This window comes from Aedes albopictus, chromosome 2 (genome assembly GCF_035046485.1).
Source record: "Aedes albopictus strain Foshan chromosome 2, AalbF5, whole genome shotgun sequence".
Taxonomy (NCBI): Eukaryota; Metazoa; Arthropoda; class Insecta; order Diptera; family Culicidae; genus Aedes; species Aedes albopictus.
Window position 1 is genome coordinate 384117957 of NC_085137.1, and position 288358 is coordinate 384406314.

At 40.2% G+C, this 288358-nt stretch overlaps 2 protein-coding genes across 3 annotated transcripts; one reads left to right on the forward strand and one right to left on the reverse strand.

Annotated features, from left to right (window-relative positions):
• The first annotated feature begins 8315 nt into the window (after positions 1 to 8315).
• LOC109414215 (mucin-2-like) lies at positions 8316 to 20661 on the forward strand. The gene is made up of 2 exons (XM_019688012.3): positions 8316 to 8417; positions 19676 to 20661. Exons 1-2 carry the CDS (start codon positions 8415 to 8417, stop codon positions 20525 to 20527), a joined length of 855 nt encoding a protein of 284 aa, XP_019543557.2. The 5' UTR covers positions 8316 to 8414; the 3' UTR covers positions 20528 to 20661.
• Positions 20662 to 38962: 18301 nt separating this feature from the next.
• LOC109414208 (myb-like protein AA) lies at positions 38963 to 233084 on the reverse strand. 2 transcript variants are annotated; one of them, XM_029878918.2, is made up of 5 exons: positions 232917 to 233084; positions 231930 to 232109; positions 51586 to 51913; positions 48528 to 51495; positions 38963 to 40496 (listed from the first exon to the last, which is right to left on the reverse strand). In XM_029878918.2, the coding sequence occupies exons 2-5, from the start codon at positions 231945 to 231947 to the stop codon at positions 40145 to 40147; spliced, it is 3666 nt and encodes a 1221-aa protein (XP_029734778.2). In that variant the 5' UTR covers positions 231948 to 232109; positions 232917 to 233084; the 3' UTR covers positions 38963 to 40144. The 2 variants fall into 2 exon arrangements, with proteins under 2 accessions (XP_029734778.2, XP_029734775.2); XM_029878915.2 differs by having other exon boundaries at positions 232540 to 233078.
• Positions 233085 to 288358: the final 55274 nt, after the last annotated feature.

Consider the following 288358-nt stretch of genomic DNA (forward strand, 5'->3'; position numbering starts at 1 on the left):
CTTTGTGTGAAGTCTGAACATTCTCCGGGAATCGTCCATGAAATTCAACATGAGACAGCTTATTCCATGAAAATCTCGAATATCCAGATATTTATCGGCATTATAGTCCATTAGGGTTTAAAAAAAATCAAGTAATTTTTATGTTTGTAAGATGTATTTTTCAAACTTTACTGATAAATGTTAATTCTTACGCTATACTGATGAATTCATTTAAATTTTTATGCAATTCAGTATCATAATTTCAATTTTATATAACTCATTTTGGTATCATAATGTTCAACTTTTCCGCACTGGTTCATTACGCAACTGAAATGAGTTGTATAATGAAAAATAGTTGCATAATGTTCATAATGCAACTCATTTGAGTTGCATTATGAATATTATGCAACCCAAATGGGTTGTATAATGAAAAAAGCATTGCATTAAATTTTGTATGTTACTCGTTGCAAAACTCGATTTTTTCAGCACTTTTCGTATTTATCCAACTCGGCAAGCCTCGTTGGATAAATGTACGACTCGTGCTGAAAAAATCAACTTTTTGCAACTCGTTACATAAATAACTATTACAGCACTTATACATAAGCAAGGATACAGTGTTGAAACTCAATTTAACTTTTCTTGGTTTCTGTTTTGAAACACAATCATGCTACGCATGGCACAACAGAACATTCAAAGGTTACATTGCACGATGAGCAGCTTAAACCAAAAGTGCAGATAAAAAAGATAGAAAAAAAACAGAAATAAAAGACACACAAAACAACAATAACAAATAGAACAAAAAGTAATAATTGAATGAAGCAGAATGAACAGAAGACAACCCAACAGCAGATTAATCATGAAAAAAAAACACAAATGAAATGAATATAACATAAAGGTTTGTAAAAATGAAAAGGAACGACAAAAAAAGGAACTTGGGTCGCCCCTTCAGAAACGAGATATTTTTTAAAGCCCAGATCTTATTCAAAATATAGCAAAAAGCGTAACAAAAATGACTTTTGGTCTGTCTGAAAAGCATTCTTCTGTGTTCTTCTTCTTATTTGTGGCTCAACGCTCCCATTGGAACTAGGCCTGTCTCACTTCAACTTAGTGTTCTTTTTGCACTTCCACAGTTATTAATTGAAGGGCTTTCTTTGCCTGCCATTGCATGTTCTTGTAAATTGTGAAGCAAGTACAATGATACACTATGCCCAGGGTGTCGAAAAAAGTTCGTGACTGGAACGGGAATCGAACCCGCCGTCTCCGGATTGGCGATTCATGGCCTTAACTACTAGGCTAACTGGAGACCTAGTGTCTCTGACTGATTTTCGGTCACTGAATCAGAATCCGAGCTCAGATTTGTTATTGTTTTAAACTATCTAAATTTCATTTGGTAAAACCAAATATTCCAAATTTGTGACGTGCTGGAGCAAATCAGCGGTTTGGCAAATTTTGGTTGTATAGAAGGAAATTTGACGTTTTCTACACAATGGCAGAAAAACGTCAAATTAACTGCTATACAACCAAAACTTGCACTGTCGTAACTCTTATATGACATGCGTGTTGCTTGGAAACATTATCTAAAATACAAATTAAAACTTTAAGTAGTTTCACTACAAATTCGGTCGACCAAATTATAAGATGTGAGCAGTAATATATGCCACACAATAAGAAGAGCAGTCAGGACGAACAAAACAGACAAGATGAGAAGAACACACAGATCAAGTCAGTAGAAAGACATAACTAAGCAAATAAAAAACACAATCAGGCAGATAAGACAGAAAGATTTAATAGATTAGAAATAATGGACTAATAAACAAACATAAATAACATACATAACAGATCGACATAGAAGACATATAGTACAGGGATACAGGAACAACAATCAAAACACGCAAATGGAGGCATGCACGCATATGGCCTCCACATTATCATCTTATGCAACATCTTATACGATTACTGGTTGTCTGGGTCGCTTGTCGGTAGGAAAGTAAACAGTAACGAAACTTAATCGCATAGAACAGACAAAACAGGCAGAATAAAATGAACAGAGTGAAAAGTTAGAAAAGATAGACAGACAAAGCAGGAATTGAAAGAAGTTTAGAGATAGAGCAGATAAAACAGATTGAACGGACAAACTAGACAGAATCATCAATACAGACAAAGCTGGCCCGACTATATAACCTTTTCATGACGATGGTTACTGAACAGAACGCACGCTGATTTGGATCGTAGTCGGCCTATCAAAATCAGCGATTTGCGTACCATCGATAGTGACAATGCGCAACTCTGATCAGAATTATGTTCTTGCTTTGTTCTATCGTTTTAAGTTGTAAAAAATGTTCGGATATGTTATTTACTAAAATATTGTTATATAAGAAAAGATATCGGGGTTTTTGCGCTTTCTTGTTCTCGGCATAATGTGGCTGGCTCAAGGAAGCTTTTCCCTATAGATAGTAGAGTAAACATAGATCCGTGATGATGAATCCGTTGTATCCAAACCAGTGAAGAGAATTGTCAGACAAAAGAGGCACAAAACAAGCAACAAAGAAGGTGCGACGATTAGTCTTTATCCCTACTGGTGACAGATAATGACATGATCTCGAAATTTTTTGTTGCAGACAAAACGGAAGCTGAATTTGTTGCGTACTTTTCAACTCGTGAATAATCAATTATTACTAACCCAAAATCGTAACTGTTTGATGATAGAGCTTCACCAGAGTTGCACTGTTCACCGACTCGAAGTTACCGTTCGAAAATCGCAATGCAAGGCTTAAAAATCTCTAAACTCGTGGTGTACGATGTTAATCCCATTATTTTCAAGTTGGGACAAACTTATGTCGCATGGGTTGTTTTGTCGCAACAAATACAGGTTGCGACATTGTCATTATTGTTGCGCGATGGTTGAATTTTGATTCACTGATCCAAACAAACTGTCAAAATCTGTATCCAAACGAGCATGACGTCATGATTCCAACAACACCAATGGAGCGCATGACGTCATATTCAACCGTCGCACTCTTGAAAAATACTATTCACACGCTTGAAACAGTTCACTCAGCGATGTCCGCAGATCTATGTTTACTCTACTATCTATACTTTTCCCCATCCTATTCATTAACACCACAAAGGTCAGATGAAATAAACAAATAAATACAAATTCAAAATCTCAGTCGAATCGCCAATAAATTTCACAGGAAATCGTGTGTATTTCTAATGCAAAAAACCCCTAATTAATCCACCTAGTGGTGATGGTGCCTTTCTCGTGCTTTAAAATATCCTTTCAACAAAACTCGAGCGACATGTTGATGACATTGTCATAATTACAAAATGAAAACTGCTTGCTAAATCTACTCAATATGGATAAATTTTATATTAGCATAACATCCAATATTCAGAAAATATAAGACAATGATCCAAAACTCAAACCAAACAAGTGTCATGAAGCCGCAAAATTTTGAAACGTCATTTTAGATTTTCCGGTCATCATTTTATGACTCCGGATATCTACTCAAACTAAACTAATCGCCATCTTGAACATTGAGACACCATCTTGGATGTTCTGGTACTCATTTTTGGACTCTGCACCTTAAATTACATAAAATAGTCGCCGTATTGAATTTTGGCATGTCGTTTATGATTTTCTGGTTACCAGTTTTTGACGAAGACCGGCATTCTTCCCCATTCAAACTATAGTCATATTGCAGACCTTGTGAAACAGCGCACAGCTTGGGTTTTCTGATTACAAATTTTGAATTCTGGACATATTTTCATACAAAATACAGTATCGGACAAAAAAAATGCATCAAAGCCGTTTTTCCATACAAACTTTGCCATATCTCTGTTATTTTTCAAGCGACTGTTTTCATTTTTTCTGTGACGAACTACAAAGCATTTCAATTTTCAAAATATTTTGAAAAAGTTTTGTAATATCTATTGATACAAAAGTTACAGATAGGTTGAATTTTGACAATAAAAATGCACGAGATGAACCAGCCGAGGGCTGAAAATCTCGATAATAAAGAAAAATAATAATAAAAATGCACCAAGACATGAAGTTCAATAACAAAAAATGGTTACGTCATATCATTATGTTGTCTTCGGCAAATATGTTTCTTGTATGATGATGAATAGATTAGCTGAAGAGACCAACATTATTTGACTTCAGCATTTTTAGAAATAAGATTATTTGTCTTGGTGCATTTTTATTGTTCGATACTGTATGCCCATAATGCAAACATTAAAAATCCTATAAAATAGGCACTAACTTGAATACTGGGCCATTATCTTGGACTCTGGACCGCTATCTTGGATACTCTGGTGGACTCTGAACATATTTCCCATACCAAATACACTTATTTTCAGTGTTGAAAAATTCATTTCGTTATATCTAAATTCAACCACCTACAGCTCATTTCAGAAGCTGAACATGAAAATATGGTACATGAAAAACTTGTGCGGCTAGACCAGTTCTGCAAGAAAGTCACGGAAAAACCGCTATTTTTCGAATATTTGATGTAAATGTCACGGACTACCTTTGAAAAATGCCAAATGATATTCACCGTGAATATCATTGGGATTTTTCGAAGGTAGTCCGTGACATTCACCCTAAATATTGGAAAAGTAGTGGCTTTTCCGTGACTTTCTTGCAGAACTGGTCTAGCCGCACAAGTTTTTCATATACCATATTCTCAGGTTCAGCTTCTAAAATGAGCTGTAGGTGATTGAATTTAGATATGACGAAATGAATTTTTCAGCACTGCTTATTTTACATAGTTTTAGAGCTCAAAATTCCTTAAAACAGCCACCATCTTCTGTTGACGCGATCAAATTCTTATTTTTCCATTCAACGTTGACCCATCCTGCTATAAATTTACACCTTAGGAATCTGAAATGGTACGATTTGATAAGATCGCTTTAGTTTTGTCTATATTTTGTTCTCATATATGAGGACTTAGACCTATTCGTCACTGTTGTTCATGCCTAATGTTTATCAGGCCATTAAACAAAGCCACGATTTAATTTTTTACATGAACGTTGGTTCTGCTACACAACAGCTAGTCTCTAATGTGATCTATGGCTATTTTCTTGCTAACCGTTCATTAGATTATCAAAGAATCTGCGATCTGATGTGTCGTATGTATGGGTTTGGTTCATTTTTATATTTGGTAATTTCCGGTGGGATAGCTGGATCTGATTCCATTAGTCATGGACCATGACACTACCGGTTGTCCCAATTATGGTCTGAGAATATTTTATTGCTATTTATTCACCTTTACTTAATCACCGCGATTTGATATATCGCATGAATGGGTTTGCTTCTCTTTTACTTCTAACCACTTTCGAAGCCACAGCTGAACCCGCAACACTACCGGTAATCTAATGTGGTCTGACCCTATTTTTCCATCAGGTTGTCGATAAGTCGTGATCAGTAGTGTTAGAGATCACAGTCATTTGAACCTTTTCGTCGATATTCGGCCTCCTTTGTCTCCGACATTCGCAACACAAGCAATCAAACTACTGTTCGAAACAAAAATGTCAAACGAATGCAAGAGACGAACCAGCCAAGGGCTGAAAGTCTCTCTAATAAAGACAAATCAATCAATCAATCAAACGAATGCACTTCACCATGATAGCGGCTTCGGGAGACGGTTCGGCTTTTGTTATTCCTGTCTTGTTCCATAATAAGAGCTATGTTGCCCATCTGTGTGTCGTATTCAATGCAACATGCAATAATATACTAATATTAACATTCATAATCGGAATTGGCTGAAAATCTATGCGTAAAGCTAGAATTAGACACATGTCATCGTGTCAGATGACATTGATTTGACCCTTTCTTATGTTTATTGATCTTCGTTCTACTGATCGTGTTGTGTGTAGGTAAGAGGTAACGATAGCGCACGAATGTAACAAAGCCGACTGACACCCGACTGCGGCAACGAAATGAAGGTAGTAAAAAGTGTCGAATGTTTACAAGACTGGTCGTGATTTGATGTACCGCATCCATGGGTTTGGTTAAATTTTACATTTTACTACCCGGATCTGATTCCGGGTAACTACCGGCTGAACCAAATATGGTCTAACATTATTGTCTTGTTAACTGCTCATCGGTTAACCAAAAACGCTGCAAATTGAAGGTGTCACATGCAGGGTTTGACAATTTCGACGGAACTCTCGGAACCAATTCCGGAACACTACCAGTTGTCTTTAGTGTGACGTAAGGCTATTTTCTAGATAACTGTTCATCAGGTTATCGCAAAAGCCACGATTTGATGTGTCACATGCCTGGATTTGGTTTACTTTTACATTTGGCCTCTTCCAGCCACCCAAAACCGATTCCGAAATACTTGCTGGCCGTTCATTAGGTAATCTAAAAAGCCGCTATTTGATGTGACGCATGTACGGGTTTGTTTCTCTTTCAGATTTAACCACTTCGGCGGGAACCCCGGAACGGGTTCCGGAACACTACTGGTTCAGATATGGTCTGAGATTGTTTTCCTGCTCATTATCCATCAGGTCATCGAAAATGCCGTGGTTTGATGTGTCGCATGTATGGGTTTGGTTCAATTGTATATTTGGCCACTTCCAGCGGGACGCCTAGAACCGGTTCCGGAACACTACCGGTTCAGATATGGTCTGAGATGATTTTCCTGCTCATTATCCATCAGGTCATCGAAAATGCCGTGGTTTGATGTGCCGCATGCATGGGTTTGGTTCAATTGTATATTTGGCCACTTCCAGCGGGATGCCTAGAACCGGTTTCGGAACACTACCGGTTCAGATATGGTCTGAGACTATTTTCCTGCTTACCGCTCATCAGGTTATCGAAAATGCCGTGGTTTGATGTGCCTCATGCATGGGTTTGGTTCAATTGTATATTTGGCCACTTCCAGCGGGATGCCTAGAACCGGTTTCGGAACACTACCGGTTCAGATATGGTCTGAGACTATTTTCCTACTAACCGTTCATCAGGTTAATGAAAAAGCCGCTATTTGATATGTCGCATGCATGGGTTTGTAGCATTTTAATATTTGACCACTTCCGGCGGAACACTCGGAGCCGGTTCCGGGACACTACCGGTTCAGATATGGTCTGAGACTATTTTCTTGCTTACCGTTGATCAGATTTTCGAAAAAGCCGCGGTTTGATGTGTCGCATGCATGGGTTTGTAGCATTCTCATATCTGGCCCCTTCCTGGGGTACCGGTCCGGAACACCTAAATGGCCATAACTCCGGAACGGCTGGACCGATTCGAACCATTTTCAATAGGAAACAATGGGACCAGATTCCGCGTCGAATGAACCATCGGTCATTAAAATCGGTTGAGGTTTACTGCCAAAAAGTGATGTGAGTTTTTTTGTACACACACACATACACACACACATACATACACACACACACACATACATACACACACACAGACATCACCTCAATTCGTCGAGCTGAGTTGATTGGTATATGTGACTTGATTCTCCGGGCCTTCTATCAAAAAAGTCGTTTTTGGAGTGAACATATAGCCTTTCCAGTACACTTAGTGTACGAGAAAGGCAAAACACATTTAAAGATGATCTTCCCTGGTTTAACAAATATCCTTACTGGAAGTACAACTCTTCCCATCGATTGTAATAAAACCTTCTTTATTTTTTTTCTTTTAAAACGCTTCTTTTAATATTTTGGAGTTCCTGGTAATCAGTTTGTTTTAGAGCCTTGAGGCTTTGAGAGGTTAAGAGCATATTTGCGGCCTTTTTTTACAAATTAATCAAAATTAAATTAGTATTCCGTGCCAAATGATAACATGAATTTCAATTTCACCACGTGAGATTTACTTTCAATCCCCTGCTACATTCCCGGATGTACTCTGACCTCAGTATTTGTTCGCAAATTCTGATAAAGAGTTCAATTTATTCACCCACAGGCCGCGGGTCGTTTGCAGACCCACCGAAATCAGTGAGAAAGAACCGCGGAACAATGGGACCATAAAGCAGTCAGATCGACTGCCATCAGTTGGTGGCGGCGGCATCCATCCATGTCACGCGCTTCGAGAACTCTAAACTTCCCTTTCACTTGGTAGCCGGCGGTCACTTTTGGTCTCTCTGACTGGGAGACCTCCGGCTTCGAGTTGAGATCTCTTCTTCTGTTTATGTGTACCTACAATGGCGATGAAGAAGAGAGCCCAAAAGCAAAGGTTCAAATCTGCTGCTTTGATCTAATTAAACTCCGATTAAAACCGTGCCGCAGCCGATTGGACCAGATTAGTTGCCGGGCAGCGGTCGAACAGAACAGTACGGGTATCTGCGGCAGTAAAAAACTTCAAGTTTGTTGTACACGCAGTTGGACAAAAGTTGGCCGGATATAAAGTGGGGGTTTCCCGGCGATCCGTAAGATCGGAGTTAGTGAATCGAAGAATCCAAGTGCAAATTGAATAACAAGCCACAATGGTAATTAAGGAGGGAAAAGTGAATTATTACTATACAAGTGCAGTCAGCATAATTAAAATAAGAGAAATCGCAGAAAACAGTTGATTAATTCTCAAAAAATAGAGAATAATTATGAAGCGATAAAACCATATACCTTCATGGAGTGATGTCACTGAGTTTAAGTTTATAGCCAAGTAAATGAAAATGAAGACGAAGAATAATAAACTACAAAGATAAATGAACGAAAATCCAAGTGCGTGCGAGACCACTGCAGTACTATTCCTCTTATAGAAGAAAGGCACTAATTAATGGGTACTTCTGATAGTGATCGCACATGAACAATGGACAAATTAACAACTGCTATTCGGTGATCGTGATCTGCAAATCTGAGTCCAAGGACTCAGAAGACGTTTGCAGCTAAGGCTGTGCTATTTAATGATGAACCTATTTGGTTAGACAGGATTCCTATGCAGTGCATTAAATGAGATGATTTGAGTACCTATGAGTACCTAGACTCAACCAAAAAAGTTGAAAATCTAGTCCGCGGCTCCCTGGGGAGCCATGAAGCCAATCCAGGTGGGCCGCAGTGTTACAGCAATGTTGATTTTTTATTCTATTTTGAGAATTTTATACCATATAAAAATTGTTTTTTTTTTTAATTTTGTAACTTTGTTTCGCGTAACGCATGGATTTCCAGAGTGGGCGAAAATTGGGTCGAAAGGGGGTGAACTTACTGTAAAAGTGACTATTTTTTCAGTAGTTTTAAGAAACATGTCAAGATTTTCATTCATAAGATTACATTCATTACATAGAAATATTGGTCTAAGTATTTTTTTTCTTCAGGATTAAAATATATGCTTGTCCAAAACATATCAGAAATCTACATAATTATACAGAATTTCATAGTTTGTACATTTAAGAAATCATTTTTATAAATGTTTCTGGAGACTAAAAATATTTCGGAACTCGGAAATCTAAAAATCTATTGAGAAGTTTTTAATCGTTTTGATTTCAGAATATTTTAGTGAATATTTGAGATTCATTTTCACTAAAATTGTAAAAGAATAAAACTTTTTTTTCTGACTTGATTAGAAAATGTTGTTTTATATTCATAGGAGGATTTTTCACAACAAATGTGGTATTGATTTAAATACTCCGTTTCTGATAAAATCCACCATTCTGAAAAAGAAAACATCATTAATCTGTTGTAGTTCATGAAACTGTCTTTGTTAATATTTCAGAATAAGTTTCCAGAAGAATCACGAATGGTTTGGAGGAGTGGTTTTGAAAATACAGGAACTTAGCGAGATATTCGTTAAACCCCCTTTCCATATTTTTATGGCTCACTACTTCCAAACTTCCAACTGCCACCCCCAAGAGCCAGAATTTGAGGAAAAAAAATTGCAATACAAAACGCTTTCAGAAACAAAAATTTTCGGCTGCGCCGCGATTTTTGAACTACAATTCAAATTGAATGTACATCACGGAATCATTGTTTACGAAATGTGAATGTTAAATAAAAAAAAAGTATCATTGATCGTCGAACTTCCCTCACACAGTAAATTTCTGGCTACTCCACTGAACCCAAATAACTTGGTTTTGTTTATTTAATTCTTATTAAAAAAATCTTTGGACCCCAGAAGTTTGAAAACTGTTCAAGTGGGTCGCCACCTCAAAAAGGTTGGGAACCCCTGGTTTAGCTAAATTAAAAAAAAAAAAACTATTAATTTACTTAGTGGTTATAGTGCCTTTCTCGTTGAATAAGTACTCACGATCTTTCCGTCGACGGTTAAACTGTTCCTGAATCCAAAGAATTCTATATTTCGAAAAACAAGAATTTTATCAAAACCACACAGAAAGAAATCATGAAAATTAAACAGCACGTAAGTTAAACATCGACTGAAAATTATAGCAGAAGCTACAAAATTACAGCCATTTACCGAGAGATGATACTGTCCGCTCCTGTCCGCTCAGTAATCAGCCAATCATGCGTACTGTTTACATTTTTTGAGACTTATCCGCTTGAAATTTACATGCAGTAACGTAAACGAGGACAGCTACACCCTAACACGAAAGTACACAGCGAATGAGTAACTTGCGAAAAGACAAAGGATTTTTCACTCATATTTGCGTACGACTGGATCAGCACAAAAAATATGCTGATCCGGTGTTACACAAATTTGCGTGAATTTCACACAAGTTTGCATGAAATCTTTTGTTTTTTCGATCGCTGCGTGAAAGTTACTCCTTGCTCTGTGTACATCGATCTTTTCGTGTACGCTCAGTCGTCTGCCTCGCTGCGGAGACTGCTCTCTCGCTCTCTATGGCCGAAGCGGTACAACAGTTTGTTCCTTTATGGTGGAATATATTTATCTTTGATTGCTCTCTCTTCAGCTTGGTGAGACAGCCTAGAGGGGTTAGGCGTGAACTCCCACTCGGAAGATCCGAGTTCGATTCTCGTATAAAGATTTTTTAGTCGATGCTCACACGGTCAGAAAATTCACTCATTTTCGAGCTAAAGTGGGACAACTCAAAATTGAGTAAATTTTTTTTCCAGCGATAGCGCTGGCCCAAGTGCGAAAATTTCATCAGTTTAAGCCGTATAATATTCTTGATGATGCGGAGAATATTATACGGCTTAAACCAGTTGCATTTTTGCACTTGGGCCAGCGCTATCGCTGGAAATGCAATTTACTCATTTTTTGAGCTGTTCCAGTTTAGCTCAGTTTTGTGTGAATCTTACTCATTTTAGAGTAACATTTTCTTAGCGTGCAATTAACACTTTTCTCTCAGCAATCAGCAGTGTTATTTTAGGATCACACATAAATTTCTATCGAACACGATGGATGTCAATTTGTTACATTCAGTTCGTTATAAATTTACAGATTTTGTTCGTACTGTGTAGGTATCAATCTTGTATTCCGATAGATATGACAAAAAAATGTAAACATGTGAAATTTCCCATACCAAATCCCATACAAATTTCAACCACATTACTGAGCGCGAGGGGGCAACCGGTCGCGTCAAAATTTTACCCAGTAATTTTAGATACAAAATGGGATTGAAAATATCCGGGGTTGCGAATAAATTTGTATTCTCCCATACAACGTTGACTAATCCCAGCAATTGTATATTTACACCTCAGGAATCTGAATGTGATTTGATCGTTTTACCACAGACAAACAGACATATCCCTTGGAACAAATTGTGATTATATTCATCGGCATAACATAATCGCTAAATACTTATCAGGCTGCATTTCGCAATCTGCTGGCTAGATGGCGATAGACAGTAAACGTCAAACAGGAGCAAAAATGATGCATGCGCCATAAGGGCCAATTTGCGAATTGATAATTCTTTGAATCATCCGTTGAAAATGTATGTGGCTTTAGTTTTGTCAAGATATCGATCTCTTGAACATATTTATCGCTTGCATTGATTTTGTTCACTTTTTGTAGTTCCGAAGAAGCACTCAACGCTGGTTCTGAATCACTACCGGTAGTCTCTAATGCGGTCTGAGCCAATTTTCTCGCTAGCTGTTCCTCAAGGTATTAAAAAAGCCACGATTTCATGCGTCGAATGCATGGCCTTGGTCCACTTTTGTATTTGGCCATTTGCGGTGGGACACTCGGAACTGAATCCGGAACACTACTGGTTGTCCCAAACATTAACTGAAACATTGCAAACTGTGCATCAGGCTACCTAAAAAAACTTTCACATTTAATCGCTGTTGGTGGGACACCCGGAACCGGTTGTCACATATATAGTCTGCGACCATGTTCTTACAAATCGCTTACAAAAAGCTGCTGTTGGATGTACCTTTTGCATGGGTTTGGTTCAATTTTACACTTTGCCACTTCCAGCGGAACACCTTAAACCTATTCCGGAACATTACTGATTCAGATATGGTCTGAGACTATTTTCCCGCTTACCGTTCATCAGGTTATTGAAAATGCTGCGGTTTGATGTGTCGCATGCATGGGTTTGTAGCGTGTTCATATCTGATCCCTTCCTGAGATACCGGCCTGGAACACCTAAATGGTCGTAAATTCGAAACGTTTGAACCGAGTCGAACAATTTTCATACAAACCAATTTGACCAGATTCCACGTCAAATGGATCATCGTTCATAAAAATCGTTTGCGGTTTAGTTCAAGAAAGTTATGCGAGTTTTTTGTACATACATTTACAAACATACACAAACAGAAATCAACTCAATTCGTCAAGCTGAGTTGATTGGCATATGTGACTCGACCCTCCGAGTCACCTATCAAAAAGTCATTTCTGGAGTGAACATATAGCTTTTCCAGTACACTAGAGTACGAGTAAGGCAAAAACATGACGTGGAAAACACGCACCTATTGGTAAAAACATACAGCTGTAAAATAATACTATTCAATACAGTGAGGTCCCGATTTAGTAAGCCCCTGGTAGCGTTTAACCCTCTAATACCCAATCCCGCCTTTATACGGGGTATAGTTTGAGCATTTTTGTAATTTTTGTTTCTCGGAAAATCAAAATTTTTATATTTTTGGATAATATTTAGGATTGTTTTGTATATCTCAAAATAAATTTTGGTGTATTTTGAAGCATACTTACATTTTTTTAAAATCATTGAAAAATTTATGTTTTAGTCACCTTTCAGAAGTCATTGTTTATTTTGCTTTGAATCGCTACAATTAACATATTTTAAATTTTTCCCAAATCATTCTATCCTAGTTTAATAGTTTAAGGGAATCGAATACACTCTAAAATTATTTTCCTCAAAATTACACGGAAAATAAAATTTTCCATGAAAAAAATTTAAAATAATAATATTTTAACAATAATCATAAAATCTCAAAATATTTTCATCTCAAAAAATCCGTACCCCAAATAGGCTTCCAGGAAAAATATAAAAGTATGGAAATGTCCAAAAATAAAAATTAGAAAAATCAAAAACTGAAATTCACGAAATCTAGAATTAAAAATAATCATCTTCCAAAACATGTTTAAATCGACTTTAGATGACGAAAAATGATATTTAGATCAAAATCAAAAATTTGGGTATTAGAGGGTTAAGGCTGACAAAATCGGGACATTGAATTTAAAACACTCATTAAATGACATTCTTTTTTGAATCTTAATCTTTTATTTCTTCTTCTTGTCATGATAATCCTACTGGAACACTGACTTCTCGCAGTAATTGTGGTCTACAGAATACAGTAGACGGGAGCAAAAACAAAACCAGTTAGCGTAGCTGGCTGACCGAAAACATCACCTGCCGTGTGTCCATGACACCCACTTAATACTGGAAGCGGCTACGCCAGGAACGAGGGATAGCACGCTTGTCACAAAAGTAAGCGCATTTCCTAAAGAAAACCCTGGATGAATTCTTGGAAAAATCCCTGGAGGTATCTTTGTGGAAGATTAAATAGAGAAACCTTTAAAAAAATTTCAAGAGTAATCAATGGACAAATCCATAGTAAAATTGTAGGTGAAATTTCTGGAGGAATCGCTGGAAAGATTCCTGGAGAACTTACCCGAGGAATTGCAGGACGAAACTCTGCAGGATTTTCTGAAGTAATCCTGAGGATAATATGAATATCTGTAGCAACCTCTAGGAAAGTTCCTCCATAGTAATTTCCGGAGGAATCTCTAGGGGCATTCTTAGAGGAATTCCTGTAATAGTCTGGAAATACATAAATCTGAAAGTATCATTGGAAGACTTCTTATTGAAACCTCAGAATCCTTGTTAGGAATCAAGATTAAATTTCTGAAGCACTTCACGGAAGAATTTCTTTAAAAAGTTCCTGGGGAATTTCTGGAGTAATTCCCGGAGGAATCCCAGCAGAAATGGCTTGATTAATGGACTACCAGCTTGGCGTACGCCCACAGTTGATCAGCAGGAGTAAATTCATTTTATTTTGTATGGCGAAAAGCATCTAAACTCGAATTTCTCGAAATGGAAAGCTTTTCCCGAAAAAATATTTGGTAGGCACCAAACCGGTCATCATTGTGCACAACCGCTACCAAATATTTTTTCGAATAATGGGTTCCACTTCGAGAAATACGCCATTAGATGCTATTCGCCATACAATATTTTTGCGATTTACTTTTAGCGATTTTTCGCGCATAGAAGCTAGCGCCACATTGGTCAATGCGGAGAGTAGGAAAACAGCCAAAGCATTTAATTCATTCTAACATGAATTCCAGAAGAATTCTCAGCAAAAAAAATCCGAAAGAATCTCTGCAGAAATTCGGGTAGAAATGACAAAAGGAATTTCTTAAGCAACAGCAACAACAAAGAGGTATTCCTGCAGGAACACCACTAGAAAATCCTGGAGGAATCCCAAAGAGACCCCCAGGAAATCCATAGAATAAGCCTTATAGGAGAATCTGGAAAAATGTCTTGGAGAATGCCGTGTTAAATTGTTTGAGTATTTTTTTGCAGAAATAACTGAAGGTATCCACAGATGTTTTTTTTAAAGAAATTCCTGGTGTGATCCTCTAAGAAAACCCTGGAAGATCCTTCGGTAGAATTTCTGAAGGAATCCAAGTTGGAACTTCTGAAAAAATCATAAGAGGAAATTGGAAAGAATGCCTAGATAAATTCTTGGATGTATACATGTAGTAATTCTATGAAATTATTGCAGAAATCCAAAAGAAATTTCTGGATACTCAGGATCTATAGAGGCATTCCAATAGCATTTCTTGGGGAAAATCCTGCAAAAATTCCAACTTGCGATGGAATAGGGTATTTTTTAGCCTAGTGGTAAAGGATATGGATCGCCAACCGGAGACGGTGGGTCCGATTCCCGTTCCGGTCAGGAAAATTTTCTCGACTTTCTGGACATAGTGTATCATTGTACTTGCCTGACAATATACAAATTCATGCAATGGCAGGCAAAGAAACCCTTCATTAATAACTGTGGAAGTGCTCAAAGTGGAAAGGCAGGCCAAGTCCCAGTGGGGACGTAGAGCCACAGAGAAGAAGAAGAAGAATAGGTGTGTTTCAATCGGGATGCTAACATAAGGCTGAATTTCAAAAGGCTGAATGCACAAAAGGCTGAAAGTAACATAAGGCTGAATTTCAAAAGGCTGAATTTGCGAAAACGTAGAAAAGGAGTTATAGTACTTCTTCTTCTTCTTCTTTTTTATGGCGTAACGTTCCATCTGAGACAAATCCTGTTTCTCAGCTTCTATACGCAGTTCTACAGTTATTAATTGAGAGTTTCTCTGCCAATGACCGCTTTGCATTTGTATATCGTTTGACAGGCTAGAAGATACTTTATGCCCGAGGTAGTTATGGAATTTTCCACTACAAAAAGTTCCTGGTCCGAGCGAGAATCGAATCTGTCACTCTCAGCATGACTACATACATACATACATACATACATTTATTTGTTCAACATCATAAGACATAAGATAAGACATAATCAACAATAGTACGCCACAATACTCGGTTTGTGGCTGCCGCTCTCCATCCTCGGTCGCGCCCAATGCTCGCCAAGTCACGCTCCACCTGATCCGCCCATCGTGCTCTCTGCGCTCCACGCCTTCTTGTGCCAACCGGATCCGTTGCAAACACCAGCTTTGCAGGGTTGTTGTCCGGCATTCTTGCAACATGCCCTGCCCAACGTATCCTTCCGGCTTTGGCCACCTTCTGGATGCTGGGTTCGCCGTAAAGTGCAGCGAGCTCGTGGTTCATCCTTCTCCGCCACACACCGTTCTCCTGCACACCGCCGAAGATCGTTCTTAGCACGCGTCGCTCGAAAACTCCGAGTGCTTGTAGGTCCTCCTCGAGCATGGTCCATGTCTCGTGCCCGTAGAGGATCACCGGTCTTATTAGCGTTTTGTACATGGTGCATTTGGTGCGTGGGTGAATCTTTTTCGACCGCAGTTTCTTCTGGAGCCCGTAATAGGCCCGACTTCCGCTGATGATGCGCCTCCGAATTTCACGGCTCACGTTGTTGTCAGCCGTCAGTAAGGATCCGAGGTAGACGAATTCCTCCACCACATCGAAAGTATCCCCGTCTATCGTAACATTACTACCCAGACGGATCCGGTCGTGTTCGGTTCCGCCTACCAGCATGTACTTTGTTTTTGAGGCATTCACCACCAGTCCGACCTTTGCTGCTTCGCGTTTCAGGCGGGTGTACAGTTCTGCCACCGTTCCAAATGTTCTAGCGATAATGTCCATGTCGTCCGCAAAGCACACAAATTGACCGGATTTTGTGAAAATCGTTCCCCGGCTGTTGAGCCCGGCTCGTCGCATCACACCTTCCAGCGCGATGTTGAAGAGTAGACATGAGAGTCCGTCACCTTGTCGCAGTCCCCGGCGAGATACGAATGAACTGGATAGTTCACCCGAAACTCTTACGCAGTTTTGCACACCGTCCATCGTTGCTTTAATCAGTCTAGTCAGCTTCCCAGGAAAGCCGTTTTCGGCCATGATTCTCCATAGCTCTGCGCGGTCGATACTATCGTATGCCGCTTTGAAGCTCAGCATGACTACCCGTTCGCTAACCACATCGGCTACATATATGATCCCTAGTCATAGGCTGTGCTTAGTGAAGAGGCTAATGATGCATACCAACGAACATAAAAAATGACTGATGATATTTCAATCAGAGATTGAACATGAGCTATTCTTTCGAGTCATGCTGTTGAGATTGGTTTCCATGACAGCTGCTAACAATGTCATCAGAGATTTTCCCTCAAGGTTGCGACCATTCATTTGCAAAGATTTACATTCATTTGCTATTATCTCAGTTCAGGAGCATGCTATCGAAAAACAATGTATTGATGAATTGTACCTTGTAACTTTATCTGAAAGTTTGCCGAATAACATTGGGGTCGCAAACGTATACCAAAGACGTGAGCGAGCTGTGAAGGCAACTCTCCACGCGGTGAATGTAAATTACATTCACGCTGTGGAAAGTTGCCTTCACAGCTCGCTCACGACTTTGCATTGCGTGTGCGACCCCAATGTTATTCGACAAACTTTCAGATAAAACTACAAGGTTAAATTCATTCATTCATTGTTTTTCGATAGCATGCTTCTGAACTGAGATATAAGCAAATGAATGTAAATCTTTGCAAATGAATGGTCGCAACCTTGTTTTCCCTTCTTCTAAACATATGCTATTCTTTGGAGAAATACTATCATTGTTATGTAGGCGATCAATAATGCATAGCATGGGATTGTTAGCGCGATCAAATAGTCCTAACGCTTCTCGATGTAAAACATAGTAACGGAAGCATGTTCGCCTAATGACAAAAAAGATTTAGTTTGGCCAACCATTAACCAATGAGCGGTAGTGTGCGTCAAATGTCAAGCTCAAGCAAACCAATACAAGTGCCAGGGCTGGTTGGTCGGCCAACTAGCAAATTTTCAAAAAGACCGTTATATCAGTAAACGATAGGAATAATAAGAGCGTTATGTCTGTTTGTCTGTGATGTTAGTGTTGGGCTGATATTCAGCACGACTGCTTATGGGCTCGTCGTTTGAAAACTAGTCGAATTATTATTTCAGCCTTATGTTTTTTCAGTCTTTTGATACTTTCAGCCTTTCGTTATTCAGCCTTTCGTTATTCAGCCTTTTGTAATTCAGCCTTTTGTTATTTCAGCCTTTTGTGTTTCAGCCTTTTGTACGAAATCCGTTTTAACCATATTATTTTAGCTGAAATTGCCAAACACCACTTCAAACTGAAAACTACTTAAAGATGGCTCACTCTACCACTCTACCAGATCCATACAGGGGATAGACAAAATGATCGGGACAGGCAAAATTTTCCCCCCTCAAAAAATATTCAAATAGCTGTAACTTTTCGAAAAGTGCATCAAATATTCTCAATTTTTTACTGTAAGTGGATCAACTAGTGGTATATCAGTGGATAAAATCTGGAAAATATCGGGCTATTTTGCACGAAGTTATAAAGATTCTAGGAAAATGTATATTTATCTGATAGCCAATTTTGAGCTGTTATATCTCCGGATTCAATGAACCGAATGCAATGAAATTTTGACCATTTACGACTTATATAACGAGCTCTAAAAAACGTTTGACTCAACTTGAAATTTTTAACAAGAGAAAAAGTTATAGCGATTTCATTTATTTCATGATTTTTTAGTAAATTGGAATTTTTTTAATATGCATCCCATTATTTTTTCAATGCAATGCCGGCTATGTTGTTACTTTCTTTCAAACATATTTATATTCAAGGCAATTAAAGGGAATATAAATGAATTATAATTAGCATCTTGAATTTTGAAACGATGTTGAAATTTAAGAAAATTTAGTGTTTTATTAGAAAAATAATCTAATCGTTATAATTTTCTTCCGTGTTAAGAATTTTAAATTAAGTCAAAAGTTTTTCAAAGCTCATTATAAAAGTCATAAATGGTCAAAATTTCATTGCATTCGGTTCATTGAACCCGGAGATATAACAGCTCAAAGATGGCTATCGGATAAATATACCTTTTTCTAGAATCTTTATAACTTCGTGCAGAATAGCCCGATTTTTTCCAAATTCTGTCCACTGATACACAACTAGTTGATCCACTTACAGTAAAAATTTGAGAATATTTGATGCACTTTTATAAAAGTTACAGCTATTTGAATATTTTTTAGAAGGGAAAATTTTGCCTATTCCGATCATTTTGTCTATCCCCTGTATATATTTTATATTTAGGTGCGTGAGACCTGTTGTTAAACGATATACTCTCGTTTGCAATTGCTATAAACCCTTTTATGAGAAACTGTGTGTCAATTGGTTAGTGTACATCTTTTCAATACATTTTTCATGCATTACATCAAAAATTTACAATACGACTAAGCACTAGTATGTTAGTGCTGTATAATGCCAGCTAACTTAGCTTTATGTTCTGTGTTGCAAGTTACCCCACAGATGGGGAAACTTGCAACAAGCATGTATTTCGCACCTCGTGATTAGGTGGCAACGTATTTTGGTAAATCAAGTGCTGCATAGTATTCTACTCGGGGTAATTAGCGTACACGATGCTTTACAGGATGTTTCAAATGTTTAGATTTTCAATGACATTGCTTCAAAGTCGAAAAGTGCTGCAAGTTACCCCATTTGACGGTACCTTATTCAAGCACCTTTACTAAGACTTGGCTGCGCATCTAAACGAAAATCATTTTGTTCCACAATAGGTCTAAGTATTCTATATAACATTGTTTTCTTCCTTATGCAGACGAAAAGATAATCACAATCTGAAGTACGCTACAGTAGATAATACATATTTTAGTCTAACTCTAACCTTCTCTATTCACAGATCGTTGCAATTATCTTGAGCCAGCTGGTGCTGGTGATCCCTGTGGTCTTCACAAACCCCGAAATAGCAACACCAACAAATGGCTTCAATGGATATAATTATCCAAAGCCATCGATTCCCTTCAACCCTGGTTATGCTTATCCTACACCAAGCTGTCCCTTAACACTACCGAGTACGAGCTACGTCACTGTACCGGTCACAGAAACTAGTATTCTTCTAACAACACTACCACCGCTGACTGTCACTCTTCCCCGGCTAACGGAATATTTCACCGAAACTCAACATCGAATCAGCACCACCACCTTCATCAATTATCTAACAGCAACGACAACAGAGTTTCAAATTCAACCAACAACCGTCACCGCATACATCACTTCAACCTATTGTGCGCCGAAAACCTATCTCCCACCCGCACCCCCTCAGAACACCTATCTCCCAGCAGTGACCACACCTCCCCCGCCTCCACCTCCCCCACAGAACACATACCTTCCAGCAAATCCACCCCAAAGATATTTCAACGTGGAAAATACGACTCCCAACACCTTTCTGCACAGCTTTGGCTTCGCTCAAGCGGGCCCTATCAAGCGGATGGCCAACGACATTGATGGCAGTTCACTGGAATTCGACGACGAATACACTCGTCAGAGGCAAACCCTAGAGCCATCTCAAGCAAACTTCGCAGAACCGCCAACGCAGCAGCAGCAGCTCCCCGCCATTAATATCATCTACTTTAATGGTGGAGAAACCAATCCCAACCAAAGTAATGACACTGTCGCTGCCGGTCCACCGACTGACCTCATGAATTGGCTGCTTTGCCGGTTCAATCTAGCCAATAGGACTTGCCTCAACTGAGGTGAATGAAAGTGGGTGAGGAAGATCCACCACGGGCAGAAGGGGAGATGGTAACTGTTAATATGGAGTTCGACAAAACACGAGTGAATAAAGATGAAATGAGAATGTGTGGAATCGTTGTTGGAAAACATGTGATAGTGTCTAAAATAATGAAAGTTGTGTATAATAATGTTTCAATTAATTTGCGTAGTATCACATCTCCAAGTTTTACGTACGACATGCATCATTGAAGATAAAAAGTTTTTTTTTTTGAATTAAGGGCTGTTCGCAGTTTAGAAGGAATTTCACGGTCTATCTTGATGGGAAAGTCCTTGCCTGAATCGCCCAAAAAACCGTTTTTCTTCGATTGCAGTACGGAGTTGCGGAGAAATGACAATTTAAATGGCGGTCACTGTAGAAAGTTTCTGCCAGGAATCTATTAAGAAATTTCTTGAGCGTTTCCTTTTGAACACGAAACTGCGCTCAACTAATTCGAAGTGATACGGGTCAAGTTCCAGTGTGAACGTAGAGCCACAAAGAAGAACAACCTCCTGGTACCCCCTACTATCCCCTGAAATGCCTCTGAAACCCTCTGAAACTCCCCCATAACTTTTTTGCCTGCCATTGCATGAATTTGTATATTGTGGGCAAGTACAATGATGCACTATGTCCAGAAAATCGGAAAATTTTTCACGACTGGATCGGGAATCGAACCCGCCGTCTCCGGATTGGCGATCCATAGCCTAAACCACTAGGCTAACGGGAGACCCCCCCCCCTCCTTCCTCATACCCCATGAATCGCACCTGAGTTTCCCTGTAACTCTCTTTAGATCCCCTGAACCGCCCCTGAGACTCCCTAAAACGCTCCTGAGATATCCTGGTACCTCGCTGAAACTCCTTGGTACCCCCTCAAACGCACCTGCAACCTCCCTTTGCTGGAAAAACTTGTAATTAGAAGGCACGGAATGTTGCTAATTGACAAATTGAGAAATGAAATTTGTGGAAAAAAAACCGCGTTCTGGTGGGATTCGAACCCGCGACTCAGTATTCGCTAGACCGGCGCTTTAACCTACTAAGCCACCGAACAGGTAATGATTCTGCGAAATAGAAAGCCAAACTCACTCCGAAGCCACACCGTGAACACTCTTTTTTCACAAACCCATCTCTCTTTCGACCAATTAGACACCAGCAAAACAAGTGCGAAAGCAAGTCTCGGTTTCATAAAAACAATTCGCTCTCACTTGTAGCTAGTGGTCACAAACGCGAGTGTGTTGTGGATTGGCCACGGTGTGGCGTCGGAGTTGAGAGGATAGGTGAGCCAATATTCTCTTTTGGTAGAATATACATAAATAAAGAGAGATCTTTCAGTCGGTACTTGAAAGCCTTACTACAAAGACGTATTACTTAATCATCTATCCGAAACGCCAAGTATATCATTCGTGGTCGCAGCATATCCCGTTCGTAGCAGTTCCGGGGTCGTAGCCTATCTCGGTCGTAACAGGAGTCAGGTTGGCTTTCTATTCCGGTCTAGCGAATACGGAGTCGTGGGTTCAAATCCCACCAGAATGCGTTTTTTTTTTTTCACAAATTTCATCTCAATGTGTCAACTATCAAAATTTCGTGCCTTCCAAATACAACCTTCATCATGGAAGCTTTTGAAGAAGCTTGCCCTCTGCGGTCTGTGAAGACCACAAGCGGAACCCCTTGGTGGAAGTCTGATCTGGCGAAACTCAGGAAACAATGTAGAAAGAGTTGGAACAGACGACGTTCGGCTGGTTCGGAGGCTTTCAGGTTTGCTCGCAAGGACTACAGGAAAGCTCTTCGGTCTGCTGAACGGTCCGACTGGAAAAACCTTTGTACAAATATTTGCAGTATGAGTGAAGTCAGTCGGTTAAACAAAATCCTTGCGAAATCTAAGGATTCCCGAGTGAACGATCTTCGTTTGCCAAAGGGATCGTCCATAAATTACGTCATGCTTTGAGAGAGAAGGGGGGTTCAGCAAAGTGTGACGAGCCATACAAAAATTTCAGAGCTCCCATACAAAAAGTGTGACATAGGGGGGAGGGGGGGGCGGATGTGTTTGAAAATGGTCGATTTTTGCGTGACGTAATTTATGGACGTTCCCAAATGGCGAGCATACTTCGTCTGATGAGGAAGTTCTGGAAAGCTTATTCAGCACACACTTTCCTGGATGTGTGGATATTACAACCACAGAGAACAGACGTTTAAGCTCGAACAAAAATGCGTCGAAATCGTGTGTAAAGGATTTAACTGTACCTCAACGCCACCAACAGAGACTGCCCCACATATAAAGTCGATTTGACCCCACGATGGCAGTGTTCGTCGTTAAAATACACTAGCCCACAAAGCGACACGAGCGCCAAACGGTCAAAAACGGAGAGCACTGGAAACAAATATGACAACACAACAATGTAAATGATGAGACGCTAGCGCCGCGCAACGGGAACATAACCACATACTCTGATATGACCGTTACAAGATTTTACACAAGGCAGAAAACGAAGATAAACGTCTGTTCTCTGTGTTACAACTTCGGATGAACCTGGCACAGACAAACAGACGTAACTCTTAGAGGAAATTCATCAAAAACTTTTGCCCGGTGTCATTTTCATGAGCACACTGCCACCTGTTGGTAGAACTGCGCGCGACACTGTCGGCCATGATGGATTTAGATTTGACTTTCTGCTGACACGCACACTATTACACAAATTGCCTGTAATTTTCGTTTGCATCATTCAGCAACGTGTACACTGGCAAACGTCAAAGCGATCGAACAGTAGCGCGTCTGGTGGAACGATCGCGTAAATCAAATGAAATTTGGATTGATCGTTAAATGCATGTGCCAAGCCGTTTTGAAGAGTGTTACGTCTGTTTGTCTGTGAACCTGGTGTTTTTTCTTGTTGTTACGATTCTCTGGCTTCGACTCGGAGTATTGTAACTATAGAATCGATTGTGTGGGCACTTAATAGCTTTGCTCTTTTCAAATCTTCTGGGGCAGATGGGATTTATCCTCTTTTGCTTCAGAAGGGATTTAATTATTTCAAACATGTTTTGAAAAAAAAATACTTGTTTGCAGTCTTGCTATAGGGTATATTCCCAAATCTTGGCGGGATATTAGAGTAAGGTGGGGCAAAAGTTCGACCTTAGTTGATAATTCAACCTATTTCAAAAAATCGAAGCAGATAAAAATAAATAAATACCGTGTGGTGATTCTACCATCCATGAGCTAAAATTTTGCTGAACAAAGTTACGCCAAATGTCTTTTCAATTTTGAGTTACAACACTTTTTGTATGTGTGTGTTTTATTCGAACTCTTGCCCCACCACTGGGCCAAAAGTTCGAATCTAGTGTTTGTGGAATTTCGCAAACCGTAGCACACTATTTTGACACTTTGGTAATAGGAATACCTGAAACCACTTAATATTTGATGTTGGAACTGGAATACACTTGAAAATTCGATTTGGATTTTACCCAAATCAGGGTTAAATTTACTGCACCAAAAATTAGTAGTTTTCCGCCAAATTCAGATAAAACAACTTTTTTTTTTCAACTTTAATCGAATTTTCTCTCTAATTCCATCACTCTTAGAGATAATATGTACATTTTGCAGAATTTTAGGTTTATACCTAAAGTTGTCACATGACTCGAACTTTTGCCCCACAATTCGAACTTTTGCCCCACTATGTGTAAAAAACAATTTCCAAATCTTTTTTGCAAAAAGTTATACATGCTAGAGCATCTTGAAAATATACCTAGTTATGCCCCAAAATAAAATATCGAATTCGATTTCATTAAAATTTCATTCCATGCGTTGGAAGGGCCTTCGCATGTTATAATTTTTTGATCAAAAATTAACATTTTGTCATAAGTTCTCGAAATATTGATCAATTTTCATAATTTTTGAAGTGTAAGACTCTTTTTCAAAAAGGGTTCGAACAACCTTGACACCCGAAAGAAATAATTTGAATTGAGCTCATAAACTTCAAAAGAAACTCTTGCCCCACTCGAACTTTTGCCCCACTTTACTCTACTGTGAAGTTCATTCCAAAACTGGGCCGTGCGTCGTATGAAGAAGCAAAGAGTTTCAGACCTATCAGATTGACCTCTTTTTCTGAAATGCTTAGAACGCATTGTGGACCAACCAATCTGGTAAGTCCACTGTGACTCTTTTACACAAGGTTGTTTACGATATCGAGAAGGCATTCGTTCAAAAGCAATCCTGCTTGGGTGTTTTCTTAAATATCGAGGATGCCTTTGACAACATGCCTTTCGATGCCATATTGGAAGCCGCACGGGGTCATGGTATATCTCCAATGATTTCCAATTGGATTCACCAAATGCTCAAAAACCCACATCTCTTCTCGACATTGCGTTAAGCGGCGATTAGGAAATTGAGTGTTTGTGGATGTCCTCAAGGGGGAGTCTTATCACCACTTTTGTGGAAACTCCTAGCAGATATGCTATTGAGGCAACTCAATAATGGCGGTTTTCCTACTTATGGTTTTGCCGACGACTATCTAACATTGTTAGTCGGTATGTGCATCAGCACCCTTTTCGACCTGATGCAAAACGCTCTTTAGGTAGTTGAGGGTTGGTGTCGCCAATATGGCCTTTCGGTTAATCCGAGTAAAACATCTATTGTTCTTTTTACGGAAAGGTGAAACCGTGATGGCATCCGTCCTTTGCGTCTCTTTGATTATGAAATCTATGTGACTGAACAGATAAAATACGTTGGAGTTATTCTTGATTCCAAGCTTTCCTGGACACCTCACATTGAGTTCAGAATCAAGGAAGCTTGTATGGCCTTCGGGCAATGCCGGCGTACTTTTGGTACAACTTGGGGTCTAAAACCCACACTGAAAAAATATTTTGTTGCATTGTACGAAATCGATCGTCCAGTTTACGAATGCCATTCGTTGTTTTCTGCAACGAAAAGATTCGTAGTGTGCCTGAATTCGTTTCGTAAAAAAGATCACTCCGACACAATAACACAGATTTTTTCTGTCTCTTTTTTTGTCGGACCGACATAAATCATGTTGAAAAAAAAAAATATGACACGCGTACATCAGCTTGGTTTTAACAGGCTCCGAACACGTATCTTCTGATTGATACCTACCAGTACCTTTCTACTCTGATTGAATTTATAAATAACTTTAACTTCCAACTGAGAGCATGCTTCCTTTCCTCTTCTCGCACACGCACCGTCATATGCACATGAAAACAGGTTGCTTTGTTGTCTCTGCGCTCCACTCAAACATCAGTGATGACTGCAAAGCTTTATTGCATTCTACGAAGCGAAAATTTCTTTTTACGCATGGTTAGTAAAAAACGTTTGACATTTGTTTGTTTTGTTTTATTCTACAAAGCGGGAGCTAAAATCTACGAATGAGCAAGCTTGGCGTCTGTCGGATTCGTGATTTCGTACATGATACAACTCCATTTGTACTGTTTCATCGTGGTGGTACGAATGGACCGTACATTTTACGCAAATTGCTTTCAATTTACGAAAATTGGTTTTACGAAGCATATTAGTTGAGCTGTTACGAAAGTATTTTATCAGTGCAAGTATATCAAATGGATTTACACAACTGTGGTTTGGCCAATATTGGCTTATGGATGTCTTGTGTGGTGGCAAAAGGGCGAAGTGAGAACGGTCCAAACAAAATTAGGCCATCTCCAAAGGATGTGCTTAATGGCGATGTCTGGAGCGTTCTCTTCAACTCCCACGGCAGCGCTCGAAGTTCTCTTTGACGTTGCCCCACTACACATTCATCTCAAACAAAAAGCACTTTCTTGCACTTACCGTCTATGGGTACCCGGTTTACTAGAGGAAACTCCTGTGAACCGCAGTTCAACACACACCTCGTTGTTTCCACTTTTGGTGAATTGGGACAAAATTGTTCTTGCTCCAAGTGATCTTACAATTGCTTGTTATTTTCCATATAGGACATTTTCCACGAAATTCCCTTCCCGGGAAGAGTGGACATCTGGTTATCTGGAAAGAAGTATTTCAGACGACATCGTATGATACACTGATGACTCCCTTCTCGAAGGTCGAGCAGGTGCTGGTGTTTATTCTCGTGAGCTAAGGCTTCATCAGTCTTACTCACTTGATAGACACTGCACTGTTTTTCAGGCCGAAATCTTTGCTCTTATGTGCGGAGTGCAATCAGCACTTCAGCAGCACGTTATGGGCAAAGTAATATACTTCTGTTCAGATAGCCAGGCTGCTATTAAAGCACTTGCTTCGGCCAACTCTAGGTCGAAGGTAGTTATCGCTTGTCGTACTCAAATCGAGAAGCTGAATTTAACAAACGCTTTTCACTTTGAATGGGTAACTGGCCATTCTTCCATCGCTGGGAATGTATTGGCTGATGAGTTAGCTCGCACTGGAGCATCACATGACCTCATTGGCCCTGAGCCAGCTATTCCGGTATCCAAGTGTTGGGTAAAGCTTCAGATTGACACCTGGGCTGCCACTCAGCACAAACAATACTGGAATAGTTTGGAGTCATGTCGTCAAACCAAATTGTATTGTAATGAGCCATCTCCAAGGGTGGCGAAGTATCTTACAAATCTGTCAAAGAAGAATTGCAGCATTCTGGTCAAAGCATTGACTGGCCACTAAGGTGGCCCACACTTATATGAAAAACCAAAAATTCGAAAAATGCCAAGTCTTACCTCCTAAATCAGTTGTTTTGGACTCCCAGAAGCTACGTTCAAAATTTGAGCAAAATCGGTTGAGCCTAAGGGGGCGCTCAAAACGCTTGAAATTTGTATGGGAAAACTTAGCCAAATGTATGCAGAAATTTTAAGTTTTCGAATTTTGCCGCTAGGTGGCGCTGTAAGCGTTCAATAATCAAACCCTTTGGTATTATTGTAGGGGACTATATGCCAAACAACTTTGTCGAAGACCGCAAAGTGATCCAACGTCTGTGAAAAAGGTTATACCCTAGGAAAAGTGAGGATAAACTTTATTGTTATTTTTCCAATACATGTAAAGGAATAATATCAATAATGAAATCTCAATACTTTGCCTCACTTTGCCTAGGATATGACTTTTTTCACAGCCGTCGGATCACTCTGCGGTCTTCGACAAAGTTCTCTGGCATATAGTCACCTACAGTAATACCAAAGGGTTTGATTATTGAACGCTTACAGCGCCACCTAGCGGCAAAATTCGAAAACTTAAAATTTCTGCATACATTTGGCTAAGTTTTCCCATACAAACTTCAAGCGTTTTGAGCGCCCCCTTAGGCTCAACCGATTTTTCTCAAATTTTGAACGTAGCTTCTGGGAGTCCAAAACAACTGATTTAGGAGGTAAGACTTGGTATTTTTCGAAATTTTTGTTTTTCATATAAGTGTGGGCCACCCTACTGGCCACTGCCGATTCAGCTATCACATGGCGAATATTCAGCAAGCTGATTCATTTGTCTGTGAATCCGATTATGGAACTTCGTATCATTTGATATGTAACTGTCCAGTTTTTGCGCAACTGCGTTTCCGAGTATTCGGTAAACACTTATTAAGTGAAGCTGACTTCAGAAACCTGAATCTTCAGGATATTCTGTTGTTCTTAACCCGCTGTGGTAAAGAGCTATAGGCTCTCTTTCGCTTTATGCCCTTTTCAGGGCGCTGTTTGAACCCATTGTGGTACGCTTGTGCGTTAGTACCCTCTTCCAGGGTATTTTTTTTTTCCTATTTCCCTACCTGTCCCTATCCCCATCCAAATCCTTTTTCCTTCCTCTTCCCTCAGGTAGATGATGAAATAGGCTGTTATTTTGGCGATGGCACAAATGTTCCAAATGGAGGATAACGTGCCTCTGGAGCCGGCCTTCTGATACCAGGTCTACCTGGCCTCTCGAGAATAAAATCTTAAGGTGCGAGTACACTATTTACCTAAACAACTAATGTTTGACCACTTTTGACATCTAAGTTTGTTATGCTCTGTTTTTTTCCTATTCGTTTTTCGAGTGTGACAAATATTTGTGTTTGTCCGGTACACCTTGGTTAAAATTTACGAATCTACATAATTATTGTTAGACTTGTCCTATTTCACTGTTCGCGCCTAGTACTTCCCAAAGAATTCATCGCAGTTACCAATGGAACAATGACAACCCGGATCAACAACGGTGTTAGCAGCCGCTACGCGACAGATGGGCTCCTTGGCATATAAAAGGGGACAACCAAGCCAGAGATCGTCATTACCATTTTGGACACCAACCCATCAAGACCGAAGCCACCAAACTGTAATATTGAATTGTTAGAATAAACGTTAAATATTAGCAGGAAGAAGTGTTATTTGCTCCTGCCTTTCCCTTTCTGGAATTGATCCCAGTACCCGTTCCTCCAGTCCATCGTTCTGCCTGTTATTCGTTGGGCTCACGGCCGAGCCCAAACATTGGTCCTTCGAGCCGGATGTGGACTTGAGTGCTGCTGCTAAGGAAGAAAGCGTTTTGCGTGGCTTCGACAGCGCAAAGAACCGTAGTTCAATTCTATTACCGTCAAGTTGGTATTCCTTGTCGCCTTCATCGGACAGATATCTCGTTCCAGCGTGTGAAGAATGTCGTTAAGCCGTACCCCACCTCGGAGAATGGAAAATTCGGAAAATGTGAAGCTATTGGCTATGAAGCGAGGCCAAATAAAGGCAAAGGTGACGCGAATCTCCAATACCCTGATCTGATCACCGCTTAAGACGAGAACAGAAAACTTCCACTCCTGCGAGTTTACGCAAAAAACTTGCAGGTGATTTACGGAGAATACAACGACGTCCACAATGTCATCGTAACCTCTGTGGATGAAGAAAATGTGCAAATCCAAGAAGAAAAATACATCGAATTTGAAGATCTCTACAACGAAACTTTGATGTAGGTAGAAACAATGATAGAAGATTTGGAGAAAGAGAATCGAGCCGTATTATCCAATCCTGTACCATCAACATCATCTGTAGCAAATCAACCATCAAGTCAACCAGTTGTTGTCAACACCCATTCCTACCGTTCACCCCTACCGACTGTTGATGGACGTTATGAAGCATGGCCACGCTTCAAGGCAATGTTCCAGGACATGATGCAGCGGTCCAACGATTCTGACGCGATAAAGCTGTATCACTAGAGAACTCGTTGACGGGGGATGCTGAATGTGTCATCGACATCGAAACGCTACAAAGCAACGACTACGCAAGAGCATGGGAGATCCTGGAAGAACGGTTTGGCAACCAGCGGTTGATTATCGAGTCTCACATCCTTGCCCTCTTGAATATGCAGAAGATTTCCAAAAAATCGTCGAAGGATTTGCGCAGTTTGGTGGATGAATGTTCCCGTCACGTCGACAATTTAATCAAGCTGGATCAACGGCTCTCCGGAATGTCCCAGATGTTCGTTGTGACCCTATTGACGCGTGTATTGGACGACCAGACCCGTGAACTTTGGGAAGCTTCCATCAACCAGTCCGAGCTTCCAGAGTATGAACAAATGATTCACTTCCTGAAGCAACGGTGCGTGATTTTGGAACGGTGCGAAAATTCAACTCCTGCAACCCGCAAGTTTCCAGATTCGAAGATTCCTTCATCCAAGCCTGACTTCTACAAGTCATCGTATGCCGCAACAGTATCATCAGAATATACGTGCGATGTTTGTTCCGGTCAACACCAGAACTTCAGATGTCCGGTCTTCCAGAAACTGACTGTTGAGCAGCGGTATAACAAGCTGAAAACGTCCAATTTGTGTTTTAATTGCCTACGGAAGGGTCACCATAGTGCAGCATGTCGTCGCGATAAGTCCTGCAGAAAATGTTCCAAACGACATCACACCCTCATCCATTTTGAGTGGCGGAAGAAATCTGACGATAGATCAAGTAAATTTTCCAAAGTAACTGAAATGTATCAAGCGCCAGCAAATACGAAGCCGCCAGTGAATTTGTCTTTTTCCCGCACACCTCGGTTGCCGAACAAGCAAGTTTTCCTAATGACAGCAATGGTCACTCTTCACTCCAAAGACGGTCAAGCTCACCAGGTTCGAGCGTTATTGGATTCCGGATCGCAGGTCAATCTTTTGTCGAAGTCTGTGGTGAAGAAACTTAACCTGCAAAAATGTTCCGCCAATGCTCCTGTAGTCGGCGCGGGAAGTGTTAGATCCCAGATACGTCATGAAGTGGCAGTGACAATAGCATCCAACTATTGCGATTTCACTGCTACCATTGATTGTCTCGTCACACCTAAGATAGCTGGTACTATTCCGTCCTTGAATGTCAACGTGGATTCCTGGGGTATTCCCACCGGCCTCGAATTAGCCGATGAAACATTCAACCGTTCAAGAGAATTGGAAATGTTGATTGGAGTCGAACATTTTTTCAACATTTTAAAGCAAGGTCAAATCAAGCTGGCTGACCACTTGCCTACCTTTTACGAAACGCAGTTTGGATGGGCCGTTGCTGGACCCTATGAAACAATCGCAGAAGGCTCTTCAACTTATTCCGATCAAGCAGTATCAAAGGCCAATTCACCTACAACCCGGATGTCCAAACGGTCCCGGAGCATCAACGGTTTCCTTCCGATTTTGGCCGCCCTTGAATCATGGTCGAGGAACTCTTTACCAAAGTTGAAATTGGATTCCAATGGGGGCAGAAGGGGCAGAATGTTCGCGCCTAGCGCTTCCCAAAGAATTCATCGCAGTTACCAATGGAACAACGACAACCCGGATCAACAACGGCGTTAGCAACCGCTACGCGACAGATGGGCTCCTTGGCATCCCAGGTAACCACTAAGCATTTGAATAAGCCGTGTATCAGCCCGTATTACGCATTTAAACTGCTTGCTGCCCTACATAAGCAGTTCGAATGCATAACTGCCTTGAGTTAGCATAAGCTGTGCTGCTGAAATGCTTTTGGCTGTTGATTAGCATTTCCACTGCTTGAAGTGTTTTCACTTGGGAGCAATCAGAATGCTTTTCAACTGCTCCTTAAATGCTAGGAGCAACAAGGTTGGTAGATATGTTACGCATTTGACAACACATATTGTCTCTCTCTTACAGAGCCTATGCTTCTGTTTACAAATTTGTGCATCTTATTTGTTTCTTCATTTTCCCCTACTCATCCAAAAGCACCAAAGAAAACATCACTGCAGCTAGATTGGATTGAGAATTTGTCCATCAAAAAATCACCAATTATTCATCATTTCGTCGGAAAATGTGTGCCGAATAGGTGGATGCTTTGGTGGATCATAGGATTGTTTGAAAGAGGGAAGAAAGAATCATATTCCACAGATATTTAAAAGAAGGGATCGTAATGCTCTACTACAATGAAACAATGAAAACAAGTTTTGGATGTTGAAGCTGAAGCTGTTATCGAATCATTCTTTATATTGGCGATTAAATCAACGCACGCCACCGGAACAGCTTCAGCATCGTGGATCAGGAGCAACAGAATCAGAAGCAGATATGATTCATCAATCTCCGGATCGTGAGTTCATACCTACATCACTACAAAAATCAGCAAAAAAGTACCACCTAGCACCGGCTGGAATATGAAAGGATGATGAAGCGAGGAAGCTGGCTGAGAGAACGAGAAGCAGACGTCAATCTATTTTTGTTTTTTTTTTTGCTCGACGAAGCGTTACGCTTCTTTGACATTTCGTCACGACGTTCTTGAAGGGATAGCACTAAGACAGCCCGTTATTTTGCCAAAACCTGCTGTGGAGCAGCACTATAGGCGCATATACGGCTAATTAGCATTAAACGCCTTGTCGTAAAGGCTACTATAATGCTGAAGGAATGCTATTTTAAATGCTTACTGGTTACTTGGGATATAAAAGGGGACAACCAAGCCAGAGATCGTCATTACCATTTTGGACACCAATCCATCAAGACCGAAGCCAGCAAACTGTAATATTGAATTGTTAGAATAAACGTTAAATATTAGCAGGAAGAAGTGTTATTTGCTCCTGCCTTTCCCTTTCTGGAATTGATCCCAGTACCCGTTCCTCCAGTCCATCGTTCCGCCTGTTATTCGTTGGGCTCACGGCCGAGCCCAAACATTCACTGTACTCGAATGATTGAAGAATTTATCAATCGTTGAGTTTCAGAATATCTCTAGCATATATAAAGTATGTTGCCAACTTTGGAGATAGTTGCTGCTAAATTTACACTCCAGCTTTATAAAATTAAAAAAAAATCAATGAAAATGTTGTCTCAGCGAGTTTAATGGAGAACTTTACATACACAGGTCAAAGCCCTTCAACGATACATATTTCCAGTTTACACACTTCGGTCGCGGCCTCGCCGATGTTCGTTGTTGTTGTCGAATTTTATCAGTTTCAAGACCAAACGTGGGCTGGGGGTGCGCATCAAATTTGGATTTTGCGATGATGCTGCTGCTGTGGCTAAGACGCCCGCGTAATCTACGTATAAAACCCACCGTTTAGGCCACAACCAGTTTCAGTTTGATACAGTTCTTAGTTCTAAATGGTGACACCGAAGAAGCGTTTCAAAATCTGTTCAGTTTTTCGTTATTCATGTTCAAAGAATGAAGCCAATAATTTTAGTGGTACTAGTGGCAAGTCATGCACTTGGATCGTCAATGCAGCAGTTAATTGATGGTTACGATTATCCACCGCCGTCGTGCCCATTAACATACCCTTCTACGGTAACGTCAACTGTCCCGTTGACAATTAAAGAAAGTGTAACAAAAACGGAGACAATTGTGACAATCCTGAAACCAAGAACCACTACATCAACCCTCATAGTGCCAACAACCACCACCGAAATAAGGACATCTACCTGTTTTATTACCGAGAAATCAACCGCAACCAGATTTTTCACCACTACAATCCCGGTAACAACGGTTCTTACAACCACTTTGTGCACATTGGACAACGGCTACCTTCCCGCGAAAAATGATCCAACATGTGTTCCACCACCACCTAGCACCTACTTACCGGAAGACATACTTCCTCCATTCGGTCCATCAATCCTGATCAACACTGATTGTCCCGACGCAAGTACCGTAACCATCACCAAGACGGCACCACCGGCATCAACTCTCACGAAAACCATCAGGATCCAACCCACCCGTGGATCTAACCCAGCCACCACCAGCACCAAGCTCGTCATGCGGGATGTGGTGACAGTGACCAAATCGCTCACCCGTACCAAATCGGTGATACTGTACGACCAGTTGGTTACCAAACTTGTTTCCGTTACGCCCACGCTGACCAGCTACGTCTATTTGGAGCCGGTCACGAAGACGATGCCCGCCCGGAGGAGCCCCCCGATTAGCAGCACCGATGGATGAGCGACCGACCGACGCTATGTGGTGATTAGTTAGGAACAGTTCGAAATGACATGAACAAATTTGGTGCGAGTGCGCCTAAACGTAGGCTATTGAAGAAATGATTTTTGATTTCAAATACAGAGGGATAATGATGTTACAAGCACAGTGGAACAGGCGGATGACGGTAAGTGAATAAAATTGAGTGATCGTTAATTTGACCATTTTGTTTATTTATAATTATTCAACTAATAACAGCAAATTTACTTATTTTACGACTTCCGTGACTCAACACACTCAATTTTTCAACTCTGTCAAAAGTGAACATGCCATAAAATAGAAAACGCTGTAGACTTTGGGATGATCAGTTAATCCTGTACCCCATCCTAAACAGGAAACCCATCGACTACTTTTATGTCTTTATCGTGGCTACTTGATTCCATTCCAGTATTTATAATGCTTGAATATAACTAGAGCAGAGCCACAGACAAACAGACGTAACACTTGCGAAATTTCCATCGACCACGCTCAACGCTTACGGCACGGCACTTTGGTCGCGCTTTAGTGGCAGGACGGTCCGAAAATTTTCAAAAATCGAGATCTCAGTGGTTTTTTGAGCTTTTAAGTTATTTTTTTTATTAATTAAGGGGAATAGTTGTACTTTAAAATGCACCAATGGACAGCCCCACGCACCCACCCCCCCCCTTTTTTTTGCGAACCGAAATAGATGGCTTTTAATTGTTATTTATTGGAATGCTCCATGAAACTGTTTACAGTCATGACTTGAGTCATACGAAAATGTGTTTCATAGATCCTAAATGTCAAGTTTACGGCAAGAGCGTGTCTTATCAACCTAGATCATCTTAAGGCCTCCAATATACTATGGAATTACAGTCATAATACTCTGTAAGCTCCTCAATGTTATGTCTGCAATTATTTCATGGAGCAAGAGTGTGAGAATACTCCCGCCAGACATAAGCTGGCAACTTTCTCCTTGCTGTTTGGATGTTCTATGATATCCAAACTATCCTGGAGTTACGACTTCATGTACAACAAGATCTACCACAGTCACCAGTCAATCTACGTTTGCGGGTAGTATCCGTTGATATCCATGGTGCTCCGAAATCCAGCGAGAAGTCCTTTTTGAGTTCGTACGACATTGTAAGATTTAGAAAATGTCCTGGAGTTCAGGAGTTTCAAGTTCAACAAAATCAACCTCAATTGTCAATCAATCTACGTTTGCAGTTACTGTCCGCTGATATCCATGGTGATCCGTAATCCAGCGAGAAGTCCTTTTTGAGGTCGTACGACATTGTAAGGTTTAGAAAATGTCCTGGAGTTCACCATTGACAAGGTCTGCAGAATCTACATCAACCACTACTCATTGTGTTTATTGTAAATTATCCTGCAGTTCAGATTGTGGTTATTTTCCACTGATATTCAGGGTACTGCATATTCCGACGAGAAGTCACGGCGGCGCAGGTTTATGTTGTGCAATAGTCCCTGTGTCTTACTTCTGGCAAGCAAGTATTTATTTGTTAGATGTAAGTCACAGTGACATCTGCACAACAAAAACCTGCACAATCAATCTTCGCTGACGGTTTATGGTCGTTGTAATCTATCGTACTATCTATCACAATGGAACGAAAAAAACTGTTTGAAGTTGTACGACATTGTAAAGTTAGCAAGATATCGTACAGCTCAGGATTTCAAGGTCTACATAATCTACATCAATCGCCATTCAATCTACGTATTTGTAAGCTGATATTCACGGTGCTACTCAATCTTCCTCGAAAGACAAGTCTTTCGCAAGGCTGTTCGACATAGTAGGGACCACAAAATGTCTTTGAGTCTACGGCTTCTATGTTCTATAGAATCTACCGCAGTTGCCATGCAATATATGCTCGCGGTTTTTGGGCATTATTATTTATGGTACTTTGCAAAACAACGAGAAAATCCTTTTGAGGTTATACGACATTGTAAGGTTTGCAAAATATCCTGGAGTTCTGGATATTTGGCCGAATGACTAATTGGTTGAACAAATATTACGCCAAAGGAAAATCCATTATTGTTCTTGTGATCCTAAAGAAGAAGTAGATGTCTAACAGAGTTATTGTGGACCAGAAATATGCCTGCATGTTGCTGGTAGGGAATGGCATAGAAAATTCAGGTAACTGTTGTATTTTTGCATAACATTATTTAGCGGTAACACGAAACAATTGATACAAAAACAGTTTTATATTTTTTCATGATTTTTAGATAAACACAATCGCTGAATTGAAAGTAGTTCGTTAGGATGTTTTTTTTTTTCAAAAGATGTACAAATTTCAAAAATAAACAAAAAGTCTATTTAGCAGTAATATGCGGTCTTGCATAATATAATCTGCAACGTGTGTTTGATTAGCATTGACAAATATAATACTAGTCATATAAATACGATCAGATGTATACATAGCGTTCCTCACAAATACACAATAAGATATCGATGCTTAAAACAAAATGTTGGATTGACACTTGACATTGTGGATACTATTGTGCACTAGTATTAGAGCTATACGAAAAATGACATGTCGCAACACAAAGTCGCAATAGTGTTTGTGAAATCGTTCGGCGGATGTGCTTGGAATCTGACAGGAAGATATTGATCATAAGTTTGAATTGTAATTGACAGCCATTTCGCGTAAATCTCGTATTCATATTTCGTGCAAATCATACAAAATGAGTGGCACTGAGGACGAATTCGAACTTAGCGATGAAGATGACGGTGATGTGTCAGATTGTACGATGTCCGATCTCAGCAGCAGCTCAGGGGAAACAGATGATGACTATGAAAGGTAAGATTGCGACAATATAATGGAAAAGAAATTACAGTTTACATCTCCTGAAGTTCTGAAACTGCCTCTCATGTGTATTGCGGGAAACACGGCATGAAGTGGACCTGTAAACCCAAACCGAATCGTACAACCAGCGAAAAATTCGACGAAACAAGTGTTGGACTTGCTTCTCATATGGTGAATTTGAAAACACCAAGAGAAATGTTTGAGCAGTTCATCACAGTAGATATGATCAAAGAACTCGATCAGTGCGCCAATATTTATGGGAAAAACTATTTTGAAAAGAAAAACGGGAAGGAAGTATGGAGGCCAATTACAGTGAACGAGTTGTGGAGCTTCATTGCAATACTCATTGCCACCGGTCGTAACAAGCAAAATCATATGAGCATCGAACAGTTATGGAGTAGCCACAAACCGTGGAGAATCGATTTTTATTCGTACTGCATGGGACAACGGCGCTTCAAATTAATTTATGTTTGTTTTCGGTTTGATGACAAAACAACCCGCGCTGAAAGAATCCAGGCTTCCGGAGACAAACTTGAACCAATCAAAATAGTTACTGATCTATTTGTTTCAAATTGTCAACGAAATTATGTACATCCCACCTAAGGTTCTAACTGTGGATGAAAGGCTGTGTTTATTCAGAAGTACATAATATATATATCTATATAAAAAGCTCTTTCAAGTTATGATTTTTTTTTTGGCATATAGGAAGATGTTCGTTCAAGGTGTACATCCCTAGCAAACCTGGAAAATATGGGATTAAAATTTTGGTTTGTGCTGCGGTTGACGGATATATTTGTAATCTGCAAATTAACTCCGGCAAAAAGAACAACTGTGTGGAAAAAGGCCAGGCAGCGCGAGTTGTCAAGGACTTGGTTGCTCCGTTTCAGAAAGTTTGAAGAGAGATTACTGCGGATAATCTGTTTTCTTCGATACCATTGGTTGTAGACCTCTGGGAAGAGCAGACTATCTACACCGGAACGATGAGGGCAAACAAACCCTCAATACCACCAGAGTTTCTACATGCGAAAGGCCGGGATCGCATGACAGCTTTGGTTGGGTACAGCGACTACATGATGCTCACTTAGTTCTTCGAAAGAAAGGGGAAGAAATGCGTCAACGTGGTGACGTCCAAATCATTCGATGTTGCTAAGGATTCTCCAGGAAAGCCACCCGTCGTCCAGTATTACAACAAAACAAAAGGAGTTGATGTCGGTGATCAGAGAACACGAAATACTACTACGATCATTTTAAATTTTCATAGTTGTGGCTTTCACAACCAGAGGCGCGCGCATCGTTTTTCCACAGACACAGACGTAACACCTTGAACGATTTTCATGGAAATTCATCGCCCAGTTCACACTACCATCACCTGGTGGAAAAGTTGCGCGAATCACTGTGTTGTGCAATATCGTCAACAGAAGGCGCTAGTGTGAAACGTCAAACGCATAGAAAAACGATGCGCGCGCCACTGGTTGTGAATGCCACAACTATGATAATTTAAAATGATCGTTAAAAGCGTGGTCGATGGAAATTTCGCAACTGTTACGTCTGTTTGTATGTGGGTTTTCTATGCGTTTGACGTTTCACACTAGCGCCTTCTGTTGACGATATTGCACAACACAGTGATTCATGCAACTTTTCCAGCAAGTGATGGTAGTGTGAACTGGGCGATGGATTTCCATGAAAATCGTTCAAGGTGTTACGTCTGTTTGTCTATGGCTTTACTCCTCAATAAGGCAGCATCACACTGACAATCTCATAATTATGAGATACTTACTGTCACTGAAGCTTGCTACACGGAGATATTCAAGTACCTAAATTTGATTATTTTTAAACTCACTTTTGAGTTCTTTTTTCCCTCCTCTCTCATTCACTCTCTTTATTGTTATCAGAGTGCGAAGAGCAAATCATCCCAACTTTGGCAGTTCGGCGTGGGAAGCCAAAATTGAGTAGACAGCATTAAACCTAAATTTGAGTATTTTGAACTAGCAATTGGATGGACAAAAAAACTTAGCCGGAAGGTACTTTGTCGCAGGGGATTAAGTTTAAAAACAAAACACTTCTACATCGCTTCCACGAACTCAAATTTGGATTCCCGCACGCAACCTCGAAGTTGGGTAAAATAAACTCAAATTTGGGTACTTTTTTTCTCCGTTTAAGAGAAACACAGGCAAGGGGAATGACAGTGCACACCTCACAGTTTCCAGTTTTAAGAGATTATAACAGTAAGCAACTATCAGAAGCACAACAATGCCGGCCAATAGCCTTTAGTTCTAGGCAAGGTTCTAGGAATATCTACACTCTGATATGGTGGTTGCTGTGATATCATATAAATCATACAGAAATGTTTGCATCAATATTCATTTATTTATTTAGATAAGATTTAGCAGTTACAGAGCATCTTGGAAAAAGGCTTAGAGCTGAAATGTCATTTTGATTTCTTAAAGGATATGATTTGAAGTTGGATTAAGAAAAAGTGTACCCGAAAAAAGAGCGACACAAATTGACACGGATAATTTTGAAAGTGTTTCATAACATAAAGTAAGTGTTCCTGTAGGAGTTTGTGGTAGAGATTTTTACAACATATCATAATTTAATTAAATAGGTACTCTCGTTCGCAACAATTTTGATTTCATTCCAAGAATTATCTACCCTACAACTGAGCTTCCCCTTTTTTGTTGGCTCGCCATTCTACACTAATCCTACTGACTTTGTTGTCATTTTGCGGCTGCTTGCTAACTAACAGCTTGAGTTTGAAACTCTGCTTCCTATTGCTTCTATGGTGGTTAAGCCTTAACAGAACGTTCGAACTACATCGCTAACAATTACATTTTAGTGGGTCCGAAACCCGCGGGTTTTCCTCGGAAATTATTGGTTTAACATTCTATGTCTGGCAACTTTCGAACAGATTGGCTCCCCTCCCGAGGAAGACTTTTGCTTTTCCTATTGATAGGTTCTATGTACATAAGATGTTTTGTAACCAGAAACAGAAAATCTTTAGTCTGCTTAACTTTCGTTTGTTTGGGTGAAGGTGCTTCGCTGGGCGAAGGTGTCCTTCACGGTTACTTTTGCTGCACGCTGATTCCGCTTAGAGTCTGAGTTATTCTTACTCGTGTATCGTTAAATCATTGTTTCTTGGCTCACTTAAATGAGTAAGAAACCGAAAGATTTGTCGATGTCAGAATAAGTTAAACTCAAGCTTTGAGTGGCATTGTTTTAGCGTGCAGCGATGTCGAAATCGTTGTTTGTAATACTTTAAAGATAGAAATTTACTATAAGAAAAAACCTAAAAAGCATTCACACGCACTTGCATTCATCGGGCAGCGGGGAAATCCAACTTTTGTGTTCTCTACTCGCTACTCTAGCTAGCTCTAAACAAGAAGAAATTTGAACTATGTATAAGGGTTTGATTGGCTTCCGCACACGCTCTTCTACGCCGCAATCAATCATCTCTCTTTCTCTCTTACATCAACGTCATTAACGGCTCAGAGGATTGGCACTTGGAGGTTCGCCTAGTTCTTGATACTGCTGTACCCCGAATTGATCTGCACCCTCCGGTACTTGCTGTTGATCGGATACACGTAGATCGGTTTCTGCTCGGAAGCATCCGCCTGTTCGTCCGACTCCTGTTCCTGTTCGAACTCTTCCTCGTACGAGGACTCCTCGCCCTGTTGATCTTCCTTAGCTGCGGCACCCATCTGTTCCACAATTCCGCTGTCGACGACGGGCAGTTCCTCCAGGTTCTGCGTTTGGGCGTTCTCTTCGGCCACCTTGACGAATGCTTGGGACAGTTCACCGTTCAGGTGGGTCACTCCCTTGGTGGCAATGTCGTACATGAAGATCTCCTGGTCGTCGTTCTCGTTGCTGGGGATGTATGGGAAAACAGAGGAATTAGAAAATATAATAGGCGATGTTTATTAAAAACAGACTCATTTCTGGTCATCTTAATGCTTAAAAGTATAAGAAGAAATAAAGTATAAGATAAATAGACAAAAGCAAAATAAAAACTAAAGGCATAAAACATAGGTACAAAACAGAAAAATAACAAATAAATAAATAAAAAGACAAAAGATTGCAAAGAATCAACTGAATAATTAGAAAGAAAAAGGCATAATCTGAAAAGTGGTTTGATCAAGATTGCGATGTTGGTAGTGATCAGTAATTTCTCTTGCATGAATGGACCAAATGCAGACCCCCGAGCAGAGACACTTGCACGAAACAGAATTCAGTTGGAAAAGTATCTCCTTCCTAAAGAAAGTACTGACGAACAACTTCAACATCAAGTACTTGATTGACAGGTATTGAACTATCTATGAAAATCCGAAAAAAATGCTTGGATTTCACTGGAAAAATCCTAAGTAATATCCTCACAAAATTAAAAAAAAAACTAAAATTCTACCATGAATTTCTGGAAGCTCTCCAAACCCCTTACATTCGAATGAAATATTTGGGGCTTCGAGTTGTGGAATTTGACCGAAGAATCCCTTGAATTCCGAAATTATTCTGAATGAACCTCTTCAAATATTAAAATTTGGAATCTTCGGCAAAAAATTGAAAACATTTTTTAAATTACAAAAACTTCACCATAAATTCTAATATTTTACTAGAACATACTGAAGTTCTTTTAAAAATTGGAAATATTCATCAAATATCCAACGACTACGCCAACAATATTCATATTTTGTCAGATAAACCTTATAACAAATTCTGAATTCCTTCAAAAATTCCAAATTGGAGACGTTAGTTCTGAAATTTAATTTATGAAATATTTCACAAAAAGTCACAAAACCTCGTTATCTTTTCAAATAACACTACAAAGACAGTAAATATAAAAAAAAGTAAAAAAGGCTCAAACGGCAATTGTCCATAGCAGAGCTAAATCTTGAAAATGGGTCAGAAATCCTACGAACTTTGAATGAGTTTCAAAGTGACTCAATCACTACAGTATCTTGCCAAATCATCCTGAAACGAAAGATTTAAAATATAGAGTATCATACTAAGTGGACGAGAGGGTATGGCCAAGTGTTTGTCATATACATACAAGTTTTTTTTCGAGTTCTAATCCAAAAGTTTTGAATTCTTCAGAACAATTCAAAGTTTTTCCTCAAATTCTGGAATCTCTCTAGATAAAATCCTCTAAAAAATATTCGAAAACTGGAAATTTTGTTTGAAAATTTCAAATTCCGAAGAAAAATTATTTATTTCAACAAACATTATTAAAATGTTATCGATATATTTATAAAAGCATACTTCGGGCAAAACCATTCACTTCGTCCGGCTAAATTAGACCATTATCCACTGTCCCCTGTTTGTGCGGGTACGGGGTATTCCCTCTCCAAATAAGTGAAGCCTATTTCATGGGTAACCCCTTCCATAGTTTTTACGCTTCGAAAATCCAATAATGACACCGAAAATGCTGTAATTTAATGAACAATTAGAAACATCCACCGCAAAGTCTAAATTTTGCTGCAGAAAATAGAAAACTTCAACAGGGGAATCGAAGTAGGCTTCGCCGCGAACGGACGCGTTTTGCTCTACTTGTCAAGTTTTTTCTCGCTCTCCCGTTTTGTGTGGTTTAGATATTTAAAAAAAAATAACTAGTGCTATGCCTTCCGGAAATAGAACGTGTGTGATTCACGTAGTTTATTGCCTGTAACGGTGCAATTGTAAAGTTGTGAATTTATATAGCGGATGTTTGATTTGACTGCAAGTTTGACTGGCGAGAGGTGGTATCGTGAATTGCCCACTGACAAAGTGGCTTAGCACTACTCGTGAAAAATACCAGCACTGGGCAGGAGTGAATAAGTGGTATACCATTGCTATAGCAATTGGAATTTAGAAGAAGGTGGTGCCTAAGAAGATTTCACGCTAAAGAGATTCGCATTAAAGATTTGGTGGTAATTTTATGAGCGTAGGAAAAGCGTCGTTAAAAAACTGCAGTTGCGATAAAGGAAGAATTGCATCGCGAAATTAGCAGACGGGCATTGGTGTGTACACTTTATATTAGTTACAGTTACAAGTTGTGAATACCGTGAGAGATGAAACGATAGAGTCAAGACTCTAATTAAAATCAATATGGTGAGATCTTTCAGATTTGTTTTTTTCTGTTTGTACTCGTATCAGAACCATCAACATATTACGAGTAAATGTTTATTTAGGGAGGGCTGGATACCATAACTTTTTTTCTCGTTCCAGAGAGCGGGCAAAGGCGCTTAAGCCTAGGCTTAAGAGCCAGGGCATACGGGGGAAATACCGTTGCTCCATCCCTGGAATCCAGAGGACATGGAGTGACATTAACATTCTTAGCAAAGTCACTCCCACCGAAGCGGCATATTATACTCACTCTTAACAAAACGGTTGGTACGAGATGTCCCCGTTTACTGATTCCAAAACTAATAAAAACGCTGCACAGTAGGCCTGGCCGCTTTAATGATTGTAATGCATCTCTGATGTACTGCAACCATTAATAATGACAATAAAAATGATAGGAGTAGTCGATCTTATCATTTTCCAGGATTCTTTCAATGAATTGCTGTGTATGTGTAGACTAGACTAGACTAGACTAAAATAGAAAACTTCAACAGAAGCTATAAATTTCAGCCGAGAAATTCTAAAACTTAATCACTTAAAATTTCAAAATTATGACGAAAACTTTAAGAATCCGCAAAGAATTTTAAAATTCTGCCGAAAATTCGACAATTTGTAGAATCTGCTAAACATTTAGAACTATGTATTGAAATTCCATCATAAAATTAAAAATTATTTATGTTCCAATAGTATTTTTTGAAATTTTTCAAACAATGCGGCAAAAAAAATGTTGTCATTTACGTTTCCGAAAAAATAAGGAATCATTAGACAGTAGAAATTTTGAGAAAATATCGCAGAAATTTCATTTTTTCTTTGCAAAAAATCTGACACTGTGGAATTATTCTTCATTACAATTTACCTACTTATTAAATTTTCGAATAGAAAACTGAAATAATCCAATGAAGAGAAATGTGAAGTTGGAGTCTTAAAGAGTAGAAGTTTCGAATAGAAGAATGAAAAAATAAATACTATAGAACTGATAGAATTACAGAAAACCAAGAGATTAGTAAACAAAACAAAAATATCAAAAGAGCTGAAGATTATCAAACAAGAATAACAGAACACTAAGGAACCTGGTCTAGAAAAATATACAACCAGAAAAATCGAAATCAAGAAGAATATAAAACTGAAAACTAATGGATAGATGACTAAATATTCGTGCAGAATTATCAACAAACACATCTCAAGCTATTTTGAAGGTTATTCTCAAATTGTACGTCTCAAGGAGCAGTACAACTAGCAGTGTTTTAAAACTGATTGGTTCCTAATTTTGTGTGAGGGGTCACGCGATTTTCTCAAACTGTAATTATTTTCCAAAAGACGGATTTATATGCTTCAAGAAAAACTACGAATAATATGATGGTGTATCACAATTCTAAGGTTCCCAGTCTGTAGTAAAGGATCCCAACAAATAAGAGTGTTGGAGGAAGTGCAAGTATTTTTCAAACTGAGCATCTCGAAGAGCACCACAACAAATATAATGTTTTTTTTTTTTGGGTTTTATGAAATTTCCGTAGCCAGTGACTCTAGTTTGGGAACCATTGAGCTTTGCAACACCTTTGTATAGCAAGTACATTCTGCTCATTTAGGTGGCTCATCAGAAAACACTCATCCTACTTTCGGTTCTTGGGAAATAAGCTTGGGCTGTGACCCTTGATTGGGAGCCACCGAGAATCGCAAAACCACTTTATTGCAAAAAGTGTTTCCAGACAAATCCAATTTCAGTTTGGCTTAACACATTCAGTTAATGAGAAATCCACGTAGTTCGTGACCATAGATTGGAAACCACTATTTATTACAAAACCTCTACATTGCACTTCCTCCCAGCACTTAAGCATCGTTTCTCGTGTCCCCAGATCAAAAACCACTGGATTTTGTAACACACTTACATTGTAATAACCCAAGTAAAATTTTGATGACCTATTAGTGGACTATTAGAGGTTTTGAAAACCTAATACCTTTTATTTGGTTTTATAATGGTTTTAAGGATCTCTTAAAGTCTATTTGAATAAAAAGAGAAATGATTCCAGAGGCGGAGAATCTGAAAAATATTTTCACGCTGTCACACCTAAAAAGTTCTTGATGAATTCCTCAACTTACACACTTATATGTTTAATCCTCCTAATCATAAGGAAAAAATAAGAACGAAGCCTTATTATATTGCACATAATACAAGGCTGATTCTGCTTGGAAGACTACGGAAGTTCAGAAAAGGCAAACAGGACCCGAGGATTCAAAGACTCAAAAATCAGAAGACGGGAAGCCTATAGCACCAAACGAATTAAAGGTTGTAAAAAGTAAGAGGATTGATAGCCTAGCAAAAACTTGCATGCTAGAAGACTAATAGGCTAGAAGATCATAATACTGGAGAAATAGAGTATAAGGAACCAAGAAGGCAGTAAAGGGCCTGCCCATAAACTTGAGTTTGCCTCTTAGAGGGGAGGGAGAATCTGGCCAAAGTCTACGGTCCATGCAAATTTTTAAAGTTTATGAAGAGTGCCAAATCTAGACGTCTGGAGTATAAATAGGCTTGAAGACTAGAAGATTGGAATATACATCAGTGAAGACAATACGAAAACTGTAACAATTAAAGAAAAGTAAACTAGGAAAGGCCTAGAAAACCAGAATACTAGAAAAAGAAGAATCAAACTAAAGAAGACTGGAATGTAATAATATTAGGAAGACATGAAAATAAGGAGAATAAAAGACCGAAGAAATGGATGAATAGAGCTGTTCAGTAGAGAATCACAGGACCAGAAAAGTAAAATGCTGAAGGATTAGGATACGTGTATGTGTTTATATATAGAGTATTAGCAGACTGAAAAAATAATACTATGCTAGACTTAAAGACTTTCAAAACAAGAAGACCAGAAGATAAGAGATCTGGAAGTACAGATAGAAAAAATAGAAGAATGGAAGGCCAAAAATAAAATCAGGAGAATATAGACTGAAAAACGAAAATAAAAAATAATAGACTAGAGAGATTAGACTAGAGAGGAAAAATAGAGAATGTGGGAAATAAGGAGATAAGCGAACGAGAATACCAGAAGACTAGAAATCAAGGAGCACATAAATCTATGGAACTAGAATAGTAAAGGGAGAGCCCTTAAGGTAAGAAAAAATAGAGAAAACAGAGGACTAGTATTTACCAGTAAAAATACAAAATATATTAAAGATTCGAACAAAAAAGAAAGACTCAAAATGAAAAATTCGAAGAAAACAAATAGAAAACACAAGAACAGTAAATAAGCATGTAAATATTCAAGAAATTTCCACAATTATAAGACGAAAAGCTCAAAAAGGAAGAGGCATGAAATGGAAGTTCAAAAGAACAGAAGATAAACAATTGAAATAAAAAAATATATAAAACTGGAAGCGGTGAAAACTAAAAGATTAGCGGTGTATAAGACTGGCCAGCAAGGATATGAGAAGACTATGGCACTGGGAATAACTGAACTGACTGATAGTTAAAGGAGTAGAAAGAAGTGCTAGAGGAATAAAAAGTAAGATAAATATAAATCCAAATACTAGAGGATTAGAAGACTAAAATACTAATGGAATAGAAGAAAAAGGCTGGGAATGAAACACAAAATTTAGAAGGCTGGAAGACTAAAATTCTGAAGTGATAAGCGAGAAGACCACATGATTTGAATATTAGAAATCTGGAAAACCTAAAGATTACCAGAACGGAAAATGAGAAAATAAAAAGTAAAAGACCAAACAACTGGATGAAAGAAAGGGCTAGGAGACTAGAAGACTATAGAATAAAAAAAAAGAAAAGAAGTATAAAACTTCAGAAGGCTAGAATATAATAATACATAGGAAACATTAACAAGAAGAGCTAAACACCTAAACACTATTAAAACTATTAGAATACTAGTGCAATAGAAAATTGAAAAAAATAATAGATTATCTCCAAATCTTGAGGATTACCTGACTAAAAAAATAATACTAGAAGGCTAATAAACAAGTAGAACTTAACACTAGAAGACTTAAAAACAACAAGATCCGATGGCAAAGAATCTAGAAGTAAAGAGGACATGAAGTTTATGTGAATGATAGAGTTAATAGATAGAATACTAGAAGGCTGAAATAGAAAGAAAAATAGAGGCTGCATAACTAATAAAACATAAGACTAGAGAAGAGGAAAACAGAAGAAAAAAAAAAAAAATGCCAGAAAACTAGAAAGCGAAGAAACTGAAACAATAGACAAATAATCAACTGGGTGACTTGAAAAACAAAAGACTAGAAAAATATAAAGCGAAAAGATTGGCGGATTAAAGACTAGAATTCTAATTGGCTAGAAGAATGAAAAAATTTAATTACTCGAATTACATTATTTAAGAAACATAAGAAAAACTTGAAGAATTCATTAATATAAACCTAGAAGTTGAAAATCATGAACATTGTCAAAATGTAAGAAATAAGAACTACAAGAACAAAACACAATGGAACCAAAAAACTGGGATAGTTAAAAAATCTAGAAGATTAGATGAGAAGATGTCTTCAGGAAGTAAATTAAAAGACAAATTGCCAAGTATAGAAAAGACCAGAAGACCATGACATAATTAGATTAAAAAGAGAAGACATGAAAACCAGAATAAAAGTCTTTAATAGGATCAGAAGAATAGAGATTGATAATTAAAATAATAGAGGAGTATAGAAGATGAAAAACAGAACTTGATCAGGTTATTAGATAAGGAAACCAGAATAATTGAAGAGTAGAGAGCAAGAAAACCAGAAAAGTAAGAAACTTGAAGAATGGAGAATAAGATTAACTAGGCGGCAAATAAAACAAAACACAAGAAGAATATAATTCGATAGATGAAGACTGAAAGAATAGAGCTCTTAAAAGATAATGGGCTGATGGATGTTTAAAAGACCAAAAATATAGCTTACTGCAAATCTAAATTATTTAAAATCAACAAAAAAAGTAAGTGAGAAGACGAATGAACTAGGGAAATGAAATATAAGGTACGAAAACTAGAAAAATTGAATTATAAAAAACTTTAAATACGAGGAAATGAAGACTAGAGCACTCCAAATAAGATATTTGGAAGACTACATAACTGAAAAAATGTATGAATTAGGACTAAAAAACTAATAAATATGATAATAGCAGTACAGAAAATTGTAAGAATGCAAGATAAGAACAAGAACATATGAGAAGATGGTATGATTAGCTCAATTTGATTGTTAATGATAAATGGATTAGCAGAACAAATGTAACTTTGAATAATAGATGACTAGGGAGTCTTCTAGAGACATACAGAATTAAAGAACTTAAGTGAACTGCAAAACTGAAAGCACGAGCAAAACATCTTTGTTTTCTCCGGTAAGATCAGAAGACTCGTTAGCAAGACGAGTAAAATAAAATTGTATACTGGTGAACTAGAAGATTTTGAATAACATAAAACAAGAGACGATTAAAACAGTATACCGGTAGTAGTCCAGAATACTAGAAGATCCACAGAAGTACACCACTATCTAAATAGTAGAATAACTAGCCATACATCTACTATCTAAATCGAAGATTAGGCGAATGAATAATAAAGAAGACTAAAAAGTTAATGGAATATAAGACAAAAAGGCTACTCTAGAAGGTAGAATAGTAGACTTTAAATTAAGAGTTATTGAAGAGATAGGACAGAACAGACAATGAAAAGTAGATAGTTCTACTATAATAAAAGAAAAGTAAAATTCTAGACGAACAGATGTTACATCCACATTGGGACAGAGCTTGTAACTCAGATTATCATTCTCTGACAATTCTCGCAGTTATTAATTGTAAACTCCACCGAAACTCACCGTGTAACGAGAAGCACAACGCTCTGCAGATCGATGTCGGTTTTGCCCTCGCGTTCTAGCCACCGTTTGAAGTTCTCCGTCGATGGCTTCTTGATCAGCTGCTTCAGCGCTTCCCCGGCAATGAACTTGACCTTCTGCGAATCCAGCAGCGTATCCCGCTCAAAACGAGATGACTGTTCCCCGTCGTCATCCTCGTTCGAAATCACCGATCCCTCCGCTTCGGCATTGATCACAAAGTTCTTGTTCGGCATGATGTTGTCCACCGGGGCGAGAACGACCACGCTGGAAATACGACGCCCACGTAGCTCGACCGCATCCGGAATCGGGAACTGCGCTCCGTTGATCTTGAGGGGCAGGTACCGGTTGTAGGTCTGGTCGTTCTGCTCGGTGTTCGCTCCTTCCGCAGCGACGTCAACCGATGGCAAGATGGTGGAATCGTTCTTGATGTACCGATCGGTGACGTTCTTCTGGCTGGACGAGTCGAATCGCACCACCTTCAGGTCAACGTTCTGCTTCTCTGGCATGGTGATTTGAGGCTGTTCTTCGTACGATGGCAGGTCGTACTTGGAGCGCTTGTCTTTGACGTCGTAGTTTTTGGAGATGAACTTCTCGGCTACCTTATCGCCGTTCGGCTTGACGACGGAGACGACGTTGCTGGAACCGGCAATCTGCGAGGCACCTCCGGAACTGAAGAAGTTAGCCAGATGCTCTGGGGGCAGGTTTTCCAGAGCGGTTTCTCCCAGCTTGTCGTAGTCGAGGACGCTGATGTCGGCGTTGTCGAGGATTCCGGAGGACAGAAGATGCTGACGGATGTCATCGGGGACCTCGTCGGGGAGGTCGAGGATGGCTTTCTGCTTCTTTTCCGTGTTGACAGGGGCTACCGGGGCCGAGGTGGTGGATGGACGCTGAGTTGTGGTGGTTCTGGGAGTTGTTGGGAGGAGAGGAGTGGTCCTGGAGAATGTTGAGGACGTGCGAGTTCCAAACGTGGGCTGGGATTGCTGTTGCTGGTGCTGCGAGTGGTACTGTTGTTGAGGCTTGGGGGAGGACGCGAAGGTGGCACCGCCGTTCCAGACGAAGTTGGTTTGGTGGGCCGGTTGAGGACGCTGCGGTTGAGGAGTAGATTGAGGTTGAGAGTGTTGCTGCTGCTGCTGTTGGTGCTGCTGGTGCTGGAAGTTGTTTCGCGGAGCAACATTAATGAGCTGCGCGACCTGGTTGGCTACCCGCAGGCTTTGGTTGATCGGTTCGGAGTTCGGGATGATCTGAGGCGTGGGGAGGGGTTTGCTAATGTATTGCTGGGGAGTTGGAAGAGGAGGAGCTGCACTAGATTGGCCGTAGTTCTTCGGGATGGTGTTTTCGTATTGTGGGGCTACCGAGTGGCTGATTAGTTCTTGGGATGGTTGGATGTTGAAGGTGGGGGTGGAAAGGAAGCTTTGCTTCTGACCGTCGGACTTAATGTGCTCGGTGATGTGGGATTCGTACTTGGGAACGCTTTGAACGAGTTCACCACCAGCCGGGAGAATGTTACGGAGGTTGTTGTGATGATCAGCGGCATTTGTAGGATAGTTCGGGGTGCGGGTGGTGCTTAGGTTGGGAGCTGCCTGCTGAACAAGTCCTCCTTGAACAGGACGAGGGTTTTCAATGAAGTTACCGCGGTTAGAAGAGAAGTTGTTGTCTTGGAAACGGGTTTGCTGGGGTTGGGGTTGCTGTGGAGGCGGAGGAGGGAGATTGTGAAGAGAAGGCTTTGGTGGTTGGAGAGTTTGTTGGTTCTTGTGGAAATTGTTGAAGGGTTGGTTGAATTGATTTTGCTGAGGAGCTTGGGAATATTGTTGTCTTAGAGGAGGTTGGTTGTTGATGTTATGCAGAGGAATTGGGATGGGTTTAGGTTGAGCATGTTGTTGTTGGTACTCTTGAGGCTGCTGTTGACGAAGCTGTTGAGATTGTGGGAAGAATTGGGGTTGAGATTGTGCTTGGGGTTGAGGCTGGGGTTGTGGAGCTACAGGGGCATTGAAGTGTACTTGTTGGCGAGGTTGCTGTACGTATTGCTGAGGTTGTGCAACAGGTCCTCTGAATTGTTGTTGTGGCTGGGGTTGAACGTAGTTCCTGTTCTGATCGAATTGTTGAAATCGGTGAGATTGAGGGGGGAACTGTTGGAATTGGTATTGGGGCTGAGCACGGTATTGGGGAACGGGAGTAGATGGTCCGAAGTTCTGGACAAAGTTTTGATGAGGTTGAGGAGGTTGCTGATGGTACTGAGGTTGAGAAGCAAACGGAGCTGCTGTTGGGAAGGATCTCTGTTGAAGGAACTGCTGATGCTGTTGGTAGAATTGATCAGCCTTATGTTGACTAGAATGATGCTGATGGTAGGCTTGTGGTTGTTGCTGCTGGGGCTGCTGATGAGCTACCTGATGCTGTGGTTGCGTCTGTGCCTGAAGTTGAGGCAAAACGTGTCCTTGCGGCAAAGCTACGACTGGCTGAGCAACACTTTCACTTTCCGATTCTGAGATCTGATGTCCAGACTGATGTTTGTCTTCAACACCGAATGAAATGCGGATACCGCTGTTGCTGTGGTATTTTTCCGAATCAGGGTTAATGATAGCTCGGAGGGTGGTCGTTTTCTGTGGAGGACTCGGCGTAACCACGATAGGCTCTTCGTGATATGAGCTCTCATCAACTTCTTCTTCGCTCTCGTCAGGCAGTGGTTTCAAAGCAGGAACTGGTGAATCCAGCACGATTCCATGCTTGTCGTCTTTGTGGTACTTTACGTAGAACACTTGCACTTCTTCCTTCTTCTTCTTCTGAGAAGGAACAACTGACTGATGTTCGTATGGAGTCGATTCATTGCTTTCCTTGATGATGATTTCAATGATCGGTTCTGGGGCTTCCAAGTAGACTGGATGATGGTGATGTGGCCCCGATGGGGGCAGTGGCTGGTAGTTGTTGACGGAGTTGGAGACATCACTCTGGAAACCTGTGGGATGAATAAGAGAAGGATAAAATGGATCGTGTTCAGAGTGTTTCAATGACGGTTCCATCTGGACCGCGTAAAGAAAGGGTTTACCATGGTACTGGTGGGACTGTGGAGGTCCGACTAGCGACTGTGGGTGGTGAACATAGTTGGTATAGTATTGTGGCCGGGAGTCTTGGTAGGCGTTCGAAATACGACGATCCGCTCGATACGGAACCGTCTTGTAGTAGTTGTAACCATAATTTCCCAATTCCAAGTTTCGCTTTCCGCGGGCATCGACATTGGTGGTCTCTTTCGTCTTTTCTTCGGTAGCTTTTTCCTTAACTTCCTCCTTTTCGGAAGCGCTACTGTCTGCGTCTGTCGCCTTTGATGTGGCATTTTGCGCCTCAACGCGTTGATACAATGCCAACACGGCAATCAACTGAAACACAAAAGAGAATAAAATCAGATTAGAGGTAAAATGGTTAACCGGAATTCAAAGCACGGTGCAGATAAGCACACTTGATCCGCTATAATGACAATTATCATCATCCATCGCTTCATCCCGTTCCTAGACATAAAACTATGACGTGCTCAAACTTCCAACGCCGAACCTGCAGCCATCGTCGTCAAAACGAAGGTAAAATACATATTTCTTTTAATTGGAGGAAATTAAGGTTCATCTACCGTAGGACGCCTCAGACGCCGCCGGTCGGGTGGATGCATGGTGATTAAGCGGACCACCCCGCAGGCAGGCTGCCGATCCTCTCCTACTATTTTCAACGACCGTGTTCGTCACAGCCAACCAGCCAATTAATGGAACGAGGAAGAGGGACACTGTTCGCTGCCGGTTGTCAGTCAGCGAGCAGATTATGGGCCCATACGAAAGCGAAAGGGTGCTGCGCATGGACCTCTTAGTATCGTCGTAGAGTGCAGTTTTGGGGTTGAATCCCTCAAAATGATCCGAATCTTTTGCGAGGAGGTGGGTGTGAAGAATGAATGGACCGGCACGGTAAGGCACGAACGGATGCCCAAATCGTACGTACATACGGACGACGGACGTGAGTTATGATCGTGATGATGATGAAGATGATGATCATGAAGACGAAGGGGTCCATAACGAACGCATGTTGCCATGATTCCGCCGCTTGTTCGCGGCATGCTTCGAGATCATAATATGATGATGGACCAGTTTCCTTCGGTTTATGGCCATAATTGGCCGAAAACGTACACCGAGTCGGTCGTATCGTGGGGTGCGTTTCGATACGTGTCAGATTGAGAGATGGCTAAGTGATTCAATTATGGGTACGTGCTTGGGAAACGAATTTTTGACGGGGTTTCGGGGTACCTTGATATTATTGAGATGCTGAGTGACCTCGAGTGGTGTTTGGTACGAGAGAAATTTGATACAGCTACATATTTAAAGAATAATAAGACATGATACACAAATTATATCACGCAAAAATCAACCTTTTTCATGATTTAGTAACATTTCTCCTTGCTTGAAGAAGTTCCAGGTTAATGAGCCGACAACGGTCTTCATAGCTGGGCAAGGTTAAAGGATCTCTCCAGTAAAGAAATCGGTGGGCGAATCGAACGAATTAGCGCTGTATTCCTTCGATTCGTTGGATACCAGACATGTAGTACGGTGCCCAAACTACAGAAGTGTATTCTAAAATAGGACGAACCAAAGAGCAATACAATGCTTTCAAGCAATAAACATCCTTGAATTTTTTTGCGAAGCGAAAAATGAACCCTAATTGAGAGGAAGCCTTGGACACAATATACGACACGTGATGTTTGAAGGACAGTTTGCTGTCTAGCATAACTCCCAAATCTTTAACTGTAGTCTCACGCTTCAAGTTAGTATTATCTAAGTGGTAGTTGTGTTGATACGGCAAATGCTTTCGACCAAAAGATATAAACGAATATTTCGAAGCATTCAATAGCATCCGATTACGATGGCACTAATCAGCAAAAGTCTGAAGATCCTGCTGCAGGAAAGATGCATCATTTGGAGTTTTAATAACCTGGTAAAGCTTCAGATCATGTTAAACATTTCAGGATAAAATTGACATCGTTCATATACATCAAAAACAAAAAGGAATGGATGGAAGGTATCGTGTGTCCCATCTACAAAAAAGGCGACAAGTTGAATTGCGGGAACTATCGCGCGATCACACTACTGAGCGCTGCCTACAAGGTACTCTCCCAAGTTTTATGCCGCCGTCTATCACCGATTGCAAGAGAGTTCGTGGGGCAATATCAGGCTGGATTCATGGGTGAACGCGCTACAACGGATCAGATGTTCGCCATTCGCCAGGAGTTGCAGAAATGCCGCGAATACAACGTGCCCACACATCACTTGTTCATCGATTTCAAATCAGCGTATGATACAATCGATCGAGAACAGTTATGGCAGATTATGCACGAATACGGATTCCCGGATAAACTGATACGATTGATCAAGGCGACGATGGATCGAGTGATGTGCGTAGTTCGAGTATCAGGGACACTCTCGAGTCCCTTCGAATCTCGCAGAGGGTTACGGCAAGGTGATGGTCTTTCGTGCTTGCTGTTCAACATTGCGTTAGAGAGTGTAATAAGGAGAGCGGGGATTAACACGAGTGGTACGATTTTCACGAAGTCCGTTCAGCTGCTTGGTTTCGCTGATGATATTGGTATTACACCAAAACCTCTATTTAGATAACGAGTCGGGACTGCCTAAATAGAATTTTTACCTAAATGGATTCAATTTATTACCTAAATGGAGTACAAGGTTTCAAAGAAGTTTAAGAAGGGAGAGTTACTAAGAGATTTGAAGAAGGTCATGTGGAGTTTCAGATGGCTTTCAAGGAGTTTCAGGAGGGGAGGGGCTTCAGAGGCGTTTTCGAGGGTTTTGGAGGGTCTTAGATCAAAATTGTCATTCAAATGACTAGCTGGGCAGGAAACACAAAAAACCCCGCAAAATTCCACCAGACTGAAAAATTATTGAATGTCGGGTCAATTTTTATCGTATGTTGGGCCATTGTTGGGCCAACATCGAACAACTGTTGGGTCTATGTTGGGTTTGGAGACCAAAATAAAAACAGGTGAATGATAGTTTGATGTTGGATTTGACGTCATCAATGCAGGAGCTGATATCAATTGAATGATGGAAGGATGGTTGCTTAACTCAATTTCAGCTGGAAATGACGCTGGATACTGACACTTTTCAACACTGCATGAAAGGGGGGGGGCGGGGGGTGTTTATGGGGTATATCTCAACAGTGCATCCCCCTCCTCTCCCCTCATATCCTCTTAACACCACTCACTACTTATTTCCTGTAAGCGAACCTTATACCTAATCTTAAGTACTCCAACTGATTTGAACACAACCAAATTCCATTTAGGTGACGTTACCTAAATGGAGGGACCTAAATAGATTTTACCTAAATGGATCCTACTTAAATGGAGGTTCGAGTGTATTTCTCGTAAATTTGAGACGATGGCGGAAACGTACATTCGACTAAAGATTAGTCATTAATGTGTAAAAGACAAAGTACATGATGGCAAAGGCCTCCAGCGAGGAATCACCGCGCCCGCCACCCCGAATTTATAACGACGGTGATGAAATCGAGGAGGTTGAAAAATTCGTGTACTTGGGTTCACTGGTGACCGCCGACAACGATACCAGCAGGGAAATTCAGAGGCGCATTGTGTCAGGAAATCGTGCTTACTTTGGACTCCGCAAAACTCTACGATCGAATAAAGTTCGCCGTAACACGAAGTTAACTATCTACAAAACGCTGATTAGACCGGTCGTCCTCTATGGGCACGAAACATGGACCCTACGTGCAGAGAACCAACGCGCCCTTGGAGTTTTCGTACCATCTACGGCAGAGTGTAGATGGAAGACGGGACTTGAAGAAGGCGAATGAACCACGAGCTGCATCAGCTGCTGAGAGAACCAACCATCGTCCATACTGCGAAAATCGGGAGGCTACGGTGGGCCGGTCACGTCATCAGGATGTCGGATAGCAACCCGACTAAAATGGTTCTCGAGAGTCATCCGACCGGCACAAGAAGACGTGGAGCGCAGTGAGCTAGGTGGGTCGACCAAGTGGAGGACGATCTGCGGACCCTACGCAGAGTGCGGAACTGGAGACAAACAGCCATGGACCGAGTGGAATGGAGACGGCTACTATGTACAGCAGAGGCCACCCGGCCTTAGCCTGATCGGTAAGGTAAGTAATATTTTTCGTTTTTGCAGAAACCATTTTTGAACAAAATTTCACAAAAAAAGGTTTCTGAAAAAATGGAAAAAAAAAATCCACCACAAAAATATTCAGAAAATACCTTGATCCATACTCTACATGTGTACGAAAACCGATTTTGAAAATATTGCTTCGTTATTTAACAAAAAATCAAAGACCAAAGAATGAGGAAATGTGTCCAGTTTCGCCTTAAAAACTGAGCTGGTGCAAATGAGTTGAAGGTTTGTACGGAATGTTCAGTCCAAATATATGGGAAATTGGATGACATCTAGTCTCTCATTCAGCATGCTGGTATAGCGAGTTCGATTTGGCTCAGAATTGAAAGAATAGTAGTAAGGGGCTGTCCAAAAACCACGAGGTCATGAGGGGGCCGGGGGGGGGGGGGGGGTGCGGCCAATGACCATTTTGTATGGACAAATAAAAAAATTTGTATGGACTAATGACCGCGCGGGTGGGGGGGGGGGGGGGGGGAGGTTGTTGAAAAGTCCCAAAAAAATGACCACGTGGTTTATGGACAGCCCCTAATTACCCTAATGAACCACTTTGTAGAAGACCTTATCATGTACTTAATTTAGTTAAGGTTTCAGCCAACGAAAGCAGGTAGAGGACATCTTCCCCCGTTTACTCTCGGTTGTTACATGCAGCACGTGTTTGCCGTTCGAAACTTGCACACTACATCATAGGCGGCTATGTTGTCCTTCATTTCTATTGCTCACGCACGTGGATGGGTATCGAGACTATGAAGAATTAAATACATAGTTGCCTATGATGATTATCCTTTTAATTCTGGCGTAGGTACCTACAAGATACTGTCGCTTATCCCGTTCAACAGACTGACAGTTATTGAGGAGTCCTTCGTCGGTGAATACCAGGCTGGTTTTTGAGGGCCGATCAACGATTGGTCAGATGCTTACTTTGTGGTTGACTCAAACTCAGAAGTTTAACTTGTACTGCAATATTCAGTGAAAAGAAATAAACTTTGCTAGCCAGAATATTGAACTACTAGTAAATTATTTGTAACATAAATAGTAAAAGTGATATATCAACCCTATACACAACAAATGTAGGTATGTGTACGACTTCTCTGAACTTCTTCCCGCCGCATCTTCTTCCCATTCATGAATCTGTGTTATGGCTGAGTTATTGAGTGCAATCATCGCACTCTTTGGTTGTTTTCGTTTTGCATTTCTTTCGGATGGATTATCCTCGTTTTGGCACAACCACACCAGCCAGCGCAGCACGGCAGCGAGTCAGTCAATCAGTGAGGCAGTCAGTCAGTGAGTTTGTAAAATTGCCGGTTGGTACATAAGGTGCATGCTACTGACTTTGGAAATGCGGCACGCGGTGCTACCGAAAAAAAAGCAAAATACACAAGTGCCCCACTCTGATGCGCATAGAAGATGAGAGATGCTGTAATGCTGCTGCTGGTTGCGGTGTAGGTACATAGCGCGATGCGAATCATGTTTGTTTTGCTTCGCATATTGAATACGTGTAAACTTGAATCATACAAACAGGAGGCTGAAGTGGTGGATAAATGATGCGGCAGCTGAGTTTGTTTGGTGCTTTTTCTTCAGTAACAAGTGGCCGGAAACTTACGATTCTTTATTTTGTGATGAAACCAACACTTAACGCGCTTTGGCAACGTAACAACGGAAACAAATTTCGTTTGAACTTGAAGAAAAGAAAATTAAAGCTTCATTACTAGTATTGTCTCATTAACGCTATTGTTTCTGCAGTATTTATACAAATTGAGAAGTAGAAACACGTCCATATACGATTCACTTTAACATCCCAGACATCTAGACATGTTTCATAAAAGGAAGACAAAATCAGTGGGTAAAACAGTGGAACGGTTTCAGATTTTCAACTCTCAAACTTGTTTTCGGCAACATTGAAACCGAGAAAACCAACACAAAATAACATATCGACGTTCAAACAAACACTTTAACGATAAGACATCCAAATTTTCGAAATCTTGAGAAAGGTCCAATAAGGACCGAAACGTCGGGTTAAGAAAACATGTAGTTGAAATGCCGAAATAAAAATCCCCTGGACGACGCCGACGACATCCAGGTGGAATTAGGTCTTTGTCAAGCAGTGGATCCCTGCATCCTGTTTCTGCATGAACTAACAGGAGGAGATTCGGAATATTGTTATAGACAAAGCGCACAAACACCTCGGTTTCCTGTAACTTTGTAAAGGAATTCGCTTAGAAGCTGCAAGCTGCATGACAAGTACTTGCATCGTGTCAACTGTGTTCTGAGGAGCCTAGTGGCAGCCGAAAGCAAGGTGATAGCGAACACGTTTGCTGTGCTCCTGTTGACCTAGAGCTTCGGGGTGGGCAAAATTGACCCTAAGGAGTCAGTGAGACTGGCGTTCACCAAGCGAATGCGCTACCCAAAGACGTCCTTCCAGAAAGTCACTCTGCCACGTGCAGCTGGAGGAACAGGCGTCACCGATATCTAAGCACTGTACGGCTGCCAGATCCAGTCGCTGCGGGCATTTAACGTAGAAAGTGTGCTTCAGAGGGTTTCAAAAGGGTTATGGAGTTTTAGGGGGTTCTAGAGGGGTTTCAAAGAGCTTTTGGGGTGTGTCAGGGGTTTCAGGTGTTTTCAAGAATTTTCAAGGGGATTCAAGGACTGTCCAGGAGCAATTCGAGAGGTTTCAAGGGGTTCCAAGGAAAAAGAGGTGGCTCAGGAATGTTTCATGGGACAGGGAGCTTTAGTGGCATTTCAGAGGATCTCATGGGAGTTTCAGGGAATCTCAGAATGGATATCAGAGGGTTTCAGGGGGATTCAATGCAGATACGCATTTGAACGTGTCCTGTACTTGTTCTATTCGAAAGCAATGTTCAAGTTCACCACCTAGTAGTTGTTTGAACACACTGCACTGTGTAGCTAATAGTAATAGATATGCAACCTGTACGTAGTGTCATTCGGTCATTATCGCTGAGACGCGCTTGTCGGTCGTGGTTACTTGGAGCTAAGACATAGAAACCTATTCAGAGACATGGAGAGTTTGACATGGTTTTCGCGTGAGATGTAAAAATCCTGCTTGGCTTTCAAAACGATTGGATATATTAAGGCCTGATCTTTTATTAGAGGCTTCCATCCACTTTCCGTCTACCTATAAACATATAGGGCTTATTAAACCTGGTTGAACTTTAATCAGTTTCTGGGAATTGTATTCATCAGAACAAAATGATGGTCCGGAAGTGCTTTCGCTCATACCCCTCGAATTAGAAGAAGGGATCGCGAGTGACTGCCATGCGGCGAAGAGAAGCGCGTCGTCGTCAAACATCTTCCATTTAGGTGACGAATTATTTGACAATAAGGGATCATTCACTGAACATGATCGTTAAAAATGTATCTCTACCTCAGATGTATTTCAGAGGTTCACAAGAGGATTCAGGGGGTTTCGGAGGAATTTCGGGGGCGTTTCAGGAGATCTCAAAAAAAAATTAGGGTGGTATCAGGTGGATTTCAAGAGATTTTAGGAGTGTTTCAGGAGATCTTAGTAAGATTCAGGAAAATTTCAGGGTTCTCAATGGTGTTTTAAGGATGGAAAAGAATTGGGCTTTTCAGGGGGTTTTTGGGTATTTCAATGGGTCTCAAAGGGTATTCTGATAGTTTTAGGGGTGTTTCAGGTAACATACCCGAGCAGGAACGGATAACTGACACATAAGGCCGGAACAAATCTCATTTTCTTCTTTTGTCACAATACTCGTTGGCTCGCTAAGGGGGAGGACAATTAATAATAAATGTATTTGATGAAGAAATACCCAAACAATTTGGCAAAATCTATAAACTCATCGGATTTGTTAAGAAATTTTCTGTGCAACTCTAATTTCACCTTAAAGTTTTAAAATTTCTTGAATAATTTATTGGCGTCCCCCCTCAAAATGATGAATTTCGACCAAAATTTTCCGAGGGGGCGGTGACATAAGAGAAAATCGAAATTTGTGTCAGCCTAACTGCAGAATATCTAAATCAGAAATTATACCACGACAAGATACCCGAGTAGGAGAAAATAGCTGAAGAATAACTAACTCAGGTATGAAAAACTGAATACCTACAACCTGAATAAGGTATTAAGTAGCTCTGCATAAGAGGTAAAATACCTAAAATAATAACTGGTGTGTATTCTGTGCATAACGCGTGAATAATGATATCAGGTATGGCAACACCTAAATAATAATCGGCGATATTTCCATACAAATAGCGATTTTTCCATATTTCAATAATACCTTAAGCAGTCCTCAACACCAAACCATTAACTCGCTGAGGCATTGTATCAATACCTACAAAATACCAAAATAAGTTATTTTCAATACCTGGACAACCGACCAATACCTTGTCTTGGTATGATACCTGACTTTGGTATGCTCTAGTTATGTGGCAGTTATTTATTCTTGCTCGGGTATTGATCGGTTAGTCTGGTATTGAAAATAACTTAGTTTGGTATTGTGTAGGTATTGAGTCATCGACAAAAAATACCTCACGAGTTATAGGCTTGATATTGAGGACTGCATAACGTATTCTTGAATTGTGAAAAAAAACACAATTTGTATGGAAAAATCGCCGATTATTATTTAGGATTCGCAATACCTGACGTCATTATGTTCATGGTATACATAGAATACACGCCAGTTATTATTTTAGGTATTTTACATCTCTTATGCAAGGCTTCTTAACCCTTTCCTTCCCACGACTTTGAACGACTATATCTATGCCAAAAAAAAAGTTTCCGAAAAAAGTGGTAGAACAAAAGTTATTGCAAATTGACTAAATTTTTCGAAATCAATGAAAACAATTTTGGTTGTAAATCAATAGGTTTTTGATTGTTTATCAATAGTTCAACTATTGAAAAAAGTAGTTAGTAGTTGGGTTAACCTTTTAAGGTTATAACCATATTCTAAAAATTATTGCATCATATTCATTTAATTCCATTTGTCCGGTGTTCGTCGAAAATCGATGGTGCTGTAGAGCAACCTTGGGAAGTAGAGGGTTAATACCTCATTTAGGTTTAAGGTATTGGGTTTTGAATATATGAGTTTGTTATTCTACAGCTATCTTCTCCTGCTCGGGTATACGGTCCTGAAGCATCCTGAACCCCTCTAAATCGCTGCTTAAACCTCATAAACCTTAATCCCTATAAAACAATTCTCAAACACACCTAAACTTACTACAACGTCCCTGGAATGCCCCTGAGGCGCACTGAACTAGCTGAAACCAGTTTAAGCCCTCTGTCCTCTCATTAATTTACATGGAGACTCCCAAAACACCCCTCAAACCACCTGCCATTCCTTCGTTTGGGGCTCCCCTATGAAATCCCTTAGGTCCCATCTCAAACTCAAGTCCATGACCTAAAAAGAGGTTCCAGTGTAATGCAATGTTTCCCAAAGAATCATCTTAAGAAAATATGTTTCTTAAGGAAACTTGTCCAAGCAATTTTAAATCTTCTGAAAATCCAGAAAAGTTTTAAACAAAAATATTTATGTGACTTTATCTTTACATATGAGGCGCTCGAGGACTACTGGAGTACGGATTATTACATTATTAGAGTGAGGATCCGATTTTGTCTGCCTCTGATAGATTTTGGACTGATCAAATCGGTTACCTGAAAGAATTGGGACATTTTTTGAATATCAACTCTTTTCTAATTAAGTAGGGAAGATAAGAAATTGCGATCAAAATGTCAAAGATGGCGGCCCACAATCCAAAGTGGCCGCCCAAAATGGCTATTTAAATTAGTCTTGGCTCTTAAACCATGTAATACTGGTGGATCGAAGTGAGAAGAATTGGGTGTTAAGCAGGAATGGGAACACTCACTTGCAATGAGTTACACACACTTGCTATTTTCTCAGCTCAGAAGCGTGCAATCATAAAACGATGTATGGACGACTTTTATCTTGTAGTTTTTTTTTTAAGTTTGTCGAATAGTGTGGGAGTCGCACACACATACCGAAGTCGTGAGGGACCTCCAAAGGCAACTCTCCACGAGATGAATGTACACTCACCTCGTGGAGAGTCGCTTCTACAGCTCTGTCCCGACTTTGTTATGCGTGTGCGACCCCTACTCTATTCGGAAAACTTTAAGACAAAACCACAATGCAAAAGTCGTTTATACATCGTTTTATTATTGCACGCTTCTGAACTGAGAAAATTGCAAGTGAGTGTAACTCTTTGCAAGTGAGTGTTCCCATCCTTGGTGTTAAGGGCAGTGAAAATATGGGAATCCCCAGAGAAACGACTAAGAATTTACAAGAGGAATCACTTCGTGAAATTTCGGGTGAAATTTCTGGAAAACTCCCTGGTCGAATTTCTGGAGATATTACCACGGAAGCTAAAGGACGAAACCCTACTGGAATTCCTGCACGAAATCATAAAGCATTTCTGTAAAATCCTCTAGAAGAGTTCCCGGATAAATCTATTGAGAAATTACTGTTAGCATTCCAGAAAAAAAATCCGGAAGAATCCACGGAAAAAAATCTGATTAAAATATATGGGGACCAATACAAATCACTTGAGTGATTCTAGACTTAATTCCAAGAGAATTTCAAATAGAATCTCTGTAGGAATTCCGGAAGAAATCAAAAGAAAAAAATCTGAAGGAATACCAAGAGGAAATCTAGGAGAAATTCTTTGAGGCACCCCCGAGACATCAATAGAAGCCCTTCATTGGAAACTATAGAAACATTCTGGTGATTCTCTTGAGAAACTCCACTTTGTTTGTGTAATTACTTGAAATTGAAAAAATAACTAAAGACATCCACATTGATGTATTTGGAACTTCACAACAGGAATTCCTGAATGAATAACTGGTTGAACTTCTGGAGGAATTGCCACAGTTATTCCTGAAGGAATCCTAAGAGAATATTCTTGAACAATATCTAGATAAAATGGTGGATAAAGAAAGTCTAGGAAGGAGAAATTATTGGAAAAATTCCTACAAAAATTCCTGGTTACTGCTCTAGAAAAGATGCTGTACAAATTCCGGGGAAAAGTCCTGCAGAAATACCAGCGGTAGGTTCCGAAAGAAATCCCAAGAAAAGCTCATGGAAGTTGGCGCAAAAAGTAAATACTGAGCAACCAGTTCGTGTTCTCTTTGGACCACCCGTCGGCGTTTCGAGTTTTTGTTCGGAGGGAGAAGTAAATTTTGCGGGACTCACGCACGCTGGCTTGCAATAGTTCTTTCGATTTTTTTCTGTGCAATCTTTGTTCGATGACTAGATACTTAGCCAATGGTTTGAACAAGTGAATATTCGATATGGTTTAGAGGGCATTCGTAGCCTATTGGATGCTGTAGCCAAAAACAAACAAAGACAACCAGATGAATGTGATTATCAAGTGAATTCGTTCCTTGTAGTTCTATTTATATTTGAAATTCACATATATTTGTGGATACCGCCATAGGCCAAAAATCAAATAATTGTTTTTCTAATTTATGAGTTTGTATAATTTTTATAAATCAGTTATGTTTCCAAGAATGCAGAAAAGCCTTTTTTATGTAAGTTTCTGTTGAAAATTTTGCTTGAGAGCGTGGGTACTGTTATGCAATTTGACATTATCAAAATTTGGTGAAAAATCACTTGACTTTTGAGTTGTGCATCGCGTCTTCGTATAACAAAACCAAGTGGAATTTTTAATGGTTTTCAACGCAAAGTATTAGAATAGATGTTTATCTTCCAATTCTAAGCACCAAGAAGTGAAACTGTACGTTTTTTGATCAATGAGCATGTGAGTAATAGGCACATAATTTTATCCATAGAATATATACGTAATAAAAATTCATGTAACATGTTCTGAACCACATTTAATCAATCGTCAGCCATCAAATGATCAGATTTGAGTAGGAGAATCAATCTGTGACGATTGTAGCTGCAAATATCTGCATACAAATTTGCAGGATGTATTGGAAGTTCCCCGTTATTTTTATTAAAAAAAATGTATTAAAAACTACAAAATTATATATAAACTAGTATACCGGTAACTATCTAAAATGCGTACCAAATGACTGAAATTTTTGATATGAGATGTTTCAATACTTTTTACAATGATTGAGAGATATTTTGTTTGATAACAAACTTTGTGAGTGTTTTTTTAAATATGAAGAAAAAAAATACAATTCTGGAGGTATGACTTGAGATATGAGAAGTTGCAAAACAATCATTCTCATATGGCCTTATCAAAACTTTTTTTTTGTAATTGCCAAATTTGATAAATAATTTTGCATTTTCTGCCAACATCGATGAAATTTCCTCAAAATCCATCCAGTACCTACAACTATATTGTTGGAAGAAAAAGGAGTGAATACGTTCTTTGAGTAATATTTACTGTACATTCTTCATATTCCCTTCCCAAACCTGAATATTTGATAAATTTATTAACGTTAAATATAAGTATACAAATTGATTTCTTTGATACTACTGGAGGCGTCGAATATATTGCAATGAGAAGGGGTATTTGTATATATTTCTTTTATTGGTTTAGAGCTATATATGATTAAAAATTCAGGAACTGCATTACTGGATAGCATTTCCAATGCAATTGTTAGAAACAAAAATGACTGGAAATGCTTGAATATTATTCATTGTGCAAAACGTAGGCCCATGAATCATATAGTTGTGTAAAGCAATATTTTTGCGGTTTGAAAATTCCTTTTACGTACGTATTGTGGAATACATATTCCTAAATATTTGTTTGAAATAATTTAAGAGGTACATAATTGATTCTGTAATTGGACTATTATACTATTGCTTCAGAATTATTAGTATTGGGTATAAGGTACTGTAGTTATTAACGTGGTTCAAAAATCGTTTTTGCTCCACACCGCTTATTCGATTCCTAACCAGATTATATGCCTTCTCCCAAAATTTGAGCTGATTTGGTTGAAAATTGAGACTGCACAAGCCCATCAAAGTTTGTATGGGAATCACTATGAGAAAATGATGTTTTTCATTCAATCGACCGTAGCATTTCTCCAAGTGCCCTAGTGGGTTAGTCGACCCTTGGTAGTCCTAGGCTACTCTATCAGCTACAACTTTGCCTAAGACCGCATTCAAATCGGACGCCTCATCAATTAGTTATTTCTAGAACATGAAAAAAATATAGAAAATCTTGGTAAAAAGCTATGATTATTTTAAAGCAGTGATCCCCAAAGTGGGCGAAATCGCCCCCTGGTGGGCGAAAATCAGGTCCAAGGGGGCGAAAAGTACTAAAATGAAAATTGGGGGGCGAAAATACTAAAAAGGGGGCGATTGTTCAATGTCTCAAATCCATCTATATTATGTACAAATAAGTTAAAATCCTTTAAAAAAGCGGATCAAAGTTATTCCAATGTAAGTGGCATAGCATAGCATAGCATGAATACTTGCACAAATCTTGGATGGAGTTGCAAAGTTGAATATATCCATTGACATTGCTGATGTCGCTACTATCTACAATGTCATAGATTCACTCAGCTCCACACACCTGGCCAAGTCCTTGCAAGCATTTATAAATCCCTTCATCAACTTAGAAAAAGCCCAGAACTGAAGCATCTTCCAATAGATGAAAGGATGTTGAAAATAGCGAATTTTCAACTTATATGCAGTTATATAGCAAATATGTACTGAAGTAAAAGTATTTATAAATAAATAATATTGGAAAGATCTCACCAATTGTTGTGTGGTGTTTGTGGTTCAATGCCAATCATCTAATTGTCTTGATTAATGTTATACTCTGCAAAGAACAACACAATACTGAACACTAAACACCCGCGCATCTATTGTTTTGATTTTCATGCGAGACAATAGCGAACGCGATCAATTATGCTGCCATACTCACTCCTTACAGGAGCGATGCATGCACAGCAAAGAACAACACAATACTAAAGTTATTCCAATGTAAGTGTGTACACACAATTTTTGAATATGTTGCTGGAAATGTTGTGAAGCTTCCTACAATTTATCACAAGACTGCTACAAGAGTTTCTAGACAAATTCACACTATTTGGCTGCCATTCGGGAATACTTTTTCAAAATGCATGTAGGAAAGTTAGATTTTTCCATCTTATCAGAAAACTTTGTTTGAAATTCATAAGTGAAATCCATTATTTTTGTCTTATCTTTATTATCGAGACTTTCAGCCCGAGGGTGATTCGTTTCCGATTGCATTAATAAATATGAAGAATTTCAAGCAAATTTCATAAACACGTTGATTGTGATATTGATGAGGAAGTTTCTGAAGGATTTTTTGGTGGGATTAACGATTCCCTAAGAAAATTATGACGACTTTTGTAGTGTAATTGGTCACACAATTTCTGGCATTCCAGGAAAATTACAAATTTTGATTATTTATTTCCAGAAACTTGTCAAGTTTTTGAAGTATTTCAGAAACGCCTTCAAGAAGCGTTTTGATTCTTCAATTCAATCTTTGCAAAACTTACCACCCCTTAGTTTCGTTTTACCTAACTGAAACCGTAGGATACTATTTTGGGCACTTTTCTGCTATAATTTCAGTCATTGGCTGAGTTATTGCAAGTCCCCTAAATTGGACCCCACCAACTGTTTTTCAATTATCAACCATCGTGAAAAGCTATCAGATCTGACTTTTTTTGAAAACCCTGCAATACATATCTAGGCTGTGTCAAATTTTCTTGAACATTATGTTTGTGTTATCCAAAATTTTTAAATTAACTTTTATTTGGTCACTAGTCTTGTTTGATTACAAATGATTAATTATTGGCTTTCGAACGCAGTAAAATACCTTTATAAATAGGACACTGGTAAATGCACTGCTGAAGATAGCAAATGTCCATAAATTTCGATTATTCAGTGTTTGATGAACAAGTTTACTGACTAAGCACCACACGATTGAAAAAAAAATCCTTTTGAAAAGCAAACAAACAAAAAAAAAGAAATATAATTGTAAATACGTTACATGCCATGATGTGTAAAATTTTGCAGCTTCAGTATTTTACTTAAAAAAATAAAACCTTGCCTAGGGGGGCGAAAAAATATTTCTTCAGCTCCAAGGGGGCGATACCTCCAACAAGTTTGGGAAACACTGTTTTAAAGAGTTATAAAAGAAACCTATTTAAAAATCACTCAGAAATTGATTTTTATTATAACTTTTAATCCATAATTTTTACATTATTTGCATGTTTTGCAAAGTTGTTGAGCATATAAAAATACACTATTTTGCTGAACATTGCGAAATTCTATCTCGTTAAATGAAGAAGTTATTAAATAATTTCAATATTTGATAATTGTTTGTTTATTTACCATATCACATAAAGAATACACTTGTATACAAAAGTTTAAGCCATTTTCATATAGTAGAAATAAAGTTGTTTCATTATTTGAAACGGTTCTCTGCGCCATTTTGCGCCGAGAAAAGTTAGACGAGTTCAAAGTTACCCTAAAAAATTAGTAATTTGTAAATAACTTTGTTATTTCAAAAGCTAGCGTTTTTCGATGTTCAGCAAAAACATGTATTTTTACAATCCAAACAAATGATTTCTAGGGGTCATGCACATACAACGCAATATATCTCGTAAAGTATGAGATTCAGCACTATTGCGTCTTTGACAAAGTTGTTCAAAATTGCATTTTGCACAACTTTGCCGAAGACATCAAACGTCTATCTGCATTTTTTGAAAACATATTTTTTTCATCTCACTTATAGGTGGATTGATCATTCAACTCTTTATGTCAAAAGATGCGCCTTGTCTAATGTAGAAACTTCTCCGAAGAAACTATATCGCAAAAAATCATCGGTTGAAACGTTATTAAAAAAGCGCACGAAATCGGCAAAGTAAAACACTGTGCACTGTGCCCTGATACAACAAACCGTTTGGTAGATCACTCCGTTCCTGTATTATCATCATCATCATCATGAACAGATTCTAAGAAAAGCTTTTGGAGGTACCACAAGAGTAATGCTTTAAAAAACTGTTAGAGAAATATCTGAGGATGCACACGAATTTCGGAACAGTTTCCATTATAAATTCTTAGATTTTTTATGAAATCTATTGTTTGGAAATTTGGTGAGAAAAAAACCTTGCGATAAATCACTGGAGGAAATTTTGAAGAAATTCTTGTAAGAGTACCAGCAGTAAACTTCGAAGTACATAATCCCAGCAGTAAATCCAGCATGAATAAGGGTTAAGCGGTTGGGCGCTAAAGGAGTAGAGTTGTGTTAATTTGCAAAAATATACCGCATTTAGTTCACCACTGGACTCCACACTGAGTCTTCATAAGTGCGAAAACGTAAATAAAACTGCGCGATTGCATCAAATCAAATTGATGTCTTCGGCGCACTAATTCTTCGATGTATGCTGGATAAGTGCTCTGAAGACACCGAATCTATTTGATGCCATCGCGCACTTTTATTTGCGTTTTCGCACTCTTGAAATTTAGTGCGATAGTCCAGTGGTGAACTAAATGCGCGATATTTGACCGATTCCAAATTTTATGCGAGATCTGTTCGTTGCGTAACATATGTATGGAGCCAATAGGCATCAACTGAATCGTATTGATCATGAAATGGCAATGCTGAGTGAAATACACTTCTATTTTACTTGTTCATAAAAAAGCTGACAAAAGGAGGAATAGACTAAATCATCGGTAAACAAATTCGGGTCACCACTGTATTTCAAACCATGTAATCGCGCAGGCCTGGTCTGGCTGAACGGGCTTCAATCCCGGTTAAGCTGCTAGTACACAGGGTCAAATATTTGTCCAAAAAGAAACCAATGCTCAAACATCTTGTTTGACTCGATCGAATTTTCATTAGTGTCAAACTGATGTTGTTTCTTGAGTTCTTTCCGTGTCAAATATTTGACCCTGTGTACTACTGGCCTTAGTCTAGGAGCTCCTAATAAAAAAAAACACTTGACTTACAGTATCTCCGTGTCTTCCACACGATATTCGAATACTAATTGTGGACGTGCTCATGGTTAGAACATTAAGCTGAGAAGTGCACCTCGCTGGGGCGTTATGTCAAGAAGAAGAAGAATAAGTCGCCAATAGTTGCTTGACAACAATGGAGTTGTGGTAAATATTGAGCAATCACTTCCCGCGAGTGGTCTATTGTTTGCTTCCCGCGTGAAGCGAACAATGGCAAGATTGTGTGCTTGTTCGGACACGTCGATTGTGGTAAATATTGAGCGATCACTTGACGCGAGTGGTCTATTGTTTGCTTCTCGCGTGAAGCGAACAATGGCAAGATTGTGTGCTTGTTCGGACACGTCGATTGTGGTAAACACTGAGCGATCACTCCCCGCGAGTGTTCGATTGTCTGCTTCCCGCGCGAAGCGAACAATGACGAGATTGTGTGCTTGTTCGGACATGTCGGTTGTGGTAAATATTGAGCGATCACTTGACGTTAGTGATCTTTTGTTTGCCTCCCGCGTGAAGCGAACATTGGCCAGATAGTGTGCTTGTTCGGACACGTCGATTGTGGTAAACACTGAGCGATCACTCCCCGCGAGTGTTCGATTGTCTGCTTCCCGCATGAAGCGAACAATGGCGAGGCTGACGCGAGTAATCTTTTGTTTGCTACCCGCGTGAAGCGAACAATGGCGAGATCGGGTGCTTATTCGGACACGTCGGTTGTGGTAAACATTGAGCGATCACTCAACGCGAGTGTTCGATTGTCTGCTTTCCGCGTAAAGCGAACAATGTCACGGCGGGCAGCATGGCGAACAAACATCAAAAGGTCATATTACTTATCAAAGTGAATCCTGACCCAACGATACCTTCCCTAATAACAAACACTCCTTCCTGCAGCCTTTGGTGGAGTCGCAGCGGTAAACGCGGTCCTTCACTTAACAAAGGTTGGTACTAATATTCCTTCCCTCTCCCAACCTGACTGCAAGGACGTGGCCGGCGCCGTTATTGTACTGTAAAAGAGAATTTATGAAGCGTGCACAGTGAGAATGTTGACCACTCCCAGTCAATTATTCAGTTGATTCATTGCGCAACTGTCATTGGTTCGGGTCAATCACGGAGTAGCAACCATAGATATGTGCAGTCAGTCTAAGCTAAGCTAAGCTAATAGTTGCTTGACAACAATGACAACGAATGTTCTATGTACGTCCAACAAGGTTTGCGACCTCAGTGAACTGCGTTGGGCGTGTTACATCCAATCAACTTGTGCGGTGCAAAGCTAGACTTTTCTGATTTATTTATTGTGCCAACAATTTCACTGCCGGCTGTGTTATTATCCACTGATTACGAGACCCACGGCATGTTATTTCAGATCTTGAAATCCATAAATGGAACCGAAAAGCTTTGATACAGTCACGATGACCCGCCTCGATATGGAAACAGCCGATTATTTGTTGAGGTCATACACATGTAATGTCCACAAGCGATGTCCTAGACCGCGACTGATTTGTGTACATACCAACCTATATGATGCCTTCAAACTGATCATTTACAGAACTATAGCCAGCTCCGTTCATCAAAATCTTACAGTTTCGCCAATCGACCGCCCTGAAGCGCATCGCATTTTGCCACGCCACAATTAAAGTAACACTTGCAAAACCGCCATCAGCATCAGCCACCCTGTTCCACCGTACACCACCAGTGGTGCCGCGGATCAACCACCATCCCCCATTCAAAGAGAAGGTAGATATGTAGGTATTTGCATTGTTTTGTTTGCATTTCTCTGCGCATAATTGTTCGTTTCGTTCGAAGTAACCAACTAACCTGCAAGCAGCACAGAGCCATCACCGCGCCGCAATTAGACGCCGCACATTACATCATCCGCGTGGAAGGTGTCTAGCTGCCATGTCATGCCAGACACTTTGGTGAATCCGAAGATCTATGTACATTCATGTGAGGATGATGCACTTTTCTTCGCAGAATAGGTACTGATCTAAGGAATTATCTCTTTCGGACGACTCCTAAGCGTGCTATAAGCACTTCCATAGTTATTGACTGAGAATTAATTGACCGATCAATATTTTTTGCATTTGTACGAAGATACTCTATTCCCAAGAAAGCCAAGGATATTTCTAAAACGAAAAGTTTTAGGACAAACCGGAATCCGAACCCACATATGCTAAGCATTGTCTTTAAGAAAAGTCGCACATTCGATTTTGCTGCTATATTAAAAAAAATATGTTGGTAATGCGGTTGACAAAAAATTATCCTGAACATTTTGAACAGATGATAATCTTCTAACTTCTGTGAAACACTTTAAATATACTTATGGCCGATAACGGGTTTAACGTCCACAAAACATATAATGTGTTAACTCTCGGAATGTATTCTATCATCATCATCATTATCTTAACACGAAGCCACCATCTGCCTCCCTCCAAGATATAAAATAGTCCGAGACCGCAAACAAACAAGCGGCTGTTAGCATCATAAAAGAAGAAACATAAATTCATATCATGTTTTGCATCGATCCCGAAGCACGCACACTGCACACAAAGCCCTTTGCAGGAGAAACACTATAATGTCTTAATTACCCCTCTATTCTGCTTCATCGCTTCTTCGAAACTGCTTATTAGCTGCACTGCCCTATAGGGTTGCATCCAGTCCCAAAGGTGTTGGGACGACAATTTCGTTCTTTTTCATTGGCATGAACAAAAGAAAAGAAAAAAAATCTATTGCCTGATTGGTCATCAATCGAAAGGTGCCGCCTCGCGCCACTAGCACCAATAACACAGCGCAACATTTTTTTGTCTCAAGAGCAAACTAATGTGTCTCCGAAGGATTTTGGGCCGCTGAATCCGAATCCGGGCTCAGATTTGCTCTAACACGTCACAATTTTGAGCTATACCTCAATTTATAGGGCAAAATATGCGATTTTGGTCTTTTTTGACTGCAAGCCATTAAGCAAGGAAATATTGTTTTTAAGCAATCAAAAGGTTAATTGGTCAATTAACATCTAAACTAATGACTCATGCAAAGTATTTCGTTTTACCTAATCAAATTTGATAGATTTAAGCATTTTATGTTAGTAAGAAAACTTGCATGCAACTTTTGGAGGGTGACTTGTATGGGAAATATCGTACCTAACATAAATCGCTTAAAACTCTCAAATTCGATGTGGTAAAACGAAATATTTTGCATGAGTCGTTAATTTAGATGTTAATTGACCAATTAACCTTTTGATTGCCTAAAAAAAAATATTTCCTTGCTTAATGGCTTGCAGTCAAAAAAGCCCAAAATCGCATATTTTGCCCTATAAATTGAGGTATAGCTCAAAATTGTGACGTGTTAGAGCAAATCTGAGCCCGGATTCGGATTCAGCGGCCCAAAATCCTTCGGAGACACATAAGTTTGTTCTTGAGACAGACAAAAAGTTAATTTTTGTTACGCTGTGTAACCAAAGACAATAGCCGGCGGGCGAAGGAAAAACGTCCCATCCAGAAGGGCACTGTCGATGATGGATGGACGGTATGGCGGGGCGGCATACCAGCTCTCGCTCTCCATCAATTGAGCTGTTAATAAAAACGTAACATGCATCGAACATCCTCTCGAGAGGCGAGTGACAGCCCCCCGAAAACAGAATCCGGGTGGGGGCAATGCACTCGAGAGGCAGAGCTCTGATCGTGGAGTTGATTAATGCCACTAATGGTGGCGGAAAGACCTTTCCTAATCTGCTTTACTGTTATGGGTGAAGGTCTTGGGTTCAATGCTTCTTTTTATTCTACATTGTTACTGTATATTTTATGTATTTGTGCCGCTTGAACCCATTCAGTTAAGAGAGTTACACATATGGCGTCCATTATTTCTCAGGAGTTTTGAACTTCTCCCCGCCATATCATATATACATTTATTTGCACAAAATCACAATTAGGATAACACATAATCAACATTAGTGCCTGCCGATCAAGGAACCGAGGCTAACGAATTCCATCACCACCTAGAAGGTGTCCCCGTCTATCGTAACACTACGGCCAACGCTTGTCCAGTCTCGCTCAGTTCCACCTATCAGCATGTTCTGAATTTTTGACACATTTACCACCAGCCCTATCTTTGCTGCTTCGCGTTTCAGGCCAGTGTACAGCTCTTCTACATTTCCCAAATGTTCTGGTGATAATGTCCAAGTGGTCCGCAAAACATCCAAATTAACAGGATTTTATGAAAACCATACCCCGGCTGGTGAGTCCGACTCGTCGCATTACACTTTCCAGAACGATGGCATGAAAGTCCGTCAACTTGTCGAGATCCAAAAGAAGAGAATAGTTCGCCCAAAACCCTTACACAGTTGTACATACCGTCCAACGTAGCTTCGATAAAACTGGCCAGCTTCCCAGGAAAACCGTTTTCGTCCATGATTTTCCACACCTCTGAGCGGTCGATACTGTCGAAATTGATGAACAGGTGAATTTCCGGTCTTTCAAGAGGATTTGCCTTATTATCGACTGACCATCGATACAGCCGGCTAGACAAGTTCCTACGAACTCATTCATTCTAGGCGACTGACTACAGAAGAAGATCTGAGATAGCCCTTTGTAGGCGACATGGTGTCTTTCTGAAGTTCTCACTACTCTCCCTTTCTGTTTCGGTTTCCCAAATCCTGACTATCAACCGGTACAGCCAGGTAGCCATCTTTTTTGGGCTCATCTTAGTGGGTTCAGTTGCAATACCATCCTTACCTATCAGCTACTTAGTTGGTTTTGAGCTGATGAATGGTATTCTTAACAACCCTCAGCGAGAGAACTGAATCATTTCCATCGTTCTACACTGGCGTAGTCGTTTCCTACGTTGCCGTGATCTCCCGTGCCTACGTTCTCCACGCCATTCAGGTGCTCGTCGAAGTGCTGTTTCCACTTTTCAATCACCTCACGTCCTCCCGTTAAGAGGATCCCGTCCCGTTCTAATCTCTGCATAGTTCGGCTTGCGGTGCGAAGCCGTTGCGGGATGCGTTGCGCTTATGCAAAACTTTGTGTTCTTGTGAGCGGCACAGCATATCCATTTCTTCGTACTCCGCTTATTCCAGAAGGCTCTTTTTTCTCTCGAAAGAGTGGATCTGCTGTTTCCGCTTCTGTCTGTAACGTTCCACGTTCTGTCAGGTTCCTTGCTGCAGCATTACCACTCGCGCTGCGTTCTTCTCCAGCAGTCCTGTTCTCCAGCAGTTATCTAGTGGGGCCACTTCGAGCTCAGCTCACCCTGGTATGGTTGCGTGTCGTGAGATTCTGCACGTATGATGAGGCGATATCCGGTTGCTTCAGTCGCTCCTTGTTGTATCGTGGAGGTCATAGGTACCGTACATTGTTGATGACGGAAAGTTTTGAGCTCAGTTTGACCATCACCAGATACACCGCAAAAAATTTTTTGTGATACATATCACATCATTGCACATCATCATGTGCAGTGACATCAGTCGCGTCGTAAAAGTGATGTACAAATTAAATCCTTCCCGAGCAGAGAAGAATATCATATTCATAACAACAGAATTACATAACCTGTTTTTATATCATAATTTCTTATTATTAACTTATCGACGTATTGCTTTTTTATCACATGTTTTGTTGGGCAATCTTATTTTGTTATGATCAAGTTATTGAGATTCATCCACTAAATAACATTTCATTAATATACTTTGTTGCAGACCATCTTTTGTTATTATTATACTATTGAAAATGTACAAATATGTGATGAACTATAACACAACAATAACAAGTTCTCAAATTCACTGCAAAATTCGTTGTTATTTAGTTGTTAGGCCGTTACAAATATTTATTTCACTTTTTGTCCCACCACTCTTTGACGGGTCGAGGGGGGGGGATAAAAATAATAAAGCATTTAATCTGAAAAATATTAAAAACTCATCGGATTTGTTAAAGAATTTTCACCAAAGCCCGATATTTTGATAAATATTTTTTTCTCTGCCCCCTCAAAATGCTAATTCCAACCAAAAAATTTTGAAGGGGGGGGAGACAAAAAGTCAAAATAAAATTTGTATCAGCCTTATTGAACCTAACAAAACTTGTTATTAAATTGGTCTTCCAGGAATATTTTTTTGTTATGGTTTTTGTTATTTTGCCGCTTACACTAGTTTACAAAATAAAACGAAAGACGTGAACTTCTGTCAACGACCAAAATTCTTGAAGCACAATTTAGCACTGATTTCGAAACCGTGCTTCAAAAAATTTTAAGTAGAGCAGTTTTTGAGTTTTAGCTCAATATCGAGTTTTACAACTTTTAAAAATATGGAATTTACTAAAATTCAAATATCTTGCGTTTTGTTGAACCAATTTCAAATCTTTTTCCATAAATTAAAAGCTGAATACAATACCATTCGATCATCTGAATGCAGGTTTTGCGTCAGATTGATGAAATTCAAGATATTGGTGAGTTTTAGGGACAATGTCCTTAAATTTTAGCCAAATTTCCAAAAATATATGAAGACATGTATTTTTTTTCAAAAAGACAAAAACAATCTAAAAATTCTTTCTCAACGTTTATTTGACATATCATATGTAGGCAAATTACAGTAAAAAATTCAGCTCAATCGGAGCACTGATTACGGAGATTGCGATGTGTGAAGTGAGCGACGTTGCTTAAAAATAGAACAAAAATCGATTTCAAATCATCAACCTTGTATGGAAAGTCGAAAAAAAATCCGCTCTACTGTATTTTTTTTTCCTTCGCGTTTTCGAACTCAGGGCATGATTCTACACCAAAAATGATCATCAGCTTACCGAGTTCAAAAATGCTGTAAACTAGTGTTATGAAAGACAAGTTTATACACTCAAACCTCCATTTAGGTAGGATCCATTTAGGTAAAATCTATTTAGGTCCCTCCATTTAGGTAACGTTACCTAAATGGAATTTGATTGTGTTCAGATCAGTTGGAGTACTTAAGATTAAGTATAAGGTTCGTTTACGGGAAAGAAGTAGTGGGTGGTGTTAAGGGGAAATAGGGGGGGGGAGTTATGTTGAGATATACCCCCTAGCCACCCCCTCCCTCCCCCCCCTTCCGTGCAGTGTAGAAAAGTGTCAGTATCCAGCTTCATTTACAGCTGAAATTGAGATAAGCAACCATCCTTCCATCATTCAATTGATATCAGCTCCAGCATTGATGACGTCAAACCCGACATCAACCTATCATTCACCTGTTTTTATTTTGGCCACCAAACCCAACATAGACTCAACAGATGTTCGATGTTGGTCCAACAATGGCCCAACATACGATAAAAATTGACCCGACTTTGACCCGACATTCAAAAATTTTTCAGTCTGGCGGAATTTTGCAGGATTTTTCGTGTTTCGTGAACAGCTAGTCATTTGAATGACAATTCTGATCGAAGACCCTCCAAAACCCCCGAAAACGCCCCTGAAGCTCCTCCCCTCCTGAAACCCATCCCCTCCTGAAACTTCTTGAAAGCCATCTGAAACTCCCTCCACATGACCTCCTTTAAATCTCCTAATAACTCACCTTCTTAAACTTCTTTGCTACCTTGTACTCCATTTAGGTAATGAACTGAATCCATTTAGGTAATGAATCCATTTAGGTAAAAATTCTATTTAGGCAGTCCCGACTCGTTACCTAAATGGAGGTTTTGGTGTAACATAATAAGATATGCTAATAACATAATAATTACGGATTCAATTATATGTACAGTTATTATGCCAAAATAACATAATTTGTTATGTTGCTGATATTTTCTTCTGCTAGGGATTCCACGCCGCCAATTAGCCGCCGTAGCTTATAAGTGGGTCAGCAATCGCTAGAACCGTATCGATAGATGTATCCTATTCAAATAAATATTAGCATGGATTCGTACACTGATCTGTTGATTGTTAGGCATATCCCTTACCTCTCGGCTATTTCACCGAATCAGAAGGTAGGTGATAAATATGACACTGTTTCACTGTTTCTGCTGGAACGGGATTGTTGACACTTTCCGGAGCCAATCAGGGTGTAACATGGTGAGTGTGATATTTGCGTTTGAAAACGGATACATCGCCAGAAATTACGAGCCGAGAACATCAGTGTGCAGTTTGATGAAAAAGTTTCGTTGAAAACTATCCTCAAGGGTAATTTATGAAATTGCAAAAAACGTTGTACGCAACTCGGTGCAGAACTCGATTTTTCCAGCACTCGTCGTAATTATCCAACTCGGCAAGCCTCGTTGGATAAATGTACGACTCGTGCTGTAAAAATCGTCATTCTGCACCTTGTTGCGTAAACTACTATTGCTGTGTAGTAGACAGGATCGAAGTTAGCGCCTATCGGTCCTGTGTTGGAAAAGTGCCGTCTAAAGGATAAGGGAGGCTGTGTTGAAAAAAGGTTGCGTATGATCATGCTTTTAGAGGCGACGAAATCGGAGAATCGTAGGCCGTTTTCGTCAGCTGGTGTGCGCAATCGTTGCTCTCAATTCCTCCTCCTGGCATACCTGAGCGTTCAGGTCTGCATTGATGATCTTCACAGCTGTCACCACTGTCTTGGCCAGCGTTCGCATTCGCGTTCGAGCTGCATGTAGAATGCGTCCTTGTCCTTAACAGTGCTTCCAGAGTGGGGACTGTGCACGTTGATTGTGATGAAGTTGTATAATCGATCCTTGATCTTTAACTTAGCTTATTCTTAACGTCGATCGGCCACCATCCGATCAAGCGGCTCTGCGTATCGCCCATTATGATGAAAGCTGTTCTCAGCTCGCGTATGTTACCGCAGCTGTGGTTGTATGATTATCTCTAACCATTCGCACCATAGATCCTGTCCAACAGATCTCCTGCAGCGCTACGATGCCGAACCTGCGATCATTCAGTAGATCAGCGAGTATGCGGGTGCTCCCAATGAAGTTAAAAGATCGGCACACCGAAAATCTGTTCGCAAGTCCTTTTGTTCACTGGGGAAGTTACCGTTGGTCTTGGTTATGGCCTTGGTTCATATTATTTAGAGCGTTGCTGATTTTCGTTTGCAATGTTTTTTTACGGCTGGTTCACAGAGCCGGGTACCAACCCCCTACTTTTCAGAGGACCATAGTGCATATTTAAGCTTAGAGTCCTGGACCTCAGAAGTTGATCAGCCGACACAGACGCTGTTGTGAGCCGATCCTCCGGAAGAACAGACACTCAGGTTTGCTGAGGCAAATACATACCTCTACTCTGTCAGTCTACGATCAAAGTTTCCGTCGAGGTTGGTTTGCCATTCTTCCCCAGAGTTTCTCAACTTTTATTTCAACTAGTTCTATGGGGAGGCAGATATAGCAGTTGTTAAGAAGAGGCTAGTGATCTCAGTGGGATCTGAATTACGCATTACCCAGCTTTTACCCAGTCGGTTGAAGAGAATCTTCTCGACCACATACCCCACCGTGTACATCCAGAAAATTGGTCTAAGTCAACCGGTCTCCGATGGATTGCTCGCCGTTGGAAATAGACCCAGACTCTCCCTCTTCCATGCATCCTAGAAGACTTCCTAGCCCAGACATCTGTGCATCGCAGAGTTGAACAGATCGGGAACCTCTGCAATGGCTACTATTATAGCCACGTTCAGAATACCAACCGGATATGGCGGCTCCCCACTTTAATCCTTTGGAAACGGCATTTTCGTCTTTCTGGATGCAACCTCGGCCCATATAGCCGAGGCGGTAAACGCACGGGTATTCAGCATGACCATGCTGAGGGTGACGGGTTCGATTCCCGGTCGGTCCAGGATCTTTTCGTAAAGGAAATTTCCTTGACTTCCTTGGGCATAGAGTATCTTCGTGCCTGCCACACGATATACACATGCAAAATGGTCATTGGCAGAGGAAGCTCTCAGTTAATAACTGTGGAAGTGCTCATAGAACACTAAGCTGAGAAGCAGGCTTTGTCCCAGTGAGGACGTTACGCCAAGAAGAGGAGAGGAGAGGATGCAACCTCGCTGGACTAGAACACGATTGTAAAGGTCAGTTTTCTTGGCTGGGATTATGTGACCCATCCGTCTTCAAAGGGTCAAAGGATTTGGCAATCCACGCAAGTTTCTCATCATCCGGTAATATTTTTAAGCCAGGAGCTAGTCTGCCCATATTCGCATAGACGATGTAACCACCAACGTCTGCTCTGAGGGGAAAACACGATTTTATAGATTTTTTCCGGATTTACATATGCACCGACTATTTGAATGAAATGATCTGTCAGTTTCGTGGATTACAGCTACAAAAAGTGAGCCGCAATGATTTTAAGATGTTTCATGTAATTTTTCCATATTTAAAACGTGTACGTCAGTTTATGCGACCATTCAGTCGTTTTGATGAATGATTACACGGATAAGATGATGTAACAAACAGATTGCTATGACCGTTATGTTAGCTATTACGGTACCCGTTTTCTGAACACGTGTTAGATTTTTTCCCTGGTATGTCCGTCTTCTTCTTCTTCTTCTATATGGCTCTACGTCCCCACTGAGACTTGGCCTGCCTCGCTTCAACTTAGTGTTCTTTGAGCACATCCACAGTTATTAATTGAAGGGCTTCCTTTGCCTGTCATTGCATGCATTTGTATATTGTGAGGCAAGTGCAATGATACATCGTGCCCAGGAAGTCGAAAAAAATTTCCCAACCGGAACGGGAATCGAACCCGGGTCTCCGGCTGAATGTCCGTATTCGTGCGTTAAATACATTCTTTGTTGATAAGCAGCAGTCCCGACTCGAAAGAAAATGTACTAACCGTGGTTTCAGAAAAAAAGCTAACACGTCGCATTCTGAAAATGTGAACTATCTGATAGTGCGGTCGAGCGTACCATAAAGCTTGGGCATCGTAGTAAAATTCAGAGCTGGTCGGCTTTAAATCAGACCGGACCAACTGTTTTTCAATGATTATGGGAAAATGTCCTGCAAGAAATTGGGATATCAAAGCATGTGCATTATTTCTTGAAATACTATGATTCCTTGGCTTATCTTTACCTCTCCAAAAAATCGCCTAGTCCAATTTGACTTTACGCGGACCAGTTTTCTTATTTCGTTTAATGTGTGCAAAATACCGGAATTAACATTAATCCCCAGGCTCTTCGATGGATCCTAACGACTTCTTCCAATGCACCTTGCAATTAAGGCAGTCTATGTTGAAAAGGTTATTTTATGCCTTATCCAAAATATGGTGCTGTACGTCGCTATTTATTAAGAAATACCTTAGTAATATTTACAATTTTTGAGATTTACGTGATAAACTGAAACATTAAGTGTCACCCGCGGGCCTCATTTACGACAAATTACGAAATGTTACGAAACTAATTTCATTTTAATAACCTTGTACTATTCCTCTACACTAAGTTTTTACAATTAAGTTAGTAAACATCAAAAGCTCATACACCCAACGCCTAATCAGATAGATATGGATTTAATTTATCTAAGTTTTGGAGAATGTTTACGACTGGGAAGAAATGTTGAACTGTTGTGGCTTTCTCAGTCTAACAGGATTAAAACGGCTATGCCAAACTCCTGACCGTTTCACTTTTGTTAGACTGAAAAGCCACAACAGTTCAGTAGTATTGTTTCAATGATGGTTTTGAAACAAAACGTAAAACTTATAATAGTTTTGCTGTGGAATGATTTTACTCGTGGCTAACCATGAGTTTACTATTTCATTAATCAATCAGGTGCCACAAAACTCACGTTTCGGGTTTCAATGAGTTTGCTTCAAGCACTTAGTAAGTAGCTGAAAGGGGGTTTGAGGAGTTTACGTCGTAATTCAGTGGAAGCGATAGAGATCTACCACAACCATCCATACAAAAAATATAACTATTCATACATGAGGTGTTTGGATTCTATACTTAGGAGATTTGACAATCACCCATTTCAGAGTAATTTAAAGTAAGCACGTTAACTGCGAATAATACTCGCCGCTTTAACTTTAACTTTAACTAATTCAATCATGTTCATCACTAAACTACTGCTTGAAAATCTATTTAGATATTTAAGGAGAACAAAAAATGTGTCCCCGAAACAGGCTTACAAAATCGGTTGTATGATGTATAATGAAGCGGATAAAAACGGCAGGCTGCGGTGGGCTGGGCACGTAGCTCGTATGCCAGAGAAATGACAAACTTATACCATATTAGTAGAGAACCAGGAAGGAGCCATTGGCTTCATGGTAGGGTGCGCACGTTGGCCTTTTAGGTCTGCCTCAACTGCATTTTGCGGCCCTAAGGGGCTCCAAAATCTCAGGGCGACTGGAAGCGATTGATCCAGGACTAAGACCAGTGGGAACGATTACTTCAATCGGCGTAGACTCACCATTACGAGTTGTAGGCTATCAAGTATCAATTTGTTAAATTATTCGCATTTTGTTGTCAAAGCATCATAAATGTTTCAGTATCTACATTGCATCCATAATAAGAATTAAACATAATTGATAATAGTCACTATGAAAGTTGTTGATATTGAAAATGTTTTTCAGGCATCTGAAATCAAATAATTAGATATCTCAAATATAAATTATGTTTATATCAATAAATTATCTCAATAAATTGTGTTCAATCACGTTTTATGGGGAGATTTCAGTTTCTTGTACACAGACGTCAGTATTGCGACCACATGGTGGTTACGTCAAAACGTTCTTTTCAATATACTCACATGTTTTAGAACAAACGCATTTTTCAATAATTGGAGCAAATGCTATACATGGTGTAGGATATGTTAAGCTGAAAAAGTGGATTTTCACCTATGTGGCGTTTACGTCACCTATGCGAATATGGGCACTAAGTGCCAAGCACTGTGCATTACTCTTGGCTTTGTAAAAAGTAAAGTTGGTACTGCGATTTGTCTTTCGCGCAGCTACGAAAGCTCCACTCATTCTTACACTCCCGATCAAAAGTTTGGGGTCACCCCTCAAAAACATATCATTTTTTTAGGCCAAATTACTTTTCCATGCTTTACGATAGTGACCCCAAACTTTTGGCAGATACATCATTTTGAGGGGTGACCCCAAACTTTTGGTCGATGACATCAAGAGTTAATATACTTAATAACTTTTTTTCTAGATTTTTTAGCTTAGTTCGGTAAAAAGCTGTTGAAAGCTCATAAAAAATAGGTTATATTGCCGCTCTCATCTTAATATTTGGTCGACTTTGGGTTAAGTTTACATACAAATATTTTTGAAAAAGTTTCATCACAATCATGATCAAAGTTAGTTTGACTTACTATCTTTCGAATAAAACCTAAGATTTTGAAATCGGACGCAAATTGGCGGAGATGTGGGGCTAAAAAATTACATATTTTTGAGGGGGTGACCCCAAATTTTTGATCGGGAGTGTATTTGTCTCACGACATAAACGAGGACAAGCACTTGAGATTGTGTGAAGCACAGACTTTTTCACATCGCACTGTGCATGCTAACAATTTCTGGCAGAACATTTCAACTGGGACACTTCGTGGGCGGAATAGGCGTGGACGTAACGACACGTCCCATAGGCCTTATCAGGTGATTGACATCCAAGAGCCGAAAGTTGTGAAAGACGGGCCCGATTGAAGTGGTGCTTTGAATCCAGTTTGACTTTCTATTCCGTCCCGTGGCTAAATTAGCTAAAGCGCCGTACTAGCGCGATACGGAGTCGTGGGTTCGAATCCCACCAAAATAAGTGGTATGTTTTAAAAAATATTTATCTCTCAATTTGACAATTGAGTGCGTTCAATGCTTCAAGTTTATGCATCCTTCCGGATACAGCAGCAGAAAAAAAGTGTAGCTCGATAAGGACTACGTTGAAGACTGCGTGGTACTTCACAATTTCACGAAGGAGTTTACAATAGCCATGCAAAACTCTTTCCACTGTTGTTGCAACTTCGATGGTAGTGGTTGATCCAATTAATAGCGTTCTATGTTCGAGGTCTTCTACACCCATAAGCGTTGCATAAACAGTTTAGCATTCGTGACGGTAGATCCCCAGCAGATCCAATATTTGGGTTATTGTGAGTGACTAAAAGATTGAAAGGGGGAGAGGGTGATGCGGGGTTTCAGAGGGCTTTCAAAGGAGTTTCAGGAAGAGGGAAGAGGTGGTTTCAAAGACGTTTTGAAGCAACCTAGAGCTACAGTGGTTCCGAAAACTACGAAAATCTCCCTAATAAAGCTAATAATAATTCTGTGAGCTAATTCAGGAGATAAGACTTGACATTTTTCGAATTTTATGTTTTTTTTATATATAAGTGTGGGCCGCTCTACTGTAAAAGCATGAATTTCATTCATGTTGTGCATGTACATTCAATAAGTAATACTCAAGAAAGTTTTTAGGAAACCTCAAATAGTGCCAACCCCCTCATTTCCCACTTCTTAACCGTCCTCAACTCCTCTTAACTCAACTCGCAACTGTTTTTTTTTTTTCGTAAACCCACCTTATCTCTTATTGAAAGTCCAACTGTTGATGAAAGATGTCGGATGCCTCGGACCTCAGGATCCATATTCGCTGATAGCGGTATCTAGCGGAAAAACCTAGGATCAACTAGCTTGCAATCGAATAGACCTTGATGTCCTGATCAGAATTGTCAAAAACAAAATTCTGAGCACTGAATCTCGGAATACAGAAACTTTGAAATTTCTAGAACTTACTAGCATTGCCTAGCGGATAAACCTAGAGTAAACTTTTGCATTATCGGATAGCCATTGATGTCAAGATCAACTTGGCTTAATACGGAAATCTTCTATGTAGCCTGATTCTCGATCAACGGATAAATCAGCCATCAACTAGAATACGCATAGCAGATAATCATACCATTCCATGCACAAGACAGTAAAAAATCGATAAAACCAAAACATCCGCGCAGAGTTCGCATCCCTACTTGTCCACCTTATACTCTCCCCCTATCGAAAGTCATCGATCATCAAATCTTTTTAGTCATGCCCGATTATCGGCAATCTCAGCTGCAGGCAGCAACAGCAAGCACATGGGGCTTGGTCCGACGACGACGACTCACCTCGCCTCAGAAAAAGACAAGCATGCTAACTCGTCATTCTACAAGAAACTTTCTCTTTCGTTACAAGCAGTTTTCCTTGTTGAGTCTCTGCCGCTGCCGCTGCACCGCGCCGTCTTCCGTTCACGACTCAATGAACGCCGGCTGGGGCTGGACCTCGAGCAAGCGAGTGCGCGGCGAGTAGTTCGGGTCCAAAATGTCGTGATTAATGATCGTCAGAAGTCAACACCGCGCACATAAAACACAACACGGTGCGCGCCGGCGGTGATGATCGGTATAAAATGCACCGCTTTGAAGAAAAGTGCATCGTTTCTTTCGGAGCTGTAAACTGCTCATGGTAGACTTCCATGGGCAGAGAGTATCTTCGCGATAGGCCAAGAAGAAAATGATAGTGAGGGTTTCTGGGTTCGATTCCTGGTCGGAATTTCCTTCGAATATTTCCTTGATTTCATTGGACACACAATATACTAATGGGAAAATGAACAAGTGGCAATGGAAACTCTTAGTTGATACCTTCGCACTCGCTCTCTTAGAGACGCATTTCACCCCGCTCACCCTGCTCCCCATCATCTTGATGAAGGGTGACATAGTACTTTCCCACCACCGCACCCGGTGCCAAGCACCAATCAGACCAATGCCGATTGAGCCCATAAATTGGGATTGCTGTGTCGTACAAGGCAGCCGAACAGGATTACTTCTGTTCTGTTGGTGGGAGCCAACCAATGCAATGCTGTATAACCCGGTCCATTCACTCCGCGATCGTCGGGTGATGATTTATGGTGTCAATAAGATGGACTGGCTGGACTACGACGGACGGCCGGCCGGCAGTCAACAACCGTAACAACGGTGAACGGTGGGCGTCGGTCGGAATGTGCGCGGAACTTTCACCGTTCTTCTAATCGAAACTGGTTCTAATGGGATTAAGGAGCAATCTAATCATAACGAGAAATGCCCACGGGATTTGCATATGAATCAAGGGTTCGTTAGATGCTATTAGGCCTGATTAGGCGATTGGTTCACGGGATACCACCCTCGAAGACATAATTGTGGCTTAAGGTCGACTTTGATTAGTTTTGAAAATGGTGGGGTGTAGGAGCGTCTGTTCACAAGGAGGCGCGGTTCTAAGATCTGACCGACATCCAGTGGCTGCATATGACATGCTGTATCGCAGTGGTGCTCAGGCTGCAGGATACCGCGGGCAAAATTTGCAATTCGAGATCGACCTGCGGGCCGCATAAAACATCGATGCACAAAAACAACAAAAAGAACAATTCTAAAGCATATTTATTAAAATCTGAACTGTTCAGAACTTGTGTAAGGGTCAAACTTTTTAATCTATTGCCCTTCGTGGAGTTCAATTTAGAATCATAAGTTTGGTTGAGAAAAACGTTTGAGCTTCAAATTGAAATTAAAACAAACAATTTAGAAGTTGCCACTAAAATTGCCTTGAAGCCACTTCAAGAACTTGTCAAGCAGCTTTTACAAGAATTTCGTTTGAATCGCTCCAAAAAGGTTTGCTGGATTTTCTCCTGAAATTTCTTGTGGAGTTGCTCCAGAAAACCTTCTGGAAACCATCGAGAAATTTCTTCAAGTTTCTTTTAGTTTTTCTAGAATTCTCTTGGAACACCTTCAAGAACTCCTTTTTGCCTTTGGAACTGCCCTGAAGTTACTTCAGCAATTCCTCATTAATCGTTTCCAAGAATTTCTCCTGGAATAGCTTCCGGACTTTTCCGAAAATTTTCCAGGAGTTTCTTGAAGATTTTAGGAAATTGTTTCCATAAGTCTCTTCTAAAGTTGATGAAATACTTCATCATTAAATATCTTCAAAAATTAGATTTTTAACAATTGTTTCCGGAAGTTTCTTCGATATTATCATCTAAAGTTGCTGCATAAGTTGCTTCAAATTTATTGCTTAATTTTCCTCAGGCGTTCTAGGCATCTTTTGTGTCTTGATGCAGTTGGTCCTGGAATCTTGTTTGTAGTTGCTCCTGAAAATTCTCTTTTTGTTGCTCGAGGAATTTGTTCTAAAGTTGTTTAAGACATTTCTGTTAGAGTGGCACCAGAGTGGCACTCCTATAATTTCCATGCAGTATCGCCACAACTTTCTCATTGAGTTACTTCAGGTTTACTTTCCCCAGAAAGATTTGAGTTTCACCATATATTTCGCTTAGAGTTGCTTAAAATTTTTCTCCAATAATGTTTCCTTGAGTTTCTCCAAAAGGGCACAGGAGACGCTTTATGAATCTCGCCTGAGATTTTTTTTTTCAAGCTCGTTCAGGAGTTTCGATTGGACAATTTAAATTGGATTCGTAAGTTTTGTTTCGAAAAATGTGTGAGTCTTATAATAGAAATTTAAACAAACAGTGCAAATTAAACAATATTGGCAACCAAGTTGAGATTTGTTGAGAATTTTGTCAAAAACTTCGTGCTTTGTGTTTTTATGTTCTTCGGAAAGACGAAATTTGAAATATTTGCTCAGCATTGCATTGACTGCGCTTAAAAACTGCAACTAATTTTTAAATGATTCAATATTACATTTTTAACAAACCTTCATTTGATTCGGATAACTTATAAATAACTATAAGCTGGCTTCGTGACTTAGCTGAAATGCCGAAATTTTTCGGAGTTGCGATTTCGAATCTTACCAGAACGGATTGTTCTTTTTGTTTATTTATCTTTTAATTTGTGTTCAACACTGTGAAAATTGATCAGCCATTTTTTGTTTATTTGTTTTCTTAATTAATTTAACGAGTTATTTCAAATAATCGTTCAAAAATTTCGATTCGTCTTAAAGTACTCTGCGGGCCGCATCTTAAGGCTTGGAGGGCCGCATGCGGCCCGCGGGCTGCAGGATGAGCACCACTGCAGTGTATCGCGTCAGATATACCTAAAGAAGCTCCCCCATTGTCCCTTCCCGAGTTAATGTAGGACTCTGGCGTGGTGAACCTCTTTTCCCATGCAACTCGTGGAAATATATAAGCAATAATTCAATTAAAAAAATAAACAAGTAGCAGCATAGGTAATGGTAATGTATGAACCCGTTCGCAAGGAGTGGGTTAGCGAAGTCTCCTTTAAGGAGAACGGATAAGGTAGGAAGCAGCTACGCACGTTGTGCCTGCATTGAAAACCCCATTTCCTCCCCGGCAAACTTGTCGGGTGAGGTCGTAGATGGAGCATAGTTTGCACTCATCAAAAAATAGAGATGGGCTTTTAGGGATGGATGTGGCTGCGCCGCAGCTTGACTCCATAATTGACTTTGCGTCCTCGAAATCCAATATTAGCAAGAACCCCAAGCAGGCCCTGTTGAGACTATGAAAGTTAATGACGACAGCCATTAATGACAATGACAATGTTAATGACAAACTCATTTAAACTGCGACAGCGGCAGAATCCGTGAAGTCGAAGGTACCGAAGTCAGCCCAGACTGAGGCCTTCGCATTCGCGGGTAGCCCCAAAAGTGTAGTGCATGTGATCGCTTACGACATGGGTAATCATATCATGCACCGCAGTGCATTTGGTGCACCGCGACAGTTCTGAGCATGCTACAGTTATCCAGGGATCAACACAGAACTTCATCGAGGGTCTCCCTAGAAATTCATTGAAATTTCGGCCAGAAACCCGATCATGAATAATTTCAAAGTGCAAAGGACATCAAAACACCAGACGGGAAGCCCTCCGGGCGGCTAGGGGGAAGCAATGGAAGTGTTCTGGACCGTTTTTGCTTACGGTATCAACGACCAGCAATCTTCGGCGGAGCTATGGAGGAGAAGGATTAACGCCATCCAAGGTAAAAGGCGATCCAAAGGGATTACACTGCAGGTCAATGGTCAAACAACTTGGGACCCACTAGTCGTCGCCAATTCATTAGCTGATTACATTGCCGAGCTCTCCTCGTTCCACCGATATACAACAGCCTTCTCCGGTAATTGCACAGTGTAGCCAAGGTTGCAAACATAACCATCCCCACGAACCAGGACTCCTAATAGGGGCTGTCCATTAATTACGTAAGGGAATTTTCGCGATTTTCTGACACCCCCTCCCCCCCTTGTAAGATTTTTTGTATGAGAACCCAAAAATTTTTGTATGGCGCGTAAGATTTCTCAAACCCCCCTCCCCCCAAAAACCCTTACGTAATTAATGGACAGCCCCATACAAGCAGCCATTCTCGTTGACGGAGTTGAACTTTGCATTCCGTAAAGCTAAAGGAAAATCTACCGGACCGGATGAAGTCGGGTACCGGATGGTTAAAAACCTACCGCCTTTGGGTAAGAAAATCCTACTCGAGCAGATTAACGACGAATACGGATTCTCGGATAAACTGATACGATTGATCAATGCGACGATGGGTCGAATGATGTGCAAGTATCAGAGACAATCTCGAGTCCCTTCCAATCTCTCTGAGGGTTACGGCAAGGTCTTTCGTGCTTGCTGTTCAACATTGTGTTAGAAGGTGTAATAAGAAGAGCGGGGATAAACACGAGTGGAACGATTTTCACGAAGTCCGTTCATTTCAACATCTTTCACATAGGCAACCGATCACGATGTTGGGGAACCCAATACCGTTGAACAAGACGCTGAAGGTCCTCGGGGTCACCTACGACCGCTTCTTAAAGGAGGCCGGCAAAATACGAATAAACCTGCTAAAGGCTATATCAGGCAGGCGAACTAGAAGCGACCAGAATCACGCCATCGGGTAGTCGACATCATCAACAGCAGGCTACTGCATAGACTGGAGGTGAGCACCTACCGCAAGCCACTGCAGCGCTATGCTGTAGGGCAGCTAACTACTTTGAAAAGACCAGCGACCGACGACGAGATCAGGAGGATCATTGTCAGCGCAGGCAAACAAGGTACTGAAAACAACGATCGGAATCACCCATGGAATCACCCTTCCTCCTGTATACGGGCGCCTTCTAAACAGGGCCAGAAACTGGTCCGCCAAACCACCATTGCCCATTGTCGACAATTACAATAAAAAGCGGTTCAGTCGCGGGTGTAATTACAGCGAGGTTCAAGTTCATTTCCTCAATCGGGCCCAGACCAAATACAGGACAGGATCTACGACATTCGCTATACCGATGGGTCAAAATCCCTGGACAAGCCATCTGACAGCAATCGAACCTCATTGGCTCGATCTTGATAGCTAGAGACTCGGTCAGCGTTATTCAGGCCGTACAAACCGAAGATAATAAGCATCCATACCCGAGCAAAGTCCAACAACAAAATTACAGCAAATCGAAAACATGATTTGTATTCAGCAACAAATTGATATCACATTTTGATATCATTTTATCTTTACTTAAGTTGATTTCAAATTTTGCTTTCGGTTTGCTGTCATTTTGAAATTATGTAAATATTTAGTGTTACAATAGTTTTTAAATCTTTTAGTAAACTATGTGAAGTTATTCTAGGGATATATCATTAGTGCAATTATATTATTGCATTAAGGATTTGATATCAACCGAAAAACTCTACATTTAACGATTTTTCATTTTTCTTGCGCTGATAACAAAAACAGTTATCAATTTGCTATCATCGATAGCAGGAATGCTTTTCAATTTGCTGTCACAGGAACATTTTTCTGCTCTCATTTTTGATGTTTTAACCGTTAAAACGACCAAAACGACAACAACCTGTGTTATCAAAATTTGCAATATCACAACATCAAAATTAGTTTTCAATTTGCTATCAGACTTTGCTCGGGTATGGATCCAGACAATCCAGATGGCCCTGAATCTGCACCCGAATACCACTTTGCTTTAGATTCCAGGTCACTGCGAAAGAGCCAGTAACGAGAAGGCCGTCCGGCAGCAGGGACAGTCGGAGATGGAATTTCAAAATAGCATCTTTTAAAACGTTTGATCAAGTGCAGCGCGTGGCAGTTTCTTCCCAAAAAGTGCATCGAGAGACAAAAGGACTGAAAACTCCCAACTTACGACAAGCAATCGCAGAATTGTCTGAGGTGGCCGTCAGGTGTGGAGCTACCAGACGGCGCCCGCAAACCTAGACGCCTGTTAATCCCGAAAATCGAGAGTAAAGCCGTCAAGTCGGACCTCAACCAGGCGTCACGAAAAGATAGGAAGGGTGGGCCTGAAAAGGCCAGCCTATCTCAAATAGAACGAAACAAGGGGTTGCTATCAATGATTGGTCCTCAACAACCACCTTGGACCATAGTTGAGTGGAAGAAGGAGAAGAAGAAACTGCCAGACGTACTGGAGCGTAGGGACAACAGGCGTAAGAGGTGTAGGAAGGCAGGTGCCAAGCGCGAGAAGTGTGACGCGCTCGTCATCAAGACTGAAGAGTGTGAGTTCTCGGAAGTCTTGAAGGGGGTGAGGAGCGACAGCAAGCTCGTGGATCTAAGGCCAGTAGTACACAGGGTCAAATATTTGACAAGGAAAGAACTCAAGAAACAACATCAGTTTGACCCTAATGATAATTCAATTGAGTTAAACAAGATGTTTGAGCATTGATTTCTTTTTGGACAAATATTTGACCCTGTGTACTAACAGCTTCAGAGCCGATGTGCGCAGTATTAGACGCACTCGTACAGGTGAAATGATCCTCGAGCTAAAGCAAGACAAGGAGTGCAAGTGGTCACCGAGTGTAGGTGGCCGTCTACCGCAGCCGTTCGGCTAGGAAAAGGCCCGGCAGCGATACAGGTAGCCTTGGTACAGTTCCCTGTTGCGGACGCTTACAAGTCCATTTAACTAGGGAAGCTCAAGTTGGGCTGGTCAATATGCAAACTGAACCTACACGAGCCACCAGAGACTTATATCAGGTGTCTGGAAGAAGGGCACATGTTATGGGACTTTAGAGCACGGTTGCAAAAAATCCGAAACTTCCAACGAACGTGAGTTTTTGTTTTTGTCTTTTCACCACACCGCTTCTGACGTTGAAGCCCCTGTCCTTCACAGAGGCAATTGAAAAGAGAATAAAAATTCTCTCTTCGCTCACACCGGGGAGACGGCGAGGTTCAAAAGCAACATTTTTCCTGTGACCGGCACTCAAACGACAAAAATTCACCACGTTTGCTTATGGGCGAGTCGCATTCATGCGGCCGGTGTTGAAATGAAGCATCCATCAGCGCAGAGCGTGTGTTGATGATGGTGCAGTCATTACCTCCACAATGTAGTTGAATTTTTCTGCGTTCACTTTCAAGTATCTCACAGCGGAGCTGAAAATGAATGTCAAAAGCATTCAGTTCAGCAGAAATTCATTCAATTGAATGAGATTTTTTCAACCCTGCTTTAGAGGCCCTGACAGAAGTAAGCTGTGTAGGCGATGTAGTGGTGAACGCCAGTGATAGAAAACAGTGAGCAATGCAGCTGAGCAGACACAAATGCAAAGCTATCCTACTCGTGAACAGCAGAAGTCAGAATATATTCGCACTTCCTTCACTCGCGAGCTAACGAAGCTGGTCGCATTCGTGATTGATTCGCGAAGCAGCTCTGAACATTTTTCAATTTACACGGCCGACAGATTTACTTTTCAGGAACAATAAATCACAAAACACTACTATCTGATGGATAATTACTTGTTTTGCTATTAAAATCGCTCTAATATGCAATTCCCGCATCTCCACTTGTTCTTCGCGAATAAAAATTCATGAGTGTTTTTGTTTTTGTTTTGCTACATACTCGTGAAGCAAGTGGGTGCGAATAAACTCACACACGGCTTACTCTCGGCACCGTGAGTAAACCGTTTGTTGGTTTTACACTCGCGAGTTGATTCCCGATGAGAGTGTTTCCATCTCTGGTGAACGTCACAGGCTACAAGGCTGCACCAGTCCACCCAAGTGTTTGATTTGTTCCGAGAAATCCGTGAGCTACAGGCACCCCAACGGGTGGTCCAAGGTGCCCGACCTGCCCGAAAGCCATTGCAGTGAACAAATCACATTGCAGTTAACGCAGCTTAGCAATTGCTTTGTTAGGCGGTTTCTGAGTTGGGAACGGATATCGCCATCATAGTTGACCCTTACCGAGTAGCAGTCGTCAACGGCAATTGGATCGCAGAAGGGTCCGGAAAAATCGAGACAAAAATGGACTACGGGTAAATACCCCGTTCAGGAGTTGGTAGCTACTACCTATGAGGACTTCGTGGGCTCCAAAGTAAACGGAGTCTTCTTCTATAGCTTTATAGACGCATAACCTTCGCAGTGGCCGATCGAGCAGTTCAAGCAGATGCTGGTCTGTATGACGACCGTGACAACAGGGCGAAGGCCGGTGGTAATAGCGGGTGACTTCAATGCCTGGGGCGTGAAATGGGGAAGCCGTTTCACAAACCAGAAAGGTCAGATCCTGCTAGAGACACTTTCCGTACTAGATGTCGACCTGACTAATGTCGGTACCGAGAATACCTTTAGTCGGAACGGTACGGAATCGATTATTCACGTTATTTTTGTAGTCCCAACAAGTTGTTCGAACTGGAGAGTAGACGATAGTTACACTCACAGCGATCACCTGGCGGTTTGCTACAGTATCGACTACAACAATAGCAGGCAGCGGGTAAAGGAAGAGGCGGCTAAGCCAAGACCAAGCCCTCGCAGGTGAAAGACATCATATTTCAACGAAGAATATTTAGGAAGGCGCTCCGCCGTAAGCGAAACCTACCTGATTTAGACGGCGACGAGCTGGTTGCGGTGTTCTCACGTGCGCGCGATTCGATCATGCCTAGTCCTAGTCAAGTCCACCCTAGAAATGGGTGACCATCAGCTTACTGGTGGATTCAAGTGATTGCGGACCTGCGCGCCGCCTACCTACGGGCCAGGGGCGGATGCCGCGTGCACGATCTGAGGAAGAGCGAAACGAACGACGGATGGTGTTCGCCGTTGCAAAAGTCGCGCTGAAGACCGAGATAAGGGCAAGCAAAAAGGCCTGATCGAGGGTCTCTGTCAGAGTGCCAATTCGAATTCGTGGGGTGATGCCTACAGGATCGTGATGGCCAACCCAAGCAACACACATGGTCACAAAACAGTGACGGCAGCGTATATAAGGGTTGCGCAGAAGTCACTGTGACTTACTGCGCAGCCCTTACATACGCTGCTGTCATTGTTTTTAACCATGTGTGTTGCTTGGGAAGACTAGAGGTGTAGTAGCTCCTACAGAGCAATCTCCAGAGATGTTGGAGGGGATCATCGAAGGGCTTTCTCCGCTTCATTATCCTAGGCCTCTGCCTCCTTTCGTAGGACAGCTGGGAACTGGGGCTGGCGATGAGGAGAGAGTCACCGATGAAGAACTTGTAGAGATAGCAAAGTCCCTTAGCGTAGGTAAGACCCCAGGTCCGGACGGAGTTCTGAGCCTGGCCTTAAAAGTAGCTATTGCAGAGGCTCCCGAGATGTTCAGGTCTGTTATGCAGAAATGCCTGGACGAGGTAGTTTTCCCACGGGTTTGTAAGCAATAGAGCCTGGTTCTATTGCCAAAGGCGGGGAAACCACCGGAGACCCATCGGCATATAGACCAATATGCTTGATCGACACGGCGTGACGAGGAAGGTGCTCGAAAAGATTATCCACAAGAGAATGTTGAGTAGGTTGTCCCAAAATAGCACATGGTCGAAAAGCGTGGGGGCTCACCCTGCAAATGATAGCTAAGGGTGTTAGATACAAACTTTTGTATGACGGCAACTTTCAAAAATGATGTTTAGAGGTCGCCCCGGCGAGATTTTTGAAAAATGGCCATTTTTCGTAATAAATTTCATACAAATATTTTTGACCATACAATAATTGGCAATACCCACTATTTTTATATTTTTTACAGCTTGATATGGATCCAAACGTCATGGGAAAAATAATTAACGACATGTTTTGCAGGTAACTTTTTGATACTGAATTTTTGAATTTACTAAAATTTCTCATTTTTTGATATACTTTGCATTTTACCCATCATAAAAAGTATCTGAACCTAATGCTAATTTAAAACAATTTTCATAAAAAGATAGAAAATTTTATGAGGAAAAACTTTGCCGAAGACAGCATGGCGTTTTTTCTATCCGTTTTAGAGTTATTCACGATTTACTATTTGGTGAAATCTGGATTTTTAGGTATTTAAAAAAAATCACAAAAGAACTGCCCAAAAACACATACAAAGTAAAAAATTACGCATGCTCAACAAGTTTTTGTCTTGATTGTGTTTAGGAATTTTGGTAGCATTATTCATTGAATTTTTCTTTCCGTTGACAAATCCATTTTCTTTGATCTAGAAAGGCGCATACTAGCGAGAAACTTTATCATAAGGTACCATTTTGAGAGCCTCAGTAGGCCATGGCATTTATAACGGTTACGTACTGACAAATGGTTTATACGAGCATAATACACATTCAAACGCACGGCACATTTTCTATATCATTTAGAAGGTGATACATTCCGCAAAACATGTCGATCTTGTTTTTCAATGATGTTACTCAAATCGTTCAAAGACATGAATAAAACGCTCTAGTAGTACCTATCATTTTGGTCAACAGATAGGACGATAAAAATGACGTCACTTGTTTACGTCCAAAACTGTTGTTTACCAATAATAGCCTACCTTGTCTTATTGTATGCCGTGTATGTGTTATGGTAATCAAATTGTTCTAACCTTGGATAACATTACGTTAACTCACTGGTTCATCTCATCCCACCCGTTTCAATTTGCCTCGGTGTATCTTATTTTCGGTGTTAATAAGATAGTTCGAATCAGTAGATGTAAAAAAAAGACATGATCTGCTTTTCAGAATGTCTTGAATTGGAACTTAGTATCTAAAAATTGGTATTCTTACGTAAAATGTTCGTAATCGCGATTTGAATTTGGCATGGATCAACGTATTCGCCTTTATTCACTTTGCCACTGTTTCCTGGGCTGTTTCACTGGTCCAGGACTCATAAGTCTTCATGTAGAAAAATAATTGAGAATATCGGCAGGAAAGTAAGATAAACGCGGCTCAACATTTTGTAGAGAATATCTTTAAAAAATCAATAGGCTGTACGAAGCTTGTCAAGAGAACAAGCTTTTCAAGAAATCTTTGCTAGTTAATTTCCATATGAAGGGATTGAATAACAAGAAATAAAAATCAAATAATGATGTCACCATAATTCCATAACACAATCAAAACAAAAACTTGTTGAGCATATGTGATTTTTTACTTTGTATGTGTTTTTGGGAAGTTCTCACGTGAGATTTTTAGAAAAATACCTAAAAATTCAAATTTCAACAAATAGTAAATTGTGAATAACTGTAAAACGGATAGAAAAAACGCCATGCTGTCTTCGGCAAAGTTTTTCCTCATAAAATTTTCTATCTTTTTATGAAAATTGTTTTAAATTAGCATTAGGTTCAGATACTTTTTATGATGGGAAAAAGGCAAAGTATATCAAAAAATGAGAAATTTTAGTAAATTCAAAAAATCAGTATCAAAAAGTTACCTACAAAACATATCGTTAATTATTTTTCCCAAGAAGTTTGGATCCATATCAAGCTGTAAAAAATATAAAAATTATGGGTATTGCCAATTTTTGTACGGTAAAAAATATTTGTATGAAATTTATTACGAAAAATAGCCATTTTTCAAAAATGTCACCGGGGCGACCTCTAAACGTCATTTTTGAAAGTTGCCGTCATACAAAAGTTTGTTACTAACACCCTTAGCTATCATTTGCAGGGTGAGCCCCCAAGTTTTTTGACCATGTGCTATTTTGGGACAACCTAATGTTGAGGTACACCAAGGGTAAATGATTGCTCGCGCAACCAGTTTGGCTTCCAGAGTTTGGCTGGAATGTTTCGCTGGAATTCCGTTCCAACGGCTATCACCCACATCGTCTTGAAGCTAGAGAGGAGGTGGCGCGTTAACTTAGAAAATTACAATAGGTGGTTCAAAGGTTCGGAGTCGGCTACGTAGGTCATGCCGGTGCCCTGCGGTCGAAACCGACCTTTACAGCGAATAAGTGGTCGCGAGGAGAACATCCTGGTAGCGTTGCTGTCATGAAGTCGGTCTACTGGGTTGGATCCGAGCCCGCCGTTGGAAAAATACCTTCATCATGGTGGTAGTGGTGAGGACCACTCGGAAAACTGCCAAAGCGCCAGCATGCTACCTTGGTGGACTCCTCAAAGCAAGTCATCGATGTTCATTGCTGCAGGTTACGCGGCTAACCTTGAGGATGCGGTGTGCCGACGAACCGACGTGACAGCTAGAACAAGCAAATTCAAATTTGTTGTCCGCGACGCCATGATGAAAAATAGCCGAACACTATCGCCACATCTATAACGGTTCGCGTTGGCTTGCTAGCTTGATCCCAAACCCCCGTGTGTTCATATAGGAAGAGCTGCGCGTCTGCGCTGATTTGACAGAGGGGTTCGCTCGCTTTGCTGGTCGACCGTTAAATTGAGGGGGATAGTTTTGAAACACCACTGTCACGTCGGTGTGGTGCACTAGCCCATCTCTGAAGCAATGCCTTCTGGGTGGTTCCGGAGAAACGTAGGGTATGTATTTAGTGGGTTGGGTAGAGGAGAGAGTAGTCCTGACTTTTGTTGTGGGAGATGGTCCTTGACTCCACATTACCGGGACCTCCCTGTTCAGGTGTATGTTGAGCAGATTATTCCCCCATGGTTAAGAAGAGAAAAAAATATAGGGTATTGGTTCCCTTCTTAAGCACGTGGCTCTTATTTTCATCCTACGAAAAACAAAGGATTGAAGCGCTGTTTGTTTTGTTTCATATTTTTGTATTTTTTGTTAGAAGTGAGCACCCATGAAAACAAAAAGAACGGAATCAATCGGTGCCGTAATCGCTTGTTTTCGAATAGGATGAATATGGGAGCGTGAGATTAATGATGGAACACATACCCTAGTCTTAAATATGCCGAAAAACCTTGTCGAAGACCGACAAGTGTTCACGTTTGCGAACGAAACTAAGAATCTATTTCTTACAGATTAGTTCCACAATGATATGCATCCGAACGGCTTATGAATTTGGTGGTTGAGCGCCTCGCTCCTCATCATTTCGGCCTTATACCAAGATTTAAGATAAATGACCAACATAAAGCGTCCAAAGCATGGAAACGCAAGTAGAAACCTCAAGTATAATCTTTAGCAATTAAATGACCAATATTTATCTGTATTTCATTATAGAACTATAAATAAAAGCGGCTACCATCGCCGTACCTTTCCTTCAAAAATCTCCACCACCATCCATCATTCCCGCACTATAATCGATCGTTCTTCAATCATTAGCCTTGAACCGTCCAAATTCAAACCCCAAACGGAAAAGGTCATTTCCACTAACATCGGTACGCATTTAGTGAAAACAAAAGTCCGAAAAGCGATGCTGCTGTTTAGAACTCCAACGCCAAAACAAACTCCAAACGATTGGGGGCTTTCATTCTTGCGCCCGCGCATTCTCATCGATCTTGAAAGGCGTCTGTTTCGACAGCCACCGATCTACTTATGCATACCTACCAACCAAAGACACAATGATTGATAGCCGAAAATTGAGCGTGTAACTAACGCGTGGCGGTAAGCTCTGGTTTCTGATTGAGGGAAGGTGCTATTATTGGTTATGCTTCGTTTCCCCTTAACGAATGACTGCCGGATTTGACGTGTACGTACAAATAGAGCATAATATGTATGGATAAACGGCACCCAATTATGCTTTACAAATATAGCAGCAATGGGCCTCCCATCATGATCCCCCAATCTGGTCAAATAGGTAGTAACCCTGGTAATCACCGTTCAAGTGATCGGCAACTTTACTCCTAGACATCAGTTGTGCCACATGTTTCAAGGGCTTGCATTGCGGTTCGCATAGTACACCATATACGTACGGTACGGTGGAACATGAATTGAGCTGGATCACGATCAGTCCGATCACCGTCGGCCACCATGGTTGCACCACTTTTTGATTGATCGACATTGACCCTGAGGATGTGTCAAATTTATGGTGCCAGTTGTTGGAACTGGCTAGTGAATGAGTCATTTTTCGTTTTGACCTCTTCGAACGTGGGGAATATAGAGGCTTGCATCAAAAACATAACCTCATCGAATTCTCATACGATTTGTAAACATTGCCCTCAAATTTTTTTTGAGGGCAAGGACGGCTTTATGGACCGACGCCGAAGGAAAGAAAGAGAAGGAGACAGTGATGACGTCAGCGTGCAAGCGCTCATGATGGGTTTTTATTAACCCCAACAAAGAAGCGATGGATGTTACCGCGAATGTTGGTTAACGGGGCTCACCTGAAAAGAAAGAGAAATGCAAATATAAGTTACAAAGAGTGGAGCTATATTGAAAACAAATATAATGAGAAACTACAATTACGGATCAAAAGTATCATTTTGCGTAAACACCAATATTGAAGTAGGTAAATTAGTTTGCGTTGAAAAGTTTATATAAACATTGAGTCTGAAAGAAACAAAAAAGAGTCATAAATCCCTCCAGAAATTTGTTTGGAAACTTTTTCACGGATTCATACAGATTTTTTTTTACTGTTCCCGCCAAAAATTTCTACAGTCCAGTCTTGGTAAGGTGGTATGAACTACCAAGGGGCCGTCCATATACCACGTGGACAGAAAAATCATGATATTTGACCCCCTCCCCCCTCCCCGTGGACAAACGTGAACTTTCAATTTACCCCTACCCCCCTCTCCTAATGTCCACGTGGACATCACAAAAAAATTTTTTTTCAATATTTGATTTTTTTTAATAAATTGAAAACAGTGATTTTGAAAAGTGTTTTAAGGAATGCAATTTTTCTTCGAAATAGGGAAGTGGAACCATTTCGGCAGGAGTCCTATTTTGGGCACTTTTCTGCTCTAACTCAGCCAATTCTAAACCAATTGATACAATTTTTGGAACGCGATGAGATACGTATAGTATCTAGCCGTGAACAAAATTTAAAGTCAATTGGGTTTTTAAATTTTGAAAAATGTATCGATTTTTTGAAAGAGAATTTTGGAAGAGCACCTTTTTCTGAGTCACTATGATTTTTTTTCAGATTTTTAGAACCTTATTTTGGTACCTAAAATCAATTTCAAATATCTATATTTTTTTTAATCACCTTTTGACAGCTGGGCAACTGTTTGACAGCTCCGCCCAGTGCAAACTGCGACGAGGGGTGATTCGACAAATCGCTCCCATACAAACTTCAAATTGATTTTTAAATAGGTTCCCGGGCTCCAAAATTCATGAAAATTTGGATTTCGACTCAGTTTGACATGCAGATTCAGAATATCGAATTATCTCAACACCGTTAAAGAAGCCAATTGGTTTGGACTTGACTGAGTTATAGCGAAGAGTGCCCAAAATACCGGCCGCTGCTCAAGTGGTTCGCTACCCTAGTTCACAATGTTATGTTTTAAATAAGGTTCAAAAGTTTATGAATTACATATTGCGAAGTTTACGTTATAAGTACAAGTTATAGTTTATTTATTTTTCAACAAAACAATTGCAAGAGGCAAACCCCTTTGCGTGACTTCCTTTCAAGGTCTTTTTCAGAGGTACAAAAAAGAACAAAGTTTACAACATTGGTTTTAATTGAACTGAATGTTTTTAAATTCATGATTGTATGGTTTGTTCCTTTTTTAGTTAAGAATACTTTTATGCAATTCAGTGTCATGATTTCTATTTTATACTACTTATATTAGTATCATAATGCCCAACTTTTCCGTACCGGAGATGCAACTGAAATAAGTTGTATAATAAAAAATAGTTGCATAATGTTCACAATGCAACTCATTTGAGATGCATTATAAACATTATGCAACTCAAATTAGTTGCATCATGAAAAAATCATTGCACAAAATCTTGTATGGAACTCGTTGCAATACTCGATTTTTTCAGCACACTTCGTATTTATCCAACTCGGCAAGCCTCGTTGGATAAATGTACGACTCGTGCTGAAAAAATCAACTTTTTGCAACTCGTCACGTAAATAACTATTATGTGGTTGTATTTTGAAAATCTTCAAATTCAAATTTACATGGTCATTTAAAAAATGCATAGTGCATACCTAGGTGCATACTAAATACTAAATGATCAAATATTCAATCATTTAGTAACAGTAGGTGGTACTCACACTTTTACGCCGTACATATAAGAGTTAGAATATGGCATCCTTGGTGATAATTGTAGGAAAAACAGTACCCTAAAAGTTTGCCGAACTTCACATTGTAATAACAAGCTTCTGAACTGAGTTATATATAAATGAGTTAAACGATGGCCAGGTGAGTGAAAGCATCCTTGATAATCAAAATTCTGATGAATTTAAATAGCTACTCAATTTTCAACGAGTGTATCACTTAAGTAATGCGACATCATTTGTTTCGTTAGTGTATCTTTGTTTCTTAATTCTTATATCAATACTGTCCACGTGGACATTTGACAGACCCCCACCCCCCTCTCCGTGGATAAGCGTGGACTTTTATCGAACCCCCTCCCCCCTCCAAGTTGTCCACGTGGTATATGGACGGCCCCCAACCAAGCCGATCTGTTTAAAAGCACAGGTCGTACGGCAGAAGTTTCACGCATTCGATGTATTCGTTCAATACATGGCCTACTTGCCTAATTTCTCCTTCCATAAAAATTTTCATATTTGTTCGCAACCTAGCGAATACTATCATATCTATCATTTCATTATCCCAGCGTTTCTCAAACTATGGGTCGCGACCCACTGGTGGGTCGCGGGCTAATTTTTAGTGGGTCGCGAAGGCTTCGATGAGTTTGTAATTAATGGCTCAATCAACTTATGTCAAATAATATCCCAAGTAACACCGAAAACATAATCAGAAGTCTTAAACTAATCATTTTGTCCTATAACAGTTGTTTCAAAGTTTTTCAAAACAAATGTTGTCTTGTATAAGTCATATTCATGATTCCAAAAACTAGTCTTCAATGATCTCTTATTAAAAAGTTGTATTTGAGTAAATATTTTGTCTTTTCAAACAAATCTGACATGTTGATATCAATTTTGTTGGATATGTTCTAATAACGTTTATTTTGCCGCAATATGACAAGTATGATTAAGTCGTAATATGTTCATCAAACATATTCTCGGTAGGGACTTTCGGTTCTTCAGATTTGTGCTCATGAAAATCCGAGCTGTGGCTTCGTCATATCTTAACGTTTCGCTAATAAATGCAAATACATTACAACACTCCAATTTATTGGGTTTAACATTACAACATATTTTCTGTATTGCACGCGAACTTTCAATAGATTCTTCTCTATGCTACTGCCGTCCAACTTACCCGATTATTGTAATAAATATATAAACTATCACAATATTTTGCAGCTCACATTTATATTTTACGACATGAAATGACTTGAGTCTTCCTAAAATAGTTTGTTTTGCTATTTATAATAATGGTATAAGTTTGCTACTATTGAATGGGGTCAATAGTGACGTAGATCGCAAAGGAAACTTCCTTGAATTTCTTCATGCCTACCACACGATAAACAAATAAAAGCCCCTCTACAGCTCAACAGACTCAATATTTTTGATAAGTCGTATTAGAATAATATTTTCAGTCTTACTTCCAATACTTGTTTTGGTTAAGTTCTGTCGAAACATAATATGTTTCATTTGTTCTTATGAAGTCAGATTGAGGGTTTATGCAGTATGTATACAAACATGTGTAACATGATGACATGTTCAGTATGTTTCATAAGTCATATATGAGTAGCATTTTCAGTCTATCTTTCAATATTTGTTTTCGATGAAGTTTTTGTTAAACATAATATGTTTTGTTTGTTAACATTAAGTCATATTTATGTTTTTTCAATAAGTAAACAAACATATGTAACATAAACTAAAGTCATTATTTTTAACTAGGCTATGTTACATTACCGATCATAAATATGTCGATATAATGTTCAATATGTAATAAATTAAAAATAAAAACTATACTTTTACCATTGACACGGTCAAAATATAGTTTTTATTCTTAATTTATTACATGCTAGCTGTTGTTTTGCCATTTGTGGCTGGAGTGGTTGACAGCTGTTGGGTTCATTGAACCACGGCACTTATTGCGATCGTGTTGGTTTTCTTTCCAGCTCATAAAAAAACAGTGTTTTATAAATTTTATTACTTTTCTAGTTGATTTTCGTAACTTTTTCTACTTATGAACACAGCCACCATGAATACGAATCGAACCGTGCAAGAGTCATGCTGATCCGTTCATCCGTTCATGAGTTTTGTTGCCTCAAAGGAACTTCTAATTAATTTTTATATATATAGAATGAATATCTCTACAATTTTGATTGTATTATTTAATAAAATTTCAATTGGCTCGACGACATACATCAATTTTATCATTCTGGAAAAACTAGTAGTGTACCATTTTTCTAGATGGAAATTCTTATCGACTTTCACCGCATTTTTTTTTATGAAAAATTACCCATTTTACGAACCGACAACAATGTTGATAATGATATTGATTTTCACGAGGTATCAGCCGAAAAATGTGAAATACATTTTATTCTTTTTCTAGCGATGTCAACACTGGACCAAAGCCAGCTTCTCAGCTTAGTGTTAGTCTACGAGCACTTTCACAGTAATTTATTTAGAGCTTCCTCAGCCAATGTCAATTTTACATGTGTATGTCACTTTAAAATTTCTTCATTCGTATCCATATAAATTTTGATGGCTATATGTATGACATTGTCAAAAGAATATTCTCAATTTAAATTTACAACTTTTCCAGATTGGTAAGCATTAAGCTAATTTCTAATCATATCTCGAATCATTTAGCATGCCGAGTGCAAGTATGCCAATTATTTTTTCATTAATACTTTTAATATTTATAAAATATCCAGTCAAATATCCCATTTTTATCAATGATGTATGATTTTTTGCAGGAATTAAAAATATTATTTAGGAAAACAAAGCACTTTAGGTTACACATGCTCAAGTAAAACGATGGTTTTAATTTGTTTTATTTTATTATCCTTCAAATATACGTGTTTATAAGGCGCATTAAATTTATCGAAGTACAAATGCCTATTTCAACAGAAAAAAAATATTCCATGGATTGATTTCGAAACTGCTGCATGGATTACTTTGGAAAATGGACCAGAAATTTAATCCACCATTGAACAAATTTTCCAGCTATTCTCTAAGCAAATCTTCCATGGATTGCTTCAGAAATACCTCTATGAGTTTTTTTTTAAGAATTTCTTCCAGTATTTCTTTTATAAATTCCTTCTTGGATACCAACAGAAATTCCTCTAGATATTTATCAAGTAATTTCGTCAGGGATTCTTTTTGAAAATCTTCCGTGAAGTCCACCCAAAATTGCTCCATCAATTCCTTTAGATTCTTTCATGGGATTTTATCATATTCCGCAATTTCGCCAGATATTCCTTCATAACATAGTTAAAAAGGATGCTTTAAGAAAATCATCCATGGTTACTGCAAGGATTCTTCCAGGATTTGTTTTTGAAATTCCTCCAGGGCTTCTTTCAGATATTCTTTTAGCAATTTCTCCAGAGACTTCTGCCAAGGGTTTTTTGTTTCGGAAATTCTTCCAAGGATTCTTACGGAAATTCCTCCGGTGGTTTCGCCTGATTTTTTTTCCAGAGATTCCTTGAAGAATGTACCCGGAGGTTTTATTGAGAGTTCCTGAAGGAATGTCTCTTGTAAATTACTCAGAGGTACCTCCAAAAATTTCAGCAGAAGTTCATATAAAGATTATTTGAAGGATTTCTCCGGGTATTTTTCTCGGGTATTTGGCTCGCTGAACGTGCACCATATCATCGTGTTGCGTCTAGCTTAATATCTAAGGAGGAATAAGGGATTAGTTTATTACGACGAGATTTTTAGCTTTAGGATAGTTCATCTCGGGACCCACGCTTAACTTCCCTTCCGAAGGAATAACCCACATTTTGTGATGTTGTCGGGAGTGGGATTCGATCCCAGGTCCTCGGCGTGATGGTCAAGTTTTCGAACCATCACACCAGGTCCGCTTCACAGGGAAAAATTATTAATAGAAATAATGAAAAGATTTTTTTTTTCATGTATTCGGCTCCCTTCTGGAAATCTCTCCAATGATTACTTCTGAAAAAAAAAACTAAAGACTCCTTCAGTAATCCAAGCGCTTATTCAGCGTTTTTTTTAGGAAACTCCCATAGTTATTCCCATAAAAAAACAGAAACTTATACAATAATCACCCACAAAATCACACTACGAGCTCTTCAAAAATATCTATACAATATTCTTACAGTGAGTAATTCAAACATTTCACTGGCTATTTCTACGAAATTCCTCAATACATTATTTCAGAAAATCTTTCATGGATTGCTTCAGAAATTTATCCATGAATTTCATCACAAATTCCTTGAGAGAAGGTTTCATACAGCAACTTATTGAATGTTTCGTTTGGAAAATCATCCAAACAATCCTTCAGGCAATTCTTCTGAAATTCATCCAGGATTTTTGAAAAATCAGCCCAGTTCTTCCTGGGATTTCTTAAGAAAATTCATAGTTTCATTTAAAAATTTAATTCGTAATCGCGTGAGAAAAAAAAGCAGTTCTGTGATATTCGAAGGGCGAAAGAGCCTCTTACAAGATATTATGATTATTCAGAAATTCGTCCCGAGCATTTTTCAGAAACTTAGACATTAATCACCCCACAAATTCCCACTGAAACTCCTCTTCGGGCATTAAAAAAAAAAACAAACAAATATTCATTCAGAATTTTTCCCAAGGGATTTCTTCAGGTTCATACAGTGAGTAGTTCAGACAGTTCACTAGCTATTCTAAAGGTGCCATTAGACTGTTTGTCATAATGACAAATATTTGCCATTGTATCCCGACATTCATCCGAGGTTACCATGAATTACGTTGCGTTGGTCATTTGTTGAATTTGTTTGGCCAAAAAAATATTTCTCAAAATATTATTTTAGAAAATCTTGCATTGATTGCTTCAGAAATTCCTCCATGAAGTTCTTCAGTAATTCTTTGAGAGAAGGATTCATTGTCATCGAAGGATTTGTTTTGAAAACCATCCAAAAAATCTTTCGGCTGTTTTAACAGAAATTCCCCCATCGATTCATTCAGAAAATCTTCCAGGGAATTTAAGAAAAATCTTCCAAATGTGGATTTCAATAGACAATGTATAGTTTCCTTTAGAATTTTCCCCAAACTTTTCTAAAGATTTGCTTGAAAATGTATTTCCGTGCAGAAATTCCTTCCCTCAGAAGACTTCTTCATCATTTGATAATTCTCTTCACGAATTTCAGCTTGGGATTACTTCGAAAGTTTTTCCAGGGAGTTTTTTTTTCAGAAATACTTTTATCAGTTGCTTCAAAAATCCTACAGAGATTCCTTGGTAATTTTTTCCATGGGTTCCTCCAAGGATTCCTTCAGGTATTCTTTCTGGATTCAGATATTTCTACAGGGATTTTTTCTTTGCGGAAGTTCTTTCAGAAATTGCACAAAACTAACTGGCAAAATTTTTAAAGAATCCCTGAAAGCATTTCTAAAGCAATACCAGGCGGATTGTCTAAAAGAATCACTTAACAAAAACTCCTGCTCATACCTTTGGTGATTCCTAGAAGAAATTCTTGAACATTTTGTGAAGGGATTCAAGTACAATAATTTTTGAATTTATCTCTGGAGGAATTCATGCACGAATTTCTGGGAGAATATTTGAAGAAACTCCTTAGGATACCCAAATACCCAGAAAAAAAATCATGAGAAACTTCTGTGGGAACTTCCAAGGAAAAATTGCTCAGGAAATTTCTGAAAGAATGTCTGTAGAAATCCGTGAAGGAATTTCTGAAAAAAAAATCATCTCAAAATGTCTACTGAAATTGCAGACAAATGTTGGTGGAATTCTTGCAGAAATCACCTAATAAAGTTCTGAGGTATCCCTGAAAAAAATCCCTGAAAAAAAAACTCTGGAAGATATCTCTGGAGAAGAAATTCTTGAAAAAGCTCTCAAGAGATTAGTACACTAAAATCCCTGTACCGTGTGGAGAAAGTTTTGAAGGAAAATCCGGCAGAAAAATCAAAATATTTTATCATTGAATCCACAAACTGTTTTCGGATGGCTTTTCAGTCTAGCAATAAATCAGAAGATAAATATGGAATAAGAAAATTCCATCATTTGTTCTTTTTAAAGCGTTCCTGAGAAAAAAATGGACTTCTAAAGGAAATTTCCAGAGGAATTTCCAAAAAAAAATCGAATCTCTGAGAAAAAAGTCTCCTAAAATTGATTCTTTTAAAATATTTTAACGAAATTCCGTAGAAAAACTCCTGGAGAAAATTCTGATAATATTCGTAAAAGAATTTCTTCAAAAATGTATGCTCGATCTTCTTTAGCAATTCTTGAAGAAATTCCCTAAAGTATCCCTGAAGAAACCCAAGGAAAATTTCTGAAGAGGCCTGTGTACTAGTTTCGTGATGAATCTTTTGAAAAGCCTCTTTATAAACTCCTGAAGTAGATCCAAGGAAAACTTCCTGGAAAAAATCCTGAATAAATCTCCGGACAAATCCTTGGAGAAATTTTTAAAGAAATACACGGACAGCAATGGACTCTAGAGGAATTCCTGGTTTCCTGGTTGAAGGAACTTCTTGAGTAATTAGTAGTATCTAAAGATATTTCCGAAATGATGATCCACTGATGAAATTTCAAAAAAAAAGCTACAAAAAAATCTGGATGAATTTCTGAAAAAAACAGGAATATATTAAAAACGCATTGATGGATTTTCTAAAGAAAATCCAGGAGGAATACCTGAAGAAACACCTGGAAACTCCCAGTGGAAAATCTAACGAAATCTCTAGAGATATGTTTTGAATAAAAAAAAATCCTGGAGAAATCCCCTAATAAATCCCAGAGGATTTTCTGACCGAAATTCTCAAAAAACAATTCGCTGGAGCAATTTCTCAACAAAAATCCAGAGAAAGTTTTGAAATGAATCCTTGGAAAATCGTTTGAAAGAATACATAAAGGAATTCCAAAGAAATCCGATGGATTTTTCGAAAAAAAAAACGTGGAAAAGTCCCAATAAAGATAATGTAAATCTCTGTTGAATTTTCGAAAGAAATCCCTGGAGGAATTTCTGCACAAACTTATACACAACTTTTTGTAAAACTTCTAGGGGAACCCCTTGTGGAATTTCTGGTGAAATTGGAAGTTGCTGTGAGAATTCGTGGTGAAATACTAGAATTTCCAAAGTAACACTAGTACAAAACTTTTGAAGTCAATTTTGAAACACTTACTGAAAAACTTTAGAATAGGTTCCGAAGGCAGTTTTGTTAAGGGAATCTCTGGAGAAGTTTCTAAATAAATACCTAAAGAAATCTCTGAACATATTTTTGAAAGATTACCTGGAGCAATTTTCGCTCAAATCCAAGGATAATTTGTTGGAAAAAATGATGAATTTCATATGTAAATCATGCAAGATGCAATGAAAAAATTTATCGAGGAATTTGTAGAATAGGAGGAATTTCTAAACAAATCCCAGAAGAAAATTTCCGAATGAATCCATGGAAGTTTTTTTGAAGAATCCGTGAGGGAATTTTCGGCCGAATACTCGGACAAATTTTCGAAAGAAATTTTTTAAAAAGATTCATTATAAGATTTTCTGAAGAAATTTTTGATAGATTTTCTTAAGGCATCTTCAATAAATTCTCCAAACGAATGCGCAGAGAAATTTCTGAATAATTATCCAGCGGTATCTCTAAAGCAGAGCGTTCATGATTAACAAAAAATTCAATCATGATTAATCATTGGTGATTAAAATTCCAATTTTGGTGATTATTGATTATGATTAATGATTAATTTGATTTTTAGGATGATTAAAGATTATGATTAATGATTAAAATTGATTTTATCTGTGATTAATGATTATTATTAATGATTAAAAACGGCTCATTGATTAAAAATCATGATTAATCATGATTAATCAATCACAAAAAACTGGAAATGATTAAAATATATTTATTGTTTAACATGTTTTTGAAGTTTCAAAAGTAAAGGGTAACTCTGTCCGGGAGATTTTTGTAAAAAGAATTATAAATTATATTATATGAAACAGCATTTGAACCAATTTAAATTGGATTATATATTTTATATGATGAATCATTTTCGGTGATGAATGATTAATGATTGATTAATATTTTTTCTTATGATTATGATTACTGATTAATGATTAGATTGCAAAAACAGTGTGAGTAAGATTAATGATTAATGATTAAATGAGATTTTTTTTTTGTGATTATGATTGATGATTTTGATTAATCTTAATCATTAATCATTAATCATGATTAAATTTATGATTAATCATTAACGCTCTGCTCTAAAGTGATCCCTAGGCGAATTTCTCAAAAAAAAAAATCTGAAATGATTTATGCCTATTGGTGAAGCAATACATGCCAGATTTCGTAAAAGAATTCTTTGTGACACTTCTGGAGGAGCACATGGGAGATATGCAGAATCAATATGTAACATGATAATTTGATTAGAGAAATTTTCCTCGAAGACCGTTGTAATAAAGTTTAAAATTCTGAGTTCACTTACTTTTATTAAACACCGCTGAATTTCCGAAGGAACCCCTTGAGGAATATCAAAAAAGATCCCTGTAGGAATTTCTGAACCAACTCGTACGGGACAATTTTTAAAGCAATTCGTAAAGGAATTCCAGGGTAAATCCACGAAGACATCTTCAAAGGAATCCCTGAATAAATTTCTGAACTTCTCGATTTTTTTGGGACGTTTATGCAAATGACGTTATTGTGTATATTCATTGCTCCAAATATTACCAAACTTACATTTTGGAGACAAAATATTTCGATCGTAACAAGCTTTTTTTATGTTTTGGCATACAATTCAAATAAAAATATAATAAAAAAAACATTGCTTCGTTTGTATGTAAAATTCGATTTGACACAAATTTCAAAAATTGAAATGCCCACTAAATCGAGGTACCTGTAGTTGCATTATGGTTTATATTGCAACTCATTTCAGTTGCATTGATTCATAATGCAATTGTTTGATCCAGAACCTGACACAGAAAGATCACAGTAGTCGCCTGTGCGAGTTTGCATTTATTATTTAACGAGTTCATTCTACATTTATGCAATTTCATTCATAGAACGCAATCAGTGAAGTAAAAGATTTGTAGTAATGGGCTGAATTTTTGAATGGTGAGAAGGCAAATTCTCCACTTCTGCAATAATAGGATACAAAAAGCGTGGATATTATGACTGCTTGTCTAATTTAATGCTGTTTGAGCAAACCTTTGGGTATCTGTGTTGTTGTTTTCTAAATTTCTTGTCTCTGCAACAACACAGTTTCCCACAGTTCTGCTCAAACAGCATCAAAATAGACAAGGAATCATAATACCCAGGATTTTTGCACGATTTCCTTCCAGAAACAGAGAGTTCACCTTCTCACCGTACAAAAATTCAGCTCATTACTAAATAGAAATGCGTGCATGCCTATACAAGTCCTGGTTGTTTGGGTAAGCCCGTCGACTGTATTGAAGAAGGCAGTGAGGCTTTGCGCGAATCAGGGAACAAAGTCTTCTTGTTTTCAGGTGATGCTTCCGCCCGGTCAACCATAGTGTGCTATACAGCAATCACAATGATTTGAGCACCCGGAACGGCGATCAATGACATTCTCACCAATATATTCATCAGCTTAACTGCGTGGTTCATTCATGGTAAATAATATTCGCACCTGTATTCGACTAATGTAGCTTTTAAACAAATTGTTTAAGATTATAATTAATAGTAGCGCTGGTTCGTGCACGTGTCTCTTTTTCAACAAATCTACAACAATGCTAATAAAAAAAAACAACAATTCGTTCAAATGCCGTAGTCATTTTAATTGTGCCATTCACTTGATCTTTTTTGGTCTGCAGGCGATTTTTCCACTGCTTCATCAACCGCTACTACGACCATGAACGATCGACATTACCCAAATAAATCGAAGGATGAGCCAGAGACAGAATCCGAACAAAAGTGGTGCTCTCTTGCTCTTAAATGGATTCGATCGTTGTTATTTGCACTGTTTTCCGATAGATTTAAACCCAAAATAATTGGTGCGATTTAAGTGTGATGTCGTTCGATGAACAACTTTTAGACCCGCAGCTATTGACCTTCCTTAGACCAGATTGGAGTGTACATAACGCAGAAGTGCAAATTAGATTATTTTACGTCGATTTGATCATCGAGTGAATGTCCTGAAATATGCAGGAATAGATAATTATCCGCCACTCAACGTTTGACCAGAACAATCATTATTGCACGTAGAACTAATTAATGTGCTTTGGTATTAGCTACCCGAGCTGGTTCGGTGGATTACATGAAAGATCTAAGAAGCATGGAAAATATGTGTTTCCTTGACCTTTCTGTAATTCAATGTAGAATCCCCAAGGAAGATCTAGAGAAAATTTCAATACATCTAAACTCAGGAATGAACTTCGAAATATCCCCTCTGGAAGAATGCAAAACAACTTGTCTTCACCAGACTCAAACCCTTACCTTACATAATATTGCAAAAAGAAAAATGCAACAGTCCTGAATTCCTGAATGCTCACACAAGACCCGGCCAAATTGGATGTAATTTGTTACGCGATCCAACCGTTTACCGGCAGGCCATAAAAAAGTGGTCGTTCCCCTTTCAACATTCACCACAGCCAGCCAATCGAATCGTCAGTCATTGGCACTTGCGAGCGCAGCGCGCGCGTAACCCCGGTTTCTTCCATCCCGTTCTTCATCGCGGCGCGGGACCAACAACGTCATGCCATTCCACTATGACTATGCACAGGGAAAAATTTCTACTCAGTGGCTGAGTTGGTCTTACTCAGAAATCGAAAAATCCTTTGTTTTCTTACTCTGTTTCCGTTAAAAGTGGGACAACCCATTGCCAATGGGTTGTCCCACTTTTAGCCTAAACTGAGTAAGAAAACAAAGGATTTTTCGATTTCTGAGTAAGGCCAACTCAGTCATTGAGTAGAAATTTTTCTCGGTGTGTATTCAACAAAAAACCAGTTGGACCAGATAACCAGCAACCAGTCGCCGACGTCAGATCACCACTTGCACTTTCGTTCGATGATTTTTCGTTCGCCCGTTTGAAAGTGCTTGGCATTTCTCTTCTCGAGGTAGGTATCTGTTTCCTGCTGCGGGAGAGTTCCACCCGTTCGAAGAGAATGTGCTGAGCTGACCGAGCAGCTTCACACAACTCATTTCGGATCAACACCGTCCGATAAGAGATCGCCGACCGTCGCGACGGGGCTATAGAGGCCCTAGTACTTCACTAACAGTAATGCCTTGACATTGCTGTGAGAATTGTCAGATCGTAGTGAAGACCATTCAACAAGGTTTTTCTTTTTTGTTTGTCGATGTGCCATTTGCAAAAAATAGTCATGATATTTCTGTAATGAATTACCCAGTCGGCTCTATTACCATACAAATGACCAAGGGTGGATACAAACGTACAGTGATAGACAAACGATTTGAAGCACATCATAATGGACACATTTTATTTTATTCTTGGAGATTTTCTTGGATTTCGGAAGATTGAAATAACCTTACAATCTCTTACTGCGTCGTTTCGATCCACAACAGACCATTCTCAAGGAGTTAAAAGTTTAATTGATTTTTCATCTTACATTTCATGTGATCTTCACAACTTTCATTTGATATGTCAAACTTCCGTTCGTTTTTTTTTAATGAAAATCACAATTTGAAAGCTATCCCTCCTCTTCCTCTTCTTGGCGTAACGTCCTCACTGGGACAAAGCCTGCTTCTCAGCTTAGTGTTCTATGAGCACTTCCACAGTTATTAACTGAGAGCTTCCTCTGCCAATGACCATTTTGCATGTGTATATCGTGTGGCAGGCACGAAGATACTCTATGCCCAAGGAAGTCAAGGAAATTTCCTTTACGAAAAGATCCTGGACCGACCGGGAATCGAACCCGTCACCCTCAGCATGGTCATGCTGAATACCCGTGCGTTTACCGCCTCGGCTATATGGGCCCTATTTGAATTTGAAAGCTATGTAACAATTATTTAGGGCCCGTATGGCCGATGCGGTAAGCGCACGAGTATTCAACAATACCATGCTGAGGGTAATGGGTTCAATTTCCGTTCAAACAAATGCACTCTAAGTGTAAAGTGTCTCAACCCTCTAACACAAAAACCCGCCTTTAGACAAGGTACAGTTTGAGCTATGTGTATTTTATCTTTCCTGGGCAATTAAGGACAAGGTATTTGGAATACATAGCTCAAATTTTCTAGAGCACCGTTTCTTAGAACCGTTTAACGGACTTTGATGAAACTATCACTGAACAACCAGCATGATGCATTTTAAGCCAGATCCGTTGAATGATTCTAAAAAATGGAACGGAAAAAAATTAAGCTATGTACTCCAAATACCTGCCCAGTGAACATTTTGGTCTGTATAATTTGTGATATACTTACATCACCATATGCGAACCAATTCAATCGTATAATATGCACGAAACAGCTATATACGTGCAAAAGTGACGAGTTCGATTTCCGTTCGGTCCAAGAACTTATCGTAATGAAAATTTCTTTGATTTCCTTGGGCATAGAGTATCTTCGTGCCTGCCACACGTTGTGGAACGCGAAAGCTTTCAATTAATAACTGTGGGAGTGATGACCCGGGAGAGGTGAAATACTGACGATCAAAACGTGATATTGGTTTGATTATTATAGAAGATCTAAAAATAATATCTTAAAAATGTTCCTGGAACACTTGGTCAATATCAAAATTTGATTTTTCAAGATCGAACGAATAGCTCGCTGCCATTGGTAAGATCTTACAAAATCTAAACATGATATGATGATGATGTTCCAGGGGTAAATTTTTGATCTTTTATCTCTTATATCAATCAAACTAATATCACTTTTTTGTCCCCATATCAAAATATGCTATTATTGAGATTTTTCTCTACCCGGGAAGTTGTGCTGAGAAGCAGGCTTTATTGCAGTTTAAACGTTATGCCAAAATTAAGACGTAAAGGAGAAGTAACCACAATTTAGTCCTTCAAAGTTCGAAATGTCGAAGTAAAGAGCGCAAGGTTGCACGATTTCATACGAATCATGATCAAAAATCCATCCTGCAGAACGAGGATGAACGTGCTTCTTCCAGAGAAACTTCTGGCAGAAATTGTGGAAAAGTTCTAGCCAGAATTCCCCGTAGAAGTAATAGCAGGAGATTCTAATTAGGTTACTTGAAATACCTAGAAATCTGTGAACATTTTTTCACAATTTCATGTAGAATTCATGATAATTCCATTAGGAATTTCTGACGGAATCATTCTAAGAGTAAGTTCATGATAGACCACTAGAGTCTAAGGCAGTTTCTCAAATAAATTCCTTGTGGGAATTTGCTGCGTAAAATACAATAAAATTTATAATGATTTTTTATTTTTAAAAAACTCAAATATTTACGAGTGGAATTCATGGAATGTTTCTATCTATAACAAAATTCATGAAAAAAAAATGTGTCGGAATTTTTAACTCTGATTATTCTTCAGAGTTTTTTGAATTCATTAATATCTGGCATATAAATTGTGAGGATACGATTTTACGTAGATACTGATATTTTATAAAACTTTCATATTTTGGAGTGTACAACCGAAAAGCGACCGATCGATATACGGCTCAAACCAGCACTGAATATATCACCGATAATGATCGTTCGGCAGCACATTATAGTTAAGTATACTACATCTCTGTATAGACTGTTACAATATTCACGAAAATTGGAGGAACAGTATTTGTCGCTTAGGATTTTAAACTAAGGATGTGATAAGCAAAATTCAAACGGTATCACCACAAATTTCTCCTGCTCATCTTTTTAGATATTCCTTCGAAACCTAATACGCAAATTCTTCACGATTGCGCTTCATAAACGACACAAGAAATGCCGTCAAAAGCTTTCTGGTGAAATTCTCCAAAAATGTCAAGAATCTTATTAAATTTCCGTAGAAATTTCACAAATTTTGAATTTATTTTCAACATTTTGGTCGAACTTGTATAGAACTTCGTGAGAATCTGACTGAATAAAGCAGCCTCTTGCCGGGGCCCGTGGCGCAATTGCTCATACGTATGCTTTATAAGCAGATGGCCATGGGTTCGATCCCATTCGATTTTTTGAGAAAATCCAAGAATTCCTTATGGAACTCAAAAAGAAAACCAATATTTTTCAAAAAAATTTTTCACTGTGACACTTCTAGGGTCCCAAACCCCTGTTGTTGTTTTTCTCATCCCATAACACCAAATTATGTATAATTTTGTCGAGCAGTGTTATCAGACAAAATTGCTAAACATAATTTTGTAGGGACAAGTAAATCTTAAAAAAAAAGTAACAATATTCTTCAAGAAGTGTCCCAGAAATGACTTTCTCCAAGTATTCTCCCCGAAGGATTCCTATCTTGAGATATTTTCAAGAATCTCTCACTGTAATATTTAAGAAAGCCCTCCAGAGTATTGTGCTCAAATTTATGCGTATTTTTTAAAATCTTCTAAAAACTTTGTATCAAGTACGAGGAGTGATTCAGCATATCACTCCCATTCAAACTTCAAGTTGGTTTTTGGTTTTTTAAATGTTCTCGGGAACACAAATTTATGAAAATTTGGATTTCTTTCTTGTTTAGCGTGCTGATTCAGAATACGGAATTATCTCAACACCGATAAAAAATCAATTAGTGCGTTACCAGTTGAAAGTATTTTTTCATCAATATTGTAGAATACTGAAATAATGTCAAATTCATCTCACGCAGATTTTTAACAGATTTTTCTTGCTAGTCTTCTCGTAACAACCCTGGACATAGTTGTTAAGAAAAAATGTAAAAACTTTTGTTGCATAGGATTTTTAGTTTAAAATGTAATAAGCTCATTTCAAACAGTATCATCACGAATTAATCTCGTTTATATTCTATCCAAACTCTCACCCGCAAATTTTTAACGATTTCTCCACAAAGTCCTCTAGAAATGCCGTCAAAAGCGTCCGGGTGTATTTCTCTAAATAAGGTACCCTGAGAAATTTCTCCAAGAATTATCAAGAATATAATCAATTTTCCTTAGATATATCACAAATTTCTATAATGCATATATATATATATATATATATATATATATATATATATATATATATATATATATATATATATATATATATATATATATATAAATGCAGTGGCATACGTGGGACCGCGCATAACTTGCGAACGGAAGGTCCGATTTTGATCGTCTTAGTTTTGTTCTGTTAGTTTTCACTCAAGGAAGGTTTATGAGGTAAAAAACATGGAAAATTTGAGTTACAGTGCTTGTTTTTTCACAATTATGTGTTTAAAATTAAAAGATTGATAGTGTGTGTTTAAAAACATAGAAACAATATGATGTTATATAACTTTTAACGACCATCGATTGTCCATTTTACCTCCACCAATTTTTTTACGCTATTTTGATGCACGATTTGGTGAAGAAAATAATCAAAGTAAACAATATTTTTTAAATGAAACCCCTTACAAGATGTCTAGAGTATATGATTACCTTCCATGTAACTCGGCAAAGCAGATGGATTTTGCCGCATTTCCGCGGGAAATGACCAAAATGCTTAGGTTGTCCACTTTACCGCCACCAAACCCTATCAGAAAGAGCACGATCTTTCGGAAAATGGTGATCGTTTGCATGGACGGGCTGTTGTTACACCCTCAGGAGCATATCCAAAAAAAGGCACAATACCCTTTTTAATTTTGGTTCAGAATTCTTTGTTTTTCTTAGGAATTATTGCTGAGGATGTATTCACAAGAACTTATGCACTATTTCTACCAAACAATTGAACACATTATAGAAATTTGTGATATATCTAAGGAAAATTGATTATATTCTTGATAATTCTTGGAGAAATTTCTCAGGGTACCTTATTTAGAGAAATACACCAGGACGCTTTTGACGGCATTTCTAGAGGACTTTGTGGAGAAATCGTTAAAAATTTGCGGGTGAGAGTTTGGATAGAATATAAACGAGATTAATTCGTGATGATACTGTTTGAAATGAGCTTATTACATTTTAAACTAAAAATCCTATGCAACAAAAGTTTTTACATTTTTTCTTAACAACTATGTCCAGGGTTGTTACGAGAAGACTAGCAAGAAAAATCTGTTAAAAATCTGCGTGAGATGAATTTGACATTTTCAGTATTCTACAATATTGATGAAAAAATACTTTCAACTGGTAACGCACTAATTGATTTTTTATCGGTGTTGAGATAATTCCGTATTCTGAATCAGCACGCTAAACAAGAAAGAAATCCAAATTTTCATAAATTTGTGTTCCCGAGAACATTTAAAAAACCAAAAACCAACTTGAAGTTTGAATGGGAGTGATATGCTGAATCACTCCTCGTACTTGATACAAAGTTTTTAGAAGATTTTAAAAAATACGCATAAATTTGAGCACAATACTCTGGAGGGCTTTCTTAAATATTACAGTGAGAGATTCTTGAAAATATCTCAAGATAGGAATCCTTCGGGGAGAATACTTGGAGAAAGTCATTTCTTTGACACTTCTTGAAGAATATTGTTACTTTTTTTTAAGATTTACTTGTCCCTACAAAATTATGTTTAGCAATTTTGTCTGGTAACACTGCTCGACAAAATTATACATAATTTGGTGTTATGGGATGAGAAAAACAACAACAGGGGTTTGGGGCCCTAGAAGTGTCACAGTGAAAAATTTTTTTGAAAAATATTGGTTTTCTTTTTGAGTTCCATAAGGAATTCTTGGATTTTCTCAAAAAATCGAATGGGATCGAACCCATGGCCATCTGCTTATAAAGCATACGTATGAGCAATTGCGCCACGGGCCCCGGCAAGAGGCTGCTTTATTCAGTCAGATTCTCACGAAGTTCTATACAAGTTCGACCAAAATGTTGAAAATAAATTCAAAATTTGTGAAATTTCTACGGAAATTTAATAAGATTCTTGACATTTTTTGGAGAATTTCACCAGAAAGCTTTTGATGGCATTTCTTGTGTCATTTATGAAGCACAATCGTGAAGAATTTGCGTATTAGGTTTCGAAGGAATATCTAAAAAGATGAGCAGAAGAAATTTGTGGTGATACCGTTTGAATTTTGCTTATCACATTCTTAGTTTAAAATCCTAAGCGACAAATACTGTTCCTCCAATTTTCGTGAATATTGTAACAGTCTGTACAGAGATGTAGCACAGACAAACAGACGTAACACCTTGAACGATTTTCATGGATATCCATCGCCCAGTTCACACTACCATCATCTGGTGGAAAAGTTGCACGAAACACTGTGTTGTGCCATATCGTCAACAGAAGGCGCTAGTGTGAAACGTCAAACGCATAGAAAAACGATGCGCGCGCCTCTGGTTGTGAAAGCCACAACTATGAACATTTAAAATGATCGTTAAAAGCGTGGTCGATGGAAATTTCGCAAGTGTTACGTCTGTTTGTCTGTGGATGTAGTATACTTAAGGTTGAAGGATTCGTCATTGATATCACCGTAATCATTGAAATTCAAAAAGCAGTTTTCTCGTTCAAAACACAAATGTTCGTTATGAAAATGTATTCATCGCGTTTCAGATGGAAAATGGAATGCAGTGAATACATTTTCATAACGAATATTTGTGTTGTGCACGAGAAAACTGCTTTCGAAATTTCAATGATGACGATAATATCGATGACGAATCCTTCAACCTTAATTTTAATGTGCTGCCGAACGATCATTATCGGTGATACAGGGGATAGACAAAATGATCGGGACAGGCAAAATTTTCACTTTCCAAAAAATGTTCAACTAGCTGTAACTTTTCGAAAAGTGCATCAAATATTCTCAAATTTTTACTGTAAGTTCTTCAACTAGTTGTGTATCAGTGGACAAAATTTGAAAAAGATCGGACAATTCTTCACAAAGTTATAAAGATTTTTGAAAAAGATAAAATTATCCGATAGCTAACTTTGAGCTGTTATATCTCCGGTTTCAATTAACCGATTGCAATGAAATTTTGACCATTCATGACTTATATAATGAACTCTGGAAAACATTTAACTTAACTTGAAATATTTAACAAGCGAAAAAGTTATAGCGATTTTATTTTTTTCACGATTTTTTAGTAAATTGGTCTATTTTTAATATGCATCCCATTACTTTTTCAATTTATTGGCGGCTATGTTGTTACTTTCCTTCAAAACGCATTTATATATAAGTCAATTAGAGGAAAACTAAATGAACTATAATTTGCATCTTGAATTTTGAAACGATGTTGATGTTTTGGATAATTTGATGTTTTTATAAAAAAAATAATGTAATCGTTATAACTTTCTTCCGTGTTAAGAATATTAAGTTAAGTCAATGGTTTTTCATAGCTCATTATATAAGTCATAAATGGACAAAATTCCATTGCATTCGGTTCATTGAATCCGGAGATATAACAGCTCAAAGTTGGCTATCGGACAATTTTACCTTTTTCAAAAATCTTCATAACTTCGTGAAGAATTTTCCGATCTTTTCCAAATTTTGTCCACTGATACACAACTAGTTGAGGAACTTACAGTAATAATTTGAAAATATTTGATGCACTTTTCGAAAAGTTACAGCTAATTGAACATTTTTTGAAAAGTGAAAATTTTGCCTGTCCCGATCATTTTGTCTATCCCCTGTATATTCAGTGCTGGTTTGAGCCGTATATCGATCGGTCGCCTCTCGGTTGAACACTCCAAGATATGTGCATCAAAATAGCGTAAAAAAATTGGTGGAGGTAAAATGGACAATCGATGGTCGTTAAAAGTTATATAACATCATATTGTTTCTATGTTTTTAAACACAAACTATCAATTTTCATACGATACCTTTATTTTGTTGTTTTTAAACTTTTAATTTTAAACACATAATTGTGAAAAAACAAGCACTGTAACTCAAATTTTCCATGTTTTTTACCTCATAAACCTTCCTTGAGTGAAAACTAACAGAACAAAACTAAGACGATCAAAATCGGACCTTCCGTTCGCAAGTTATGCGCGGTCCCACGTATGCCACTGCATTTATATATTTATGCATTTACAAAACTTAATTTTTTCTTCGGTCAAATAGATTCTTCTACGTGGACTTTATTGGTTTAGGGTTTTAAACTTGTAATAATTTGAAAATGACTTACTAGAAAACCTTAGCAATTATAAGCAGATTTTACATCATTTCCGTTTTTTCACGTGATTTTTAAAGATTTTGTCATCTTGAAGAGGTTTATTTGATTTTAATGTTCAAGATCAGCAAAAGTATAATGATTCATGCTTAGGCTTAAGCTCCAATCGTTAAAATATTTTAAAAAACAATAAAAGCCATGAAACTTGTCCATTTTACCCCACCTGTCCACTTTACCCCCACCACCCCTAACGGTATTAAATGGAGGATAAATTGATGAGGGCTCAGCTGCGACGTGCAGATGCGTTGTTTACCCATTGTTGCCCTCTTAAAATGTTGCTCCAGAATTCCTGATGGCACTCTTAAAAGTGTTCTTGAAAATAATTTTATGATTTACAGCTGTTTTTGTCCGCTAGGGCACTACGTGAGCGATTCCGAGTACGGAAAAATCGTTCGATCGGCGCGAGTGTTTCTCGTTCAGTTCCAGCCGCATGCTTCTTCGGTGGAAGCAAAATCTTTCGGACCCGAACTCGACGAGTTACCGCGGATGCATTAGTGGTTCTCTTTAGTGTTGATTTTGTGCCTCGTTCGAGTACAACAGACCAGGACAACCAGCGATGGGGAGATAGATGGAGGCACATGAATCGGTGAGCTCGTTTCATACTATTATTTACTTTAACAAATTGAGATAATATTTGTACAATTACCGTAGACTTTTTTTATTATATTGTGGATTTACCGGCTACTTGTGGGAAGCAATCAGCTGCGTTTATGCTAGAGTGTCGATAGAGGCGCTTTTCTGATAAATGCGGTAAACGTGATAACAGTGTAAAGTAACGGCGAAGGTTACGCTATGCGATCGTAGACGACGCTCGTGTTCCACGTGTTTTTCACATATACCGCGGCGCCGCCTGGCACCTATCCACTCGAAACATCATGCGCAACACGGGTGGAAAATGCCAGTCAAGAAAAAAGAAGTAAACAACTAGAAATTTGTATAGTGATGTAATCAATAGATCGGCATTCCAAGCTAAAAATATCACAAATGGCTCTTTTATGTGTGGTAGTAAAATAAAATTTTCTCTGTGAAGAAACTATTCCGGAACATGAAGTAAACACAAAACATTGCCTTTTCAAACCATTCTTGATTTCTATTCACTAACTTTTCACAAAACTATCCTGTTTTCTAGCAACGTTTTTCGCGATTTTTCCATACGATTTGACAGTTCTTGACTACCATGCTTCCGTGAGCTTGAGGTGGAAATTTAAGAAAGTTGTCAACCGAGAGTAGCACAGACGATGCATAGAATACAAGCGATGGTGTCGCCACCGGGCTGTCAGCGCTGGAAACTAGATGCTATAAAAGTTCTTGTATGCAATTTTCACTGCAGGCGCCAACTGAGAACAATCAATAAAAATGTACACAGCAATCATTCTATTCTCTGTTACTGCAATGAATCCAAAAAACCAGATTAATCCACCTAGTGGCGATAGTGCCTTTCTCGTCGAATAAGTAATCAGTATTTTTCCATCGACGTTAGCCAAAGTGTTCCTGAATCCTGAGGATACTCTAGAACGGAACAAATCCCTTTCTCTTTCTTTTGTCACAGTGCTCGTTGACTCGCCAATGAGGAGATGATAAATAATAAATGTATTTGATGAAAAAATACCCAATCAATTAAGCAAAATCTAGTTAAGCGATTTGTTGAGAAATTTTATGGACGACTCTTTTTCACCTTAAAATTTAAAAATTTCTTGATTCATTTCTTTGTGCCCTTCCTCAAAATGTTGAATTCCGACTAAAATTTTCCAAGAGGGAGAGGAGTTAACATAGGAGAAAATCGAAATTTGTGTCAGCCGTATTCAGAAAAGCAAGAGTTTCATCAAAGCCATAATCAAATTTGAAAACTTATTATACTCTCAGTTGACTGCTTGACCGCCTCCACTAGCACTGGATGCCGATCATTATCAAGACAATTCGATAATTTTTTCTGCACACTTCAGTCTATATTTTATTTTCGTTAAATATAAGATTCTTATAAAATTTGTCGAAAAAAAGGCAAACACGTGAATGAAACCCATTCCATTTAACCAACCAGTTGCATCAAAATTGGGCGCAGCAATTTTAAACGCAAAAGGGGATTGATGCGATAAAATTTAAATTTTCACTTTCGTAATTTCAGCGAAGCAATCAGGATTGCCGATAATCTTAGGTGTGGTCAGAGACTATTTTCTTGCTGACCGTTTATCTCCGGGACACCTGGAGCCGGTTCCGGAACACAACCGGTGTTACGCAAAGATGCGTAGCCTTAAATTTGAACCCAACATTATTGAAAATATGAACACCCCTTTAAATCATATCAGTGACATTATTGTGCAGTAGTTCAGTAAAGACATTTAGTAGCTCGCGAGAAGGTGCCTTCAGTAAATGAGCATCGTGCTCCCTAATTTTATCAACGAATTTGTAAGTTAATTATTGTATATTTGTACTTATAATTTAATAAATATGAGTTTGCAGCTATGTAGCTGATCATGACAAATACCTGTCTAATTTCTGCTGGAAGAGTCGGTGGTATCGAGCACCTCCCGCAACAACCGGTTCAGATATCTTGCCAATAAAGTTATCGTTGGCAAATAACGGAAGCAGCTTGTTTGGCGTGACGCTTTTCGACCTGCTATTCATCGGTCTGCATCAGATGCCTTCAGCTGGATTCACCACTTCGACTCCGTCAGTATAAGCAGTTCAGATATGATCTGAAACTATTTTCCTGCTAAAAGCCCAGTTTCATGTTCGAAAGGAATCGCTCAAGAAATTTCTTGACCGATTTCTGGCAGAAACTTTCTAGAATGGCTGCCATTGGAACTGTCATTTCTTCTCAACTGCGTACTGCAATCGAAGAAAAACGATTTCTTGAGTGATTCAGGCAAGGAATTTCCCATGCATTAAGATAGGGTGAGAAATTCCTTCCGAACTGCAAACAGTTCTTTACCGTTCATCTGGTTATCGAAAAAGCCGCTCTTTGATGTGTCATATGCATGAGTTTGGTTTAGTTATTTAATTGATCACTTCCGGCGGGACACCTGGAACCGGTTCTGGAACACTAACGTTTCAGATATTATCCGAAACTATTTTCCTGCTTACCGTTCATCTGGTTATCGAAAAAGCCGCTATTTGATGTGTCATATGCATGAGTTTGGTTGAGTTATTTAATTGATCACTTCCGGCGGGACACCTGTAACCGGTTCTGGAACACTAACGTTTCAGATATTATCCGAAACTATTTTCCTGCTTGCCGTTCATCCGGTTATTGAAAAAAACCGCTATTTGATGTGTCACATGCATGGGTTTGGTTCACTTTCTTAATGTGCCACTTCCGGCGGGACCCCTGGAAACGGTTCTGGAACACAACCGGTTCAGATATGGTCTGAAACTATTTTCCTGCTAAACATTCACCTGATTTTCTAAAAACTCGCTATTTGATGTGCCGCATGCCTGGGTTTGGTTCAGTTTTTTAATTGGCCACTTCCGGTAGGACACTTGGGCCCGATTCCGGAACACAACCGGTTCAGATATAGTCTGGAACTATTTTCCCACTTACCGTTCATCTGGTTATCGAAAAAGCAGCTCCTAGATGTGCCACATGCCTGGGTTTGGTTTACTTTTTTAATTGGCCACTTCCAGCGGGACACGCGGAACCGGTTCCGGAACACTACCGGTTCAGATATGGTCTGAAACTATTTTGCTGCCTACCGTTTATCTGTTTATCGAAAAAGCCGCTATTTGATGTGTCGCATGTATGTGTTTAGTTTACTTTTATATTTGGCCACTTCCGGAGGGGCACCAGGAACCGGTTCCGGAACATTACCGGTTCAGATATAGTCTGAAACTATTCTGCTGCTTACCGTTTATCAGGTTATCGAAAATGCCGCGATTTGATGGGTCGCATGCATGGGTTTGTAACATTTTCATATCTGGCCCCTTCCTGGGGTACCGGTCCGGAACACATAAATGGCCATAACTCCGGAACGGCTGGACCGATCCGAACCATTTTCAATAGGAAACAATGGGACCAGATTCCGCGTCGAATGAACCGTCGGTCATTAAAATCGGTTGAGGTTTACTGCCAAAAAGTGATGTGAGTTTTTTTTGTACACATACACACATACACACACACACATACACACACACAGACATCACCTCAATTCGTCGAGCTGAGTCGATTGGTATATAAGACTTGACCCCTCCGGAGGCTCTATAAAATTTTCATTTTTGGAGTGAACATATAGCCTTTCGGTACACCTTGGTGTACGAGAAAGGCAAAAAAACGCGTAGGGATAATGATTTTGTTTTTAATTTGCAACTTTTTGCCCCAAGGCACAAATCGCTGCGATGCGGAATAAGTGCAAGCCAGCAATTTGTCCATACAAGAAAAATGATTTTACTTCTAATGTGGTGGCGCCATCTCTGAGAAACATAAGCTTTGTTTTCTTGCTATGGACTACCAGCTTTGACCAAATTTGCAACAGATGGCGCTAGTGAGCAGGAGTTTTTCAATTTTAAAATGTATGGAGAAATAATTAAAAATTAGTTTCTTGGCTAATAAAACATGTTATCGGCAAAAATATTTGGTACCTGTTGTAAGCCATAATGATAGCAATCTACGGTACCAAATATTTTTTGAGAAAATTTCGTAATACTTGAAATATTTGGAAAAATGTTCAAATCTCCATACATTATTTCGACCGAAAACTTCTGCCTCGATAGTGGGTGATCTTCGTTTGCCTATACATGGCATCCCGAATATACATGGATTTATGTTTACCCTTGTTTACCCATCTGTCAATGAGTCGCGTAAAAAAATAAAAAAAAAAATATTGGAACTGTGTGCAACGGCAGATTTGCGGTAAGAATTTAGTTTTATTACATAAATTAACTTTTATTTCATAATAGTGATCATTTCAGGAGTAGCAGTCCATTCACCGTCACCGGTCTGTTAGCAGCCGTCCAACAAATATTTGGTTTTCGAGTGCGCACTTCTTGTCGCTGTGGTTCGATATTCAGTGAATAGGATCCGGCAGTCATGCGTATTAGTTCTCTCCTCGGTTCTCTCGTACGTGCTCGTACCCAAAAGTGTATAGTGAAATCCGGATTAAGTGCAGTTTCTCTGGGAAAAAAGTCGAGAGATTCGCGAAATATGACGTAGTGCGAGTGTATTAACACCGAGGAACCGCACGCCAGTCGGGGGATGATCGTAACCTCAAATCAAGAAGCGGAGGTTTGAACCTGGGTGACGGGTTCCATGGTATCGATGCAGTTTGCAATGCTATTCGTGTTGAAGGACCGGTCATGGAAGATGATTTTTTGGTGGTGTAGTTTATCGACGGTATGTAGTAGCATTTACTAGCTGGAGCTGGCGTGTCACGAGATCGCTCACTATCTGGCCTTCGAACTTGCGAGGTCGATGGCGAACCGGTTGTTTTGCTCCATCCGGTCGCGGGACACTTCATCTCCGAGCACAACATGTTCACCAAGGGATTCGAACCATACGGCCCCTAGAACTGGATTATGTTTAACGTGTGGTATCACAACAATCATCACGATTTTCAGGCGGTCCCCGGCCGGTACCTCTCCGAAGTGAAACGAATCGCACCATAATTCTACGATGCCATCAGCTGAACCAGAGTCTTGTTCGACTTCATCACGGATCCGGGCATCGGACAGTAGCGGAAGACGAGAAAACTGGATTCCTGAAACCCTTCTTCACCGGGGACCTTGAGGCGCGTCGGGGTAAGTGAATTTAGAATGATAAGCTTCGTTCGGAATCCTACCAATGATTTTTTTTGTCTCACTATTTGATAAAAAATTATTGGCAATTGACGCTATTGGAATCAAATTCGGGAGAAAGATTGGGTTGCGAGAAAGAATGATGAAGCTATCGCGGATTTTGGAGTTTTCGGGGATCTGTCGCAGTTTTACCTGCTGAGTCGCGGGTTTCGCGAGTCCTAATAAATTGGTCGCGATTTTCGCAAACTTGATTCAATGTCGGACGCGAATGCCGTCGCATATTCCTAATACCTAACACCGCAATCTGAATAACATGTTATACAAATCATCATCACGAAAAACGTCATTAAGCCAATAAATAACATGCCTTTATCTTGAAATTATTATTCATGGTAATACGGTCATTCTTTGAATAACATGTTTACCAGTTTTCAGCAGTTCTCTCAGGGATACAAAAAAATCTTTAGAAGTACTTTCAGAGATTCCTCCATGAGTTTTTCCAGAAATTCCTTCCGGAATTGTTTTAATGATTCCTTCTTGAGTGCTATTACGGATTCCTTTTGGATTTCCTTCAGTGCTTCCTTCAAAAGGTCTTTCAAGGATTCCTCATGAGGAATCCCTTCTTCTGAGTTTTTATTCTCCAGGAGGGTGTTCCTCAGGGATCCTTCCAGAGATTTTTCAGGAATTCTTCCTGGAGTTGCTTCAGGGATTTCCCTAGAAATTCATTCAAGTGGTTTTCCCGGTGTTCAGTCAGGGGTTTCTTTAGGAGTTCCAGCAGGCATTCCTCCAGTACTTGCTTCAGATAATTCTTCTGAAATTTTCAGGGATTATTGCAGAGCTTATTCAGAGGTTTCTTCAGGAATTCCTTCAGAAATCATGGCCCGGATTCCTTTTGGAGTTCCTGCAGAGATTCATTCAGGAGTTGCTTAAGCGAACACTTCAGGAATTTCTTCATGTATTTCTCCAGAAATCGTTCCTGAGATCCTTTAGGGATCTTTCAAAATACCTTAAGGGATTGCTCCAGGGAATTCACCCAAAAGTTCTTTTAGAAATTTTTCAAGGGATTCCTTCTAAAATTATTTAAGTTTTTATTTTTCCAACAATCCTTCCAGATATCCTTCTGGGATGTCAAAGCACAACTCTCTAAAAGCTACGTGACGATATAATGGACTACCCGCTTGGCGCACACTCACAGTTGATCAGCAGGAGTAAATCCATTTTATTTTGTATGGTGAAAAGCATCTAAACTTGAATTACTCGAAATAGAAAGCTTCTACTGAAAAAATATTTGGTAGGCTTAATAGCAGTCACCATTGTGCACAACCGCTACCAAATATAATGTATTCCACTTCGATAAATTTGCCTTTAGATGCTATTTGCCATACAATATTTTTGCGATTTACTTTTAGCGATTTTTCGCTAAACACATTGGTCGATGCGGAGAGTAGGAAAACAGCCGATGTAGTTAATTCATTGCCACTGACCGATCAGCCCAAGAACATAATGGTGGCAATATAGTTGCCACTCCCCGTCTAGGCCACCAGCGTTGGTGGCAATATTCTTGCCACTGCTTGTTTGGGTTTTTTTCTCTTGACTAAAACAAAAAATCCAAAAAGAGATTTTTTGTCTCAGTCAAGGCTTAACCCGTAATATTGACTGCGTAATTCAGCTAATGTAAACCTATAATTTGTTTATTTTCTAAGATATTTATTAACTGGAGCATCAGTTTAACAATAAGTTTGAGCTGGTTTTCTTCACGCAGTCAGTCTACAAAACAGTTCTCAAATTATTAGTGAAGCTTTGTTCAGGGCCAAACAAAGGGTTCATTCAAATATTACGTAACGCAAAATTTGGCCATTTTAGACCCCCTCCCTTCCCCACGTAACAACGTTTGTATGAGAAATTTTGAAATTTTGTATGAAGCATAACACATCGCTAGACCCCCTCCCTCCCCCTCTAGCGTTACGTAATATTTGAACGAACCCAAATAACCAAGCATTGTTGGTGGGGGCGTCCATAAATTACGTCACGCAAAAACTGCCCATTTTCAACCCCCCCTCCCCCCTATGTCACACTTTTTGTATGAGACTTCTAAAATTTTTGTATGGATTGTCACACTTTACTGAACCCCCCCTCCCCCCTAAAAGCGTGACGTAATTTATGGACGTTCCCTAATCCCGAGTATGTGTAAACCAAAATAGAAGCTCGATATAAGTTGTTATCAAGCAGAAAAAAAAAATTATAGGTGCAATATAGTTGCCAATACCTTATAAAGGGTCAAAGAGTTCCTTCGTTACAAGAGTTCATTCAGGTATTTTTTCAGGAGTTCCATCAACATTTTTTTCAGGTCTACCTACTGATAGTAGCGTTTTAGTTTTACCGGTATGTAGGAAAAACTAAAACGCAATTATGTCTAAGTTTCGAACGTTTACCTGATAGAACATTAATACGGAGATTTCCCTAATGCTTCAAGAGGTTTTTTCTGGAACCATTCAAAAGTTCATTCAGGAGTTTCTTCAATGATTCTTCAGAGGCTACTTATGGGATTTCTTTAGAAGTTGCATCAGGTATTATTCTGAGTACCTTCAGGGATTCATTCGGGAGTTCTGTCAGGAATACCTTTTGAAGTTTCTTCAGGGAATCCTTCATGAATTTTTTAGGGACTCCTGCGGGAATTCCTACTGGAATTCTTTAACGGATTTCTCCAAAGATGCTTCCAAACACCTTTTAGGAAATCTTGGGATTCCTCCTAGTAGTTCTTGCAGGGCTTTCTGCTGGGATTTCTTTCTTCTCCTTCAGGACTTGCTTCAAAGGACCCTTCAAATATTTTTTCCAGAACTTCCTTCAGAATTTCCTTCAGGAGTTGCTTTGGGGATTTCTCTAGGAATTCAGCATTTCCTTCAGGAATTTCTTCAAGGATTTGTCTAGGAATTCCCTAAAGAATTCCTATAGGAGTTTTCCCAGGAACTACAGTATACAGCCATTCCATAGAAAAACGGTATGTTGCAACTCCAATTATCATGAAACTTAGTGGGTTTGTAGTGCATCGAAAATAATTAGACCCTTATTTTTTTATTTCGTCATTAGGGTGACCAATTTTCAGATAAGTCCTAAAAATCAAGGTTTTCAAAAACTATAAATTTTCAAAAAAACATAACTAATGAACCAGTTAGCCGATTGCAAACTTCTTTTTTTTTTTTTTTGTTTGAACGCTATTAAATTCTTGTTTTCAGAAAAAAAATATGTTGAAATTGTGTTTTTCTGCAAAAAAAAATATGCAAATATATTAAGACGGGCTTGGTGGTCTAGTGGCTACCGCTTCTGATTCATATGCAGAAGGTCATGGGTTCAATCCCTGGCCCGTCCCTTTCATCCTACTTTGTATCTTTCTATCCACTTTCTCTCTCTCTCTTCTCTACATATACAACTCATGTATATTCATATGTTCATAGCCATCGCTAGAACCAGAAACGAATTGGAAAGCAAAGTCGTTTCCCTTCACTCCAACTTCCACTCACAGCACAGTGTATACAACGCCTACAAGTTATGCAACCGAAGCGTGCTGTGCCGCTTGACCTTATTCACCTTATTCACCACACAATCTATCACCTTACGAACACTATAAATAACCCCTATCCATGGATCGCATCACCGACCCAACGGTGACTCCCAGATCTCCCATCCTTTCCGTCTAACAAAAACCCCAGTCCGTGCTGGTTGTGGGGATGCAGAGGTGATCTCGGTCTTTAGTAGCAACAACCAGCACACTCTAACATTCCTTTCCCTTCCCAACTGACTATAAGGACGTGGCCGGCGCCGTTATTGATCCAAAATGCATGAGCTGCTAAAATTGCACTTTGAGAATAAGTGGAGTGTCCCAGCCCTTATTCATTTGGATCTCAGTGCAATTGGTACCAGCTCAGATCAATCACGGAGTAGCAACCATTGACATGTATAGTCAGATTTGATCGTTGATCGAAAAAAAATATGCAAATATATTAGTTTTCATTCACGTTTTTATGGTCACGGGACCAAAGACGTACCCTGGTTTTATATTTTTATCAGAAATTTAAGAAATTTGGCATAATATATCAAAAAATCAGAGATGTATGTTTGTTTTAGGTTTTATATGATTTTTTGAAAATAAAAGGTCAAATTTTCCCATACAAAATATTTTTTTTATTTGATTATATTTTGTTTCCTTGTACATGTATGGATACCAAAAAGTCCAGGAATCACTCAAAAAAGCATTACAAGGCATAGTTTTATAAAGATTTACAATATCAGGCAATTCTAGAGCAGATAAAAAAATTGCTTTATTTTTTTAAATGTGGTGAAATTAGATTGACTTTATACACGATTTTTCAAGGATTTATCCAGAAGGTCCTTCAAAGACTCATTCCGAAGTTCCTTCAGGGATCTTTCCAGAATTACGTTCAGAGATTTCTCCAAAATTTCATTTGAAGATTCCTTCAGAGTTTTTTTTTCCAGATATTTATCAAGGTGTTCCATCTGAGATTTCTTCAGGAGTACCTTCAGAGATTTCTCCAGTAGTTCATTAAAAGATTCTTTCAGGAGTTCTTTGGATAATTCCTCCAGGATTTTTCTGAGATTCCTCTCGGAGTTTTTAGGGATTTCTTCAGGAGTTTTATTAAGTGTTCTCTCCAGGAAATCCTTCAACGATTTCTTCAGGATTTTATCCAGGAGTTCCTTCTGGGATTTTTTTCCAGGAGTTCCATGAAGGATCCCTTCAGGATTTTTTCATGGATACTTGCAGGAGCTTTTACAGGAATCCGTCCTGGATTTCCTTCACAGATTCCTGCAGGAACTTCTCTTGGAGTTCCTTTTGGCTAGGAGTTCTTCCAATGAATTCTTCGGGAATTTTTGCAGGGATTTTTTGCGTGATTCCTCTGATATTTCCTTTGATAATTACTCCAGGAGTTTCTTCAAGAAATTCTCCTGTAGTTATTGCAGGGATTTTCTCCGGGGATCCTCCAGGCATCCTTTCGATTAATTTGGAATTGCTCCAGGAGTCTTTTCAGGGATCCATCCAAGAGTTCCTTTAGGGATCATCCTGATGTTTATTTAGCGAAACTTTCAGGTGGTCATTCCGGCTAGTGATTCCTCCAAGAGTTCCTTCAGGGAATAATCGTGAAGCTCTTTCGGGAATTTCTTCAGGAACACATTCAGAAGTTTCTTCAATATTACTTCCAGGAGTTCGTAAAAGGATTTCTCAAGGGTTTTCAAAGGATCCTTCTAGGAATTCCTTCAGGTTTTCTCCCCGAAAGTTTGTTTAGAGATTTTATAAGGGATACGCACGGGATAAACGCACGGGTATTCAGCATGACCATGCTGAGGGTGACGGGTTCGATTCCCGGTCGGTCCAGGATCTTTTCGTAAAGGAAATTTCCTTGACTTCCTTGGGCATAGAGTATCTTCGTGCCTGCCACACGATATACACATGCAAAATGATCATTGGCAGAGGAAGCTTTCAGTTAATAACTGTGGAAGTTGTCTTAGAACACTGCTGAGAAGCAGGCTTTGTCCCAGGAGGACGTTACGCCAAGAAGAAGAAGAAGAAGAAAAAGATCAGGGATACTTTCAGGATCTTCGTTGTGTTACATTGAATGCCCACAAGGTAGCGATAGCGGTTTTTAAACAAGAATGAAAAACAATGGGAGTACAGCGGTTGCGCGATTGACAAACAAGAGTAGAGTGTACAGACTGCAATGCTCACTGAGACGTCTGGTAGTCTGTGCTACCTGTATGGCGTATTGCGCATGGCGTATGGCACTAAAAGGTTTCCTAACAAACAATATGAATAAATGAAAACTATATTTGGCTAAAACCCGTTTGAAAGTTTGAAATTTGGCCCAGTTTTAAATATTATTATTTCTATTTTTTGCAGGCTTCATCATGGATAGTCAATATTTATTTCTCGGGTTACCAATTCGACAAACATAATCACGGACATTCCCATCCTGGCCAACTATACCTACTATTGTACCAAATTGGAAGAATCCTTATTTTACCATTTTTTTTGTTCATAGGTAATAAACAGAAGCTTGGCGGAGGGGGGGGGGGTATGGGTGGTGCTTAAAAAAATCCGAAAAAACCCGACACTACATTTTTTCCAAACATGAACCTTTCGAACAGTTGATATGTTATTCTTGAATTCAATTTGAAGTTAAAAGCTGTGAGGTGATGCATTCTATGACTAACTTTTAAACATACACTTTCTCCAAATATTTAGAAATCGTGATTATAAGTGATTCATGCGTTTAATCACAAATAACTAATGCTGGTTCGCCAAATTCTCCAAAGTTGCGTGGTAAACGTATATTCTTTCTCCTAAAAGTTCGGAATAGTGAAGTAGGTCTTGCGCTTGAACACAAATAACTAAAACTGGTTAACCAAGTTCTCCAAAGTTGCGTGGTGATGCATATTGTTTCTACTTAAACTTCGGAATAGTGAGATAGTTCTTGCTTTTAAACATAAATAGCTGAAACTGGTTCACCAAGTTCTCCAAAGTTGCGTGGTGACGCATACACTTTATCCTAAAACTTCGGAAGAGTAAAGTAGTTCTTACTTCTAAACATAAATAGCTGAAACTGGTTCACCAAGTTCTCCAAAGTTGCGTGGTGACGCATATTCTTTGTCCTAAAACTTCGGAAGAGTGAAGTAGTTCTTACTTCTAAACATAAATAGCTGAAACTGGTTCACCAAGTTCTCCAAAGTTGCGTGGTGACGCATACTTTATCCTAAAACTTCGGAAGAGTGAAGTAGTTCTTACTTCTAAACATAAATAGCTGAAACTGGTTCACCAAGTTCTCCAAAGTTGCGTGGTGACGCATATTCTTTGTCCTAAAACTTCGGAAGAGTGAAGTAGTTCTTGCTTTTAAACACAAATAACTAAAACTGGTTCACCAAGTTCTCCAAAGTTGCGTGGTGACGCATACACTTTATCTAAAAACTTCGGGATAGTGAAGTAGTTCTTGCTTTTAAACACAAATAACTGAAACTGGTTCACCAAGTTCTCCAAAGATGCGTGGTGGCGCATACACTTTGTCCTAAAACTTCGGAATAGTGAAGAAGATCTTACTTCTAAACATAAATAGCTGAAACTGGTTTACCAAGTTCTCCAAAGTTGCGTGGTGACGCATATTCTTTGTCCTAAAACTTCGGAATGGTGAAGTAGTTCTAGTTTTTAAACATAAATAGCTGAAACTGGTTCGCCAAGTTCCCCAAAGTTGCGTGGTGACGCATATTCTTTGTCCTAAAACTTCGGAAGAGTGAAGTAGTTCTTGCTTTTAAACATAAATAGCTGAAACTGGTTCACCAAGATCTCCAAAGTTTCGTGGTGACGCATATTCTTTGACTTAAAACTTCGGAATGGTGAAGTAGTTCTTGTTTTTAAACATAAATAGCTGAAACTGGTTCACCAAGTTCTCCAAAGTTGCGTGGTGACGCATACACTTTGTCCTAAAACTTCGGAAGAGTAAAGTAGTTCTTGCTTTTAAACACAAATAACTGAAACTGGTTCACCAAGTTCTCCAAAGTTGCGTGGTGACGCATACACTTTGTCCTAAAACTTCGAAAGAGTAAAGTAGTTCTTGCTTTTAAACACAAATAACTGAAACTGGTTCACCAAGTTCTCTTAAGATGCGTGGTGGCGCATACACTTTGTCCTAAAACTTCGGAATAGTGAAGAAGATCTTACTTCTAAACATAAATAGCTGAAACTGGTTCACCCTCCAAAGTTTCGTGGTGACGCATATTCTTTGTCCTAAAACTTCGGAATGGTGAAGTAGTTCTTGTTTTTAAACATAAATAGCTGAAACTGGTTCACCAAGTTCTCCAAAGATGCGTGGTGACGCATACAGTTTGTCCTAAAACTTCGGAATAGTGAAGAAGATCTTACTTCTAAACATAAATAGCTGAAACTGCTTCACCAAGTTCTCCAAAGTTGCGTGGTGACGCATATTCTTTCTTCTAAAACCTCGGAATAGTGAAGTAGTTCTTGAGTTTAAACATAAATAGCTGAAACTGGTTCACCAAGTTCTCCAAAGTTGCGTAGTGACGCACATTCTTTGTCCTAAGGCTTCGAAATAGTAAAGTGGTTTTCATTAAACTTTGAAATAGTTGATTAGTGATTCTTGCGTTGAATTACAAATAACTTCTTTACTAATTTTGTAAAATTTGTAGTTGAATTGGTTCATTCTATCCTCTCAGAACAGTAAGATTAATTCAAGCTAATTTTCTTAAGTAATTTGAATAGGTTCACCATGTCCTCCTAAAACTGCAAGGTGAAGGAAATAATAGGGAATGAAGTAATTTTAGTGTTGAATAGATGCATCAGCATTTTATTTATTCCAATTACCCTCATACCTGCTTGTGTACGGTTGCATCCGTTTTCGAACCAAGCACCATTTATTATATGAAATTTTATTTGGAACGACATGTGTCCCGGCATACATCGCATTTTACGTGTTTTCCGATTATTTATCATATATATGTGTCGAAGTGTTCCGAAGCCCAGCAAGAATGCAGAGAAAGATAGTGTAACCCGTTCATTTTTCGATTTCGTTTTTATTCATATAAATAGTAGATTCGCAGATAATATTAAATAAGATGTCCGATAATATTTTATAGCAGCGTTTTGTTGCACGAATCTATTACTGTCCGTCGTTACGACTGCAGATGTCAATTTGCCAACTTATGCATGTAGAATGCTTCCATCAGAGGATTCATCAGCTCGCGTTGATCTTCGTTTGCTCTAGTGTCCTCAGCGAAGGAATTTACTGTGTCCGGATCGCCTTCAACGCTCTGCAATCGTTACGCCGCCGCTTCAGCTTCTCTTACAGGGTGTTGTTGTACTGTCTTCCTTTCACGATCCTCGACCTTGATCCTTGACGTTGTGTTCCTTCGCACGATCTCTTGTGGAACCGAACGATTTTCTCCCAGAGCTGATCGCTCTAAGATTTCTTCTCCTCGAAAAGTCTACATACCTATCTTCAAAATGATTGTCGTTCGATACTTTTTCCATCGGTTCGAAGTGTCCACTCCGTCCTTCGATTCGCTAGAATTTTGATAGGTAGCTGTTCCATTCCTGCGCAGGCGAGTGCATATACCTAAAAATAGAGTTTTTTTTTATTAAAGTTACAAAACTGTCTTACGAAAAACTTACTTCCTAGCTTGCATGTCTCAGGCGTATCGGTGTACCCCATTCCGCTTCCATTTCGGCAAATAAATCTCCCACTGGCAATCGCAATAGTTTTTTTTTTTTCAATTTTACTTCATTATTTACATTTTGTTTGGCTGCTGCTGTGCTGCGTTCTCAACTCTATGCTGATTGGTCCAAACAAAAATGAACTGTCAAAATGTTTCAGCAGCAGTTTTACCGTACTGCACCTAGTACCGTGCTATTCAAGCTCAAAATCAATAATTTTATCATTTTCAATACTAGTTTTTACCAAAAATAATTGCATGTTATTTGTTTTATAAAGAAAACATCAAGAACAAAGAAACAATGCGTTAGATAACGTTTTAAAATTTCTATTCAAAGTTCAATCAGGAGTCAATTTTCATCAAATTTATTCTAACCCTAACTCGGGACAGCCACGGTAATCTTGTTTACGCTATGGAGTCACCATCTGTTGGAATTTGATGGAACATCCAATAGTTTCATTTAGTTTCCGATAGAGCTAAACTTTACATGAAGCGCCTCTCGCGGCGGAATGTGTAGGAAACCGATGCAGGTAATCCATTGGCAGCTGCGCTTACACTTTTGTATAGCGCCTAAATGTTTTCTATTACTCTACTATATCGAACTTGTAGCTTTTCGCGCTGCTTTCACTTTCTACCCTATCATGGTAGAATGATGAGCACGAGGATGTTGATGTGCACAGATAAAAATAATGAGATTTACACGTCATGTAAACTTCATTTTACTCATGTAAACTTAATGTTATGATGGTTTACATGATATATCACAGAATTTTACACTCTTTTTTCGATCTGTGTGTGGCTGTTGATTGTTCCTTTTACCAGTCCGATTGGTGGTCCATTATGAGTTGCCGGTTCGCCGATGTCCAAGTATCATGGTTCATTTGAGCCATGGGGCTCAGAAGAGGGTCAGTGTCAGCTGCTCCGAGGGGGAAAGAGCAACTGACGACATTGCCGGGGCTGAGATCGATCCCATGACCATATGCGTATAAAGCAAACGTGTGACCACTAGTGCCACGGGCCCTGGCTATATTCTTCTGTTATTTGATTTTTTTTGGGCTGCAAAAGCCTGTTGATGTATTGTCAATAAGGCCGATGCAAATATTTAATTCGTTTCATGTCACCACCCCCCCCCCCACCTCTTCAAAAATACCAAAACATAATATTGAAGGGACAAAAAAAAACATGGCGGCCAATGACTCCATTGTGCAATTGAAAAAAAAGTGTTCAAGCAACAATTTTCCAATAGTTGATAAATATGTTAGTGGGTTTAATTTTCAATTTTTTAATTTTTTTTTCTCTTTTTTATGTTTGCCCCCCCCCCCCCCTCCCCTTTCGTACCCGGTGACAGGTCACGGACGTAAAAGAAAAATAATATTTGCATCGGCCTAATAAATAAATAAATAAATAAATAAACCTCGATTGTTAAGTAACGAAAATAAAAATGAAGTTACGTTATATCGAGGTACATGTATAGTAGTAGTTCCCCAAGGAATAACTACACGAGTTCTGTTACATTTCCATAAAGATGTTGGGCTAAAAAAAACCTAAGTCCTAGTTCGAGGAATTCTGAAAATTCTTAGGTCTTAGTAATTTCGAGGAATCAATCTAGATTTTTTTTTCGCGGCATTATTGCACACATTCCCTTCCCAGTTTATTTCTAAGGAGTGTATCGTAAAGTAGTTGAAAATGTTTAAAATAGCCTCAAAAATAGTTTAACACAACTTTTAAGTAATTTTATTTTTGGACATACTGTATTAATCCTTGAAAAAAGAAATGGCTTTTATTATTTTCTAAAAATGTTCTTTTAACTGGGTTTTTAACCTAGATTAATGAACGCATGTTTTTTAATTTTTGCACACCTTCTAAAAATTTGAAATTGCGAAAAAAGTTCGATAATGTTCGGAAATTGTTAACTTTTTTGTGCAAATATAATAAGCTCCACAATCCTCATGATATAGGCAAATTATTTTTTTCAAGAAAAATCTCCACTGCATTTAAGCGAAATTCTTAAAAATGAAAAAAAGCCATTTTTGAGGAACCCCTTTTTTCTATGCTCCTCCAAATCATGTTTACGCAAATAAAAAATACATTAAATGAAAAATTCGCATTTTTTTAATAGGGTATGTTTTTTAATTTATGGACGAGTAAGTTAGAGCAAAAAATAGAATTTTAGACCCTTTAAAGATATTAAAAGCAGAACTTCAAAGTTTGACAAAAAAATAGACGGTTTTTGGAGTGGACCATTTTGTAGATATAGGAGATTTTTCTATCGAAAATATGAATTTTGAAAATCGGTGTTCAATGATATGTTATGTGTACATAACTGTTAACAAGCATCAATATTTTCCAGATTTTTTATCGTACAAATTTTACTCGCTACAGATTTTTGAAATGTTGAAAAATCTTAACAAAATTGCATTTTGTGCAGATTTTTATTTTGTGAGGTGTATTCATTTAATCATATTTTCAATAATACTAAACATTTTCCAAATTTTTTCAAGGTAATCGAAACTTAACTATATTGTGAAGATTTCATAGAAGAACCGAAATGAAAAGACCAACTCATCTTCGAGATAGAGCATTCTGAACATTTTCAACTACTTTCCGATACACTCCTTATAAGAACTACGTTAGATATTGTGGAAATTTTCTGCTAAACAAACTTTTAAATAAAACAAAACGGACGTCTCATACTGTGAGAATGGGACATTACTTGACGATTGCCGTTACCGGTGAGTGTGAAGATCATCTCTCCTTTTCGAGCCAAACGTAGGACAAACGACAGAAAACCGTTTCTGAAATTTATCCAAATAGGGTCCAAATAACAGCCTTTGTTTATTTATGATCTCTCAGATCGTGATCTGGCCTAACTGGCCCGGCTGATGTCCTCCTCATTTTAGTTTTAATTACACATGATATCAATGGAATTCAACGATAGAAGAAACGGCATCTTTCGTTTTAGGTTTTTTCTTCTCGGATTTGTTTGTAGGCGGGAATGTTGTCTGTTTTTTTTTTTTCAACATCGGGAGGCAATATGTGAGAACCGCTCGTTGTTGCTTTGTTGCAGTCGAGATGGGGAGCTTTACCACCTGCTGATACGGAAACGGGGATTTATGGTCAACTAATAGGCTTAAATCGCCAGCGGTTTGCTTTTGGGGTATTCTTTAAACCGTCATCATGTGTAGTTGGTGAACCGCCGCCGTCTGATGTTATGTAATCAAGAAGATGAAGTGAGAGCAAGTGAGGATTTTCGAAGTTATGGATAGATTTTGTCAATTAAAACGTAATGACTACCGATGTCGATTCCCCATAAAACTAAGATTATTTCTAATAACAAGTGTAAACCTAACAGTGAACACATACACTGTAGCTCAGGAATAGACAGCTTCATCAGCTGTTTCGGTCATTAAACTAATTGCTGGTGGTGGGAAAGACCCAACGAGCTTGCGATAAGTACTTAAAACAAGTACATATAGAAATCAATAGAGATTTCTACATTTTTTTAAGATTAAGTTTTAGATTTGTTTCCAGTTTGGTTCCTGAGCAACTGTGCTATATTTAAGTGTGATAGGTTGTCAAATTCGGCGTACAAGATACTGTCGCGGGTCCTGTTCAACAGACTTGGACATTTTAAGGTGTGTTCCGTCAGCAAATACAAAGCTAGTTTTTATGAGGGTCGATTTATAACGGATCAAATGTTTAACCAGCGTATGATGCTATAAAAATGTCAGAAGTAAACATTCAGATTCACCATGGTATCAAAGAAGCGAACGATTCAATGAAAAGAAATGATCATCGTCAGATAACGCAAGAACATGGTTTTCCGACAACACTAGTTAGGCCGATAAGCGAGACTCTGCATGGATCAAAATCAAGTGTTCGAATCGCAAACGAAGCAAATATTCCGTTTGTAACCTTGAATGGAATGATTACGGGTAGAAACAGAGTCAGGCCTAGTGATTTTAGTGCTGAGCTAGTGATTAAAGTTGTACCAACACTGCATGCAAAGGTTATTTTATTATGCAATGCATTGCTCAATTGTGTACCTACATATGATTTCATGACCTTCCACACGGTAACAAAAACAGCACCGAAAACTATGTGCAGTATCCATTGGTTTAAGAACCTCCAAAAACCCACTACTTAGCAGGTTTCTTTCCCACGATTTTTTGATTGTTTGTTGTACCCCCTCATAAGTACAACTGCATATCCTCATTCGTCAAATTCTTCTGCCGAAAACATGCCAAACTTTTCTGCTACAAGGTGTGTGCGCACCCAGATTGCGCAACGCCCGAAACCCGATGCAAGAACATATTTTTATTTTTATAAGTGCAACTTTTCCATCGACAAAAAAGATCAACTTACCCGTATATTTACAAGCAAGGTCACCTGAATAAGCCAAATTCCACGCGATGACTTTCGCAGTCGGAGTTAATTACAGGTCAGTTTATTTTCCCCGGCTGCAACGAACGTTCCATGGAAGCACATGGAACGGAATTCGTAGGCACCGTGGTCGGCCGGCAGCCATAACACGGATGCACTTCTGACTGTCCCCAGTGTACTTGCTGCAGCAAGCTGTTTACCCCCAGCGAAAAAAATGCTTGTTTTACGAATTGCTCTGTTGTGGAAACAGTCGACGATGGTTGAACACAACCGCATGGACGGCGGCGGCGTCCATGGTTCTCTTCCAAGAATGAAACAAGTCGACTCTATGCCTAGCTATAGGTTTGCTTTGGATAGCCCGAAAAAAGTTTAACCAAATAGGGGGATCAGGTTACCTGCTCGGGTTTTACATTCATGGAACAGGTGTGAATTGGCATGCTTACCTGTAAATGGAGAAGAAAAACAATAAACATTGAGACGTTAATTCATGGTGGATGGAGGAATGCGTTCTTAGATGAAACAAAAGTTTGGGCGGGAAAAATTTAGTTATTAGATTCATTATCGGTCACGACTATTTTTTCTCAGTGCAAAGAGATCAACTTAAACTACAGGACAGAACAAGCTAGTCGCTGTCATATCATCAATAACAGTCATCAGTTTTCTTCCGGAGTTGGCATCGTAGCCAATTGAGGAGCCAATGTCAGGATGAATGTATGGATTATATAAATCAGCTTTCCACTAGGTTCGATAATTATAGTTGAATATGCAATGTTACTCTGTTAAGCTGTATAAGGTTACTGATACGAGTGTAGACCTGAAATTCGGCTTTTCGGAGAAATTTGGTTGGCCTGGAATTTCCCAAAATCACTGTAGAAAGATTCACATCATTCCATGAGAATCATATCGTTGGATTTACAATGTTACAGTTCATAGCAAAAATCATCACTATGTCGGTTGTAGTTGTCAAACATTAAACTCCAGGATAGTTTGGATGACGATGAATATCTCAAAAGTATACAATAATGACTATTAGTCATCCAATAGATCCGGTAACCATCGATTGATTTTGCATCGGTACTTGTAAACATCGTCATGTTAAAACTTTAATATGTACTCCTATTCTAACTGCTTATGGGATGCTATTTGGGAAGGTATAGCTATCCAATTAGAGGTTGAAGTAAAAAATACATGAAAACTTCCATTGCCAGCCACGCCCAAAGTTGTGCCAAATTACATCTTTACAATAAAAAATTTTCTGAAAATTCTATAATGTTACTATCAGAATTTCATGTAAAAGTTTTTTTTGCAATTTCTCATCGTAATAGGCTGTTTTACCTCACGCAAATCTGACAGGAAAAGGCCTACTTTCCCACACTAAATTATCAGTGCTGTAATGGTTCATTACAGCACTGATTTGCGTTGCGTAATGAACCATTACAGCACTGTTTTCAGTTTTGATCATCTTCTTGATGCTTTCTGGACGCAGGTTTGAAAAATTGTGACAACTGCACAGTATAACCTGCTATGATCAGACTTTCTTAAACATGGCTATGAACATCAATGTGCAGTTTGATGAAAAAGTTTTGTTTAAAACTATCCTCAAGTGGTAATTTATGAAATTGCAAAAAACGTTGTACGCAACTCGGTGCAGAATTCGATTTTTCCAGCACTCGTCGTAATTATCCAACTCGGCAAGCCTCGTTGGATAAATGTACGACTCGTGCTGTAAAAATCGTCGTTCTGCACCTTGTTTCGTAAACAACAAATTCCAATTTTTATGTGAATCTGTTTTAGGGGACTGTTCATGATGCAAAAAAAAATTGATATTCCCATGATAGAAAATGTATAGTTTCAAATGTTCCTGAAAGGGATTTATTGAGTAATAACTAGAAAAACTACTAATTGTTTATCAATGCAACGCCTATACATCACGCATTGATATTCGGCATTCTAGTAGCATTTCCTGCCCACCGTATACTTCTGGCTTTGGTAATCGCAGAGTATAGCGAGCACGTAGCTCATCCTTTACCACCACACATCGTTATCTAGCACAACGTCAAAGATCATTCCTAGCACTCTTCATTCGGAAACTCCAATGGCATGCAAGCGTTCATTGAGCATGGTTTATGTTTCATTTTTATAGAGAACTACCTTATTACCCAAGTAACAATTCCATTGCTGATTGGTTTTGTTTGATTTTTATTAAGGTTTTATTACAGCAATAATTAAAACTCACAGTTTTATGACTGCTTTTATGAAAACCATTGATAAAATGTTTTATAGTATACTTGAAGATATTCATAAAGACAGATTTTAAGAGTAAACAAAACTTTCCGATATGTAAACCTTCTGGCAATCATTATTACCACAATAAAACTGTTAAATCTCTCAACAGATGGCGATTCGTTCGATTAGTAACGACATCTGTTGGTGGAAAAGCAGAAACTACGACACTGCTAGGTTTATTGCGGTCATCATAAAAGTAAACTTGCTTCCGTTTTATTTTTGCTAATAATGGTCGTCGCCATATTGAATATTTAGCATACGTGAATGGAAAATAGTTAATTTTGGCTGAAATAAGCAATGAATTGATAGTTTGCCACCATTTTCATAACATGCTCACATAAATAAACTCTCTCTGCTAAGTTTTCTTGTGATTCGAGATAGTTTTATTAAATTCACAAATTGATTTATTTCATTCCAAGATGATAATATTCACTATTTTCAAAGCGCATTAATTTTATGATTCTGCAACCCCAATATTCACGGTAAATTCGAATGCGCATAAGCCTACCAGCACAATAACTACTAAAATATTACTTTGAAATAATCGTTTTCTACTTACGAATGATGTATCCTCCTGAACTTTACGTGCCATCGCAGAAGCTTCTCTGCATCATGAGCTGTCATAGTTTTTGTTGATAAAAAAACAACAACAAACGAGAATGGAACATTTTTCAACTAGGTTTTAAAACGAGTTTATTGCTACTCTTAATGCGGTTTGCAAAACCTCTCCGAGAGTGGTCCACTTAGCCGGAAGATGCTCTTAAAGAGGTTATCAAGAGGTTTTGATGTATGATTCAGTTTTATTGCAAGTTTTATAAAATTGGTCATGAAGATCTCTTGTAGAGCCGAACAAAACTTAAAATGTTACTTGGGTAGCGTTCTGTACATCTCATTTGCATCTGTCTCAGCTTCTTCCGGAGCTCACAGTACAAACGATTCCCACTGATGAGGCGTGTTCGTATTTCACGGCTCACGTTATTAACAGCAGTGATATATGGGCCCAAGTTTATGTAGTTCTATTCTCGAGATACAGAAGTTTAAAATATCTATAAGAATAATTGAAGCATACTAACGGGCAAACCTAGATCCAACCATACTACACTAAGTATGCAATGTAAAGCTATGTTTTTCATACTGGAAACTATCTTTTGCGAATATTAATCATCTTATCAAAAACTATACGGAAGAACGAGGATTCAAAGTGCGGGAAATAATAAATATCGTCAATTCGACTTCCAAAAATGGTATGTGTTTGATCAGAATCTATCCATCGATGATTACCGTATTATTACCGCCGTCACCCTATAAAGCAGTTTAACAGAGGAAAGCTCATAAGGTTCGGCTACAAACTATGGGCCTTATGCGGTAGTGACGACTACTTCTAACATTTTAATTTGTACTGTGGCAAAATATGCGCTGAAGGAAGTGCACAGCCACTAGGAACAAGAGTTGTGACAAAAATGCTGTAAATTGTCGATTACGCAAATAGCCTCGTGGTATATTTTAATAACTTTTTCAGCTCATATCATTTGTTCGTAAAACTAAGCAAAATAGGTTCTTGTGTCACTGGTACTATGCGACAAAATCGAAAATAATAATGCCTTAACTTCAGTACGACAAAGCACTTAGATTTTTTTTATTCTTCAACCACTTAACATACACTGAGAAAAATTTCTACTCAATGACTGAGTTGGCCTTACTCATACATCGAAAAATCCTTTGTTTTCTTACTCAGTTTCGGCTAAAAGTGGGACAACCCATTGGCAATGGGTTGTCCCACTTTTAACGGAAACTGAGTAAGAAAACAAAGGATTTTTCGATTTCTGAGTAAGACCAACTCAGCCACTGAGTAGAATTTTTTCCCTGTGTAATATACAGCTCTTTTGTCCACTAGGGCACTGCGTGAGCGATTACAATTGGCAGCTGCACTTAAACTTTGAACAGCGCCTAAATGTATTCTATTCTTATTCTACTATATCGAACTGGCAGCCTTTGCGTTGCTGTCACTTTCTATCCTGTCCATGGTAGAATGATGAGCACGAGGTTGTTGATGTGTGGCTCTTGTTCCTTTTCCAGTCCGATTGGGGGTCCATTATGAGTTGCCGTTTCGCCGATATCCAATTATCCTGGTCCATTTGAGCTATTGAGCTCAGAAGAGGGTCAAGTGCCAGCCGCTCTCGGGGGGAAGAGCAACAGACTAAGTGCCGGGGCTGCACAATGGGGAAAAACCCATGAAAACCAGGAAAAAATTCAATATCTTTTGTCGCAGTGGAGTGAAAATTACAAACAATATCTTTTCCGCTTGGAAAATGTCTGATAAATCGAATGGAACTAGTGTCGTTCACCGCACGAAACTGTATGTCGACCTACAGAGTCGATTTATCATCGGATTCTTGATTTTTCATACTAAAAGATGCGTTTCACCAGTATATCTCATACAATATATTTGTTGGCGCGACAGCCTCTGATAGTCACCCTATATGAATAAAAGGAAGGTAGTAAAAGAATAGAATGTGTAGCAATTGAATTGCACACCCGAATCTAGTGAATTATAATTAGGATAAATAAATAAATATAGAATAATAAATTGAGTGGGCAGAGGCACTATAAATTGTGAGTAAGATTTATATGATTATATTGAAATGTTGCTAAATAAAACAGTTTTTAGTTTAAGCTGATCATCAGAAACTCCGTGTTTAGATCTGCTATAGAAAATAGTGCTCCGATAGAATCGCCGCCACAACAATATTGAAATTATGAGTTTACTCTGTCATACAAATGCTTTTGAATGTACACAAGTAGTATTCGACATAAAAAAATGTATGTCGACTCAGTTGGTTAGTTTGACGAAAATGATCGATTTTCAAACAAAAATTCATAATTCTGTCGTAATTAAATAGGAAAACTAAATTATTTCCGCAAAGAAAATGTCTGGTAAATCGACTGAAACTAGTGTCGTTCACCGGATGAAACTGTATGTCGACCTACAGAGACGATTTCTGACCGGATTCTTGATTTTTTGTACTAAAAGATGCGTTTTGTCAGTATTTCTCATACTATTTATGAATTAACTCTGGCATACAAATCCTTTAGAATGTACACAAGTAGTATTCGATATAAATATTTATTTATGTCGACTCAAGTATTATTTTGGCGAAAATGATCGATTTTCATACAAAAACTCATAATTCTGTCGTTGTTAACTAGGATATTAAGAATTTACTCTGACATACAATTCCTTTAGATTGTACACAGATAGAATTCGATATAAATATTTTTTATGTCGACTCAAATTGGTTATTTTGGCGAAAATGATCGGTTTTCATATAAAAATTCATAATTTTGTCGTTGTTAACTAGGAACACTAAATCATTTCCGCTAAGAAAACGGCTGGTAAATCGACTGGAACTAGCGTCGTTCACCGGACGAAACTGTATGTCGACCAAAAGAGTCGATTTATCACCAGATTCTTGATTTTTCGTACTAAAAGATGAGTTTTGTATTAAAATTACGAATTTATTTTAACAAACACATACTTTTGAATGTACACAATTAGTATTCGGTACAATTTTTTTATGTCGACTCGAGTAGGCTGTTGATTAATTTTCTTACAAATGAATAATTTTCATACAAATTAATACTTGTAATAGTTAACAAAAAAGTAAATATTTGAAAACATTTGAATTTTAAACATATGTACACTGTAATTACTTCTGTACTCCAAATTTCTCTCTCTCTCACTATCTTCTTGGCGTAACGTTCTCACTGGGACGAAGCCTGCATTACATTCTTCAAAAATACTAATTTCAACGATAGACGAATTTTGTTCATGTATCTTTATGTCTACTTTTGAAAACTATTTATGGCCTCTCTTCCTCAGTTTAGATGGATTTAGTTTTCATTGCAATAAAGGTTAACTGTGTTTTATATTTGCTCCATGCCAACTCGTGATCAAAGATATTTATTTATTCGTGCCAGTTGGAAATTACTTTTATTTAGGGTAATTCATGTATTTTGGACAGGCTGAGGACAATGTTGGAAAAATCGTCCCCTAGCTTCCTTTGAAAACAATTGATTATCGTGCAAAGCTACTTGTACGCTTATTATATGATTGTACTTTGCGTTCCTGGTGACGAAAACCTCAACGAAAGCATTTTAAGCTGAGATAATTACAATTTTCAACCCCCTGTTAGAATTGCATTTTGGACACCGAATATATGTTTTGGACACCCTCAGGTATATATAATTTGGACAGGGCAATTATCTCCATGTTTAGCCATGAATACTGCTTTATCATGAAAGTAGCATAAATTAACAAATATTTTCTTGTAAATAATCAAATTTCTCCGCTTAGCAGGCATCTATTTTGATAACTATTACAGTTTTTGTTAAAATCGAGGAAATATTGCCAGAACCACATAATACGCCTCCAAATATGCAATCGCACAGCATCTCCATGTAGTTCGTCAGATGACCAAAATATATTTACAGTAGAAAACTTGTAATGTATTTTGGACACCACCTATTTTAGGCGTTCTAGATGAATGTTAAGAGATTGGCTGCCCAATGCTTCTTTATTGAACAGTTTTCATTGCAATAAGGCTTTTAAATTTCTTACAATTATCAATTCAACAATTGTGAGGTGAATATTGTATGTGACTATGAAGTGTATGTCGTCTTGCATACCTGTGCATTTGAGGGGTTTTAGTGAAACATTTTACATTTTCGATAATTTTGAAGTAAATTCTTAATTGTTAAGCGTATTTTCAACGTCAGTCATCAGAATAGGGTCTGTTTGATCCAATAATCGATAGTCAGAAGTATCTACTTTTATTAGCTCTCCGGAACAAGGCATACATCGCAGTGCCTGTCCAAATTATATTTTTTACCCTACTTTTAATACATGACCAAACTAGGGCCCACATAGCCGAGGCGGTAAACGCACGGGTATTCAGCATGACCATGCTGAGGGTGACGGGTTCGATTCCCGGTCGTTCCAGGATCTTTTCGTTAAGGAAATTTCCTTGACTTCCTTGGGCATAGAGTATCTTCGTGCCTGCCACACGATATACACATGCAAAATGGTCATTGGCAGAGGAAGCTCTCAGTTAATAACTGTGGAAGTGCTCATAGAACACTGCTGAGCTGAGCTGAGAAGCAGGCTTTGTCCCGATGAGGACGTTACGCCAAGAAGAAGAAGAAGAAGAATATGACCAAACTCTCACTCAACACACACTCGACATAGTAAAAGAATATGGTTTCTAACCATTAACCACATAATCAGGAGTTATGGTTTTCGTAACTTTATATCTATAGTATCATCGACAAAACAACCATGGTAGTTGCTACATAGATATTCAGAGCTACTCCAATCCAAATATGCTAAAAAACGTGTGTCGCATGGTACTTAAGTGTTGTTAAACGCGTCACCATGATTTTCCTTGTCACCTCAGGCATCAATGTAATTGCTTCTGTCATCATCGCTACTATCACTATCGCTATTCTTGCCATGGACTGAGTGGAATGGAGACGGCTACTATGTACAGCAGAGGCCACCCCGGCCTCAGCCTGATTGGTAGGGTAGGTTCTCCCGGGAGTTCTTCCAAAGGTACCTGCAGGAGTTCCTCTGAAAATTCCTCCGGGAGTTACTTTAGAAATTTTCCCGGAAATTCCTCCAAAATTTCCTTCAGAAGTTCCTCCGAAATACCTCCGGGAATTTTTCCACGAAATTCATGCGGGAGCTTTTCCGGAAATGGCTGCAAGAGTACCTCCGGGAATTTCCCCAGAAGTTCTTAAAGGAGTTCCTGTAAGAGTCCCTCCGGTAGTTCCTTCAGGAATTCTTCCAGGAATTTTCGCAGGAAGTTCCTCCGACAGTTTCCGGAAGGAATTCCTGGGGGAATTTCCGAAAGACTTCCTAGAGGAATTACCGGAGGAATTCCAGGAGGAATTCCCACAGGAAATCCTGATGAAATTTCCGGAAGATCTCCTGAAATAATTTCCGGAGGAATTCCTAAAGGAATTTACGGAGGAATCCTTGGAGGAATTTGCGGAGGAAATCCTTAAGGATTTTCCAGATGAAATTCTTGAGGAATTTCCGGATGAAATCCTTGAGGAATTTCCGGAAGAAATCCTTGAGAAATTTCCGAAGAAAATTCTGGAAGAATTTCCAAAGGAAATCTTGGACAAATTTCCGGAAGATTTCCTGGAAGAATTTCCGGAGGACTTCCTGGAGGAATCCTTTGAGGAATTTGCGGAGGAAATCCTTGAGGAATTTCCAGATAAAATCCTTAAGGAATTTCCAGAAGAAAACCTTGAGGAATTTCCGGATGAAAACCTTGAGGACTTTCCGATAAAAATCCTGGAGGAATTTCCAAAAGAAATCCTGGAGGAATTTCCGGAGGAAATCCTGGAGGAATTTCCGGAGGAAATCCTGAAGGAATTTCCAAAGGAAATCTTTGAAGAATTTCCGGAAGAAATCCTGGAGGAATCTCCGAAAGAAATCCTGGAGGAATTTCCAAAGGAATCCTTGCAGAAATTTCCGGAGAAAATGCTGGAAGAATTTCCGGAGGAAATTTTTGGGGAATTTTTGGAGGAAATCTTTGAGGAATTTCCGGAGGTATTCCTGGATGTATTTTCGGAAGAACTCTTGGAGAAATTTTCGGAGGAATTCCTGGAGAAATTTCCGGAGTATTTCCTGGAGGAATTCCCGGAAGAATTCTTGAAGGACTTTCCAGATGAAATCCTGGAGGAATATCCGTAGGACATCCTGGAGGAATTTCCGTAGGACATCCTGGAGGAATTTCCGAAGAAAATCCTTCAGGAATTTCCGGAGGAAATCCTTCAGGAATTTCCGGAGGAAATCTTTGAGAAATTTCCGGAAGAAATCTTTGAAGAATTTACGGAGAAAATCTTGGAGGAGTTTCCGGAGGGAGTGCATGAGGAATTTCCGGAGGAATTCTTGGAGGAATTTCCGGAGGAATTCCTGGAGGAATTTGCGGAGGTATTCTTGGATGAATTTTTGGAGGAAATCCTTGAGGAATTTCTCTCACTAAACTGTCAAAATCACGAATCGACCACTCTTCTTCTGTCGGCTATCGAGCTAGTCGATTTCTGTACTAGCTTTTCTGCTCGACTCTACTGTGATAGCAGGCGAGCCGATTTAATCGACTCGAGTTATAAAATAGCTGTTTACGATATAAAAATAAACTTGGAATATAGTATTAAGGCCCATATAGCCACAGCTATAAAGACATGGGTATCAAGCAGGGCCATGCTGGAGGGGGGGGGGGGTTCGATTCCAGATCGCTCCAGGAACTTTTCGTAAAGGAAATGTCCTTGACTTCCTTGGGCATAGAGTATCTTGGTGCCTGCCACACGATATACACATGCAAAAAGGTCATTGGCAGAGGAAGCTCTCAGTTAATAACTGTGGAAATGCTCATAAAGCTGAGAAGCAGGCTTCATCCCAGTGAGGACGTTACGCCAAGAAGATAGTGAGAGAGAGAAATTTGGAGTACAAAAGCAATTACAGCGTACATATGTTTAAAATTCAAATGTTTTCAAATATTTACTTCTTTGTTAACTATTACAAGTATTAATTTGTATGTAAATTATTCATTTGTAAGAAAATTAATCATTTTTACCAAAACAGCCTACTTGAGTCGACATAAAAAAATTGTACCGAATACTACTTGTGTACATTCAAAAGTATTTGTATATCAAAATAAATTCATAATTTTAATACAAAACTCATCTTTTAGTACGAAAAATCAAGAATCTGGTGATAAATCGACTCTGTTGGTCGACATATAGTTTCGTCCGGTGAACGACACTAGTTCCAGCCGATTTACCAGCCGTTTTTTAGCGGAAATGATTTAGTGTTCCTAGTTAACAACGACAAAATTATGAATTTTTATATGAAAACCGATCATTTTCGCCAAAATAACCAATTTGAGTCGACATAAAAAATATTTATATCGAATTCTATCTGTGAACATTCTAAAGGAATTGTATGTCAGAGTAAATTCATAATATCCTAGTTAACAACGACAGATTTATGAGTTTTTGTATGAAAATCGATCATTTTCGCCAAAATAATACTTGAGTCGACATAAATAAATATTTATATCGAATACTACTTGTGTACATTCTAAAGGATTTGTATGCCAGAGTATTATACTAGTATACTATTCATAAATAGTATGAGAAATACTGACAAAATGCGTCTTTTAGTACAAAAAATCAAGAAATCGTCTCTGTAGGTCGACATACAGTTTCATCCGGTGAACGACACTAGTTTCAGTCGATTTACCAGACATTTTCTTTGCGGAAATAATTTAGTTTTACTAGTTAATTACGACAGAATTATGAATTTTTGTTTGAAAATCGATCATTTTCGTCAAACTAACCAACTTGAGTCGACATACAATTTTTTTATGTCGAATACTACTTGTGTACATTCTAAAGCATTTGTATGACAGAGTAAACTCATAATTTCAATATATTGTATGAGATATACTGGTAAAACGCATCTTTTAGTATGAAAAATCAAGAATCCGATGATAAATCGACTCTGTAGGTCGACATACAGTTTCGTGCGGTGAACGACACTAGTTCCATTCGATTTATCAGACATTTTCCAAGCGGAAATGATTTTGTTTGTAATTTTCACTCCACTGCGACAAAAGATATTGATTTTTTTCCTGGTTTTCATGGGTTTTTCCCCATTGTGGGCTGGGATGAAGTGAACGTGTAGCCACTCCCGAGCAGAAGGGAATAGCAACAGCATAATAAAATATGTTATTTTGGCAAAATAACTGAGTTGCGGAAAGAGTTATTTTCATGTTATTAACATAACATATCATGTTATAAACTTGTCTGTCATAAGCGGCAAAATAACAAAAATCATAACAAAAAAATGTTCCTTGAAGACCGGTTAAATAACACGTTTTGTTGGTTTCAATAACAACTTAATAATAGCGATTTTTTAAATATTTCAATAACAAATTTTGATATGAATAAGTTATTGATAACAATAAAAAACAAAATAGGGTCCTGTACCATTTGGGCAGGGGTACCTATTTTGGGCTCTTGCCGCTATTTGGCTTCCTAGTCAACAAGGAGTGATTAACGAGAGGTTTTCTGATTTCTTAATTCCCCTTTTTATTGCGAGAGTTAAAATAATCCTACAAATAAATAAATTGACCCATTAATTCACATTATTCTAATTCAATTTTGGTCACTTACATTTAGTTCTCTCCCATTGTTCTTTTAACGGGGACACTCCTTTAAGGGTTAAGTGATCGACTCTGGAAGTTACCTGGAGCAAAATAAAGAAACTTGTATCTCTAGTATTTCAATTGAAATAAGTATACGCACTTCAATTGGAATTGGAATTCGATTGCGAATCCAAATCTATCCAGTATGAATCTATAAAACTCTGCTCGATTATATGTTACGATCTAATTCATCAATCTGTGGCATTTAGAATTCAGTTATATACTGTAATTAGGAGTTCATGGAATAAGGTTTACCTGACGTATTAACTAAATGGAATTCATAGGATACAATAATATTAATAATATAAGGGATTTTATCAATTCATATAGAACACGACTGCGTGCCACGTTTACACATCACTTCTCAATTTGCCTTTTCTCCTTATCATCTTCTTCTTCTTTTTTCTGGCCAACTAGCACCGTTCGGCGCCAGTTGTGTTTTACGTCGGCTGGGTCTAGGAGCTAAGCCTTAAATTCCGACGCCCCAGGGAGACAGCCACCACACCTGAGGACCCTACATCGGCACCAACATTTCAAAAGGGCGTAACTGCATTTTGAAACAAACCCCTCTTTCACATCTGTGGATCGTATTTCAATGCCGCCATGCAAATCACCGCCAGTCTAGTAATGTTTGTGAATTTCGTGGAAAACTTAAAATATGACCCACAGATGTGACAGAGTGGTTTGTTTCAAAATGCAGTTACGCCCTTTTGAAATGTTGGTGCCGACATATCGAACCCATCAACACCGGGCCGGGACCTACGGCTTTACTTCCTATTCCGAGGGAAGGCGTGATCACGGATTTTATGTCTCAGAAAATCCCATCGGCGTCGACGGGAATTGAACCCCGACCGACTGGGGTGAGAGGCAACCACGCTTACCACTACACCACCGACGCCGACGTCGGTACTACCTGCAACGATCAGTCATAATTTTGTCAAGAATGACTTTTACGCCCGACGACCATAGTTGATCTAGAAGAACGATCGGCTGGATAGGAAGCGCCGACCGAGGGGTCGTGACCCGATTGATTTGAATTTTTGTACAGAGTTAGATACTGTACGTGCCGGTTTGAAATTGACTTAGTTATAACGGCAAGTGGCCAAAATAGGTACACCTGCCCAAATGGTACAAGACCCTTAGTTATGATTGTGCGATATTTGCCAGAAAACCGTTCGCCAGAAAACCATTCGCCAGAATGACAAACGCCAGAAAACCATTTGCCAGAATGTACCATTTGCCAGAATACTATTTGCCCGAAAGTACCATTTGCCAGAATGTACCAATCCCCAGAATTTAATATTAAATATTAAGTTCTGGGGATTGGTACATTCTGGCAAATGGTACTTTCGGGCAAATAGAAATTTTCTCCGTTTTCTAAGAATTAATTGAAACTAAAGATGTGATTGTGAGAATTTGGTGGATATAATTCAGTCCATTTACATAAAAAAATGTCATACGTTTCAATCGTTTACAATAATTCAATATTTTCACTGCTAGGATGATCTCTTGGTTTGTTCCGAGAAAGGACGACTAGGGCTAGAACAACGAAAACAACAGGAAATGATTCACCGGTAGTTCTTGAGCAAAGAGAAAATCGATGAAGAGAAATCGATCATAGCAGATACGCCTGTATGATACTAAGCGCGAGACTTCGATGTAACTAGGCTATAAGTGCATATGTCCACAAATATCAGGTATGGTCAAAATACTGCTGACCGAAGTCCATTAGGCCGAATGTTCAACAGGTAGAATGGTGATCACGAATCGCAATTCAGTGATTATGGAACAGGAATTGGAACGGTTTCTTAAATTTGTTCGGTTTTCCAATAATTAGCTGATACTTGTACAATATTAATATTGCCTTATTGTTTTACTGCAATCAACAATTTATGCCAAAAACTAGTCTTACGATAAAACTAGAAAGAACAGCCTATGTTCAAAAGAAGGCAAAATTCACTAGTTGAACATCAACGGTTTCGGTGCAAAAAACTATTTTTCTACAATGAAACTATTCTCTCTAGTTCAAATAGTGAATTTTTCCTTCTTCTGAACACAGGCTGTTCTTTCTAGTTTCATCTAGTCTAGTTTTTGGCATAAATTGTTGATTATGTTAGAATCGTAAAGCAATATTGATATTGCGGAACAAAATTATTGAAAAAAAATAACAGTTTTTAAACCCGTATATTGTTTCTATATTTAACAGAAGGAAAGATTCATGGGTAAAATTCAGTAGCTCTAACTTCAACAATTGTTTTGACAGCATAAAAGAAGAAAACGAAAAAAATATGGCCATTCGGCAAAATAACTTTTTGACTCAATGACATTCGACCCAATGGCCTTCAGCCGAATGCCCTTACACCATTGATAGTAAGATTCTATAACAGTAGCCGGAGCGCCATTAGATAAGTCCAAATATGTTAAGCTCACATGTTACAATCACCGTGATAAGGGAATATATTGGTTAGAAATGGCGCACATAAACTAAGAAGTTCATCTAGAAAGAACAGCAGATGATTAAAAGAAGGAATAAACTGCTGGAAATATTGGAATCAATTTCCTCAAGAACAAGCTTTTTAGGCCATATATTCGGCCTAATGGTACATTCAAGCTTGTGATATTGGGGGTACTGGCTTTCGGGCAGTGACAGTCAGGCTAATGGTATAGGTAAAACCGTCACTTAAGTTATTATTTCTGTGTATTTTACTTGTTGCTTCTATAAGGTTTTTGTGTATGGTATTCGATTGACTTCAGTGTGTGATCAACAATTCCGGGTAATTTTGCTGTTTGCCACCAAAATTATTATTTAAAGTGATCATGTTATTTTTATTGTCAAAAATAAGCTTTAAATTACTTTCAATTGAAAGAAGGGAATCTTTGAAAAATGTTAGTTAAGCCAAAAATTCCATATCAGTAAAAGCTGGAAAGAACATCCTACGTGTTGAAGAAAGGAAAATCCTTCTATTGATCAAATTCCATCAAAATAATATTTGATCAATTGGATCCACATCCTGATCAACTTGTCCACAAAACAAATTTGTGGAAATATTCTAGCTGTTGTTCGCAATAAAATATTAAATAACGTAAGAGATTTAATGTATTGTAAAGTTTGAAAGGTTTGAGTTCACATCAATTTATTGTTTCAGAGTGATTTGCCCTTCTTCAAACTATAGGCTTTTCTTCAAAAGTTACTCTAAAATTATTTAATGTTTGCTCTTACATCAGTTCCAATAATTTATTTAACTTTCGCATATAAATCTGAACAAAATTAACATTTAACATTTTTATAATCGTTATTGTGGGCTAATCGGTCCAAAACAAATAAAAAACACGATTTATTTTTTCAATAAGAATGCTTTAAATTATCATTAGATTGCGACCACTTCTGGATTGAGAACTTCGGAAAATTTCTGGGAAATGGTACTTTCTGGAGAATGGTACATTCTGGCAAATGGTTTTCTGGGAAATGGTTCTTTCTGGCAAACGGTTTTCTGGGAAATGGTATTTTCTGGCAAATGTCATTCTGGCCAGTGGCATTCTGGCGAATGGTTTTCTGGCAAATATCGCACAATCCTTAGCTATAATATAATATCAAAATCAAAGTGGCCTCGACATTTTTGTCCGAAATGTGTAGTTCATCCTGGATCCAGCTGATCCAAAACATAAAATAGCTAACACTCTATTGCACTTTACTTTCTATATACGCAATCGTACCCAACAGAAACTGAAAAAAAACAAGTGTTCTTATCAAAGGGCTCCTGTTACAGTTAAAATGTAATGTCAAAAAGAGGAGGAAGGGAAACTGATGAGAACATAATATTTTCTTATCAGTTCCTCGCGAATTGCTGTGGATAACGTCAATCTTGAATGGTTTAGTTTTGATAGCAAAGCATGTTATTGTTGTGCTAACAATGATCAAATATTTTTACAGTCACAATAACACAATAATAATTGAACTTATGCTGCCACAAAACATGTTATTGAAATGTAATTTAAAGAAAATATACCAATAGCACGATCATAACAAAATAAGATTGTCCAACTAAACATGTTATGGAACGGTAATACCTCAGTAAGTTAATAATAACAAACTAAGATATAAAAACAGATTTTGTGACTCCATTGTTATTATTTAGATATTCTCCTCTGCTCGGGCTACGCTACGGGCCCTGGCTTCGAAAATTTGTCGAGGCTATTATGATCTCGATTTCACTAGCGCGACCTAGTCGATAGACCTAGAATCAACTAGTTCACTAACGGATAATCCTGTATGTCCTGCACACTTAGAAATCCTTAATATTGATGGTGACACAATTGCAAAAATTGACGTACCGTCGATGGGGGTGACAATGGGTCTGGGGGGTGAGATTGGGTCAAAACGGAGAAACATAAAATTGGAAATAGCTCATCAACTATCGGTAATTTATACAGAAAACTTTATATTATTTCAAAGAGAAGATGTTTATACACGTCATGATGCAGAATAAGATGTTTAGCAATAATCGTTTTTTTGTTAAATTTGTGGCTAAACTTATATGATGAAACTACTAGTTAATCACTCTGAAAAAAATTCTCCTTCGTAATGTTTCACACAAGTACCTAATCATAAATTTTCTTACAAGTGGTTAGCTGTAGGTATTACCTGATTGATGCAACGAAAAAAGCGGGCTGTCAATGCACTTTTTATTTAAAAATTCAATATTTTCAACCCTATGTCTAAATATTAAGAATGGGGGTGAGATTGGGTCAAGCAAGTTATCGAGTACACATAACCTTAGCTAAAAATTAAACTTGTTATCCAGTCCCCATTCGACGTTAGAGTGGTGCCATGTTCGCCGGTTCTTCATAAAAGCACGCTTTTTTTCAAAAATATGTCGAAGAAGTGTCAAGCGAGTGTGATCATACGTTTAGTGCCTAAAATCATTTATAACCATAAACCCATGCGTTTTGACAGCTCCTCTGATCATCAGCTAATCTTTAGTGTACAGCAATATCGTAAGCCCACAAAATAGACTTGATAGCGTTTTTCTTCTCCGCTCATTTTTTAAATTTTAAGGAAATATTGTGAAACTACCAGACGGTAGTGGCATCCAGGAAATACCGGGGCCATAAAACCGGTAACATGACAAAATTTCGGAAAACGAACGAACGTCGAAAAATATCATGTTTTTTTTTCAATAAATATTTTAATGCATCTCTCCCTCATTGTAATCTCCCCCTCCTCTCATGGAAGTTGAAACTTTAAATGAGGATGATTATGGTGGCTAAAAATGGCAATACAACATACAAACTTTATTTTATCAAATTTCAACCATTTTTTCGATTGTATTAGCCCTTTTAGGTGGATTAATCATCTTCAAAAATTACCTAAGTTTTTATTCGTCATGGATACATTGTATTTAGGGTAGGTTTACTAGATATGATCAATAAAATTAACTTGTATAGGAAAATAGGCGATTTTGAATACTTTGACCCATTCTCACCCCCTCTAAGGGGTGAGATTGGGTCAATTTTCAATCATTTGTAGTTTAGTAGACATTTCATAGAATGTGATACTTTCTTGCTAAACTATCATTACCATATAGAAGAGTATACATACCAAATAAAAAGTTATTCCGACTTCAACTGCATGTGTTATTTAACAAACAATCTTTGAGTATCCATTTTTGACCCATTCTCACCCCAACGACGGTAACTCAGTATACCTCAACACAAACATGCTTTAACTTTGTGTCTCTGGTAATGTAAACACAGAAACGAACATTTTCAGATATCTTTTCTGTCATCATAACTACATTTTAAGCGTGTACTCGTCTCGTAGTATTACAATACAATATAGAAGTTATGGCCGTCTGATAGCGAAGAGACGGCTGGAAGATTAGTCCGCAGAAGATGGTCGAAGGCCAGTAAAATCGACCGAATCGTCCGGACAGTCTGGCAAATAAGTTTTTAATTATTTCTCGCCGAAAACCAATCGATGAACTACCAGCACATCAAATCGCGGCGATTAAAACAATAATAACATAGTATTATAAGAAATAACAAGTTTTTGAGTTTCAAGTGCTTGAAATTTACACAAGGAAAGACACAACTCAACCACGCTGATGATGAAGTGTCAAACGTCATCCATCCAAACAAATCGGATTTAGTGAGTAACTACATACAATCACAGAGAACAGACATCCAAGTCCAGTTTCGAAACTGTGTAAGGAATTTAACGACCATTTGAAATCGGCAACACAAGTGGCAATAGCGTGGCGCTGCAATCGGTTAATTCCCCATACTAATTTTATTAACCACTTGAAATGTTTCAATTCACCACTGACTGTGGCAATTTGGTGTTTGGTGGCGGTAATGTTGTCATCGTGTATTGGTTTGCAACCTTACTTTAGTAAAGATTCAAATCCTTACACAACTTTCCGAATGAAATTTGTTCTAGCCTGGATGTCTGTTCTCTGTGATACAATAGGGAATCGCGTCACTTGGGCGGTGGCTTCTATATTCGTCTGTATTCCACTATAACTCAGTCAAATTTGAACCAATTGACACAACATTTGGAATGTGGTGAGATAGGTATAGTATCTACCCGTGTACAACATTTCAAGTCAATTGGTTCAAAATTAACTGAGTTATAGTGGAAAACAGACGAATATAGAAGCCACCGCCCAAGTGGCGCGATACCCTATGCAAATACGTACTGAGGAACTACCAGTGGGAAAATACATAGTACATAACTGATGGTATAGTTATTGCAGTTTATGGACAGACTTGTTAGAATCCCAAAATGGCCGCTACAATGGCCGACTCTGGCACCTACTCACGATTTCGAACGCACAAATCTCTTCGTAAGCAAAACCAGTGCACCTATTCTTCTTATTTTAAGCTGATTACAGAATAATAAAATTCACTGTTGTTTGAAGCTTGCTTCTTGAGAATTGTGCGTCTGAAGTTCTGATGCACTGTTGAAGCGGGATTTTAAGACGTTTGTCCTTAAGCAACAAGGAAACATTTTAGAGCACAGCAATGTCGGCTATTAAGATTCCAGTTTTCGGTGACCAGTGAAAGTGTGCGAAGGAGGAAGTTTTCTGGGCTTGTGGTCATACCAAGTGAACAAATTATGGATTTATCGACGTTTTTGCGAATTATGTAAACACAGTTCAGAATTATTTGAATAAAGTTCATTGAAACGAAATTCATTTGGTGTTTACCAGATTTAACAAGAAAGAAACGGGTAACATTGCAGGGAAGTAATTTGAGGTTATGTTGACAATGAGCACCCCATTGTAAAATTACAAGCATAAAATTCCCATGACCGCCGTCGTGTAAAAGTAAGGTCAAACGTAAATTGTCATTTTACTCACTGCTATATGTCGGAGATAAATGACACAAATTTACATTATTTTTTCGAAGCGTGTGATCAACTTTGCTGAAAATGAAATTCTTTTATGTAGTCTGATTCTCGAGATACGAGTTTATAATTACCAGGGTTCTAGCGCCACCTAGCGGATAAACCTAGAACCAACTAGTTTTTTTTTGTCTCCTGTTGGGGACATAGTACCACTGCGACCATTAATTTGATCTATTGTGGTGAACCAACTAGTTTACTATCGGATAGCTTTTGATGTCCTGATCAACTTTGCCGAAGACGAAATTTCTATGTAGTCTTTTTCTCGAGATACAGAAGTTTATCATTTTTAGGACTCCGCCACCTAGCGGATAAACCTAAAACCAACTAGTTCACTAACGCTCTTGATGTTGAGTATCTGGCTTAGGGGAGATATTGCCTCAAAATCTTGCTCAAATTGAATTTTACATGAAAAAAATCAAGTTTCAGGTATGTTCTGGCCATTTTTGGTGAAATTCTTCTTAAAAATTAAAAATTATAAAAGTATGTAGTTCCATTTTCAGATATAAAATATATGTTTTAGTGTGCTTTCCTATAAGATTTTAATTGAACGAACAGTTGAAAAGGTATCCTGCCCTTGCTATCTAAGATGTTTTTGAATGAATTTCAGCATAAATTTATGTAGAAGAATTTCGGCCGACCATCTTAAAACTTTTCCTAGTTATTTAAAAAAAAAATGTCTTGAATAAAATACAATTATATGGGGTTTTCATAATAATTGAGGCTATAGTGTTTAACTAGGGTATTGGTTCCCATATTAAGCATGAGGTTCTCATTTTCATTATACGAAAAACAAAGGATTGAAGCGCTGTTTATTTTGTTTCTTATTTTTGTATTCTTTGTTAGACGTGAGCACCCAGAGATGGCATTTAACCGTAGCGATTCACTGCGGCGTCAGTTTATCGACCACACTGGGGATAGGAACGTTTTTCACCACACCAAGAAGCCAGTTTCTCTTGTTTTGGGTGGTGGGTAGACCAAGCGCTAGTGCGTGCTCTTGCTCGTTCGCTTTGGATCGAGTGTGGCTCACTCTTTCGCGCGCATCGCTCTCCGGCGCTCTCCCGTGCTTTCACCCAGCAGTCACCGAATCATCACCATGGTGTCACCGGGGCAAGAACTCTCCGGTGTTTCACCGCAGCGCGCACTCTGGCGCAAAAACCTCACTGGAGCGCACGCCCGGGTGATTTTTTACACTTTCACCGGAGAGAATTTTAAATCGTTCTCGCCGCACTGTTGTGTGGCCTAGTGCTCAGGGAGCTAAGAGATTTATTTCTACCCACCAAGCAAGCACGCATCCGAATCGCAGTGGTGGATCCACATATAAGAGACGGGCTCCAGTTGAGATACACAGCGTGAGTGGTGTATTTTCTATTTCTCTTTCCTACACTGAGGATATGGACATCTCTGTGAGCACCCATGAAAAAAAAAACAACGGAATTAATCGGTGCCATAATCGCTTGTTTTCAAATAGGATGAATATGGGAGCGTGAGATTACTGATGGCACACATACCCTAGAAGGAGAAATCTGATTGTGGTAAAACTAACAAAGCTTGTTAACTCTGATTATATCAACAGGGTTTTTGTAACATAAAGTACCGACAGGCAAAAAAGTGGAATTTTTTTTTGCACATCCATATCTCAGTAGTTAGTGAACCAAATGTCAATCTTTTTGCGTTATTGGAATCCTACACTATCCCAGAAAAGTGTAGTGAAAGCCGATCGAAATTTCATGCAGCTTCCGGTGAGAATCATGCGAATACATTAGCTCTAAATTTTTAACTTCTTCCGGTTCCGTTTTGTTCCCAGATTGGTTATGAGTACCATGTCTTTATAGCGAGTACGCTCGGAGCCTCGATAAGATAACAACATTCTATCTTCGGCAAAGTTGTTCATAACAACAACCACTTTCTAGTAATGAATTTCATAGTTCCGAATTTCCCCACCACGTGGCGTAAGTGTACATAGTGACTTCCGGTAAGAGTTTGATGAGATATATCACGAGATTGAAGCCAGATAGGAAGATACGATCTTCGGCAAAAGTTGTTGAGGACTACTAACACTTCTAGGCCATGAAGAGCATAGTTCTGAATTTTACCACCACGTGTCACTAGTGTACATAGTGACTTCCAGTACGGTTGTTAATAGCATAATTGTAGTTAGATCACTATCTCCATCTTGTTACAACCCTGGGAATGTACCAATTCTTAAACCTCTGAGCCTCGCCTCACTGACAAGTATTATTCCATAAGTGAGGCATCGTGAAATGGCAATCCAATACACAATATCCAAATTGGAAGCCTATTTATATCAAATGATACATTGTCCGGCATTCGTTTATCAACAATTGGTCAATCTTCGGAATTTATTATGTTGACGCAAACTGGAGAAGCTTCCCGGACCCGAGACAATCTACCCCCTAGTGAGTCGATTGAGTAACCACCAATAAATCGGAACGATACGCACGTTCCTATTTAAGCTTATTCCGCCACGGTTAATCAATTTGTTGACCGACTGAGAGTTGTTGGCCCGGTAGTTGCCACCATCTGTTCGACCGAGGCCAATGGCTACGGAGCGCACCATTTGCCGCGTGCCCCAGTCTAAATGGACCTTCCTGCATAACAACGTTGTCGTTCGCGCAAATCGACCGAACCGCGTGCCAAACCATCAAGACCTCGCCGCCGGCGGCGCTGCTCTGCTGACTGGCGCTAGCTATGTCTTCAGTTCAGTTGGCTCAACTGAGATAGACCCCCGGATTTGTGCGAGTCTGGCACACTTTGCAACTCGTCATCGAACAACAGTCGAGCAAGTCGTCGCATCGTGTGAACAAACGAGCACATTTCTCATTCAGCATTTGCTGCATACTCGGTCGGTGATGATGAGGTTCCCTGCCTGATGCAATTGTCGATCGTTGTTGTTGGCTGTTGTAGTGCGCGATGATGATGGCACCCAGTGTTGTTGGTTGATAGAGCATAAACGATGAAGAACAAGATTAATAGATTGCTTTATGGTGTGGTGGTTATGGGCATTTATCATCGCTGTCTGTAGGGTACATGGTACTGAGACATTGTGTATTCTAATTGGTAGCTACAGAACCGCTGGCTGCAAAGGGTGAGTCGATAAGGAGAGCGTCCAACATAGCTCTGGTCCTCACAAGTTCCTACCTCATGCTTACACGGGTCAAACGATAACAAAGACCGCCAGCTAAGAGTTGTGTCCTTAGCTGGTAGTGCAGCCTGGGCACTGTCGTCCTTCTGACTTCAACTAGATTGAGGAGGTACGATTCGAGCGTTTGCTCACCAAGGAGGTGCGGCTCAAACAGCGTCTGTTCTTGCATCCAGCAGCTGAGTAAAAAACGCTGCACCACGCCCAGCTAGATCCAAGGTGGTAGCCCCATCAGTGAGGTCGTCCTAGTGTTTGTTGGGACGTTAAACAGAACTGGCACGATGGCCCTCCGGCGAGACAGGAGTGTTGGCGTAGGCCCAATAAGCCACCCGTAAAAATCCCCATTGCGAATAACATAGGAGAAAAAACGACTCGATACAATCGGCAAAGACCCACGCGACGATATAAGGACTACGATTGGACACTTGGAACATGGAATTGCAAGTCACTAGGTTTCGCAGGATGTGTCTACGACGAACTACATCCCCGCAACTTCGACATCGTGGCGTTGCAGGAACTTTGTTGGACTGGACAGAAAGTGTGGAAAAGCGGGCATCGAGCGGCTACCTTCTACCAAAGCTGTGGCACCACCAATGAACTGGGAACAGGATTTATAGTGTTGGGCAAGATGCGACAACGTGTGATCGGGTGGCAGCCGATCAACGCAAGGATGTGCATGTTAAGAGTTAAGGGCCGTTTCTTCAACTACAGCATCATCAACGTCCACTGCCCACACGAAGGGAGACCCGATGACGAGAAAGAAGCGTTCTACGCGCAGTTAGAGCAAACATAAGATGGTTGCTCGCCGCGTGACGTGAAAATCGTTGTCGGCGACATGAACGCGCAGGTAGAAAGGGAGGAAATGTACAGACCGGTAATCGGGCGTAACAGCCTGCACGCCGTATCGAATGATAAAAGCCAGTGATGCGTAAACTTTGCAGCCCCTCGTGGTATGATAGTCCGAAGCACCTTCTTCCCCCGCAAAGATATCCACAAAGCCACCTAGAGATCACCCGACCAACAAACAGAAAATCAAATCGATCACGTTCTAATCGACGGTAAATTCTTCTCGGATATAACCACCCAAGTAACAATTTCAATTCCTTTTAGATTTGATTATTTTTATGGAAGCTTTATCACAGCATGATCAATTCATGGAAAATTTGTAGTTGTTTTTATCAAGAGAAAACAATCTTCGTTCGTTTGCGGTTTTTAAGTTGTCTTCAAGTTAATTTTGAAATTCGCGCATAAAACAACTGAATTTACAAGAGCACTAAATCTTATAATAAGTTTTAAGGCATATTTGAAGTTATTTTCAACACATAACATCAACATATTTTATTAAAAGTTTATGCTTCGTTTATTCAAGTGCATTTCATCTGACTAATCCTCCTTTAAAAACTTCTTGAAGCCATCATTCTTGAGGTAGAGCCATTACTCTGGAACAAGAACTATGCGAAATAATAATAAGACAACGAACTATTTTTCAATCCAAATAATGAATGTAACAAATTGGTTGAAAAACCGCGTTCTCATGCAAATATAAACACATAAACATGTTTGCTCACTGATAATTTAGCCATTCTTGTGCTAAAAAGTAATCTTGTCAACGAAATAATGATTTTACAGCCAATAAAAAATGCGAGTAGTTGGCTGCTGTCGTCCTGCCTTCAACCAGTTCCTCACACAGGTCATAGCTGTGCGAACCGAAAATGAAATGGGTACTTACTGTGACTCTGCTCAAGCTCATGCCAAATAGCGTAATTTTAGTAAGTTGCACTTCATTATTAATTGCTAAAATACAGGGAAACAAATTAGAATTGGCACATCTTGACGCGAAACACCGCGAAATGTACAGAGACAACTTTCTAGCATCGAAAACGTAAACAAACAATTGTCAAAGGCTGTTACTCTTGAATAAAACGAAAAAGTTTCATTTAAGACGAACGAATCTGCCTTAAGATCATAACTAGTAAAAACAATCTTCAATAAAGGCTGTAGCTTTCATGCAAGGTGACTTGGTTCCATCATTGTTTTGAGGGGCTTTGGATTAAAAGTAATTATAATTGATGGCGGCTGCATGGAGTTTTGTTCGCTTGGAACGGCAGCCATGTTTAGATAGAATTGAAAAAGTGGCGTAGCCTTTTGTTTTTATAGGAAATTTATGTCTTCGTATATTAATGATTGATATTATTTTTTGGGCGCTTTGCTATTTTCGGATGTTTTGGGCGGCATATCAACGAAAAAGTGGGTATGGCACGGACAATTTTGATTCCCTGTCATCAATGATCTGTCAGGCAATTTTAATGCTTTAGTCATTTCAATTTGATGAAAATTAATTTGCAGTTCAATTAACATTTCATCCATGAAACAAAACTTGTTTGCATCTGCATAATGCTTAGGTAGAAGATTTCATTTATTATGCACTGTTGACACTTTTGAGAAAGACAGCTAAAAGATCAACATGCCTCAAGCTATTCTTGTTAAAGTTTCATGAAGTTCTTATAATCAATCATCAGTGCAAGTACATAAATACAACAAGTTTCAAAGCAGTCTTCAAAAGCAGCTTTGAAGATCTCCTGAAGAGTGGGCCAGATTAGTCTTATGGATGTTTTATGCCTATTTTATCTCAGATTTGCAGAACAAAGAGCTTTATTGCTAAGTTTTATCATTCTATCTTAGAAATTACTTCAGGATTCCCACAAAAGTATAATTGTTACTTGGGCAATGTCCGCACATACCGCAGTGCGAATATAGATTCGGATCACTACTTAGTCGCTGTATGCATGCGCTCAAAACTTTCGACAGTTATCACCACGCGTCGAAATCGAACGCCGCGGCTCAACATCGAGCGGCTGCGTAACGTAGAAGTGGCGCAAAACTACGCGCAGCAGTTAGCAGTGGCCCTACTAACGGAAAAGCAGCTTGGCGCAGCTACACTTGAAGATGGCTGGAGCGACATCCGATCCGCCATAGGTAGTACCTCGGCTACAGCACTAGGCTTCGCGACTCCGAATCACAGAAACGACTGGTACGACGGCGAATGTGAACAGTTGAAAAACAAGAAGAATGAAGCATGGGCGAGAATGCTGCAACACCGTACGAGAGCGAATGAGGCACGTTACAAACAGGCGCGGAACAGGCAGAACTCATTCTTCCGGATGAAGAAGCGCCAGCAGGAAGAACGAGATCGCGAAGCGATGGAAGAGCTATACCGCGCTAAGGACACACGAAAGTTCTACGAGAAGCTGAACCGCTCGCGCAGAGGCTTTGTGCCACAAGCCGACATGTGCCGAGATAATCGCGGGAATATTCTCACGAGCGAGCGTGAGGTGGTCGACAGGTGGCGGCAGCATTACCATGAGCATCTCAATGGCGACGTTGCAAGTACCGAAGGTGGCGTGGTAACAGATTTAGGAGTATGTGCACAGGACGAAAGACTTCCGGCCCCTGACCTCCTAGAGATTGAGGAGGAGGTTAGCCGGTTGAAAAACAACAAAGCCGCTGGAGCAGATCAACTACCAAGCGAGCTTCTAAAATACGGTGGAGAAGCACTGGAGAGAGCACTACACTGGATCATTACCAAGATTTGGGAGGAGGAAGTATTACCGGAGGAATGGATGGAAGGCATCGTGTGTCCCATCTACAAAAAGGGCGACAAGTTGGATTGCGGGAACTACCGCGCGATCACACTACTGAGCGCTGCCTACAAGATAGGACTCTCTCAAATTTTATGCCGGCGTCTATCACCGATTGCAAGGGAGTTCGTGGGGCAATATCAGGCTGGATTTATGGGTGAACGCGCTACAACGGACCAGATGTTCGCCATCTGCCAGGTGTTGCAGAAATTCCGCGAATACAACGTGCCCACACATCACTTGTTCATCGATTTCAAATCGGCGTATGCTACAATCGATCGAGAACAGCTATGGCAGATTATGCCCGAATACGGATTCCCAGATAAACTGACACGGTTGATCAAAGCGACGATGGATCGAGTGATGTGCGTAGTTCGAGTATCAGGGACACTCTCGAGTTCCTTCGAATCTTGCAGAGGGTTACGGCAAGGTGATGGTCTTTCGTGCTTGCTGTTCAACATTGCTTTAGAGGGTGTAATAAGAAGAGCGGGGATAAACAAGAGTGGAACGATCTTCACAAAGTCCGTTCAGCTGCTTGGTTTCGCTGATGATATTGATATTATTGCTCGTAAATTTGAGAGGATGGCGGTAACGTACATCCGACTAAAGAGTGAAGCCAGACAAATCGGATTAGTCATTAATGTGTCGAAGACAAAGTACATGATGGCAAAGGGCTCCAGGGAGGAATCACCGCGTCCACCACCCCGAATTTATATCGACGGTGATGAAACCAAGGCGGTTGAAGAATTTGTGTACTTGAGCTCACTGGTGACCGCCGACAACGACACCAGCAGAGAAATTCAGCGGCGCATTGTGGCAGGAAATCGTGCTTACTTTGGACTCCGCAGAACTCTACGATCGAATAAAGTTCGCCGTAACACGAAGTTAACTATCTACAAAACGCTGATTAGACCGGTAGTCCTCTATGGGCGCGGCGACATGTTATGTCAAGAAGAAAATGTAAAATCCCAAAGGCCACCGAGCTCATCTCGTAATCGTAATAACAACATCTCAAAATTCTGAACCTGCAACATACGACGCGATATTTTCCCAACTAGCCTTTATTCAAACAGATGATATTATTTTTGCATTCTCTCGCTTGTGGTGTTACAAAAAAGCGAAAAACGCGTCCAATACAGACGTTTGAAAACCAAAGCCAATGAAGATGACAGCGCACGATAGTCCCATTAATGAAGCGCAAAATGAAAGATTTGAATTGAAAGCCCTAACATTCCCCGATGCATAGCATATACAACTGATACGAAACCCATTTCTTACTCAAGCACTGTTAAATCTGCATGTAGGTAGACCATCAACCGATTAGCAACGACCACCAACTTCAATCTTCGGAACGTTTAGTTCAACTTATGAAATCCATTTGATCTCTTCGTTTTCACAGATACCTACTGCCACCTACCGCGACGTTATCGATTCGTCGGGAAAAAATGGAACAAACCCGTTTCAATTATAGAATGTCTCCGCCAGGTTGGCAACAACGATCGATCGAGAAGAAGCACATTATGTTCACAAGCACGCGAATTGCATAACCGCGCGGTCAGCGCTTCATCAACCACCGCACCGCACCGGTGGTCGGTGAATGGAGGTAACCCGTTGGTTGGTTGTTGCTCTGGTACGAAAGTTGCATCCCGTGCAACTGGTGAAGCTGGCACGTCACTAGAGGTACTGCCTGGCGACGACGGAGGGCAACCATTTAATCTTCTTTTTAACTGAGCCACCTCACAGTCTTTCACTAAACTGTCGTCGTTCGCGTGATATGTGCGCCAATAGGCATTCTCCGGATTCGTTCAGAAGGTGGCCGGCCACCGGGCAGATGTGGTAATGGTGGAGATGTTATAAATTTACTGGTTTTCATGGAGATGAACCTGTTTATGGGGTAACCCATAGAGGTGCAACACAATTACCTGGTTTTGTGGGGCGCCACAGTTGGAAATGTGTCATTTGAAGTTTAATTATATTTACTGTATATGTACTATTTTTAAGCACGGAGAAGCCTGGGTAATTCGCGCAATACACATTCCATTGAGATCACTAGCCTCTGTGCAGCAACTCCTATCCCTACATCCACGTGGCACCGGCTGGGCTGCGAGTGGCTAGTTATTCTACTGCTGCGAGCAACCTTATGGAAGATCGGGTAACCAACCCCAGTGGGAACTATGGTCGCAGGCTGACAGGAAAGAACAGGTATGCTTCTGCAAACCTGAGCGTCTGTTCTCCAAGAGAAGCGACTCAGAAAAGCGTCTGATTCCCATGCTAGGAGCGGCTGATCAACGTCCGAGAGCCAGGGAAAGACTCTAAGCTTAACTGTGCACTACCCGGGTAGAGGTGAAATACTGACGATCAAAACGTGATATTAGTTAGATTGATATAAGAGATAAAAGATCTGAAAATAATATCGGAGAAATGTTCCTGGAACATCTGAACAAAATCAAAATTTGATATTCCAAGATCAAACGAATAGCTTGCTGCTATTGGTTAGATCTTACAAGATCTAATTATGATCTGATGATGATGTTCCAGGAGTAAATTTTAGATATTATTTTCAGATCTTTTATCTCTTATATCAATCAAACCAATATCACATGTTGACCTCAATATCAAAATATGCTATCATTGAGCTCTTTTCCTCTACCCGGGTATGGTTCCCCGGAAAGTAGGGGGTTGGTGTCAGGCCCTACGAGCCAGCCGTAAAAAACTAACAGCAACAGAATAATACGAACCGAGACCTACAGCGAACGAAAAGGACTTGCGATTGGAAACTCGGTACGTGGAACTGCCGATCTCTCAACTTCATTGGGAGCACCCGCATACTCGCCGATCTACTGAAGGACCGCGGGTTCGGAATCGTAGCTCTGCAGGAGGTTATTGGACATGATCCATGGTGAGAACGTTGAGAGGTAAGTATAATAAACGTACACAGCCCTCACTCCGGGGGCCATATAGCCGAGGCGGTAAACGCACGGGTATTCAGCATGACCATGCTGAGGGTGACGGGTGCGGTTCCCGGTCGGTCTAGGATCTTTTCGTAAAGGAAATTTCCTTGACTTCCTTGGGCATAGAGTATCCACACGATATACGCATGCAAAATGGTCATTGGCAGAGGAAGCTCTCAGTTAATAACTGTGGAAGTGCTCATAGAACACTAAGCTGAGAAGCAGGCTTTGTCCCAATAAGGACGTTACGCCAAGAAGAGAGAGAGAGCCCTCACTCCGGAAGCATTGATGATGACAAAAAGGCATTTTACGCACAGCTCGAACGCGAGTACGACCGCTGCCCAAGCTACGACGTCAAGATCATCACAGGTGACCTAAACGCTAAGGTAGACCAGGAGGAGGAATTCAGACCGACGATTGGTAAGTTCAACACCCACCAGCTGACGAACGAAAACGACCTACGACTCATTGAATTCGACGTCTCCAAAAACATGGCTATACGTAGCACCTTTTTCAACACCGCCTCCCTTATTTTCACACCTGAAGATCACCACAGCAGACAGAATCGCAAATCGACCACGGTCTGATTGACGGACGGCACTTCTCCGACATTATCGACGTCAGGACCTATCGTGGCGCCAACATCGACTCCGACCACTATCTGGTGATGGTCAAAGTGCGCCCAAAACTCTCCGTAATCAACAATGTACAGTACTGGCGACCACCACGGTACAGCCTAGAGCGACTGAAGCAACAGGATGTCGAGGTACCACACGATAGTGAGCTCGTTATGGCCCCTCTAGAGGACTGTTGGAGTACAGTTAAAGCAGCCATCAACGTCGCACCATCGGCTACGGGAAAAAAGTCGACGGAACGGATGGTTCGACGAGGAGTGTAGATTTATTTGGAAGGAGAAGAACGCAGCACGGGCGGTAATGCTGCAGCAATGAACCCGGCAGAACGTGGAACGTTACAAATAGATGCGGAAGCAGTAGACCTACCTCTTTCGGGGAAAAGGCATCGCGTGGAAGCAGTGGAATGCGAAGAAATGGGATTGCACTGCCGTTCTACGAGAAGCTCAACGCATCCCGCAACGGCTTCGTGCCGAGAGCCAAAATATACAGGGATCGGACGGACGTGAGGTGATGAAAAGGTGAAAGCTGCACTTCGATTAGCACCGGAAAGGCGTGAGGATTGTAGGCACGAGAGACCATGACAATGGAGGGAACACCTACGCTAATGCAGCTGGCGGAAATGAGCCAACTCCAACACTGAGGGGAGTTATGCATGCCATTCATCAACTCAAAACCCACAAAGCAGCTGGTATGGATGGTATCGCAGCTGAACTCATCAAGATGGGCTCAGTAAAATTGACCACCTGTCTGCATCGGTTGGGAATCAGGATCTAAGAATCAGAATCTTGGGAACGTTGGCAGAGATGTTCATTCACTCGAACTGCATAACAGCAAAGTACATTCGTGTACCTATATTATAAAACTAATCCAGGAATTGCTTAAAAAGTTGTTCAATAAAATCATTTAAGAGTCCATCCAAGTATTCCTTCAATAATTCGTCCAAAGTGTCTGCAGTAATTATGGATTTCTTCAGATGTTTTTTCCAGGGATCCCTCCAGAAATTCTTCCAGGAATTCGTTAAGAAAGCTCTCCTAAGATTCTCTAGAGAATTCCTAATGGTTTTTTTTTCAGAAATTCCTTCAAGAAGTCCTCCAAGGATTTACTTGGGAATTTCTTCTGTGATTCTTTTAGGAAAAACTTCAATTGCTCTAATCACGGCTGTTGCAGTTATACTCTTGGGATCTTTTCGGCGTATCAGTCTTCTCGTAAAAATCAAAAACTACGGTTTGATTTCTTTCTCCAACGTTTCGATCCTTATTGGATCTTGATAAAGACAACCAGTAATCGTATAAAATGTTGCATAAGATAATAAAGTGGAGGCCATATGCGTGCATGCCTCCATTTAGGCACATGCAAAATATACGCAAATCGCCTCCCCTTTACCATCTTATGCAACATTCTTTACGATCACTGGTTGACTGGGCAGTGTATCTTCAAGAAAATCCCCCAGGAGTTCTTCTAGGCATTTTCTCCAGGGATTCCTCATGGAATTCATGCAGAGATTCCTCCAGGAATTCCTCTAGAAATTTCTCAAGGAGTTTCTCTAGAGATTTATCTAGGAATTCCTGCAGACATGTCTCCAGGAATTTCTGCATGGGTTTCTTCAGGCATTTCTTCAAGCATTCCTCTAGGGAACCCTCGAGGGATTGCTTTAGGAATTCCTCCAGGAATTCCTTTAGGAATTCCTCCAGGTATTCCTTCAAGAGTTCCTTCGGGGATTTCTATAGGGATTCTCCCAGGGATTCCTCCAAGATTTCATTCAGGGACTTCTCCAGGAATGCCTTCAAGAATTCCACCAGGGATTACTCCAGGAATTCCTTTGGAAATTTCTCCAAGAATTCCTTCAGAAATTCCTCCAGAATTGATCCAGGGATACCTCCAGGAATTCCTTCAGAAATTACTACAGCATTTTCTCTAAGAAATCTTCCATTATTTCCTTTAGAAATTCCCCCAGGAATTCCTACCCGAATTTATCCAGAAATTTTTCCAGGCATTCTTCCAGCCATTGCTCCAAGAGTTTATCCAGGAGCTCTTCCTGATGTTCCTCCAGGAGTTCGTCCTGGCATTCCTCTAGGATTTCATCCAGGCATTTCTCCTGGAACTCCTGCAGGAATTCCACCAAGAATTCCTCCAGAAATAAGTCCAGGTATTTCTTCAGGAGTTTCACCAGGAACTTTCCGGGGATTCCTCCGGGAATTCTTCCAGGGTTTTCTCCAAGAATTTATCCTCCAGGGATTTCTTCAGAGATACCTTCAAAGATTTTTCCAGGGATTCCTCCAGTTCTTTACCAGGGATTCCTCTAAAGATTCCTCCAGGCATTCCTTGAATGATTTTCTCAATAATTCCTCCAGAAATTCCTCCTATAATTCCTCCAGAAATTCTTCAAGGAATTTCTTAAAAAAATCTGCAGGGATTCTTCCCAGAATTCCTCCAGAGATTCCTCGAGGAATTTATACAGGTTTTTTTTTTTTCAGGGAGCCCTACAGGATTTTGTCTTTGAATAACTCCAGGATTTCCTCGAATTATTCCGGCAGGGATTCCTGCACGGATTTATCCAGGAATTTCTCCAGGTATTTCTCTAGGAATACATCTAGGGATTGTTCTGCGAGTTCTTCCAGAAGTCGCCAGAATTCCTCCAGAGATTCCACCAGGAATTCATCTAGGAATCCATCCAGGGATTGCTTCACGCATTCGTTCTAGAATTTCTCCAGGGATGCCTCGATATCATCCAGTTATTTCTTCAGAAATTCCTCTATCGATTTCTTCAGGAATTCCCTCAAATATACTTTCGGAAATTGCTCCAGCAACTTCAGCCAAGAATTTGTCCAGAAGTTCCTCCAGGATTTCCTCCATAGATTCCTCTAGGAATTGCTTTAGGGATTTCTCAATTAATTCCTCTAGGGGCTCCTCCAGGGATTCTTCCAGAAATTCCTCCAAGGATTCCTCCAGAATTATTTCCACGAATTCCTCTAGGAATTCTTCAAGAGGTTTCTGCAGAAACTTTTCCAGGGATTCATCCCATAATTGCTCCAAGGATTCCTTCAGAAATTCCTACAGAGTTTACTCCAAGCAAGAATTCCTCCGCTAGGGAAATAGAGGAATCCCACCAGTGATTTGTTGGAATTCTTCAGGAGCCAGGAAATTCTCAAAGAAGTAATCCAGGAATTCTCTCAGGAATTATCTACTTAGTACTTATATGCTAGAAGCGCTTTCGGACGTTTCTCCACGAAATCCTCCAGGAATTCACCCAGGGTTACATCCCGGCATTTCCCTAGAAACTTCTCCTCGAATTCCTCTAGGAATTCCTTCATGAATTCCGTCGGATTTTTCTCTTTCTGTTTATTTCAGCAATTCATCAAGGAATTCCTTCAGATGAGTTCCAGGATTTTTCCAAGAATTCCATCATTTGAGAGTTCTCCGGGAATAACTTCAGGAAATTCTTCAAGAATTCCTGCAGGGATTCCATCCTCAGGTTTCCCTCGAGGGTTTCCTCCAGTGATACTGCCAAGGCTTTTACGAGAATACCTTCAAAAATTCTTCCAATGATCCTTCCGGGAATACTTTGTCTGACATTTCTATAAGATTATGTTCTGAGATGAGTATATACAGTATAGGAGTATATAAAACTGTTCGGCAAGGATGTACTCAGTGAGGGTTATAGCCATCCAAAAGCCCGGGAAACCCGCGTCAGATCACAGCTCGTACCGTCCTATTGCGAAGTTGTCGTGCTTACGGGAGCTACTAGAGAAGATGATTCTTCATCGGCTCAAAACATGGGTTGAATCGAAAGGCCTTCTTTCAGATACTCAATTCGGTTTCCGCAGAGGCAAGGGAACGAACGATTGTCTGGCGCTGCTTTCTACAGGAATTCAACTGGCCTACGCTCAGAAAGAGCAAATGAGGTCAGGATTTTGGAGGTGAATATTAAGGGGGCTTCCCGATCAGAAAGGCATAACAAAATTATAACCAATTAAGTTATTTATTTCAAAGATTTTTCATAAAGGAATGAGTTGTAAAATTCGCCGCTTAGGTGTTAAAATAACAAAAATTATAACTAAAACTTCTCTAGCCATAACATAATTATAACTGGTCTTGATACAATTATAACAAGTTTATAACAAAATGAGATATAAAAAATCAAGAAAAGAAAATCAAATTATATCACATTTGTTATAAAGCAGTTATAAATATATTGGGTAAAAATTAAGTAATGTAAAAATTAACTCATTTTTGGGTAATCAATTTTTAGAGTGACATTTTATTTTTAGTAAAAAGTTACTGGCATCAAAAAACTTCTCCACATAGTATACATAAAACACAGGGATTCGAACCTAGGACGGCTTGAACCTAGAACAGGAGCTCGTCGTTTTTACCAGTGAGGCCATCGCAGCACTTGAAGTGAGGGGTGATATATGCCGGCAAGGATGGGAACACTCACTTGCAAAGAGTTACACTCACTCGCTGTTTTCTCAGCTCAGGAGCGTGCAATCAAAAAATGATATATGGACGACTTTTGCCTTGTGGTTTTGTCTAAAAGATTGCCGAATAAAGTAGGGGTCGTACACGCATACCGAAGTCATGAGGGAGCTGCAAAGGCAACTCTCCACGAGGTGAATGTAAATTACACTCACCTCGTGGAGAGTCGCTTTCACAGCTCTGTCACGACTTTGGTATGCGTGTGCGACCCCTACTTTATTCGGCAAACTTTTAGACAAAACCACAAGGCAAAAGTCGTCCATATATCATTTTTTGATTGCACGCTCCTGAGCTGATAAAATAGCAAGTGAGTGTAACTCTTTGCAAGTGAGTGTTCCCATCCCTGTATGCCGGAATGGTTCTTCATATTGATAGCTCCTCTATAAATAGACTCGCTGATCCAACATACCGGAGAGGGAAGATATGACGTCACCATATCCAGTTATGACGTCACCATGCACGTTACTACAGCTCACCTTCAATGTCGTGTGCGCTTGTTGTGCACTAGAGACAGCGTTCACTACTTCGGAGCTGGAGCCCACATCGTTGTACCTATGTACGTGAATGGACGTCACACGAAACTGTTCCTAATACAGTTGATAGCAATTATATCTTCGTGTTATCAACTAAGTTGAACAGATAGCTAATAACTTTCAAATAGTGAAAAGTGTGGAACTAGTTGCGCCAGCGTTTATTTAAATGTTTAAAGCGTTTTTTGGCATGTTTTATTTTATTATTATTTAATGATATTTCTTCTGCAAAGTTGTTCAGTAGTATTATGTCGCTTAAGTGAATGTTTCGGTAGGAATATCCACCGCAAAGTCTTGCAGGAATATTCCCTTGGAGGAATGTATGAATGAATTTTCAAAAGAGTAGAAAAAAGCATTTCCATAAAGAGTCATTGGTGTAATTGTCGATAAAATTTGTAAAGAAACTTTTCGATAAATACTTGAAGTAATTTGAACACAGAGCGTTTAGGAAATCCAAAGGGATCTCAAAACACTTCGTTTCGCGGTTGAGCTAAACATTTTATTTACTCTAACAAAACAACTTCACTTTATTTGGTAGTACATAACTATTTCGATCGGCAGATATGCATACACAGATTATCTATGCGAAAAAAGCTGTAGTTATTTGTAATGATATTCACAACAGAGACTGAATGACCACATACTAAGAAATTTCGATAAAATTGGAATTGGATTGAAAAGTTTAACTTTAAAACTAGAACTTATTTAATTACTGAGATCCTTCAGAATTTCTGATGGATTTTCCCTGATGAAGAATCCTTTAAGGAATTTGTGATGCATAGGCTGAAGTAATTTGCTAAGAATGTCTAAAAGAATCTCCCTTTTGGATTCTCTGATGAAATTCTATTAAATATTTGAATATTTGACTGGAGGATCGCCAGTAAGAATTCACGTAGGAGTCGCTTAGAAAACTCTCGGAGCGATCTCTAGAAGAACTTCTAGTGAGCTCCCAAGAATACCTACAAGAGAAATACTTTTAATATCTCTAGAAATATTCCCTGAAAGTACTCCTTGGCCATCCATAATAAACAGACAACCTGTAAGACATGAACAAAATCCTGTAAACAAATGTAAACGCCGCGGTTCAATTACATTTGTACATATGTACATTACATATGTAACATTTTCCACTTGAGAGCCAAGGACTTCTCGACAACTTCGCTGATGAATTATGATCCGAACTTCCTAGGGCAGCAGAATAATGAGATATACCACATCAAATAGCTCGTAGTAGTGAAATTGTGCATAAAATGTTACACCATTTGAGAACTTCAAGAATCATGAACAATTTTGCTGAACATACGAACTGTGCAGGTGATCTGGAGCATGATAAGAATCATTTAAAATTACCCAATATCATCACGTAATGGTGGAGTTGCTTACCTCATTTTCCAGCTTCTAAAGTCATAAGCTTCCTGTACAAATAAGACATTAGCTTTTTTGGTAGTTCATATAATGAAGGATATCAACAATTGTGTATTTTCTAAACACAATGGCACCATACAGCGGTTAATTTACGCACTAAACACTACCAAAAAAAATGATTAGTTACACTTAGCATTTTAAAAATTATTACTGAGTTTGTAATAATGTTGATGATCATATCACATATTCATTTATTGTAACTGACTTTGTTAGAACCTTGAAATAATACAACAACAATTCCAACAAATATATCAAAATATAACAAACCTTGATATAGATATCAACCGTTGATATAATTATGTTATGTTTTTGTTATGCCTTTCTGATCGGGTTTTGATGCAGTTTGCGTTGACATCGTTTCAGACAAACTCTACGAGTGTCGGCTTTCTCTAACTTTAAACTACTATTTGTACAAGTTGTTGTATGAGAAGCATATGTTTTTCTCCCATGGAAACTCGACAATTTCTCAAGTCACTTTCATGGGTCTCCCCCAGAGCTCATGCTCAAGCCCACTTCTTTACCATTTTTACGTCACAAATATCGACGAATTCTCGTCGAGAATTGCACGTTACGACAGCTTGCGGATGACGACGTGGTTACTATCACCGGACCAGAGCCAGTAGATCTGCAAGGACCATTGCAAGATGCTCCAAACAATTAGTCCGCTTGGGCTGTAAAGCTGGGTATCGAATTCTCTCCGGAGAAAACTGAGCTAGTTGTCTTTTCTAGGAAGCGTGATCCAGCCGATCTAGGTTCTCCAAAGCTAACCTTGTAAATAAGACACTATGAAATTGTAAAAAAAAAAATCAAAATGAATTCGGCTCCGTTATGCCTGATGGCGCATGAGCCTTAAAAACCATTAAGCAAAAAAAGGATGCACTCGGAACGATACAACTGAAGTTTTATTCTTAGAGGAATATAGATTAAGGATATTCCAAGACTGCCAATAAGCATAGACAAAATGGATGATAAATTACTAATTCCACAAGCAAGCACTTAACAGTATTTTGCAGTAATGCTGTTAAGAAATTCAGAGGTTCTTCGGGATTAAAGAATTTCTTTGAAAACTATCATTTATATTTCATTCCTGGACGATTCAAAAAAGAACTTGTACAAAGCATTGCTAGTTTTTTTTCATCTGTATTAACGAGATGTTTAGCCCTAGGCTAGTTCATCTCGGGAACCACGCTTTACTTCCCTTCCGAAGGAAGAACTCGCATTTTGTGAGTTTGTCGGGGGTGGGATTCGATCCCAGGTCCTCAGCGTCAAGCCCGTGCACAAGGGGGGGGTTTTGGGGGTTAAACCCTCCCCATTACCGACGCTTCATACACTAGGCGCCCCTCCGCCTTTTGCCAAAAATGGGAAAAACCCCTCCCTTGGCGCCACTTCTGTGCACGGGCCTGCTCAGCGTGATAGTCACGTGTTCTTACCATCACACCAGGTCCGTTCCACTGCATTGCTAGTTATATAATCAGAATAAATTACTTGGACCATTTTGGACAACGATCTTGTAAAGTGTGACAAGTTGAGAATTGTCTCCAATAGCTATCAACTAAGGGCCCATATAGCCGAGGCGGTAAACGCACGGGTATTCAGCATGATCATGCTGAGGGTGACGGGTTCGATTCCCGGTCGGTCCAGGATCTTTTCGTAAAGGAAATTTCCTTGACTTCCTTGGGCATAGAGTATCCACACGATATACGCATGCAAAATGGTCATTGGCAGAGGAAGCTCTCAGTTAATAACTGTGGAAGTGCTCATAGAACACTAAGCTGAGAAGCGGGCTTTGTCCCAATGAGGACGTTACGCCAAGAAGAAGAAGAAGAAGCTATCAACTTAAACACATATTATGCCAAATAAATGTCTATTATAGATCTATATGTTTGTCATTAAGACAGTTGTTTTCAGATTTTTTCCTAGTTTCGCCAATGAAACATCGATCATTACTAACCCAAAATCGAAACTTTCTGAGTATTCGAGCGACGCGTTTTAAGGACGATCATCGGCGGCATGTAGAAGAATGGTGTGTGGTGGCAAGGGATGAACTACGAGCTGCACTGTACGGCGATCCTAGCATCCAGAAGGTGACCAAAGCTGGGAGAATAAGGTGGGCGTGGCATGTTGTAATAATCCTTGCAACGCTACTGGAGTTAAGCTGAATAGCCTGCGAAGAGGACCTTCACATCTAAATCGATAAAGATTCCCTGATTTACTGCAAATATGCACTACCGTCGAATAAATCGAACCATGAGAACAGCTGCCTCATCGAATTATTTCGAACTTCCTACTTAAACACACAAAAAAGTTGTGAAAGGTCGCAATTGGTAGTGCAAGAAAAAGAAAAAAAAGTTACATAACCCCTAATGACGCTACAACGGCATGCATCCAGTTGCAGTCCAAGGCAGGTCCAAATCATGCCGCGTGGTGGATCAAGCCAACAACCGGTTGGCGATCGAAACCACGCTGGATGCAGTCATGATGAACTTCCTCCTGCTGGAGAGTCTGAGAAACTACCAATCTGTACCCACACAGTCACCATTGTAGGTATGTACCCACATAGTCATCAGTTTGGGTACGCACTTACTCAAGTTTCGCAAGCTTGCCACACCACACCACATCGATGACGATGACTTGTTTCAATAATTTCACTTCCCCCGCACTACCACGCCGCGGCGGCGTTGCGTCGATCCGATACTTGACACGATCGTGACACCTTCTATCGGTCGGCTTAACTCCGAAGAAGGAATTGATAGGCGGAAGAAAGCTTTCCGAGGCGATTAAGTGCCACGCCGCGGCCGCCGCCGCCGCTGCGACTTCGAGGCCGATTAAGGGAAGCCAACCAGTTTGTGTGCCAGCAATTTCAGATTGACGACGGCGACGATCCAAACACGCGGTGGAAATCTGTAATTTTGTCTACGAGGGTACGTACGAGTGTAGATGGCTTGACTAGGTGAAGGTGGTCTGTTGTTTCTATTTGGACACCTGGCCTGGCAAGGTACTTATAGCAAAAAGTGGGCGCCAAAACAGAGTTCGATGGTGTAATTACGCTTGGAATAGTGCTTACGTGGAGTAGGTCATGCGGTGTTTATCGTATTGGCAAACGATGAACCGGATATTTGAGTTGATCAAGATTTGCAATGTTGTATGAAGCTTTGTTTTGGATTTAAACTATTGAACTTCAATAAGTTTTATTGAGCAATTGCAAAACATCATTTCACTAAAATACTTCACTTCAAACAAATGTAACAAGAACTGTATAAAGCACTATTCAATAGAACCAAAATATTGGTATTATACCTGCGATTCAGCATATCGCAAGATGCTGACAAATATTTACTGAATCTTCTTGAGTATGATTAATCGTCCGCAGTTGCTATTCCGTTATTGCCAAAACAGCTGTGCTTATACAAGTGGCCACCACTACATATTCACGAATATCGTAGCATACATTTTAATATTTATATTTCATAACAACAAAATAGCATGAAACGAGCTCACCAATTTATATGCATACACCGCTGGCCGGAGAGTTTATTTCTGTCGTCGCCTACTGTCTGTAACGAAGCACATCGGCCGAAAAAAAGCCGCGGCTTTATATCAGTTGGGACGCTACACAAAGAAAAGATTATAAATAAAAGTTTGATAGACAAAATATAGTAGAGCTGATAACCTTCTGAAATTTATGGTTTTGTAAGTCTATCGGATGTTGAGATGTGTAGCTACACTTTTTAATATGAATAATTAAATTGCAATATGCTTTGTAACTCCACGCTTATGACAGATACTGTGTACCAAAAGGGAAAAACGTTCATCCAATCAACAAAAGCGCGGTCACCTATCGAGATAAGCTCAGGTTAAATTATTTCCGGAGCGAATCTGATTCTACGGGTAATTAAAAAATTGTTAATTTACTCTTTATCTTCCTCGTCACAACTCATCGTCGGTACTCGTTCGTCAACAGGAGGAAAGAAAAAAGAACAAGCGTGACCAAGACACGACAAGCACTGAAACAGTGTGGATACCATGCGTGTAACGAAGCGGTTCGTGAAGGAGTTTCAATTACATAGTCGGTTGACTGCTTTTTATCTCTTCTTTTTGGTAGAGTGTAACCTGCTTGTCCACACTGACTGGAGTCATGACATTGCAGGGTTCTGTACATAATTGCTTTTCATTTACGAGGCTGACACGCACGTTGCTTTATGAACTTAGCCTAAAGCAGGGGTCGTGACTTGGCAGTAATACGACTAGGCCTTCCTTATTCTAGGTCAGGTCTCCATGAAAGTTGGGTTTATTTTCAGTTGACATTGGCGAGACTTTGCAACGTAAAAAATCTATGATTAAGTAGAATTTTTTAGCAATTTTGCATTTTTGCATAAACACATCATCCCGGGGAATAATGTGACAGCAGACTGTACTCCTACGTTAACTCCTAAGAAAGCCTGAATAGGCACGCTTCCCTCTGCATTAACCGATCTGTCCCAAACCGCGAAAAACAATAGCTGGAAAAGGCAGTACTCAGAACGGATCTTCTCGCACCTCCGATGCCTACCAGAGCCCCATAATTTGCAAAGCCAAAAGTGGCAATCGTAACAAGGAGCACTTCAATACTTATTAACCTAAACACAGGCTTCTCAACGACCTACTCATTAGGTGGTCCCCCGTTTTTGCCGAGAGATAGAGACGTATGAGTGAGAGCTTTCGTAACTGTGCAAGAGACAAATCGCAGCACTAGATCTACGGAGTTCTACGGAGCAACCCAGTTCTTCCGCAAGACGTCATCAGTGATGTACAACAATTCGCCACGAGGCGCCCTCCAAAAGCCATTTCGTCAGTTGGTTGATGGATCGCTATGACGTTTGTAGCGGTCTCGCAGTGCTTTGGAATCGCTCGAAGGTGGAATGGAATGCAACATGCCCTGCCCACCGTATCCTTCCGGCTTTGACCACCTTCTGGATGCTGGGTTCGCCGTAAAGTGCAGCGAGCTCGTGGTTCATCCTTCTCCGCCACACACCGTTCTCCTGCATACCGCCGAAGATCGTCCTTAGCACACGTCGCTCGAAAACTCCGAGTGCTTGCAGATCCTCCTCGAGCATGGTCCATGTCTCGTGCCCGTAGAGGACCACCGGTCTTATTAGCGTTTTGTACATGATGCATTTGATGCGTGGGTGAATCTTTTTCGACCGCAGTTTCTTCTGGAACCCGTAGTAGGCCCGACTTCCGCTGATGATGCGCCTCCGAATTTCACGGCTCACGTTGTTGTTAGCCGTCAGTAAGGATCCGAGGGAGACGAATTCCTCCACCACCTCGAAAGTATACCCGTCTATCGTAACATTACTACCCAGACGGATCCGGTCGTTTTCGGTTCCGCCTACCAGCATGTACTTTGTTTTTGAGGCATTCACCACCAGTCCGACCTTTGCTGCTTTGCGTTTCAGGCGGGTGCAGGCACAGTTCTGCCACCGTTCCATATGTTCTCGCAATAATGTCCATGTCGTCCGCAAAGCACACAAATTGACCGGATTTTGTGAAAATCGTTCCCCGGCTGTTGAGCCCGGCTCGTCGCGTCACACCTTCCAGAGCGATGTTGAAGAGTAGGCATGAGAGTCCATCACCTTGCCTCAGTCCCCGGCAAGATTCGAATGAACTGGATAGTTCACCCGAAACCCTTGCCATTGTTGATTTAATCAGTCTAGTCAGCTTCCCAGGAAAGCCGTTTTCGTCCATGATTCTCCATAGCTCTACGTGGTCGATACTGTCATATGCCGCTTTGATGTCGATGAACAGGTGATGCGTTTGGACCTGGTATTCACGGCATTTCTGGAGGATTTGCCGTACGGTAAAGATCTGGTCCGTTGGCCGTCGATGAAGCCGACTTGATAACTTCCCACGAACTCATTCGTTTTAGGTGACAGACGACGGAAGATGATCTGGGATAGCACTTTGTAGGCAGCATTCAAAATAGTGATCGCCCTGAAATACTCACATTCCAAATGGTCGCCTTTCTTGTGAATGGGGCAGATTACTCCTTCCTTCCACTCCTCCGGTAGCTGTTCGGTTTCCCAGATCCTGACTATCAGCCGATACAGACAGGTGGGCAACTTTTCTGGGCCTATCTTGATGAGTTCCGCTGCGATGCCATCCTTATCAGCTGCTTTATTGGTTTTGAGCTGGTGAATGGCATCCTTAACTTCCCTCATCCAACCAACCGTGGGTTCATTTCCATCCTCCGCTGCACTGGCGTCGTCGTTTCCTCCGTTGCCGTGGGCTCCCGTGCGTACGTTCTCCACGTCGTTCAGGTGCTGATCGAAGTGCTGCTTCCAACATTCAATCACCTCACGTCCGTCCGTCAAGAGGCCTCCGTCTTTATCCCTGCATATTTCGGCTCGCGGCACGAAGCCGTTGCGGGATGCGTTGAGCTTCGGATAGAACTTCCGTGTTTCTTGGGAACAGCAGTTCCATTTCTACACACTCCGCTTCTTCCAGGCGGCGCTTTTGCTCCCGAAAGAGGCGGGGGTCTGCTGTTTCCGCTTCTGTTTGTACCGTTCCACGTTCTGTAGAGTCCCTTGCTGCGTTCTTCTCCTCCAAAACCGTTCTGCACTCTTCGTCGAACCATTTGTTCCGTCGATTCCGTTCCACGTATCCGATGGTGCTCTCGGCTGCGTCGTTGATGACTGCTTTCACTGTACTCCAGCAGTCCTCTCGAGGGGCCTCATCGAGCTCGCCCTCGTCTGGCAACGCGGCCTTGAGATTCTGCGCGTATGCTGAGGCGACATCCTGTTGCTTCTGTCGATCTAAGCTGTACCGTGGCGGTCGCCGGTTCCGTACATTGTTGATGACGGAGAGTTTTGGGCGCAGTTTCACCATCACCAGATAGTGGTCGGAGTCGATGTTGGCGCCATGATAGGTCCTGACGTCGATAATAAAATCCGCGGTCCTTCAGTAGATCGGCGAGTATGCGGGTGCTCCCAATGAAGTTGAGAGATCGGCAGTTCCACGTACCGAGTTTCCAATCGCAAGTCCTTTTTGTTCGCTGGGGTCTTTGCCGTTGGTCTCGGTTCGAGTTATTCTGTTACTGATTTTCCGTTACAATGGTTTTTTACAGCTGGCTCGTAGGGCCTGACACCATCCCCCTACATTCCGGAGGACCATAGTGCACAGTTGAGCTTAGAGTCCTTCCCTGGTACTCGGACGTAGATCAGCCGCCCCTAACATGGGGATCAGACGCTGTTGTGAGCCGCTCTTCCTGGAGAACAGACGCTCAGGTTTCCCGAAGCAAACCCCCCCCCCCCCTCCCCAATCAGCCTACGACCAAAGTTCCCACCGGGATTGGTTACCCGATCTTCCCTAAGGTTGCTCATGGTTTCCGGTCGGTACCGCGAGGAGGTAGGGAAGTTGCTGGGCAGAGGCTAGTGGATCACAATGGGATTTGAATTGCGCAGCATACCCAGCCTTTACCGTGCCTCTGCTATCGTCGTTAGTAGTACTCCGTCGGTGGTTATCGTCGTCAGAACGGTCAGTCAGTCCGTGCTCCCAAACCACTTCCCGGACAGCATCTTCTTTGCTGGCAGCGCGATGAAATCATGCAGCTTGTCGGAGCCGTATCGGAGAGGTCAAACCATCCTACGACTCGAGCTGCACGAACAAAACCTGCCGAGGAGACGCGGCCTCTCTCTCTCTTCTTGGCGTAACGTCCTCATTGGGACAAAGCCTGCTTCTCAGCTTAGTGTTCTATGAGCACTTCCACAGTTATTAACTGAAAGCTTCCTTTGCCAATGACCATTTTGCATGCGTATATCGTGTGGCAGGCACGAAGATACCCTATGCCCAAAGAAGTCAAGGAAATTTCCTTTACGAAAAGATCCTGGACCGACCGGGAATCGAACCCGTCACCCTCAGCATGGTCATGCTGAATACCCGTGCGTTTACCGCCTCGGCTATATGGGCTATATAGGAGACGCAGCCTCCGGAGGGCAAAAGACGGGTGCCCAGCAGAGACGGGCGGAAAATCGAAGCGGAAGAAGGGGACGGTCAGCACTGGCAACCAGGCTCCCAAGTTGGTTGCAAAACGCGTAAGGGACAGGCAGGTAGCCTATCCAAAGAAAAACGGGGGCCATTCGGACCAAGGGAAAGAAAACCTTTGGATTACGGTTGGCAAAAAGAATGCATTAAGAAACGTGAAACTAGCCCGCTGGCCTTTAAAATTGCGGATGCGGATTGCGGATGCGGATTGCGGATGCGGATTGCGGAGGCGAAAATCGTCGCTCACCGCTAAGTGCGGATATAAAAAGAATCCGGCGCACCAGTACTGGAGTAATGATGTTAGTGCTAAGGAAGGAGGCGGCCAAGAAGGGCACCTCCTAGAAGGAACTAGCTCAGGAGGTACTGAGCTTCAACGACGGAGGCGACACTAGTGTAAAAACCTGGACGAGATCACCGACGCAGAGGAGCTCGCAGCCGCGGTAGATGCACCAAGTGCATCGATCCATCTGCATAAAGGCTCGGCAGGCACGCAGGTCGCCACGATCAACCTCTCAATAGGGGAGGTAAACAAAGCGACTGCAGTCGGCAGGATTAGAGTTGGCTGGTTGGTGTTCCCGCTCAGCATTTACGAGCCGCCTAGAGGCGTGCTTCAATTGCTTCGAGCAAGGACACAATTCGTGGGCGTGTAAAGACTCTGGCAGAAGAAAACTCTGTAGGAAATGCGGAGTAGAAGGTCACATCGCCACATCGGAGCAGAAGTGCAACTCGGTACCAAATGCATGTACAACCGATCGTTTCCCGATCCAGGAAATAATTCCCAGGTCGCACGAGAGCTTCGCAACAGCAAAGATCAATGGAGTGTACTACTGTAGTTGTTATGCCCCACTCATGCGACCAATCGATCATTTCTCAGCAATGCTGGATGCGCTTTCGGCTGTTCGAGTTTGTATGAAGTTGATCATCAATATTAACTTCTTTTCTCGATCAGCCTAGATAGCTGTGTAGTGTCGGTAGCGATTGTCTCAATTGGCTAAGAATAACACTACGGACCGCCTGTTCCGGTGGTAAGAATCCACCAACAGGTGACCCCTAATTCATGGTGTGATGCGGCTTTATGCTTACCGTGCCTAGGAATGAATGGCTAGGGGGGTCTAATAAAAACCTAACCGCTAACGGAGCCTGTGGAGTACCAGGGCGCCCTCCACAGTATGTAGCCCTTACTGCGCTAACCGGAGCAATGGTGCAGTGGCCCTTGTGTTTCTCCGAGACAATCAAATGCCCTTCTTTAGTCTCACTTGAGGCTAAATAAGGGCGGGATTATAAGATGTTGTTAATTAGTTTAAATTTTCACCTATATGGTTTCGCATTATGCGATTTACACAGTGTATTCTGTGTATCCTCGCCTTTGGCGTTTTCCAATCGATACCGATTTGGTTTTATTGTTACTGTTCTTTGTTGTGCTGTTGTTGCGAAGAGTTTAATCTTACCTAGTTTGGGTAGTGGCTACGGTTAAGATAGCTCAGATCAATCTTCAGCATAAAAGAACAGCAACGATCAATCTTTGCAGACTTATGCAAAATGGTACAGCCCAAGTGGCCTTGGTACAAGAACCTTACTTTCGTAAGGGAAATTTCTATCTAGGAAACCTTGTGAACCCGGTGTTTGTCACTTTCAGTAAACATGAAATGGCAAACTCGCGTGTCATGCCTCGAGCCTGTGTGCTTGTCAACAACGCAATAGTTGCTACACTCATCTCTGAACTAACCACCAGAGATGTATGTGCTATCACAATTGATGTATCTGTTGGAAACCTCAACAGGAAATACGTCTATTGTTCTGTGTATTTACCACATGATGAACCATCCCCTACGGATGCTTTCAAACAAGTCATCGCATACTGAACTTCAAAAGGCCTTCCGCTAATTGTTGGCAGTGATGCTAATGCTCACCATATCATCTGGGGCAGCTCAGACATTAACTTGAGAGGCTCCAGTTTGATGGAGTACTTAAGTAGTACAGATCTTGCATTACTTAACATAGGCAACCGCCCAACCTTCATGGTATCTGCTAGAGAGGAAGTGTTAGATATAACGGTTTGCTCTAGCAGAATTAGTCACGAGCTGACCAATTGGCATGTGTCAGATGAAGAATCTTTATCTGACCATCGCTATATCTTTTTTGAACATTTAAATGTTACTTCGCAAACATTGCGTTTCAGGAATCCTCGGTCAACAAACTGGGATCTTTATACTGATTTGGTTGCAGCCAAATTTCATGGATATTCACCATCCATTGACACTCCAAGTGATTTAGATGATGCCGTTGATACTACAACGACCTTCATCATGGAAGCTTTTGAAGAAGCATGCCCTCTACGGTCTGTGAAGATCACAAGAGGAACCCCTTGGTGGAACTCTGATCTGGCGAAACTCAGGAAACAATGTAGAAAGAGTTGGAACAGACGACGTTCGGAAGGACCTGAGGCTTTCAGGTCGGCTCGCAAGGCCTACAGGAAAGCTCTCCGGTCTGCTGAACGATCCGGCTGGAAAAACCTTTGTACAAATGTTTCCAGCTTGAGTGAAGTCAGTCGGTTAAACAAAATCCTTGCGAAATCTAAGGATTTCCGGGTGAACGAACTTCGTTTGCCAAATGGCGATCTGACTTCCTCTGATGAGGAAGTTCTGGAATGCTTATTCAGCACACACTTCCCTGGATGTGTGGATATTACATCTTCGGATGATCCTGAAGTCTTTTCTTGTAGTTATGATTCTTTAGCTTCGGCTCGGAGTATTGTAACTATAGAATCGATTGAGTGGGCTCTTAATAGCTTTGCTCCTTTCAAATCTCCTGGGGCAGATGGGATTTATCCTATTTTGCTTCAGAAGGGATTTGATTATTTCAAACATGTTTTGAAAAAACTACTTGTTTGCAGTTTTGCTACAGGGTATATTCCCAAATCCTGGAGGGATATTACTGTAAAGTTTATTCCGAAAGTGGGTCGTGCGTCGTATGAAGAAGCAAAGAGTTTCAGACCTATCAGTTTAACCTCTTTTCTTCTGAAATGCTTAGAACGCATTGTGGATCAATATATCCGTGATGTTCATCTGGCCAACGTGCCTCTTCATGTGAACCAACATGCCTACCAATCTGGTAAGTCCACTGTGACTCTTTTACACAAGGTTGTTTACGATATCGAGAAAGCATTCGCTCAAAAACAATCTTGTTTGGGTGTTTTCTTAGATATCGAGGGTGCCTTTGACAACGTGCCTTTCGATGCCATATTGGAAGCCGCACGGAGTCATGGTATATCTCCAATGATTTCCAATTGGATTCACCAAATGCTCAAAATCCGATATCTCTTCTCGACATTGCGTCTAGCAGGGATTAGGAAATTGAGTGTTTGTGGATGCCCCCAAGGGGGAGTCTTATCACCGCTTTTGTGGAATCTCGTAGCAGATACGCTATTGAGGCAACTCAATAATAGCGGTTTTCCTACTTATGGTTTTGCCGACGACTACCTAACACTGTTAGTTGGTATGTGCATCAGCACCCTTTTCGACCTGATGCAAAACGCCCTTCAGGTAGTTGAGGGTTGGTGTCGCCAATATGGCCTTTCGGTTAATCCGAGTAAAACATCTATTGTTCTTTTCACGGAAAGGCGAAACCGTAATGGCGTTCGACCTTTGCGTCTCTTTGATTCTGAAATCGATGTGACTGAACAGGTAAAGTACGTTGGAGTCATTCTTGATTCCAAGCTTTCCTGGACACCTCACATTGAGTTCAGAATCAAGAAAGCTTGTATGGCCTTCGGGCAATGCCGGCGTACTTTTGGTACAACTTGGGGTCTAAAACCCAAGTATATCAAATAGATTTACACAACTGTGGTTCGGCCAATATTGGCTTATGGATGTCTTGTGTGGTGGCAAAAGGGTGAAGTGAGAACGGTCCAATCAAAATTAGGCCATCTCCAAAGGATGTGCTTAATGGCGATGTCTGGAGCGTTCTCTTCAACTCCTACGGCAGCGCTAGAAGTTCTCTTTGACGTTGCCCCACTACACATTCATCTCAAACAAGAAGCCCTTTCTTGCACTTACCGGTTACGGGTACTCGGTCTACTAGAGGAAACTCCTGTGAACCGCAGTTCAACACACACCTCGTTGTTTCCACTTTTGGTGAATTGGGACAAAATTGTCCTTGCTCCAAGTGATCTTACAATTGCTTGTAATTTTCCATATAGGACATTTTCCACGAAATTCCCTTCCCGGGAAGAGTGGACATCTGGTTATCTGGAAATAAGTATTTCAGACGGCATCGTATGTTACACTGATGGCTCCCTTCTCGAAGGTCGAGCAGGTGCTGGTGTTTATTCTCGTGAGCTAAGGCTGTATCAGTCTTATTCACTTGGTAGACACTGTACCGTTTTTCAGGCCGAAATCTTTGCTCTTATGTGCGGAGTGCAATCAGCACTTCAGCAGCACGTAATGGGCAAAGTAATATACTTCTGTTCAGATAGCCAGGCTGCTATTAAAGCACTTGCTTCGGCCAACTCCAGGTCGAAGATAGTTATCGCTTGTCGAACTCAAATCGAGGAGCTGAATTCAGCAAACGCTGTTCACCTTCTATGGGTACCTGGTCATTCTTCCATCGCTGGAAATGAATTGGCTGATGAGTTAGCTCGCTCTGGAGCATCACATGACTTCATTGGCCCTGAGCCAGCTATTTCGATATCGAAGTGTTGGATTAAGCTTCAGATTCACACCTGGGCTGTCACTCAACACAGACAATATTGGAATAGTTTGGAGTCATGTCGTCAAACCAAATTGTATAGTGCTGAGCCATCTCTACGGGTGGCGAAGTATCTAACTAATCTGTCTAAGCAGAATTGCAGCATGCTGGTCAAAGCATTGACTGGCCACTGCCGACTCAGCTATCACATGGCGAATATTCAGCAAGCTGATTCATTTGCCTGTGATAGCTGTGAATCCGATTATGGAACTTCGTATCATTTGATATGTAACTGTCCAGTTTTCGCGCAACTGCGTTTCGGAGTATTCGGTAAACACTTATTAAGTGAAACTGACTTCAGAAACCTGAATCTTCAGGATATTCTGTTGTTCTTAACCCGCTGTGGTAAAGAGCTATAGGCTCTCTTTCGCTTTATGCGTTATTACAGTGCCCTTTTCAGGGCGCTGTTTGAACCCATTGTGGTACGCTTGTGCGTTAGTACCCTCTTCCAGGGTATTTTTCCTATTTCCCTACCTGTCCCTATCCCCATCCAAATCCTTTTTTCCTTCCTTTTCCCTCAGGTAGATGATGAAATAGGCTGTTATTTTGGCGATGGCACAAATGTCCCAAATGGAGGATAACGTGCCTCTGGAGCCGGCCTTCTGATACCTGATAGTGCTAAGGAAGGAGGCGGCCAAGAAGGGCACCTCCTAGAAGGAACTAGCTCAGGAGGTACTGAGCTTCAACGACGGAGGCGACACTAGTGTAAAAACCTGGACGAGATCACCGACGCAGAGGAGCTCGCAGCCGCGGTAGATGCACCAAGTGCATCGATCCATCTGCATAAAGGCTCGGCAGGCACGCAGGTCGCCACGATCAACCTCTCAATAGGGGAGGTAAACAAAGCGACTGCAGTCGGCAGGATTAGAGTTGGCTGGTTGGTGTTCCCGCTCAGCATTTACGAGCCGCCTAGAGGCGTGCTTCAATTGCTTCGAGCAAGGACACAATTCGTGGGCGTGTAAAGACTCTGGCAGAAGAAAACTCTGTAGGAAATGCGGAGTAGAAGGTCACATCGCCACATCGGAGCAGAAGTGCAACTCGGTACCAAATGCATGTACAACCGATCGTTTCCCGATCCAGGAAATAATTCCCAGGTCGCACGAGAGCTTCGCAACAGCAAAGATCAATGGAGTGTACTACTGTAGTTGTTATGCCCCACCCAGGCGACCAATCGATCATTTCTCAGCAATGCTGGATGCGCTAACTAGCGCGCTAATAGGGATGAGTCCTGTGGTCATCGACAGAGACTTCAACGTCTGGGCGATCGAGTGGGGCCACGTCCTTATAGTCAGTTGGGAAGGGAGAGGAATGTTAGAATGTGCTGCTTGTTGCTACTAAAGACCGATATCACCTCTGCATCCCCACAACCAGCACGGACTGGGGTATTTGTTAGACGGAAAGGATGGGAGATCTGGTAGTCACCGTTGGGTCGGTGATGCGATCCATGGATAGGGTGTTCGTAAGATGATAGATTGTGTGGTGAATGAGGTGAATAAGGTCAAGTGGCACAGCACGCTTTGGTTGCATAACTTGTAGGCGTTATATACACTGATTGCTTATGGAGGGTTACACCGATGATCTATCCAGCGATGATCTAGTCAGAATCTCAAGCCGTGCATGTGACACCGCAATGCCAAAGCGATCCCTACCCAGCAATGGACCGAAACCGGTATACGGGTGGTGCCCAGTAATCACAGAACTCCGCGCATCCTGCTCAAGAGCTAGAAGAAGGATGCAAAGAGCTCGCACCGATGAGGGTAGATGGAACGAAGTGAGGCCTACAGAACGGCTAAACTGGCACTGAACAAATAGATTAGGGCACGTAAGCGGGTGTACTTCGAAAATATCTACCAGACAGCCAACACGACCTCTTGGGGTGATGGCTACAGAGTAGTCATGGACAAAACGAAGGGCGCGTCAGCACTCCCAGAACGCTCCCCTGAGATGCTGCAGAAGATCGTGGAAACGCTGTTCCCACGCCACGATGCAAGACCATGGGCACCGTCCCCTATAGCCAAACCGGTCATAGCGAGGTCGCCCCGGTGACGAATAACGAGCTCATCGCAATAGCGAAGTCGCTTAAGAGTTAAACATGGCTCCGGGTCCGGACGGTATCCCAGCAGTAGCCATCAAGGCGGCCATCGACGCTAGTTCTGACATGTTCAGAATGGCTATGCAGATGTGCCTAGACAGAGGCGAATTTCCGGAGAGGTGGAAAGACAAAGATTAATTTTACTGCCCAAACCCGGGAAGCCACCTGGCGACTCGTCGGCATACATACCTATCTACCTTCTGGACACCGCCGGGAATCTGTTGGAACGGATCATTCTGTCTGATCTGGCTGATGGTGAGGAATCAGATGACTCTGGCCTCTCGGATAACAAGTTCGGCTTCCGCGAGGGTCGATCAACGGTGGATGCTATTCTGGCTGTATCCAAAACGGTCGGGAAAGCGTTCCAAAAAAGCAAACGGAAAATCGCTATTGCGCGGACGTCGTGCTGCAGGTGAAGAATACGTTATACAGTGTCAGCTGGGCCGCAATCAAGTGTGCCATTCACTACCTAGGAGTCTCGAATAACCTATGTCGGATACTGGAGTGTTACTTCCAGAATAGGGTGCTAATCTATGATACCGAGGAAGACAAGAAGAGCTACAACATCATGATGCATCACCGCGAGGCTGTCCCAGGGGTCCAGTCTTGGCCTAGTACTTAAAACGAGGCGTATGATGGTGTATTGAGGCTCCAACTTGCACCTGGAGTAAAGCTAGTCGGCTTTGCCGACGACACTACCCTTGTGGTATACGGCGAGTCGATGAGGAAGTGGAACTGATGATGATCAACGATAAGCTAAAATTCGGAAGCCTCGCAGTATATGCCTGCAAAAGGGCAAGCATGGAGATGATGGCATTCTCAAAGATAATTACAAATAGCTCTGCAATAGTCTCGAGTAAGCGTAAGCTGCTCGCGGCAGTAGCGGTCTCCATACTACGGTATGGCGCCGCTGCATGGTCGAAGGCGCTAGTGGTCAATCGAAACGTGAAGCGACTCGAGCGTACCCACAGGCTGATGTGCGTAAGGGTGGTCAGCGCATACCGCACGATCTCAAAGACACGATATGCGTGCTAGCGGGCATGGTGCCCATAGCACTGGTGGTGGCAGAGGATGAAGAGTGCTTCGAGCGACGTGGCATAAGAGGCGCGAGGCGAATCGCCAGAACATCGTCTATGCTGAGGTGGCAGGGGGAATGGGATTCCTCCATAAAGGGTAGATGTACTTGAACACACAGGTTCATACCGAGCGTGTCCAAGTGGACGAGCAGGTCCCATGGCGAGGAGAATTTTCACTTGACTCAATTTCTGTCAGGCCATGGGTGCTTTAGGTGTTATCTGCACAGATTCGGACACGTAGGTTCCCACGCATGTTCGGAGTGTCCAGACTGCGACGAGACCGCGGAACATGTGCTCTTTGAATGTCCACGTATCCCATCCAGGAGCTTGAGTTCAACGGGTAGTTTAAGTACTAGCCAGGACCCGAGCCTCTAGGGGAGAGTGAACAACTTAAGGCGGTAGCTGGTGGAACGCTTACTATTAGAGTGTACTCATGTACGCTCCCCCCTTCTCGAAGTCATCCCTAACGGGCGTACCTCGAAGGTAAGGAAGAGAGAGAATGAGTTTAAGTGGGTCGATCCCCACCTAACCCGAGGAACGACCTCTTGGGAATCTGATCAACAGATTTTCTCATTCTATAAAAAAAAAAACAAAGATTTCACCAGAAGAAACTTTGCCAGAGTTTTCTTTTTGCTTTTTTTTTGTCCAGTCGATCCACTAGGAGTTTTCTATGAAGTTCTCCAGTACTTCTTCTATGAATTCTTCTAAGAATATCTCCATGACTTCCTATGGGGATTCTTCCAAGTATGTCTCCAAAACTTCGCTAGTGAATACCTCCGAAATTATTCCACATTTTCGGCATAATGTTCCCACTGGCACACATTAAAGCTTTTTTTTAACCTGGATGATTGTGGAAGAATGCCTTTATGAACTTCAGGAGTAATTTCTACAAGAACTCCAGAAGGAATTCCTAGAGAAGCTTCAGGAGGAATTCCTTGTTGAGCTTTCATAGGTTTTTTTCAGAAACTTCTGGAAGCTCTCACTCTCATTCTCCTGACTATACTCTTAGCACTACTATTGGAAGAGATTGTTTTACAAAAAATCTTAAATGACATGATAGTGATACCGTAATACCTGTAGAGTTCCCAGAGAAGCTGTTAGAGGAATTCTTAAAAAAAATAGATAAACTCTTGGAAGGATTTTTGGACAATGTCTGGAACTATTGGAGGATTTTTTGTTAGAAATTCCTTGAGAAATTGCTATAGTCCGAGACGAATTTCTGGACGAGCTTCTGGAGGATTCCTTAGAGAAGTTTTTTTACAAGAAATCCTCAATCAAACCATAGAGAAACTCCTGCAAGAGTTCCCCGAGGAGCTGGTAGAGATAGGATATCCTTGAAAAAAATCCTAGATGAACTCCTGGAAGAATTTTCAGAGGCGAGTTTTCAGAGAATGTCCAGAAGGAATTCTTAAAAGATCTCCGGCAGGGGATTTTTTGAAAAAATTCTTGAGAAATTCCTAGAAAAACTCAAGAAGGACATTCGAGTGGTAATTCTTGAATCTCTTGAAGGGTTTCTAGATAAATCGCTAGGGGAATACATTCAGTTACAGTTTCTGGAAAAAATGTTAAAGGATTTTTTAGAGAAGCCCCTTGAAAATCGACACATGAACCCCAGGAAATGTTGGAGGGATTTCCAGAAGAGTGTTAAAAGTATTTGCTACAATAATTGATGAAAGAATATTCGGTAGAATTTATGGCAAAATCCCTTGAGGAAACCCTGATGATGGTAAAAAGCTTTTTAAAATCTCTTAAAGAATTTCTGAAAAAAAGGTCTCAGTTGGAATAGTTAGATGAATCCCCAAAATAATCCCCCAAAGAAAGATGGATGAGTTAAGATACAACTATCCCAAGGCAAGATATTAAGTGTTGAGTGCAAATCCATCTACAACTCTATGCAAGAAGCCGTAACAGAAATGAAAAAAAAAATCTTGCAGTAAGCTCTTCGCCCACCGTCGTCGATCATCGCCGCTAAACGACCAGCTGGCGCTTCTTGATCATCTCCGATTTCGAGCAAACAATTTAGGTGGTCTAGCACCTCAAACCAACTCTTAATGCAATTAAGCTGCAATCAGCGTCGTTTTCGTCGCCACCGCATCATCATTGTTGGTTGGAGTAATTGTATGTGTGTATCTGCTGCACCATAGGCTATGCCGTAAGAGGTTTATCCAACAAAAAGAGACGTGATTTTTTGCTAAACTGCGTTAAATGTATCCAGCGCACGTTGTGGTTGGTCCGTTCCCATCACACCGAAGAGGTACCTATTTACCTACTCGATCAGAAAGAAATAACAAAATTATATTAGATGGGGGTATTCTTCTGTTTTCTGGCGTTCTTTACAGTTATCTACTCTTAATTAATCATTTCTTCTTCTTTATGGCTCGACGTCCCTACTGAGACTTGGCCTGCCTCGCTTTAACTTAGTGTTCTTTGAGCACTTCCACAGTTATTAATTGAAGGGCTTTCTTTGCCTGCCATTGCATGAATGTGTATATTGTGAGGCAAGTACAATGATACACTATGCCCAGGGAGTCGAGAAAGTTTTTCCGACTGGAACGGGAATCGAACCCACCGTCTCCGGATTGGCGATCCTTAGCCTTAACCACTAAGCAAACTGGAGACCCCTCAATTGATCACTTTAAGTTTGTAAATCGTGTTCTTGATCGTGTAGTACAAAGCAGTGAAGAGAATTGTCAGACAAAAGAGGTACAAAACAAGCAACAAAGAAGACGCGGCGATTACTCTTTATCCCTACTGGTAACATGATCTCGAAAATGTTTGTTGCAGACAAAACTGAAGCTGAATTTGTTGCGTACTTTTCAACTCGTGAATAATCAATTATTACTAACCCAAAATTGAAACTTTTTGATGATACATATTCAGTAGCGTTAGAGTGTTACTGACTCGAAGTTACCGCTCGAAAATCACAATGCAAAAGGCTTAAAAATCTCTAAACTCGTGGTGCACGATCTTTGTCCTATTCTGTTCAAGTTGGGACAAACTATGTCGCATTGGGTAGAATGTCGCAACAAATTCAGGTTGTGACATTGTCGTTGTTGTTGCGCGATGGTTGAATTTTGATTCACTGGTACAAATAATTCCATGTTGATTGTTATTTATATCTATTCGGGACCCTCACCACCAACTGTCGACGATTAGTGAGTAGTGCAATCGAATTCCCCCGTGTATGTCACCCACCATCATCGCGCATCGCATCGTCCTCGTCCCCGCCGTCGTCGTTGCCAAATAATTGGTATGCATAGTTTTCCCTTTCAACAACGGCCACAAACCGAATTTTGAACGCGGTTACCCCAACAACGTCGACGACGTACGTAATCGATTCGGCGGAGTGGGTAACTGGAATGGGGACCATCGCACTCGTGCGGAGATGCCAATAAATGGATGTGGGTCACTCGGCGACGGACGGGGCGATCCGAATCTACCGAGTGACTGATATTGGAACGGAAACCGACGACCGCCATTATCGGTCAGATGAAGGCGATCTTTCAAGGACGTTACTTATTTGTATACTGGGCAATTTTAATACCTTTGGTATGATTGCTGAGGTAATGGTTGAAACGAGATTCGAAGTTGTAGATACCTTCAACTTCGACGTCAGCCGAAGAAGGTCACCAGATGCGTTATTTGAGGAAACTTTCACTTCGCGTGTCGGTGAAGAAGATGAACGCAACGATGACGACGATGGTCACTTATAATGATCTCAATTTTGAGGAAGACCTTGTCGAATGGAACAGTTGTGCGAGGCATGATGTCGTTTGGCTTACCTGAAATCAAAGCAGAAATGGAAGTTTAGGTTAGTTTTATAAAAATATGGAATATAGAAATGTTTATACAAAATATTTAAACAAAATATTAAATGGAGATGGAAATGGGCAGATCGGCAAAGAAAGTTTTTTTCGGCCTGTCATTGGAACGGAAAGCCTTTATTCCGTTATCAACGGTAATGGTCTGCGCCTTGTGACATTCACTCAGGCTTATTCTGCGCGACGTTTGAGGTGAGACGGACGGTTTCGTTTCACATGACGTGAGACGACTAATGTAAATCAAATGGGGCGAGTCGACTTTTGTCACCTACTTCGACTCGTCTCACCCCACACGCCGCGCAGAATAAGCCTGACTGCTGATAGAGGGATGGCAATCAGCAGTACTTACTTCGCACGTAAGAATATCCGAAAACACACCTGACGGCACCCGAGTGGTGGAACTTGCTCCCAAATAGACCACGTGCTGATCGACGGGTGACATTTTTCGGACGTCATAGCTGTGAGGTCCGAACATTGACTCGTATTAAGACTCGGATCATTATCTTGTATCAGCAAAAATCCGGGCGCAACTATTCAGCGTCACGAGTTCAAGAAACAACAGAACGATTCTCTAAAGACTTATTGAACTGTTTGTCATTGAAGTCCGACAGTTATCCAAGGTTGCTATGATTCACGTTGTGTTGGTCATTTCTTGGGCTTGTTTGGTCAAATATTTGTCACGTCTCACGTCTAATGGAACCTTAACGCCTATCAGCCGAAAGGGTTGCTGCATCACAGTAGCAATTGGAAGCTGGACGAGAGGATAGGAGAGACCAACGGATCTGGAGATTTCAACAGTTTATGGGCGTTTATCCATGAAGCAGTGACAACAACAGTGCAAGAGGAGATAGGTACCGCTCAGCGACACCAAAGAACGTTATGGTTGGTTCGACGAGGAGTGTCAACGAGTGACGAACGAAAAGATTGCCGCCAGAAGTCGAATGCTAGTGGCCGGTACCCGGCTCAACAGCGAGCGGTACAAGATGGCAAGAGCAGCAGAGAAACAAATCTACGACAGTTAGAAACGACAGCACTAAGAGAGTGTGATTGACAAAGCGCAAGAAACTATGGACAGGAACGATATGCAGTGGTTTTATTCAACTGTTAATGGTGCGCGGTAGAAGACTGCGCCAGTTTTCGCCATGTGCAATGACCGGGAAGTAAATTTACTGCCAGACAAAACAATGGTGATAGCTAGGTGGAAGGAGCACTTCGAAGATATGTTGAATGATAAAATTGAAGGTGCATCCAGGAACCGAGTCATCATAATGGATGACGGTGAAGCAGTTGAATCACCAATACTGGATGAGGTTAAAAAGGCCCTTAGGAGCTGAAAACAGCAAGGCTGTTGAGAAGGACAAGATCCCTGTTGAACATCTTCATCAATCAATCAATCAATTATTGTAAAGATTTGAGAGGATTAAGAATTGCCTACCAGCTGGTTGGATGGAGTCCTTCGCAATTTTAACCCGCAGATAAAGTTCGGGAATATCACTTCCAGACTCACCTTCATTGGTTTTAAAGCAGCATACGATTCAGTGAATAGAAATAAGCTTTGGCAGATAATGTAAGAATATGGTTTTCCGGCGAAACTAATTAGACTGATACGCGCAACGCTGGATGGATCACAATCAAGTGCTCTGATCGCAGACGAAGTTTCTATCTCGTTTGTGACCTAGGGTGGATTGAAGCAGGATGACGTTCTTTCAAATTTGCTGTTCAACATTGCACTCTAAAGAGCGATTAGGAGATCTGGCGAGCGGAGTACGCATATGCTCCTCGATTTTGCGTACGATATTGATCTCGGAGGAAGCTTATACTCCTCTGAAGAGAGAGACAGCGAGGATAGGCTTGACGATTAACTCTACCAAGACGATGTACTTGATAGCGGGTAGAGACAGAGGCAGGTCAGGGTGTGTTAGTACTGAGGTACTGATTGTTGGGGATTAGTTTGAAGTTGTTGCTGAATTTGTTTATCTTGGAACACTTGTGACACGTGACAATGACGCTTCCCGTGAAGTGGAAAGGCGTACACACTCAATCCTGAATTGCCTGTTCAGCACTTTTTTGACGAAAATAGAACAGCAGAATTATTTCGGTAGCTTCGGTAATCGATTTTACTGAGGTTTAGTACACCAACTGTCAAAACCGGGTGCAAAAGGTAAACAATGCAGTATAGCTGTATTCAGCTGTTCTATTTTCGTCAAAAATTTACCGAACACGGTATTCCAAATTAAGTGTGTATTGCTGCTGCTTTTACGGATTGCGTAGCCAGCTTAGGTTCCGTAACTTGCAAAGGCAATCGAAATTCGCTCTATATAAGACGCTGATTCTTCCGGTTGCCCTCAATGGTCACGAGACGTGGACGTTAAAGGAGGTAGACCGAAAAGTTTTCGGAGTTTTTGAGCGCAAAGTGCTGCGGACAATTCTCGGTGGGAAACAAGAAAATGGAGTGTGGCGCAGACGCATGAACTACGAGTTGTACCAAGTGTACAAAGAAGCAAATATTGTGAAGCGTTTAAAATACGACAGACTTCACTGGGCTGGACACGTGGTGCGAATGTCGGAAAAAAAGAGTAACAAAACAATATTCAGTAGAGAACCAGGTATAGGACGGCGACTTCGTGGGCGGCTGCGAACGCGCTGGCTGCACGCGGTTGAAAAAGACCTGCGATCCCTACACGTTCGGCGAAACTGGAGGTACATCACCAAGACCGAAGAAGATGATGCTCTACTATACGCTCGGCGTTGAAGTAAAGTTATTTTGTAGCCAACAAGGTATTACAGTAGGTCGGATTTTTTGAAAGACTTAAAACTTTAAACTGTTCTGAGAATGAGTGTAATCAGTTTCGTACATTTCAATTCCGCCCTATTTTGCTTATCCTTTGACAGATACGCGTATTTCGACTACCTCTTGTAATCTTCCTCAGTGTTAGTTATCCACGTAGTCGAAATACGCGTATCTGTCAAAGGATAAGCAAAATAGGGTGGAATTAAAAGGTACGAAACTGATCACACGCATTCAAAGAGGGTATTCTGCATAGAGGGTTCGAACAGCCGGTACAAAGACTATATTGAGAGTTTTATTAATCATTTTTTTTTTGAAAACTCTTCCTGAGTTTCTTCAAAATTTCCTTCAAGAGTTGCCACAAAAATTTCTGCCAAAATTGGGTTTATAAATTATGGAATGAAAATTTTATTGATTTTCAAATATTGCTCGAAAGAGCAAGTTCTTCTGAGCCACTAAGATTTTTTTTTCAGATCTTTAGAACTTTGTTTTTATTCAAGAAAACAAAAGGTTGTTTTTGATCTCATAATCGGTCTGAAAAGCCAAAGAATCCTAAAAATACAGTCAGGATTCGTTATACACGGTGGGTCGTACTTAACGTCCACCGCTATTTTTCGGCAGCCTTACATCCGATTGAGCTCATTTTCTGTGTGTAGTTGTGGTATATCATAAGCTGTTTACCTTCCAAAAATTAACTGAATTGATTGAAAGACAACAGAGAAATTGTGGTGAGGATAAAGTTTTCAAAGACCCTTCTAGGATTTTTTTCTGGAATATTTCTGGAAGGACATCTTTTTTTCTGAAGTTTGCTCATAAAATTTATCAGGAAAAAATTCTCAGAATTTTTCAAATGAGAGTTCCTTTGAAGATTTTTCCAAGAATTCCTCAATAGATTGTTTTTCGAATATTTTCCAGGAATTTCACAAAGTATTGATCCAATTGTTCTTCAAGAACTGGTGTAGGGATTCCTTGACGACTTCTACAGAAGTTTTTCCAAGAATTTCACCGAAAATTGCTTGTGATTTATCCAGAAATTTCATCTTTCTGAATGATTTATTAACCCTTTATAAGGCAGTGGCAACTATATTGCCACCTTATACACATATTTTTTTCTGCTCGTTTAGAAAATTTTTACAACTTCTGTTTTAACTGATGGACACATTAGGCCTTTGTGAGCACCCATGATTTTTTTGAGCCATAACAAATATGGGGCTTTTTAAGAACAAAATGTCTCTCCAAAAACCGCCATTTTTGGGTGCATAAAGGTTTATAAGCTCGAACTTCTGTTGTGGTGAGCGAAATGAAAATCGAATGATGGGGAATAAAAGGCCTATGTTCCTTTTACTTGTGGATAAAATTTCAACTTCATTGATTCATTACTTTTAGAAAATCGGCCTTTTGAAAAAATGTACTATAATAAATGGACATGTACTAAAATTGTTATATCGTCCAAAATAATTGACCAATCGAGTTCAAATCCACACAAGTAACTCATGAATATTAGGGCAATAACCTATCAAAAAATCAGCATGATTGATAAACGCATCACAAAATAACAACATTTTAAACTTTGTTGACAAAAAGTTGAAATTTAGACCAATTTTTTTCATACAAAATCGACCATTGATTTTTTTGAAAATAAAAACGTTTTTGTTCATTACACCACATGTACTTTATATTCCAATGTAGAACGAGTGGATTCCGTGCCTGGTTCTCTCGGCCTTATAAAGGGTTAAGATTTTTTTTTCCAAAATTCCGTCCGAAAACTCAATCTTTTTTTTCCTAAGAACCTCCACTAATTCATTTCAATATTCTTTCAAAAAATCATCCAAAAATTCAAGGCAGCAAATTCCTCCAGAAACTCGTTTGTGAATTTTTAAAAGATTCGGCGCGGATCATCCCAGAAATACTTTCAATGACTCCTCTTAAATTTCTCCAAGATATCCTTTAACTCCCAAGATTCGTCCCAGCAATCCTCTGCAAATTCCTTTGAAGATTTCTTTTAAATTAAAAAAAATATAAAGATACCTCTAGCAAGATACCCCAACTCCACGAAGAATTTTTCAAGGAATATTTCCGAGGATTTATCTGAAAATTTGGCTAACTGGGTGCTGCTCAAAATTCCTTCAGATAATCTTCTGAAAAAAAACTTCAAAAAAAAACCTTCGAACATTATTTCGTAGATTTGCCCGAGAATTGCTCTAAAAACTTCTCCTACAGAAGCTCATCCAACGATGCCTCCAGAAAAATTCAAATTCATTTTACTACAGTTATACGATGAATCCTGTAAATTTTTTCCAGAAGTGCACACTGTTTCCAAAGGCCCAATTTCATGATCATAATCTTTCGCAACCTAAAAAGTTGCTTTAAAAGTTTCAGTGTCTTTGAAGAAGTTGTTTGATATGTTGGAGCTCTTGTTTGGAAAGTATTACTAATGTGATTAATTCACCTAGAAGTGTGAATGAAATTCATTTTTTTTTTTGATGAGTGAAGAAAGCGTGTTTATTTCTTTGGCAAAGTTATAGTAAATATCATTAAGAGAAAACGTGCCGAACAATTTTTTGTTCTATTTGTAAACGACCCCTAAAATCAACTGTTTTGCTGTAACTTTTTCTAGTTATGTTTGGGTGTTTTTCAGATGTTTCTATAGAGTTGTTATACATGGTGAAATACACGTTTCTTTCAAAGACAGCGATATGTTGTTTGAAGTATATATTTAGTAAATTTATGATGCTTCAAATCAGCTCAAATTCGTGTTATACATTATGTTGGCCATGAATAATTGAATTACCCAGCTTAGTTTGTTCGAAAAAGCTGTTTGACAGACAAGATTACTTTCAAATATTACTTTTGTGATCAATCCACTCAGCAGTGAGATGAAAAGTCATCGTACTGATGTCTTCAGAAAAGTTGTAGGACAAATTGTTATATGTTATATTGTTATTATTTTATGCCCCAGTTTGCTTCTGTAAAAACACGACTTTGTAGTGAAAAATACTATTTTTTTGGATAAGTTCTTGAATATATCAAAAAATATCAAAGCTATAACGTTGCCGTCTTCAGAAGAAATTCGTATTTTGTCATATAAAATAACTGTGTAAAACATTTGAAAATTCTTCAAAATGTCTGAAAAAAGTCACAACAAATAAACTGATTTTAAAAGGTCGTGCTAGAAGTGCTCTGATAATGCTGACTGTACCCCAAGTTCGACTGACCCTACAGTGTGTCATCTTTAAAGTGTGATTGCAGAACAGTACCACATCGGATCGAATTGGGGCTTTCGGTGCACTTATTGCTTACAAATCAAAGAATGAATTCACCACAGACGTCGAGTCTTGTGTACTTTTATCACACTTTAAGGGGTACCAAAAATAGTGTGATATGTACTCCAATTTTGGGTGTAATCTGTAATATACCATAGAACTTCTCCAAAAACACTATGTCTCTGAAGTAAATTTTTCATGCAAAAAAAAATCGATTACGAAATTGGGCCTTTGGAAACAGTACCAAGAAGTCCTCCTAAAATTCTCCCAAGGATTCCATTTGAAAACTTTCGACATAGAAGAGGCTTCCACAAGAAAATCTTTCGTGGATTCCTGTAGTACATTTTCCAAAGATTTTCAAATACATATTTTTTTGAAATTTCTTCAGAAATTTTTGCACGGAGTCTCCCAACATATTATTCTACGATTTTTGTTGAAATTCTTGAGAAAGTATTCATGGAAACTTCTCTAAAGCTTGCTCCAAGAAATTGTTAATGGTTGTTCTGAGGTTTTCTTCAGGAATTTTTCAGAAGATTAGAGGATTTCCCCGAAAGCTCCTCTAGGGATTCAAAAGATACCTTAATTAATTTTTTCGAAAAAAAATTGACAAAATATTTGCAAGGTGTTTTCTGGAAGCACTTATTTACTTGATACTGGATGGGATACAATTCGTAGCGATGAATTAACGCCGACTACGTCCCCACTACTAGTTTCGATTCTGGGCCAATAGCTTCCAGACTCCCTGAACGTTTAGAGTGCTTAGGTCCTCCTGAACTGAAAAAAAGCAGACGCCCCCTTCCTGGTTAACTACCGAATAACTTGTCGTTCCTCCAGTGTACGAGCTACATTCCAGGCCCAGCGCAACCTGTCGTGTTTCATTCGCTTCATTAGATCCCTCTCTTTATATACACGATACAGTTTACCGCCGAGTATTGTTCACAGCACTTCCCGTTTGAAGACTCCAAATGCACTCCGTTTCTATTATTCTGTAATTCGCGCACCCCTATCGATGCGCTTTCTTGTATAGAGGGCAAATAGGATCATCCTACAAACGCCCAGGCAGCTCTTCCTCTTACCATATCTTCAATATTATACGATGTAAAACTTGATACAGCTGCTTCCTGCCGTGCTTGAGAAGCTCGACCTGAGGTTCGTCCTCCCCCAGCCTTGTTGTTCTTCACTCTTCTAACTGCTGTCTTGACCTCGTCTAGCGTTGGAGATTTCTCAGCCTGTCCTTCGACGTCGATTCAAATCCTGTCTGTCGCTTCTCCATTCCCACCGTTCATCAATACCTTGAAGTGCTCCCTCTACCCAGAATCCACCATTATTTTATCTGTCAACAAATTTACATCACGGTCGTTGCACATGACATAAGAAGGCGCTGCTTTTGCCCGCACACCATTGACACTTTCGTAAAACCTCCACATATCATTCTATTCCATACTTTTTTGCGCCTGAGCAATTTTCCTCATGCTCCATGTCAAGTTGTCTTTTCTTTTTGTGGTGGATCCATTTGTTGGCTACTCGTGCTTCCGTATATCGCTTCCTGTTCTGCCAAGTCTCCAAAGCTTGCACCCGGCTTCCGGTAACATTTTTCAACTATGAGCTATTACAACTAACAATTCTATAAAGTACCAACATGTTCTACTAGATCGAACTGGCTGTTTTTGCGCTGCTTGCTGCTTTCCCATTTCTACTCTGTCCATGGTAGAATGATGAGCTCGACCATGTTGATGTGTGGCTCAATCCTTTTCCAGTCCGATTCAGGGCTCATTAGGAGTTGCCGTTTACCGATATCCAAGTATTCGAGTCCGTTAGAGCCATGGGCTCAGAAGAGGATCAGTGTCAATCGCTCTCGGGAGGAAGAGCAACTGACGGAAAATTGCGAGTGCCGACTCTGGAAATCAAACCCATAACCATCCGTTTATGAAGCGCACGTGCGTCCAACTTCACCACGGGCCCCGTCCGATTTCTAAGTTGATGGTACCGTCTACCCCCGTTGGTTTGAACGACACCTCATGCAAACCAACGAGGTTCATTTTCTAATTTGAACTTCTAGTAACCCTGTGGGCATCGAAAAACACACTGATGGTAACCCTTTTTACTGTTTTGTTTTGATTCTGCATTCCGTTTCACACCGTTCCATGAGCAGAATGACGCTTAGACCATTTTTAGTTTGAACGATGTGCAGATTAGAGGGGGTCAAATTAAAAAGTGTTCAGATTAGATGAGGTCAAACCAACGGGGGTAAACGGTAGGTACTTTTTTCGATATCTCGATTTGGAGTGAGTAATATATCCATGTTGTATGAGACACTTAATGTGTAAGCGGGAAAAATGCGTAATTATGCTTAGGGCATCACATGATCTGGAAAGCAAGGCCTCAAGACTAATGTACTGAATGACTCACTGACAGGGAACATTACTGTAGACATGCTTACTCTTAAAACTTTAAACACAGATTACGCTAACTAAAATCGATTTATGCAATTCACATTTACATTCGAGAGTGATTCTATCTCTTTTAACTAAAGCCAAAAGAGAATTGAGTTCAACAATTAAATTATAAATAAAAACAATAATACTATCTAAATAAGTTTCGAGCAATCAGCCAAAATGTGTTAACAATGGCTAACTATCGCTCCATATAGATCTACGCACCACTATGCCGCGCACCCCACAGTCAGTGAATGCTAATCAGCTTATTACCGTACTTACTCGCTGATTATCATATTACACGCTCCATTCAGTTCGTCCAAGTTCGGCCGGTAGGCCATACCACACGTTCACAGCCATTTCACCTAAAGTATGGTTGGTTGTTGATGGTTAAGCAACCAACGAGCAACGCAATGTCCAATTTTGGCCGCTTAACTAAATTCAATAGTCACCTAGGAACCATTCAGTGTTCACTGTTCAGTCGAGTGCCGACGGAAAATGTCACCGAGTGCCGTGTGAACTTTTTCCGCACTCGACCTTTACTCGGGTGCAATTAGATTTACGCACTTGCGGAGTAAAACTAAATAAGGGGGAAATTGAGTTAAATAAAGAGCAGCATAGCAACGAGTGTGTGTGGGGCTCGTTGAGCTAACACTTGCCCCGCACTACTGGAGTGCGCGCGCTGCGCACTCAAGATCGCCCCAAGACCCCAAGATAAGGCACGGTTCGACTCTCTTTCCTGCTTTCGGTCGGTTTGTCGGTCTGTCGGTCTGTCGAACGGTAGTAGAGTGGCATGAATTTGAATGAAATTACAACCACACAACAGTTTTACCATGTGGGTTTCGGTAGCTGAAGTTGAGGTGGCAGTTCACCTGTTTGCGCGGTACGTGACTGGTCAGCAGGTGAGATGGAGTTGGTTATGTAAGGGTTTGATTGGTATCGATTTGGGGTAATACTACAACAACGCACCAAAATCCGAATTTTCAACTCGAACGTGAAATCTGTGCTGCTGTGCGCCAGTGAAACTTGGTGTGTATCACTGTAGGTCTTCATCAATAGATGTCTGCGGTATAAACTCGTGCATGGTGGCCTGTACAATGTCCCTCTTAGACCTATCACTGCGTCGCAACAATAATGATATCACATAATTTTAGCCCCTTTCGTGTTCAGCATTCAGATTATTGTTAGCATCCTCAAATAGTACATGCACGAGTCGATGAACATGTATTAGTGGTTTTAGAAGTTATCTTCTTCAGTTGCAACAACCTAATAAGAAAATATGTACCTAGCCATTCGTCGAAACAATCATCGAATCGTTTTCAACAGCCCTCTTCCTCCAAAAACGTCTTCAGCCCAAATTACATACCCCATAAAAACAGCCCATCCACTCGGACAAATCATTCGCCACTTTCATTCGCAACCTTTTCGGCAGAGGTCGACCGAAATGCCATAATACCTACTCCGCAATCCGCATGCTGCACAGGGCACAGCGCACAACTTACCCACTTACAAACCACTAAATACTCCTACAAAGCACACGGTCGGTGGTGGTGACCGGATCATCTCAAGAGCAACCCCGCGAAAAACTCTCGAAATCATGTTTGCTCAAGGCATTAGAGTGCTGCTGTTGCTGCGGCTGCGCGACCCACTCGAAAGAAAGTAACAGTTTCTTAGGTGTATTGCAAATTTCCTAGGCACGATTCCATCTTTACCCGGGCCCTGGGCCCGGCAGTCAGTGGCAGTGGCGAGAAAAATCCCAGCGAACAAGAAAAAAGATGCGCGATGGATGCGGCAACCGCAGCCACGCCAAACTCGGCGGAGGCTGGGCCGCGCAGCCGGGTTTTTACATAATCTTTGTTTTTCTTCGGCGTGTCTGCATTTCCCGCGAAACGAAATGTGGTACAGTTCAGTTTGGTGTTGCGCGATGGAGGGCCACGGTTGGGGTTTAGAGAGGGGCTCCATCTCTCGACTCGACGGGGCTCTTCTGGTGATTTGTTGATGATGACGAAGACGACGACGACGACGACGGCGAACGAAGATCACTGAAAGGTGGAGTGAGTGGCCGGCCACTTGTAACTTGCAACTCGGAAATGAGACTTGTCTTGGATTTGAAGAGATAAGGCGGTCGTAACGGAAACCTTGGCAGTCAGTGGTGTAGTCAGAAGCTTGTAGAGCACTTCCACGATATTCAGCAAGACCATGCTGAGGTTGACGGATTCGACTCCCGGTCGGCCCAGGAACTTTTCGTAAAGAAGCTGAAAGCTGAGAAGCAGGCATTGTCCCAGTTGGCGGTACGCCAAGAAGAAGAAGTTCATGATGGAAGAGGTAGCTTTTCAAGGTGGGGAGAACTGGAGATGGACTTTTTACTCCTTCAAGTCAAGTTGCAACAAATTTCGAACAAGGTGTTGTTAATCAACAAAATCTCGATTCAGAACAAGTAGCTGGGAAGTCGAACCGGAATCAGCATGAGCAGTGCTTCCAACAAACACTTGAAAAATTTGAACAGTCGGACTAGTTATGCTGCATGGGCATTCAAAATGATGTTGCGTTGAATCTCAAAGTCGTTCAAATCTATTTTTATCTGTAGATTTATGTCTAGCTACCGGCTTTGAATTGTACTCCGGATCACCTGTTTCGGTAGTAAGAGTGCACCAAACCGAGGAATAAATGATCGAAGGGATGCAAAAGATGCTCCACCGCACACCCCTTTCTGCGTTAATGCCAGGAGGTGTTTACTGGGAAGAACAAAGGGAGGTTCCAGGAAAGTTTCATGGGGTCTCAAGAGATTTTAGTGGGGTACCAGGAGATCTCAGGGGGCTGTCGGGGATCTAAATGGGTTTTCGAAAGCATTACAGAGAATTTCAGAGGTTTTAGGCAGGTTTCGGAGGCGTTTTCGGGGGTTTCAGAGGATCTCCGGTGCGTTACATAGAGTCCGAGTGCGTTTTAGGGGGATTTCGTAGTCATTTCAGGAAGTTTTAGAGCATTCTCTGCAGGTGTCAGAGGCGATACGGAGGCGTTTCTATCAATATCTTATGAAACGCCCCTGATATGTCCTTTAATTGAAGGGTGTTCTTGAAATCCCCTCATACGACCCTGGCCTGAAATGCCTCGAAACGCCCCTGTAACCTCCATATTCTCATTGAAACACCCATCATAATCAATTTGAAAAGCCTCTGTAACCCCTTTGGACGCCTTTAATAGGCTCCAGAAACCCTCTCAAACGCACCTGAAACCCTCTGAAGTGACTTTGAAATGCCTTGAAATGCCCCTCAAACGCTCTTTGAAGGATCTAGAAACCCCCTGAATTGCCCTTAAAGTACCTTGAAACGTCCCTGAAACCCCCTTGATACTATTGAAATGCCCCTGAATTCCCCGTAATCCCATTATAACGCCAACAAAACCTGACAGATCGCCCTTAAAATGCTTCTGAAATCCCCTGAAACAATCCCAAGGAACGCCCCTTGGATCTCCCTTTTTGTGGCTCTCTGGGAACTTTCTGGTAACCCCCTTAGCCCCACCTCAAACGCCCAGGATTAAGACCTGTTCTCGTGAACTAGATTGCCTCATTAAAGACCAAACTTGATTAATGTATAAATTTCCCTCTTCTTATGCCTTTTTGCCTTTTTGCAGTACACCAAAGTGTACTGAAAGGCTATATGTTCACTCAAAAAACGAATTATCGATAAAAAGCTCGGAGAATCATGTCACATATACCAATCAAATCAGTTCGACGAATTGAGATGATGTCTGTATGTGTGGCTGTGTACCAACTTTTAAGGCAGATCCCTTTGGCCGATTTTTCGGATTATATCTCCAATGGAATTGGCTTTTTACCACATTGTTTGCTATTCAAAATGGTCCGGATCGGTCAAGGCGTTCCGGGGTTATGGCTATTTCAATGATCCGGACCAGCACCACCAGTAGAACTAGCCGAATATAAAACTGAACCAAGCCCCATCATGCGACACATCAAACTGCGCCGATTTTTATAACCTCTAGCATGGTTGACGAAATTTGTGCGGAAACCAAAACTGGAGACAAGAAATTTCACGACATCGATCGAAAATTCAAGATGGCGACCTAATACTTAAGGTGGAGGTTCAAAATTCATGATGCCGGTTGTTCAACCTTCCTTAGTCCCTAAAAAAAAGTTACAAATAAGACCCTGGGGTCATTTTTGACCCCAAACTTTGACCAACTTTTAACCAACGCAGATGTGTTTGGCGCGGAAAACCGTTGAATTTCGTGACAGTCAACTCGTTGGCCATCTTGTGGGATCTCTGGAACCGGTTCCAGAAGGACGGGACATAACCAGAAACATACAGAAATAGTTCTCGACAGATTGTATTGTGGCCTAAAGTGCAAAAACTTCTATCCTGCAAATAATATGAATGTGCTTTCTAGCACATTATCGTGAAAACATTACTTTCCGGATGTTCCGGATTTCTGGAACCGGTTCTTAAGAATTAGTCAATATTAATGTCTTTAATCAAAGTCCACGTGAATACCTTTCCAACGATTCTTGAACGGTCCTGATTACTTGTTCGGTTGCAAAGTTATAGCTTGCCAGAGTTAGGGTCTCTAAAGCGGCATTTTTCAGTTGAAGCAGGTTCCCGGTGGCCACAGTGACCAAACCCGGAACTCTCCGGGGGTTTTGAAAACTAGACATGTGTGGCTTTCATTTGGGCCAAAGAAAATCAAAATCGGCCCAGCCACTGATTTTTGAGAGCCGTTCAAAGTTTGGGGTAAAAAATGACCCCAGGGTCTTATTTGTAACTTTTTTTATGGGAGCTCCCCTAGGGGTCGTCCAATGTTTTGGATGAATGGAAACGATAGTTTTCCACAAAAAAATAATTGTCTGAAAATTTCAGATTTATAGGCCTTTCGAAACAAAAGCTATAGCGTATTGAAATTCGGAAAAGGTCAAAAAAGACCCCAAGACCTTACTAAGGTTAATGGAGTTTTGGACTTTAAAACCATGCAACAGGGCCCATATAGCCGAGGCGGTAAACGCACGGGTATTCAGCATGACCATGCTGAGGGTGACGGGTTCGATTCCCGGTCGGTCCAGGATCTTTTCGTAAAGGAAATTTCCTTGACTTCCTTGGGCATACAGTATCTTCGTGCCTGCCACACGATATACACATGCAAAATGGTCATTGGCAGAGGAAGCTCTCAGTTAATAACTGTGGAAGTGCTCATAGAACACTAAGCTGAGAAGCAGGCTTTGTCCCAGTGAGGACGTTACGCCAAGAAGAGAGAGAGATGGGTATATTTGGCATGGAAAAGATGTCCGGAGTCCAAAAATAGCGACCAGAATATCCAAGATGTCGGTTTAAAAACCAAGATGGTGGTTGTTGAATGGAGTTTTAGGCGTTATATAAAACAATTTTATTATGGGTTTGTATGGTACACCAAAACCTCCATTTAGGTAACGAGTCGGAACTGCCTAAATAGAAATTTTACCTAAATGGATTCTGTTCATTTCCTAAATGGATTTGTAGATTGCAAAGAAGTTTAAGAAGGGCGAGTGCCCTGGAGATTCAAAGGGGTCATACGGGGTTTCAGAGGGATTTCATGGGAGTTTCAGGAGGAGGGTGGGGGAATTGTCACAGGCGTTTCACCGGGGGGAGGGGCTTAATGGATATTTTCGGGGAGTTTCGAAAGGTCTCAGTTGCGTTACATGGGATCCGATAGTATTTTAAGGGGATTTCGAATGCATTTCAGAAAGCTTCAGAGGGTTTTTTGGCGAGTTTCTGAGGCGTTACGAAGGCGTTTTCGGGGGTTTCTAAGGGTCTCTGGTGCGTTACATGGGGTCCGAGGGGGTTTTAGGGGGATTTCGAAGGCATTTCAGAGAGCTTCAGATGATTTTTGGCGAGTTTCAGAGACGTTACTCAGACGTAACGTAGGCGGTTTGGGGGGTTTCAGAGATTCTTAGAGAATCTTCAACAAACATTGAACTACCACTTGTCAGTACAAAGTTGCATGAGGCTGTGTAAGCATGGCTTTTTTTCAATCATTTAAGCACAGAAGTTGTGCATGTAGTTTCGATAACTTTGTGCTCAAGAAAGTTCTTAGGAAACCCTAAACAGTCCCAAATCAACCCCACCTCCCTCATTGCTCCCACCTGAGCACGCCCTGAACTCTCCTTAACACCACTTGCAACTTATTTATGTTACCTAAATGGAGGTACCTAAATAGATTTTACCTATATGGATTCGACCTAAATGGAGGTTTAAGTGTTTGAAGAAGATGTCTGGAGTTCAAAAATGGCGACCAGAACATCCAAGTTGGCGATCTAAAATCTAAGATAGCGTCCCAATTTCAAGCTGTAATTTTTGAGAAATTGATGAAGTCTATCCAGACTGAGACTTTTGCATTCACAGGTAGGTAGCGCGAAGAGTACGTCAGATGCGATCGCTTACGATAAGCAAGCAGCAAGGGGCAACAGAGGCAGTAGTCGAGGGGCTTGATGCACCACCCCCCTTCAGTGAGTCAGCCATGTAGTTACCAGCTAAGAACAGGCCTACTAACCCCAATTCAAAATATCAAGCGATCCGTGCTAAGGAATGAGTGGTCGAGTGAAAAATTTGCTCGATCGTTATCGGATCCTATCGGGTCGCAAGGAGTGGGTTAGCGAGGTCTCATTTGAGGAGATCGGAGAGGGTAGGAGGGAGCTGCACACGTAGTGTCATCGTAGGTAATCTCGGTTCTTCCCGGCTGGTTTGTCGGGTGAGATAATGGACGGAGTGTGGTTGATGAGAGCCATCCACAAACACAAACATGGACTCTTTGCGATGGAGGTAGCTGCGCGGCAGCTTCACTCCATCATAGACTTTGAAGTTTAACATTAGGAAGGATATCAAGCAGGCCTTCATTAGACTTCGTTAGTAAATTATGGCAGCCAGACAGGCCCACGCCCCAAGCAACACACATGGTTACAAAACAGTCAAGGTAGCGCATGTAAGAGTTGCGCAGTAAGTCACAGTGACTTCCGTGCAACTCTTACATGCACTGCCGTTACTGTTTTGTAACCATATGTGCTGCTTGGGCAGTAGCTCAAGGCAACTGCGGCAAAACCAGTAAAGTTCAAGGTTGTGAAGTCTACCCAGACGAAAGCCTACGCTTTCACAGGTAGCCCAAATGGAACGACTTTTGACTGGCATTCGTTGAAGCTGGTAAGACAGCCGTCGGGTGAGAAGCTGCCAGGCGGCGCCAGCAAGGCTAGGCGATCGTTAACCCCGAAGGTCGGTAGTGAAGCCGGCAATTTGGACCCCAACCAGGCGTCCTGTAAAGCTGAGAAGGCGGGCCCTTAAAAGTCCGACCCGTCCAGAATTGAAGGGAACGGGGGTTGCGAGCACTGATTGGTCCTCTGCAGCCAAAAGTTACGGCGGATCAGGGGGAGGACGCCCCCTGAAGAAGTAGAAGAAGAAACCGCAAGAGGTGCAAAAGTGTAGGGACACCAAACCCAGGAGACGTAGGAGAGCAAATGCCAAGCGTGAGAAGGGCGACGCGGTCGTCATCAAGACCGAAGAGTCGAAGTACTCGGTCGTCTTGAAGGCGATGTGAAGCGACGCCAAGCTCATGGATCTGGGAGCCGACGTGCGAAGTATCAGACGTACTCGTACTGGTGAGATGATCCTGGAGCTGAAGCGTAAAGGAAAGTAAGGGCGCCGCCTACAAAAGTATGGCAGAAAAGGTCCATTGCGAACGGATAGAGGTGTGAGGGCTCTCACACAAGAGGCGACAGTGAAGGTGAAAACCTAGACGAAATCACCGAAGTGGAAGAGCTCGTCACGGCACTGCGGCAACAGAGCAACGGTGGCCGCCGCAGCCGTTAGGCTACGGAAGGGGCCGGCAGGGACACAGGTAGCTTTTATTCAGCTACCTGTGGCGGACGTAACAAAGTCCGTTAAAGTAGGGAGGTCACGAGGGAGGATCAAGGTAGGCTTGTGCGAATGTCATCGGACATTCCACGAGCCACCGGAGGTTTGCTTCAGGTGTCTGGAACAAGGACACAAGTCATTGGACTGTAAAGGCCCTGACATAAGCAAGCGGTGACGAAGACCATAAGGCACAAGGCTGCACGAGTCCACCCATTTGTCTGATTTGTACCGGAAAATCCGTGAACAACAGGCATCCAACGGGAGGTCCAAGGTGCCCGGGATTCAGAAGAGCCGCAGCTGATAAATCACAGTGCAGGTAACGCAGCTGAACCTGAAGCACTGTGACGCAGCTCAGCAACTGCTTTGTCAGGCAGTTTCTGTGAGGAGGGCGGATATCGCCATCATAGCGGGCCCATGCCGACAACGGCAATTGGGTCGTGGATGTGTCCGGAAAATGGTGGCGATATGGACGACGGGTAAATACCCCATCCAGGAGTTGGTGTCTACTACCTATGAGGACTTCGTGGTCGCCCAAACTAAACGGGGTCTTCTTCTGTAGCTGTTATGCGCCTCCGCAGTGGTTGCTGGAGCAGTTCAAATGGCGAAGACCGAAGGTAATACCCAAGTAACACACTTGTCACAGAAGAGTCACAACGGCGCAGGTTTTTGTTACGCAGAAGTCACTGTGACTTACTTCTAACAAATAAACACTTACTTGCTAGAAGTAAGTCACAGTGACTTTTGCGCAACAAAATCCTGCGCCGCCGTGACTCTTATGTGACAAGTGTGTAACTTGGGTAGCGGATGACTTCAATGCCTGGGCCGTGGAATGGGGAAGCTGTTTTACGCACCAGAGGAGTCAGCTCTTCCTAGAGACATTGACCTTGCCAGATGTCGACCTGGCTTATATTGGTAACAAGAGTACCTTTATTCGGAACGGTGCGGAGTCGATTATCGACGGTACTTTTTGTAGTTCTGGCTTAACAAGTAGTTCGAACTGGAGAGTAGACGATGACAACACTGACAGCGACCATCTCATGCTTCGATACAGAATCGACTACAATAACAGCAGGCAGCGGACAAGAGAGAGGGTGACTAGACCAAGGCCAAGCCCTCGCAGGTGAAAGACATCATACTTCAGCGACGAAGTATATGTATTTTGGGAGGCGCTCCGCCATGAACCGAGCTTACTCGATCTAAGCAGTGACCAGTTGGTAGTGTTGCCCTCGCATGTTGGAATGCCACCATGCCTAAGCAAGTCTATCTTAGGAACTGGGAGACCATCGGCGTGGATTCAAGTGATTGCGACCCTGCATCACGCGTCAGATGGCGGAAACAGTGACCACGTACTGATGAAGAGCTATGAATGAGCGAACGATGATGTTCGACGCTGCCAAAGCCAAACTGAAGTCCGAGATAAGGGCAAGTGAAAAGACCTGCTTTGAGGGTTTCTGTAAGAGTGCCAATGCGAATCCGTGGGGTGATGCCTGCAGGATCATGATAGCCAAAAGATGAATTGTAATGACTCCTACAGAGCAATCTCCAGAGATGTTGAAGAGCATCATCGAGAGGCTTTTTCATGACCCTAGTTCTTAGCTTCCTTACGTAGGACAGCCGAGGACTGGGGCTGGCGATGAGAAGAGGGTCACCAACGAGGAACTTACGGGGATAGCTCAGTCCTTTAGCGTAGGTAAGGCCCCAGGTTCGAACGGAGTTCTGATCCTAGCCTTAAAGTAGCTATTACAGAGGGTGTCCGGCCATTTGGCCGAATGCCGTTTGGCCGAATGTCGTTTGGCCGAACGCTATTTGGCCGAATGCCATTTGGCCGAAAGGGTCGTTTGGCCGAACGCCGTTTGACCGAATTATTATCAAAAGGATTTGGAGGCGTGGGTAAACTCTGGATAACATTCTAGCTACCAATATGATCATCAGAAATATTTCCTTCTTTTAATCATAGGCTTTTCTTCAGAGTGTCTGAAAGCTCATGTATACATGAATGAGACAGTGTGCCATGCGCTGGTTTGAAATGCGTCTCAAGAAAATGTGTGAGACTTGAGATCGTAGCATGCTCATGAAAAATCTAGGGTTTGTGCCTCAATGAGACATCTCGTGAGACTCGTCTCATTGAGATGCTCGTGCTAGTGTTCGTCATTTAAAACAAATTGCAACAAAATTATTTTCGAGGCCCATTATTAAATTTTTGTGAAACTGGTCCCACTACAGAATTAAGACAAAAATTTCGGGAGAAATACGAAAAGTTAAATCTATGGAAATACCAAATGGTACACGCGAGTGGTTCGGGTTTTGACGTTTCTTGAGGCAAACTCGAAGCGGGTCGGTTCCCATGCTCAATCCTTCGCCAACTGTTCGGCGGCTCTAATAGATCCTATCATCATATAACGTCATAGTCGCAACGGCTCGCTTATACCCACAGCCGCCACTACCAGGCGCGGATAAGTAGATAAACTGGGTGCCAGCGGGGATCAAATTACTATTGGTTTTGGTTGTATCGATAGAAATGACAGAATTATCAATCCAGTCGGAGCCCTGAATTTGGTGCGAACGACACTCAATTTTTCTCCAAATCCATGCACCGGACCTAACTTCGGAAGTGGTGCGCTGTGTAGACAATCAGGTCCACAAAGCAGCGCATCACTCCCGAAGTTGGATCCGAAGCATGGATTTAAAGAAAAATTGATTTTCGCTCGCACCAAATTCCGGATTTCGAGTTGATTGATAATAACCAAGGATGAGCCCCGCATGCCCGCATCATATAAATGACTTACTTTAGAAGTTCAGGTATCAGTAGGTCGACTCCAGAGGCACGTATGGGTCACAACTCTGGCGCACTACACGTTCAACGTGCCTGTGTGAGCCATATTGAACCCAACAACTTTCAACTCATTACCATATTGAACCTTATTTTTCGACAACGCTGGGGGTGGTGACTACTTAGTTAGTCACAGAGGACACCCCAAACCTATTATCGCTCCTAGACTAGGAGTCCTAGTCGCTCCAGGCTTCATTTCCCACACCAGTGATGGTATTTGTAATGTGAGAAAAGAATGAACCTTTGCTGAAGCTTCCGTTTTCGCTCATTTGAATTATTTTTTTATCGATTGATTTCGGCTAGAACACACCAAGAAAATCATTAATTGGAATCACACAAGGTTGCCAGTACACTTTCGCAGTCTTTCAAACCATTTTGGATAAGCTCACGTCACTTGGAAAGTATCCACTACCAGGATTGTCCCTTTTATCACCTTTCCCGTCGTAAAACAGCCTCTGGCTGCATTCCTACCCCAGCATACGTATGACCCAAGCCCAAACCTCACTGGAAAAACTGAACATCATCTGTAAATGACATCCTAGTGAAGGATTCTGGAGTGTATATAACCGGTATTGGGTAACAATAAGCCGTACTGGGAGCTTGTCTCATTGAGATGTCTCATTGAGACTCGCAATGCTAATGTGATGTGCACCAACAACGCGAGTCTCAAGCTCAAGGAATTTTCATGTGCGCACAGCCAACTTTTCTCAATCTCGTATTGAGATTTGTGCGTACAGATACTCTGCTTTTCTTTCAAGTTTTACCATCAAGGGATTAGTTGGCGTTGAAACTGGGACTACTTTTGTCAGAGATTTTTCCTTCTTTGAATCAAAGGCTGTTCTTTCGAGCTATACTGATATAGGCAACAGTGGCAAGATCACTTAAGTTCATCATCCTTTTTCGGCCAAATGGCATTCGGCCAAATGGCGTTCGGCCAAATGACCCTTTCGGCCAAATGGCGTTCGGCCAAACGGCATTCGGCCAAATGGCGTTCGGCCAAATGGCGTTCGGCCAAATGACCCGGAACCATTACAGAGGCTCCCAGGATGTTCAGGTCTGCTATGGAGAAATGCCTAGATAAAGAAGTTTTCACAGAGATTTGGCAGAGTCTGGTTCTATTGCCAAAGGCTGTGGAAACCACCCGTAGACGCGTCGACATACAGATCAATATGCTCGATAGACACGGCGGGAAAGTTGCTCGAAAAGATCATCCTCAACAGAATGTTGAGGCACACCGGCGGTGTAAAGTATCTCTCGAGTAGCCAGTACCGCTTCCGGAAGGGGAGGTTGACCGTAGACGCAATTCTGTCGGTTACAAAAAACACTGAGATAGCACTCCAGCGTAATAGGAGGGGGAATCGCTACTGTACAGTAGTGACTCTGGATGTAAGGAACGCGTTCAATAACGCCAGTTGGCCGGGTATTGCCGTTGCGCTCCCGTGTCATGGGGATACCCGGGTACCTGTACAAGATTCTCGGAAGTTACTTCCAGAATCGATTACTAGTTTACGACACAGAGGTGGGTTGGAAGTGCTTTTACATAACCTCAGGGGGTGTCGCAAGGTTTCATCCTGGGGCCGGTGTAATGGAATGTCGTGTACGAAGAGGTGTTGAGGTTAAAGTTCTCGATGGGAGTGACAATCATCGGCTTTTCTGACGACATTACGCTGGAGGTCTACGGTGAATTAATCGAAGAAGTGGAATTGACTGCTGTGTATTCCAGTAAGCGCAAGCTTCTTGATAGTGTCGCCTCGTTCAATGGTAGGGTAAGGCACCCCGGCTTGGGATATGGCGCTAAGTACCAAAAGCTACCGTGGTAAGCTGGAAAGTATTTATAGGCTAATGTTCCAGAAAGTTTACGAGCGCCTACCGTACAGTATCCCACGGTGCACTCTGCGTCATCACTGGTATGGTGCCTATCGATATTCTTATTGAGGAGGACATAGAGTGCTTTGAAATGCGCGGCACAAGAGGCATGCACAGGACTGCTAGATTGGCCTCCATGGTCAAATGGCAGCGCGCGAGGGACAGTTCCTCCAAAGGAAAGTGGATCCACAGATTGATTCCGAGGGCAGATAGTCGGTTTAATAGGCGCCATGGGGAAGTAATATTCCACCTGACACAGGTCCTTTCGTGCCATGGCTGGTGTATACAGTATCTGCGACAGATATCTGTATAACTCAATTCTCTTTTGTACCGATGGAATTGAATTATTAACCTCATCTCCACACCCGCCGTCAGCATCGCGTCGCCATCAAGAGCATAAACGATCATCGTTCACCGGTGTTGTCGCCACTTTAATCTTTCCTCTTCTCCACCACATCGCTTTTTAGTCTCATTTTCTTCAACGTATTTCCAAACCAATCCAATCCAATCCAACCCAACACAGCCGCCAAGTGGGGTCTTAGATCATTTCCGGAACTAATTCAATTATCGGTGTGCGCGGCCGGAGAGTGAAAATTGTTCCCACAGACGAACGATGATGTCTGCGACGACGATGACGACGAAGGCGATCAAGCGAAGATCCGATCCACGAACAGAGTTGTTAGAGCAGAAGCAGCAGATTACGGATGACGACGTTGTTGTTGAAGTTGTTTAGCTCCACACCGACGACGATGATACTTGATGATCGGTGATCTTCATGCAACCACCAGCCAGCCATAGCCCAAAGCGCGCCACACATATGATCGCTCTTGAATGGTGGTGCCTCCGGAATTTCCTCAACGCTCGCTCAGGCCAGTTGATTGTCACTTCCTCACTGATACCTGCGAAATGTGCACCACACCGAACGATTCAGATGTGTGTAGTTGAAAGAAATCGTTGAACTCCCTTCGGCGGCGCGGTTCCATCGCGCGTCGCGCTCATAATCGGAATTTAAATGCTGCGCGCAATGTGGCGCATATTCATAAGCGCGACCCAGGCGCAGGCAAGCGCACGCTATTTGATTGCCGATTGTGTCGTCGTGGATCGGATGGTGCGCTGGTTGGAACGGAGACAAACCCGTGAAGAGGGGCACCTGTTTATTAGTCACCGTCGGCGACTGCGATCGTTCCGCAGACAGAAGAATTTCGCTGAATCGTTAAATATCCGGGCCGGTGGTGTGGTGGTAGTCAGTAGTGGTGGGTCTGATGCGATGGGACATCACGTCGCATCGGTCGTTATAAAGGTGAGGTTTGGATACTGGGGAGCTACGCAAGGTACAGTTATTGTGTTTTATTGCTATTACGACCAAAGTTATATACAACGAACGAGTTGATGATTGGGTTGTGTGGGCCCGGCCGGGTGGGAAGAGGATGATTGTTGCTGGTGGATGTTATGCGAAATTAATCGGTGGAACTTTCAACGCCTATTTGGTGGTTTGGTTTCCATTTCCGATTGAGATGATTCAATACTGGACGAATTTGGAATGCAAACGCAATACAGGTGCCTTTGGAATTTCAATGTGTAATGCTTTCTTTTAAAGCTCAAACAGCGTCTGTTCTGGTATCCAGTGGCTGAATAAGAAATACTCCTCCACCGGAAGTCATGTCACAATTACTGAAACATGTCTATGATGGGGATTCTAGTAACTTTCCTTATAGTAGATAAATACATTTATTTTTTTCCGACTTCAAGTTCAATGACTGTCTAAAAGTATTCGAGAATTCCCTGGAGTATAGGCCATCGGATCTATAAGTGATCTGTTGAAGCATCGAGAATGAAATTTATGCTTACAGAGATTCATGCAACTATGTGCTGTCAAGTAAAGAATTAAATGTTATTAACCAACTGAAACGCTTTTAAACGCATTGAAAAGCCTCAGCTGCCCCCCTGAAATCTTCCTGAAATTCACGTGAATTCTGTGAGCCCCCTAAAACCCCCAGGAATCCCATTCAAACTCCCTAAAACTTACAGAAACGCATTTAAGCTCTTTGAAACGCCTCTGCAACCCCCTGAGTTGGCGAGCTCATTTCATGACATTATTTTATTGTGAAAGTTTAGTAAGTGTTTTTCAAGTTCATCATGAAAAGTGAGGATATTATTTACGACTACTCGTAATCGTTTCGATTATTGCGCCTGTAGTACGTGACCTTCAGCCAAGTGCATCTAATCTGCCGCCAATTTGTGAGACTTAACCAAACATCTGAACATGGACCAATCTTGAGCAATATAATAGGCGTATTGACTACTACTACGCAGCAGCTTGCGGCGCGGCAGATAGTATACGGAGAATTGCCAAAGTTTTCCCGAAAACCACTCTAGTAGCCCAGATTCATGAATACTTTTGAAATCACTACGGTCATGTCATTGGCGTATCTAGGATTTTTTCCTAGGGGGTGAAGGAGTCATCGGGGGAATTGCTGGAAAACCACAGCAGGAATAGCTTGAGAAATCCAGCTGAAATTCCTATAGGAAGGCCAAGATGAGCTCCTGAAGAAATCCCATGAGAAATTTATGAAAGAACCCTTGGATAAAATATCTTGGATAAAAAATCCTGAAGGAATCACCGGAGAGTTTCTGAAGAAATCACAGGAAAAATCTCAGGAGAGGTATTCTTAGAAGGATTCTGCAATGTATCATGGTAGAAATCTCAGCTGAAATCTTAGGAGGAATTGCTGGAGGAAGCTATACAATAATTTCTAGAGAAACCCCATCAGTAATGCCTGGGGGAATCCAAAGAAAAAATCCTTGGAATACCTAGAGAAGTCCTTGAAAGAACCGGTGGAGTTTTTCTGGAAGAATGTACAGAGAAGGCCCTGAAGAAATCGCAGCAGGAGTTTCTGAAGACATCTCAGCAAGATTTCCCGGTAGAATTCCAGCCATAATGCTAGGATAAATTAGCATAGAAATCACTAGAAGAATTTTTGAACGTGTCATAGTAAGAAGTTCTAGAGAAATTGCTGAAAGAACCGCAGGAGGAGTTGTTTGAGGTAATCTTGGAGAAAGGCCAAAAGGAGTTTCTGCAAGAATTCCATGAGAAATTTCTGAAAGAATCTTTGGATAAATTTTCTGGAGGAATTCCTGGTAGAACAACGAAAGGAATTTCTGCAAGAATTCCAGGAAGATGTTCTGGAAAGATCTCAGTAAAAAGCCAGGAGAGGAATCTCTAGAAGAATCCGTAGCATAATTTCAGAAGTACCACAGCTAGAATTTCTGGAGGATGAGTAGCTGGAAGAACCGCAGGAATTGCTTGAGAAATTTTAGCTGTAATATCGGGAGGAATGTCTAGAATTCCGGGAGGTGTCATAGACAGGGATGGCATTCACCACTTGCAAAGAGTTACATTCACTTGCTACTATCTCAGTTCATAAGCATGCTATCAGAAAACAATGTATGGATGACTTTTGCCTTGTAGTTTTATCTGAAAGTTTGCCGAATATCATAAGGGTCGCACACGCATGCTTAACTCGTGAGCGAGCTGTGAAAGCAACTCTCCACGCCGTGAATGTAAATTACATTGAATGTAAATTACAGTGAATTCCTGAAGATACCACAGTTAGAATTTTTGGAGTAGTTCTAAGAGAAATTGCTGGAAGAATCACAGCAGGCGTTGCTTTAGGAATCGTAGCCACAATTCCTGGAGGAAGGCCAATATAAGCTCCTGAAGGAATTCCATGAGAAATTTCTGGAAGATTCTCTGAATAAAATCTCCTCATGAATTCCTGGAAGAATCACCAGCGGAACTTCTGAACGGATCCCAGGAAGATTGTCTTGAATAAACTCACCAGAAATTCCTGAAGGAATCCCAATAGAAATTTTTAGAGGACCTTAGAAACGAAGTATCATAGTAAGCATTTTCAAAGAAATCCTAGGAGAAATTGCTGAATCAATCTCTGCAGAAATTTCTAGTATGCAACTCCATTAGGACTGCCTGGAGGATCCTAAGGAATGTTTAACGATGAAATATCGGGAGGAATCCATAAAGGAAACCTAGAGAAATCACTGTATGAATAGATAAAGGTATTTCTGGAGGGATCCATGGAGAAGTATATTAATTGTCCTTACCAATATCCAAAACGCCATAACGTACATCAGGTATATAAGTAATTGCGGGTGTGCTAATTTTTTCGATGATTTAACAAGAACGTGGAAAGCCAAAAATACATTGGAGTAGCGAGGCTACGCCTGAATGGTTCAAGTATACACTGTAGAACTCCAAAATGTTCAGTTACCAAAAGAAAAAAAAACCTTGGAAGAGACTCCTTGCTAAGCTGCCTTTGTTCATTGATGAAGATGGATTGCTTCGACCGTCGCCTTGACAAAGCAACGGCGTATTTCTCATTCAACTTTCGTGGTTCAGTTATTATTTCCAGAGGACATCATGTTACTGAATTGTTGATTCAAAAATATCATCAACAGACATTGAACGCATTGATATCGTCTGTTAATAAGCTGCAATAGCGGCATCGTCATCAGATACGTTTAGTGCTCAAATTAAGAGTGAAGAGATGTATGTGGAGTAGATTTTATCGAGCAAAAGGGCAAACATCAGGAATTCCAACACTTCCACATACAAGAGTCACACCATACGTCAGGACATTGACGTTCACATACTTCACATGAACGCAGACGCTGAATGGTTATTCAATCTACTATTCGCACCCCACATCGGATACGTATGAGAACGAAAAGTGCTGTCGAATGAATTCTTTGAAGTCGCTATGTGACAAAGGATTGCCTTAAGCATGAAGAACTTGCAACTTTTCTGGCTGAGGCTGAAATGATAGTGAACTTTCAGCAACTTACCATTGTTTGTTTGAGATTATCTATCATGAAAGAAGTTGTGACTCTAAACAAACCAAGCAGCATACTTGTCACAGTCACTCTCTCAAATTTTATGCCGCCACCTAACACCGATTGCGAGAGAGTTCGTGGGGCGTTATCATCCTTGATTTATGGATGAACGCGCTACAACGGACCAGATGTTCGCCATCCGCCAGGTGTTGCAGAAATGCCGCGAATACAACGTGCCCACACATCACTTGTTCATCGATTTCAAATCGGCGTATGATACAATCGATCGAGAACAGCTATGGCAGATTATGCACGAATACGGATTCCCGGATAAAATGATACGATTGATCAAGGCGACGATGGATCGAGTGATGTGCGTAGTTCGAGTATCAGGGACACTCTCGAGTCGTTTCGAATCTCGCAGAGGGTTACGGCAAGGTGATGGTCTTTCGTGGTTGCTGTTCAACATTGCTTTAGAGGGTGTAATAAGGAGAGCGGGGATAAACACGAGTGGAACGATTTTCACGAAGTCCGTTCAGCTGCCTGGTTTCGCTTATGATATTGATATTAGGTATAGCTCGTAAATTTGAGACGATGGCGGAAACGTACATCCGACTAAAGTGTGAAGCCAGGCGAATCGGATTAGTCATTAACGTGTCGAAGACAAAGTACATGATGGCAAAGGGCTCCAGGGAGGAATCAGCGCGCCCGCCATTCTATCGACGGTGATGAAATCGAGTCGGTTGCAGAATTTGTATACTTGGGCTCTCTGGTGACCGCCGTCAACGACACCAGCAGAGAAATTCAGAGGCGCATTGTGGCAGGAAATCGTGCTTACTTTGGACTCCGCAGAACTCTACGATCGAATAAAGTTCGCCGTAACACGAAGTTAACTATCTGCAAAACGCTGATTAGACCGGTCGTCCTCTATGGGCACGAAACATGGACCCTACGTGCAGAGGATCAACGCGCCCTTTGAGTTTTCGAACGGAAGGTGTTGCGTACCATAGGGCCCATATAGCCGAGGCGGTAAACGCACGGGTATTCAGCATGACCATGCTGTGACGGGTGACGGGTTCGATTCCCGGTCGGTCCAGGATCTTTTCGTAAAGGAAATTTCCTCGACTTCCTTGGGCATAGAGTATCTTCGTGCCTGCCACACGATATACACATGCAAAATGGTCATTGGCAGAGGAAGCTCTCAGTTAAAAACTGTGGAAGTGCTCATAGAACACTAAGCTGAGAAGCAGGCTTTGTCCCAGTGAGGACGTTACGCCAAGAAGAGGAGAGAAATGTTGCGTACCATCTACGGCAGAGTGCAGATGGAAGACGGGACTTGGAGGAGGCGAATGAACCACACGAGCTGCTTCAGCTGCTGAGAGAACCAACCATCGTCCATACCGCGAAAATCGGGAGGCTACTGTGGACGGGTCACGTCATCAGGATGTCGGATAGCAACCCGACTAAAATGGTTCTCGAGAGTCATCCGACCGGTACAAGAAGACCTGGTGCGCAGCGAGTTAGGTGGGTCGACCTAGTAGAAGACGATCTGTGGACCCTACGCAGGGTGCGGAACTGGAGACAAACAGCCATGGACCGAGTGGAATGGAGACGGCTACCATGTACAGCAGAGGCCACCCCGGCCTTAGCCTGATCGGTAGGGTAAGTAAGTACATGTTATAAACCAAAACTTACCCAATGAGCCATACAAGCAATGTGATAGCAAAATAGTTTTAATGTGCCTTGAAAATATCATACCTTGATTTGGAATATTCCATAACTTGGACTCAATTTGCATAAATCTCCTCAAAAGTCCCCGGTAACCTTTAAACCAAAACCTTATTCATTGTTCAAAACCACTCGGTCACGCAACATTCCATCGAAAGACATCTCACTTTCAGTACGCATCAAGCAAATCTCGCAGACTCCGTCCTTACAATCATATAGGCATAGGTGATCACTTTCTTCTTCGGTCCACACTCTCAAAACCAATCGTCGTCACCCTGCGCTCGTAGTTCCGGGCGGTGTGGGAACCCGAAATCTTATTGACTTGACAGAAAGTGAAATTAAATAGAAATGCATATATTAATAACCCCCATTGATCCGACAAGGGGCAAATATTTGAGTTGCGCGCACGAGGTGAGGTCGCCACACGGTTCGGTTGTGGGGCGCCTCGTTTAATGTGAAAAGTTGACAGGTATCCACCACTTACTGCCGGACACTCTCTACGGCGACAGACTTGAGATTTGGACGTGACACTCTCTGCTGAAGAAGGGGTGTAGGATTCCGACAGGTTTCACCTATTCGCATCCCATCAACACCTACCTACTGTCGTGGTGGTGGATGCAAACAAACCATATAGGTACCGACCGGTATCGCATCGCACAGATAAACGAATAGTGGTAGACACGCACGTGATCGTCTGTCCAAGAGGAAAAAGGTGAGTAGGCGTCATCTGCCACTCGAAGTCGTTCGCAGGTTCAGCTCAAGGGATGGCTGAAAAAGGCAGTCGGCTGAGTGCCACATGAGAAGTGACAGTCTTTTTCATATTTTTTTGATACAAAGACAGTAATTTCGTAGTTATCGACTGTGGAAACGTGTATTGGAATGGTTTTCGGATTTTGCAGTCGGAAAACCGCAGTAAATGTTATAATTTATTCTAATCAGACGTTTCGGGTTTTGTTCTTCTCCTAAAGATTCTTGGAGAGTATTATAGTGTGGTTGATCTGGAACATCTCGAATGAACTTTTGAATGGTTCGTACAATTTAAGGGGGTCATACATAACAGTTGAATATGTGATGTTACGGTACACAATCAATATAACTACTGTAACTGCTGTAGATGTCAAGGGCTAAACTCCAGGATGATTTGGACAGGTTTGGACGAACTTGAATGTATAATATATAATACTATCTGTATGCAAGTAGGTTCAGGTTATCTCTTTCAATACACATGTCATATAAAAGTCACGGAAGAAGAGAAGGTATCAAAACCTTATTGAAAAAGCAACTTTATGGAAACACCAGGCCTTTGTGTCAAACAAACCTTGATGCGGACAAAGTCCAATTGCACCGACGACATCATCTCCTACAACATTGAGAGGTGAAATCACGAAAAAAAAAAAAGAAGCTGTAATGAGTCTTGTTCGCTAAGCTGATGGTAACCGACGCGGCGCACACGCATTGCAAACCGCAGCAGTCGTCTTCGGCCTTATGAATCTGACTCTAACCATCCGGCAAGAGGAAATATTTAGCGAACACGTGAGGATTTTCTTCGTCCGGTGGGCGATGATGCCTCCGGCCCCGGCGGATCTAAGCACGCTAACACTGTGTGTGGTTCGAGATGGTGCTGCTGGCATTGGGTCTCTGTTTCTGCCATCCGGTCCCATCTAGAGCGCAGTATAATTTGTGCGACCAACGACAACTGGGGGCTGAACTGAAAAAGGTGACCAAGCCTTTTCTCGCTCAGCTGGCCGGGCTAATGAGCACTGAGCACGAGCACCCGTCGTCATCTTCGCCGATTGATTTGCGTCGATAGGTTTGTGTTGATTGAATTTTAGTGTGCGGCTTTTAAGTGAGAGTGGCACGGTGTGTGACTTTTCGCAGTTTGTTTGCCTCCCGGTTGGTTGGTCGGTCGGTCGACTGAAGATGATGTTATCTAACACAACCGGACAGAAGGGGAAGTGATGGCAATTAGCTTTCTCACAACTCAATATTGAATTGAGATGTCTTGGTCGTGAACCACAGACTCGGACTGAAAAAAGGATTTTCTCACAGAAGCGCGGATCCCGCGTGCCAATCAACGGAGGTTCAGCAGATTGCGCTGATTGGGTATTGATCATTGATAGACCATGCGTGAACTTTTCGGCGTGGTTGTCGTCATGCAAAGGAGCCTCGCATTGAAGCAGATCTACAGGGAGTCAAAGTTGTAAAGCGCATTGTTAGCAATCGTGCCAATTCGTTGGGAATGGTACCGGCCTCACCCTGCTTTCGAAACCTTCGATTTTGGATTCTGTCTTATTCATTCAAGACCGGCGCACCTGAAATATTGGGAATGACATAATGGAATTGAACCCAATTTCGATTGCAGAATCGTCGAGCATTTTTGTGTCGAATCATGGCGAATTGTCGTACATCGAATCGAAGCTTGCGTCTTGTCGAACCAGACCTGCAGCGGTTTAATCCGACATAGTCATGGATTTTTCCAAGTGTTTTGAAACATATGCAGATCCTACCATGGTCATACCTCAGATAACTAACTTGCACGTATAATGAAGTTTATGTCCATGTTGTACGTACTTGTAAACGATGAAGTTACATCGCATAAGATGCTGCAGAGGTGCCTTATGCGTACAAAAGTGGAACGTATAATCCCGCCATATGACTTGAAGCGATATCTTATGCGATGTACGGTGTACACTATTGCCACGTAACATAGCATCTTATGCGATTTAATCATATTAAAAAAAAACAGTTCTTGTAACATCAATGTCGAACATATAAGCATTGGAGCCACACTTCACACTTAAAACCAAACACTACTCATGAAACAAGCTGATTAATTATCATAACATTTTAACTAATCTCAGTGTTCGTCGAAATGCACTTGGTTTAAAGGGGCTGTGCGTGCATGTCAGACAGGCTATCTCGAGTTAAAACAAAAAAAATCGTGATTTCCCGCACAGTTTTCACTATACGTCTATAGCTAGCGCCAGCCATTGTTAATTTGATAATTATCAGGTCCACAAAACAAAAATTATGACCGTGTAAATAGATTTGTAGCCAAAATGGTGGATGTTCACTTTCATTAGGCTTTTTGGTACAGCATCCGCAGTCCAGCAGCATCTCTTTAATTGTTAGCTCATATCAAATCGCATTTTATTAACAGAAACGATTTCATCTTATGCGAGTTTACACGCACACTTAAACGAGTTTGTTCTTTCATTTATGCGAGTTTATTCGTACGCCAATGCGAGTCAAACTGACATATGAAGTCGTATAATCATCGTAGAACGCAATTATGCGAATTCATTTGCACTTTGCGAGTTCTTCCGGACGCTTCATGAATAAGTAAAGTTGATCGCAATAAAACATCAGAATATCGATTGCACCTTATAAAAATGATTCGTATTTTTATATAACTTCACCAGACACATCGTAAGATGTTCGAAAAATAACATGATATGCGATGAAAATTGTCCCTCCGCCGTTGTGAAATAAAATACTTTATAGGATGAACGGCGTGGATCCTTATGCCACTCCTGATTATCTGGGACAGTTGAAAGCTACATGTGAAGATCCGGAGCAGTTCCATTAGCATAACATTAAGCAACACATAAAATTCTTATTCGGCTCAGTTATGCCCATGTGGCGCCCGAGCCTTCCAAATAAACGAACAAGTAAAAAAAATGATTCTTATATTATTGAAAAAGCCCTAATATACAATTGTGTGTGTTTTTTTGTCTTTATTGACGAAATTTTCGTTGAACGGAAAAATTCTCGAGTAATCCACGGCAGTGGGGGCGCTCGTTCAGTCTGTATTTTTCTTGGTATAAATAGTTTGGATTTACTAGTGCACATCTGCTTCGATGTTTTCAATCAGAATTTGAAAGCCATCATCAGTGTTCTTGGCTCTTTCTTGAACTTCTTTTGCAGGAATTCTCTATTTTTAATTCCGGGATTTCTCCAGAAGTTCTTAATGCAATTTCTGCAAAAGTTCCTACGAAAACTTCTCCAGGTTTTTGTCTAAAGTTCCTCTGGGAGTTTCCCCTTGAGTATCATTTTGACATTCTCTACGAGTTCTTTCGAAAATTAGAAAAAAAGTTTGCTGAAGATTTTTTGTAGAATTTTTTTCTGGATTTCTTAAATTACCTTAAAACTTCTTTGTAGATTTCTTCCAGGTATTCATACGCAAGTTCCTTAAAAAGTTGCTTATGGGATTGCTCTTCATTATTTATCTAGCATTTCCTCCTGGAGTTGTTTCTGATACTTTGTCCAGAAGTTTGTTCAAGATTTTTCCTAGAATTCAATAAGAATCAGGAATCCAGTGGGTGAATTCCGGCGCACAGTTTATTCGACGAGAATATATTTTCTTCCATTGGTCACCAGCAGGAAAATTTTCTTTTCTTCGTAGAAATTGTAAGCCGGAATCCACCCACAGGTGTTCCATTGGCATCCAGGAACTACACAGAAGTTCCTCCAGGAGTTCAATCGGCTCCGTGGTCGTGCGGCTAGGGTCACCAAGCTCTTAGTCGTTCAGAAGTTTCCTCAAAAATTTCTACGGGACTTCCTTTGATGAAACCTCGCTGAACATTTTCGGTTATACTGCTACGATTTTTTTTTTTCGAAAATGAGCTCCAACGAGAAATCCTGTGAGTGTTTCGTCGGACATTGTCCCAGGAGTTTTTTGTCGGAAATGCCTCCAATAATTCCACCGAAAATTTCGTCAGGATTTCCATAGATTACTCTTCTAACCAACAGCAATTTTACCGGTAATTCTTCCAGTAGTGCCATTGGGGAATCCTCTTGAAGTTCAATTGGCAACTTCTCTGGGAATTTCATTGAGAATTCTTCCAGGAGTTTCCATTGAGAGTTTCTCCAGATATCCGTCAGATCAGAAGCTCCATCGAAAATATCGCTAGCAGTTTCTTCGGTAAATCCTTCGAGAATTCTTCCAGTAATTCCTTAAAGAATCTCTGAAAACCAAATTTTGTTCGGTTTTTTTTTTTTCAAAAATTTATTCGAAAACTATTTCAGGATTTTTCTAATAATTTCTCCAGTTTTTTGAAGAATTTCTCCAGGAACTTCTTCGAAAAATCCTCAAAATATTCCTTTAAGAAATCGTCCAACAGTATCTTCAGGATTTCCTTCAAAGCATCTTATGATAATTTCTCCAGGATTTGTTTCGATAATTCCCCCAGAAGATACATCAAGGAATCACCCAGGAGTTCATTCGAGAAAATGTCCAGTAGAACCCACTGGAAACTTCTGGAGGTATTCCCACACGAGCTCCGGGAGATATTTTCAAAGGAACTCTTGGAGGTATTACAAATCAAACTCCAGTAAGAGTTACCGATAAAGTATTGCAGAAGTTCCCGAGATATCTACTTGAGGAGCTCCCAAATATACAAATGTGTTCCTCTCCCAAATATACAATTGTTATTCCTCTGGGAGGAATTCGCAATGGAACTCCTGGAATTGTTGGAAAAAATCGGAAGAAATTCGAGAAGACATATTTTATAGCCTGGAGAAACCCATGGATAAATTTTTGAGGGAGCTATATAAATTCCCATAAAAAAAAACTCCAAAAAATTCCTTGTCAAGATTCTGATGAAACTTCTGGAGGAAGGAAGAATTGTTGGAAAAAACTCCTGAAACTATTCCCAAAAGAATACTTGGAGAGATTCCAGAAGGAACTGCTTGAGGAATTATTTTTGAGAAACAATCAATGGAACTCCTAGTGGAATTACTCATGGAAATCCCTGAGAGATTTCGGTTTAAATTTACAAAATTTGATTGATATTGAAGTTTCGCGTCTAGTACAATATCCGACTAGGCGTGATTCAATAAACCGCTCCCTTACAAACTTCAAACTGATTTTAAAAAAAGGCTCCCGGGCACAAACACTCATGAAAATTTGGATGTCGGGCCAGTTTGGTGTGCATATTCCAAATATGGAATTATTTTACTACCGCTAGAGAAGCCAATTTAATATCGTCGAATCTTTATTTTTTTAATTCCTCCAGGATTTCAATCAAGAATTCTTGCAGATATTCCAACGGGGATTCCTCTAGGAGTTCCATAGGAGAATTCCGGCAATAGGTTCATTGAGATTTCTTTAGAAGTTTCCTCGGAATCTTCTATGATACTTCCTGATGAAAATTGCCATCGGGATTTTTGTCAGGATTTCCTTCGGGATTCACTCTGGTTGTTCCATTGATATTTTTTACAGAAGTTCCATAGAAAATATCATGTTCAGTTTCTCCGGTAAATCCTCCAGGAAATCCTTCAAGAATTTTCCAGTAATTCGTAGAAGATTTTTTCCAAGAGTTCTTTGGAAAATGTCTCAAGATCAAGCTTCAAAATTTTGTTCAGTTTTTTTTTTTTTTGAAAATCCATTCGGGAACTTTTCCAGGAATTATCCTATTAATTTTCCAGGAGTTCTTTAAAGAATCTCTCCAGGGGCATCAAGAAATCGCCAAGAAGAACCTTCTGAATTTTCTTCTAGGCTGCCTTTGGCAATTTCTCGAGGACTTCCTTCAAAAATTCCCCCAGGAGTTGCTCCAAGAAATCTCCCAGAAGCTCTTTCAGGAAAACTTCCTAGAGTACCTACTTTAAATTTCGGGAGAAATTTTCAAAGAAACTCGTGGAGGAATTACAAATTGAACTCCAGAAGGAATTACCGAAAAACTTTTGCATAAGTTTCCGAAATATCTCCTTGAGAAACTTCCAAAGGAGCTTTCTGGGAAATTCTTAAAGCAACTCTTGGAGGAATAATTAGGAAAAAGTTCTGCAAAAATGCACGGAACACAAACGGATAAATTTTCGGGGGAGCTTTAAAAAAAACTCTAAAAGAACTTCACGAAGGGATTCCTAATCAAATTTCTGATGAAACTCCTGAAGGAATTGGTTTTTGAAACATCCGGAAGCATTCCCAATAGAATAACTGGAGAATTCTAGAAGGAACTGCTTGCAGCATTGTGAGGGGGTGATCCAACACTTTTCATAGAGATCGCATTTATAAACATTTCAAAATGATTTTTTACAAGTTTCTAAATGATTATTTTGTATGCGTCAGTAATCCCTTTGGTATATGTTTTATTTTATTTTCTCCAATAACGCTTCTGACAATTGTTTCGGAAATTCCTTCAGTAATGACCTAAATTGGAAATTTCGGCAACGGCTTCTGCATTTTTTTTTTCGGGACTTTCGTCGGTATTTTCATTTTTAACATCTTTATCTATGCTATTTGGCATTCCTTCGGTAATTCATTGGAAAACTCCACCAGCAATTCTTTTATGGAACCATTTTGTAATTTCTAATGAGACAATTTTCCGAAATTCATTCAGTAATTATTTTTAAAAAATCTTGCGGCAGATTCTTTCAGAACCTTTTCAGCAACTCTGATGTAGTTTCATCAGCAATTCCTTTGGGAAGTTCTCTGGCAAATCTATTGGAGACCTCTTCGATTCTTACTTTGACAACTTCTTCAGTAATGGATCAATGAATCCAACTTTTCTAGCGTTCACCGCATGTAAACAGAGGCACCACCGTACATGGACATGAACGTTTGTGACATCAGTGGAGTAATGTCAAACACACAAGGCTACGCACGGTAGCGCTATCTGGTGATTCCATAGTGGTCGTTTAAGTTATTTTAGAGATTCATTCCTTTGAAAATTTCTTGCTTAAATTTTCCTTCAGCAATTGCTTCTGGAATTCTTTCTGAAGATTTTTTTTCAGAATTTTCACCATTTCTCCAACAATTCCTTTTAGAATTTCTTTGGCATGACTTTTGGAAAATCATGAATTTCTCAGGAAACTTCTCAAGAAATTTTTATGGGAATTTATTCCAAAACTTCTTCAGTAGGTATACTATTTGAGAATTTCCTAAAAAAATTTTTTTGAATAATTTTGAGAATTTTCAAGTGAACTTCTTCGGCAACTCCTGCTTCTTCGGCAATTTAGGTATTGGATTTGGTCAATTTCATTGGATAGCTTTAATAATTTTTCAAGAGATTCCTTTGGAAATTCTCATAGGAATTCTTTCGGTAACTTCTTTGGAAACTTTTTAAGTAATTATGATGGAAATTCATTCTGCTATTCCATTAGGAATTTGTCGGGAATTTCTTTTTTTGGGAATCCTTTTTGAGAATTCTTTTGCAAATGGGTTTGGCAATTCCTTTTTCAAATTTCTTCAATTATTATTTTGGAAATCGCAATTCCTTCATAAATTCTTTGAGCAAGCCCAATTGTGAATTTCTGAATTTCCAAAGGAATTGTCGTTGGGAAATCAGCGTGTTTTCTTGAGAAACTTCTTAATCAATTATTTTGAGAATTTCTTCCGAAACTTCGTCAGCATATTCTTTGAGAATTCCTTTAAAAATTCACAAACAAGCATAATTTGGGTAACTCCTGTAGAATATATTTTGGTAATTTATTCTTGGATTTGATTTGAAAATTCTCATAGGAATTCCTTTGGAAACTCGTTTGAAAACATTTTAAGTAATTATGAAGGAAATTCATTCTGCAATTTTTTGGAAATTTGTCAGGAAGTTTTTTGGAAATTTATTCGGGTTTTCCTTGAGAGGCCTTTTGAAAATTCCTTTGTAAATTGATTTGCCAATTCAATTTTCAAATAACTGCCAATTCAATTTTCCAAAAGAATTGTCTGGAAAATTCCAAAAGATGGCCAACGAAATACACGAAGAAATAGTCAAAAGAATTCACAAAGAACATATTAAAGAAACTGTGAAATGAATTCCTTAAATTACTATCTGCAAATTTCCAAATAAATGGACTAATTAATGTCTAGAGGAATTTCCAAAAAAGCTTCCTATGGCATTTTTTAAGAAGATTTGAATGTAATTACTGAAGGATTTTCCACTGCCAAAATTGCCGAAAGATTCCAATAAAACAAATTGCCAAAGGAATTTTCGAAGAAAGTGCTCGATATCGAAGCAATTTACAAGAGATCGCCGAAGAATGAAATAAATAAAATGCGATCAAATTTTAAACGAAAAACAGCCAAAATTCTAAGAAACAAACTTGCATAAGTAAATAATTCTGAAATTCCTTTTTGAAGTTGGCAATACTTTTGGAATTTGATCATCTCGGAACCCACGCTTCACTTCCCTTCCGAAGGAAGAACTCACATTTTGTGAGTTTGTCGGGAGTGGGATTCGATCCCAGGTCCTCGGCGTGATAGTCTAGTGTTCTAACCATCACACCAGGTCCGCTACCTATTCATACTTCTTACAACCGTGCTGTAAAATTATTCTCATGTACACTTGACTGTTTTCAAGCAATAAAGCAAAGATATTTTTAGTTTAGTTCGTTCTCCTAAACTAGCTATATCCTTGTGCCCTTTTAAATTCTCCTTGTGTAAAAAATTAGTAAGAAGTTAAAATTTACTAATTAAAAAAATGTTTTCAACCTTTTGAACCTAAACCATCTGTCTATGCATCAATTCTTCTTCTTCTTCTTTTATGGCTCTACGTCCGCACTGGGAATTGGCCTGCCTCGCTTCATTTAGTGTTCTTTGAGCATTTTCACAGTTATTAATTGAAGGGCTTCCTTTGCCTGCCATTGCATGAATTTCTATATTGTGAGGCAAGTACAATGATACACTATGCCCAGGGAGCCGAGAAAATTTTCCCGACCGGAACGAGAATCGAATCCGCCGTCTCCGGATTGGCGGTCCATAGCCTTAACTCCTAGGCTAACTGGAGACCCCATCAATCGATGCATGTCGAATTCGTCATTGACTACAGTCATAGCACAACCCTGGGCCATCCACAATTATGGGTCAATAGGACAGATCGGTGAAGTACTAGATTTGTAGTAATGAGCTGAATTTTAGTATGGTGAGAAGGTCAATTCTCCGTTTCTGCAATGAAATGGTGCAAAAAGCGTGGGTATTATGATTCCTTGCCTAATTTGATGCTGTTTGAGCAAAACTTTGGGCAACAGTGTTGTTGTTTTCTCCATTTCTTGCAACGTAAACAACATAGTTATCAAAAGTTTTGCTCAAACAACATCAAATTAGGCAAGGAATCATAATACCCACGCTTTTTGTGCCATTTCATTGTAGAAACAGAGAACTGACCTTCTCACCATACTAAAATTCAGCTCATTACTACAAATCTAGTACTACACCGAACGTGCCCCATTCCATTTGAATAGCATGGACAACTGAATGACTAATAATTGTGACAGAGTAACCCATAATTGTGCAATGAGTGTAATCCACAATCACAAGATGATTTCATAAATTTTAATAAGAGAACTCGAAAAACGAAAGTATAATGGAAAAACTCGAAATAAATAAAATGATAAACAAATCTAGTTTGACGTTTGAGGTCGAATTTGACGTGATGGAATTCGTCATTTTTCACACTGAGGATTCCGAAATGTTCCTATCTGACGTACACAATAACAAAAATGTACTGAAATCATGGGTTTAAAGCTAGGAGCGGGACACAAGTTCAATAAAATAGAAAATTAGTATTTTCAATCAGAATCAATAAAAACATCGAAAAATGAGTAAATATGTATTCGTGGGCCATCATTTATGGTCCAAACCAAAAACCTAGGTAGGACTGTTTTAGGACCCTATTCAAATCATCGATAAACTGATACCCAAATAGATTTCAACTAAGCATTTCCACTTACCACAATGAACAGCTTCATCTTGCAGTCCGTCTTGTCTTTTCCGTCCGCAGGAAAGTCTATCCGGTTATGTCGGCTGGTCCAGTTTATGGTTACTTCCTACACACACTTCTCCTGCTGTTCTTTTTTCCCCTCTCGTTTTCCTCTTAATTGTAACTCCACGCACCACTTAACATCCAAACACTACGGAGAGACAACACAAAAAGATAATCCAACTGTGTGCGGCGACGGTCTCAAATTTCTTTCCTTATGTCACAGGCAGGCGATAATGGTTCCGCGGTCACTCTGCTCCAGGGGGTGGGACGCGGGCGGGTGGTGCAACTTTCCTCCGCTGAATATGATTGTCGATTCGGACGAGTTGTAACTTTTACTCTCACTTTCCACGCCACACACTATACCGGGAATGGACAATAATATGCACAGAGGGATGTCACTAATTGCCTTGCTTCTTCTCGTGATTTTTCTTATTTCGCTTTGCAAACTTTTCAATCACTCATGTTTTGCAAATTTCACCTCGCCCTATGGTCTCGTCTCTTTTTTTGTTCGCCGCCGAGAGAGGGCTCCGAAATTTTAACACAAAAGACTTGATTTCAACTTTTTAATGATTTATCACCTCTTATGACGGGACACAGTTGGGCACTTATTGTGTGTCGGTATTACTCTTACTGCTTTGTTCACAACGGTTTTTCCTTTCGCAAGTCGGTTTTTTTTTTAATTACTTCTTCCACTTGAGGTGCAACCAGATACGGCACTTTATCTTTCCAGCGGTTCGTCGAAAACCTCCCAAACTGGGTTCGGTTGAGGATGGTCTAAACGACCTAAAGGGTCGTTGTCGGGAAACTTTCTCACAAGACTAACAATATTTTACCACTTGACTGCAAAATATCACTTGCGATGCATTTCCGGTTCGAAAATGTACACGTCCTAGAACAAACCTAGCACTTATCACCGTTCTACGTTCTTCCTCTACGACAGCTGATAGCGATCTACCTTCAGTACGCGTTCTTCACCAGGAGAACCAGGATTGTCCGTTAAAAGACTCGCATCCAACTGCCGCGCCAGAGAATCAACGTCTGCCTTGTCGGACCGCTTGTGGCCTACTGAATTTCTGCCACATTAGTTAAACAAATTTTTATAAACTTCCAACTCGACAACGGCCTTGCGCAGATATCCTCCGCAAGAAACCGAAAAAAAATCAGCATCAGCAACACCGCGAGGAGAACACTCTCGCTCTCACCTGTGTGTGGATCGCGCGCGCGATCACCCTCTGCCTGATGCGCGGCGGTGGACCCCGTTCACTCTCACTCTCGTTTCTCACGCGCAACCACATTCACTTTCAACGCGTGCTCGCGCGCGCTCGGGGGTCTCTTGCGTCATCGCTCAACCCGTTAAGGGGCACGGCACCGCGCGCGTCGCTTGCGGTCAGTCAGAGACCTCCTGGGCGCAAAGATCCGCTCGGGGAGCAACAGCCAGCGCATCGACGAGAGAAGAGCGCGCGTGATCGCGCCAAACAACTCGCTCAGAGCACGTGCTCCGAGAGCGAATCTCATTTGCACCTGCGGCGAGCAGCCAACGAACGAGAAAGCAACCGCGAAAAAGAAATGAAGATCCCTCTCTCTCTCTGTACAGAACGAGGTCGACAGGAAAAAAAAAATGCGCTTATCAAAATCACCTGCGACACTAGCTCATATGGTTTGACATTTATATTTCTCAATGACGGCCAGTCGCCCCGCGGTATTATTTGATTAGGAGAGGTCGTAAAGACTTGCGAAACTGCACACACGGCTGAAGGTCGTGACGAGTCCATCTGTCATTTCGAATGGGACGAGTTAATTTAAATGAAATCTAGCTCTAGCTTTTTTTTGCTCTACTGTTCGAAAGAAAAGGTGCTAGCCACCTGCGGAGCTAGTTGACTTAAGATACATAGATTTAACCAAATTGAACGTCGCCGGTAGAAGAAGCAAATAGATGCATGCAGTGACATTCAAAATGACATTTGTTTGCTCTGATTTTATTTCCGATGACAATCGAAATGGTATCATAGAGTTTTAAACTGGAACAAATTTGAATTTATTGCTTTGATTTGCATGATATTTCCCTACAGTTTTGACCTAGTTTTGGCGGTTTTCCGCTACAGTAAATCTTGATCATAGAATTAAAGGTGTATATAAATGAACCTGATTGATCTATAAGTTTTTGGTACGTTCAATAAAAAAAAAACAACTATCTTCTGCATTCGTAAAATATACACCGCGAAAAACGTGGTTCAAAGATTAAACTATAAACAAGCAATACTAGAATTTGCAGTACAGAATTTAAATTTGACTCAGCATTTCTACGAGCTTGGGGACGTAAACACCAAAAATATCTTACAATTAAAATACATATTTAAAAAAGATATATAATATATAAGAAAACTAACCAGGAGGAATCCCGAAAGAATTTCCAGCAGGAATCCTCATAAGAATTCTAGTGGGAATTTCCAAGAGAATTCGAAAAATAAGGCCCAAAAAAAACCTTTTCTCAACGAAAAAACCTTTTCTCAAAAAAAGGAATCAACGAAAAACACCTTAGAAGTATTTGTTTAGGAATTCCAGGAGAAATCCATGAGGGAATTCTAGGGGGAATCTCCGAAGCAATTCTAGGAAGAATCCCCGAAGGAATTCTAAGAGGAATCTCCGCAGGATTCCTGAAGCAATCACCGAAGGAAGTCTAGGAGGAATCTCCCAAGAAATTACAGGAGAAATTTCTGCAGAAATCCCAGGAGGAGCCACCGAAAGAATTCCGGTAGAAATCTCCGAAGGAATTCCGAGTGGAATCCTCAAAGGATTTTTAAGAAGAAACCCCGAAGGAATTCCAAGAGGATTTCCCATAGGAAATCAGAAGGAATCCCCGAAGAAATTCAAGAAGGAAACCCTGAAGGAATTCCATGGAGAAGTTAAGGAATTCCAGGAGAAATCTCCGGAAAAAATAAAAGAGGAATCACCACAGGAATTCCAAAGTTATTTCAGGAGGAGTTACCGTGTAAACTTGAGGAGGGATCCCCGACGGAATATCAGGAGGAATACCCGAAGAAATTTCTGGAGGAAACCTTGAAGGAATTCCAGCAGGAATCCACGACAAATCCCCTTAGGAACCCTAAGAAAATACCTCGAAGGAATTCCCGGAGGAATCCACGACGGAATATCAAGAGGAACCCCCGAAGGAATTTCAGGAGGAATCCCTGAAGGAAGTCCAGGAGGAACCCCCAAAAAAATTCCAGAAAGAATTTTCGAAGTAATTCGTGAAAGAATCCTCAAAAGATTTCTAGGAGGAATCATAAAAACCTTTAGAAGAATCTTCGAATCCATGAGGAACCTCTGGATTTTTTTTTTATTTTTGTGTATTTTAACTAGTTGCTAATTCTACACTCGGAACCTATGGATGAAATTGAAAATGAATCTTCGAAGGAATTTTAGGGACAATCCCCAAAGGCATTTCAAGAGAAACCCCCGCAGGAATTGCAAGAGCAAATTCCGAAAAAAAAATCATGCGTGAATCCCAAACGAATTCCAGCAATTATCCACAAAAGAATTTCAGTGGGAATTTCCAAGGGATTTCGAGGAAGAATCCCCAAAGGATCTCTAGAAGGGATCAACGAAAAATATTCAGAGGGTATCTCCAAAGACTAATTTCAAGACCTCGATGTACCGAAGAAAACCATCAAATTTTGTGTGCCCAGTCCGGTACCCAATAATATTCATTACAGCGTATTTTTTTCATGTAAATTGCCTTTTGTGTAAATTATATTTAGCGTGTTACACCGATCTGACGAGAAAACAACTAAAAATAAACTACGTAATGGGTACCGAGGATTGTTCACAATTTGCGAACTTGAATGCGGAAAAAGGCGACCATGACGCCGCTGGTATCTCTGAAAAAGTTCGTGAAGAGGAGACATTCGTGAGGGAATTCTTGGAGGACTCACTGAAGAAATTCCAAGAGGAAACCCCGAAAGAATTCCAGAAGAAATTCTTTAAGAAATTCCAGTAAGAAACCCCGAAGGAGTTCCAGGCGGAATCCCCGAAGGAATTGAAGGTGGAATCTTCGGAGGAATTCCATAAGAAATTTCTGTAGGAATCTCCGAAGTAATTGCAGGAGCAGCTCCCGTAAATATTTCAGGAGGAATCCCCGACGGAATATCAGGAGGAATCCCCGAAGAAATTTCAGGAGGGATCCTTGAAGGAAGTCCAGCAGGAGTACCCAAAGAAATTCCAGAAAGAATTTTCAAAGTAATTCGTGAAAGATTCCTCAAATGATTTCTAAGAGGAATCATAAAAAAACACCTAGAGGAATCCTCGAAGGAATTCCATGAGGAACCCCTGGATGAAATTGAAAATAATTCTTCGAAGGAATTTCAGGAGCAATCCATAAAGGCATTTCAGGAGGAATCCCCGCAGGAATTTCAAGAGCAAATTCCGAAAAAAATCCTGCGTGAATCCCAAACGAATTCCAGCAATTATCCACAAAAGAATTCCAGTGGGAATTTCCAAGGGATTTCGAGGAAGAATCCCCAAAGGATCTCTAGAAGGAATCAACGAAAAATATTCAGAGTGTATCTCCATAGACTAATTTCCAGACCTCGATGTACCGAAGAAAACCATCAAATTTTGTGTGACCAGTCCGGTACCCAATAATATTCATTACCGCGTATTTTTTTCGTGTAAATTGCCTTTTGTGTAAATTATATTTAGCGTGTTACACTGATCTGACGGGAAAACAACTAAAAATAAACTACCGAGGATTGTTCACAATTTTCGAACTTGACTGCGGAAAAAATGCGACCATGACGCCGCTGGTATCTCTCAAAAAGTTCGTGAAGAGAAGAAATTCGTGAGGGAATTCTTGGAGGAATTACTGAAGGAATTCCAAGAGGAATCCCCGAAAGAATTCCAAGAGGAATCCCCGAAAGAATTCCAGAATAAATTCTTGAGGGATTCCAGTAAGAAACCCCAAAGGAGTTCCAGGTGGAATCCCCCAAGGAATTGTAGTTGGAGTCCCCGGAGGAATTCCATGCGAAATTTCTGGAGGAATCTCCGAAGTAATTGCAGGAGGAATCCTTGAAGGAAGTTCAGCAGAAATTTCCGAAAAAACTCCAGGAGCAATCCCCGAAATATTTCCAGGAAAAATACCCAAACGAACCCTAGGAGGAATCCCCGAAGCAATTCCAGAAGAAATCTCCGAAAGAATTCAAGGATGAATCTCAGAAGGAATCCCTGAAGGAAGTCCAGAAAGAATACCCGACGGAATTCCAGAAGGATTTCCTGAAGGAATTTCAAGAGAAATTTCCGAAGAAATTACAGGAGAAATCACTGCAGGAATCCCAGGGAGAACCCCTGAAGGAATTGTGGGAGGAATCTCCAAAGGATTTCCAAGCGGAATAATCGACGGATTTTCAAGAGCAAACCCCGATGGAATTCTAAGAGGAAACCCCATAGGTAGTCCAGAAGAAATCTCCGAAGGAACTCAAGGAGGAATCCCCGAAGAAATTCCAGGAGGACTCCTGGAATAATTCCATGAGGAATCAAGGAGGACTCTCCGTAGGAATTCTAAAAGAAATCATCGAAGAAATTCCAGGAAGAATCCCTGAAGGAATTTCAGGAGAAATCCACGACAGTATATCAGGAGAAATCCCCTAAAGAATTTCAAAAGTTACGCACTAATTACGCACTAAACTTACCACCATTTGATAGCCATAGACCTTCTGGCCAACTGTGCTGAAGGTCTTAATTATGCAGGGGATACGGATTTTGAGATACAGCTTAGAAAATGATGAAGTCTTGAGGTGGTGCCAAACTTTCTGCAATATTCAATTGGGGTGTTACAATACTAGACGATGCGATTCCATATTCATGGCGGGTAGTGTATACTAAAGAACATATTTCCACGAAAACAATGAAAGTCTATAAGTTAGTAAAAAAAATCATTTTCTATAGCAACACTTCTTTAGCACTATCGTTACATGCTGATCATTATAGACATGAGACAACTGTGATTAAACGGAAGACATGATGATAGCTACTTAAGAAGAATGGAAAAACGGCTGGCATATCATAAAACGGTTTACTACGTAAATTTGCCTAAAAAACTTATCTTTCCTCTTACTCCCTGCCTCTTTGTTGAATATTTTTCCATGCCTTAAACAAACACTCCCTTTCCCCTTACATTATCTGAAAAATCATCTGTATGTTTCCAATATCAGGAAAAACATTCCAAGGGAAAACCTAGAAGGAATGCCGGATGGAATCACGGCAGGAATCACTCAAAGAATTCAGGGAGACATCCCAAAAGGAAACCAGAAAGAATCTTGGGAAGAAACTTGAAGAAACCTCTAAAAGAATGCAAATCAATTTCTGAAGGAATTCCAAAAGACATCTCTAGAAGAATCCCGAAACAATCTCGGTAGGTATTTCAAAAGAATCTCGGAATGAATCGCTAAACGAAACCCGGGAAGAAACAATTTAGAAAAAATCCAAGGCAATCCTGAAAAGAATCGTGTGAAAAAACAAACCAGAAGGAATCTCAAAAACATGATAGAGAAATATCTGGAGGAATCCCGAGAGGAATCCTTGAAAGAATTTTAAAGGGATCTCTGAAGAAATATTCAAGAAGAGTCCTTAAGGAAGCGATGAAAAAATCACGGGAAGTTTTCCCAAAGAAATCCCAGAATAAATCCTTAAAGGAACCTCAGGATAAATTAATGAATGAATCCCGGAAGAAAATCCTGTAGAAACTTCGGGTGCAATCACGAAAAAAAAATCCAAAACAGTCCTGGGAAGAATCAATATTAGAATCCCGGGAAGAATCCCGGAAGGCATCCCGGGGGCAATGCCTCATGAAATACCTAAAAAAACCGGAAGAATCACTGAAAGAATCTGGAGAGAAGTCTGTGAGGAATCCCGGAAGAAATCTCTAAATGAACTGTGGGAAAAATCTATAACGGAATGCCAGAAGGAATCCTAGGAGAAATTCCACTAGAAATCCTTGAAATAATCTCTAAAGAAATTCCGAAAAAATCAATTATGGGATTCCGGAAGATAATTCCCAGGATGAACCAAAGAAGGAATTCCTGAATGACCTCAAAATGATTCCGTGAAGTAATCCCGGAAGGAATGCCGAAAGGAATCTTACGAACAATTCTAGCAGGAATTAATCTATCAAAGAATTCCGGTTGGAATTCTGGAAGGGATTCCAAAAGAAATCTCAGAAGAAGTCCCTGGAAGAATTTCGGAGACATCCCCAAAGAAATCCAAGAAGATTTCAAAAAATGAATTCTTGAAGAAATCCAGGCATGCATTAAGCTTAAGCTTGAGCTTGATTGACCGCCCGTAGATGCTACTCCAGTACCGCCAGACCAGCTACACTCACACAAGGAACCAATGAGATATCTGCCGGGGACTAAGCAGGCATCTTCAGTGTGTAGGCGTTGGTGATCTTCTATTTTTCAGGCGAACATGGCGCCTGCCACGTCAGATTGCAGGTCAATGTGGGGAAGGGTAAGGAAGTGATGATTGCAATTGTTTGTATCCACATCTGACCGAATATACCTCTGCGCCAGCACAAATTCATGCGGATGTTGGAGTGTTGGTGGGAATTGATTGGCAAAAGGTTCACACATTGGTGTGTGGATACCAGGGGTAAGGTGATAGAATTGTGTGTTGTTATTATTTTGAAGATGTGCGGCACAGTTCGCTTGATTGCATAGCTTGTAGGCGTTTTCTAATAGGATTGAGACATTGTGCTGTGAAAGTTTGGAAGGAAGGGAAACGGCTTTTTCAACCCGTTTCTGTTCTAGCGATGGCTATGAACGAACATGTAAATATACATAAGTTGTATAATGTAAAAAAAAACTTCGAAGAATCCTTGGAGAAATCCCTGAAGAAATTATCGGGAAGAATTCCCAAAGGAATCCCTGAAGATATCTCCAAAAGAAACCAGGAAGAAATCAATGAAAGAATTCCGATGGAAGCTAGTACAGAATGCCAGAAAGAATCCCGGGAGAAATCCAGCGAAAAATCCTTGAAAGAATCTTGAAAAAAAAACTCCGAAGGAATTCCGTAAGGGATCGGGAAAGCAATCCCTGATGGAAGTTTCCAGAAGAAATCCCAATAGTATTCCCTGGATAAATCAATGAAGATTAACTGAATGAGTCTCGAAAGGAATCCCAGGAGGAATCCCAAAATAAATTTCTGGTGGGATCCTGGAACAAATTCCTAAAGGTATCCCAGGAAATATCAAAGAAGTAACTCTTGAAGGAATCTGAAAACAACCCATGGAAAATCCCAGAAGTAGTTCTGGTGGAAATCCTTCAAAACATCCCTGAAAAAAAACTCCTGAAAAACCTCTAAAACAATCTCAAGAGAATCAATGATAGATTCGCGGAAGGAATCCCGGGAGGAATCGTTTAAACACTCTGGAATAATCCCTGAAGCAATTAGCGAAAAGAGCCCAGAAGGAATCCATGCAAGAATCATGGCAATGGTTTCTGAAAGAATCCCAGGATTCGCAGGAGGAATCTCGAGAAAAATCCCTGGAGGGATCGAGAAAGAATACCTGGCGGAATATTAGGAGAAATCCCAATGGAAACACGGGAAAAGCAATGGTGGCATTTGGAGAGGAAACCTTGGAACATTCCCTGGTGAATTTCCGGGAAGCATCCCGGGAGGAATCACGAAATAAATCTCATAAGCATTCCTAGGATAAATCAATGAAGGAATCCCTGGATAATTCACGAAGGACGATCTCTGAAGGAATCTCCGAAGGAATTCCAGAACGAATCAATGCAAGAATCCCGGCAGGAATCTCGGAAGTAATTCCTGAAGAAATTTCCAAGATGAATCAATGAAGGAATTCCTCAATCCTCGAAGGTTCCCCGGAAGCAATCCCTGGATGAATTTCGGGGGGAACGTCGGGAAAAATACTACAAGTATCCTGGGAGATATCGAAGAAGGCATCCTGGGAGAAATCCGTGAAGGATGCCATGAAAGCAACATTTGAGGAGCCCCTAAATGAAAACTATAAGAAATTGCGAAAAGAATTTCGGGAAGAATCAATGAAGGAATCCAGGGAGGAGAACCTGAAGGAATCTCTGGAAACATCCCTGAGGCAATCACTGGAGGATTCCTGGAGGAATTCCTGAGGAATTCCTGGAGGAATTCCAGAAAGAATTCCAATAGAAGTCCCTGAAGGAAACATGAGGAAATTAAAAAGAAAATTCCAGAAGGAACCTCAGAAGGCAGACCGGGAGATATCCCTAAAAAAAAAGCTGGAAGAATCACTCAAAGAAGTCCGTCAATAAGTCTCTGAAGGAATTAAAGGAGAAATCAATAAAGGAATCGTTTAAGGGATTCCTGAATGAAACCTTGAAGTAATTCCAGATAGTGGAGCGGACCTGGTGTGATGGTTAGAACACTTGACTATCACGCCAAGGACCTGGGATCGAACCCCACTCCCGACAAAGTCGCAAAACGTGAGTTCTTCCTTCGGAAAGGAAGTAAAGCGTGGGCCCCGAGATGAACTAGCCTAGGGCTAAAAATCTCGTTAATACAGATAAAAAAAATAATTCCAGATAATTCCTTAGGTAATTCCCGGGAATATTAAGAATCCCTGTAGGAATTAAGGTAGGTATTCCCAAAGGAGCACGGGGAAGAATCAGTGAAAGAATCCTGAAGAAATCCCTGAAAAAAATGGAAAGAGTCCTTGGATAAATCCCTAAAGGAAACCCGGGAAAACCAATGAAAGGATTCCGAGAGAAAACTTCAAAAAATCCCTGGTGAAATCCTGGAAAGAATCCCGAAAGAAATCCGTCAAGAAATCTCTGAATAAAATTTCGAGAGGTATCCGTGATTGAATCTCTAAAGGTATTCCAATCAAATCCCTAAGGAACTCCAGAGAATAACCCTATGAATAATTCTTTAAACAATTCTGGAAAGAACCCCAAAGGAATCCCAAGGAGAAGTCATTAAAAGAGTCTTGCAGGAATCCCCGAAAAACATGGAAAGAATTCTTCAAGAAACCTCTGAAAGAATCCTGGATGAATCCCAGTAAGAGACTAAAGAGGAATACCGGAATGAATCGAAAAGGAATCCATTAAGGAATCTTTGGAGAAATACTTTAAGGATTCCCAGGGTGAATCAACGAAGGAGACTCTGAAAGAACCGTGGAAGAAATCCCGGAAAAAAACCAGAGGGAAATCCGAATGAAATCTCTGGAAAACACTTAACCCTTCAGGATGCCCACCGTTGTAAAAAAAAAATACTAAATACACTATCAAAAAATCTCGCTCCTCGTATGCAGCGTGAGCGTGGTGCAGACTCAAAAAGGCGTGCATCCCGAAAGGTCAATAATAAATAAAAAAAATCTGAGAGTAAGTAAGAATCCTGAGTAGAAGACCGGGAGAAATTCCATGCGGAATCCAGAGACAAATACGGGGATTTTTTTTATTACCGTACGGGTTTGGGCCGAAGGGTCTCAGTTTTTCATGAAACTTTTTTAACAGGCAGGGCTCATGGATATATAAACAAAAATAAATTGAGGAAAATTCAGAGTCGCCTATTTTTTCGGAAAAATCAGGTGGTTTTTTTTTGTTTTCCCCTGGCACTACTTACTTTGAAAAATCATAACTCAAGAACGAAGCATCGTAGAAACAAAGTTTTTTTTTTAGAAAATGAAAGCAAATTTTCTCAGAAATCCAAAAAAAAAATGAACTGGAAAAAGTTTCCCACAAAATTTTCCACAATTGAGAAAATTCGTAAAGAAAAGCCGGAAAAACTACACCCGAACTCATGGAAAATTTTCGAAAAATATTTTTGAGATGGTTATTTTATAAGCTTTAATCGCTGAAATTTATGGAATGCACTTTTTATTCGTTTTTGAGTTATGGCCAATTTTGTTGAAAAATGTCCAAATGTGCCATAAAAGCCTTTTCTTTGAAAAATCATAACTCAAGAACGAAGCATCGTAGAAACAAAGTATTTTAATGAAAATGAAAGCAAAAGCCATAACGAAGAAGAAGAAGAAAAAGAGGAGGCGGAGGAAGAAGAAGAAGAAGAAGAAGAAGATAGTCTAGACAGTTCTGAAGTTGGCCAAGATTTTTAATGTGCTATTGTACTCCCATGCATTCCATGCAAGCTTCAAATACGGTATGGGATCATTTGGGCAAAGGGGCCTATTTTGGGCACTTGCTGCTATAACTCAGTCAATTTTAAACCAATTGACTTGATTTTTGGACATGTACAGTATCTAGCCATGTATAAAAGCTAAAGTCAATTGGTTTGAAATTTCCTGAGTTATTGCAGAAAGTGCCCATAATAGGCCCCCCTGCCCAAATGGTCCCAGACCCTAGGTGTAGCATTTTCCAAATGTTATCGAATAAAGCTGAAATTTCGTCCAAAGCATAAAGGTGGCATTAAATCGAATGTCATGAAATCAAATTAATAAATTTTAGGCATTCCAAGGTAAGAACAAATCTGTGCTCGGATTCAAATTCAGCGGCCCAAAATCGGTCAGTCAGAGACACACAAGTTTGCCTATGAGACAAAAAAAATGTTTTGCTGTGTAATGTAATAAATCATAGTGTAACTTATCCTAAGCCACAAATTTATTACTTCAAAGTTTCCCTTACATCACGTAGCCAAAACATTGTGAAATCTCCTCCTTCCATTCCAATCGAACTAACGTTGAGCTATTTGTCCATCTCTTAATGCGTTGAAAGTTTCCCTACAGGTTGTAATGCCAATCGTCCATCGTCCATCGCCCATCGCTCTATCACGGCTCTGTTGAGCCGGAGATTTCACAGACGCGCAAAGAAACTTTAGTTAATGGTGATGCCACACACCAAAAGGGTTCCTATGCACCGTTTAGCCGCGTAATATTCAAATTAGATCTCACTCAATCCGTATATCGTATACTTGCGTCTATATGCCTATCAATTAGGTCGAACGGGTGTTTGATGTTTACAAAAAGATTTCCATTTTTTTTTTCGTTGTCTTCGGTCGAAATGAAAAACGATGACATAAGCCCATACCGGGTGATATCCATCGATAAGATCGACTGGGAGATTCATTGTCTTAGGGGCTACAACTGTCTGTCAGTTCGTAGAAACTTTTGCACATGTGGAATGGCGTAACAACTCTGCTACCGAGAACGTAAAGTGGCACATTAACTCCAACCACCTACTCTAACCCCATCAAAGCAAGGGATTTTTATGGGCTGCCTTTTTTATGACCCTTTCGGTTAATTGGTAATTTTCAAACGAAATTTCGACGGTTCACTTTATGGAAGGTCGTTAGATATTTAGTTAATTGACGCCTGGGTGAAGGAAGGCAGTTGGCAGTTATGGCAACACCACCGCCACCACGCCGCGTTGTTATGGTGCATTGTTGGTTGATCAACACACGGTGATTGAATTTATATTTGGTATTTCAGGTTCGTCGCCTGACCTACATTTGGGGAATCTTTTGTTTTGATCACTCGACAGACAGTGAGCCATTATTAGTTGAAGGTGTCCGAGTGAAATGCGAAGCACGTAGATGACTTGTTTGAGGCAAAGTACTAGTGTGAGGTGTCGACAATGATGCAGTACAAATTCCGTGTGGCGTTGGAAGGGCGTTATTAGCGAAAATTAAATCGAATTCAATACTTACTTGAAACATGATGGACTACTATTCGTAGCGGGGAGTCTACGCCGAATATAGCAATCGGAAAATTCACGGCAAGGTATGGTATGTTTATCTGCAGCATAATATCCTAATTTGCCTAAAACCGCTTACCGATTTCCAGCAAACACGTGCACACTGATCAGTTCACAGTTCAATCTGATGCAACAAAACGAATCCATGTTATGATCGTATACAGCCTATCCTCAATATAACCCAGCTACGCCAAAGCATGAACAAAACAATCAATTTTACACCACATGTTCATTCCGCTCTAAAACCGATCAGCGCGCGTTCGCTTTTAACCATAATAAATCGATCAAGAGCTTTTCGTTCCTCCGTAAACCTTCCGTCGGATATTTCCCAAAGTGCGATGCCTATCGGCGACACTCCACGCCCAAGGCATAAACTCTGTCGACATGATCGACACAATATTTTCACACTGAACACCACCTACTGAACTGATGGAGTTCACTGGAGGGCGGCCTGTCGGAAGTATAAGTGCCTACCGTTGCGGGTTCCTTATAGGCACAGACACTTCGCACTACATACTGCCCTCGGGGGTCTAGTGGCTCGCTCACAAATCGATTCCCACGGTTCGTTATCGGTTTGGCCGAATATTTTGCACTCCGGTATAATATATCAATAAAAATGGAGTTGTTTGAAAGCGGCTCTACATGGAGTGGAATGTTCGTTCGGGTGAGGTCCGGAAATTGGGGAAAACGGCTGTTTGATTATATAATCCAAAGACTATTACAATTTTGAAGCTGTAAAATAAGGTTTGCCTAAGTTAGCTTTATTAAGGCTGTCGGATGCATTTGTACATAGAACGATCTCTAAAATCTATTGACAAATATTCCTGAATAGACGTTTATATTACCCAGCAACTCTTTCCCCCACCTCCACATAGGATCGGTCGTACGAATAATCTTAAAAGATAGGGTAGCCAACTCCGGTGGAAACTTTAGTCATACGTTGACAGATGAAAGGGGATATGCCTACTTCTGCAAACGGGTCTGTTCTTCGCCCGCTGCCTGCTATTTCCGAAGTCGATCCAGTTCGAACTACTTGGTAGGCCAGAGTTACAAAAAGTTACGTCGATGATTGACTATGCTCATTCTGGTTAATCCGGGAGCGGTCGTGTCGTGTACTGAGTGAACGCACCATTAAAAATGCACGCTTGTGGTACACAACATGAGCGGTGGCCAGTAGTGTCTCTAGCAGGACCTGACCTCCTCCTCTCTCTCTCTCCTTCTTGGCGTAACGTCCTCACTGGGACAAAGCCTGCTTCTCAGCTTAGTGTTCTATGAGCACTTCCACAGTTTTTAACTGAGAGCTTCCTCTGCCAATGACCATTTTGCATGTGTATATCGTGTGGCAGGCACGAAGATACTCTATGCCCAAGGAAGTCAAGAAAATTTCCATTACGAAAAGATCCTGGACTGACCGGGAATCGAACCCGTCACCCTCAGCATGGTCATGCTGAATACCCGTGCGTTTACCGCCTCGGCTATATGGGCCCTGACCACACTGTTCCATTAAACATCTTCCCCATTCCCAGACATTGAAGTCACTGGTCTTAGACCTATCCTACTATCCAGCATCTGCGTGAACTGTTTTATTGACTGCCAAGGAGGTGCATCACACACACATAAGAAGACCACGTTTACGTTTACCTTAGCAACCACAAACCCTTTGTTAGATGTTGACTACAACTCCTGGACCGGGCATTTACTTGTCGTCAATATTGCCGTCAATTTACTGTTTCCAGCGAGACAATATCCACTGCCTCATCTCAGTAACTGTGTTCCGCATCCGTTATCCGTTTTACACCGGAGAGTCGCTGCAGCAGTGAGAGCTCCTCCCCACTCCCTATACTCCTTCGCCCAGGATTTCCATCGCCAAAAATGCCAAGCCTTAGCTCATGGATCATTTCACCGGTACGAGTACGTCTGATACTGCGTACGTCGACTTCCAGATCCGCGAACTTAGTATTGTTGCTCATTATCTTCAGGATATCCGAGTACTTAGACTCGTCTTTTTTTTTAAAGACACTACACCGTCTTCAACAAAAGGCTGCACAGACTGAAAGATCACTGAGACAGCGGACAATACACGAAACATCCATCTTCCGTTTGAAACTCTCTCGGAACTTTCTTTAGGAATGCCCCTAATTTCTTGAATATTCGACTCACTGACAACAACAAGTAACAATTCTATTGCTGATTGGTTTTGTTTAATTTTCATTAGGGTTTTAAAACAGCAATAATTTAAACGCACGGTTTTATAACTATTTTTATGAAAACCATTGATGTCAAGATTTATACATAGTACACTTGAAGATATCCATAATGCCAAATTTTAAGAGTAAACAAAACTCTTCGATACGTAATACTTCTGGCATTCATTATTGCCACAATAACACTGTTCAAACTCTCAACAGATGGCGATCCGTTCGATTAGTAACGACATCTGTTAGTGGAAAAGCAGAAACTATGACACTGCTAGGCGTTATTGATGTGTAAATCAGTTTTATTGCAGGTTTTATAAAATTGGTCGTGTAAATCTCTTATAGAGCCGAACAAAACTTAAAATGTTACTTGGGTACAGAATGCTCAATCTGCTCAGCGGCAGAACCAAGACACACGGTTAATCTAGCTCAGTAACATGGCACCCCTCGATCTGGGTCTTAGGACCAGCATAGCATGTGTTTGGAGGTAAAAAGGCAAATTTATTGAAAGCTACTGTGTTGGTTCTGACAAGTTGTGGTTCGGTACGTACTGGTGCGCTGGCGAGCGCTCGCTGATGGCTACTGATGGCAATGTCGACTGACGGTGAGAGTCCCTATTGCTCGGAAGGTTTCAGAATGGTGTACAAACTAAACCGCTAAAAAGTAAAAATAAACTCGTTAATATGTGCATACAAACTCGCATAAGCTAGAATCGTTAACGTTGGTATATTGCGATGTGATATGTGACAACAATGAAAGAGGTGCTGTTGGAGTGCCAAAAACCTACAAGAAAGTTAACAGTCATCATTATGGTTACAAAACAAGTTACAAAGTCATCATTTTTGTTTTATTGACCTAATAATTAACAATGGGGGTGCTAGCAAGAGAGGGGTAGTGATAGCTGTGCGGGAAATCACGCTTCGTCATTTTGAGCTCCAGCTAGCCTGTCGAAAACGTACAGCGCAGGGAAACCAAGTGCATTCCAATAAACACTGAGGTGAGTTAGAATGTCATGACAATTAATCAGTGTGTTTCATAAGTGGTGTTCGGTGTTAAGTGTGAAGTGTGGCTCGAAAATCCAAAGGTTCTTATTTCGATACTAAGGTGGCAAGAATTGTTTTTTTTTTTTTGAATAATATTAAGTCACATAAGGTGTTATATTACGTAGCAATAGTGCACACCGTGCATCGCATAAGATATCGCCTGAAGTCATAGAGCGTTATTATTTTTCCGTCAATGCACGTATAGAGCCTCCACTTTTGTACGCATAAGGCACTTTTACTGCATCTTATGCGATGTAACTTTACCCCATAAAAGTACGCATAACATCAACATGAACTTCTTATACGTGCAAATTGGTTGTCTAGGCTAGTTAAACGAAATGGCGTATCCACTGCTTTTAAGCCTTTTTCGAGGCCTTCATTGGCTAGATCGATGGACCGTGGACGAGGTCGTATTGACCACATCGAGAAGGGTTCTCTTTGGCAATTAGGGCTGCTATGTCGAGGAACTCTCTTACGGTCGGTAACTGTTCATTTACGATAAGACGTAGATCGGTGAACCTAAATGCTATTAAGGGCAATACAAGCTGCAATTTTTCCTTTACTTAAGGCTTTTTACGGCATCATCAGCATCGGCAGCCATGTTGGATATGTGGCTCAAAATTTCAAAGTGATAATTATCTGCCACCAAAGCGAATATTCGTATGAAAAAGTATCATTCTATTTGCTCACTCACAATGATTGCGATGATACTTTTTCTGCTGCGTGGTTACAGGATTGGCAGTATTTTATAGGTATGTTCCGTTTTTATCAACACGGTCCGCGATTTTCAGTTGACAAAAACGGAATAGTGATAAAAACGGAATAATTTTCTTTGACAAAATATTTTGCAACATTTTTATACAAATTGGACGATTTTTCCTGTAGAACACATTCCAAAAGTAAAAATATGCAGTTTATAATGAAATTCAATTGTTTTTGATGTCTTTCAGCACATCTTGGTTGCACAGTTCAAATTACAGTTTTCTGACTGTGACGTCGACAAGAGGTTTTCATCACATTTGTGACCACAGTTTTGGAAATTTATTTTCGTTGAACGCAAGAATGGCACATATTACAGTTCCAGTATCCGGATCGACGTTTTAAAATTTGACATACTTCCAGGAATGATTAATCTCCAGGAACCTAATTTCGATATTCCAACAAAAAATGATATGTTTACTTCCTTCTGGAACGCATTTCTCCACGTTTATCATCTTAACAGATTCCTATGAAAGTTTCAACTAGGATACTACTTGATAATTCATGGGCTACAACTCGTAGCGGTGAGTCTACGCCGAATGAAGCATTCGCCTCCACTAGTCTCGGTCCTGGGCCAATCGCTTCCAGTCACCCTCAATGTTTAGAGCCCTTAGGTCCTCCTAAACTGCAAAAAGCCATTGTGTGCGCGGCCTACCACGAAGCCGACGCCCCCTACCTGGTTCTGAATATGGTTTAAGCTTGTCGTTCCTTCGGCATACGAGCCCAGCCCACCGCAGCCTGCCGTGTTTTATTCGCTTCACTAGGATACATTTAGAAAACCTTCAGGAAATTTTCTAAACAATCACTTGTGTTTTCTCCAGAATATTGGATTCTCCAAGAAGTTCCTCAAGAATTCTTGTAGGTTACCTTGTACCATGCCGCTTGTTTATCTTTTGGAATTCGATAGGGGGTCGTCCATAAATTAGGTAGAATTTTTTAGACGATTTTTGACACCCCCTCCCCCTCGTAGCCTATTTTCCCATACCTAAAACATGGCTCGTAGCATAATCCCCCCTCTCTCCTTAAATGCAACGTCATTTACGGACGGCGACTACAATTTATTAGTGAAAAGAGGTTCTGCCCCTTATAATTTCTTCAGAAATTTCTTCTCGGATCAACCTAGATGTCTCTTTTTAAATTTCTCCTGGAGTTTCTCTGGGAATTACTTCAAATATTCCACAATGAATTGGAATTTTTTAACCATACTTATGCATTATGTTGGGAACAGCTCGCTGACGTTGTGTACGGTTTGGGTCTGGAATGGCCCTTATGCGCAAGGTGGGCTAAGAAAATCATTCTGGGATTTAACCTAGGTCCTAATGATCCCCTTCGTTTCCTGGGAATCTCCCAGAAGTTTTGTCTAGTAATCTTCCAGGAATTCTTTCCTAAAATCCCCCAGAAGTTTCTTCAGGGATGATGTTCTGTATAGAAATCTACGGGGACTTATGCCCGAGGATCCTCCAGAAGTTCCATGTGGGAATCCTTGAGAACTTCCTTCTTGGAATCCTGTATAAATTCTTTCAAGAAATCATCCAATTGTTCCTCGAGGGCTGAAAGTATCCCTGAAAGTATGGGATTTCTGTAGGATTTTTTTTGGGAATCTTTTGTTTCTTCTTGGAATCCTTCAGAAGTTTCTGGAGAAATCCCCATATCGTTTTCCAAGATCCTACAGTATGCGGCAGGAAAAAATGCGAAAGTGTTTTTCAACTTCAAACCTCGTTTTCGTCCATTTGACGTTAACCAATCTATGTTTCAACGTTCCATGATCTCTAATAGGCTAGTTTCGTGGAAAGTTAAACAAAAAAATTCCCACTTTGGTCACTAATCTTTACAGGGTGGCGCCTGAAGCTGAAGACAATAAGAATTTTCAAACCGCAGAAAAGTACACAGGTCGCTAAATTTCGTATCTGATAAAACAAAATTTTTGATTTGCTCCACAATATCATCAAATATATGTACTTATTTCATCTAGTATGTAAAACTACATGGCTCTGGATCAGTGTGGACTGGTTGTTCATCGAATTCAAGCTATTTTTTTACTGTTATAGTCATTTTGTTTAATGACCATTGGGCGCGCAGTTTATTGATACCCGCTTATTAGGCTTACATTATCACATGTTAAACATCAAATATGCTCATTTCTATTTTGCAGTGCTAGGATATAGACATTTACTGATACACTGTCATGAAAAAATAGTCATATATATCCCATATTTAGCGTGTAATAGTGCCTTGAACATTTTTTTCTGCCGCACCCTGTAGACTCCTCCTTTTTTGAGAAACTTATTTCTGAAGGATTTAACTCGTAATTCACCTAAAGAAGCTTCTGAATTATTTCCTGACGTTTTTAAGAAGAAATCCATTAAGGAATCTGGAGGAATACAAGAATCGTTTGTAGGAATTACTGAAGAAAATCAAAATTGCATTTTTGGAGCAAACGAAAGATGAAATTTCGGATAAAATTCTATAGTATTCTCATGTTAGGCTCGTAAATATAGCTGTTTCGATCTGGAAAATTTGGACAGGGTATCAAGGATGACAAGAGAGATCTCTGGTAGAAGTTTGAGCCCCGTCGGAAAGAAGTAGCGACCAGGTGAGAAGAATTCAGCACATCGCATAATTTCAAGAAAACGTGAACAAAATCACGTGAAATTTATTTCACTTAAAAAAGTCTTGTAAAAAAGATTGTAGTGCAAAAATTCAAGCGAGGACAGGCAAAGAAAGCCCTAAACTGTTTAAGTTCTCGAAGAGCACTTGAAGTGGCAGGCCAAGTTCCAGTTGGAAGAAGAAGAAGAAGAAGAAGAAGAAGAAGAAGAAGAAGAAGAAAAAGAAGAAGAAGAAAGGAGAAGAAGGATCTTCGGAAGGAAGTTCTTGGAGGAATACTCAGATGGACATCCTGGAGCAGTCCCTGGAAGGGACATCAATTGTGCCCTAACACAATAGGCTAATGAAATAAAAAAATGTTCGATTAGGGTAGCAAACCACTTGGGCAGTGGCCGGTATTTTGGGCACTCTTCGCTATAACGCAGTCACCTTCAAACCAATTGACTTGAAATTTCGTACACGGCTAGATACTATACGTATCTCATCGCGTTCCAAAAATTGTGTGAATTGGTTCATAATTGGCTGAGTTATAGCAGAAAAGTGCCCAAAATAGGACCCCTGCCGAGATGGTTCCACTTCCCTAACTATGGTGATTTTTTCCTATTGCCGGATAGTCGAATCCGTCCTTTGATAGTTTTATATGCACATCCCATCTATTATTGATCTATCATAATTAGCAGCTTCTGTTACACTTGTAAAATGATTGAACCATTTTACACAGCGACAAAATTGTTGATGATGAAATTGATATTCACGTGTTACCTCCTGCCACCTCCTATCAGATTTTCATTATTTAAATTGGCTCGGTTTATTTTTTGAATTGCACTATTGGTTTATTTTTTCTCATTTTCAAATAAGAAGTTAAATTATGCTTGAGAGAAAGCATGAATTAACATTATTTGCCCCAGAGGTAAAGTCTCTCTAAACAAAAAAAAAACATTATTTATAGATGATTTTGAAGGGTGTTGAAAGCTAATGTGGCGTATGTCTTTGTCATCATTGGTAGTTGTTTCAAATTCATTCATGGATGCAATGCCTCAAGATTAATGTTAAGCCTTAAATAACTCGTGTTCGGTCTACTCTTTTCTTTCAGCCATCCTCAGACAATTCAGATCACCGCAGCAACTTTCACCTCCTATTCTGCTGGGCGATCACGTACCACTCATCGCCCAGCAGAATAGGAGGTGAAAGTTGCTGCGGTGATCTGAATTGTCTGAGGATGGCTGAAAGAAAAGAGTAGGCCGAAACGTCACACAGATAAAAAGCGTGTTTTCTTTGGCTCACCGAAAAATGTCAATAAAAATGATAAATATCAGTTAACAGTGATTAACACAACCATTTAAAAATTTTAGTGTTGACAAAAACGGAATGAAATGTTGACGAAATCGGATAGTGACAAAAACGGATAGTGACAAAAACGGAACATACCTGTATGGCTGCCACAATGGCCGACTTAAATCTCTACTCATTGGACCTCTACACATCTTGAAAATTCCTAACCAAATGCGCCTGATTTGAATTATTGACCTTTTTTGCAAGTGAGCAAAGGCAGGATATACAAACGCAGCTTGATTCGGTGCTTCATTGGTCAGATCCTATAAAGTGTGTAAGCAAAATTGAGATAGGATTTCGCGATGTTTCACTTTAATGCGACGAACCGCCTAGGAAGTAGTATCATGCTACATATAGCCAGAGATACCTTCGAGGTTGTGGAGGAATTCGAAAAAGGAATTGCCGGGAAGTACAAAGACGTAAAAGTCGACCGGCCAAGAAAAAATATCAGCATGATAGACTTGAAACCTGGACCATGCGCGAGGGGCTGCGGGAACTTGGAGCCAGTGTTGCAAAGTGTCAGTGTGAACCGACATTTCAAGCTGAAAATGACATAGGTAACCACTCATTTTTCCATTTACCATCGGAATATCAATTGACTAGCCTCTGATCATTCAATTGACTCAGCTCCAGCACCAGTCAATGCACATTCAATTGAGCCCCAGCTAAGAATCATAATTGGTGTAACTGCGTTGTTGTATTGTTGATTTCTTACAACTTCAACAATACGGTTACCCAAACTTAAGCTTAAACAGCATCAATTTAGGCAAGAAATCATAATGCCCACGCGGTTTGTACCATTTTATTGCAGAAATGAAGAATTGATCATCTCACCATACAAAAATTCAGCTCTCTACTTTGTTACCGTACGGTAACTTTAGTTAGTTTAATGAACATCTGATGTGGGTCGTAGGATCATAATATTCGTAATCAACGTCCAATTTGAGTGGGTAAGTCGACATAACGATTGCCAAAATTAAAACACATGGGGTGGTGTAAGCTACTCTTCACTAGCTGCGGTCCAAACAACGGATATACCAAAACGCCGAATGAGGAGAAAAGAAAAAATGCTATCGGGATCGTAACAATAGACAGTTGATCTCCGGCCCTCGGCCGAAGAAGACACAGCGACACGCGGAATAATATCGCAGAACGAACCGCCCCCCCCCCCCCTATTAGTGGGGCGGCCGAAATAAAGTAAACGGCTTTCGTAAAGCCGAAACAGTTTTCATTTGAGTGATTTCTACACCACCCACCATCTTTGGTGTTCTCAAGTTCTCGGTGCCGCGGTACGATTGACCGGTCCATGATCGACTTTCCGGAGCTAGCCAAACAGCGGTGCCCAGTGTGGATTCCCAGTGCTCCGAACGTTTAACAACCCCCCCCCCCCTTTGGGGGTGGCGCTTTGCGAAGAGCAGCGCAGTGATTCAACACCGGTGGTCATCTATTCTCGCGACCGGTCGATTACGACCCTCCACACCTTCGTGGACCTCACGACCATCCACGAGGCGGTACCTGAAGGACAAACTATTAGAGCCCTGGCCTCTAGGAACAATGGGCTTTGTGAGTCTCTGGATGGGACTCGTCGTGATGGCGATACCCTTCTGCGAAAAACGAAACCTGTATTAGGCCGTGTGGCCGAATCCGTGGCTCGTGCTAAGGAAGCCCTGCTAAACCTTCAACCAACGTCACTATGCCAAGCGTCTTGTGTCCAGCTTCGCCGTCCTCGGTTCCCAGTGTCGCCTCAAAGGATGCCGCCTCGAATGATGCACGCCGCGTCAAACCAGACCAAGATACCAACCCCGCACACCAGGGCAGATTAATAAAGTAGGTACGTAATAGAATTACCAATGTAACCCTTTTTCAGGACCACCCACATCCGAAAGCTTCCCCTCACTTCAACGCCCTGGGACCCGGGAGCTCAAGAGGCCTTCTGTGCCCACCCCGGAAGCGGCCGCGGCCCAGACCAGCTGCTTGGGGCCTAGCGACGTTCCCTTCTGGAGCGTCAAGATTCTCCCGGGGTCAAAAAGTAGTTTCAACTTTCAATCTAGTACTTCACTGATTGCGTCCTATTCATGGGATAAATCGTACTGATAACTTAATAAAACTATAAACCATTATTCTAGTCCGACCACCAATTGGTGGTACTTTGAAATCCCTAAACTTCAGAAATCACGATCATCTCATACCTTCAGCAGCTCAGGCGTTCAAACATTATTCAGAGCCATCCTCGCCGCTTGACACACTACTCCAAGCACATTCCAGTCCTTCGGTTACGCGATGTTCGATAATCACGAAAATTGATTAACTCTCTCGAGCCTTATTGTTACCGGCAAAAGCCGCATCAACTCGTGTTTCAAGTACCTTACCTCATTATTTCACATTTCACTGCACGTACTTTCTCGCGAGTCGCAACGACGCGGCTTATCTATATTGGGGAGTGCCAAAACGAAATTCATCTTTGTCGTAATGACAGACAGTCCGCGCGCGCAATCCGTGCAGCAGCAAGCATGACGATCGCCGTTTTGTTTGGAGAGAGCGTTTTGGGTCCCCTCGGGCTATGCAGGTTCTAGCCAGCCACCCAGCAGTGGCTGGATGGATGGATGGACGAAGGAAGACACAAAGCATGTACCCGGTAAGTGGAGTCACGTTTCGTTCACGATATCTGGAGACCACGACGGCACCGGTTGGTTGTTTTTGCGCACTTCCCACTCGGGCTGTTATGTACGCTTCGCCAATCCATCGCGATCTTTGTCCCAGGCCCCTTCATGATGGGTATTTGGTTAACAGCAGCAATCACCGAGAGAAAGATCATCCCCGTCGACGACGACGAGGTAGGCCCAACGCAACGGACGAAGATCTTCCCAAACAGGATCTGCCCGTTGAACTTTGGCTGGCGGTGTGGCCGGCCAAATTCGGTGGTCCGGTCGCAATCCACGAATTTTTCTCCAATGCTCCATTCAAGCAACCAGCAACGAGAAACACCAACGACAAAGATTGATGGAGATTGGTTCGCAGGCCGTTTGTGGGAACGGAGATGGTACTTGTTGCCATTCACGAATAACAATAAATGCATACATACATGATGACCGATCACCGAGCACTTGGCAAAGTGCGAAAACTTTCAAAGATCCGCCTTTCAACCTTCCGCCTGGGATGACCTTTTTCGGACTGGAGGAATCCCAAATTGGACACTGCGTCACTTTGACCGCGACGAGCGATGAGAATGTGACTATCTTACCCTAGGTCAGTCTATCGATTGAAAGGCTTCATTGGGAAAAAATGATCAGATCAACCAACAGAGTTCGTATGGTACGGGCACAAACTCTCTACTGAGAGAAGTTATATACGAATACATTCCCTTTCAGGTTCTTTTTTTGCATTTTTAAGTTACGACCATAAGGAAGTTCTGGAGGTAAGCTCCAAAATACAGTATCTTCGTATCTGCCACACGATAAACACATGCAAAAGGATCATTGGAAGATGAAGCTCTAAAGTAATAATTATGGAAATATGCATAAAACAGTAAACTAAGAAGCAGGCATTGTCCCAGTTGTGACGTTATGCCAAGAAGAAGAACAACTCATCCCCTGGTAATTGGGTTTTTAAATTTTGAAAAATGTATTGATTTTTTGAATTTATACGAAAGAGCACCTTTTTCTGAGTTACCATGATTTTTTTTCAGATTTTTAGAACTTTGTTTTGGTACCTAAAATCAATTTCAAAGAGATTTTTTGAAATCACCTTTTGACAGCTGGGCAACTGCTTGACAGCTCCGCTCAGTACAAAATGCGACGAGGGGTGATTCGACAAATCGCTCCCATAAAAACTTCAAATTGATTTTTAAATAGGTTCCCGGACTCAAAAATTCATGAATTTGGCTCAGTTTGACATTCAGATTCAGAATATCGAATTATTTCAACACCGTTAAAGAAGCCAATTATGAATTTATCAACAAGTAACAAGGGGCTATCCATAAAGTACGTCACCAAAGTGTGAAAGTGTGACAAGCAATGTATTAAGTATAGGAAAAAACAGGGAAAACCCCGTACGAAGGGGGGATAAAAAAATGCCAATTTTAGCGTGACGTGAATGCTCCCTATCTTTCCTCGAAATTAACCCTTTAATACCCAACCCCGCCTTTAGACGGGGTATAATTTGAGCATTTTTGTAATTTTTGTTTCGTGGAAAAACAAAATTTTTATATTTTTGGCTGATATTTAGGACTGTTTTATATATCTCGAAATAGTCTTTGGTGTATTTTAAAGCGCATTTATTGTCGCGCTTATCTTTTATTGAAGTCCTGCGGCGGTCGTACGCTCGCAAGGCATACCGCCGCATGACAGTCACAAGGCAAAACAAAAGAAAAAGTGTTCCCGCCAAAAACAAAAGCACATGAGTTTCGCAAAGTGACAGATGTTTTTGAATGTATTTGTGATGAACGGCAAGAGTGGCTCAGTGGAATGAGTGTTCTTGTCAGCCCTGTTATTGGTCATGACCATCCCATGACGATGAACAAGTAGGCCTTTTCATCGTCACAAAATGAAATGAGCACTCGCGCACTCCGTCATGTCATTTCGCAATAATCAATCGTCATGACGAAAACTTCCATATTGTTGTGAAATTAAAATTTTCTCATGGTCCAAGCAAATTTGGGCTAGTCGTTGCATTTAATAGATAGAGAGGACATAAATTCATTATTTAAAAGATACAAACAATAACATAGTCCATCGATGTGCTAGTAGTTGCTTTGTTTACAGCCATGTCACGCTCCGCCATGACCGAAAAATGAGCGAATATTGTTAGACTCTCTTGGTCATCGTCTCCCGATTCGATGACATTGAGAAAGGCACTTCTGTAAAAATCGCATGACGAGGACGACTCGTGTTGACGCTGACGCTTTCCAAGCCTGGTTCTTGTTGTCAAACCCCTTATAATGGAATTATATACTTTTAAATCTGGTGACGCTGTTATGATTAGTGACTGTCGCGCTTATATCAGAAGCCAGAGGCAGATAATCGCCATATTCTGATTTTTCTTGAGAGAATACATTTTTTTTAAAATCATTGAAAAATTGATGTTTTAGTCACCTTCTTGAAGTCATTGTTAAATTGCCGTAGTAGGCCTTGCCTGAGCAAGGCGGATATTTTTTTGCGCCTGACATTTTTTTCTCGTTTCAGAGTGAAAATTTTCCAAGGACTGCGGAATTGGAGCCGATACTGTACGGATGCATTCTAGTTGGTACTTCAGGAGCGAAGTGTGAAGCGGAACCTACTTTTGGATTCGGCGAAGGATATTTCCCAAGGATTGCGAATTTGAAAGATTGCGGATTGAAGAAAAATTTGCAACGATTGCATCGGAAGCGGAGTTTGCAGCGATACCTCCTCTTGAATACGGGGCTCGAGTTTCAAGGGTTTGGACGTTTGAAGCAGTGTGTTCAAGACATTCTGATTCAAGTTCTCTCGTTGGTGTTTTCGTGAGTTGAGTAACATTTATTTTTTATCAATTTTCTTTCCTTTTATTACCCTTTTTTGTTCTTTCGTTAATAGTGATAGAAATAGTATTTAATTGAAAACGGTAGCCTGTTGCATAACTTTTGATCAGGTCAAGGAACCATTAATCGATCGTACCATTAATTTTCATTTACAATGGAAACGGATGGAGATGAAGGAGAATCAAATCCGAATGTTTCTCCTAATGATTCCCCTGCTGTAAAGCCTTTTCGGATAGAAATTTATCCACAGACTTTTGCGGGTCCTTTCGTTGTTTATTTTCGGAAAAACAGATAGACCCATTAATGTTTCATTGATTTCTTCTGAGGTTTATAAAAGGTATAAATCTATAAAAGAAATTATAAAAGTCTCAATTGACAAGCTTAGAATTGTTTTTGGATCGCGTGATGATGTGAATTTGCTTTTAGAATCGAAATTATTTGAACATTCATACCGTATTTATTCTCCATGTGATTCTTGTGAAATTAGTGGAGTAATTTATGATGATGATTTGGAATGTGATGCTATTATGAGTAATGGTTTATTACATTGAAGGATCATCATCATCACATTTGGTTTGACCTGGGAGTTTGTGGATACATGGTAAGATTCGTTGCTAGCAAGAATGAACGAGAAAAATAGGTAAGTTATGAGGGAAAACTATAATATGATACTTTTTAGATATTATAAAACATTTGGTATAAAACAACTATTTTTGGGAGTGGAGGGAAATAAGAGCTGTCAATCGAAACATAATGGTTGGGAAGAGTGGAGATGCCAACTTCTTATTATAACTTTTATGTGGAGAATGACAGATTCTTCTTTTTCACATTCATTGAGGCATCCTCCAATGCGATGGCTTGCACTATATATAATTGTATGATCTTAGTTGTATAATTATAATGTTTTGCTTGATCAAATCACATTGGATGGACAGCCCATTGCTATCGGGCTTAGTACCGTGCTACAATGAATGGAAACCATCATCATCATCATCTTGAAGTCATTGTTTATTTTGTATTGAATCGCTAAAATTACCATATTTTAATTTTTTCCCAAATCATTTTATCGTAGTTTTATAGTTTTTTAAGGGATTCGAATACACTCTAAAATTATTTTCCTTAAAATTACACGGAAAATAAAATTTTCTATGAAAAATTTTTAAATAAAAATATTTCAACAATAATCATAAAATCTCAAAATATTTTCATCTCAAAAAATCCATACCCCAAATAGGCTTCCAGGAAAACATAAAACTGTGGGGATGTTCAAAAATAAAAATTAGAAAAATCAAAAACTGAAATTCACGAAAACGAAAATTAAAAAGAATCATCTTCCAAAACATGTTTAAATGGATTTTAGATGACGAAAAATTATTTAAGATCAAAATCAAAAAAAATGGGTATTAGAGGGTTAAAAAGAAATAATTTATTATTTCCACATAAGCCATGAGCTTTATATTTAAATTCTTCAAGTTGGTATGTTATCCCTACAACGTAGCTAGGAATTTAGGTACCCGGTGCCAAGCCAAATTTGTGGGCCCTTATGAAAATTACAGATTTACATTTATTACTATGATAAATCTATACATTTAACTCACGAGTGATCGCGTTGTTGTATTTTGTACAACACGTTGAAAAAATCTCGCCTTTTATACTCAGCATTGGCATGCTGCTGGCGGTGGTGGCCAGCTGACTGACGGAAGGTTCTGTATTCATTTATGAATTTCTTCAGGGATTTCTGCAAGGATACATCCCGCAGTTCAATCAATAAGCGTAAGATTTATTCTAGAAATTTTGTCGGAAGATTATTTTAGAATTTGTTTAGGAATTCCACAAACTAATCCTTTTAAAATTCCTTCAAAGATTGCTTTGCCGTTTTCTTTATAAAAACGTTCTTGAAGAACAATTTGTCTTCAAGAATCTTTTAAGTGGTTAATGCAAGAATTTCATTCAGTATTTTTCTAAGCACTCCAAAGAACTTCTTCAGAGTTCTTCAAAGAATCAATCAAGTATTTCTCGAAATATTTGTAAGGAAATACACCAAGGATTTTATCAATCACATCTCTGAGAATTCATCTTGAAGATCATCTAAAGAATTTCTAAGGATTTCCAGAAAGATTTACTACATTTACTACAAATTCTGCAATGATTCCCCCGGAATCAAATATTCTCCAAAACAAACTACACCGGAATTCTGTCAGAAGAAGAAAAGTCCTTCTAGAAATTCTTCGCATATTCCTACGTGTTTTTTTCTTTCAGGAGATCCTCCAAATATTTCTTCCATGGAGCGATTCCAAGCAACAGCATCAAAATTAAGGAAATTTTTTAATTCATGATTTTCTATTGAACTGAAACTTTGCACAGTTTTTCAGTTCCATCTAAATCGCCATTTTTCGATATCAAATTTTTATTTTGAATCACGACTAACTTTTCAAAAGGGTGTATGTGAAAATGGTTCAAAAATATTCAAAAATCTGCGCAGCCAAAATGATTCGTTCGATTGCTATGAATTTTTCAGCAAAGTTAGATAACTAAATGGTGATTCCTAAGAAAATATACACTGTGAAAAAACATCGTTTTTAACATTAAAAAATATCATTTTTGTCACAAAAACTCAAATATCTCAAAACCCTATCTTTTTACCAACGTATTTTTTTTAGGAAAGACGGTCCATTGTATAAGCAATCTACCATAAAAATTTGGTGATGGTAAACTAATAAACAAAAAAGGTAAAAAATATAAAACATTTCACAATTTTCACATTTGGTAAATATTTTTTTCTGTGTAAATTATTTGGTCAGAAATCGCAGTTTGATGCTGATTTTATTGTTCAGCAAAGTTAGATAACTAAATGATGATTTCTAAGAAAATATACACTGTGAAAAAAAAATCTTTTTTTAACATTAAAAAATATCATTTTTGTCACAAAAACTCAAATATCTAAAAACCCTATCTTTTTACCAACGTAATTTTTTAGGGAAAACGGTCCATTGTATTAGCAATCTACTATAAAAATTTGGTGATGATAAACTAATAAACAAAAAAGTTATGACAATTCAAACATTTCACAATTTTCACATTTAGTAATAATTTTTTTTTCTGTGTAAATTATTTCGGCCGGAAATCGCAGTTTGATGCTGATTTTATTGTTAATGGCCTTGCGTGAGTAAAACAAGCTGTTTTTATTATGTATTATGTATATTATATGTACAGTAATGTTCCGATTTTATCACGCCCTCCGCGCATTAGTCGTTTATTCATTAATTTGCTGTTACATTTGAGGACAAGTGTTTTCCCTCTTCTTCAAGATGAATGTTGAAAGCGTGTTTTGCAACCTTTAAAAATATTGAAATGGGTATAGATGTTGAAGTATATTTCAAAGCATTTTTGAAAAGGGGCATGATTAAATTGTTTAAACAGATGTCGCTGATGGTATGGTGGCATTGAAGGAAATGAAATGGCAGACGAGCTTGCTAAAAGTGGTTCCAATTTACAGTTTGCTGGCCCAGAACCATTCTGTGGTATATCAAACTGTACAATTAAAATGGACCTGAAACGCTGGGCTGAGCAGAGGGTGATATCCAATTGGATGGATGTCAAAAATTGCAATCAGTCAAAACGATTTATAACACCAAATGCTTATAAAACCAAAAAGCTCTTAGAGCTCAACAAGAGAGCTCTATGTACATACACTGGCCCGAGCAGGTATCACTTGAAAAATATTGGCCATATTCAGAGTGATATCTGTCGTTTCTGTAATACGGAACGTGAAACCTCGGAACATCTGCTTTGCAGTTGTGGTGCTTTATACACGCGCAGGCAAAGATTTCTAAATAGTGGTTGCTTGCAACCCAGTGAGATCTGGTCTGCAAAACCTGGAAAGGTCTTGGAGTTTATCAATTCCATTGCACCTGACTGGGAGACGACGCGTCGTGGCAGTAGCTGATTACTTGACACATGGTACACTCATTGCACAATTATGGGTCACTCAAGGAGCAATCATTTCATAATATGAATAGTTTTTCATACAAAAATAACACTTTCATTATTTTTATTTTATATTCTCTTCATGGAAACTCCTTTTTATTGTTTTATATACAAATCTGCTAGTAAAACTAACTTTAGGCGGTGAAAATTACTGAAATGTTGGTGAATAATGAAAACCACAATTATGGGTCAAAATTGGCTGTGTAACAATTATGGGTCAATTTGTTGCCTATTATGGGTCACTCAAGAGGAATCGGCTGAACAATAATATTTTGTCTATTTTTTCAATGAATGGTCACTTATTCTAGATAGATCAACTATAGTAGAATCTAAAACTGGCATCAAACCTCTTAACGAAGCGTGTTTTCACGATTTGGAATCAATTTTCCAAAATTGGGACAAAATCTCCAATACAACCATTGATAAACGCCTAAAAGTATGCAATGCCCATGTATGCAGAACTGTCAATATTATGCTGCACAAAAAGTGGCCCATAATTGTGTGATTTTCGGTGTTCCTTGGCACAATAATGAGTCACTTAAATTTTGCCTGAAATAAGCTTTAATTAGCTGTAGTCACATGAATTTCTACATTTAAAACGTAAATTATACCTTTGTTCTGGTGACGATACCATTTCGCACTTGAAAATCACTAAAGCTCGTCATTACAGAGCTTTCGAAAGCAGCGCACGCACTTTGTGATGTTCACAATCGAAGCGTTACTTTGACAGATGGTTTTACGCCGAACCAAAAATTACTGAAAATATGTATGCTTTGACGTATAAGCCCGTGTGCGATACGTATAGTGACACAAAACAAATCAACTCATGAACGAAAAATGATAATGGCTAACAAAAGCTTGCAATTAATTAGTATTTAACTATTAAAGTGGAAAGTGACTAATAATTGTGTGTGACCCATAATTGTGCAATGAGTGTAATTAGCTGGCTAGATGCGAATATCAAAACGGGACATGCCACAAAAGTTCAGCCTATTGGACGCGGTGGCTTAATTTCCTTAACAGGGGAGGAAAAAAAATGGTGGCATGACTCTCTGCACTTAGCACTTCTGGCAGTTTCTCAGTTGTTGTCGTTTTCGAACTTCCTGCGCCCTGCTTTACCGATGATGGCTCGTTTGTCAAAGTCTAGACGGCAGGACATGCAAATGCGTAAATTTGTATTCAATTTGGGCATAACCAGTCTCTTTCAGTTTATCTATGGTGCTTTCGGTGAGATTTCGTAACTCTTTTGAACATTTTTTTTTTCATCAAACGGTCTCAAATGAAATATCCATAGCGGTAGTATTTTTTTGCATTTTCGTGAGCATTGTCATGGTATGTATACAGACAAACAAACGTAACACTGACGAAATTTTCATTGACCACGCCTTTAACGATCATTTTGAATCTTGGTTGTGGCTTTCATAACCAGAAGAGTGCCCATCGTTTTTCTTTGCGTTTGACGTTTCACACTAGCGCCTTCTGATGAAGATATTGCACAACGCAGTGTTTCGTAAAACATTTCCACCAGGTGGTGGTAGTGTAAAATGGGCGATGGATTTTCACGAAAATTGTTCTAGGCATTTCGTCTGTTTGTCTGTGGTATGTACCTCTCATGCATTTGTTGTTGTTGAAGTTACTCGCATTCTTCCGATCATAAAGTCTGTTCTCTAAGAGGTATGTTTTTTTGCAGATCAACTAGACGTATACGCGTATATATAAAACTTTTATTATGCAGCTTTCGTCTTAAAAATAAGTTTAATTCCATTTTTTTTATGATCAACAGCTTTTCAACACTATCAAGGGATTTTTCCACCAGTCACGCACAATAAAAAGTATGACACTCTCAATATTTTTGATCACAACACTGGATCGCGTCTAAGTTTCAAATATATACTATAGTAATTATGAATAATCAAACAAAAATATCATGAAAACAACTTGTTTAATTCAGACGGTAGCCTTTACAATAAAATCAGCATCAAAATATAATTCTCGAAATAATTTACACAGAAAAAATTTTTTTTGTTACTAAATGTAAAAATTGTAAAATGTTTGAAATGTCATAACTTTTTTGTTTATCAGTTTACCATCACCAAAATTTTATGGTAGATAGCTGATATAATGGGCCATTTTCCCTAAAAAATTGACGTTGGTAAAAAGATAGGGTTTTGAGATATTTGAGTTTTTGTGACAAAGATCATATTTTTTTAAGGTAAAAAAAGATTTTTTTTGCAGTGTATATTTTCTAAGGAATCATCATTTAGTTATCTAACTTTGCTGAAAAATTCATAACAATCTAACAATCCGTTTTTGCTGTACAGCTTTTAGAATATTTTTGAACTATTTTCGCATGCACCCTTTTGAAAAGTTAGTCGTGAGTGAATATGAAGGTTTGATATCGAAAAATGGCGATTTAGATGAAATTGAAAAACTGTGCAAAGTATCAGATATATTTGAAATGGTCGCTCAGGATCGACTGACATGACTCCGTGGAATTCCTCCATGATTTTTCCACGCAAGTTTCTTCAAACATTCTTCTCAATTATTCCCTTACATAACTCTTTTAGAGATTGCTCCAAGGATTTATCTTAGCAATTTTTGAAGCATCTATCAATCATCTTTGCGTTCTTCTGAAAATTTCTTTAGAATATTTTCCAAAAAAATACTCAAGAAATTCCTCCTAGGATCCCGTCAAGAAATACTGCAACGATTTCTTTGGAAAATTTCTGCAAGATTACTTCAAGGAGTTTCTCTAAGGTGGATCCAAGAGATTCTTCCTAGAATTCCTCCAGGAAATATCCAAAGAATCCATTGAATAATAATTTCACAATTCCTCTAAGGATTCTTACAGAAGTTCCACTAAGAAAATCTGCAAAAAATCTTTCGAAAAACCCTTCTGAAATGCCTCCAAGGAATTCATTATTATCTATTTACTCTAGCAGGAAGAAATAAGAAACAAAACAAGAAGCGCTTCATTCCTTTGTTTTGAGTAGGAAATTCAATTTCATGCAATGGCAGGCAAAGAAAGTTCTTCAATTAATAACTGTGGAAGTGCTCAAAGAACACCAAGTTGAAGCGAGACAGGCCAAGTCCCAGTGATGACGTAGAGCCATAAATAAGAAAAAAAAGAACCACTTCACAGAAAAAAAAAACCTCCCTCAGAAGTCCCAAAATTTCACAACTTGCCGCAACCTTCGGAATGTTCAGGTGGTTTCCTCTGCTCAGCAACAATCCACGTTCGGTGAAGAACTGCCAAACCGCTTGGAAAGCTGATTTGAATTATTGAAAGCGACCGGACAGGTTTGGGTTGATTTTTGTTTGAGACAACTCCGGAGAAATAATTTTACCTTCCACCACACACCGATTTCGGACTCCAAGCATACGATTTGATAGCCACCAGTTGCTACCATAATTGACCGATGGCGATCATCATCCCCCATAACATCGCCGAACGCGCTTTCTATGAAATCCAAAAACGCATTTTTTGTTTGCATCTTTCGGAGATTGGACCAGCAGCGGTGTCACCGTCGATAAATTTATTGCAGCCGATACAGATCAAGTTTTGGTAAGCCTACAGCACGCCTGTCGTATTTGTGACTTTCGTAGAATAAGAAGATGAGCTTTGGTCCATTGAGGCCACCCATCTAATCTAACTCTAGCAGCAGATCTGGTAAGGACATCGGCTTTCCGATTGGATCCGATAGGAGCGGTTCGCTTTGAGTGGGACCCATTTAGCATGAATTGTCAAGGACTGTCGCTTGTGAGGATGGCACAGTTTCGAAAGGTCTCTCTTCCAAAAGGTGACACTTGCTGAAATAGTAACCGTGAATAGATGCAGTTTCTAGAGAGAAACACGGTTGAAGAGATTTGCTATATGGTACCTATTCCACAGATGGATCATGAGATTTGATCGTGTGCTTACGTGACAAATTGTTTTAACCCAAAACCTTGAAGTTTATCATGCAACCTAAATCTGCATAAAAGGATATATATACAAACATACACGTAATCGCCAAACTGCCCAAAATTGAGTTCTTTTGACGCAATCCCATAGTTCGTCCCATTAAGCATAAATTTTAGTACATCGATTAAACTCACGCTAGGTATATTGCCTTTTCCTTCAGCTAAAAAATATACTCAAGAGTAGGTAAAATCTATCCAAAAAATATTTAGTTTGGATGTTTCGTGTAGATTAATTTGTAATAGGGTGCCAGTACCAGTTATTGTACTACCTAAGGAAAACCATTTGTACAAAAATAAGAAGAAGACTGACGAATATTGTTGATATGTCAAATGATTGATAAGTTTCCATATTTTATAGGAAAAATATAGAAACGAAGCCAAATCTACTCTATACAACGCGTTCCAATGATAGGAACCCTGTACCAGCTATGGACTCATTTTTGCCTTTCTCGTTCACTTAGTGTACTGGAAAGGCTATACACCAAAACCTCCATTTAGGTAATGGGTCGGGACTGCCTAAATAGAATTTTTACCTAAATGGATTCATTACCTAAATGGATTCAGTTCATTACCTAAATGGAGTACAAGGTTGCAAAGAAGTTTAACTAGGGAGAGTAACTCGAGATTTAAAGATGGTCATGCGGAGTTTCAGAGAACTTTCAAGGGAGTTTCTGTAGGGGAGGGGCTTCAGGGGCGTTTTCGGGGGTTTTGAAGGGTCTCAGGTGAGAATTGTCATGCAAATGACTAGCTGGGCGCGGAACACAAAAAACCCTGAAAAATTCCGCCAGACTGAAAAATTGTTGAATGTCGGGTCAATGTCGGGTAAATTTTTATCGTATGTTGGGCCACTGTTGAACCAACATCGAACAGCTGTTGGGTCTATGTTGGGTTTGAAGGCCAAAATAAAAACAGGTGAATGATAGGTTAATGTCGGGTATGACGTCATCAATCATAAGTACTCCAACTGTTCTGAACACAACCAAATTCTATTTAGGTAACGTTACCTAAATGGAGGGACCTAAATAGATTTTACCTAAATGGATCCTACCTAAATGGAGGTTTGAGTGTATGTTAACTCCAAAAATAACTTTTTAATAGAAGGCCCGGAGGGTCGAGTCACATATACCAATTAACTCGAATTGACGGACGGGCATGAGGTGATTGAAAGGTGGAAGCAGAACTACGACGAACACCTGAATGGTGTGCAGAGCGCAGACATGGAGTATCAAAGCAACGGGAGAAAATACTACGTCAGTACAGCAGGGAGCAACAACGAGTTAACACCCACTTTGAGGGATGTTAAGGAAACTATCCAGCAGCTCAAGAACAATAAGAACAAAGTGATATCCTAAATCATCTTCCTTCGTTTTTCAAAGTTAATGAGTAGCGTCGTTCAAAAAATTGTTTTTGCTCCACACCGCTTATTCGATTTTCTCCTTATTCTCCCAAATTTTGAGCTGATTTGGTTGATAATTGCGACTGCACAAGCCCTTCAAAATTTGTATGGAAATTTATGAATGGGAAAACGATGTTTTTTGTTATGATAAAATTTAACACAATTTTGCCCAATTGTTTGGGTAATTTTTCATCAAATACATTTATTATTTATCATGGCGTAGTGGCTACACGTTTGCTCATCATTCTACCATGGACAGGGTAGAAAAGTGACAGCAGCGCAAAAACAACCAGTTCGATATAGTAGAATTAAAAAAGAATTCATTTAGGCGCTGTACAAAAAAGTCCAATTGGAATCGCTCACGCAGTGGACAAAAGAGCTGTAAATTAGGTTAAGTGGTTGACGAATAAACTACAGTCATAGTTTGAGGATTTTTGGTAGTTAAACAAACTACCGGAGTTCGGTAATGAAATTAACCGGTGACTAACAAAATAACTGATTGTTCACTAACCTTCTGTCAAATTACCGAATTTTGTAAATTAGAACAGAGCTTCTGTGACTTGATCCCATTTTAAAGAGTATGGTAAACAAAATTACCGAAAAACCGTAAAGCACGCCAAAACCGCGATTAGTAAAATTCGCCCACCTTCCGTCCACGAGATACCAACTAAGGTGAAACGTCAAATGTTATGTTTTCGTGCTAAGCAGACGACGTCCGCCTCTTTTAGTTGTGGGCCGCCATCTTGTATTTCAGGTCGCCATCTTGAATTGTTGACTGACACCGTGGTTTTGTGGTTTCCATAGATGATTTCCGCATAAAATTCGGCAACCAGTTTACAAAATACGGCGCAATTTGATGTGTCGCATGATAGAATTTGGTTAAATTTAATATATAACCAGTTCATCGGTGCTGGTCCGGATCACTAAAATGCCCATAACTCCGGAATGCCTTGACCGATCCGCACCATTTTCAATAGCAAAATTCCGGTTCGATTCAAGCTTTAATCCGTAAAATCTGCCAATGAGAAGTGCCTTAGAAGTTGTAACCGTTCGGCGAATCTGCTCAAGGTTTTTGAACTAAACTGATGGCTTAAGTGCCACTCTCGGGGTACGAGAGACCGCCGGTCAATTTTAATTTTGCCCGACTGATACTGAGTATTCCCACCTAAGGGGTTGTCGAACGGTTGTTGGTTCAAAATCAATTAAAAACCCAATCTTTAATTTAAAAAATCCCAAAAAAACGTGAATCCCTACTTAGACTGGCTCAACCCACTAAACACCACGAGAGAAGTTTAAAACAGAGCGAAGATTCCAGTAGTTACGAAAACGGAATGGTACTGGCAATTGGAGCGAACTTCGTCCAACTTGCACTGAACGGTAACGTAACTGAAAAAACGAAAAACTACTCGATCTTAAAACATTAAACAATCTCGATCTTTATTTAAATTCGGGTTGGACGTTTTGGTTGGGTTTCACACGATTTGGGAAATTCTTGGAAACACTAGATCATGGCCATGTCTACAGTCTAACACATACCTGCGCAGGGTTTTTCTTCGTCGACTCGATGCTGTTGTTCGTCACGGCTAGATGGCGTGAACCTTGACGATGGCGGTGGGTACCTTCGTTGCGATGGCGGCGAAAGGATTGACCCGCCGTCGCTGCAGTGTTGGCGCACAGCGATGGAGTCCGTGCGGGTATGGCCGAAGTTAGAGCTACGGGGTGAGTGGCGGCTGGACGGATGGCCTCCGATTTTGGTGACGAGAACGTCCGGAATCGACCTTTCCTTCAAGAGGGAAGCCCCCTCTTCCCAACGACCCGGCTTCGCGTACTAAGATTCCTACTAGGCCGAGCGGGGTTAAGAGGACTCCCAACTATCAGTTCGGGCTTCGGTCTTTCGCACGATAATTGGCGACGCGCGGGGACCGCGCTCTCGTTATGGATCCGGGTTGTAACGGGTTGGATCCTATTCCGGTGGGCTATTGGCGACCCCCCAATTGGCGAGTGGGTTGGCTTCGCTTCACTTGGATTAGGCGACCTCACTCACTCCCGTTTGACTGCCCTTAGGGCGGGCCTTGACGATAGCACGGACTCACGTAGATCGTCCTCGGACGAAATGGCGGTCCAAAATACCACCGGGGACACTGTTAGTCGACTTCGGTCGACGCACGACGAAACTCCAGCCCGTACCCAAAAAGCGCCAAGCGCTGGAAAGTCCAACGCGAAATTTGATTTTAAAATTTATTTATTCAATTCATGAAAGTCGAGTAGAAAACAATAATTTACCTTTTTGAGTACTTAATAATGACTAAATCAGAAATCCGCGAATGTCGGCTAAAGGACAAATACTACGTTACACTATAGGACAAATACATAAATTAAAATCACAACTTGGTCAAATTTACTCCAATCACTTTTTACCTTTTCTGTAAACGTTTATAACTACTGTGTTCACTAATAGAAATTATATGCAAAAAATACTAAATTTGGAACAACTCGCGAAACTTCTGAATACCAGCCGTTGTGGAATCGAAATGACCGAGTCTAAGTTTTCCTAAAGCTAAGAAACCTGCTCTAATAATGAGCCTATTATCTCCAATAAGTATTGCGCCCAAAATTGAGTTTGAAATGGCGATATAGAGTTCGCGCCTTCGGTAACTCGATTTACAACTCACGAATAAAACATTACAAATGTTGCAAATCACTACACATAGACCATATTGGGTGACGTCAAGTGCAACACTGACTTTGTTTAGAAACAAACCTTTATCGACTAATAATTTCTAACTGAGCTCAAACTAATTCGAATTCAAGTGATTTTACTTGAAAAGATAAAAACGTCAAAAGATTACTAATCTTCTAAAATTTTAACAATGAAAAAACGTAAAACGTTACAAAGTGAGTGAACTTTTTTTGTGCACAGCATACATACACACATACAGACATCATCTCTGTTCGTCGAACTGAGTTGATAAGTATATGTGTCTCGACTATCCGAGCCTTATATTGAAAATTAGTTTTTTGAGTAGACATATAGCCTTTCAGTACAATCAAGAAAGGCAAAAATGAAAATCCGAAGCTACTGAGAGGTTTGGTAAACGGACATCAAATGTACCGAACAGGTCGGTGAGTTTCCTTTCAAATTGAAATTGACTGACAAATTGCCGAAGCTCAAGTAGGAACGAACAACTGACACATAACTGCAGCATACTTAATTCATGAATCATACCAAGACAAGGTATTGATCGGTTACCCGAGCAGGAGAAAATATCTGAAGAATACCAAACTCAGGTATGGAAACCCGAATACCTACAACCTGAATGAGGTATTAAGAATCCCTGCATAAGAGGTAAAATTCCTAAAATAATAACTGGTGTGTTTTTTTTTTTTTTTTTTTTTTTTTTTTTTTTTTTTTTTTTTTTTTTTTTTTTGTCTGTATTAACGAGATTTTTAACCCTAGGCTAGTTCATCTCGGGACCCACTTTTTACTTCCCTTCCGAAGGAAGAACCCACATTTTTTTTTGTGAGTATGTCGGGAGTGGGATTCGATCCCAGGTCCTCGGTGTGATAGTCAAGTGTTCTAACCACCACACCAGGTCCGCTCCACCACACTGGTGTGTATTCTGTGCATAACACGTGAATAATGACATCAGGTATGGTAATATCTACATAATAATCGGCAATTTAACCAAACAAATAATGATTTTTCCATAATTGAACAATACCTTACGCAGTCCTCATCACCAAGCCAATAACTCATCGAAGTATTCTATCAATACCTAGAAAATACCTAAATTTTCAGCCTATGGCTGGTTCATCTCCTAAATGGTGTTTGTTTCTTCCATAATTTATTAATACCTCAAGCAGTTCGCAATATCAAACCAATAACTCATTGAGGTATTTTTTGTCGATGACTCAATACCTACACGATACCAGAATAAGTTAATTTCAATACCAGACTACCCGAGCAGGAACGAATAACTGACACATAACTGCAGAATACCAAAATCAGGTATCATACCAAGACGAGGTATTGGTCGGTTGTCCAAGTATTGAAAATAACTCATTTTGGTATTTTCTAGGTATTGATAGAATACCTCGATGAGTTATTGGCTTAGTGTTAAGGACAGGGTGAGGTATGGAAACATCGCCTATTATTATTTAGGTATTGCAATACCTTATGTCGGGTCTCCAGTTAGCCTATGGATAGCCAATCCGGATTCGGCAACGGACAACACAAAGAACACCCAGTGGCCCAATGGAGAATTTTCCGTTCGACGAAAAGTTTTCTCCGACTAGAGTGGGAATCGATCCCTCACTCCGAGGCTTTCGAGGCACCTAAACGACTGACGCCGCTAACCGCTCGGCCACGAAGCCCACCAGTTGGTAATTCTGAGGGATTTGCACAAAAGTGCACGCGGCCTATCGCTTCCGAAAGGTACAGCCGCGGTTTTCACTCGCTGTTTACTTCATCCTTATGGGAAATAAAAATAACATTGCGGCGTTTCCTACGGCGCGTCTGTTTCTTTCGAAAACGATAGACCGCATGAACTTTTGTGCAAACGACCGCAAAGTGTTTACGTTTCAAGAAATCTGACAATATTTGCTGAGTGTGACTCTACAAAAAGTTACAGTTAGTTGAAGATTTTTTTTTTCAAGTAAAAATGATTCCTATCTCGATCATTTTGCCTCGATCAGGAATCAACCCCTGCGTGGTATTGCTGAACATCCGCTATGGCTATGTGAATCCTAATATCCATACAGGTGTACCTCGATTTAGTGGACCCTCGATTATATAGACCCTCGATTTTATGTACTTCGATTTGATGTACATTTTACCTCGATTTTATGTACATATTTTTATGTCAAAAATTTTATTATCAAAACAGTTTTAAACTTGTAGTTTGCATTATGATAACTTATAATGCAGGGGTTTTCAGGTCTTTTGACTCGCGGAGCACTTCATATCAATAAATTGTTTTGTGGAGCACCTATATTAGCACCAAAATATACCCCATGGTATATTAAGTTTCATTTATTTATCTCTCGCTTTGCCAAGGATCACGAATATGTATATTGATTATAGGTTACTTCAACAACACGATATTAATCTATCAGCTTGCTTAAGTATCCGTGTATGGCTTCGTGTAATAAATCATTAGTTATTGTACACTATATGCTTTTCTTATGAGATGTGCAACGATTGGCGATTTCCCCTTGCATCTCTTTTAACGGTCAAATTAAATATGTTTTTGCCTTTCTCGTACACCAAGGTGTACCGAAAGGCTATATGTTCACTCCAAAAATGAAATTTCGATAGAGCCCCCAGAGGGGCAAGTTTCATATACCAATCGACTCAGCTCGACGAGTTGAGATGATGTCTGTGTGTGTGTATGTGTGTGTGTGTATGTATGTGTGTGTGTATGTGTACAAAAAAAGGTCACCTCACTTTTAGATAGTAAATATCAACCGATGTTTACGATCGACGGCTCATTCGACGCGGAATCTGGTCCCATTGTTTCCTATTGAAAATGGTTCGGATCGGTCCAGCCGTTCCGGAGTTATGGCCATTTAGGTGTTCCGGAATCGGTACCCCTGGAAGGGGCCAGACATGAAAATGCACCAAACCCATGCATGCGACAAATCAAACCACGGCATTTACGATTATCTAATGAACGGTAAGCAGGAAAACAGTCTCAGACCATATCTGAACCGGTAGTGTTCCGGAACCGGTTCTGGGTATCCCGCCGGAAGTGGCCAAATATCAAATTGAACATAACTCATGCATGCGACACATCAAACAGCGGTTTTTTCGATAATCTGATGATAACGGTTAGCAGGAAAACAGTATCAGACCACATCTGAACCGGTAGTGTTCCGGAACCGGTTCCGGATGTCCCACCGGAAGTGGCCAAATATAAAAGAGTACCAAACCCATGCATGCGACACATCAATCAGCGGCATTTTCGATAACCTGATGATCGGTTAGCAGGAAAACAATATCAGACCATATCTGAACCAGTAGTGTTCCGGAACCGGTTCCGGGGGTCCCGACGGATGTGGCCAAATATAAAAGAGTACCAATTTCATGCATGCGATACAAAAAAATAAGGCTTTTCTGATAACCTGATGACTGATTATCAAATAAATAGGTTAGGACCACATTAGAGACAGCCGGTTGTATTCCGGAACCAGTTCCGGGTGTCTCGCCGGAAATGGCCAAATATAAAAGTGAACCAAACCCATGCATGCGACACATCAAACAGCGGCATTTCCAATAATCTGATGAACGGTAAGCAGGAAAACAGTATCAGACCATATCTGAACCGGTAGTGTTCCGGAACCGGTTCCGGATGTTCCGCCGGATGTAGCCAAATATAAACGAGTACCAAACCGATGCATGTGACACATCAAACAGAGGCATTTTCGATAACCTGATGAACGGTTAGCAGGAAAACAGTATCAGACCATATCTGAACCGGTAGTTGTGCGGAACAGGTTCCGGGGGTCTCGACGGATGTGGCCAAATATAAAAGAGTACCAAACCCATGCATGCGATACAACAAATAACGGCTTTTCTGATAACCTGATGACTGGTTGTGAAAGTGTGTCAAGTAATGCATTAGGTATAGGAAAACCCCGTACGAATGGGGGAGAGGGGGGGGGCTCAAAATAAAAAAATAAATTAAAGTAAAAAAATATCGACAAGTATGTACAAGATGGCGATATAAAATCCAAGATGGCGGCTTTAGTTTCAAGATGGCGGCTGTTTGATGGGGATTCAGGCTCTAACGGCTGTTTACTGAAGTTTTCGGCTCTAAAACCATGCAATATTGGTATATTTGGTATGGGTAATACTTCCAGAGTCCAAAACGGCGATCAGGATATCCAAAATGGCAATCTAAAATTTAATATGGCGGCTCCGAATTCAACATCGCGGCTGTTTAATGGAGTTTTAGGGCCTGAACCAATGCAGAATTGGTATATTTGGTAGGGGGATGATGTCTAGATTCCAGAAATGGCGACCAGAACATCCAAGATGGCAATCTTTAATCCTAAATGGCAGTTTCAAATTCAAGATAGCGTATTTTTCTTAAGAGTTTGAGGCTCAAACATTAAAAGCCAGATAAACGATATGATTTCTGGTATCATGACATGGATTTCAGTTAATTGTATGAAAGTGCGATAATACATAAACATTTCGCTTGAGTTTTATTGAAATGGGGTTTAGAAGACACGAGAAAGGCGCCATCACCGCTAGGTGGATTAATTAGGGTTTTTTTTCTTCAGGTTGGTATTACTTCTTATCACTGGTCCGATGTCATCGTCATTAGCGATCGCTAGAAAGTTTACGCTTCAGCGTCAAAGTGAAATCGGAAATAGTTTCAGTTCTGAAAATGGCTTCGAAAGTTGGGGACAAAGTTGTGAAACGAAAGAAGGGACGATCAGGTATCCTCTTCCGTGATAAAGTAATGATTATTCGTGATCTGGAGAATGGATCGTCGGTGCAAGATGTAATGGATAAGTATCGCATCAAGGCTCGATCAACGATTTACAACATTCAGAGATGCAAATAAAAGATCATGGATAATATTGCAAACATTCAGGGCGATCTTGGTTAGTTTAAATTTGTATATTTTGTTTTTTTTAATAATATTCGCGTCTTATTTTTTTTTTGAATTATTCTCGTGCTTACAGATCATCGTAAACATTTCAAACAAGCACGCCACCCACAAGTTGACGAGGCATTGTACATCTGGTTTCTGCAACAAAGACAACGTCATATCCCGGTAAGCCAGGATATGCTTCAAGTGCAAGCGGAGAAGTTTTTCAATGAACTGATTGATGAGGGTAAATTTGGAAGTCGGGGCTATATCGACAAATTCATCAAAAGACACGATATTCGTCTTCTCAAGCAACCTGGTCATTGTTGATGACTACGTGAAAAAGTTTGCGGCTGAAATGCGTTTCAACAATTTGCTACCGAGTCAAATATGTAATGCTGACGAAAGTGGCCTTTACTTCAAAAGTACGCCCACCACTACCTACGTGGACAAAGATTCAGTAAAAGCGCCCGGAAAAAAAAGTTGCTAGAGAACGTCTGACTTTCATGCCTTGGTCTAACATGGACGGTTCCAAAGACGGTTCCTTGAAATTGCCTCTTATGGTCATCGGAAAGTATCTTAATCCGCGGCCATTGAAAAATTTAAAGGTGGTTCCTGTTCATTACACTGCATCGAAAAATGCGTGGATGGTCCGCATTTTGTTCAAAGCATGGTTTTTCGAGCAGTTTGTGCCGAAAGTTCGCAAATTTTTGGAAGACTCAGACCTTCCTACGCGAGCAGTCCTTGTTTTGGATAACTGCTCTGTACATTTTAACGCTGACGAACTGAAGACAGAAGATGGCGCCATATACACAATATTTCTGCCTCCAAATACAACAGCAATCATTCAACCAATGGACCAGAATGTTATACAAATGGTTAAATCACGCTACCGGCAAATCATGATGCGAGAAGTCCTAGGAAGACCCGAAGATTTTCACGAAAACGTGAAAAAAATCAACGTGAAAGATGCGATATTCTGGGTCGCACAATCGTGGGATCTGGTGCCGCACACTTTCATTAGAAAATCATGGAACTAGTTGTACAATCCGGAAGATGAAAAGGAAGACGATTTGCCGCTGTCTGTAATTAAAAAGCGGCTGGCTGACATCTCAGAGAAAATAATGGCTTCAAATATCCTTGACGAGGAAAGCGCTGAATTTGAGTTTATGGCAGATTCAATAATTGTCGCGAAAGTGCAAAACCCTTCAGCAGGCGACGAGGAAACATACAACATGGACTCAAGTGTACTGGACGAAGACAGCATGAATGTTTCGGACCTTTCTGACGATGCCTTTCAACCGGTCCAGATGAATCTGCTCTGAATGCTGTTGATGTTATGGTCAGGTATGCTGAGGAAAACGGCTGGCCTCTGAACTCTCAATTTTCATTGCGTGAGATGAGGTCGAACATCTTCGATAAAATGGTGAATGGAAAATCATCTTGAGAAAGTTGCATACAAGCAATGGTTTAACACTGAATTGAAATGTTTGTTTTTTTTTTCTTAAAATGTTTTAAAGAAGTTCTTCATCAATAAGGTAGTGTATAAATAAATGCAAGTTGAAAAGTCTCATAAACAATTTTCTGTTTGTCATGCCGAATGAAATCTAAAAAAATAGTCAATTTATTATACATCCGATTCTTTCAAAAGGGGGGAACGTTCCATGCAAAAATGATTCTGGTTCGTATTAAAAAGTAACATGATTCCTCGACGAATCTTGGAAAAAAAGAGGTTGAAAAATAAATAGTACTGTTTTTTTTTCACACAGCCGTGCAAAGAAATCCGTGTTAATCGAGAATCGGACGTAACGATATTTCAAAAAAAAAATTGTGTTCAACCTAGCCTTCAGGTTCAGCACGTTTTCAGGAGCACAATAACAACTGGTAATCTACAATTTCTACAAAAACGAAAATAGTTCCAACGTAACATGTGTAAAGGACCAAAGGGTTTTTTTTGCAGACATATTTCGGTCGCTGTAGGGCCAGTCTCGATTCGTCCACGCATATCTGCATCCTTTTCAGAAAGAACAAGCCAGATGATAAGGATGAAGAATTTCGCAGTTGAGCCCTACAATGACCGAGCATGTTTGTTAATAAAAGTTACTTAGGCCCTTATCACAAGATATGCTGGAATTATTCTCATAATTTTACGAAAATGTCAATCGCATATACAAGCTATACATTTGTATAACAACCTTTCACAATCAGATACTCAAACAAGCTAATAAAACTATTTTATCATACTATAATACGCACGAACTTACTTTTGGAACATTTATGTAAATAACTTTATTGTGTATGTCCATTACTCAAAATGTTGGCATTTGAATTAACCATACATATTTTTGGAAACATAAGATTTCGATCGTTACAGTCTAGGGGAGATAATTGTTTATTTGTTATATAGCGTGAATGGCCAATATATGCCAAAAACTCCGAGCCTTTTATCGAAAACTCAGTTTTTATACAGTTTTCATATGTTTTGGTACATTTTGGTATATAATTAAAAAGAAAATTAAAAAAAAAAATTTGCTTCGATTTTATGTAAAATTCGATTTTATAGACATTTCGAAAATTGAAATGTCCACTAAATCGAGATATACCTGTATTAAGTTTCTTATGTATCTCGCCAAAGGATGATCCGCCATTAACAAAAACCATCAGACATTTCAATTTTAGCATCCAGAAAATCGAAAGTAGAACCCTCACCGCTTAGCATAGAGCGTCTACTTTTTCGGGAGCACTAACTTCTTTTGCTTCTTTATGGCTCAAAGTCCTCACTGGGACTTGACCTGCCTCGCTTCAACTGAGTGTTCTTTGAGCAATTCCACAGTTATTATTTGAAGAGCTTTCTTTGCCTGTCATTGTGCATGAATATGTAATGTATATTGTGAGGCAAGTACAATGATACCCAGGGAGTCGAGAAAATTTACCCGACCAGAACGAGAATCTAACCCGCCGTCTCCGGATTTGCGATCCATAGCCTTAACCACTAGAGACCCCTAGCTGTATGGCTTTAATGATAGCTCAAAAATATTTCATTCATAAAACGTCGAATACTTTCATTTGGCGTATCAAATTTTCATCAAACTGTACGGTTATAGTTGCAACTTTCCCCACAAAAGATCTCACAGCTGATGCTTCGTCTAGGCTTTTCGCGAGGAGAGTCAACTGTCCCATAATATTGCACCGTCTTCGATGGACATTCCGACAAAACTTGGTTATACAGTATACCTATGTACCTATTGCAAACATATATTGATGCAGCGTGTCCCCTTCAGTAACAACTATCTGAGAGGTGCATCAAAACAGCTTCTTATGCATACATATTCGAATATTTTGCATCGCTAAGCAAGGCACGTTTTCAATCAACATTGAAATTTTCACCCACTAATACCCCAAACGACCCGATCCCAGCCAGCGCGGACGCTTTGGATCATGACGATGCGGTGCGGTGGTGGTCCACGATCGGCAAATCGATTAGAAGCATGCGGCGTGGCGCGCTGTGGCGACCACAATAACGAGACTCTCTGCCTAGGAAACCAATTTCATGCATCGATCGTCGGCCGCCATCTCGGAGACCAACGACAACGACGACGGTTGAATGGAGCCCCATCCTGAAAACGAAAGTCCGAATCTACACCAACAACGTCAACGGGGGGAAAATGTTTTCACGTCGCGACGTCGGTGTCTATGGTCCACCTTTGCCAGAGCGCTGATTTAGGCATGAACTTTTACGATGGACCCATTTCGAACGTCATGTTCTTGCGATAGGTGCTGACATTTTAGCACACGGTTACCTTTCAACTATGTTGCGACGCGAAGTGGACTTTGTGAGCAACATTTAGGTGCTACATTTATGGCTGCACTATCATATGTAGCCCCATTAACACCTCATCATTAACGTCGTTCCGCCTTTTGTCGATTTTATTTAGGTTTCTGCAAAACTCATCCACATTTTCTGATTTCGTTTCTGCAAATGTATCTCATTAAATTCTGTAGGATTTAAGTCGTTATTTAATGCAATGATATATTTGTTGATTGTTGTTGTTTTTCGGTGATTGTATCTCATTAAAGTTAACTGGTGGTGTGGAATCGCTCGACAGATACTGGCATCATTGGTTGAAATTACTCCATCCTTCTGAGTAGTTATAGCGAATTGAACTTTTGAGACAGGTGGTTGGTTATGTAACACTGATCATTAATACAGATTGGAACTGAATATGGATCGATTCCCAATTTTTACATCCATCAGACATATTACAGCATCGATGTTTGTATTTTTTAAGTTCGAAATGTTCCTGATAAAGCGAAAGAAAAAAATTAGGCAATTATCAAAACTTTGTTTAATATTCAATTTGTTACACGACTTTTTTAAGTACTAAATTGTAAATTGTGCCTCTTATTCCATTTAATGTATCCATTTAGGATAGTTTTCATTCACCTGTCATTTGAGGTGAATAACGCTGCTGAATATCTGCTTTTGATTCTTCATTCGATTCGGGCATATTTTGAAGCAGCAATTATATAAAATATGTTTTATTCACGACTCCACAACGTATCAAGAACTGCAGAAACTATTTCATCATACAGTAGCTGCATGCCTTCTAACTTTGACCTTGCAGTATTTCTAAGAAGCCATTGATCTCTAACCTATGACAACACGGAGAGTGAATCGTCTACACATGTGTCCCATAACCCATTCTCATCTGGATAGGTTCTAGTTCAACGATCTGCATCAAGTCACGATCTAAGCCAAATTTGCGCAACAATCGGACTCATGCCATGTGCCATCATCACGCACAGTCCATTCTAGTAGCGCATTCACTGCATTTCGTTTCGATACTGACGGCAGCTGCAACGACGGTGACACTTGCCATACGTTGTTGACCCGGCCGATCTGCTTTGCCGTTGGTTGTGTTTTGCCATTCAATGGTACAGTGGGACTCAAAATAAAGATTATGTTTTCGATTTGCTTTACTTCTGAGGTGTGGATTACCAAAAGCTCTTGCCAGGATTTCTCCCGGGATTCTTCCAGCAATTCTTTCCTGAATTTCTCTGAAATTCTGAAAATAATCAAGATTTCTCCAGTATTACTCCTTCTAGAAAAGAGTTCACGAAAAAATAACCGAAAAAGTTCTCAAGAATAAATAAGTTCCGGAAGAAATTCCAGAAGAAATTCCTGACAGAAGTCCAGAAGAATTTCACGGAGAAATCCCGTAAGGAGTTCCCGAAAAAATCCTGGAAGTACAGTTTCTGGAGGAACCCTGGATGGAGTACCCGGTGGAATTACCGCAGAAATCCCAGAAGTAGTTCCTGAATGAACTCCGCAAGGAGCTCCTGGAGGGATCCTATAAAAAATTTTGGAGGAATACTGAAAGAAGTTCTCGTCAGGGTTCTTGTAGGAGTCCTCGAAGGATCGCAGAAAGAATCCTGAAAAATCACTAAAGGAACTGCAGGAGGAATCTCGCATGGAATTCCTGGAAGGAATCCCTGACGGAATTTTGGAAGGAGTTTCTGAAGGAATCTTGGAAAGAATTCCTTATGCAATCCCCGCAAGAACTCCTAGAGACCTAGAGGAAACCCGGGTGAAATTGCTGAAATTTCCAGGAATACTTTTTGAAGTTCAACAAAACTTCTAATGACATTGCAATAGAAACTATTGGGAGAATCGCGGATGGAATTCCTGGTGGATTCCTCATTGAGAAATCCCGGAAGAAACCTCTTGAAGTCCCAGAAGAAATCTTTGAAAGAATCCTGCAAGAAGTTTCTGGAGAAATCTCAGATGTAACCTTTCTTCGGCGATTCCTTTGTGAATTACTTCGGTGTTCAGCGCTTTCTATGGGAAATCCTTGGGCAATTTGTTTTGAAAATCCTTTAGTAATTCCTTTAAATCTTCTCCGATAATGTGAGCTTCGCAGTCGGTGAAAACTTTTCGTCAAACGAAAAATTTTCCACTGGATCACTACTGGGTGTTTCGTGTGTTGTCCGTACCATGGCAGACGACAATATTTAAGGCGAAACTGGAAGCATTTCCTCATTTTTTCAGTTTTTGATTTTTTTTTTAAATAACGAAGCAATATTTTCAAAAACGGTTCTCGTACACATGTAGAGTATGGATCAGTGTACCTTCTGATTTTTTTTTCGTGTTGAAAAAGTTTTCCATTTTTTCAAAAACCATTTTTTTGTGAAATTTTGTTCAAAAATGGTTTCTGCAAAAACGAAAAACTTTTTCCACTACGAAAAAAAAACAGAAGATACCTTGATTCATCCTCTACATGTATACGAAAACCGATTTTGAAAATATTCGTTATTTAATAAAAAATCAAAAACCAAAAAGGGAAGAAATGTTTCCAGTTTCGCCTTAAATCAAATCTCAAATAGAACAATTTTTTTTTTTTTTTTTTTTTTTTTTTTTTTTATCTGTATTAACGAGATTTTTAGCCCTAGGCTAGTTCATCTCGGGACCCACGCTTTACTTCCCTTCCGAAGAAAGATCTCACATTTTGCGAGTTTGTCGGGAGTGGGATTCGATCCCAGGTCCTCGGCGTGATAGTCAAGTGTTCTAACCATCACACCAGGTCCGCTCCTAATAGAACAATTTTTGCTGTCATAGCTCGATGTAATTTTGATGTGTTATTCACCATATCGCACCAATGACTCAAAGTGATATGATAACAGTTTCTGTTCTTGTCGAAATATCTGAAAATTTCTACATAAGAACACATTTAGCTCTTCTGCACGAAATGGAACACATACACCCATAGAGATGGCTCAATGTTAGCGAAATGCCATGTGCCTCTTTCTGAGCTCGGGAAACGAAGAACCTCATGCTCTTGTTACCATAATATTCACAACAGAGGCGCAGTTGAGTGGTAAGCATCGCCGCCTGTGAATTCCTAAGGTCGTAGGTTTGATGCTGTATGTTGGCATTTTTTTTTCAAGAAAAAGGTCGACAAATCTTGTCTGCTATTGTTTTGATCTTGCAATATCTTTACGAGCTTTTATTGAACACTTCTCCATACTAGATTTTGATATTATTTCTGATGTTTTACCTCTTATCTCAATCAAACCAATATCAGTTTTTTGTTCTTCAGTAATTCAATTAATAATAACTGAATGTGTTATTTGTTAGATTTTCTCCGGTAGTCTCATGTATGTGATTGTTCAGTCTGTGCAACCTCTGGTTGAAGACGGTGTAGTGTCCTTTTAAAAAATTGCCTAGGGAACTTTTCCGGCAAATTCTCCTTAGAAGATTTTTAGACAATCAATTCAGGAATTCGTTCCTCAATTCCTTCGGCATAAATATTCTTAGGAAATCGTTTTGCTAATTCCTTCGGCCATTTCTTTGGAAATTTCTTAAACGATTCCATTGGAAATTCATAATTTCTCAATTGGACTTGTTGAAGCAATTTCGATTTCCAAAAGAATAGCCGAAGAAATTTTAAAATGGAAATGCCGAATCAATTTGCCAAGGAATTCTAAAAAAAGCCCCCGGAGATTTTCTCGAAAAACTACATGAAAAACTCCCAAACAAAAAGCCGAAAAAGTATCCCTAAAATTACCTAAAATGAATTCCAAAAGAATGGCCAAAAGATTTCCTATAAGAATTGTCGAAGAAATTACCATAGAAACATGAAAACTTTTCAAAGCAATTGGCGAAATTCAGTCCCAAATTACTAAAACTATTCCGGAGGGTTGCCGAAGAAATTTCCACAAGTATTCACAAAGAAATTTACGATGGAATTTTAAAGAATATATCGCAAGAAATTCCGATATAAAATTTCCGAATTTTCGATATAACAAGATCAAATCAATAACAGACAAGATTTGTCGACATTTTTCCTTGAAAATAAAAAAAAATGCCAACAGCCAGCATCGACCCTACGACCTTAAGATCCCCGAATAAAAAATACAGTAGAAAAACCGAACGTTGTATTGTAACAGTACTATTTAGAACCATATTTTTACAATAGACACCACTGTAAAAACAAAAATACAAAAACAATAATATGTAATGTAGACACCGTACCGTGAAGTGTAAATAAGATTTTTACAATATATTATACAGGTTGTTAAGTATCGTTACAATATAAAAAAATATGTTTCTCCATATATATTTTTTTGCAAAACCATACATTTTATTGTTAATGAATTGTTCAAAATACTGATACGAGGGTTTAAATATACCGTACATTGTATGGTACATGAATGGTTTCAAACAATAAAATGTACCGTAAATAAATTGTTTTTAATTGTAATTTCACTACTGGTTATACATTTAATCAAATGGTTTTGGAATGGTTCTCTTTTGTTATGTTGTATTTTTTTACATTACATAAACCATACATTGTTATATTATCTTGTCATTTTCCTCCTGTTAATGGCACCTTAGGCTTACTAGATTTATTAGAATGCACTTTGGGATTTCTCCAGAGCATTTTGGATAACCCTTCATGCTTACACAAAAGCAAAAATAAACTAGAAACCACTAAAACTTGCACCCCCTAGGGATCCCCTATGAAAAAATCCTAGATACGCCAATGATCATCAGCATGAGTTTTGTTCAATTTGTCTTCAGAACCTGCCTACGCACTGTGTAGTGTCATACAAAAAGTTACGAAAATCAATTGTGAAACTACAAAATTTTGTTTAATGTTGGTTTATTCTTTGCCGTCGCACACAGATCTGCTGGCATACCGCCAAAGACGGACCTTAGAGTACTCCAGGATGGTTTCTAAGGAAAATCATAAAACTACAGGAAATATTTTCTGGAAAAAGACAAACAAAACATTTTTTATAGGAACTTTGAAAAAAAAAAATAAAAACTGCAATTAGATATTGGCAAAGTGCTGTGGGCGCCAATCTGCGTGACAGACGACGGAAGATGATCTGAGATAGCACTTTGTATGCAGCTTTCAAATTGGTGACCGCTCGGAAGATCTCGCATTCCAAATGGTCGCCGTTCTGAGTACATTCCTTAACATGAAAACAGATTAGTATCACAGTCGTAATGCGATGAACAAACTGTCGTGCCCAGTGGACAAAGGAACTTCGGAACGTGTGATTTCCACCATAACAAAATATCTGGATTTTTTTTCAAATACTGTTTGATTTATAATATATAATAAATAAAATAAGTAAAATAAATAAAATAAATTAAATAAATAAAATAAATAAAATAAATAAAATAAATAAAATAAATAAAATAAATAAAATAAATAAAATAAATAAAATAAATAAAATAAATAAAATAAATAAAATAAATAAAATAAATAAAATAAATAAAATAAATTAAATAAATAAATTAAATTAAATAAATAAAATAAATAAAATAAAATAAATGAAATTAAATATGATAAAAAAATAATAATAATGATAATACATAAAAAATATGGATTTCTAATTTATTTTTTCGTCTGTCACCTATGAAATCTGTCACTGAACTTTATTCTCTACTAAAAATCATCCCTTTGGGAACCTCCATAAATTATGTCATGCTTTTAGCACCCAGTTTAATTATGTGCCAGTTTCGAAGATCATCTTCGAAGCAGGAAGTGTGTTTGTATTATCATTATCCATTTGATAACGGTAATGCACACATGCGGGGCTTATTGTAAGTGAAAGTGACTTCTAAATGGACGTGTCTCTTCAGCCATTCTGAAATGGGTCTCTGGATCTGCAATAGAGCCATCACCTTCTAATTCCCGGACTAAAGCTTTTTGCTTTAGCACCAACATAATATTGCAGAAAGCTTTCTTCCATAATATCACTGCCGGACAGTGGGGGTTAGTTGGACCACACACACCATAACTTATGGACGCTCCCCTACTAACATTTCTATTTTACCTTTCGAACATGCGGCTTATCTCATTCTGTACACAAACTATTTGTCGAATGTCAATGCCTGAACTCTACTGTATCAACTCTGAGAGGCGATCATCCATTTCCATCGTTCGACGGCTTTTCTGCCTTTCTGAAAGATGGCATTCGTCGTGTCATCTCGAGGCAACTTTTTCACCTTGAGTGCAAACATATATTTTGCCCGGTAAATTAACTGTTTATTCGTGTACGCCGAAAAGCCTCCTTCGCCAGACTTGTACACTCACTCTGCATATCCGTATGGCACATATAGACAAGTATTCACCTCCGGGGATCGGTACCGAAAGTGCGGTTTTTCTACGTTCATCGTCGTTTTGGACGAGGACGGAAAGGCCACACGGTGCGTGGTGTGGTGGCCACAATCAAGTACGCTGGGGGTGACGAGAAAAGTGACGGTAAAAGGGTGTATGGTTTCCATTCGAAATCTACGATGGTGGTCATATGTAAGTTCAACTGGGGGCTGAATTTTGTTTAGTGAGATGCGCAACAAACCTGATGGCGGCGGCGGCGGCGTTGGTGATTCCTTTCTAAATTTACAAACCACCGCCGCAGACGGTCTGCGCGAGCGCGATGCAGATGATCGGCGGCACCTGTTTGAATGTGCTTAAATTGAATGGGAGGGAAAACGAGATGCCTCATCACATCATCATCAGGTGTGAAGCCTGAATTAGGTGAGCTGAAGGTAATAAAGCTTCTGATGTTTCATAACTTCGAACATCACAGTATCATTTGATGAAGCAACACTTTTTGGAGTTTCTTAGGCGATACAGAAACTGTTTGATAATGCATCGCTTTCAAAAGGATTAGGATACGAACATGGCAATATAAATATTCCGAAAAAGAGCAATAAAATAAAAACTTGTCTTTTTTAAGACATTGGATGAATCTGTGAGTTGAAATCCATTTAGAAATTTCTAGAACGCCCAAAGGAAACCTCTTACTAAAGGAATCCCAGACTCCCGGAGGAACAACAAAAGAACTTACAAAAGAAACTCCAAGTGGAATTCAAACAGGAATAAAAGTAACACTGGAATGCTTTAGCAACTCTACCAAAATTTGCCAGAAATCCAACAACACTCAAAATTTGATGTAACTACTATTTTATTCATACCGAACGCTTCGTTTGTAGAATGTTCGAGTTCGAACAACCGTCTCAATTGACAAATATTAACACCTGCTAAAAAGTGAACGTCTCAGCATCATCATTCAAAGCGATGTACACACATGTTGCACAGCTACTGTACTGGAAGTTTAGCTTACTCAAAGGTCCGTCCACTCCTTTCCAAGTGAACGAAAATGAAAGGAAAATCTCATCTTTCTTAGCAAAATCGACGCCAGTCCGCCACACTGATTACCACCGAGAGGAGGCTGGTTTTACTACAGCCACTGATTTCCTCATCGGGTAATAGGATTTCTAAGGTAGCGCAGAAGGTAGCACCAGCGTCAGAGTTAGAGATGATATGACTTCAACGGCGCGACTGCCTCTGCTGCTACTAGCAGCCTGCTAGAGAGGGATCCAACCAACCAATGCGTTAGGAAATCGTTACAGATCTGGTGCAATCTTTAACTGCCCCTGCAGGCAGGCGCAGCTTGGTAGCTCTAATACCCGCTGATTTGGTTTGATAGCTACCAATGATGATGAGGCAATCACAGTACCACCACCGAATGGGATTTACCTGTATCTACTATCCTACTATTGGCTGCTCATTCATGCGCCGCGCCATACCAACCAACCAAAACACTAGGAGAGTGGTCATCAAATCGAGCACACCGGAGAAGGATCGGCAGAGGAGATAAATCTAAATTGAAGTGGGTTTTGTGGGTTATTGATACTCCGGTGGCTAATTTGAAGAAGGTACGAGTGATGCTCTTATATCACGTTACGTCGTCGGAGAGTATCAAAATGTAAGATAGTAGGTAAAGTTGTTGGAAAGATACCACGTTCACTAGGGTAGCTGGCCGTTTCAACGTAAAGCGGACTCAACAGCCGAAGGATGATTTTCATGAAATCCGGTCAATTTACCTGCTTTGAGGAAGACTTGGATTATAAGCTAGATTAGAACATTAGGAATAGTGGCGGAGCTGTGCACTCGCATGAAATGCGACGCATCACAAACCGCTCTGATCGTAAATCCCGATCAGAAAGAACAACAAAAACGTGATCCCGTTTTATCAACGGTTAGTAGTGATATCAGCAAATTCCACATTCAGATAAATTGGATAGAATTCGTACGAACATATGTTTTATCCTACAAAAAATATAACAATATCTGAAAAAATAGATAAAAATCAACATTTAATATATATTTTTCATCAAAGTTTTGGCAAAATTGAGAGTTTAAAATAATTAACATTGATCCGTTAAGGTTGAAGAATGATAGACATTTAATTAAATTGGTGAACATATTAGGCAAAATTATCAAACTAATAGAATTTATTAAGAAACAAAAAACAGAAAAGGCTAAGATTTTAAATAAATTATTAACTATTATTACGAATTGATTCATACATGCATCTTGAACCTATTGACAGTAAGTTACTTCTTACCCATCTTCGTCTTCCCCAAACTTAATTTAGTGTTAATGAATGCTAAAAAGCAATCAGACGACTTCCTTTCCGACAACGAGCGACACATAAAGTTTCATAATTTTACAAATCAAGACCCCATCATGGTAGAGGTAGGTACCCTTCCTGCTGATAAGACATTCCACTTTTGGAGAATCACGAGAGAATTTCACTTTCGTTTGAAAAGATCGTCCGGCTCGATTTACATAAATCCGGATCGCAGCAGGCTCGGACGGTTGGCGGGTCGGCGGCATACGTATTAGCCTGGTACACGGTTTATATGGGAAAATACAAAAAATTGAAAAACTCAAGTTCCTGTATACTTTTTGAGTTCCACTTTGGTCCCATATTAACTGTGCAAAATTTCAGATCGATCGGAAAAACTATATTTTAGCGCCCGCCATTCTTTGTTTTCCATACGATTTACTATGGGGAAATTTTACTCCTTCAAAGAAAAATCGCTAGGAGTCACCCCTAGATCCCTAAAAATAAGTCGACGAATGATTTCTGTAGAAAGCTTCACTAGGAATCAGACCTCTGGAGACAGTAAATCGATGCGACGTTCGTGGAAAAAGTTATTAGGCCTCACCCGATCGATAAAATAACGAGATTTTATTATTTATTGTTATTCCTTACATGTTAAACAGCGTTTGCATGATGATGATGATTAACCTGGGCTTGTTAGGGGAATATCTGTAAATAAAAAGAAAATCGCGTTAAGTACTGTTCCTTTGAATTCCACTAAGAATTTGCATCCTTTGACAGATACGTATTTCGACCTCAACTGTAAGGTCGTCTTCAGTGTCTTGTACTCGTCGAGTACAGTACAGTCGAGTCAAGTACAAGACACTGAAGACGACCTTACAGTTGAGGTCGAAATA

What these genes read in the sequence shown, in the direction of transcription:
- LOC109414208 (XM_029878918.2), bottom strand. An exon ending in ACAGTCCCACCAGTACCATG is followed by an intron (nt 51,496 to 51,585) that starts GTAAACCCTTTC and finishes TTCATCCCACAG; the next exon opens with GTTTCCAGAGTGATGTCTCC. An exon ending in GTTGTGCTTCTCGTTACACG is followed by an intron (nt 40,497 to 48,527) that starts GTGAGTTTCGGT and finishes ATACATCCCCAG; the next exon opens with CAACGAGAACGACGACCAGG.